We start from the raw sequence: 286034 nt of genomic DNA, 5'->3' as shown, positions 1-286034 counted from the left end.
GGTCACCATCCTGCCTATCGTAGCTTTTCAGGAGCCAGCCGGTCACTCGCAGCCATAGGCCCCCAAACACAAACCTCGGCCCTTTTCCCTGGCAAACAAAAGTAAGCTGCCCCGCTTCTGCATGGCAGATTGCAGGAGCTATTTAGTACTATCAAACCAGCCCGACTTGGCACTGGTGACACCTCTGGTCTGGGAACCATCCTGCCTATCGTGGATTTTCAGGGGCCAGCCGGCCACTCTCAGCCATATGCCCCCAAAAACAAACCACGGCCCTTTTCTCTGGCAAACAAAACTCAACTGCCCCTCTTCTGGATGGCAAATTTTAGGACGCACTTTGTACTACGAAAACCGCCCGACGTGGCACTGGTGCCACCTTGTGTCAGGGAAGCATCCTGCATATCGAGCTTTTTAAGGAGCCAGCCGGCCACGCCCAGCCATATACCCCCAAAAACAAACCACGGATCATTTCTCATGGAAACAAAAATCCGCTGCCCCGCGTCTGGATGGCAGATTGCAGGAGCCACTTTGCACCATCAAACCAGCCCGACTTGGCACTGGTGCCACCTTGGGTCTGGGAACAATCCTGCCTATTGTAGCATTTCAGGAGCCAGCCGGTCACTCTCAGCCATAGGCCCCCAGACAAAAACCTCGGACCGTTTCCCTGGCAAACAAAATTAAGCTGCCCCGATTCTGGATGGCAGATTGCAGGAGCCACTTGGTAGTGTCAATCCAGCCCGACATGGCACTGGTGCCACCTTGGGTCTGGGAACCATCCTGCGTATCGTGGATTCTAAGCAGCCACCCGGCCACTGTGAGCCACAGGCGCCCAAACACAAACAACGGCGCTGTTCCCTGGAAAACAAAACTCGCCTGCCAACATTTTGATGGCAGATTGCAGGAGCCACTTGCTACTATCAAACCAGCCCAACTTGGCACTGGTGCCACCATGGGTCTGGTCACCATCCTGCCTATCGTAGCTTTTCAGGAGCCAGCCGGTCACTCCCAGCCATAGACCCCCAGACACAAATCTCGGCCTGTTTCCCTGGAAAACAAAAGTAAGCTGCCCCGATTCTGGATGGCAGATTGCAGGAGCCACTTGGTACTATCAAATCAGCCCAACTTGGCACTGGTGCCACCATGGGTCTGGTAAACATCCTGCCTATCGTAGCTTTTCAGGAGCCAGACGGTCACTCCCTGCCATAGGCCCCCAGACACAAACCTCGGCCCGTTTCCCTGGCAAACAAAAGTAAACTGCCCCGCTTTTGGATGGCAGATTGCAGGATGCATTTGGTACTATCAAACCTGCCCGACTTGGCCCTCGTGCCACCTTGGCTCTGGGAACCCTGCTGCGTAACGTAGATTCTACGAGGACAGGCAGCCACTCCCAGCCACAGGCCTCTAAACAAAAACAACGGCGCTTTTCCCTGGAAAACAAAACTCGCCTGCCAACTTTTTGATGGCAGATTGCAGGAGCCACTTGGTACTATCAAACCAGCCCAACTTGGTACTGGTTCCACTTTGGGTCTGGTCACCATCCTGCCTATCGTAGCTTTTCAGGAGCCAGCCGGTCACTCCCAGCCATAGGCCCCCAGACACAAACCTCGGCCCGTTTCCCTGGCAAACAAAAGTAAGCTGCCCCGCTTCTGGATGGCAGATTGCAGGAGCCACATGGTACTATCAAACCAGGCCAACATGGCACTGGTGCCACCTTGGCTCTGGGAACCATCCTGCCTATCGTGGATTTTCAGGGGCCAGCCGGCCACTCTCAGCCATATGCCCCCAAACACATACCACGGCCCTTTGCTCTGGCAAACAAAACTCAACTGCCCCTCTTCTGGATGGCAAATTGCAGGACGCACTTGGTACTACGAAAACAGCCCGACTTGGCACTGATGCCACCTTGGGTCAGGGAACAATCCTGCGTATCGTTCTTTTTAAGGAGCCAGCCAGCCACGTCCAGCCATATACCCCCAAAAAAAAACCACGGAACTTTTCTCCAGCAAACAAAAATCCGCTGCCGCGCGTCTGAATGGCCGATTTCAGGAGCTATTTAGTATTATCAAACCAGCCCGACTTGGCACTGGTGCCACCATGAGTCTGGTAACCATCCTGCCTATCGTAGCTTTTCAGTAGCCAGCCGGTCACTCCCAGCCATAGGCCCCCAGACAAATACCTCGGCCCGTTTCCCTGGGAAACAAAAGTAAGCTGTCCCGCTTCTGGATGGCAGATTGCAGGAGCCACTTGGTATTATCAAACCAGCCCAACTTGGCACTGGTGCCACTTTGGCTCTGGGAACCATCCTGCGTATCCTGGGTTCAAAGGAGGCAGCCGGCCACTCCCAGCCACAGGCCTCTAAACAAGAACAAGGGCGCTTTTCCCTGGAAAACAAAACTCGCCTGCCAACTTTTTGATGGCAGATTGCAGGAGCCACTTGGTACTATCAAACCAGCCCAACTTGGCACTGGTGCCACCATGGGTCTGGTCACCATCCTGCCTATCGTAGCTTTTCAGGAGCCAGCCGCTCACTCCCAGCCATAGGCCCCCAGACAAATATCTCGGCCCGTTTCCCTGGCAAACAAAAGTAAGCAGCCCCGCTTCAGGATGGCAGATTGCAGGAGCCACATGGTACTATCAAACCAGGCCAACATGGCACTGGTGCCACCTTGGTTCTGGGAACCATCCTGCCTATCGTGGATTTTCAGGGGCCAGCCGGCCACTCTCAACCATATGCCCCCAAAAATACACCACGGCCCTTTTCTCTGGCAAACAAAACTCAACTGCCCCTCTTCTGGATGGCAAATTGCAGGACGCACTTGGTACTACGAAAACAGCCCGACTTGGCACTGATGCCACCTTGGGTCAGGGAACAATCCTGCGTATCGAGCTTTTTAAGGAGCCAGCCGGCCACGTCCAGCCATATACCCCCAAAAAAAAACCACGGAACTTTTCTCCAGCAAACAAAAATCCGCTGCCCCGCGTCTGGATGGCAGATTGCAGGAGCTATTTAGTATTATCAAACCAGCCCGACTTGGCACTGGTGCCACCATGAGTCTGGTAGCCATCCTGCCTATCGTAGCTTTTCAGTAGCCAGCCAGTCACTCCCAGCCATAGGCCCCCAGACAAATACCTCGGCCCGTTTCCCTGGGAAACAAAATTAAGCTGTCCCGCTTCTGGATGGCAGATTGCAGGAGCCACTTGGTACTATCAAACCAGCCCAACTTGGCACTGACGCCACCTTGGCTCTGGGAACCATCCTGCGTATCCTGGGTTCAAAGGAGGCAGCCGGCCACTCCCAGCCACAGGCCTCCAAACACAAACAACGGCGCTTTTCCCTGGAAAACAAAACTGGCCTGCCAACTTTTTGATGGCAGATTGCAGGAGCCACTTGGTACTATCAAACCAGCCCAACTTGGCACTGGTGCCACCATGGGTCTGGTCACCATCCTGCCTATCGTAGCTTTTCAGGCGCCAGCCGGTGCTCCCAGCCATTGGCCCCCAGTCACAAACCTCGGCCCGTTTCCCTGGCAAACAAAAGTAAGCTACCCCGCTTCTGGATGGCAGATTGCAGGAGCCACTTTGCACCATCAAACCAGCCCAACTTGGCACTGGTGCCACCTCTGGTCTGGGAACCATCCTGCGTATCGTGGATTCTAAGGAGCCAGCTGGCCACTCCCAGCCACAGGCCCCCAAACAAAAACAACGGCGCTTTTCCCTGGAAAACAAAACTCACCTGCAACTTTTTGATGGCAGATTGCAGGAGCCACTTGGTACTATCAAACCAGCCCAACTTGGCACTGGTGCCACCATGGGTCTGGTCACCATCCTGCCTATCGTAGCTTTTCAGGAGCCAGCTGGTCACTCCCAGCCATAGGCCCCCAGACACAAAGCTCTGCCCGTTTCCCTGGCAAACAAAAGTAAGCTACCCCGCTTCTGGATGGCAGATTGCAGGAGTCACTTTGCACCATCAAACCAGCCCGACTTGGCACTGGTGCCACCTCTGGTCTGGGACCCATCCTGCGTATCGTGGATTCTAAGGAGACAGCTGGCCACTCCCAGCCACAGGCCCCCAAACACAAACAACGGCGATTTTCCCTGGAGTACAAAACTCGCTTGCCAACTTTTTGATGGCAGATTGCAGGAGCCACTTGGTACTATCAAACCACCCCAACTTGGCAACAAGTGGTTCCTGCAATCTGCCATCCAGAAGCGGGGCAGCTTACTTTTCTTTGCCAGGGAAACGGACCGTTGTTTGTGTTTGGAGGCGTATGGCTGGGAGTGGCCGACTGGCTCCTTAAAATCCACGATACGCAGGATGGTTCCCAGACCAGAGGTGGCACCAGTGCCTAGTCGGGCTGGTTTGATAGTACCAAGTGGCTCCTGCAATCTGCCATCCAGAAGCGGGGGTGCTTACTTTTGTTTGCCAGGGAAACGGGCCGAGCTTTGTGTCTCGGGGCCTATGGCAGGGAGCGACCGGCTTGCTCCTGAAAAGCTACGATAGGCAGGATGGTGACCACACCCATGGTGGCACCAGTGCCAAGTTGGGCTGGTTTGATAGTACCAAGTGGCTCCTGCAATCTGCCATCAAAAAGTTGGCAGGCGAGTTTTGTTTTCCAGGGAAAAGCGCCATTGTTTGTGTTTGGGGGCCTGTGGTTGGGAGTGCCCGGCTGGCTCCTTAGAAACCACGATACGCAGCATGGTTACCAGACAAGAGGTGCCACCAGTGCCAAGTTGTGCTGGTTTGATACTACCAAGTGGTTCCTGCAATCTGCCATCCAGAAGCGGGGCAGCTTACTTTTGTTTGCCACGGAAACGGGCCGTTGTTTGTGTTTGGGGGCCTGTGGCTGGGAGTGGCCGACTGGCTCCTTAGAATCCACGATACGCAGGATGGGTCCCAGACCAGAGGTGGCACCAGTGCCAAGTCGGGCTGGTTTGATAGTACCAAGTGGCTCCTGCAATCTGCCATCCAGAAGCGGGGCAGCTTACTTTTGTTTGCCAGGGAAACGGGCCGAGTATTGTGTCTGGGGGCCTATGGCTGCGAGTGACCGGCTGGCTCCTGAAAACTACGATAGGCAGGATGGTGACCAGACCCATGGTGGCACCAGTGCCAAGTTGGGCTGGTTTGATAGTACCAAGTGGCTCCTGTAATCTGCCATCAAATAGTTGGTAGGCGAGTTTTGTTTTCCAGGGAAATGCGCCGTTGTTTTTGTTTGGGGGCCTGTGGTAGGGAGTGGCCGGCTGGCTAATTAGAATCCACGATACGCAGGATGGTTCCCAGACCAGAGGTGGCACCAGTGCCAAGACGGGCTAGTTTGATGGTGCAAAATGGCTCCTGCAATCTGCCATCCAGAAGCGGGGTAGCTTACTTTTGTTTGCCAGGGAAACGGGCCGAGCTTTTTGTCTGGGGGCCTATGGCTGGGAGTGACCGGCTGGCTCCTGAAAAGCTACGATAGGCAGGATGGTGACCAGACCCATGGTGGCACCAGTGCCAAGTTGGGCTGATTTGATAAAACCAAGTGGCTCCTGCAATCTGCCATCAAAAAGTTGGCAGGAGAGTTTTGTTTTCCAGGGAAAAGCGCCGTTGTTTGTGTTTGGTGGCCTGTGGCTGGGAGTGGCCGGCTGGCTCCTTAGAATCCACGATACGCAGCATGGTATCCAGACCCAAGGTGGCACCAGTGCCAAGTATTGCTGGTTTGATAGTACCAAGTGGTTCCTGCAATCTGCCATCCAGAAGCAGGGCAGCTTACTTTTGTTTGCCAGGGAAACGGGCCGAGATTTGTGTCTGGGGGCCTATGGCTGGGAGTGACCGGCTGGCTCCTAGAAAGCTACAATAGGCAGGATGGTGACCAGAACCATGGTGGCACCAGTCCCAAGTTGGGCTGATTTGATAGTACCAAGTGGCTCCTACAATCTGCCGTCAAAATTTGGCAGGCGAGTTTTGTTTTCCAGGGAAAAGCGCCGTTGTTTCTGTTTGGGGGCCTGTGGCTGGCAGTGGCCGGCTGGCTCCTTAGAATCCACGATACGCAGGATGGTTCCCAGACCCAAGGTGGCACCAGTGCCAAGTCGGGCTAGTATGATGGTGCAAAGTGGCTCCTGCAATCTGCCATCCAGAAGCGGGGCAGCTTACTTTTGTTTGCCAGGGAAACGGGCCGAGCTTTTTGTCGGGGGGCCTCTGGCTGGGAGTGAGCGGTTGGCTCCTGAAAAGCTACGATAGGCAGGATGGTGAGCAGACCCATGGTGGCACAAGTGCCAAGTTGGGCTGGTTTGATAGCACCAAGTGGCTCCTGCAATCTGCCATCAAAATGTTGGCAGGCGAGTTTTGTTTTCCAGGGAAAAGCGCCGTTGTTTGTGTTTGGGTGCCTATGGCTGGGAGTGGCCGGCTGTCTCCTTAGAATCCACGATACGCAGGATGGTTCCCAGACCAGAGGTGGCACCAGTGCCAAGTTGGGCTGGTTTGATAGTACCAAGTGCTTCCTACAATCTGCCATCCAGAAGCGGGGCAGCTTACTTTTGTTTGCCAGGGAAACGGGTCGAGCTTTGTGTCTGGGGGCCTATGGCTGGGAGTGACCGGCTAGGTCCTGAAAATCTAAGATAGGCAGGATGGTGACCAGACCCATGGTGGCACAAGTGCCAAGTTGGGCTGGTTTGATAGTACCAAGTGGCTCCTGCAATCTGCCATCAAAAAGTTGGCAGGCGAGTTTTGTTTTCCAGGGAAAAGCGCCGTTGTTTGTGTTTGGGGGCCAGTGGCTGGGAGTGGCCGGCTGGCTCCTTAGAATCCACGATACGCAGCATGGTTCCCAGACCAGAGATGGCACCAGTTCCAAGTCGGGCTATTTGATGGTGAAAAGTGGTTCCTGCAATCTGCCATCCAGAAGCGGGGAAGCTTACTTTGTTTTGCCAGGGAAAAGGGCAGGGCTTTGTGTCTGGGCGCCTATGGCTGGGAGTGACCGGCTGGCTCCTGAAAAGCTACGATAGGCAGGATGGTGACCAGACCCATGGTGGCACCAGTGCCAAGTTTGGCTGATTTGATTGTACCAAGTGGCTCCTGCAATCTGCCATCAAAAATTTGGCCGGCGAATTTTGTTTTCCAGGGAAAAGCGCTGTGGTTTCTGTTTGGGGGCCTGTGGCAGGGAGTGGCCGGCTGGCTCCTTATAATCCACGATACGCAGCATGGTTCCCAGACCCAAGGTGGCGCCAGTGCCAAGTTGGGCTGGTTTGATAGTACCAAGTGGCTCCTGCAATCTGCCATCAAAAAGTTGGCAGACGAGTTTTGTTTTCCAGGGAAAAGCGCCGTTGTTTTTGTTTGGGGGCCTGTGGCTGGGAGTGGACGGATGGCTAATTAGAATCCACGATACGCAGGATGGTTCCCAGACCAGAGGTGGCACCAGTGCCAAGTAGGGCTGGTTTGATAGTACCAAGTGGTTCCTGCAATCTGCCATCCAGAAGCGGGATAACTTACTTTTGTTTGTCAGGGAAACGGGCCGAGCTTTGTGTCTGGGGGCCTATGGCTGGGAGTGACCGGCTGGCGCCTGAAAAGCTACGATAGGCAGGATGGTGACCAGACCCATGGTGGCACCAGTGCCAAGTTGGTCTGATTTGATAAAACCAAGTGGCTCCTGCAATCTCCCATCAAAAAGTTGGCAGGAGAGTTTTGTTTTCCAGGGAAAAGCGCCGTTGTTTGTGTTTGGGGACCTGTGGCTGGGAGTGGCCGGCTGGCTCCTTAGAATCCACGATACGCAGCATGGTATCCAGACCCAAGGTGGCACCAGTGCCAAGTTTTGCTGGTTTGATAGTACCAAGTGGTTCCTGCAATCTGCCATCCAGAAGCAGGGCAGCTTACTTTTGTTTGCCAGGGAAACGGGCCGAGGTTTTTGTCTGGGGGCCTATGGCTGGGAGTGACTGGCTGCCTCCTGAAAAGCTACGATAGGCAGGATGGTGACCAGACCCATGGTGGCACCAGTCCCAAGTTGGGCTGATTTGATAATACCAAGTGGCTCCTGCAATCTGCCATCAAAATTTGGCAGGCGAGTTTTGTTTTCCAGGGAAAAGCGCCGTTGTTTGTGTTTGGGGGCCTGTGGCTGGGAGTGGCCGACTGGCTCCTTAGAATCCACGATACGCAGGATGGTTCCCAGACCTGAGGTGGCACCAGTGCCAAGTCGAGCTAGTTTGATGGTGAAAAGTGGCTCCTGCAATATGCCATCCAGAAACGGGGCAGCTTACTTTTGTTTGCCAGGGAAACGGGCCGAGGTTTGTGTCTGGGGACCTATGGCTGGGAGTGACCTGCTCGGTCCTGAAAAGCTAAGATAGGCAGGATGGTGACCAGACCCATGGTGGCACCAGTGCCAAGTTGAGCTGGTTTGATAGTACCAAGTGGCTCCTGCAATCTGCCATCAAAATGTTGGCAGGCGAGTTTTGTTTTCCAGGGAAAAGCGCCGTTGTTTGTGTTTGGGGGCCTTTGGGTGGGAGTGGCCGGCTGGCTCCTTAGAATCCCCGATACGCAGCATGGTTCCCAGACCAGAGGTGGCACCAGTGCCAAGTCGGGCTGTTTTTTATAATACCAAGTGGTTCCTGCAATCTGCCATGCAGAAGCGGGGCAGCTTACTTTTGTTTGCCAGGGAAACGGGCCGAGGTTTTTGTCTGGGGGCCAATGGCTGGGAGTGACCGGCTGGCTCCTGAAAAGCTACGATAGGCAGGATGGTGACCAGACCCATGGTGGCACCAGTGCCAAGTCGGGCTGATTTGATAGTAGCAAGTGGCTCCTGCAATCTGCCATCAAAAAGTTGGCAGGCGAGTTTTGTTTTCCAGGGAAAAGCGCCGTTGTTTGTGTTTGGGGGCCAGTGGCTGGGAGTGGCCGGCTGGCTCCTTAGAATCCACGATACGCAGCATGGTTCCCAGACCAGAGGTGGCACCAGTTCCAAGTCGGGCTACTTTGATGGTGAAAAGTGGTTCCTGCAATCTGCCATCAAGAAGCGGGGCAGCTTACTTTGGTTTGCCAGGGAAACGGGCCGAGCTTTGTGTCTGGGCGCCTATGGCTGGGAGTGACCGGCTGGCTCCTGAAAAGCTACGATAGGCAGGATGGTTCCCAGACCTGAGGTGCAACCAGTGCCAAGTTGGGCTGATTTGATAGTACCAAGTGGCTCCTGCAATCTGCCATCAAATAGTTGGCCGGGGAATTATGTTTTCCAGGGAAAAGCGCCGTTGTTTCTGTTTGGGGGCCTGTGGCAGGGAGTGGCCGGCTGGCTCCTTATAATCCACGATACGCAGCATGGTTCCCAGACCCAAGGTGGCAACAGTGCCAAGTTGGGCTGGTTTGATAGTACCAAGTGGCTCCGGCAATCTGCCATCAAAAAGTTGGCAGACGAGTTTTGTTTTCCAGGGTAAAGCGCCGTTGTTTGCGTTTGGGGGCCTGTGGCTGGGAGTGGACGGATGGCTAATTAGAATCCACGATACGCAGGATGGTTCCCAGACCAGAGGTGGCACCAGTGCCAAGTTGGGCTGATTTGATAGTACCAAGTGGCTCCTGGAATCTGCCATCCAGAAGCGGGACAGCTTACTTTTGTTTGTCAGGGAAACGGGCCGAGCTTTGTGTCTGGGGGCCTATGGCTGGGAGTGACCCGCTGGCTCCTGAAAAGCTACGATAGGCAGGATGGTGACCAGACCCATGGTGGCACCAGTGTCAAGTTGGGCTGGTTTGATAGTACCAAGTGGCTCCTGCAATCTGCCATCAAAAAGTTGGCAGGCGAGTTTTGTTTTCCAGGGAAAAGCGCCGTTGTTTTTGTTTGGGGGCCTGTGGCTGGGAGTGGCCGGCTGGCTCCTTAGAATCCACGATACGCAGCATGGTTCCCAGACCAGAGGTGGCACCAGTGCCAAGTTGGGCTGGTTTGATGGTGAAAAGTGGCTCCTGCAATCTGCCATCCAGTAGCGGGATAACTTAATTTTTTTTGCCAGGGAAACGGGCCAAGGTTTTTGTCTGGGGGCCTATGGCAGGGAGTGACCGGCTGGCTCCTGAAATGCTACGATAGGCAGGATGGTGACCAGACCCATGGTGGCACCAGTGTCAAGTTGGGCTGGTTTGATAGTACCAAGTGGCTCCGGCAATCTGCCATCAAAAAGTTGGCAGGCGAGTTTTGTTTTCCAGGGAAAAGCGCCGTTGTTTTTGTTTGGGGGCCTGTGGCTGGGAGTGGCCGGCTGGCTCCTTAGAATCCACGATACGCAGGATGGTTCCCAGACCAGAGGTGGCACAAGTGCCAAGTCTGGCTCGTTTGATGGTGCAAAGTGGCTCCTGCAATCTGCCATCCAGAAGCGGGGCAGCTTACTTTTCTTTGCCAGGGAAACGGGCCGAGGTTTTTGTCTGGGGGCCTATGGCTTGGAGTGACCGGCTGGCTCCTGAAAAGCTACGATAGGCAGGATGGTGAGCAGACCCATGGTGGCACCAGTGCCAAGTTGGGCTGGTTTGATAGTACCAAGTGGCTCCTGCAATCTGCCATCAAAATGTTGGCAGGCGAGTTTTGTTTTCCAGGGAAAAGCGCCGTTGTTTGTGTTTGGGGGCCTGTGGCTGGGAGTGGCCGCCTGGCTGCTTAGAATCCACGATACGCAGGATGGTTCCCAGACCAGAGGTGGCACCAGTGCCAAGTCGGGCTGGTTTGATAATACCTAGTGGATCCTGCAATCTGCCATCCAGAAGCGGGACAGCTTACATTTGTTTGCCAGGGAAACGGGCCGAGCTTTGTGTCTGGGCGCCTATGGCTTGGAGTGACCGGCTAGGTCCTGAAAAGCTACGATAGGCAGGATGGTGACCAGACCCATGGTGGCACCAGTGCCAAGTTGGGCTGATTTGATAGTACCAAGTGGCTCCTGCAATCTGCCATCAAAAAGTTGGCAGGCGAGTTTTGTTTTCCAGGGAAAAGCGCCGTTGTTTCTGTTTGGGGGCCTATGGCTGGGAGTGGCCGGCTGACTCCTTAGAATCCACGATACGCGGCATGGTTCCCAGACCAGAGGTGGCACCAGTGCCAAGTTGGGCTGGTTTGATGGTGCAAAGTGGCTCCTGCAATCTGCCATCCAGAAGCGGGGCAGCTTACTTTTGTTTCCCAGGGAAACGGGCCGAGCTTTGTGTCTGGGCGCCTATGGCTGGGAGTGACCTGCTAGGTCCTGAAAAGCTACGATAGGCAGGATGGTGAGCAGACCCATGGTGGCACCAGTGCCAAGTTGGGCTGGTTTGATAGTACCAAGTGGCTCCTGCAATCCGCCATCAAAAAGCTGGCAGGCGAGTTTTGTTTTCCAGGGAAAAGCGCCGTTGTTTGTGTTTGGGTGCCTGTGGCAGGGAGTGGCCGGCTGGCTGCTTAGAATCCACGATACGCAGGATGGTTCCCAGACCCAAGGTGGCACCAGTGCCAAGTCGGGCTGGTTTGATACTACCAAGTGTTTCCTGCAATCTGCCATCCAGAAGCGGGGCAGCTTACTTTTGTTTGCCAGGGAAACGGGCCGAGTATTGTGTCTGGGGGCCTATGGCTGCGAGTGACCGGCTGGCTCCTGAAAACTACGATAGGCAGGATGGTGACCAGACCCATGGTGGCACCAGTGCCAAGTTGGGCTGATTTGATAGTACCAAGTGGCTCCTGCAATCTGCCATCAAAAATTTGGCAGGCGAGTTTTGTTTTCCAGGGAAAAGCGCCGTTGTTTTTGTCTGGGGGCCTGTGGCTGGAGTGGCCGGCTGGCTCCTTACAATGAACGATACGCAGGATGGTTCCCAGACCTGAGGTGGCACCAGTGCCAAGTCGGGCTAGTTTGATGGTGCAAAGTGGCTCCTGCAATCTGCTATCCAGAAGCGGGGTAGCTTACTTTTGTTTGCCAGGGAAACGGGCCGAGGATTGTGTCTGGGCGCCTATGGCTTGGAGTGACCGGCTAGGTCCTGAAAAGCTACGATAGGCAGGATGGTGACCAGACCCATGGTGGCACCAGTGCCAAGTTGGGCTGATTTGATAGTACCAAGTGGCTCCTGCAATCTGCCATCAAAAAGTTGGCAGGCGAGTTTTGTTTTCCAGGGAAAAGCGCCGTTGTTTGTGTTTGGGGGCCTGTGGCTGGGAGTGGCCGGCTGGCTCCTTAGAATCCACGATACGCGGCATGGTTCCCAGACCAGAGGTGGCACCAGTGCCAAGTTGGGCTGGTTTGATAGTACCAAGTGCGTCCTGCAATCTGCCATCCAGAAGCGGGGCAGCTTACTTTTGTTTGCCAGGGAAACGGGCCGAGGTTTGTGTCTCAGGGCCTATGGCTGGGAGTGACCGGCTGGCTCCTGAAAAGCTACGATAGGCAGGATGGTGACCAGACCCATGGTGGCACCAGTGCCAAGTTGGGCTGGTTTGATAGTACCAAGTGGCTCCTGCAATCTGCCATCAAAATGTTGGCAGGCGAGTTTGTTATCCAGGGAAAGCGCCGTTGTTTGTGTTTGGGGGCCTGTGGCTGGGAGTGGCCGGCTGGCTCCTTAGAATCCACGATACGCAGGATGGTTCCCAGACCAGAGGTGGCACCAGTGCCAAGTCGGGCTGGTTTGATGGTGCAAAGTGGTTCCTGCAATCTGCCATCCAGAAGCGGGGTAGCTTACTTTTGTTTGCCAGGGAAACGGGCCGAGGTTTGTGACTGGGGTCCTACGGCTGGGAGTGACCGGCTGGCTCCTGAAAAGCTACGATAGGCAGGATGGTTACCAGACTCATGGTGGCACCAGTGTCAAGTCGGGCTGGTTTGATGATACTAAATAGCTCCTGCAATCTGCCATCCAGACGCGGGGCAGCGGATTTTTTTTTGCTGGAGAAAAGTTCCGTGGTTTTTTTTTGGGGGTATATGCCTGGACGTGGCCGGCTGGCTCCTTAAAAAGCTCGATACGCAGGATTGTTCCCTGACCCAAGGTGGCATCAGTGCCAAGTCGGGCTGTTTTCGTAGTACCAAGTGCGTCCTGCAATTTGCCATCCAGAAGAGGGGCAGTTGAGTTCTGTTTGCCAGAGAAAAGGGCCGTGGTATATGTTTGGGGGCATATGGTTCAGAGTGGCCGGCTGGCCCCTGAAAATCCACGATAGGCAGGATGGTTCACAGAACCAAGGTGGCACAAGTGCCATGTTGGGCTGGTTTGATAGTACCAAGTGGCTCCTGCAATCTGCCATCAAAAAGTTGTCAGGCGAGTTTTGTTTTCCAGGGAAAAGCGCCGTTGTTTTTGTTTAGAGGCCTGTGGCTGGGAGTGGCCGGCTGCCTCCTTTGAACCCAGGATACGTAGGATGGTTCCCAGAGCCAAGGTGGCACCAGTGCAAAATTGGGCTGGTTTGATAGTACCAAGAGGCTCCTGCAATCTGCCATCAAAAAGTTGGCAGGCGAGTTTTGTTTTCCAGGGAAAAGCGCCGTTGCTTTTGTTTAGAGGCCTGTGGCAGGGAGTGGCCGCCTGTCCTCGTAGAATCTACGTTACGCAGCATGGTTCCCAGAGCCAAGGTGGCACCAGGGCCAAGTCGGGCTGGTTTGATAGTACCAAGTGCATCCTGCAATCAGCCATCCAAAAGCGGGGCAGCTTACTTTTGTTTGCCAGGGAAACGGGCCGAGGTTTGTGTCTGGGGGCCTATGGCTGGGAGTGACCGGCTGGCTCCTGAAAAGCTACGATAGGCAGGATGTTTACCAGACCCATGGTGGCACCAGTGCCAAGTTTGGCTGATTTCATAGTACCAAGTGGCTCCTGCAATCTGCCATCCAGAATCGGGGCAGCTTACTTTTGTTTTCCAGGGAAACGGGCCGAGGTTTGTGTCTGGGGGCCTATGGCTGGGAGTGACCGGCTGGCTCCTGAAAAGCTACGATAGGCAGGATGGTGACCAGACCCATGGTGGCACCAGTGCCAAGTTGGGCTGGTTTGATAGTACCAAGTGGCTCCTGCAATCTGCCATCAAAATGTTGGCAGGCGAGTTTTGTTTTCCAGGGAAAAGCGCCGTTGTTTGTGTTTGGGGCCTGTGGCTCAGAGTGGCCGGGTGGCTGCTTAGAATCCACGATACGCAGGATGGTTCCCAGACCCAAGGTGGCACCAGTGCCAAGTCGCGCTGGTTTGACACTACCAAGTGCGTCCTGCACTCTGCCATCCAGAATCGGGGCAGCTTAATTTTGTTTGCCAGGGAAACGGTCCGAGGTTTGTGTCTGGGGGCCTATGGCTGGGAGTGACCGGCTGGCTCCTGAAAAGCTACGATAGGCAGGATGGTTCCCAGATCCAAGATGGCACCAGTGCCAAGTCGGGGTGGTTTGATGGTGCAAAGTGGCTCCTGCAATCTGCCATCCTGACGCGGGGCAGCTTACTTTTGTTTGCCAGGGAAACGGGCCGAGGTTTGTGTCTGGGGGCCTATGGCTGGGAGTGACAGCCTGGTTCCTGAAAAGCTACGATAGGCAGAATGGTGACCAGACCCATGGTGGCACCAGTGCCAACTTGGGCTGGTTTGATAGTACCAAGTGGCTCCTGCAATCTGCCATCAAAAAGTTGTCAGGCGAGTTTTGTTTTCCAGGGAAAAGCGCCGTTGTTTGTGTTTGGGGGTCTGTGGGTGGGAGTGGCCGGCTGGCTCCTTAGAACACACGATACGCAGGATGGTTCCCAGACCCAAGGTGGCACCAGTGCCACGTCGGGCTGGTTTGATGGTGAAAAGTGGCTCCTGCAATCTGCCATCCTGAAGCGGGGTAGCTTACATTTGTGTACCAGGGAAACGGGCCGAGGTTTATGACTAGGGGCCTAGGGCTAGGAGTGACCGGCTGGCTCCTGAAAAGCAACAATAGGCAGGATGGTTCCCAGACCCAAGGTGGCACCAGTGCCAAGTTGGGCTGGTTTGATGGTACCAACTGGCTCCTGCAATCTGCCATCTAAAAGATGTCAGGCGAGTTTTGTTTTCCAGGGAAAAGCGCCGTTGATTTTGTTTGGAGGCCGGTGGCTGGCAGTGGCTGCCTGTCGTCTTAGAATCCGGGTTACGCAGCATGGTTCCCAGAGCCAAGGTGGCACCAGTGTCAAGTTGGGCTGGTTTGATAGTACCAAGTGGCTCCTGCAATCTGCCATCCAGAAGCGGGGCAGCTTACTTTTGTTTGCCAGGGAAACGGGCCGAGGTATTTGTCTGGGGACCTATGGCTGGGAGTGACCGGCTGGCTCCTGAAAAGCTACGATAGGCAGGATGGTGACCAGACCCATGGTGGCACCAGTGCCAAGTTGGGCTGGTTTGATAGTACCAAGTGGCTCCTGCAATCTGCCATCAAAAAGTTGGCAGGCCAGTTTTGTTTTCCAGGGAAAAGCGCCATTGTTTGTGTTTGGGGGACTGTGGCTGGGAGTGGCCGGCTGGCTCCTTAGAACACACGATACGCAGGATTGTTCCCAGACCCAAGGTGGCACCAGTGCCAAGTCGGGCTGGTTTGATAACACCAAGTGGCTCCTGCAATCTGCCATCCAGAAGCAGGGCAGCTTACTTTTGTTTTCCAGGGAAACGGACCGAGGTTTTTTTCTGGGGGCCTATGGCTGGGAGTGAAGGGCTGGCTCCTGAAAAGCTACGATAGGCAGGATGGTGACCAGACCCATGGTGGCACCAGTGCCAAGTTGGGCTGGTTTGAAAGTACCAAGTGGCTCCTGCACTCTGCCATCAAAATGTTGGCAGGCGAGTTTTGTTTTCCAGGGAAAAGCGCCGTTGTTTCTGTTTGGGGGCCTGTGGCTGGGAGTGGCCGGCTGGCTCCTTAGAATCCACGATACGCAGGATGGTTCCCAGACCAGAGGTGGCACCAGTGCCAAGTCGGGCTGGTTTGATGGTGCAAAGTGGCTCCTGCAATCTGCCATCCAGAAGTGCGGTAGCTTACTTTTGTGTGCCAGGTAAACAGGCCGAGGTTTGTGTCTGGGGGCCTATGGCTGGGAGTGACCGGCTGGCTCCTTAGAATCCACGATACGCAGGATGGTTCCCAGACCCAAGGTGGCACCAGTGCCAAGTTGGGCTGGTTTGATAGTACCAAGTGGCTCCTGCAATCTGCCATCAAAAAGTTGGCAGGCGAGTTTCGTTTTCCAGGGAAAAGCGCCGTTGTTTGTGTTTGGGCGCCTGTGGGTGGGAGTGGCCGGCTGGCTCCTTAGAATCCACGATACGCAGGATGGTTCCCAGACCAGAGGTGGCACCAGTGCCAAGTCGGGCTGGTTTGATAGTACCAAGTGCGTCCTGCAATCTGCCATGCAGAAGCGGGGCAGCTTACTTTTGATTGCCAGGGAAACGGGCCGTTGTTTGTGTTGGGGGGCCTGTGGCTGGGAGTTGCCGACTGGCTCCTTAGAATCCACGATACGCGGGATGGTTCCCAGACCAGAGGTGGCACCAGTGCCTAGTCGGGCTGGTTTGATAGTACCAAGTGGCTCCTGCAATCTGCCATCCAGAAGCGGGGCAGCTTACTTTTGTTTTCCAGGGAAAAGCGCCGTTGTTTGTGTTTGGGGGCCTGTGGGTGGGAGTGGCCGGCTGGCTCCTGAAAAGTTACGATAGGCAGGATGGTGACCAGACCCATGGTGGCACCAGTGCCAAGTCGGGCTGGTTTGATAGTACCAAGTGGCTCCTGCAATCTGCCATCAAAAAGTTGGCAGGCGTGTTTTGTTTTCCAGGGAATAGCGCCGTTGTTTGTGTTTGGGGGCCTGTGGCTGGGAGTGGCCGGCTGGCTCCTTAGAATCCACGATACGCAGCATGGTATCCAGACCCAAGGTGGCACCAGTGCCAAGTTGGGCTGGTTTGATAATACCAAGTGGTTCCTGCAAACTCCATCAAAAAGTTGGCAGGCGTGTTTTGTTTTCCAGGGAACAGCGCCGTTGATTTTGTTTGGGGGCCTGTGGCTGGGAGTGGCCGGCTGGCTCCTTAGAATCCACGATACGCAGGATGGTTCCCAGACCCAAGGTGGCACCAGTGCCAAGTCGGGCTGGTTTGATTACACCAAGTGGCTCCTGCAATCTGCCATCCAGAAGTGAGGCAGCTAAGTTTTGTTTGCGAGAAAAAAGGGCCGTGGTTTTTGTTGGGGGCCTGTGGCTGGGAGTAGCCGGCTGGCTCCTTAAAATCCACGATAGGCAGGATGGTTCCCAGACCCAAGGTGGCACCAGTGCCAAGTCGGGCTGGTTTGATAGTACCAAGTGGCTCCTGCAAGCTGCCATCCAGAAGCGGGGAAGCTGAGTTTTGTTTGCCAGAGAAAAAGGCTGTGGTTTTTGTTTGGGGGCCTGTGGCTGGCAGTGGCCGTCTGGCTCCTGAAAATCCACTATACGCAGCATGGTTCCCAGACCCAAGGTGGCACCAGTACAAAGTGGGGCTCGTTTGACAGTGTCAAGTGCCTCCTGCAATCTCCCATCCAGAAGCGGGGCAGCTGAGTTTTTTTTGCCAGGGAAACGGACCTTTGTTTTTGATTGGGGTCTGTGGCCGAGAGTGGTCGGCTGTCTCCTGACAATCCACAATACGCAGGATGGTTCCCAGACCAAAGGTGGCACCAGTGCCAAGTCGGGCTGGTTTGATAGTACCAAGTGCCTCCTGCAATCTGCCATCCAGAAGCGGGGCAGCTGAGTTTTGTTTGCCAGAGAAAAGGGCCGTGGGTTGTGTTTGGGGGCATATGGCTGGGAGTGGCCACCTGGCTCCTTAAAATGCACGATACGCCGCATGGTAACCAGACGCAAGGTGGCACCAGTGCCCAGTCGGGCTGTTTTTGTAGTACCCAGTGGCTCCTGCAATTTGCCATCCAGAAGCGGGGCAGCTAAATTTTGTTTGCTAGAGAAAAGGGCTGTGGTTTGTGTTTGGGGGCCTATGGCGGAGAGTGGTAGGCTGGCCCCTGAAAATCAACGATAGGCAGGATGGTTCCCAGATCCAAGGTGGCACCAGTGCCAAGTAAGGCTGGTTGTATGGTTCAAAGTGACTCCTGCAATCTGCCATCCAGAAGCGGGACAGCTGAGTTTTTTTTGCCAGAGAAAAGATCCGTGGTTTCTTTTTGGGGCATACGGCTGGGAATTGCCGGCTGGCTCCTTAAAATGCACGATACGCAGGATGGTTCCCAGAGCCAAGGTGGCACCACTGCCAAGTCGGGCTCTTTTTGTAGTACCAAGTGCGTCCTGCAATTTGCCATCCAGAAGAGGGGCAGTTGAGTTTTGTTTGCCAGAGAAAAGGGCCGAGGTTTGTGTTTGGGAGCATATGGCTGGGAATGACCGGCTGGCCCCTGAAAATCCACGATACGCCGGATGGTTCCCAGATCCAAGGTGGTACCATTACCAAGTCGGGCTGGTTTGATAGTCCCAAGTGGCTCCTGCAATCTGCCATCCAGAAGCGGGGCAGCTGAGTTTTGTTTGCCAGGGAAATGGGCCGTTGTTTGTGTTTGGGGGCCTGTGGCTGGGAGTGTTCGGCTGGTTCCTGAATATGTACGATACGCAGGATTGTTCCCAGATCCAAGGTGGCAGCAGTGCCATGTTGTGCTGGTGTGATAGTCCCAAGTGGCTCCTGCAATCTGCCATCCAGAAGTGGGGCAGCTGAGTTTTGTTTGCCAGAGAAAAGTTCCGTGGTTTGTGTTTGGGGGCATATGGCTGAGAGTGGCCGGCTGGCCCCTGAAAATCCACGATACACAGGATGGTTCCCAGATCCAAGGTGGCACCTGTGCCAAGTCGGGCTGATTTGATAGTACTAAGTAGCTCCTGCAATCTGCCATCCAGAAGCGGGGCAGCTTACTTTTGTTTGCCAGGGAAACGGGCCGAGGTTTCTGTTTGGGGGCCTATGGCTGGGAGTGACCGGCTGGCTCCTGAAAAGCTACAATAGGCAGCATGGTTCCCAGAGCCAAGGTGGCACCAGTGCCAAGTTGGGCTGGTTTGATAGTACCAAGTGGCTCCTGCAATCTGCCATCCAGAAGCAGGGCAGCTGAGTTTTGTTTGCCAGAGAAAAGGGCTTGGTTTGTGTTTGGGGGCATATGGCTGGGTGTGGCCAGCTGGCTCCTTAAAATGCACGATATGCAACATGGCTCCCAGACCCATAGTGGCACCAGTGCCAAGTCGGGCTGGTTTGATAGTACCAAGTGGCTCCTGCAATCTTCCATGATCACGTGGAGAAATACTTTCTGGTTTCAGCCATATGCTCTTTCTTCTCTCCCTCAACTTCTCTATCACCTCTCATCTGGTTCACATGCGCTGTCTTCAAGGTCCGCAGGCTACTTTTCACAGAATCTTCTGGCCTGATGAAGTAAGAATGATGAATAGAACAGAGCTGGGATCTATTTTCCAGTTTGGATAAAATGCATTCTGCACACAAATCCAAGGAGAACGTGCTGCCCCAATGCCCAGAAAATCTTTCACTCCTGCTAGTGTTCTACGTCAACCGCAACTTAGTCTGAAAGAAAAGCTTTTTCTCTGAGAGCATCTGAGAGGTTTGCATGAAGCCCTGATATCTGACATATGCAATTTTGAATAGGAGAGGAAAAAGAAAATGGCAAGGAGTTTTTAATTTTAGTGGTTTCAATTTTAATTTCCGTGCACTTTTTCAAAACTTGTCAGCTCAAATGCCCATCAACATCTTTTAGTCATCTGTAAGTCAGTATTCATATAAAATGTGCTTCAAATCCAAAGAATTTCAAATTTGCACTCCAAGCTTCTATGCCTAGATTTATGATTTCCTACACATATTAGATGAAAGGAAGGCCTTTTTTACTGTGGGAGTGCTGGAACACTGGAACAGGTTGCCCAGAGAAGTTGTGGGTGTCCCATCCCTGAAAGTATTCAAGGTCACCTTGGACGGGGCTTGGAGCAGCAACAAAGGAGAAGCTTGATGGTAGAGAAACAAAGTTGGACTATAGAAGAAACTCGGATTGAAGTATAGGATCAAGTTTTCTCTCAGCTCTTGGGGTAAATTCAAAGTTGTACAAAATGACATTTATCTGTGCTATTCACTACTGTAACAGAAAGTTTCATGAAAACTGTACAGAAGATAGTAAATTTTAAAAGAGATAAGAATTACAGCATAAAATCCATGGGATAGGTTACAACATGAGACACTCTCTAAGAGAAAATCTCTGTGTTTCAGCACTTCATCGGGGTAAGATTTCATGAAGTGCCAAAGAAGGCGGCAAAATATCATTCGGGACATTATTTACTGGAATTCAGCCTGGCCATTAGTAGGAACTGCCTTTGAACATATCATGTAGATATACCACACACACTTTCCCTTCACTGAAAAATTACTGTTTACAACAAATAAGCAATTGACGATCAAAATTGATTGAAAGCATCTTAAACATGTCAAGTATTTCATTGTAGATGATCTGTGATCCAAATGCTTCTTCCACCTTCGAGAGGGACAGAAGAATTCTTCCATATCATGATGGTTTAAAATTGTATCAACCAATGTTTTCTGCTGAAAAGATATCATCTATTTTTTTCTATTTTTGGAAGAAAATATTCCTAGACATACAACAGGTGAGAACTAAGTAATTTTAAAGAAACAAATGAAATGAAAATATTCTGTAAATAGAATGAAATGAAAAGCTGTGTTTTAAATAGGAGCTAAATATTAAACAGAATTTTTGTACCAGGCATTTGAATTACTGCACCAGCTCTTTTGCCCATCAAGAGAGGCATTTAGCATTTCAGTCTTTTCCAAGGTGTTCATGATCTGCTATGCTGATCTCTGTGTGTGCCTAGGTGTGTGTGGAGGGGGGGGCATATGAAGGGGAGTGTGTATGTTTGCTTTACAATTGTTGTGGCAGATTCATGCCTCAGCTCCACATTTTGTTTTAAAAAGGTCACACCGAGTGGATATGAAGTTTACTATCAACAAGAGATCGATTCCCAAATCATCCATTTGACTCTCCCTTATAAATCATGTGCTTTGTTGCATATTTTATCAAATATACTTTCAAGCCAGATGGAGGAAGGAGGATGTGGGAATCCCTCCACCATCGTGCAACTTTTATGTAAGTAGGTTTTCAAGAAAATCATCATTTCTCTTTTAAATATGTCTGGAACAGGCATGATGGTAGTGTCAACCTGTTGGAGTTTTTGTTGCTGGAAGAAGTTGTACAAAAGGATTGGTTTTTACATTGACCAGTTACTGAATCAAGCGCAGGAATACATTGGAAATTTAGCTGGGGGTTCCTTTTCCCAGCAGACTACTTCTAGAACGAGCTTGTACACTGAAGCTGACTCTTTTGCTCTCTTTTTGTTTCTTTCCTATTTTCTTGGCTTCTTTGCCACTATCTAGACAATTTTGGAACTTTGTTCCCAACTAAAATGGTTTCAATAGTCTGATTGTGATCATACATTTTTACAAGGAATTTTTAAAATCTTTCCTCGAGTCCAGAAAGTCAAGGACTTAGATCTTTTTCTTCCCTTATCAATATTGCCATGAAATTGATAAATAAAGACCAACTCTTTATTTTTGTTTTTAACCCACGTAGATAATTCCCATCCATTAATCCATTTTGTGGACCAATAGCTGCCATTCTGATGGAAGCTGTCACTTCTTAACAATAGGCATTCTGTGACTATGTTGACTGCACTTTGGGTGAAGATCCTAACTGGTCTTAGATATACATAGGGAGAAATTTGCTCAGCCAGTGTCAGTCTTAAGCATGCATATCAGAAGATCTTTCTAGAGCTGGGAATTTTCCCATGAAAGGGATTCAGTTAGGGAAGAGACACTTGTGCCAGAGTTTTACATTCTTCTTGAACACTGCTTAAGGAACTTAGATGCCATGTCCATTTGGATCTCTGTCTGCACAGAACTTTGTCATGCCAGCGCTTTGAAATGCATCTTGAAGAGAATTCACTAGCACAGAATGAAAGAGAGTGGAAGGGGTTGGTGGGGCTAACCAGGCCCAACCCCCCTGCCTAAACCAGGATACCTAGAGCCTCTTGCCCAGGATTCTATCTGGGTGTACTTTTAATGTCTTCAAAGATCCAGGCTCCACAATCTTTCTGGGCAGTCTGTGCCGTGGTTCAGTCACCCTGACAGTAAAGAAACATTTACTGATGTTCAAAGGCAATCTCCTGTATTTCAGTGTGTGCCCACTGCCTCTTGTCTTTTCCCTCAGCATCACTGAAAAGACACTGATTCCCTCCCCTTTGCACTATTGCTTCCATATGTATGTGTGATGCCATGTAGAGGTATGTCAAAAACCTCCCTGAAGCCCAGGCAGATAATATTCCCTTCATCTACCAGTCAAGTTGATTCATCAGAGGAGTTTAAAGTGATGTTCAGCATGAAATTCCCCTGAAAAATCATGCTAACTACATTATTTGGTCATCTGTCATGTGCCTGGCAAGGATTTCCAGGAAGAGCTGCTTCATCAACTTCCTGGGGATAAAAAAGAGGCTGGCTGGTTTGTACTATGGCGAGTCCTCTTAATTGCCTTTTTTGAAGATGGGTGTCATTTGCTAACATCCACTCTTTAGCCTCTCTTGTCGTCTACATCTTAGCAAAACGCTTTTCCACTATGTCTGGCTAGGAAAAACTGTGCCAGCACAGAAAACATCTCCCATCGTGTTCTAGAAGTTGCACGGATGTCTGCCAAGTGTTTGGCAGGAAGAAAAGAAAAGTTGTCCAAAACAGTTTCCAATCGAATGTTCATGTGATTGGAAAAGTCAGGAGAGTGCAAAGGTACTGTTTTCTATCAGTTGGCAAGGTGCGCACACAATCCCAGTGTTGTACGGCTTGCTTCTTCACCTTCCCGAAGCTGCCGCTCTCGCCGGCTGCCGGAGCCCAAGAAGCGGCTTCTTCGCGCAAAGACGATTGTGCCGCTCACAGTGCTCTCCTTAGCGCGGCTTCTGCCGAAAGACGCCCGGCAGCGGCTCTTACCTCCGGAGAGCATCCTACCTTCGTCTTTAGCTCCTCTTCTCATCTACACCTCGGCAAAACGCTTTTCCACTATGTCTGGCTAGGAAAAACTGTGCCAGCACAGAAAACATCTCCCATCGTGTTCTAGAAGTTGCACGGATGTCTGCCAAGTGTTTGGCAGGAAGAAAAGAAAAGTTGTCCAAAACAGCTTCCAATCGAATGTTCCTGTGATTGGAAAAGTCAGGAGAGTGCAAAGGTACTGTTTTCTATCAGTTGGCAAGGTGCGCACACAATCCCAGTGTTGTACAGCTTGCTTCTTCACCTTCCCGAAGCTGCCGCTCTCGCCGGCTGCCGGAGCCCAAGAAGCGGCTTCTTCGCGCAAAGACGATTGTGCCGCTCACAGGGCTCTCCTTAGCGCGGCTTCTGCCGAAAGACGCCCGGCAGCGGCTCTTACCTCCGGAGAGCATCCTACCTTCGTCTTTAGCTCCTCTTCTCATCTACACCTCGGCAAAAAGCTTTTCCACTATGTCTGGCTAGGAAAAACTGTGCCAGCACAGAAAACATCTCCCATCGTGTTCTAGAAGTTGCACGGATGTCTGCCAAGTGTTTGGCAGGAAGAAAAGAAAAGTTGTCCAAAACAGCTTCCAATCGAATGTTCCTGTGATTGGAAAAGTCAGGAGAGTGCAAAGGTACTGTTTTCTATCAGTTGGCAAGGTGCGCACACAATCCCAGTGTTGTACAGCTTGCTTCTTCACCTTCCCGAAGCTGCCGCTCTCGCCGGCTGCCGGAGCCCAAGAAGCGGCTTCTTCGCGCAAAGACGATTGTGCCGCTCACAGTGCTCTCCTTAGCGCGGCTTCTGCCGAAAGACGCCCGGCAGCGGCTCTTACCTCCGGAGAGCATCCTACCTTCGTCTTTCGCGTCTTTTGTAGTCTACATCTTAGCAAAACGCTTTTCCACTATGTCTGGCTAGGAAAAACTGTGCCAGCACAGAAAACATCTCCCATCGTGTTCTAGAAGTTGCACGGATGTCTGCCAAGTGTTTGGCAGGAAGAAAAGAAAAGTTGTCCAAAACAGCTTCCAATCGAATGTTCCTGTGATTGGAAAAGTCAGGAGAGTGCAAAGGTACTGTTTTCTATCAGTTGGCAAGGTGCGCACACAATCCCAGTGTTGTACAGCTTGCTTCTTCACCTTCCCGAAGCTGCCGCTCTCGCCGGCTGCCGGAGCCCAAGAAGCGGCTTCTTCGCGCAAAGACGATTGTGCCGCTCACAGTGCTCTCCTTAGCGCGGCTTCTGCCGAAAGACGCCCGGCAGCGGCTCTTACCTCCTGAGAGTGGCAGCTTCGGGAAGGTGAAGAAGCAAGCTGTACAACACTGGGATTGTGTGCGCACCTTGCCAACTGATAGAAAACAGTACCTTTGCACTCTCCTGACTTTTCCAATCACAGGAACATTCGATTGGAAGCTGTTTTGGACAACTTTTCTTTTCTTCCTGCCAAACACTTGGCAGACATCCGTGCAACTTCTAGAACACGATGGGAGATGTTTTCTGTGCTGGCACAGTTTTTCCTAGCCAGACATAGTGGAAAAGCTTTTTGCCGAGGTGTAGACTACAAAAGACGCGAAAGACGAAGGTAGGATGCTCTCCGGAGGTAAGAGCCGCTGCCGGGCGTCTTTCGGCAGAAGCCGCGCTAAGGAGAGCACTGTGAGCGGCACAATCGTCTTTGCGCGAAGAAGCCGCTTCTTGGGCTCCGGCAGCCGGCGAGAGCGGCAGCTTCGGGAAGGTGAAGAAGCAAGCTGTACAACACTGGGATTGTGTGCGCACCTTGCCAACTGATAGAAAACAGTACCTTTGCACTCTCCTGACTTTTCCAATCACAGGAACATTCGATTGGAAGCTGTTTTGGACAACTTTTCTTTTCTTCCTGCCAAACACTTGGCAGACATCCGTGCAACTTCTAGAACACGATGGGAGATGTTTTCTGTGCTGGCACAGTTTTTCCTAGCCAGACATAGTGGAAAAGCTTTTTGCCGAGGTGTAGACTACATAAGACGCGAAAGACGAAGGTAGGATGCTCTCCGGAGGTAAGAGCCGCTGCCGGGCGTCTTTCGGCAGAAGCCGCGCTAAGGAGAGCCCTGTGAGCGGCACAATCGTCTTTGCGCGAAGAAGCCGCTTCTTGGGCTCCGGCAGCCGGCGAGAGCGGCAGCTTCGGGAAGGTGAAGAAGCAAGCTGTACAACACTGGGATTGTGTGCGCACCTTGCCAACTGATAGAAAACAGTACCTTTGCACTCTCCTGACTTTTTCAATCACAGGAACATTCGATTGGAAGCTGTTTTGGACAACTTTTCTTTTCTTCCTGCCAAACACTTGGCAGACATCCGTGCAACTTCTAGAACACGATGGGAGATGTTTTCTGTGCTGGCACAGTTTTTCCTAGCCAGACATAGTGGAAAAGCTTTTTCCGAGGTGTAGACTACAAAAGACGCGAAAGACGAAGGTAGGATGCTCTCCGGAGGTAAGAGCCGCTGCCGGGCGTCTTTCGGCAGAAGCCGCGCTAAGGAGAGCACTGTGAGCGGCACAATCGTCTTTGCGCGAAGAAGCCGCTTCTTGGGCTCCGGCAGCCGGCGAGAGCGGCAGCTTCGGGAAGGTGAAGAAGCAAGCTGTACAACACTGGGATTGTGTGCGCACCTTGCCAACTGATAGAAAACAGTACCTTTGCGCTCTCCTGACTTTTCCAATCACAGGAACATTCGATTGGAAGCTGTTTTGGACAACTTTTCTTTTCTTCCTGCCAAACACTTGGCAGACATCCGTGCAACTTCTAGAACACGATGGGAGATGTTTTCTGTGCTGGCACAGTTTTTCCTAGCCAGACATAGTGGAAAAGCTTTTTGCCGAGGTGTAGACTACATAAGACGCGAAAGACGAAGGTAGGATGCTCTCCGGAGGTAAGAGCCGCTGCCGGGCGTCTTTCGGCAGAAGCCGCGCTAAGGAGAGCCCTGTGAGCGGCACAATCGTCTTTGCGCGAAGAAGCCGCTTCTTGGGCTCCGGCAGCCGGCGAGAGCGGCAGCTTCGGGAAGGTGAAGAAGCAAGCTGTACAACACTGGGATTGTGTGCGCACCTTGCCAACTGATAGAAAACAGTACCTTTGCACTCTCCTGACTTTTCCAATCACATGAACATTCGATTGGAAGCTGTTTTGGACAACTTTTCTTTTCTTCCTGCCAAACACTTGGCAGACATCCGTGCAACTTCTAGAACACGATGGGAGATGTTTTCTGTGCTGGCACAGTTTTTCCTAGCCAGACATAGTGGAAAAGCGTTTTGCCGAGGTGTAGATGAGAAGAGGAGCTAAAGACGAAGGTAGGATGCTCTCCGGAGGTAAGAGCCGCTGCCGGGCGTCTTTCGGCAGAAGCCGCGCTAAGGAGAGCACTGTGAGCGGCACAATCGTCTTTGCGCGAAGAAGCCGCTTCTTGGGCTCCGGCAGCCGGCGAGAGCGGCAGCTTCGGGAAGGTGAAGAAGCAAGCTGTACAACACTGGGATTGTGTGCGCACCTTGCCAACTGATAGAAAACAGTACCTTTGCACTCTCCTGACTTTTTCAATCACAGGAACATTCGATTGGAAGCTGTTTTGGACAACTTTTCTTTTCTTCCTGCCAAACACTTGGCAGACATCCGTGCAACTTCTAGAACACGATGGGAGATGTTTTCTGTGCTGGCACAGTTTTTCCTAGCCAGACATAGTGGAAAAGCTTTTTGCCGAGGTGTAGATGAGAAGAGGAGCTAAAGAGTGGATGTTAGCAAATGACACCCATCTTCAAAAAAGGCAATTAAGAGGACTCGCCATAGTACAAACCAGCCAGCCTCTTTTTTATCCCCAGGAAGTTGATGAAGCAGCTCTTCCTGGAAATCCTTGCCAGGCACATGACAGATGACCAAATAATGTAGTTAGCATGATTTTTCAGGGGAATTTCATGCTGAACATCACTTTAAACTCCTCTGATGAATCAACTTGACTGGTAGATGAAGGGAATATTATCTGCCTGGGCTTCAGGGAGGTTTTTGACATACCTCTACATGGCATCACACATACATATGGAAGCAATAGTGCAAAGGGGAGGGAATCAGTGTCTTTTCAGTGATGCTGAGGGAAAAGACAAGAGGCAGTGGGCACACACTGAAATACAGGAGATTGCCTTTGAACATCAGTAAATGTTTCTTTACTGTCAGGGTGACTGAACCACGGCACAGACTGCCCAGAAAGATTGTGGAGCCTGGATCTTTGAAGACATTAAAAGTACACCCAGATAGAATCCTGGGCAAGAGGCTCTAGGTATCCTGGTTTAGGCAGGGGGGTTGGGCCTGGTTAGCCCCACCAACCCCTTCCACTCTCTTTCATTCTGTGCTAGTGAATTCTCTTCAAGATGCATTTCAAAGCGCTGGCATGACAAAGTTCTGTGCAGACAGAGATCCAAATGGACATGGCATCTAAGTTCCTTAAGCAGTGTTCAAGAAGAATGTAAAACTCTGGCACAAGTGTCTCTTCCCTAACTGAATCCCTTTCATGGGAAAATTCCCAGCTCTAGAAAGATCTTCTGATACGCATGCTTAAGACTGACACTGGCTGAGCAAATTTCTCCCTATGTATATCTAAGACCAGTTAGGATCTTCACCCAAAGTGCAGTCAACATAGTCACAGAATGCCTATTGTTAAGAAGTGACAGCTTCCATCAGAATGGCAGCTATTGGTCCACAAAATGGATTAATGGATGGGAATTATCTACGTGGGTTAAAAACAAAAATAAAGAGTTGGTCTTTATTTATCAATTTCATGGCAATATTGATAAGGGAAGAAAAAGATCTAAGTCCTTGACTTTCTGGACTCGAGGAAAGATTTTAAAAATTCCTTGTAAAAATGTATGATCACAATCAGACTATTGAAACCATTTTAGTTGGGAACAAAGTTCCAAAATTGTCTAGATAGTGGCAAAGAAGCCAAGAAAATAGGAAAGAAACAAAAAGAGAGCAAAAGAGTCAGCTTCAGTGTACAAGCTCGTTCTAGAAGTAGTCTGCTGGGAAAAGGAACCCCCAGCTAAATTTCCAATGTATTCCTGCGCTTGATTCAGTAACTGGTCAATGTAAAAACCAATCCTTTTGTACAACTTCTTCCAGCAACAAAAACTCCAACAGGTTGACACTACCATCATGCCTGTTCCAGACATATTTAAAAGAGAAATGATGATTTTCTTGAAAACCTACTTACATAAAAGTTGCAAGATGGTGGAGGGATTCCCACATCCTCCTTCCTCCATCTGGCTTGAAAGTATATTTGATAAATATGCAACAAAGCACATGATTTATAAGGGAGAGTCAAATGGATGATTTGGGAATCGATCTCTTGTTGATAGTAAACTTCATATCCACTCGGTGTGACCTTTTTAAAACAAAATGTGGAGCTGAGGCATGAATCTGCCACAACAATTGTAAAGCAAACATACACACTCCCCTTCATATGCCCCCCCCTCCACACACACCTAGGCACACACAGAGATCAGCATAGCAGATCATGAACACCTTGGAAAAGACTGAAATGCTAAATGCCTCTCTTGATGGGCAAAAGAGCTGGTGCAGTAATTCAAATGCCTGGTACAAAAATTCTGTTTAATATTTAGCTCCTATTTAAAACACAGCTTTTCATTTCATTCTATTTACAGAATATTTTCATTTCATTTGTTTCTTTAAAATTACTTAGTTCTCACCTGTTGTATGTCTAGGAATATTTTCTTCCAAAAATAGAAAAAAATAGATGATATCTTTTCAGCAGAAAACATTGGTTGATACAATTTTAAACCATCATGATATGGAAGAATTCTTCTGTCCCTCTCGAAGGTGGAAGAAGCATTTGGATCACAGATCATCTACAATGAAATACTTGACATGTTTAAGATGCTTTCAATCAATTTTGATCGTCAATTGCTTATTTGTTGTAAACAGTAATTTTTCAGTGAAGGGAAAGTGTGTGTGGTATATCTACATGATATGTTCAAAGGCAGTTCCTACTAATGGCCAGGCTGAATTCCAGTAAATAATGTCCCGAATGATATTTTGCCGCCTTCTTTGGCACTTCATGAAATCTTACCCCGATGAAGTGCTGAAACAAAGAGATTTTCTCTTAGAGAGTGTCTCATGTTGTAACCTATCCCATGGATTTTATGCTGTAATTCTTATCTCTTTTAAAATTTACTATCTTCTGTACAGTTTTCATGAAACTTTCTGTTACAGTAGTGAATAGCACAGATAAATGTCATTTTGTACAACTTTGAATTTACCCCAAGAGCTGAGAGAAAACTTGATCCTATACTTCAATCCGAGTTTCTTCTATAGTCCAACTTTGTTTCTCTACCATCAAGCTTCTCCTTTGTTGCTGCTCCAAGCCCCGTCCAAGGCGACCTTGAATACTTTCAGGGATGGGACACCCACAACTTCTCTGGGCAACCTGTTCCAGTGTTCCAGCACTCCCACAGTAAAAAAGGCCTTCCTTTCATCTAATATGTGTAGGAAATCATAAATCTAGGCATAGAAGCTTGGAGTGCAAATTTGAAATTCTTTGGATTTGAAGCACATTTTATATGAATACTGACTTACAGATGACTAAAAGATGTTGATGGGCATTTGAGCTGACAAGTTTTGAAAAAGTGCACGGAAATTAAAATTGAAACCACTAAAATTAAAAACTCCTTGCCATTTTCTTTTTCCTCTCCTATTCAAAATTGCATATGTCAGATATCAGTGCTTCATGCAAACCTCTCAGATGCTCTCAGAGAAAAAGCTTTTCTTTCAGACTAAGTTGCGGTTGACGTAGAACACTAGCAGGAGTGAAAGATTTTCTGGGCATCGGGGCAGCCCGTTCTCCTTGGATTTGTGTGCAGAATGCATTTTATCCAAACTGGAAAATAGATCCCAGCTCTGTTCTATTCATCATTCTTACTTCATCAGGCCAGAAGATTCTGTGAAAAGTAGCCTGCGGACCTTGAAGACAGCGCATGTGAACCAGATGAGAGGTGATAGAGAAGTTGAGGGAGAGAAGAAAGAGCATGAGGCTGAAACCAGAAAGTATTTCTCCACGTGATCATGGAAGATTGCAGGAGCCACTTGGTACTATCAAACCAGCCCAACTTGGCACTGGTGCCACCTTGGGTCTGGGAGCCATGTTGCATATCGTGCATTTTAAGGAGCCAGCTGGCCACACCCAGCCATATGCCCCCAAACACAAACCAAGGCCCTTTTCTCTGGCAAACAAAACTCAGCTGCCCTGCTTCTGGATGGCAGATTGCAGGAACCACTTGGTACTATCAAACCAGCCCAACTTGGCACTGGTGCCACCATGGGTCTGGTCACCATCCTGCCTATCGTAGCTTTTCAGGAGCCAGCCGGTCACTCTCAGCCATAGGCCCCCAAACAGAAACCTCGGCCCGTTTCCCTGGCAAACAAAAGTAAGCTGCCCCGCTTCTGGATGGCAGATTGCAGGAGCTACTTAGTACTATCAAATCAGCCCGACTTGGCACAGGTGCCACCTTGGATCTGGGAACCATCCTGTGTATCGTGGATTTTCAGGGGCCAGCCAGCCACTCTCAGCCATATGCCCCCAAAAACAAACCACGGACCTTTTCTCTGGCAAACAAAACTCAACTGCCCCTCTTCTGGATGGCAAATTTTAGGACGCACTTTGTACTACGAAAACCGCCCGACGTGGCACTGGTGCCACCTTGTGTCAGGGAACCATCCTGCATATCGAGCTTTTTAAGGAGCCAGCCGGCCAGGCCCAGCCATATACCCCCAAAAACAAACCACGGACCATTTCTCATGGAAACAAAAATCCGCTGCCCCGCGTCTGGATGGCAGATTGCAGGAGCCACTTGGGACTATCAAACCAGCCCGACTTGGCACTGGTGCCACCTTGGGTCTGGGAACCATCCTGCGTATGGTGGATTCTAAGGAGCCAGCCGGCCACTCCCAGCCACAGGCCCCCAACAAAAACCACGGCCCTTTTTTCTGGCAAACAAAACTTAGCTGCCTCACTTCTGGATGGCAGATTGCAGGAGCCACTTGGTGTAATCAAACCAGCCCGACTTGGCACTGGTGCCACCTTGGGTCTGGGAACCATCCTGCGTATCGTGGATTCTAAGGAGCCAGCCGGCCACTCCCAGCCACAGGCCCCCAAACAAAATCAACGGCGCTGTTCCCTGGAAAACAAAACACGCCTGCCAACTTTTTGATGGAGTTTGCAGGAGCCACTTGGTACTATCAAACCAGCCCGACTTGGCACTGGTGCCACCTTGGGTCTGGGAAACATCCTGCGTATCGTGGATTCTAAGGAGCCAGCCGGCCACTCCTAGCCACAGGCCCCCAAACAAAAACCTAGGCTTATTTCTCTGGCAAACAAAAGTAAGCTGCCCCGCTTCTGGATGGCAGATTGCAGGAGCCACTTGGTACTATCAAACCAGCCCAACTTGGCACTGGTGCCACCTTGGGTCTGGGAACCATCCAGCCTATCGTGGATTTTAAGGAGCCAGCCGGCTACTCCCAGCCACAGGCCCCCAACAAAAACCACGGCCCTTTTTTCTGGCAAACAAAACTTAGCTGCCTCACTTCTGGATGGCAGATTGTAGGAGCCACTTGGTGTAATCAAACCAGCCCGACTTGGCACTGGTGCCACCTTGGGTCTGGGAACCATCCTGCGTATCGTGGATTCTAAGGAGCCAGCCGGCCACTCCCAGCCACAGGTCCCCAAACAAAATCAACGGCGCTGTTCCCTGGAAAACAAAACACGTCTGCCAACATTTTGATGGAGTTTGCAGGAGCCACTTGGTACTATCAAACCAGCCCGACTTGGCACTGGTGCCACCTTGGGTCTGGGAAACATCCTGCGTATCGTGGATTCTTAGGAGCCAGCCGGCCACTCCTAGCCATAGGCCCCCAGACAAAAACCTAGGCCTATTTCTCTGGCAAACAAAAGTAAGCTGCCCCGCTTCTGGATGGCAGATTGCAGGAGACACTTGGGACTATCAAACCAGCCCGACTTGGCACTGGTGCCACCTCTGATCTGGGAACCATGCTGTGTATCGTGGATATTCAGGGGCCACCCGGCCACTCTCAGCCATATGTCCCCAAATAGAAACCTCGGCCCGTTTCTCTGGCAAAGAAAACTCAACTGCCCCTCTTCTGGATGGCAAATTGCAGGATGAACTTGATACTAAAACCGCAGGCCGACTTGGTAGTGGTGACACCTTGGGCCTGGGAACCATCATGCGTATCGAGCATTTTAAGGAGCCAGCCGGCCACTCCAAGCAATATGCCCCAAAAACAATCCACGGAATTTTTCTCTGGCAAACAAAAATCAGCTGCCCCGCTTCTGGATGGCAGATTGCAGGAGCCACTTTGCACCATCAAACCAGCCCGACTTGGCACTGGTGCCACCTTGCATCTGGGAACCATGCTGCCTAGCGTGGATTTTCAGGAGCCAGCCGGCCACTCTCAGCCATAGGCCCCCATACAAAACCCACGGCCCGTTTCCCTGGCAAACAAAATTAAGCTGCCCCGCTTCTGGATGGCAGATTGCAGGACGCACTTGGTAGTATCAAACCAGCCCAACTTGGCACTGGTGCCACCTTGGGTCTGGGAACCATCCTGCGTATCGTGGGTTCAAAGGAGCGAGCCGGCCACTCCCAGCCACAAGCCCCCAAATACAAACAACGGCGCTTTTCCCTGGAAAACAAAACTCGCCTGCCAACTTTTTGATGGCATATTGCAGGAGCTACTTGGTACTATCAAACCAGCCCAACTTGGCACTGGTGCCACCATGGGTCTGGTCACCATCCTGCCTATTGTAGCTTTCCAGGAGCCAGCCGGTCACTCCCAGCCTTAGGTCCCAAGTCACAAACCTCGGCCCGTTTCCCTGGCAAACAAAAGTAAGCTGCCCCGCTTCTGGATGGCAGATTGCAGGAGCCACTTGGTACTATCAAACCAGCCCAACTTGGCACTGGTGCCACCTCTGGTCTGGGAACCATGCTGCGTAACACAGATTCTAAGGCGCCAGTCGGCCACTCCCAGCCACAAGCCCCCAAACACAAACATCTGCGCTATTCTCTGGCAAACAAAACTCCACTGCCCCTCTCCTGGATGGCAAATTGCAGGACGCACTTGGTACTATAAAAACAGCCCGACTTGGCACTGGTGCCACCTTGGGTCTGGGAACCATCCTGCGTATCGATCTTTTTAATGAGACAGCCGGCCACTCCCAGCCATATGCCCCCAAACACAACCCACGGCCCTTTTCTCTGGCAAACAAAACTCAACTGCACCGCTTCTGGATGGCAGATTGCAGGAGCCACTTGGTACTATCAAACCAGCCCGACTTGGCACTGGTGCCACCTTGGGTCTGGGAACCATCCTGCGTATTGTGGGTTGTCAGGAGCCAGCCGAACACTCTCGGCCACAGACCCCAATCAAAAACAACGGCCCGTTTCACAGGCAAACAAAACTCAGCTGCCCCGCTTCTGGATGGGAGATTGCAGGAGGCACTTGACACTGTGAAACCAGCCCCACTTGGCACTGGTGCCACCTTGGGTCTGGGAACCATGCTGCGTATCATGGATGTTCAAGAGCCAGCCGGCCACTCCCAGCCACAGGCCCCCAAACACAAACCACAGCCTTTTTCTCTGGCAAACAAAATTCAGCTGCCCCGCTTCTGGATGGCAGATTGCAGGAGCCACTTGGGACTATCACACCAGCACAACATGGCACTGCTGCCACCTTGGATCTGGGAACCATCCTTCCTATCGTGGATTTTCAGGGGCCAGCTGGTCACTCTCAGCCATAGGCCCAAAACACAAACTACGGCCCTTTTCTCTGGAAAACAAAACTCAACTGCCCCTCTTCTGGATGGCAGATTGCAGGAGACACTGGGTACTATGAAACCAGCCCTACTTGGCACTGGTGCCACCTTGGGTCTGGGAACCATGCTGCGTATCATGGATTTTCAGGAGCCAGCCGGCCACTCCCAGCCACAGGCCCCGAAACACAAACAACAGCCTTTTTCTCTGGCAAACAAAATTCAGCTGCCCCGCTTCTGGATGGCAGATTGCAGGAACCACTTGGTACTAACAAACCAGCCCGACTTGGCACTGGTGCCACCTTGGGTCTGGGAACCATCCTGCGTATCGTGGATTCTAAGGAGCCAGCTGGCCACTCCCAGCCACAGGCCCCAAAACACACACAACGACGCTTTTCCCTGGAAAACAAAACTCGCCTGCCAAACATTTGATGGCAGATTGCAGGAGCCACTTGGTACTATCAAACCAGCGCAACTTGGCACTGGTGCCACCATGGGTCTGGTCACCATCCTGCCTATCGTAGCTTTTCAGGTGCCAGCCAGCCACCCCCAGCCAGAGGCCCCTAGACAAATATTTCGGCCCGTTTCCCTGGCAAACAAAAGTAAGCTTCCCCGCTTCTGGATGGCAGATTGCAGGAGCCACTTTGCACCATCAAACCAGCCCAACTTGGCACTGGTGCCACCTCTGGTCTGGGAACCATCCTGCGTATCGTGGGTTCTAAGGAGCCAGCTGGCCACTCCCAGCCACAGGCCCCCAAACACAAACAACGGCGCTTTTCCCTGGAAAACAAAACTCGCCTGCCAACTTTTTGATGGCAGATTGCCGGAGCCACTTGGTACTATCAAAGCAGCCCAACTTGGCACTGGTGCCACCATGGGTCTGGTCACCATCCTGCCTATCGTAGCTTTTCAGGAGCCAGCCGGTCACTCGCAGCCATAGGCCCCCAAACACAAACCTCGGCCCTTTTCCCTGGCAAACAAAAGTAAGCTGCCCTGCTTCTGCATGGCAGATTGCAGGAGCTATTTAGTACTATCAAACCAGCCCGACTTGGCACTGGTGACACCTCTGGTCTGGGAACCATCCTGCCTATCGTGGATTTTCAGGGGCCAGCCGGCCACTCTCAGCCATATGCCCCCAAAAACAAACCACGGCCCTTTTCTCTGGCAAACAAAACTCAACTGCCCCTCTTCTGGATGGCAAATTTTAGGACGCACTTTGTACTACGAAAACCGCCCGACGTGGCACTGGTGCCACCTTGTGTCAGGGAACCATCCTGCATATCGAGCTTTTTAAGGAGCGAGCCGGCCACGCCCAGCCATATACCCCCAAAAACAAACCACGGATCATTTCTCATGGAAACAAAAATCCGCTGCCCCGCGTCTGGATGGCAGATTGAAGGAGCCACTTTGCACCATCAAACCAGCCCGACTTGGCACTGGTGCCACCTTGGGTCTGGGAACAATCCTGCATATCGTGGATTCTAAGGAGCCAGCCGGCCACTCCCAGCCACAGGCCCCCAAACAAAAACAACGGCGCTTTTCCCTGGAAAACAAAACTCGCCTGCCAGCTTTTTGATGGCAGATTGCAGGAGCCACTTGGTACTATCAAATCATCCCAACTTGGCACTGGTGCCACTATGGGTCTGGGAACCATCCTGCCTATTGTAGCATTTCAGGAGCCAGCCGGTCACTCTCAGCCATAGGCCCCCAGACAAAAACCTCGGACCGTTTCCCTGGCAAACAAAATTAAGCTGCCCCGATTCTGGATGGCAGATTGCAGGAGCCACTTGGTAGTGTCAAACCAGCCCGACTTGGCACTGGTGCCACCTTGGGTCTGGGAACCATCCTGCGTATCGTGGATTCCAAGCAGCCACCCGGCCACTGTGAGCCACAGGCGCCCAAACACAAACAACGGCGCTGTTCCCTGGAAAACAAAACTCGCCTGCCAACATTTTGATGGCAGATTGCAGGAGCCACTTGGTGCTATCAAACCAGCCCAACTTGGCACTGGTGCCACCATGGGTCTGGTCACCATCCTGCCTATCGTAGTTTTCAGGAGCCAGCCGGTCACTCCCAGCCATAGACCCCCAGACACAAATCTCGGCCCGTTTCCCTGGAAAACAAAAGTAAGCTGCCCCGATTCTGGATGGCAGATTGCAGGAGCCACTTGGTACTATCAAATCAGCCCAACTTGGCACTGGTGCCACCATGGGTCTGGTAAACATCCTGCCTATCGTAGCTTTTCAGGAGCCAGACGGTCACTCCCTGCCATAGGCCCCCAGACACAAACCTCGGCCCGTTTCCCTGGCAAACAAAAGTAAACTGCCCCGCTTTTGGATGGCAGATTGCAGGATGCATTTGGTACTATCAAACCTGCCCGACTTGGCCCTCGTGCCACCTTGGCTCTGGGAACCATGCTGCGTAACGTAGATTCTACGAGGACAGGCGGCCACTCCCAGCCACAGGCCTCTAAACAAAAACAACGGCGCTTTTCCCTGGAAAACAAAACTCGCCTGCCAACTTTTTGATGGCAGATTGCAGGAGCCACTTGGTACTATCAAACCAGCCCAACTTGGTACTGGTTCCACTTTGGGTCTGGTCACCATCCTGCCTATCGTAGCTTTTCAGGAGCCAGCCGGTCACTCCCAGCCATAGGCCCCCATACAAAACCCACGGCCCGTTTCCCTGGCAAACAAAATTAAGCTGCCCCGCTTCTGGATGGCAGATTGCAGGACGCACTTGGTAGTATCAAACCAGCCCAACTTGGCACTGGTGCCACCTTGGGTCTGGGAACCATCCTGCGTATCGTGGGTTCAAAGGAGCGAGCCGGCCACTCCCAGCCACAAGCCCCCAAATACAAACAACGGCGCTTTTCCCTGGAAAACAAAACTCGCCTGCCAACTTTTTGATGGCATATTGCAGGAGCTACTTGGTACTATCAAACCAGCCCAACTTGGCACTGGTGCCACCATGGGTCTGGTCACCATCCTGCCTATTGTAGCTTTCCAGGAGCCAGCCGGTCACTCCCAGCCTTAGGTCCCAAGTCACAAACCTCGGCCCGTTTCCCTGGCAAACAAAAGTAAGCTGCCCCGCTTCTGGATGGCAGATTGCAGGAGCCACTTGGTACTATCAAACCAGCCCAACTTGGCACTCGTGCCACCTCTGGTCTGGGAACCATGCTGCGTAACACAGATTCTAAGGCGCCAGTCGGCCACTCCCAGCCACAAGCCCCCAAACACAAACATCTGCGCTATTCTCTGGCAAACAAAACTCCACTGCCCCTCTCCTGGATGGCAAATTGCAGGACGCACTTGGTACTATAAAAACAGCCCGACTTGGCACTGGTGCCACCTTGGGTCTGGGAACCATCCTGCGTATCGATCTTTTTAATGAGACAGCCGGCCACTCCCAGCCATATGCCCCCAAACACAACCCACGGCCCTTTTCTCTGGCAAACAAAACTCAACTGCACCGCTTCTGGATGGCAGATTGCAGGAGCCACTTGGTACTATCAAACCAGCCCGACTTGGCACTGGTGCCACCTTGGGTCTGGGAACCATCCTGCGTATTGTGGGTTGTCAGGAGCCAGCCGAACACTCTCGGCCACAGACCCCAATCAAAAACAACGGCCCGTTTCACAGGCAAACAAAACTCAGCTGCCCCGCTTCTGGATGGGAGATTGCAGGAGGCACTTGACACTGTGAAACCAGCCCCACTTGGCACTGGTGCCACCTTGGGTCTGGGAACCATGCTGCGTATCATGGATGTTCAAGAGCCAGCCGGCCACTCCCAGCCACAGGCCCCCAAACACAAACCACAGCCTTTTTCTCTGGCAAACAAAATTCAGCTGCCCCGCTTCTGGATGGCAGATTGCAGGAGCCACTTGGGACTATCACACCAGCACAACATGGCACTGCTGCCACCTTGGATCTGGGAACCATCCTTCCTATCGTGGATTTTCAGGGGCCAGCTGGTCACTCTCAGCCATAGGCCCCAAACACAAACCACGGCCCTTTTCTCTGGAAAACAAAACTCAACTGCCCCTCTTCTGGATGGCAGATTGCAGGAGACACTGGGTACTATGAAACCAGCCCTACTTGGCACTGGTGCCACCTTGGGTCTGGGAACCATGCTGCGTATCATGGATTTTCAGGAGCCAGCCGGCCACTCCCAGCCACAGGCCCCGAAACACAAACAACAGCCTTTTTCTCTGGCAAACAAAATTCAGCTGCCCCGCTTCTGGATGGCAGATTGCAGGAACCACTTGGTACTAACAAACCAGCCCGACTTGGCACTGGTGCCACCTTGGGTCTGGGAACCATCCTGCGTATCGTGGATTCTAAGGAGCCAGCTGGCCACTCCCAGCCACAGGCCCCAAAACACACACAACGGCGCTTTTCCCTGGAAAACAAAACTCGCCTGCCAAACATTTGATGGCAGATTGCAGGAGCCACTTGGTACTATCAAACCAGCGCAACTTGGCACTGGTGCCACCATGGGTCTGGTCACCATCCTGCCTATCGTAGCTTTTCAGGTGCCAGCCAGCCACCCCCAGCCAGAGGCCCCTAGACAAATATTTCGGCCCGTTTCCCTGGCAAACAAAAGTAAGCTTCCCCGCTTCTGGATGGCAGATTGCAGGAGCCACTTTGCACCATCAAACCAGCCCAACTTGGCACTGGTGCCACCTCTGGTCTGGGAACCATCCTGCGTATCGTGGGTTCTAAGGAGCCAGCTGGCCACTCCCAGCCACAGGCCCCCAAACACAAACAACGGCGCTTTTCCCTGGAAAACAAAACTCGCCTGCCAACTTTTTGATGGCAGATTGCCGGAGCCACTTGGTACTATCAAAGCAGCCCAACTTGGCACTGGTGCCACCATGGGTCTGGTCACCATCCTGCCTATCGTAGCTTTTCAGGAGCCAGCCGGTCACTCCCAGCCATAGGCCCCCAAACACAAACCTCGGCCCTTTTCCCTGGCAAACAAAAGTAAGCTGCCCCGCTTCTGCATGGCAGATTGCAGGAGCTATTTAGTACTATCAAACCAGCCCGACTTGGCACTGGTGACACCTCTGGTCTGGGAACCATCCTGCCTATCGTGGATTTTCAGGGGCCAGCCGGCCACTCTCAGCCATATGCCCCCAAAAACAAACCACGGCCCTTTTCTCTGGCAAACAAAACTCAACTGCCCCTCTTCTGGATGGCAAATTTTAGGACGCACTTTGTACTACGAAAACCGCCCGACGTGGCACTGGTGCCACCTTGTGTCAGGGAAGCATCCTGCATATCGAGCTTTTTAAGGAGCCAGCCGGCCACGCCCAGCCATATACCCCCACAAACAAACCACGGATCATTTCTCATGGAAACAAAAATCCGCTGCCCCGCGTCTGGATGGCAGATTGAAGGAGCCACTTTGCACCATCAAACCAGCCCGACTTGGCACTGGTGCCACCTTGGGTCTGGGAACAATCCTGCATATCGTGGATTCTAAGGAGCCAGCCGGCCACTCCCAGCCACAGGCCCCCAAACACAAACAACGGCGCTTTTCCCTGGAAAACAAAACTCGCCTGCCAGCTTTTTGATGGCAGATTGCAGGAGCCACTTGGTACTATCAAATCATCCCAACTTGGCACTGGTGCCACTATGGGTCTGGGAACCATCCTGCCTATTGTAGCATTTCAGGAGCCAGCCGGTCACTCTCAGCCATAGGCCCCCAGACAAAAACCTCGGACCGTTTCCCTGGCAAACAAAATTAAGCTGCCCCGATTCTGGATGGCAGATTGCAGGAGCCACTTGGTAGTGTCAAACCAGCCCGACTTGGCACTGGTGCCACCTTGGGTCTGGGAACCATCCTGCGTATCGTGGATTCTAAGCAGCCACCCGGCCACTGTGAGCCACAGGCGCCCAAACACAAACAACGGCGCTGTTCCCTGGAAAACAAAACTCGCCTGCCAACATTTTGATGGCAGATTGCAGGAGCCACTTGGTGCTATCAAACCAGCCCAACTTGGCACTGGTGCCACCATGGGTCTGGTCACCATCCTGCCTATCGTAGCTTTTCAGGAGCCAGCCGGTCACTCCCAGCCATAGACCCCCAGACACAAATCTCGGCCCGTTTCCCTGGAAAACAAAAGTAAGCTGCCCCGATTCTGGATGGCAGATTGCAGGAGCCACTTGGTACTATCAAATCAGCCCAACTTGGCACTGGTGCCACCATGGGTCTGGTCACCATCCTGCCTATCGTAGCTTTTCAGGAGCCAGACGGTCACTCCCTGCCATAGGCCCCCAGACACAAACCTCGGCCCGTTTCCCTGGCAAACAAAAGTAAACTGCCCCGCTTTTGGATGGCAGATTGCAGGATGCATTTGGTACTATCAAACCTGCCCGACTTGGCCCTCGTGCCACCTTGGCTCTGGGAACCATGCTGCGTAACGTAGATTCTGCGAGGACAGGCGGCCACTCCCAGCCACAGGCCTCTAAACAAAAACAACGGCGCTTTTCCCTGGAAAACAAAACTCGCCTGCCAACTTTTTGATGGCAGATTGCAGGAGCCACTTGGTACTATCAAACCAGCCCAACTTGGTACTGGTTCCACTTTGGGTCTGGTCACCATCCTGCCTATCGTAGCTTTTCAGGAGCCAGCCGGTCACTCCCAGCCATAGGCCCCCAGACACAAACCTCGGCCCGTTTCCCTGGCAAACAAAAGTAAGCTGCCCCGCTTCTGGATGGCAGATTGCAGGAGCCACATGGTACTATCAAACCAGGCCAACATGGCACTGGTGCCACCTTGGCTCTGGGAACCATCCTGCCTATCGTGGATTTTCAGGGGCCAGCCGGCCACTCTCAGCCATATGCCCCCAAACACATACCACGGCCCTTTGCTCTGGCAAACAAAACTCAACTGCCCCTCTTCTGGATGGCAAATTGCAGGACGCACTTGGTACTACGAAAACAGCCCGACTTGGCACTGATGCCACCTTGGGTCAGGGAACAATCCTGCGTATCGTTCTTTTTAAGGAGCCAGCCGGCCACGTCCAGCCATATACCCCCAAAAAAAAACCACGGAACTTTTCTCCAGCAAACAAAAATCCGCTGCCGCGCGTCTGAATGGCAGATTTCAGGAGCTATTTAGTATTATCAAACCAGCCCGACTTGGCACTGGTGCCACCATGAGTCTGGTAACCATCCTGCCTATCGTAGCTTTTCAGTAGCCAGCCGGTCACTCCCAGCCATAGGCCCCCAGACAAATACCTCGGCCCGTTTCCCTGGGAAACAAAAGTAAGCTGTCCCGCTTCTGGATGGCAGATTGCAGGAGCCACTTGGTATTATCAAACCAGCCCAACTTGGCACTGGTGCCACTTTGGCTCTGGGAACCATCCTGCGTATCCTGGGTTCAAAGGAGGCAGCCGGCCACTCCCAGCCACAGGCCTCTAAACAAGAACAACGGCGCTTTTCCCTGGAAAACAAAACTCGCCTGCCAACTTTTTGATGGCAGATTGCAGGAGCCACTTGGTACTATCAAACCAGCCCAACTTGGCACTGGTGCCACCATGGGTCTGGTCACCATCCTGCCTATCGTAGCTTTTCAGGAGCCAGCCGCTCACTCCCAGCCATAGGCCCCCAGACAAATATCTCGGCCCGTTTCCCTGGCAAACAAAAGTAAGCAGCCCCGCTTCAGGATGGCAGATTGCAGGAGCCACATGGTACTATCAAACCAGGCCAACATGGCACTGGTGCCACCTTGGTTCTGGGAACCATCCTGCCTATCGTGGATTTTCAGGGGCCAGCCGGCCACTCTCAACCATATGCCCCCAAAAATACACCACGGCCCTTTTCTCTGGCAAACAAAACTCAACTGCCCCTCTTCTGGATGGCAAATTGCAGGACGCACTTGGTACTACGAAAACAGCCCGACTTGGCACTGATGCCACCTTGGGTCAGGGAACAATCCTGCGTATCGAGCTTTTTAAGGAGCCAGCCGGCCACGTCCAGCCATATACCCCCAAAAAAAAACCACAGAACTATTCTCCAGCAAACAAAAATCCGCTGCCCCGCGTCTGGATGGCAGATTGCAGGAGCTATTTAGTATTATCAAACCAGCCCGACTTGGCACTGGTGCCACCATGAGTCTGGTAGCCATCCTGCCTATCGTAGCTTTTCAGTAGCCAGCCAGTCACTCCCAGCCATAGGCCCCCAGACAAATACCTCGGCCCGTTTCCCTGGGAAACAAAATTAAGCTGTCCCGCTTCTGGATGGCAGATTGCAGGAGCCACTTGGTACTATCAAACCAGCCCAACTTGGCACTGACGCCACCTTGGCTCTGGGAACCATCCTGCGTATCCTGGGTTCAAAGGAGGCAGCCGGCCACTCCCAGCCACAGGCCTCCAAACACAAACAACGGCGCTTTTCCCTGGAAAACAAAACTGGCCTGCCAACTTTTTGATGGCAGATTGCAGGAGCCACTTGGTACTATCAAACCAGCCCAACTTGGCACTGGTGCCACCATGGGTCTGGTCACCATCCTGCCTATCGTAGCTTTTCAGGCGCCAGCCGGTGCTCCCAGCCATTGGCCCCCAGTCACAAACCTCGGCCCGTTTCCCTGGCAAACAAAAGTAAGCTACCCCGCTTCTGGATGGCAGATTGCAGGAGCCACTTTGCACCATCAAACCAGCCCAACTTGGCACTGGTGCCACCTCTGGTCTGGGAACCATCCTGCGTATCGTGGATTCTAAGGAGCCAGCTGGCCACTCCCAGCCACAGGCCCCCAAACAAAAACAACGGCGCTTTTCCCTGGAAAACAAAACTCACCTGCCAACTTTTTGATGGCAGATTGCAGGAGCCACTTGGTACTATCAAACCAGCCCAACTTGGCACTGGTGCCACCATGGGTCTGGTCACCATCCTGCCTATCGTAGCTTTTCAGGAGCCAGCTGGTCACTCCCAGCCATAGGCCCCCAGACACAAAGCTCTGCCCGTTTCCCTGGCAAACAAAAGTAAGCTACCCCGCTTCTGGATGGCAGATTGCAGGAGTCACTTTGCACCATCAAACCAGCCCGACTTGGCACTGGTGCCACCTCTGGTCTGGGACCCATCCTGCGTATCGTGGATTCTAAGGAGACAGCTGGCCACTCCCAGCCACAGGCCCCCAAACACAAACAACGGCGATTTTCCCTGGAGTACAAAACTCGCTTGCCAAATTTTTGATGGCAGATTGCAGGAGCCACTTGGTACTATCAAACCAGCCCAACTTGGTACTGGTTCCACTTTGGGTCTGGTCACCATCCTGCCTATCGTAGCTTTTCAGGAGCCAGCCGGTCACTCCCAGCCATAGGCCCCCAGACACAAACCTCGGCCCGTTTCCCTGGCAAACAAAAGTAAGCTGCCCCGCTTCTGGATGGCAGATTGCAGGAGCCACATGGTACTATCAAACCAGGCCAACATGGCACTGGTGCCACCTTGGCTCTGGGAACCATCCTGCCTATCGTGGATTTTCAGGGGCCAGCCGGCCACTCTCAGCCATATGCCCCCAAACACATACCACGGCCCTTTGCTCTGGCAAACAAAACTCAACTGCCCCTCTTCTGGATGGCAAATTGCAGGACGCACTTGGTACTACGAAAACAGCCCGACTTGGCAGTGATGCCACCTTGGGTCAGGGAACAATCCTGCGTATCGTTCTTTTTAAGGAGCCAGCCGGCCACGTCCAGCCATATACCCCCAAAAAAAAACCACGGAACTTTTCTCCAGCAAACAAAAATCCGCTGCCGCGCGTCTGAATGGCAGATTTCAGGAGCTATTTAGTATTATCAAACCAGCCCGACTTGGCACTGGTGCCACCATGAGTCTGGTAACCATCCTGCCTATCGTAGCTTTTCAGTAGCCAGCCGGTCACTCCCAGCCATAGGCCCCCAGACAAATACCTCGGCCCGTTTCCCTGGGAAACAAAAGTAAGCTGTCCCGCTTCTGGATGGCAGATTGCAGGAGCCACTTGGTATTATCAAACCAGCCCAACTTGGCACTGGTGCCACTTTGGCTCTGGGAACCATCCTGCGTATCCTGGGTTCAAAGGAGGCAGCCGGCCACTCCCAGCCACAGGCCTCTAAACAAGAACAACGGCGCTTTTCCCTGGAAAACAAAACTCGCCTGCCAACTTTTTGATGGCAGATTGCAGGAGCCACTTGGTACTATCAAACCAGCCCAACTTGGCACTGGTGCCACCATGGGTCTGGTCACCATCCTGCCTATCGTAGCTTTTCAGGAGCCAGCCGCTCACTCCCAGCCATAGGCCCCCAGACAAATATCTCGGCCCGTTTCCCTGGCAAACAAAAGTAAGCAGCCCCGCTTCAGGATGGCAGATTGCAGGAGCCACATGGTACTATCAAACCAGGCCAACATGGCACTGGTGCCACCTTGGTTCTGGGAACCATCCTGCCTATCGTGGATTTTCAGGGGCCAGCCGGCCACTCTCAACCATATGCCCCCAAAAATACACCACGGCCCTTTTCTCTGGCAAACAAAACTCAACTGCCCCTCTTCTGGATGGCAAATTGCAGGACGCACTTGGTACTACGAAAACAGCCCGACTTGGCACTGATGCCACCTTGGGTCAGGGAACAATCCTGCGTATCGAGCTTTTTAAGGAGCCAGCCGGCCACGTCCAGCCATATACCCCCAAAAAAAAACCACGGAACTTTTCTCCAGCAAACAAAAATCCGCTGCCCCGCGTCTGGATGGCAGATTGCAGGAGCTATTTAGTATTATCAAACCAGCCCGACTTGGCACTGGTGCCACCATGAGTCTGGTAGCCATCCTGCCTATCGTAGCTTTTCAGTAGCCAGCCAGTCACTCCCAGCCATAGGCCCCCAGACAAATACCTCGGCCCGTTTCCCTGGGAAACAAAATTAAGCTGTCCCGCTTCTGGATGGCAGATTGCAGGAGCCACTTGGTACTATCAAACCAGCCCAACTTGGCACTGACGCCACCTTGGCTCTGGGAACCATCCTGTGTATCCTGGGTTCAAAGGAGGCAGCCGGCCACTCCCCGCCACAGGCCTCCAAACACAAACAACGGCGCTTTTCCCTGGAAAACAAAACTGGCCTGCCAACTTTTTGATGGCAGATTGCAGGAGCCACTTGGTACTATCAAACCAGCCCAACTTGGCACTGGTGCCACCATGGGTCTGGTCACCATCCTGCCTATCGTAGCTTTTCAGGCGCCAGCCGGTGCTCCCAGCCATTGGCCCCCAGTCACAAACCTCGGCCCGTTTCCCTGGCAAACAAAAGTAAGCTACCCCGCTTCTGGATGGCAGATTGCAGGAGCCACTTTGCACCATCAAACCAGCCCAACTTGGCACTGGTGCCACCTCTGGTCTGGGAACCATCCTGCGTATCGTGGATTCTAAGGAGCCAGCTGGCCACTCCCAGCCACAGGCCCCCAAACAAAAACAACGGCGCTTTTCCCTGGAAAACAAAACTCACCTGCCAACTTTTTGATGGCAGATTGCAGGAGCCACTTGGTACTATCAAACCAGCCCAACTTGGCACTGGTGCCACCATGGGTCTGGTCACCATCCTGCCTATCGTAGCTTTTCAGTAGCCAGCCAGTCACTCCCAGCCATAGGTCCCCAGACACAAAGCTCTGCCCGTTTCCCTGGCAAACAAAAGTAAGCTACCCCGCTTCTGGATGGCAGATTGCAGGAGTCACTTTGCACCATCAAACCAGCCCGACTTGGCACTGGTGCCACCTCTGGTCTGGGACCCATCCTGCGTATCGTGGATTCTAAGGAGACAGCTGGCCACTCCCAGCCACAGGCCCCCAAACACAAACAACGGCGATTTTCCCTGGAGTACAAAACTCGCTTGCCAACTTTTTGATGGCAGATTGCAGGAGCCACTTGGTACTATCAAACCACCCCAACTTGGCAACAAGTGGTTCCTGCAATCTGCCATCCAGAAGCGGGGGTGCTTACTTTTGTTTGCCAGGGAAACGGGCCGAGCTTTGTGTCTCGGGGCCTATGGCAGGGAGCGACCGGCTTGCTCCTGAAAAGCTACGATAGGCAGGATGGTGACCACACCCATGGTGGCACCAGTGCCAAGTTGGGCTGGTTTGATAGTACCAAGTGGCTCCTGCAATCTGCCATCAAAAAGTTGGCAGGCGAGTTTTGTTTTCCAGGGAAAAGCGCCATTGTTTGTGTTTGGGGGCCTGTGGTTGGGAGTGCCCGGCTGGCTCCTTAGAAACCACGATACGCAGCATGGTTACCAGACAAGAGGTGCCACCAGTGCCAAGTTGTGCTGGTTTGATACTACCAAGTGGTTCCTGCAATCTGCCATCCAGAAGCGGGGCAGCTTACTTTTGTTTGCCACGGAAACGGGCCGTTGTTTGTGTTTGGGGGCCTGTGGCTGGGAGTGGCCGACTGGCTCCTTAGAATCCACGATACGCAGGATGGGTCCCAGACCAGAGGTGGCACGAGTGCCAAGTCGGGCTGGTTTGATAGTACCAAGTGGCTCCTGCAATCTGCCATCCAGAAGCGGGGCAGCTTACTTTTGTTTGCCAGGGAAACGGGCCGAGTATTGTGTCTGGGGGCCTATGGCTGCGAGTGACCGGCTGGCTCCTGAAAACTACGATAGGCAGGATGGTGACCAGACCCATGGTGGCACCAGTGCCAAGTTGGGCTGGTTTGATAACACCAAGTGGCTCCTGCAATCTGCCATCAAATAGTTGGTAGGCGAGTTTTGTTTTCCAGGGAAATGCGCCGTTGTTTTTGTTTGGGGGCCTGTGGTAGGGAGTGGCCGGCTGGCTAATTAGAATCCACGATACGCAGGATGGTTCCCAGACCAGAGGTGGCACCAGTGCCAAGACGGGCTAGTTTGATGGTGCAAAATGGCTCCTGCAATCTGCCATCCAGAAGCGGGGTAGCTTACTTTTGTTTGCCAGGGAAACGGGCCGAGATTTTTTTCTGGGGGCCTATGGCTGGGAGTGACCGGCTGGCTCCTGAAAAGCTACGATAGGCAGGATGGTGACCAGACCCATGGTGGCACCAGTGCCAAGTTGGGCTGATTTGATAGTAGCAAGTGGCTCCTGCAATCTGCCATCAAAAAGTTGGCAGGCGAGTTTTGTTTTCCAGGGAAAAGCGCCGTTGTTTGTGTTTGGTGGCCTGTGGCTGGGAGTGGCCGGCTGGCTCCTTAGAATCCACGATACGCAGCATGGTATCCAGACCCAAGGTGGCACCAGTGCCAAGTATTGCTGGTTTGATAGTACCAAGTGGTTCCTGCAATCTGCCATCCAGAAGCAGGGCAGCTTACTTTTGTTTGCCAGGGAAACGGGCCGAGATTTGTGTCTGGGGGCCTATGGCTGGGAGTGACCGGCTGGCTCCTGAAAAGCTACGATAGGCAGGATGGTGACCAGACCCATGGTGGCACCAGTCCCAAGTTGGGCTGATTTGATAGTACCAAGTGGCTCCTACAATCTGCCGTCAAAATTTGGCAGGCGAGTTTTGTTTTCCAGGGAAAAGCGCCGTTGTTTCTGTTTGGGGGCCTGTGGCTGGCAGTGGCCGGCTGGCTCCTTAGAATCCACGATACGCAGGATGGTTCCCAGACCCAAGGTGGCACCAGTGCCAAGTTGGGCTAGTATGATGGTGCAAAGTGGCTCCTGCAATCTGCCATCCAGAAGCGGGGCAGCTTACTTTTGTTTGCCAGGGAAACGGGCCGAGCTTTTTGTCGGGGGGCCTCTGGCTGGGAGTGAACGGTTGGCTCCTGAAAAGCTACGATAGGCAGGATGGTGAGCAGACCCATGGTGGCACAAGTGCCAAGTTGGGCTGGTTTGATAGCACCAAGTGGCTCCTGCAATCTGCCATCAAAATGTTGCAGGCGAGTTTTGTTTTCCAGGGAAAAGCGCCGTTGTTTGTGTTTGGGTGCCTATGGCTGGGAGTGGCCGGCTGGCTCCTTAGAATCCACGATACGCAGGATGGTTCCCAGACCAGAGGTGGCACCAGTGCCAAGTTGGGCTGGTTTGATAGTACCAAGTGCTTCCTACAATCTGCCATCCAGAAGCGGGGCAGCTTACTTTTGTTTGCCAGGGAAACGGGTCGAGCTTTGTGTCTGGGGGCCTATGGCTGGGAGTGACCGGCTAGGTCCTGAAAATCTAAGATAGGCAGGATGGTGACCAGACCCATGGTGGCACAAGTGCCAAGTTGGGCTGGTTTGATAGTACCAAGTGGCTCCTGCAATCTGCCATCAAAAAGTTGGCAGGCGAGTTTTGTTTTCCAGGGAAAAGCGCCGTTGTTTGTGTTTGGGGGCCAGTGGCTGGGAGTGGCCGGCTGGCTCCTTAGAATCCACGATACGCAGCATGGTTCCCAGACCAGAGATGGCACCAGTTCCAAGTCGGGCTATTTGATGGTGAAAAGTGGTTCCTGCAATCTGCCATCCAGAAGCGGGGCAGCTTACTTTGGTTTGCCAGGGAAAAGGGCAGGGCTTTGTGTCTGGGCGCCTATGGCTGGGAGTGACCGGCTGGCTCCTGAAAAGCTACGATAGGCAGGATGGTGACCAGACCCATGGTGGCACCAGTGCCAAGTTTGGCTGATTTGATTGTACCAAGTGGCTCCTGCAATCTGCCATCAAAAATTTGGCCGGCGAATTTTGTTTTCCAGGGAAAAGCGCTGTGGTTTGTGTTTGGGGGCCTGTGGCAGGGAGTGGCCGGCTGGCTCCTTATAATCCACGATACGCAGCATGGTTCCCAGACCCAAGGTGGCACCAGTGCCAAGTTGGGCTGGTTTGATAGTACCAAGTGGTTCCTGCAATCTGCCATCCAGAAGCGGGATAACTTACTTTTGTTTGTCAGGGAAACGGGCCGAGCTTTGTGTCTGGGGTCCTATGGCTGGGAGTGACCGGCTGGCTCCTGAAAAGCTACGATAGGCAGGATGGTGACCAGACCCATGGTGGCACCAGTGCCAAGTTGGTCTGATTTGATAAAACCAAGTGGCTCCTGCAATCTCCCATCAAAAAGTTGGCAGGAGAGTTTTGTTTTCCAGGGAAAAGCGCCGTTGTTTGTGTTTGGGGACCTGTGGCTGGGAGTGGCCGGCTGGCTCCTTAGAATCCACGATACGCAGCATGGTATCCAGACCCAAGGTGGCACCAGTGCCAAGTTTTGCTGGTTTGATAGTACCAAGTGGTTCCTGCAATCTGCCATCCAGAAGCAAGGCAGCATACTTTTGTTTGCCAGGGAAACGGGCCGAGGATTTTGTCTGGGGGCCTATGGCTGGGAGTGACTGGCTGCCTCATGAAAAGCTACGATAGGCAGGATGGTGACCAGACCCATGGTGGCACCAGTCCCAAGTTAGGCTGATTTGATAATACCAAGTGGCTCCTGCAATCTGCCGTCAAAATTTGGCAGGCGAGTTTTGTTTTCCAGGGAAAAGCGCCGTTGTTTGTGTTTGGGGGCCTGTGGCTGGGAGTGGCCGGCTGGCTCCTTAGAATCCACGATACGCAGGATGGTTCCCAGACCTGAGGTGGCACCAGTGCCAAGTCGGGCAAGTTTGATGGTGCAAAGTGGCTCCTGCAATATGCCATCCAGAAACGGGGCAGCTTACTTTTGTTTGCCAGGGAAACGGGCCGAGGTTTGTTTCTGGGGACCTATGGCTGGGAGTGACCTGCTAGGTCCTGAAAAGCTAAGATAGGCAGGATGGTGACCAGACCCATGGTGGCACCAGTGCCAAGTTGAGCTGGTTTGATAGTACCAAGTGGCTCCTGCAATCTGCCATCAAAAAGTTGGCAGGCGAGTTTTGTTTTCCAGGGAAAAGCGCCGTTGTTTGTGTTTGGGGGCCTTTGGGTGGGAGTGGCCGGCTGGCTCCCTAGAATCCCCGATACGCAGCATGGTTCCCAGACCAGAGGTGGCACCAGTGCCAAGTCGGGCTGTTTTTATAATACCAAGTGGTTCCTGCAATCTGCCATGCAGAAGCGGGGCAGCTTACTTTTGTTTGCCAGGGAAACGGGCCGAGGTTTTTGTCTGGGGGCCAATGGCTGGGAGTGAAGGGCTGGCTCCTGAAAAGCTACGATAGGCAGGATGGTGACCAGACCCATGGTGGCACCAGTGCCAAGTTGGGCTGATTTGATAGTAGCAAGTGGCTCCTGCAATCTGCCATCAAAAAGTTGGCAGGCGAGTTTTGTTTTCCAGGGAAAAGCGCCGTTGTTTGTGTTTGGGGGCCTGTGGCTGGGAGTGGCCGGCTGGCTCCTTAGAATCCACGATACGCAGCATGGTTCCCAGACCAGAGGTGGCACCAGTTCCAAGTCGGGCTACTTTGATGGTGAAAAGTGGTTCCTGCAATCTGCCATCAAGAAGCGGGGCAGCTTACTTTGGTTTGCCAGGGAAACGGGCCGAGCTTTGTGTCTGGGCGCCTATGGCTGGGAGTGGCCGGCTGGCTCCTGAAAAGCTACGATAGGCAGGATGGTTCCCAGACCTGAGGTGGCACCAGTGCCAAGTTGGGCTGATTTGATAGTACCAAGTGGCTCCTGCAATCTGCCATCAAATAGTTGGCCGGGGAATTATGTTTTCCAGGGAAAAGCGCCGTTGTTTCTGTTTGGGGGCCTGTGGCAGGGAGTGGCCGGCTGGCTCCTTATAATCCACGATACGCAGCATGGTTCCCAGACCCAAGGTGGCAACAGTGCCAAGTTGGGCTGGTTTGATAGTACCAAGTGGCTCCGGCAATCTGCCATCAAAATGTTGGCAGACGAGTTTTGTTTTCCAGGGTAAAGCGCCGCTGTTTGCGTTTGGGGGCCTGTGGCTGGGAGTGGACGGATGGCTAATTAGAATCCACGATACGCAGGATGGTTCCCAGACCAGAGGTGGCACCAGTGCCAAGTTGGGCTGATTTGATAGTACCAAGTGGCTCCTGGAATCTGCCATCCAGAAGCGGGACACCTTACTTTTTTTTGTCAGGGAAACGGGCCGAGCTTTGTGTCTGGGGGCCTATGGCTGGGAGTGACCCGCTGGCTCCTGAAAAGCTACGATAGGCAGGATGGTGACCAGACCCATGGTGGCACCAGTGTCAAGTTGGGCTGGTTTGATAGTACCAAGTGCGTCCTGCAATCTGCCATCCAGAAGCGGGGTAGCTTACTTTTGTTTGCCAGGGAAACGGGCCGAGGTTTGTGTCTGGGGGCCTATGGCTGGGAGTGACCGGCTGGCTCCTGAAAAGCTACGATAGGCAGGATGGTGACCAGACCCATGGTGGCACCAGTGTCAAGTTGGGCTGGTTTGATAGTACCAAGTGGCTCCTGCAATCTGCCATCAAAAAGTTGGCAGGCGAGTTTTGTTTTCCAGGGAAAAGCGCCGTTGATTTTGTTTGGGGGCCCGTGGGTGGGAGTGGCCGGATGGCTAATTAGAATCCAAGATACGCAGCATGGTTCCCAGACCTGAGGTGGCACCAGGGCCGAGTCGGGCTAGTTTGATGGTGCAAAGTGGCTCCTGCAATATGCCATCCAGAAGCGGGGCAGCTTGCTTTTGTTTCCCAGGGAAACGGGCCGAGCTTTGTGTCTGGGGGCCTATGGCTGGGAGTGACCGGCTAGGTCCTGAAAAGCTACGATAGGCAGGATGGTGACCAGACCCATGGTGGCACCAGTGCCAAGTTGGGCTGATTTGATAGTACCAAGTGGCTCCTGCAATCTGCCATCAAAATTTTGCAGGCGAGTTTTGTTTTCCAGGGAAAAGCGCCGTTGTTTGTGTTTGGGGGCCTGTGGCTTGGAGTGGCCGGCTGGCTCCTTAGAATCCACGATACGCAGGATGGTTCCCAGACCAGAGGTGGCACAAGTGCCAAGTCTGGCTCGTTTGATGGTGCAAAGTGGCTCCTGCAATCTGCCATCCAGAAGCGGGGCAGCTTACTTTTCTTTGCCAGGGAAACGGGCCGAGGTTTTTGTCTGGGGGCCTATGGCTTGGAGTGACCGGCTGGCTCCTGAAAAGCTACGATAGGCAGGATGGTGAGCAGACCCATGGTGGCACCAGTGCCAAGTTGGGCTGGTTTGATAGTACCAAGTGGCTCCTGCAATCTGCCATCAAAATGTTGGCAGGCGAGTTTTGTTTTCCAGGGAAAAGCGCCGTTGTTTGTGTTTGGGGGCCTGTGGTTGGGAGTGGCCGACTGGCGCCTTAGAATCCACGATACGCAGGATGGTTCCCAGACCAGAGGTGGCACCAGTGCCAAGTCGGGCTGGTTTGATAATACCTAGTGGATCCTGCAATCTGCCATCCAGAAGCGGGACAGCTTACATTTGTTTGCCAGGGAAACGGGCCGAGCTTTGTGTCTGGGCGCCTATGGCTTGGAGTGACCGGCTAGGTCCTGAAAAGCTACGATAGGCAGGATGGTGACCAGACCCATGGTGGCACCAGTGCCAAGTTGGGCTGATTTGATAGTACCAAGTGGCTCCTGCAATCTGCCATCAAAAAGTTGGCAGGCGAGTTTTGTTTTCCAGGGAAAAGCGCCGTTGTTTCTGTTTGGGGGCCTATGGCTGGGAGTGGCCGGCTGGCTCCTTAGAATCCACGATACGCGGCATGGTTCCCAGACCAGAGGTGGCACCAGTGCCAAGTTGGGCTGGTTTGATGGTGCAAAGTGGCTCCTGCAATCTGCCATCCAGAAGCGGGGCAGCTTACTTTTGTTTCCCAGGGAAACGGGCCGAGCTTTGTGTCTGGGCGCCTATGGCTGGGAGTGACCTGCTAGGTCCTGAAAAGCTACGATAGGCAGGATGGTGACCAGACCCATGGTGGCACCAGTGCCAAGTTGGGCTGGTTTGATAGTACCAAGTGGCTCCTGCAATCCGCCATCAAAAAGCTGGCAGGCGAGTTTTGTTTTCCAGGGAAAAGCGCCGTTGTTTGTGTTTGGGTGCCTGTGGCAGGGAGTGGCCGGCTGGCTGCTTAGAATCCACGATACGCAGGATGGTTCCCAGACCCAAGGTGGCACCAGTGGCAAGTTGGGCTGGTTTGATAGTACCAAGTGGTTCCTGCAATCTGCCATCCAGAAGCGGGGTAGCTTACTTTTGTTTGCCAGGGAAACGGGCCGAGTATTGTGTCTGGGGGCCTATGGCTGGGAGTGACCGGCTGGCTCCTGAAAACTACGATAGGCAGGATGGTGACCAGACCCATGGTGGCACCAGTGCCAAGTTGGGCTGATTTGATATTACCAAGTGGCTCCTGCAATCTGCCATCAAAAATTTGGCAGGCGAGTTTTGTTTTCCAGGGAAAAGCGCCGTTGTTTGTGTCTGGGGGCCTGTGGCTGGAGTGGCCGGCTGGCTCCTTACAATGAACGATACGCAGGATGGTTCCCAGACCTGAGGTGGCACCAGTGCCAAGTCGGGCTAGTTTGATGGTGCAAAGTGGCTCCTGCAATCTGCCATCCAGAAGCGGGGTAGCTTACTTTTGTTTGCCAGGGAAACGGGCCGAGCTTTGTGTCTGGGCGCCTATGGCTTGGAGTGACCGGCTAGGTCCTGAAAAGCTACGATAGGCAGGATGGTGACCAGACCCATGGTGGCACCAGTGCCAAGTTGGGCTGATTTGATAGTACCAAGTGGCTCCTGCAATCTGCCATCAAAAAGTTGGCAGGCGAGTTTTGTTTTCCAGGGAAAAGCGCCGTTGTTTGTGTTTGGGGGCCTGTGGCTGGGAGTGGCCGGCTGGCTCCTTAGAATCCACGATACGCGGCGTGGTTCCCAGACCAGAGGTGGCACCAGTGCCAAGTTGGGCTGGTTTCATAGTACCAAGTGCGTCCTGCAATCTGCCATCCAGAAGCGGGGCAGCTTACTTTTGTTTGCCAGGGAAACGGGCCGAGGTTTGTGTCTCAGGGCCTATGGCTGGGAGTGACCGGCTGGCTCCTGAAAAGCTACGATAGGCAGGATGGTGACCAGACCCATGGTGGCACCAGTGCCAAGTTGGGCTGGTTTGATAGTACCAAGTGGCTCCTGCAATCTGCCATCAAAATGTTGGCAGGCGAGTTTGTTATCCAGGGAAAGCGCCGTTGTTTGTGTTTGGGGGCCTGTGGCTGGGAGTGGCCGGCTGGCTCCTTAGAATCCACGATACGCAGGATGGTTCCCAGACCAGAGGTGGCACCAGTGCCAAGTCGGGCTGGTTTGATGGTGCAAAGTGGCTCCTGCAATCTGCCATCCAGAAGCGGGATAACTTACTTTTGTTTGCCAGGGAAACGGGCCGAGGTTTTTGTCTGGGGGCCTATGGCTCGGAGTGTTTGGCTGGCTCCTGAAAAGCTACGATAGGCAGGATGGTGACCAGACCCATGGTGGCACCAGTGCCAAGTTGGGCTGGTTTGATAGTACCAAGTGGCTCCTGCAATCTGCCATCAAAAAGTTGGCAGGCGAGTTTTGTTTTCCAGGGAAAAGCGCCGTTGTTTGTGTTTGGGGGCCTGTGGGTGGGAGTGGCCGGCTGTCTCCTTAGAATCCACGATACGCAGGATGGTTCCCAGACCAGAGGTGGCACCAGTGCCAAGTCGGGCTGGTTTGATGGTGCAAAGTGGTTCCTGCAATCTGCCATCCAGAAGCGGGGTAGCTTACTTTTGTTTGCCAGGGAAACGGGCCGAGGTTTGTGACTGGGGGCCTACGGCTGGGAGTGACCGGCTGGCTCCTGAAAAGCTACGATAGGCAGGATGGTTACCAGACTCATGGTGGCACCAGTGCCAAGTCGGGCTGGTTTGATGATACTAAATAGCTCCTGCAATCTGCCATCCAGACGCGGGGCAGCGGATTTTTGTTTGCTGGAGAAAAGTTCCGTGGTTTTTTTCTGGGGGTATATGGCTGGACGTGGCCGGCTGGCTCCTTAAAGAGCTCGATACGCAGGATTGTTCCCTGACCCAAGGTGGCATCAGTGCCAAGTCGGGCTGTTTTCGTAGTACCAAGTGCGTCCTGCAATTTGCCATCCAGAAGAGGGGCAGTTGAGTTCTGTTTGCCAGAGAAAAGGGCCGTGGTATATGTTTGGGGGCATATGGTTGAGAGTGGCCGGCTGGCCCCTGAAAATCCACGATAGGCAGGATGGTTCACAGAACCAAGGTGGCACAAATGCCATGTTGGGCTGGTTTGATAGTACCAAGTGGCTCCTGCAATCTGCCATCAAAAAGTTGTCAGGCGAGTTTTGTTTTCCAGGGAAAAGCGCCGTTGATTTTGTTTAGAGGCCTGTGGCTGGGAGTGGCCGGCTGCCTCCTTTGAACCCAGGATACGTAGGATGGTTCCCAGAGCCAAGGTGGCACCAGTGCAAAATTGGGCTGGTTTGATAGTACCAAGTGGCTCCTGCAATCTGCCATCGAAAAGTTGTCAGGCGAGTTTTGTTTTCCAGGGAAAAGCGCCGTTGCTTTTGTTTAGAGGCCTGTGGCAGGGAGTGGCCGCCTGTCCTCGTAGAATCTACGTTACGCTGCATGGTTCCCAGAGCCAAGGTGGCACCAGGGCCAAGTCGGGCTGGTTTGATAGTACCAAGTGCATCCTGCAATCAGCCATCCAAAAGCGGGGCAGCTTACTTTTGTTTGCCAGGGAAATGGGCCGAGGTTTGTGTCTGGGGGCCTATGGCTGGGAGTGACCGGCTGGCTCCTGAAAAGCTACGATAGGAAGGATGTTTACCAGACCCATGGTGGCACCAGTGCCAAGTTTGGCTGATTTCATAGTACCAAGTGGCTCCTGCAATCTGCCATCCAGAATCGGGGCAGCTTACTTTTGTTTTCCAGGGAAACGGGCCGAGGTTTGTGTCTGGGGGCCTATGGCTGGGAGTGACCGGCTGGCTCCTGAAAAGCTACGATAGGCAGGATGGTGACCAGACCCATGGTGGCACCAGTGCCAAGTTGGGCTGGTTTGATAGTACCAAGTGGCTCCTGCAATCTGCCATCAAAATGTTGGCAGGCGAGTTTTGTTTTCCAGGGAAAAGCGCCGTTGTTTGTGTTTGGGGGCCTGTGGCTCAGAGTGGCCGGGTGGCTGCTTAGAATCCACGATACGCAGGATGGTTCCCAGACCCAAGGTGGCACCAGTGCCAAGTCGCGCTGGTTTGACACTACCGAGTGCGTCCTGCACTCTGCCATCCAGAATCGGGGCAGCTTAATTTTGTTTGCCAGGGAAACGGTCCGAGGTTTGTGTCTGGGGGCCTATGGCTGGGAGTGACCGGCTGGCTCCTGAAAAGCTACGATAGGCAGGATGGTTCCCAGATCCAAGATGGCACCAGTGCCAAGTCGGGGTGGTTTGATGGTGCAAAGTGGCTCCTGCAATCTGCCATCCTGACGCGGGGCAGCTTAGTTTTGTTTGCCAGGGAAACGGGCCGAGGTTTGTGTTTGGGGGCCTATGGCTGGGAGTGACAGCCTGGTTCCTGAAAAGCTACGATAGGCAGAATGGTGACCAGACCCATGGTGGCACCAGTGCCAAGTTGGGCTGGTTTGATAGTACCAAGTGGCTCCTGCAATCTGCCATCAAAAAGTTGTCAGGCGAGTTTTGTTTTCCAGGGAAAAGCGCCGTTGTTTGTGTTTGGGGGTCTGTGGGTGTGAGTGGCCGGCTGGCTCCTTAGAACACACGATACGCAGGATGGTTCAGAGACCCAAGGTGGCACCAGTGCCACGTCGGGCTGGTTTGATGGTGAAAAGTGGCTCCTGCAATCTGCCATCCTGAAGCGGGGTAGCTTACATTTGTGTACCAGGGAAACGGGCCGAGGTTTATGACTAGGGGCCTAGGGCTAGGAGTGACCGGCTGGCTCCTGAAAAGCAACAATAGGCAGGATGGTTCCCAGACCCAAGGTGGCACCAGTGCCAAGTTGGGCTGGTTTGATGGTACCAACTGGCTCCTGCAATCTGCCATCTACAAGATGTCAGGCGAGTTTTGTTTTCCAGGGAAAAGCGCCGTTGATTTTGTTTGGAGGCCGGTGGCTGGCAGTGGCTGCCTGTCGTCTTAGAATCCGGGTTACGCAGCATGGTTCCCAGAGCCAAGGTGGCACCAGTGTCAAGTTGGGCTGGTTTGATAGTACCAAGTGGCTCCTGCAATCTGCCATCCAGAAGCGGGGCAGCTTACTTTTGTTTGCCAGGGAAACGGGCCGAGGTATTTGTCTGGGGACCTATGGCTGGGAGTGACCGGCTGGCTCCTGAAAAGCTACGATAGGCAGGATGGTGACCAGACCCATGGTGGCACCAGTGCCAAGTTGGGCTGGTTTGATAGTACCAAGTGGCTCCTGCAATCTGCCATCAAAAAGTTGGCAGGCCAGTTTTGTTTTCCAGGGAAAAGCGCCATTGTTTGTGTTTGGGGGACTGTGGCTGGGAGTGGCCGGCTGGCTCCTTAGAACACACGATACGCAGGATGGTTCCCAGACCCAAGGTGGCACCAGTGCCAAGTCGGGCTGGTTTGATAACACCAAGTGGCTCCTGCAATCTGCCATCCAGAAGCAGGGCAGCTTACTTTTGTTTTCCAGGGAAACGGACCGAGGTTTTTTTCTGGGGGCCTATGGCTGGGAGTGAAGGGCTGGCTCCTGAAAAGCTACGATAGGCAGGATGGTGACCAGACCCATGGTGGCACCAGTGCCAAGTTGGGCTGGTTTGAAAGTACCAAGTGGCTCCTGCACTCTGCCATCAAAATGTTGGCAGGCGAGTTTTGTTTTCCAGGGAAAAGCGCCGTTGTTTGTGTTTGGGGGCCTGTGGCTGGGAGTGGCCGGCTGGCTCCTTAGAATCCACGATACGCAGCATGGTTCCCAGACCAGAGGTGGCACCAGTGCCAAGTCGGGCTGGTTTGATGGTGCAAAGTGGCTCCTGCAATCTGCCATCCAGAAGTGCGGTAGCTTACTTTTGTGTGCCAGGTAAACAGGCCGAGGTTTGTGTCTGGGGGCCTATGGCTGGGAGTGACCGGCTGGCTCCTGAAAAGCTACGATAGGCAGGATGGTGACCAGACCCATGGTGGCACCAGTGCCAAGTTGGGCTGGTTTGATAGTACCAAGTGGCTCCTGCAATCTGCCATCAAAAAGTTGTCAGGCGAGTTTTGTTTTCCAGGGAAAAGCGCCGTTGTGTGTGTTTTGGGGCCTGTGGCTGGGAGTGGCCAGCTGGCTCCTTAGAATCCACGATACGCAGGATGGTTCCCAGACCCAAGGTGGCACCAGTGCCAAGTCGGGCTGGTTTGTTATTCCCAAGTGGTTCCTGCAATCTGCCATCCAGAAGCGGGGCAGCTGAATTTTGTTTGCCAGAGAAAAAGGCTGTTGTTTGTGTTTCGGGGCCTGTGGCTGGCAGTGGACGGCTGGCTCCTGAAAATCCATGATACGCAGCATGGTTCCCAGACCCAAGGTGGCACCAGTGCCAAGTAGGGCTGGTTTCATAGTACCCAGTGTCTCCTGCAATCTGCCATCCAGAAGAGGGGCAGTTGAGTTTTGTTTTCCAGAGAAAAGGGCCGTGGTTTGTGTTTGGGGCCTATGGCTGAGAGTGACCGGCTGACCCCTGAAAATCCACTATACGCCGGATGGTTCCCAGATCCAAGGTGGCACCAGTGCCATGTTGTGCTGGTGTGATAGTCCCAAGTGGCTCCTGCAATCTGCCATCCAGAAGTGGGGCAGCTGAATTTTGTTTGCCAGAGAAAAAGGCTGTGGTTTTTGTTTGGGGGCCTATGGCTGGGAGTGGCCGGCTGGCTCCTGAAAATCCATGATACGCAGCATGGTTCCCAGACCCAAGGTGGCACCAGTGCCAAGTGGGGCTGGTTTCACAGTGTCAAGTGCCTCCTGCAATCTCCCATCCAGAAGCGGGGCAGCTGAGTTTTGTTTGCCTGTGAAACGGGCCGTTGTTTTTGATTGGGGTCTGTGGCCGAGAGTGTTCAGCTGGCTCCTGACAATCCACAATACGCAGGATGGTTCCCAGACCCAAGGTGGCACCAGTGCCAAGTCGTGCTGGTTTGATAGTACCAAGTGGCTCCTGCAATCTGCCATCCAGAAGCGGTGCAGCTGAGTTTTGATTGCCAGAGGACAGGGCCGTGGGTTGTGTTCGGGGGCATATGGCTGGGAGTGGCCGGCTGTCTCATTAAAAAGATCGATACGCACGATGGTTCCCAGACCCAAGGTGGCACCAGTGCCAAGTCGGGCTGTTTTTATAGTACCAAGTGCGTCCTGCAATTTGCCATCCAGAAGAGGGGCAGTTGAGTTTTGTTTGCCAGAGAAAAGCGCCGTTGTTTGTGTTTGGGGGCTTGTGGCTGGGAGTGGCCGACTGGCGCCTTAGAATCTGCGATACGCAGCATGGTTCCCAGACCCAAGGTGGCACCAGTTCCAAGTTGGGCTGGTTTGATAGTACCAAGTGGCTCCTGCAATCTGCCATCCAGAAGCGGGGTAGCTTACTTTTGTTTGCCAGGGAAACGGGCCGAGGTTTGTGACTGGGGGCCTATGGCTGGGAGTGACCGGCTGGCTCCTGAAAAGCTACGATAGGCAGGATGGTGACCAGACCCATGGTGGCACCAGTGCCAAGTTGGGCTGGTTTGATAGTACCAAGTGGCTCCTGCAATCTGCCATCAAAAAGTTGGCAGGCGAGTTTTGTTTTCCAGGGAAAAGCGCCGTTGTTTGTGTCTGGGGGCCTGTGGCTGGGAGTGGCCGACTGGCGCCTTAGAATCTGCGATACGCAGGATGGTTCCCAGACCAGAGGTGGCACCAGTGCCAAGTCGGGCTGGTTTGATACTACCAAGTGCGTCCTGCAATCTGCCATCCAGAAGCGGGGCAGCTTACTTTTGTTTGCCAGGGAAACGGGCCGAGGTTTGTGTCTGGGGGCCTATGGCTGGGAGTGACCGCCTGGCTCCTGAAAAGCTACGATAGGCAGGATGGTGAGCAGACCCATGGTGGCACCAGTGCCAAGTTGGGCTGGTTTGATAGTACCAAGTGGCTCCTGCAATCTGCCATCAAAAAGTTGTCAGGCGAGTTTTGTTTTCCAGGGAAAGCGCCGTTGTTTGTGTTTGGGGGTCTGTGGGTGGGAGTGGCCGGCTGGCTCCTTAGAACACACGATACGCAGGATGGTTCCCAGACCCAAGGTGGCACCAGTGCCACGTCGGGCTGGTTTGATGTTGAAAAGTGGCTCCTGCAATCTGCCATCCTGAAGCGGGGTAGCTTACATTTGTGTACCAGGGAAACGGGCCGAGGTTTATGACTGGGGGCCTAGGGCTAGGAGTGACCGGCTGGCTCCTGAAAAGCTACGATAGGCAGGATGGTGACCACATCCATTGTGGCACCAGTGACAAGTTGGGCTGCTTTGATAGTACCAAGTGGCTCCTGCAATCCGCCATCAAAAAGTTGGCAGGCGAGTTTTGTTTTCCAGGGAAAAGCGCCGTTGTTTGTGTTTGGGCGCCTGTGGCTGGGAGTGGCCGGCTGGCTCCTTAGAATCCACGATACGCGGCATGGTTCCCAGACCAGAGGTGGCACCAGTGACAAGTCGGGCTGGTTTGATAGTACCAAGGGCGTCCTGCAATCTGCCATCCAGAAGCGGGGCAGCTTACTTTTGTTTGCCCGGGAAACGGGCCGAGCTTTGTGTCTGGGGGCCTATGGCTGGGAGTGACCGGCTGGCTCCTGAAAAGCTACGATAGGCAGCATGGTGAGCAGACCCATGGTGGCACCAGTGCCAAGTTGGGCTGGTTTGATAGTACCAAGTGGCTCCTGCAATCTGCCCTCAAAAATTTGGCAGGCGAGTTTTGTTTTCCAGGGAAAAGCGCCGTTGTTTGTGTTTGGGGGCCTGTGGGTGGGAGTGGCCGGCTGGCTCCTTAGAATCCACGATACGCAGGATGGTTCCCAGACCTGACGTGGCACCAGTGCCAAGTCGGGCTGGTTTTATAGTACCAAGTGGTTCCTGCAATCTGCCATCCAGAAGCGGGGCAGCTTATTTTGTTTGCCAGGGTAACGGGCCGAGGTTTTTGTCTGGGCGCCTATGGCTGGGAGTGACCTGCTAGGTCCTGAAAAGCTACGATAGGCAGGATGGTGACCATATCCATGGTGGCACCAGTGCCAAGTTGGGCTGGTTTGATAGTACCAAGTGGCTCCTGCAATCCGCCATCCAAAAGTTGGCAGGCGAGTTTTGTTTTCCAGGGAAAAGCGCCGTTGTTTGTGTTTGGGTGCCTGTGGCAGGGAGTGGCCGGCGGGCTCCTCAGAATCCACGATACGCAGGATGGTTCCCAGACCCAAGGTGGCACCAGTGCCAAGTTGGGCTGGTTTGATACTACCAAGTGCGTCCTGCAATCTGCCATCCAGAAGCGGGGTAGCTTACTTTTTTTTGCCAGGGAAACGGGCCGAGGTTTTTTTCTCGGGGCCTATGGCTGGGGGTGACCTGCTGGCTCCTGAAAAGCTACGATAGGCAGGATGGTGACCAGACCCATGGTGGCACCAGTGCCAAGTTGGGCTGGTTTGATAGTACCAAGTGGCTCCTGCAATCTGCTATCAAAATGTTGGCAGGCGAGTTTTGTTTTCCAGGGAAAAGCGCCGTTGTTTGTGTTTGGGGGCCTGTGGCTGGGAGTGGCCGGCTGGCTAATTAGAATCCACGATACGCAGGATGGTTCCCAGACCAGAGGTGGCACGAGGGCCAAGTCGGGCTGGTTTGATACTACCAAGTGCGTCCTGCAATCTGCCATCCAGAAGCGGGACAGCTTACTTTTGTTTGCCAGGGAAACGGGCCGAGGTTTGTGTCTGGGGGCCTATGGCTGGGAGTGACCGGCTGGCTCCTGAAAAGCTACGATAGGCAGGATGGTGACCAGACCCATGGTGGCACCAGTGCCAAGTTGCGCTGGTTTGATAGTACCAAGTGGCTCCTGCAATCTGCCATCAAAAAGTTGGCAGGCGAGTTTGTTATCTAGGGAAAAGCGCCGTTGTTTGTGTTTGGGGGCCTGTGGCTGGGAGTGGCCGGCTGGCTCCTTAGAATCCACGATACGCAGGATGGTTCCCAGACCCATGGTGGCACCAGTGCCAAGTTGGGCTGGTTCGATAGTACCAAGTGGCTCCTGCAATCTGCCATGAAAAAGTTGGCAGGCGAGTTTTGTTTTCCAGGGAAAAGCGCCATTGTTTGTGTTTGGGGGCCTGTGGGTGGGAGTGGCCGGCTGGCTCCTTAGAATCCACGATACGCAGGATGGTTCCCAGACCTGAGGTGGCACCAGTGCCAAGTCGGGCTAGTTTGATGCTGCAAAGGGGCTCCTGCAATCTGCCATCCAGAGGCGGGGTAGCTTACTTTTGTTTGCCAGGGAAACGGGCCGAGCTTTGTGTCTGGGGGCCTATGGCTGGGAGTGACCGGCTGGCTCCTGAAAAGCTACGATAGGCAGGATGGTGACCAGACCCATGGTGGCACCAGTGCCAAGTTGGGCTGGTTTGATGGTGAAAAGTGGCTCCTGCAATCTGCCATCCTGAAGCGGGGTAGCTTACATTTGTGTACCAGGGAAACGGGCCGAGGTTTATGACTGGGGGCCTAGGGCTAGGAGTGACCGGCTGGCTCCTGAAAAGCAACAATAGGCAGGATGGTTCCCAGACCCAAGGTGGCACCAGTGCCAAGTTGGGCTGGTTTGATGGTACCAACTGGCTCCTGCAATCTGCCATCTAAAAGATGTCAGGCGAGTTTTGTTTTCCAGGGAAAAGCGCCGTTGATTTTGTTTGGAGGCCGGTGGCTGGCAGTGGCTGCCTGTCGTCTTAGAATCCGGGTTACGCAGCATGGTTCCCAGAGCCAAGGTGGCACCAGTGTCAAGTTGGGCTGGTTTGATAGTACCAAGTGGCTCCTGCAATCTGCCATCCAGAAGCGGGGCAGCTTACTTTTGTTTGCCAGGGAAACGGGCCGAGGTATTTGTCTGGGGACCTATGGCTGGGAGTGACCGGCTGGCTCCTGAAAAGCTACGATAGGCAGGATGGTGACCAGACCCATGGTGGCACCAGTGCCAAGTTGGGCTGGTTTGATAGTACCAAGTGGCTCCTGCCATCTGCCATCAAAAAGTTGGCAGGCCAGTTTTGTTTTCCAGGGAAAAGCGCCATTGTTTGTGTTTGGGGGACTGTGGCTGGGAGTGGCCGGCTGGCTCCTTAGAACACACGATACGCAGGATGGTTCCCAGACCCAAGGTGGCACCAGTGCCAAGTCGGGCTGGTTTGATGGTGCAAAGTGGCTCCTGCAATCTGCCATCCAGAAGTGCGGTAGCTTACTTTTGTGTGCCAGGGAAACAGGCCGAGGTTTGTGTCTGGGGGCCTATGGCTGGGAGTGACCGGCTGGCTCCTGAAAAGCTACGATAGGCAGGATGGTGACCAGACCCATGGTGGCACCAGTGCCAAGTTGGGCTGGTTTGATAGTACCAAGTGGCTCCTGCAATCTGCCATCAAAAAGTTGGCAGGCGAGTTTTGTTTTCCAGGGAAAAGCGCCGTTGTGTGTGTTTTGGGGCCTGTGGCTGGGAGTGGCCAGCTGGCTCCTTAGAATCCACGATACGCAGGATGGTTCCCAGACCCAAGGTGGCACCAGTGCCAAGTCGGGCTGGTTTGTTAGTACCAAGTGGTTCCTGCAATCTGCCATCCAGAAGCGGGGCAGCTGAATTTTGTTTGCCAGAGAAAAAGGCTGTTGTTTGTGTTTCGGGGCCTGTGGCTGGCAGTGGACGGCTGGCTCCTGAAAATCCATGATACGCAGCATGGTTCCCAGACCCAAGGTGGCACCAGTGCCAAGTAGGGCTGGTTTCATAGTACCCAGTGTCTCCTGCAATCTGCCATCCAGAAGAGGGGCAGTTGAGTTTTGTTTTCCAGAGAAAAGGGCCGTGGTTTGTGTTTGGGGCCTATGGCTGAGAGTGACCGGCTGACCCCTGAAAATCCACTATACGCCGGATGGTTCCCAGATCCAAGGTGGCACCAGTGCCATGTTGTGCTGGTGTGATAGTCCCAAGTGGCTCCTGCAATCTGCCATCCAGAAGTGGGGCAGCTGAATTTTGTTTGCCAGAGAAAAAGGCTGTGGTTTTTGTTTGGGGGCCTATGGCTGGGAGTGGCCGGCTGGCTCCTGAAAATCCATGATACGCAGCATGGTTCCCAGACCCAAGGTGGCACCAGTGCCAAGTGGGGCTGGTTTCACAGTGTCAAGTGCCTCCTGCAATCTCCCATCCAGAAGCGGGGCAGCTGAGTTTTGTTTGCCTGTGAAACGGGCCGTTGTTTTTGATTGGGGTCTGTGGCCGAGAGTGTTCAGCTGGCTCCTGACAATCCACAATACGCAGGATGGTTCCCAGACCCAAGGTGGCACCAGTGCCAAGTCGTGCTGGTTTGATAGTACCAAGTGGCTCCTGCAATCTGCCATCCAGAAGCGGTGCAGCTGAGTTTTGATTGCCAGAGGACAGGGCCGTGGGTTGTGTTCGGGGGCATATGGCTGGGAGTGGCCGGCTGTCTCATTAAAAAGATCGATACGCACGATGGTTCCCAGACCCAAGGTGGCACCAGTGCCAAGTCGGGCTGTTTTTATAGTACCAAGTGCGTCCTGCAATTTGCCATCCAGAAGAGGGGCAGTTGAGTTTTGTTTGCCAGAGAAAAGCGCCGTTGTTTGTGTTTGGGGGCTTGTGGCTGGGAGTGGCCGACTGGCGCCTTAGAATCTGCGATACGCAGCATGGTTCCCAGACCCAAGGTGGCACCAGTTCCAAGTTGGGCTGGTTTGATAGTACCAAGTGGCTCCTGCAATCTGCCATCCAGAAGCGGGGTAGCTTACTTTTGTTTGCCAGGGAAACGGGCCGAGGTTTGTGACTGGGGGCCTATGGCTGGGAGTGACCGGCTGGCTCCTGAAAAGCTACGATAGGCAGGATGGTGACCAGACCCATGGTGGCACCAGTGCCAAGTTGGGCTGGTTTGATAGTACCAAGTGGCTCCTGCAATCTGCCATCAAAAAGTTGGCAGGCGAGTTTTGTTTTCCAGGGAAAAGCGCCGTTGTTTGTGTCTGGGGGCCTGCGGCTGGAGTGACCGGCTGGCTCCTTAGAATCCACGATACGCAGGATGGTTCCCAGACCAGAGGTGGCACCAGTGCCAAGTTGGGCTGGTTTTATAGTACCAAGTGCGTCCTGCAATCTGCCATCCAGAAGCGGGGCAGCTTACTTTTGTGTGCCAGGGAAACGGGCCGAGCTTTGTGTCTGGGCGCCTATGGCTGGGAGTGACCGGCGAGGTCCTGAAAAGCTACGATAGGCAGGATGGTGACCACATCCATTGTGGCACCAGTGACAAGTTGGGCTGCTTTGATAGTACCAAGTGGCTCCTGCAATCCGCCATCAAAAAGTTGGCAGGCGAGTTTTGTTTTCCAGGGAAAAGCGCCGTTGTTTGTGTTTGGGCGCCTGTGGCTGGGAGTGGCCGGCTGGCTCCTTAGAATCCACGATACGCGGCATGGTTCCCAGACCAGAGGTGGCACCAGTGACAAGTCGGGCTGGTTTGATAGTACCAAGGGCGTCCTGCAATCTGCCATCCAGAAGCGGGGCAGCTTACTTTTGTTTGCCAGGGAAACGGGCCGAGGTTTGTGTCTGGGGGCCTATGGCTGGGAGTGACCGGCTGGCTCCTGAAAAGCTACGATAGGCAGGATGGTGACCAGACCCATGGTGGCACCAGTGCCAAGTTGGGCTGGTTTGATAGTACCAAGTGGCTCCTGCAATCTGCCCTCAAAAATTTGGCAGGCGAGTTTTGTTTTCCAGGGAAAAGCGCCGTTGTTTGTGTTTGGGGGCCTGTGGGTGGGAGTGGCCGGCTGGCTCCTTAGAATCCACGATACGCAGGATGGTTCCCAGACCTGACGTGGCACCAGTGCCAAGTCGGGCTGGTTTTATAGTACCAAGTGGTTCCTGCAATCTGCCATCCAGAAGCGGGGCAGCTTACTTTTGTTTGCCAGGGTAACGGGCCGAGGTTTTTGTCTGGGCGCCTATGGCTGGGAGTGACCTGCTAGGTCCTGAAAAGCTACGATAGGCAGGATGGTGACCATATCCATGGTGGCACCAGTGCCAAGTTGGGCTGGTTTGATAGTACCAAGTGGCTCCTGCAATCCGCCATCAAAAAGTTGGCAGGCGAGTTTTGTTTTCCAGGGAAAAGCGCCGTTGTTTGTGTTTGGGTGCCTGTGGCAGGGAGTGGCCGGCGGGCTCCTCAGAATCCACGATACGCAGGATGGTTCCCAGACCCAAGGTGGCACCAGTGCCAAGTTGGGCTGGTTTGATACTACCAAGTGCGTCCTGCAATCTGCCATCCAGAAGCGGGGTAGCTTACTTTTTTTTGCCAGGGAAACGGGCCGAGGTTTTTTTCTCGGGGCCTATGGCTGGGGGTGACCTGCTGGCTCCTGAAAAGCTACGATAGGCAGGATGGTGACCAGACCCATGGTGGCACCAGTGCCAAGTTGGGCTGGTTTGATAGTACCAAGTGGCTCCTGCAATCTGCCATCAAAATGTTGGCAGGCGAGTTTTGTTTTCCAGGGAAAAGCGCCGTTGTTTGTGTTTGGGGGCCTGTGGCTGGGAGTGGCCGGCTGGCTAATTAGAATCCACGATACGCAGGATGGTTCCCAGACCAGAGGTGGCACCAGTGCCAAGTCGGGCTGGTTTTATAGTACCAAGTGGTTCCTGCAATCTGCCATCCAGAAGCGGGACAGCTTACTTTTGTTTGCCAGGGAAACGGGCCGAGGTTTGTGTCTGGGGGCCTATGGCTGGGAGTGACCGGCTGGCTCCTGAAAAGCTACGATAGGCAGGATGGTGACCAGACCCATGGTGGCACCAGTGCCAAGTTGCGCTGGTTTGATAGTACCAAGTGGCTCCTGCAATCTGCCATCAAAAAGTTGGCAGGCGAGTTTGTTATCTAGGGAAAAGCGCCGTTGTTTGTGTTTGGGGGCCTGTGGCTGGGAGTGGCCGGCTGGCTCCTTAGAATCCACGATACGCAGGATGGTTCCCAGACCCATGGTGGCACCAGTGCCAAGTTGGGCTGGTTCGATAGTACCAAGTGGCTCCTGCAATCTGCCATGAAAAAGTTGGCAGGCGAGTTTCGTTTTCCAGGGAAAAGCGCCATTGTTTGTGTTTGGGGGCCTGTGGGTGGGGGTGGCCGGCTGGCTCCTTAGAATCCACGATACGCAGGATGGTTCCCAGACCTGAGGTGGCACCAGTGCCAAGTCGGGCTAGTTTGATGCTGCAAAGTGGCTCCTGCAATCTGCCATCCAGAAGCGGGGTAGCTTAGTTTTGTTTGCCAGGGAAACGGGCCGAGCTTTGTGTCTGGGGGCCTATGGCTGGGAGTGACCGGCTGGCTCCTGAAAAGCTACGATAGGCAGGATGGTGACCAGACCCATGGTGGCACCAGTGCCAAGTTGCGCTGGTTTGATGGTGAAAAGTGGCTCCTGCAATCTGCCATCCTGAAGCGGGGTAGCTTACATTTGTGTACCAGGGAAACGGGCTGAGGTTTATGACTGGGGGCCTAGGGCTAGGAGTGACCGGCTGGCTCCTGAAAAGCAACAATAGGCAGGATGGTTCCCAGACCCAAGGTGGCACCAGTGCCAAGTTGGGCTGGTTTGATGGTACCAACTGGCTCCTGCAATCTGCCATCTAAAAGATGTCAGGCGAGTTTTGTTTTCCAGGGAAAAGCGCCGTTGATTTTGTTTGGAGGCCGGTGGCTGGCAGTGGCTGCCTGTCGTCTTAGAATCCGGGTTACGCAGCATGGTTCCCAGAGCCAAGGTGGCACCAGTGTCAAGTTGGGCTGGTTTGATAGTACCAAGTGGCTCCTGCAATCTGCCATCCAGAAGCGGGGCAGCTTACTTTTGTTTGCCAGGGAAACGGGCCGAGGTATTTGTCTGGGGACCTATGGCTGGGAGTGACCGGCTGGCTCCTGAAAAGCTACGATAGGCAGGATGGTGACCAGACCCATGGTGGCACCAGTGCCAAGTTGGGCTGGTTTGATAGTACCAAGTGGCTCCTGCAATCTGCCATCAAAAAGTTGGCAGGCCAGTTTTGTTTTCCAGGGAAAAGCGCCATTGTTTGTGTTTGGGGGACTGTGGCTGGGAGTGGCCGGCTGGCTCCTTAGAACACACGATACGCAGGATGGTTCCCAGACCCAAGGTGGCACCAGTGCCAAGTCGGGCTGGTTTGATAACACCAAGTGGCTCCTGCAATCTGCCATCCAGAAGCAGGGCAGCTTACTTTTGTTTTCCAGGGAAACGGACCGAGGTTTTTTTCTGGGGGCCTATGGCTGGGAGTGAAGGGCTGGCTCCTGAAAAGCTACGATAGGCAGGATGGTGACCAGACCCATGGTGGCACCAGTGCCAAGTTGGGCTGGTTTGATAGTACCAAGTGGCTCCTGCACTCTGCCATCAAAATGTTGGCAGGCGAGTTTTGTTTTCCAGGGAAAAGCGCCGTTGTTTGTGTTTGGAGGCCTGTGGCTGGGAGTGGCCGGCTGGCTCCTTAGAATCCACGATACGCGGCATGGTTCCCAGACCAGAGGTGGCACCAGTGCCAAGTCGGGCTGGTTTGATGGTGCAAAGTGGCTCCTGCAATCTGCCATCCAGAAGTGCGGTAGCTTACTTTTGTGTGCCAGGGAAACAGGCCGAGGTTTGTGTCTGGGGGCCTATGGCTGGGAGTGACCGGCTGGCTCCTGAAAAGCTACGATAGGCAGGATGGTGACCAGACCCATGGTGGCACCAGTGCCAAGTTGGGCTGGTTTGATAGTACCAAGTGGCTCCTGCAATCTGCCATCAAAAAGTTGGCAGGCGAGTTTTGTTTTCCAGGGAAAAGCGCCGTTGTGTGTGTTTTGGGGCCTGTGGCTGGGAGTGGCCAGCTGGCTCCTTAGAATCCACGATACGCAGGATGGTTCCCAGACCCAAGGTGGCACCAGTGCCAAGTCGGGCTGGTTTGTTAGTACCAAGTGGTTCCTGCAATCTGCCATCCAGAAGCGGGGCAGCTGAATTTTGTTTGCCAGAGAAAAAGGCTGTTGTTTGTGTTTCGGGGCCTGTGGCTGGCAGTGGACGGCTGGCTCCTGAAAATCCATGATACGCAGCATGGTTCCCAGACCCAAGGTGGCACCAGTGCCAAGTAGGGCTGGTTTCATAGTACCCAGTGTCTCCTGCAATCTGCCATCCAGAAGAGGGGCAGTTGAGTTTTGTTTTCCAGAGAAAAGGGCCGTGGTTTGTGTTTGGGGCCTATGGCTGAGAGTGACCGGCTGACCCCTGAAAATCCACTATACGCCGGATGGTTCCCAGATCCAAGGTGGCAGCAGTGCCATGTTGTGCTGGTGTGATAGTCCCAAGTGGCTCCTGCAATCTGCCATCCAGAAGTGGGGCAGCTGAATTTTGTTTGCCAGAGAAAAAGGCTGTGGTTTTTGTTTGGGGGCCTATGGCTGGGAGTGGCCGGCTGGCTCCTGAAAATCCATGATACGCAGCATGGTTCCCAGACCCAAGGTGGCACCAGTGCCAAGTGGGGCTGGTTTCACAGTGTCAAGTGCCTCCTGCAATCTCCCATCCAGAAGCGGGGCAGCTGAGTTTTGTTTGCCTGTGAAACGGGCCGTTGTTTTTGATTGGGGTCTGTGGCCGAGAGTGTTCAGCTGGCTCCTGACAATCCACAATACGCAGGATGGTTCCCAGACCCAAGGTGGCACCAGTGCCAAGTCGTGCTGGTTTGATAGTACCAAGTGGCTCCTGCAATCTGCCATCCAGAAGCGGTGCAGCTGAGTTTTGATTGCCAGAGGACAGGGCCGTGGGTTGTGTTCGGGGGCATATGGCTGGGAGTGGCCGGCTGTCTCATTAAAAAGATCGATACGCACGATGGTTCCCAGACCCAAGGTGGCACCAGTGCCAAGTCGGGCTGTTTTTATAGTACCAAGTGCGTCCTGCAATTTGCCATCCAGAAGAGGGGCAGTTGAGTTTTGTTTGCCAGAGAAAAGCGCCGTTGTTTGTGTTTGGGGGCTTGTGGATGGGAGTGGCCGACTGGCGCCTTAGAATCTGCGATACGCAGCATGGTTCCCAGACCCAAGGTGGCACCAGTTCCAAGTTGGGCTGGTTTGATAGTACCAAGTGGCTCCTGCAATCTGCCATCCAGAAGCGGGGTAGCTTACTTTTGTTTGCCAGGGAAACGGGCCGAGGTTTGTGACTGGGGGCCTATGGCTGGGAGTGACCGGCTGGCTCCTGAAAAGCTACGATAGGCAGGATGGTGACCAGACCCATGGTGGCACCAGTGCCAAGTTGGGCTGGTTTGATAGTACCAAGTGGCTCCTGCAATCTGCCATCAAAAAGTTGGCAGGCGAGTTTTGTTTTCCAGGGAAAAGCGCCGTTGTTTGTGTCTGGGGGCCTGCGGCTGGAGTGACCGGCTGGCTCCTTAGAATCCACGATACGCAGGATGGTTCCCAGACCAGAGGTGGCACCAGTGCCAAGTTGGGCTGGTTTTATAGTACCAAGTGGTTCCTGCAATCTGCCATCCAGAAGCGGGGCAGCTTACTTTTGTGTGCCAGGGAAACGGGCCGAGCTTTGTGTCTGGGGGCCTATGGCTGGGAGTGACCGGCGAGGTCCTGAAAAGCTACGATAGGCAGGATGGTGACCACATCCATTGTGGCACCAGTGACAAGTTGGGCTGCTTTGATAGTACCAAGTGGCTCCTGCAATCCGCCATCAAAAAGTTGGCAGGCGAGTTTTGTTTTCCAGGGAAAAGCGCCGTTGTTTGTGTTTGGGCGCCTGTGGCTGGGAGTGGCCGGCTGGCTCCTTAGAATCCACGATACGCGGCATGGTTCCCAGACCAGAGGTGGCACCAGTGACAAGTCGGGCTGGTTTGATAGTACCAAGGGCGTCCTGCAATCTGCCATCCAGAAGCGGGGCAGCTTACTTTTGTTTGCCAGGGAAACGGGCCGAGGTTTGTGTCTGGGGGCCTATGGCTGGGAGTGACCGGCTGGCTCCTGAAAAGCTACGATAGGCAGGATGGTGAGCAGACCCATGGTGGCACCAGTGCCAAGTTGGGCTGGTTTGATAGTACCAAGTGGCTCCTGCAATCTGCCCTCAAAAAGTTGGCAGGCGAGTTTTGTTTTCCAGGGAAAAGCGCCGTTGTTTGTGTTTGGGGGCCTGTGGGTGGGAGTGGCCGGCTGGCTCCTTAGAATCCACGATACGCAGGATGGTTCCCAGACCTGACGTGGCACCAGTGCCAAGTCGGGCTGGTTTTATAGTACCAAGTGGTTCCTGCAATCTGCCATCCAGAAGCGGGGCAGCTTACTTTTGTTTGCCAGGGTAACGGGCCGAGGTTTTTGTCTGGGCGCCTATGGCTGGGAGTGACCTGCTAGGTCCTGAAAAGCTACGATAGGCAGGATGGTGACCATATCCATGGTGGCACCAGTGCCAAGTTGGGCTGGTTTGATAGTACCAAGTGGCTCCTGCAATCCGCCATCAAAAAGTTGGCAGGCGAGTTTTGTTTTCCAGGGAAAAGCGCCGTTGTTTGTGTTTGGGTGCCTGTGGCAGGGAGTGGCCGGCGGGCTCCTCAGAATCCACGATACGCAGGATGGTTCCCAGACCCAAGGTGGCACCAGTGCCAAGTTGGGCTGGTTTGATACTACCAAGTGCGTCCTGCAATCTGCCATCCAGAAGCGGGGTAGCTTAATTTTTTTTGCCAGGGAAACGGGCCGAGGTTTTTTTCTCGGGGCCTATGGCTGGGGGTGACCTGCTGGCTCCTGAAAAGCTACGATAGGCAGGATGGTGACCAGACCCATGGTGGCACCAGTGCCAAGTTGGGCTGGTTTGATAGTACCAAGTGGCTCCTGCAATCTGCCATCAAAATGTTGGCAGGCGAGTTTTGTTTTCCAGGGAAAAGCGCCGTTGTTTGTGTTTGGGGGCCTGTGGCTGGGAGTGGCCGGCTGGCTAATTAGAATCCACGATACGCAGGATGGTTCCCAGACCAGAGGTGGCACCAGTGCCAAGTCGGGCTGGTTTGATACTAACAAGTGCGTCCTGCAATCTGCCATCCAGAAGCGGGACAGCTTACTTTTGTTTGCCAGGGAAACGGGCCGAGGTTTGTGTCTGGGGGCCTATGGCTGGGAGTGACCGGCTGGCTCCTGAAAAGCTACGATAGGCAGGATGGTGACCAGACCCATGGTGGCACCAGTGCCAAGTTGCGCTGGTTTGATAGTACCAAGTGGCTCCTGCAATCTGCCATCAAAATGTTGGCAGGCGAGTTTGTTATCTAGGGAAAAGCGCCGTTGTTTGTGTTTGGGGGCCTGTGGCTGGGAGTGGCCGGCTGGCTCCTTAGAATCCACGATACGCAGGATGGTTCCCAGACCCATGGTGGCACCAGTGCCAAGTTGGGCTGGTTCGATAGTACCAAGTGGCTCCTGCAATCTGCCATGAAAAAGTTGGCAGGCGAGTTTTGTTTTCCAGGGAAAAGCGCCATTGTTTGTGTTTGGGGGCCTGTGGGTGGGAGTGGCCGGCTGGCTCCTTAGAATCCACTATACGCAGGATGGTTCCCAGACCCGAGGTGGCACCAGTGCCAAGTCGGGCTAGTTTGATGCTGCAAAGCGGCTCCTGCAATCTGCCATCCAGAAGCGGGGTAGCTTACTTTTGTTTGCCAGGGAAACGGGCCGAGGTATTTGTCTGGGGGCCTATGGCTGGGAGTGACCGGCTGGCTCCTGAAAAGCTACGATAGGCAGGATGGTGACCAGACCCATGGTGGCACCAGTGCCAAGTTGGGCTGGTTTGATGGTGAAAAGTGGCTCCTGCAATCTGCCATCCTGAAGCGGGGTAGCTTACATTTGTGTACCAGGGAAACGGGCCGAGGTTTATGACTGGGGGCCTAGGGCTAGGAGTGACCGGCTGGCTCCTGAAAAGCAACAATAGGCAGGATGGTTCCCAGACCCAAGGTGGCACCAGTGCCAAGTTGGGCTGGTTTGATAGTACCAAGTGGCTCCTGCACTCTGCCATCAAAATGTTGGCAGGCGAGTTTTGTTTTCCAGGGAAAAGCGCCGTTGTTTGTGTTTGGAGGCCTGTGGCTGGGAGTGGCCGGCTGGCTCCTTAGAATCCACGATACGCGGCATGGTTCCCAGACCAGAGGTGGCACCAGTGCCAAGTCGGGCTGGTTTGATGGTGCAAAGTGGCTCCTGCAATCTGCCATCCAGAAGTGCGGTAGCTTACTTTTGTGTGCCAGGGAAACAGGCCGAGGTTTGTGCCTGGGGGCCTATGGCTGGGAGTGACCGGCTGGCTCCTGAAAAGCTACGATAGGCAGGATGGTGACCAGACCCATGGTGGCACCAGTGCCAAGTTGGGCTGGTTTGATAGTACCAAGTGGCTCCTGCAATCTGCCATCAAAAAGTTGGCAGGCGAGTTTTGTTTTCCAGGGAAAAGCGCCGTTGTGTGTGTTTTGGGGCCTGTGGCTGGGAGTGGCCAGCTGGCTCCTTAGAATCCACGATACGCAGGATGGTTCCCAGACCCAAGGTGGCACCAGTGCCAAGTCGGGCTGGTTTGTTAGTACCAAGTGGTTCCTGCAATCTGCCATCCAGAAGCGGGGCAGCTTACTTTTGTTTGCCAGGGAAACGGGCCGAGGTTTTTCTCTGGGGGCCTATGGCAGGGAGGGACCGGCTGGCTCCTGAAAAGCTACGATAGGAAGGATGGTGACCAGACCCATGGTGGCACCAGTGCCAAGTTGGACTGATTTGATAGTAGCAAGTGGCTCCTGCAATCTGCCATCAAAATGTTGGCAGACGAGTTTTGTTTTCCAGGGAAAAGCGCCGTTGATTGTGTTTGGGGGCCTGTGGCTGGGAGTGACCGGCTGGCTCCTTTGAATCCACGATACGCAGGATGGTTCCCAGACCCAAGGTGGAACCACTGCCAAGTTGGGCTGGTTTGATAGTACCAAGTGATTCCTGCAATCTGCCGTCCAGATGCGGGGCAGCTTAATTTTGTTTGCCAGGGAAACGGGCCGAGCTTTGTGTCTGGGGGCCTATGGCTGGGAGTGACCGGCTGGCTCCTGAAAAGCTACGATAGGCAGGATGGTGACCAGACCCATGGTGGCACCAGTGCCAAGTTGGGCTGGTTTGATAGTACCAAGTGGCTCCTGCAATCTGCCATCAAAAATTTGGCAGGCGAGTTTTGTTTTCCAGGGAAAAGCGCCGTTGTTTGTGTTTGGGGGCCTGTGGCTGGGAGTGACCGGCTTGCTAATTGGAATCCACGATACGCAGCATGGTTCCCAGACCTGAGGTGGCACCAGTGACAAGTCGGGCCAGTTTGATGGTGCAAAGTGGCTCCTGCAATCTGCCATCCAGAAGCGGGGCAGCTTACTTTTGTTTGCCAGGGAAAAGGGCCGAGGTTTTTCTCTGGGGGCCTATGGCTGGGAGTGACCGGCTGGCGCCTGAACAGCTACGATAGGCAGGATGGTTCCCAGACCCATGGTGGCACCAGTGCCATGTTGGGCTGATTTGATAGTACCAAGTGCCTCCTGCAATCTGCCATCAAAATGTTGGCAGGCGAGTTTTGTTTTCCAGGGAAAAGCGCTGTTGTTGTATTTGGGGGCCTGTGGCTGGGAGTGGCCGGCTGGCTCCTTAGAATCCACGATACGCAGGATGGTTCCCAGACCCAAGGTGGCACCAGTGCCAAGTTGGGCTGGTTTGATAGTACCAAGTGGTTCCTGCAATCTGCCATCCAGAAGCGGGGCAGCTTACTTTTGTTTGCCAGGGAAACGGGCCGAGGTTTTTGTCTGGGGGCCTATGGCTGGGAGTGTTTGGCTGGCTCCTGAAAAGCTACGATAGGCAGGATGGTGACCAGACCCATGGTGGCACCAGTGCCAAGTTGGGCTGGTTTGATAGTACCAAGTGGCTCCTGCAATCTGCCATCAAAAATTTGGCAGGCGAGTTTTGATTTCCAGGGAAAAGCGCCGTTGTTTGTGTTTGGGGGCCTGTGGCTGGGAGTGGCCGGCTTGCTAATTGGAATCCACGATACGCAGGATGTTTCCCAGACCCAAGGTGGCACCAGTGCCAAGTCGGGCTAGTTTGATGCTGCAAAGTGGCTCCTGCAATCTGCCATGCAGAAGCGGGGTAGCTTACTTTTGTTTGCCAGGGAAAATGGCCGAGGTTTTTGTCTGGGGGCCTATGGCTGGGAGTGACCGGCTGGCTCCTGAAAAGCTACGATAGGCAGGATGGTGACCAGACCCATGGTGGCACCAGTGCCAAGTTGGGCTGATTTGATAGTAGCAAGTGGCTCCTGCAATCTGCCATCAAAAAGTTGGCAGGCGAGTTTTGTTTTCCAGGGAAAAGCGCCGTTGTTTGTGTTTGGGGGCCTGTGGCTGGGAGTGACCGGCTGGCTCCTTAGAATCCACGATACGCAGGATGGTTCCCAGACCCAAGGTGGCACCAGTGCCAAGTTGGGCTGGTTTCATAGTACCAAGTGCGTCCTGCAATCTGCCATCCAGAAGCGGGGTAGCTTACTTTTTTTTGCCAGGGAAACGGGCCGAGGTTTTTGTCTCGGGGCCTATGGCTGAGGGTGACCGGCTGGCTCCTGAAAAGCTACCATAGGCAGGATGGTGACCAGACCCATGGTGACACCAGTGCCAAGTTGGGCTGGTTTGATAGTACCAAGTGGCTCCTGCAATCTGCCCTCAAAAATTTGGCAGGCGAGTTTTGTTTTCCAGGGAAAAGCGCCGTTGTTTGTGTTTGGGGGCCTGTGGCTGGGAGTGGCCGGCTGGCTGCTTAGAATCCACGATACGCAGGATGGTTCCCAGACCAGAGGTGGCACCAGTGCCAAGTCGGGCTGGTCTGATAGTACCAAGTGCGTCCTGCAATCTGCCATCCAGAAGCGGGGCAGCTTAATTTTGTTTGCCAGGGAAACGGGCCGAGGTTTTTTTTGGGGGCCTGTGGCTGGGAGTTGCCGACTGGCTCCTTAGAACCCATGATACGCAGGATGGTTCCCAGACCAGAGGTGGCACCAGTGCCAAGTTGGGCTAGTTTGATAGTACCAAGTGGCTTCTGCAATCTGCCATCCAGAAGCGGGGCAGCTTACTTTTGTTTGCCAGGGAAACGGGCTGTTGTTTGTGTTTGGGGGCCTGTGGCTGGGAGTTGCCGACTGGCTCCTTAGAATCCACGATACGCGGGATTGTTCCCAGACCAGAGGTGGCACCAGTGCCTAGTCGGGCTGATTTGATAGTACCAAGTGGCTCCTGCAATCTGCCATCCAGAAGCGGGGCAGCTTACTTTTGTTTTCCAGGGAAAAGCGCCGTTGTTTGTGTTTGGGGGCCTGTGGGTGGGAGTGGCCGGATGGCTCCTTAGAATCCACGATACGCAGGATGGTTCCCAGACCAGAGGTGGCACCAGTGCCAAGTCGGGCTGGTTTGATAGTACCAAGTGGCTCCTGCAATCTGCCATCCAGAAGCGGGGCAGCTTACTTTTGTTTGCCAGGGAAACGGGCCGAGGTTTGTGTCTCAGGGCCTATGGCTGGGAGTGACCGGCTGGCTCCTGAAAAGTTACGATAGGCAGGATGGTGACCAGACCCATGGTGGCACCAGTGCCAAGTCGGGCTGGTTTGATAGTACCAAGTGGCTCCTGCAATCTGCCATGAAAAAGTTGGCAGGCGAGTTTTGTTTTCCAGGGAAAAGCGCCGTTGTTTGTGTTTGGGGGCCTGTGGCTGGGAGTGGCCGGCTGGCTCCTTAGAATCCACGATACGCAGCATGGTATCCAGACCCAAGGTGGCACCAGTGCCAAGTTGGGCTGGTTTGATAATACCAAGTGGTTCCTGCAAACTCCATCAAAAAGTTGGCAGGCGTGTTTTGTTTTCCAGGGAACACCGCCGTTGATTTTGTTTGGGGGCCTGTGGCTGGGAGTGGCCGGCTTGCTAATTGGAATCCACGATACGCAGCATGGTTCCCAGACCTGAGGTGGCACCAGTGACAAGTCGGGCCAGTTTGATGGTGCAAAGTGGCTCCTGCAATCTGCCATCCAGAAGCGGGGCAGCTTACTTGTGTTTTCCAGGGAAAAGGGCCGAGGTTTTTCTCTGGGGGCCTATGGCTGGGAGTGACCGGCTGGCGCCTGAACAGCTACGATAGGCAGGATGGTTCCCAGACCCATGGTGGCACCAGTGCCATGTTGGGCTGATTTGATAGTACCAAGTGCCTCCTGCAATCTGCCATCAAAATGTTGGCAGGCGAGTTTTGTTTTCCAGGGAAAAGCGCTGTTGTTGTATTTGGGGGCCTGTGGCTGGGAGTGGCCGGCTGGCTCCTTAGAATCCACGATACGCAGGATGGTTCCCAGACCCAAGGTGGCACCAGTGCCAAGTTGGGCTGGTTTGATAGTACCAAGTGGTTCCTGCAATCTGCCATCCAGAAGCGGGGCAGCTTACTTTTGTTTGCCAGGGAAACGGGCCGAGGTTTTTGTCTGGGGGCCTATGGCTGGGAGTGTTTGGCTGGCTCCTGAAAAGCTACGATAGGCAGGATGGTGACCAGACCCATGGTGGCACCAGTGCCAAGTTGGGCTGGTTTGATAGTACCAAGTGGCTCCTGCAATCTGCCATCAAAAATTTGGCAGGCGAGTTTTGATTTCCAGGGAAAAGCGCCGTTGTTTGTGTTTGGGGGCCTGTGGCTGGGAGTGGCCGGCTTGCTAATTGGAATCCACGATACGCAGGATTTTTCCCAGACCCAAGGTGGCACCAGTGCCAAGTCGGGCTAGTTTGATGCTGCAAAGTGGCTCCTGCAATCTGCCATGCAGAAGCGGGGTAGCTTACTTTTGTTTGCCAGGGAAAATGGCCGAGGTTTTTGTCTGGGGGCCTATGGCTGGGAGTGAGCGGCTGGCTCCTGAAAAGCTACGATAGGCAGGATGGTGACCAGACCCATGGTGGCACCAGTGCCAAGTTGGGCTGATTTGATAGTAGCAAGTGGCTCCTGCAATCTGCCATCAAAAAGTTGGCAGGCGAGTTTTGTTTTCCAGGGAAAAGCGCCGTTGTTTGTGTTTGGGGGCCTGTGGCTGGGAGTGACCGGCTGGCTCCTTAGAATCCACGATACGCAGCATGGTTCCCAGACCAGAGGTGGCACCAGTGCCAAGTCGGGCTGGTTTGATAGTACCAAGTGGCTCCTGCAATCTGCCATCCAGAAGCGGGGTAGCTTACTTTTGTATGCCAGGGAAACGGGCCGAGGTTTTTGTCTGGGGGCCTATAGCTGGGAGTGACCGGCTGGCTCCTGAAAAGCTACGATAGGCAGGATGGTGACCAGACCCATGGTGGCACCAGTGCCAAGTTGGGCTGATTTGATAGTACCAAGTGGCTCCTGCAATCTGCCATCAAAATGTTGGCAGGCGAGTTTTGTTTTCCAGGGAAAAGCGCCGTTGATTTTGTTTGGGGGCCTGTGGCTGGGAGTGACCGGCTGGCTCCTTAGAATCCACGATACGCAGGATGGTTCCCAGACCCAAGGTGGCACCAGTGCCAAGTTGGGCTGGTTTCATAGTACCAAGTGCGTCCTGCAATCTGCCATCCAGAAGCGGGGTAGCTTACTTTTTTTTGCCAGGGAAACGGGCCGAGGTTTTTGTCTCGGGGCCTATGGCTGAGGGTGACCGGCTGGCTCCTGAAAAGCTACCATAGGCAGGATGGTGACCAGACCCATGGTGACACCAGTGCCAAGTTGGGCTGGTTTGATAGTACCAAGTGGCTCCTGCAATCTGCCCTCAAAAATTTGGCAGGCGAGTTTTGTTTTCCAGGGAAAAGCGCCGTTGTTTGTGTTTGGGGGCCTGTGGCTGGGAGTGGCCGGCTGGCTGCTTAGAATCCACGATACGCAGGATGGTTCCCAGACCAGAGGTGGCACCAGTGCCAAGTCGGGCTGGTCTGATAGTACCAAGTGCGTCCTGCAATCTGCCATCCAGAAGCGGGGCAGCTTAATTTTGTTTGCCAGGGAAACGGGCCGAGGTTTTTTTTGGGGGCCTGTGGCTGGGAGTTGCCGACTGGCTCCTTAGAACCCATGATACGCAGGATGGTTCCCAGACCAGAGGTGGCACCAGTGCCAAGTTGGGCTAGTTTGATAGTACCAAGTGGCTTCTGCAATCTGCCATCCAGAAGCGGGGCAGCTTACTTTTGTTTGCCAGGGAAACGGGCTGTTGTTTGTGTTTGGGGGCCTATGGCTGGGAGTTGCCGACTGGCTCCTTAGAATCCACGATACGCGGGATTGTTCCCAGACCAGAGGTGGCACCAGTGCCTAGTCGGGCTGATTTGATAGTACCAAGTGGCTCCTGCAATCTGCCATCCAGAAGCGGGGCAGCTTACTTTTGTTTTCCAGGGAAAAGCGCCGTTGTTTGTGTTTGGGGGCCTGTGGGTGGGAGTGGCCGGATGGCTCCTTAGAATCCACGATACGCAGGATGGTTCCCAGACCAGAGGTGGCACCAGTGCCAAGTCGGGCTGGTTTGATAGTACCAAGTGGCTCCTGCAATCTGCCATCCAGAAGCGGGGCAGCTTACTTTTGTTTGCCAGGGAAACGGGCCGAGGTTTGTGTCTCAGGGCCTATGGCTGGGAGTGACCGGCTGGCTCCTGAAAAGTTACGATAGGCAGGATGGTGACCAGACCCATGGTGGCACCAGTGGCAAGTCGGGCTGGTTTGATAGTACCAAGTGGCTCCTGCAATCTGCCATGAAAAAGTTGGCAGGCGAGTTTTGTTTTCCAGGGAAAAGCGCCGTTGTTTGTGTTTGGGGGCCTGTGGCTGGGAGTGGCCAGCTGGCTCCTTAGAATCCACGATACGCAGCATGGTATCCAGACCCAAGGTGGCACCAGTGCCAAGTTGGGCTGGTTTGATAATACCAAGTGGTTCCTGCAAACTCCATCAAAAAGTTGGCAGGCGTGTTTTGTTTTCCAGGGAACACCGCCGTTGATTTTGTTTGGGGGCCTGTGGCTGGGAGTGGCCGGCTTGCTAATTGGAATCCACGATACGCAGCATGGTTCCCAGACCTGAGGTGGCACCAGTGACAAGTCGGGCCAGTTTGATGGTGCAAAGTGGCTCCTGCAATCTGCCATCCAGAAGCGGGGCAGCTTACTTGTGTTTTCCAGGGAAAAGGGCCGAGGTTTTTCTCTGGGGGCCTATGGCTGGGAGTGACCGGCTGGCGCCTGAACAGCTACGATAGGCAGGATGGTTCCCAGACCCATGGTGGCACCAGTGCCATGTTGGGCTGATTTGATAGTACCAAGTGCCTCCTGCAATCTGCCATCAAAATGTTGGCAGGCGAGTTTTGTTTTCCAGGGAAAAGCGCTGTTGATGTATTTGGGGGCCTGTGGCTGGGAGTGGCCGGCTGGCTCCTTAGAATCCACGATACGCAGGATGGTTCCCAGACCCAAGGTGGCACCAGTGCCAAGTTGGGCTGGTTTGATAGTACCAAGTGGTTCCTGCAATCTGCCATCCAGAAGCGGGGCAGCTTACTTTTGTTTGCCAGGGAAACGGGCCGAGGTTTTTGTCTGGGGGCCTATGGCTGGGAGTGTTTGGCTGGCTCCTGAAAAGCTACGATAGGCAGGATGGTGACCAGACTCATGGTGGCACCAGTGCCAAGTTGGGCTGGTTTGATAGTACCAAGTGGCTCCTGCAATCTGCCATCAAAAATTTGGCAGGCGAGTTTTGATTTCCAGGGAAAAGCGCCGTTGTTTGTGTTTGGGGGCCTGTGGCTGGGAGTGGCCGGCTTGCTAATTGGAATCCACGATACGCAGGATTTTTCCCAGACCCAAGGTGGCACCAGTGCCAAGTCGGGCTAGTTTGATGCTGCAAAGTGGCTCCTGCAATCTGCCATGCAGAAGCGGGGTAGCTTACTTTTGTTTGCCAGGGAAAATGGCCGAGGTTTTTGTCTGCGGGCCTATGGCTGGGAGTGACCGGCTGGCTCCTGAAAAGCTACGATAGGCAGGATGGTGAGCAGACCCATGGTGGCACCAGTGCCAAGTTGGGCTGATTTGATAGTAGCAAGTGGCTCCTGCAATCTGCCCTCAAAAAGTTGGCAGGCGAGTTTTGTTTTCCAGGGAAAAGCGCCGTTGTTTGTGTTTGGGGGCCTGTGGCTGGGAGTGACCGGCTGGCTCCTTAGAATCCACGATACGCAGGATGGTTCCCAGACCAGAGGTGGCACCAGTGCCAAGTCGGGCTGGTTTGATAGTACCAAGTGGCTCCTGCAATCTGCCATCCAGAAGCGGGGTAGCTTACTTTTGTATGCCAGGGAAACGGGCCGAGGTTTTTGTCTGGGGGCCTATAGCTGGGAGTGACCGGCTGGCTCCTGAAAAGCTACGATAGGCAGGATGGTGACCAGACCCATGGTGGCACCAGTGCCAAGTTGGGCTGATTTGATAGTACCAAGTGGCTCCTGCAATCTGCCATCAAAATGTTGGCAGGCGAGTTTTGTTTTCCAGGGAAAAGCGCCGTTGATTTTGTTTGGGGGCCTGTGGCTGGGAGTGACCGGCTGGCTCCTTAGAATCCACGATACGCAGGATGGTTCCCAGACCCAAGGTGGCACCAGTGCCAAGTTGGGCTGGTTTCATAGTACCAAGTGCGTCCTGCAATCTGCCATCCAGAAGCGGGGTAGCTTACTTTTTTTGCCAGGGAAACGGGCCGAGGTTTTTGTCTCGGGGCCTATGGCTGAGGGTGACCGGCTGGCTCCTGGAAAGCTACCATAGGCAGGATGGTGACCAGACCCATGGTGACACCAGTGCCAAGTTGGGCTGGTTTGATAGTACCAAGTGGCTCCTGCAATCTGCCATCAAAAAGTTGGCAGGCGAGTTTTGTTTTCCAGGGAAAAGCGCCGTTGTTTGTGTTTGGGGGCCTGTGGCTGGGAGTGGCCGGCTGGCTGCTTAGAATCCACGATACGCAGGATGGTTCCCAGACCAGAGGTGGCACCAGTGCCAAGTCGGGCTGGTCTGATAGTACCAAGTGCGTCCTGCAATCTGCCATCCAGAAGCGGGGCAGCTTAATTTTGTTTGCCAGGGAAACGGGCCGAGGTTTTTTTTGGGGGCCTGTGGCTGGGAGTTGCCGACTGGCTCCTTAGAACCCATGATACGCAGGATGGTTCCCAGACCAGAGGTGGCACCAGTGCCAAGTTGGGCTAGTTTGATAGTACCAAGTGGCTTCTGCAATCTGCCATCCAGAAGCGGGGCAGCTTACTTTTGTTTGCCAGGGAAACGGGCTGTTGTTTGTGTTTGGGGGCCTGTGGCTGGGAGTTGCCGACTGGCTCCTTAGAATCCACGATACGCGGGATTGTTCCCAGACCAGAGGTGGCACCAGTGCCTAGTCGGGCTGATTTGATAGTACCAAGTGGCTCCTGCAATCTGCCATCCAGAAGCGGGGCAGCTTACTTTTGTTTTCCAGGGAAAAGCGCCGTTGTTTGTGTTTGGGGGCCTGTGGGTGGGAGTGGCCGGATGGCTCCTTAGAATCCACGATACGCAGGATGGTTCCCAGACCAGAGGTGGCACCAGTGCCAAGTCGGGCTGGTTTGATAGTACCAAGTGGCTCCTGCAATCTGCCATCCAGAAGCGGGGCAGCTTACTTTTGTTTGCCAGGGAAACGGGCCGAGGTTTGTGTCTCAGGGCCTATGGCTGGGAGTGACCGGCTGGCTCCTGAAAAGTTACGATAGGCAGGATGGTGACCAGACCCATGGTGGCACCAGTGCCAAGTCGGGCTGGTTTGATAGTACCAAGTGGCTCCTGCAATCTGCCATGAAAAAGTTGGCAGGCGAGTTTTGTTTTCCAGGGAAAAGCGCCGTTGTTTGTGTTTGGGGGCCTGTGGCTGGGAGTGGCCGGCTGGCTCCTTAGAATCCACGATACGCAGCATGGTATCCAGACCCAAGGTGGCACCAGTGCCAAGTTGGGCTGGTTTGATAATACCAAGTGGTTCCTGCAAACTCCATCAAAAAGATGGCAGGCGTGTTTTGTTTTCCAGGGAACAGCGCCGTTGATTTTGTTTGGGGGCCTTTGGCTGGGAGTGGCCGGCTGGCTCCTTAGAATCCACGATACGCAGGATGGTTCCCAGACCCAAGGTGGCACCAGTGCCATGTCGGGCTGGTTTGATTACACCAAGTGGCTCCTGCAATCTGCCATCCAGAAGTGAGGCAGCTAAGTTTTGTTTGCGAGAAAAAAGGGCCGTGGTTTTTGTTGGGGGCCTGTGGCTGGGAGTAGCCGGCTGGCTCCTTAAAATCCACGATAGGCAGGATGGTTCCCAGACCCCAGGTGGCACCAGTGCCAGTCTGGCTGGTTTGATAGTACCAAGTGGCTCCTGCAATCTGCCATCCAGAAGCGGGGCAGCTGAGTTTTGTTTGCCAGAGAAAAAGGCTGTGGTTTTTGTTTGGGGGCCTGTGGCTGGCAGTGGCCGGCTGGCTCCTGAAAATCCACGATACGCAGCATGGTTCCCAGACCCAAGGTGGCACCAGTACAAAGTGGGGCTCGTTTGACAGTGTCAAGTGCCTCCTGCAATCTCCCATCCAGAAGCGGGGCAGCTGAGTTTTTTTTGCCAGGGAAACGGACCTTTGTTTTTGATTGGGGTCTGTGGCCGAGAGTGGTCGGCTGTCTCCTGACAATCCACAATACGCAGGATGGTTCCCAGACCCAAGGTGGCACCAGTGCCAAGTCGGGCTGGTTTGATAGTACCAAGTGCCTCCTGCAATCTGCCATCCAGAAGCGGGGCAGCTGAGTTTTGTTTGCCAGAGAAAAGGGCCGTGGGTTGTGTTTGGGGGCATATGGCTGGGAGTGGCCACCTGGCTCCTTAAAATGCACGATACGCCGCATGGTAACCAGACGCAAGGTGGCACCAGTGCCAAGTCGGGCTGTTTTTGTAGTACCCAGTGGCTCCTGCAATTTGCCATCCAGAAGCGGGGCAGCTAAATTTTGTTTGCTAGAGAAAAGGGCTGTGGTTTGTGTTTGGGGGCCTATGGCCGAGAGTGGTAGGCTGGCCCCTGAAAATCAACGATAGGCAGGATGGTTCCCAGATCCAAGGTGGCACCAGTGCCAAGTAAGGCTGGTTGTATGGTTCAAAGTGACTCCTGCAATCTGCCATCCAGAAGCGGGACAGCTGAGTTTTTTTTGCCAGAGAAAAGGTCCGTGGTTTCTTTTTGGGGCATACGGCTGGGAATTGCCGGCTGGCTCCTTAAAATGCTCGATACGCAGGATGGTTCCCAGAGCCAAGGTGGCACCACTGCCAAGTCGGGCTCTTTTTGTAGTACCAAGTGCCTCCTGCAATTTGCCATCCAGAAGAGGGGCAGTTGAGTTTTGTTTGCCAGAGAAAAGGGCCGAGGTTTGTGTTTGGGAGCATATGGCTGGGAATGACCGGCTGGCCCCTGAAAATCCACGATACGCCGGATGGTTCCCAGATCCAAGGTGGTACCATTACCAAGTTGGGCTGGTTTGATAGTCCCAAGTGGCTCCTGCAAACTGCCATCCAGAAGCGGGGCAGCTGAGTTTTGTTTGCCAGGGAAATGGGCCGTTGTTTGTGTTTGGGGGCCTGTGGCTGGGAGTGTTCGGCTGGTTCCTGAATATGTACGATACGCAGGATTGTTCCCAGATCCAAGGTGGCAGCAGTGCCATGTTGTGCTGGTGTGATAGTCCCAAGTGGCTCCTGCAATCTGCCATCCAGAAGTGGGGCAGCTGATTTTTGTTTGCCAGAGAAAAGGTCCGTGGTTTGTGTTTGGGGGCATATGGCTGAGAGTGGCCGGCTGGCCCCTGAAAATCCACGATACACAGGATGGTTCCCAGATCCAAGGTGGCACCTGTGCCAAGTCGGGCTGATTTGATAGTACTAAGTAGCTCCTGCAATCTGCCATCCAGAAGCGGGGCAGCTTACTTTTGTTTGCCAGGGAAACGGGCCGAGGTTTCTGTTTGGGGGCCTATGGCTGGGAGTGACCGGCTGGCTCCTGAAAAGCTACAATAGGCAGGATGGTTCCCAGAGCCAAGGTGGCACCAGTGCCAAGTTGGGCTGGTTTGATAGTACCAAGTGGCTCCTGCAATCTGCCATCCAGAAGCAGGGCAGCTGAGTTTTGTTTGCCAGAGAAAAGGGCTTGGTTTGTGTTTGGGGGCATATGGCTGGGTGTGGCCAGCTGGCTCCTTAAAATGCACGATATGCAACATGGCTCCCAGACCCATAGTGGCACCAGTGCCAAGTCGGGCTGGTTTGATAGTACCAAGTGGCTCCTGCAATCTTCCATGATCACGTGGAGAAATACTTTCTGGTTTCAGCCATATGCTCTTTCTTCTCTCCCTCAACTTCTCTATCACCTCTCATCTGGTTCACATGCGCTGTCTTCAAGGTCCACAGGCTACTTTTCACAGAATCTTCTGGCCTGATGAAGTAAGAATGATGAATAGAACAGAGCTGGGATCTATTTTCCAGTTTGGATAAAATGCATTCTGCACACAAATCCAAGGAGAACGTGCTGCCTCAATGCCCAGAAAATCTTTCACTCCTGCTAGTGTTCTACGTCAACCGCAACTTAGTCTGAAAGAAAAGCTTTTTCTCTGAGAGCATCTGAGAGGTTTGCATGAAGCACTGATATCTGACATATGCAATTTTGAATAGGAGAGGAAAAAGAAAATGGCAAGGAGTTTTTAATTTTAGTGGTTTCAATTTTAATTTCCGTGCACTTTTTCAAAACTTGTCAGCTCAAATGCCCATCAACATCTTTTAGTCATCTGTAAGTCAGTATTCATATAAAATGTGCTTCAAATCCAAAGAATTTCAAATTTGCACTCCAAGCTTCTATGCCTAGATTTATGATTTCCTACACATATTAGATGAAAGGAAGGCCTTTTTTACTGTGGGAGTGCTGGAACACTGGAACAGGTTGCCCAGAGAAGTTGTGGGTGTCCCATCCCTGAAAGTATTCAAGGTCACCTTGGACGGGGCTTGGAGCAGCAACAAAGGAGAAGCTTGATGGTAGAGAAACAAAGTTGGACTATAGAAGAAACTCGGATTGAAGTATAGGATCAAGTTTTCTCTCAGCTCTTGGGGTAAATTCAAAGTTGTACAAAATGACATTTATCTGTGCTATTCACTACTGTAACAGAAAGTTTCATGAAAACTGTACAGAAGATAGTAAATTTTAAAAGAGATAAGAATTACAGCATAAAATCCATGGGATAGGTTACAACATGAGACACTCTCTAAGAGAAAATCTCTGTGTTTCAGCACTTCATCGGGGTAAGATTTCATGAAGTGCCAAAGAAGGCGGCAAAATATCATTCGGGACATTATTTACTGGAATTCAGCCTGGCCATTAGTAGGAACTGCCTTTGAACATATCATGTAGATATACCACACACGCTTTCCCTTCACTGAAAAATTACTGTTTACAACAAATAAGCAATTGACGATCAAAATTGATTGAAAGCATCTTAAACATGTCAAGTATTTCATTGTAGATGATCTGTGATCCAAATGCTTCTTCCACCTTCGAGAGGGACAGAAGAATTCTTCCATATCATGATGGTTTAAAATTGTATCAACCAATGTTTTCTGCTGAAAAGATATCATCTATTTTTTTCTATTTTTGGAAGAAAATATTCCTAGACATACAACAGGTGAGAACTAAGTAATTTTAAAGAAACAAATGAAATGAAAATATTCTGTAAATAGAATGAAATGAAAAGCTGTGTTTTAAATAGGAGCTAAATATTAAACAGAATTTTTGTACCAGGCATTTGAATTACTGCACCAGCTCTTTTGCCCATCAAGAGAGGCATTTAGCATTTCAGTCTTTTCCAAGGTGTTCATGATCTGCTATGCTGATCTCTGTGTGTGCCTAGGTGTGTGTGGAGGGGGGGGCATATGAAGGGGAGTGTGTATGTTTGCTTTACAATTGTTGTGGCAGATTCATGCCTCAGCTCCACATTTTGTTTTAAAAAGGTCACACCGAGTGGATATGAAGTTTACTATCAACAAGAGATCGATTCCCAAATCATCCATTTGACTCTCCCTTATAAATCATGTGCTTTGTTGCATATTTTATCAAATATACTTTCAAGCCAGATGGAGGAAGGAGGATGTGGGAATCCCTCCACCATCTTGCAACTTTTATGTAAGTAGGTTTTCAAGAAAATCATCATTTCTCTTTTAAATATGTCTGGAACAGGCATGATGGTAGTGTCAACCTGTTGGAGTTTTTGTTGCTGGAAGAAGTTGTACAAAAGGATTGGTTTTTACATTGACCAGTTACTGAATCAAGCGCAGGAATACATTGGAAATTTAGCTGGGGGTTCCTTTTCCCAGCAGACTACTTCTAGAACGAGCTTGTACACTGAAGCTGACTCTTTTGCTCTCTTTTTGTTTCTTTCCTATTTTCTTGGCTTCTTTGCCACTATCTAGACAATTTTGGAACTTTGTTCCCAACTAAAATGGTTTCAATAGTCTGATTGTGATCATACATTTTTACAAGGAATTTTTAAAATCTTTCCTCGAGTCCAGAAAGTCAAGGACTTAGATCTTTTTCTTCCCTTATCAATATTGCCATGAAATTGATAAATAAAGACCAACTCTTTATTTTTGTTTTTAACCCACGTAGATAATTCCCATCCATTAATCCATTTTGTGGACCAATAGCTGCCATTCTGATGGAAGCTGTCACTTCTTAACAATAGGCATTCTGTGACTATGTTGACTGCACTTTGGGTGAAGATCCTAACTGGTCTTAGATATACATAGGGAGAAATTTGCTCAGCCAGTGTCAGTCTTAAGCATGCGTATCAGAAGATCTTTCTAGAGCTGGGAATTTTCCCATGAAAGGGATTCAGTTAGGGAAGAGACACTTGTGCCAGAGTTTTACATTCTTCTTGAACACTGCTTAAGGAACTTAGATGCCATGTCCATTTGGATCTCTGTCTGCACAGAACTTTGTCATGCCAGTGCTTTGAAATGCATCTTGAAGAGAATTCACTAGCACAGAATGAAAGAGAGTGGAAGGGGTTGGTGGGGCTAACCAGGCCCAACCCCCCTGCCTAAACCAGGATACCTAGAGCCTCTTGCCCAGGATTCTATCTGGGTGTACTTTTAATGTCTTCAAAGATCCAGGCTCCACAATCTTTCTGGGCAGTCTGTGCCGTGGTTCAGTCACCCTGACAGTAAAGAAACATTTACTGATGTTCAAAGGCAATCTCCTGTATTTCAGTGTGTGCCCACTGCCTCTTGTCTTTTCCCTCAGCATCACTGAAAAGACACTGATTCCCTCCCCTTTGCACTATTGCTTCCATATGTATGTGTGATGCCATGTAGAGGTATGTCAAAAACCTCCCTGAAGCCCAGGCAGATAATATTCCCTTCATCTACCAGTCAAGTTGATTCATCAGAGGAGTTTAAAGTGATGTTCAGCATGAAATTCCCCTGAAAAATCATGCTAACTACATTATTTGGTCATCTGTCATGTGCCTGGCAAGGATTTCCAGGAAGAGCTGCTTCATCAACTTCCTGGGGATAAAAAAGAGGCTGGCTGGTTTGTACTATGGCGAGTCCTCTTAATTGCCTTTTTTGAAGATGGGTGTCATTTGCTAACATCCACTCTTTAGCCTCTCTTGTCGTCTACATCTTAGCAAAACGCTTTTCCACTATGTCTGGCTAGGAAAAACTGTGCCAGCACAGAAAACATCTCCCATCGTGTTCTAGAAGTTGCACGGATGTCTGCCAAGTGTTTGGCAGGAAGAAAAGAAAAGTTGTCCAAAACAGCTTCCAATCGAATGTTCATGTGATTGGAAAAGTCAGGAGAGTGCAAAGGTACTGTTTTCTATCAGTTGGCAAGGTGCGCACACAATCCCAGTGTTGTACAGCTTGCTTCTTCACCTTCCCGAAGCTGCCGCTCTCGCCGGCTGCCGGAGCCCAAGAAGCGGCTTCTTCGCGCAAAGACGATTGTGCCGCTCACAGTGCTCTCCTTAGCGCGGCTTCTGTCGAAAGACGCCCGGCAGCGGCTCTTACCTCCGGAGAGCATCCTACCTTCGTCTTTAGCTCCTCTTCTCATCTACACCTCGGCAAAAAGCTTTTCCACTATGTCTGGCTAGGAAAAACTGTGCCAGCACAGAAAACATCTCCCATCGTGTTCTAGAAGTTGCACGGATGTCTGCCAAGTGTTTGGCAGGAAGAAAAGAAAAGTTGTCCAAAACAGCTTCCAATCGAATGTTCCTGTGATTGGAAAAGTCAGGAGAGTGCAAAGGTACTGTTTTCTATCAGTTGGCAAGGTGCGCACACAATCCCAGTGTTGTACAGCTTGCTTCTTCACCTTCCCGAAGCTGCCGCTCTCGCCGGCTGCCGGAGCCCAAGAAGCGGCTTCTTCGCGCAAAGACGATTGTGCCGCTCACAGGGCTCTCCTTAGCGCGGCTTCTGCCGAAAAACGCCCGGCAGCGGCTCTTACCTCCGGAGAGCATCCTACCTTCGTCTTTAGCTCCTCTTCTCATCTACACCTCGGCAAAAAGATTTTCCACTATGTCTGGCTAGGAAAAACTGTGCCAGCACAGAAAACATCTCCCATCGTGTTCTAGAAGTTGCACGGATGTCTGCCAAGTGTTTGGCAGGAAGAAAAGAAAAGTTGTCCAAAACAGCTTCCAATCGAATGTTCCTGTGATTGGAAAAGTCAGGAGAGTGCAAAGGTACTGTTTTCTATCAGTTGGCAAGGTGCGCACACAATCCCAGTGTTGTACAGCTTGCTTCTTCACCTTCCCGAAGCTGCCGCTCTCGCCGGCTGCCGGAGCCCAAGAAGCGGCTTCTTCGCGCAAAGACGATTGTGCCGCTCACAGTGCTCTCCTTAGCGCGGCTTCTGCCGAAAGACGCCCGGCAGCGGCTCTTACCTCCGGAGAGCATCCTACCTTCGTCTTTCGCGTCTTTTGTAGTCTACATCTTAGCAAAACGCTTTTCCACTATGTCTGGCTAGGAAAAACTGTGCCAGCACAGAAAACATCTCCCATCGTGTTCTAGAAGTTGCACGGATGTCTGCCAAGTGTTTGGCAGGAAGAAAAGAAAAGTTGTCCAAAACAGCTTCCAATCGAATGTTCCTGTGATTGGAAAAGTCAGGAGAGTGCAAAGGTACTGTTTTCTATCAGTTGGCAAGGTGCGCACACAATCCCAGTGTTGTACAGCTTGCTTCTTCACCTTCCCGAAGCTGCCGCTCTCGCCGGCTGCCGGAGCCCAAGAAGCGGCTTCTTCGCGCAAAGACGATTGTGCCGCTCACAGGGCTCTCCTTAGCGCGGCTTCTGCCGAAAGACGCCCGGCAGCGGCTCTTACCTCCGGAGAGCATCCTACCTTCGTCTTTAGCTCCTCTTCTCATCTACACCTCGGCAAAACGCTTTGCCACTATGTCTGGCTAGGAAAAACTGTGCCAGCACAGAAAACATCTCCCATCGTGTTCTAGAAGTTGCACGGATGTCTGCCAAGTGTTTGGCAGGAAGAAAAGAAAAGTTGTCCAAAACAGCTTCCAATCGAATGTTCTTGTGATTGGAAAAGTCAGGAGAGTGCAAAGGTACTGTTTTCTATCAGTTGGCAAGGTGCGCACACAATCCCAGTGTTGTACAGCTTGCTTCTTCACCTTCCCGAAGCTGCCGCTCTCGCCGGCTGCCGGAGCCCAAGAAGCGGCTTCTTCGCGCAAAGACGATTGTGCCGCTCACAGGGCTCTCCTTAGCGCGGCTTCTGCCGAAAGACGCCCGGCAGCGGCTCTTACCTCCGGAGAGCATCCTACCTTCGTCTTTCGCGTCTTTTGTAGTATTCATCTTAGCAAAACGCTTTTCCTCTATGTCTGGCTAGGAAAAACTGTGCCAGCACAGAAAACATCTCCCATCGTGTTCTAGAAGTTGCACGGATGTCTGCCAAGTGTTTGGCAGGAAGAAAAGAAAAGTTGTCCAAAACAGCTTCCAATCGAATGTTCCTGTGATTGGAAAAGTCAGGAGAGTGCAAAGGTACTGTTTTCTATCAGTTGGCAAGGTGCGCACACAATCCCAGTGTTGTACAGCTTGCTTCTTCACCTTCCCGAAGCTGCCGCTCTCGCCGGCTGCCGGAGCCCAAGAAGCGGCTTCTTCGCGCAAAGACGATTGTGCCGCTCACAGGGCTCTCCTTAGCGCGGCTTCTGCCGAAAGACGCCCGGCAGCGGCTCTTACCTCCGGAGAGCATCCTACCTTCGTCTTTCGCGTCTTTTGTAGTCTACATCTTAGCAAAACGCTTTTCCACTATGTCTGGCTAGGAAAAACTGTGCCAGCACAGAAAACATCTCCCATCGTGTTCTAGAAGTTGCACGGATGTCTGCCAAGTGTTTGGCAGGAAGAAAAGTTGTCCAAAACAGCTTCCAATCGAATGTTCCTGTGATTGGAAAAGTCAGGAGAGTGCAAAGGTACTGTTTTCTATCAGTTGGCAAGGTGCGCACACAATCCCAGTGTTGTACAGCTTGCTTCTTCACCTTCCCGAAGCTGCCGCTCTCGCCGGCTCCCGGAACCGAAGAAGCGGCTTCTTCGCGCAAAGACGATTGTGCCGCTCACAGGGCTCTCCTTAGCGCGGCTTCTGCCGAAAGACGCCCGGCAGCGGCTCTTACCTCCGGAGAGCATCCTACCTTCGTCTTTCGCGTCTTTTGTAGTCTACACCTTAGCAAAACGCTTTTCCACTATGTCTGGCTAGGAAAAACTGTGCCAGCACAGAAAACATCTCCCATCGTGTTCTAGAAGTTGCACGGATGTCTGCCAAGTGTTTGGCAGGAAGAAAAGAAAAGTTGTCCAAAACAGCTTCCAATCGAATGTTCCTGTGATTGGAAAATTCAGGAGAGTGCAAAGGTACTGTTTTCTATCAGTTGGCAAGGTGCGCACACAATCCCAGTGTTGTACAGCTTGCTTCTTCACCTTCCCGAAGCTGCCGCTCTCGCCGGCTGCCGGAGCCCAAGAAGCGGCTTCTTCGCGCAAAGACGATTGTGCCGCTCACAGTGCTCTCCTTAGCGCGGCTTCTGCCGAAAGACGCCCGGCAGCGGCTCTTACCTCCTGAGAGTGGCAGCTTCGGGAAGGTGAAGAAGCAAGCTGTACAACACTGGGATTGTGTGCGCACCTTGCCAACTGATAGAAAACAGTACCTTTGCACTCCTGACTTTTCCAATCACATGAACATTCGATTGGAAGCTGTTTTGGACAACTTTTCTTTTCTTCCTGCCAAACACTTGGCAGACATCCGTGCAACTTCTAGAACACGATGGGAGATGTTTTCTGTGCTGGCACGGTTTTTCCTAGCCAGACATAGTGGAAAAGCGTTTTGCTAAGGTGTAGACTACATAAGACGCGAAAGACGAAGGTAGGATGCTCTCCGGAGGTAAGAGCCGCTGCCGGGCGTCTTTCGGCAGAAGCCGCGCTAAGGAGAGCACTGTGAGCGGCACAATCGTCTTTGCGCGAAGAAGCCGCTTCTTGGGCTCCGGCAGCCGGCGAGAGCGGCAGCTTCGGGAAGGTGAAGAAGCAAGCTGTACAACACTGGGATTGTGTGCGCACCTTGCCAACTGATAGAAAACAGTACCTTTGCACTCTCCTGACTTTTCCAATCACAGGAACATTCGATTGGAAGCTGTTTTGGACAACTTTTCTTTTCTTCCTGCCAAACACTTGGCAGACATCCGTGCAACTTCTAGAACACGATGGGAGATGTTTTCTGTGCTGGCACAGTTTTTCCTAGCCAGACATAGTGGAAAAGCGTTTTGCCGAGGTGTAGATGAGAAGAGGAGCTAAAGACGAAGGTAGGATGCTCTCCGGAGGTAAGAGCCGCTGCCGGGCGTCTTTCGGCAGAAGCCGCGCTAAGGAGAGCACTGTGAGCGGCACAATCGTCTTTGCGCGAAGAAGCCGCTTCTTGGGCTCCGGCAGCCGGCGAGAGCGGCAGCTTCGGGAAGGTGAAGAAGCAAGCTGTACAACACTGGGATTGTGTGTGCACCTTGCCAACTGATAGAAAACAGTACCTTTGCACTCTCCTGACTTTTCCAATCACAGGAACATTCGATTGGAAGCTGTTTTGGACAACTTTTCTTTTCTTCCTGCCAAACACTTGGCAGACATCCGTGCAACTTCTAGAACACGATGGGAGATGTTTTCTGTGCTGGCACAGTTTTTCCTAGCCAGACATAGTGGAAAAGCTTTTTGCCGAGGTGTAGATGAGAAGAGGAGCTAAAGACGAAGGTAGGATGCTCTCCGGAGGTAAGAGCTGCTGCCGGGCGTTTTTCGGCAGAAGCCGCGCTAAGGAGAGCACTGTGAGCGGCACAATCGTCTTTGCGCGAAGAAGCCGCTTCTTGGGCTCCGGCAGCCGGCGAGAGCGGCAGCTTCGGGAAGGTGAAGAAGCAAGCTGTACAACACTGGGATTGTGTGCGCACCTTGCCAACTGATAGAAAACAGTACCTTTGCACTCTCCTGACTTTTCCAATCACATGAACATTCGATTGGAAGCTGTTTTGGACAACTTTTCTTTTCTTCCTGCCAAACACTTGGCAGACATCCGTGCAACTTCTAGAACACGATGGGAGATGTTTTCTGTGCTGGCACAGTTTTTCCTAGCCAGACATAGTGGAAAAGCGTTTTGCTAAGATGTAGACGACAAGAGAGGCTAAAGAGTGGATGTTAGCAAATGACACCCATCTTCAAAAAAGGCAATTAAGAGGACTCGCCATAGTACAAACCAGCCAGCCTCTTTTTTATCCCCAGGAAGTTGATGAAGCAGCTCTTCCTGGAAATCCTTGCCAGGCACATGACAGATGACCAAATAATGTAGTTAGCATGATTTTTCAGGGGAATTTCATGCTGAACATCACTTTAAACTCCTCTGATGAATCAACTTGACTGGTAGATGAAGGGAATATTATCTGCCTGGGCTTCAGGGAGGTTTTTGACATACCTCTACATGGCATCACACATACATATGGAAGCAATAGTGCAAAGGGGAGGGAATCAGTGTCTTTTCAGTGATGCTGAGGGAAAAGACAAGAGGCAGTGGGCACACACTGAAATACAGGAGATTGCCTTTGAACATCAGTAAATGTTTCTTTACTGTCAGGGTGACTGAACCACGGCACAGACTGCCCAGAAAGATTGTGGAGCCTGGATCTTTGAAGACATTAAAAGTACACCCAGATAGAATCCTGGGCAAGAGGCTCTAGGTATCCTGGTTTAGGCAGGGGGGTTGGGCCTGGTTAGCCCCACCAACCCCTTCCACTCTCTTTCATTCTGTGCTAGTGAATTCTCTTCAAGATGCATTTCAAAGCACTGGCATGACAAAGTTCTGTGCAGACAGAGATCCAAATGGACATGGCATCTAAGTTCCTTAAGCAGTGTTCAAGAAGAATGTAAAACTCTGGCACAAGTGTCTCTTCCCTAACTGAATCCCTTTCATGGGAAAATTCCCAGCTCTAGAAAGATCTTCTGATACGCATGCTTAAGACTGACACTGGCTGAGCAAATTTCTCCCTATGTATATCTAAGACCAGTTAGGTTCTTCACCCAAAGTGCAGTCAACATAGTCACAGAATGCCTATTGTTAAGAAGTGACAGCTTCCATCAGAATGGCAGCTATTGGTCCACAAAATGGATTAATGGATGGGAATTATCTACGTGGGTTAAAAACAAAAATAAAGAGTTGGTCTTTATTTATCAATTTCATGGCAATATTGATAAGGGAAGAAAAAGATCTAAGTCCTTGACTTTCTGGACTCGAGGAAAGATTTTAAAAATTCCTTGTAAAAATGTATGATCACAATCAGACTATTGAAACCATTTTAGTTGGGAACAAAGTTCCAAAATTGTCTAGATAGTGGCAAAGAAGCCAAGAAAATAGGAAAGAAACAAAAAGAGAGCAAAAGAGTCAGCTTCAGTGTACAAGCTCGTTCTAGAAGTAGTCTGCTGGGAAAAGGAACCCCCAGCTAAATTTCCAATGTATTCCTGCGCTTGATTCAGTAACTGGTCAATGTAAAAACCAATCCTTTTGTACAACTTCTTCCAGCAACAAAAACTCCAACAGGTTGACACTACCATCATGCCTGTTCCAGACATATTTAAAAGAGAAATGATGATTTTCTTGAAAACCTACTTACATAAAAGTTGCAAGATGGTGGAGGGATTCCCACATCCTCCTTCCTCCATCTGGCTTGAAAGTATATTTGATAAAATATGCAACAAAGCACATGATTTATAAGGGAGAGTCAAATGGATGATTTGGGAATCGATCTCTTGTTGATAGTAAACTTCATATCCACTCGGTGTGACCTTTTTAAAACAAAATGTGGAGCTGAGGCATGAATCTGCCACAACAATTGTAAAGCAAACATACACACTCCCCTTCATATGCCCCCCCCTCCACACACACCTAGGCACACACAGAGATCAGCATAGCAGATCATGAACACCTTGGAAAAGACTGAAATGCTAAATGCCTCTCTTGATGGGCAAAAGAGCTGGTGCAGTAATTCAAATGCCTGGTACAAAAATTCTGTTTAATATTTAGCTCCTATTTAAAACACAGCTTTTCATTTCATTCTATTTACAGAATATTTTCATTTCATTTGTTTCTTTAAAATTACTTAGTTCTCACCTGTTGTATGTCTAGGAATATTTTCTTCCAAAAATAGAAAAAAATAGATGATATCTTTTCAGCAGAAAACATTGGTTGATACAATTTTAAACCATCATGATATGGAAGAATTCTTCTGTCCCTCTCGAAGGTGGAAGAAGCATTTGGATCACAGATCATCTACAATGAAATACTTGACATGTTTAAGATGCTTTCAATCAATTTTGATCGTCAATTGCTTATTTGTTGTAAACAGTAATTTTTCAGTGAAGGGAAAGCGTGTGTGGTATATCTACATGATATGTTCAAAGGCAGTTCCTACTAATGGCCAGGCTGAATTCCAGTAAATAATGTCCCGAATGATATTTTGCCGCCTTCTTTGGCACTTCATGAAATCTTACCCCGATGAAGTGCTGAAACACAGAGATTTTCTCTTAGAGAGTGTCTCATGTTGTAACCTATCCCATGGATTTTATGCTGTAATTCTTATCTCTTTTAAAATTTACTATCTTCTGTACAGTTTTCATGAAACTTTCTGTTACAGTAGTGAATAGCACAGATAAATGTCATTTTGTACAACTTTGAATTTACCCCAAGAGCTGAGAGAAAACTTGATCCTATACTTCAATCCGAGTTTCTTCTATAGTCCAACTTTGTTTCTCTACCATCAAGCTTCTCCTTTGTTGCTGCTCCAAGCCCCGTCCAAGGTGACCTTGAATACTTTCAGGGATGGGACACCCACAACTTCTCTGGGCAACCTGTTCCAGTGTTCCAGCACTCCCACAGTAAAAAAGGCCTTCCTTTCATCCAATATGTGTAGGAAATCATAAATCTAGGCATAGAAGCTTGGAGTGCAAATTTGAAATTCTTTGGATTTAAAGCACATTTTATATGAATACTGACTTACAGATGACTAAAAGATGTTGATGGGCATTTGAGCTGACAAGTTTTGAAAAAGTGCACGGAAATTAAAATTGAAACCACTAAAATTAAAAACTCCTTGCCATTTTCTTTTTCCTCTCCTATACAAAATTGCATATGTCAGATATCAGGGCTTCATGCAAACCTCTCAGATGCTCTCAGAGAAAAAGCTTTTCTTTCAGACTAAGTTGCGGTTGACGTAGAACACTAGCAGGAGTGAAAGATTTTCTGGGCATTGGGGCAGCACGTTCTCCTTGGATTTGTGTGCAGAATGCATTTTATCCAAACTGGAAAATAGATCCCAGCTCTGTTCTATTCATCATTCTTACTTCATCAGGCCAGAAGATTCTGTGAAAAGTAGCCTGTGGACCTTGAAGACAGCGCATGTGAACCAGATGAGAGGTGATAGAGAAGTTGAGGGAGAGAAGAAAGAGCATATGGCTGAAACCAGAAAGTATTTCTCCACGTGATCATGGAAGATTGCAGGAGCCACTTGGTACGATCAAACCAGCCCGACTTGGCACTGGTGCCACTATGGGTCTGGGAGCCATGTTGCATATCGTGCATTTTAAGGAGCCAGCTGGACACACCCAGCCATATGCCCCCAAACACAAACCAAGGCCCTTTTCTCTGGCAAACAAAACTCAGCTGCCCTGCTTCTGGATGGCAGATTGCAGGAGCCACTTGGTACTATCAAACCAGCCCAACTTGGCACTGGTGCCACCTTGGCTCTGGGAACCATCCTGCCTATTGTAGCTTTTGAGGACCAGCCGGTCACTCCCAGCCATAGGCCCCCAAACAGAAACCTCGGCCCGTTTCCCTGGCAAACAAAAGTAAGCTGCCCCGCTTCTGGATGGCAGATTGCAGGAGCTACTTAGTACTATCAAATCAGCCCGACTTGGCACAGGTGCCACCTTGGATCTGGGAACCATCCTGTGTATCGTGGATTTTCAGGGGCCAGCCGGCCACTCTCAGCCATATGCCCCCAAACACAAACCACGGACCTTTTCTCTGGCAAACAAAATTCAGCTGCCCCACTTCTGGATGGCAGATTGCAGGAGCCACTTGGGACTATCAAACCAGCCCGACTTGGTAATGGTACCACCTTGGATCTGGGAACCATCCGGCGTATCGTGGATTTTCAGGGGCCAGCCGGTCATTCCCAGCCATATGCTCCCAAACAAAAACCTCGGCCCTTTTCTCTGGCAAACAAAACTCAACTGCCCCTCTTCTGGATGGCAAATTGCAGGACGCACTTGGTACTACAAAAAGAGCCCGACTTGGCAGTGGTGCCACCTTGGCTCTGGGAACCATCCTGCGTATCGAGCATTTTAAGGAGCCAGCCGGCAATTCCCAGCCGTATGCCCCAAAAAGAAACCACGGACCTTTTCTCTGGCAAAAAAAACTCAGCTGTCCCGCTTCTGGATGGCAGATTGCAGGAGTCACTTTGAACCATACAACCAGCCTTACTTGGCACTGGTGCCACCTTGGATCTGGGAACCATCCTGCCTATCGTTGATTTTCAGGGGCCAGCCTACCACTCTCGGCCATAGGCCCCCAAACACAAACCACAGCCCTTTTCTCTAGCAAACAAAATTTAGCTGCCCCGCTTCTGGATGGCAAATTGCAGGAGCCACTGGGTACTACAAAAACAGCCCGACTTGGCACTGGTGCCACCTTGCGTCTGGTTACCATGCGGCGTATCGTGCATTTTAAGGAGCCAGGTGGCCACTCCCAGCCATATGCCCCCAAACACAACCCACGGCCCTTTTCTCTGGCAAACAAAACTCAGCTGCCCCGCTTCTGGATGGCAGATTGCAGGAGGCACTTTGCACCATCAAACTGGCCCGACTTGTCACTGGTGCCACCTCAGGTCTGGGAACCATCCTGCGTATTGTGGATTGTCAGGAGACAGCCGACCACTCTCGGCCACAGACCCCAATCAAAAACAAAGGTCCGTTTCCCTGGCAAAAAAAACTCAGCTGCCCCGCTTCTGGATGGGAGATTGCAGGAGGCACTTGACACTGTCAAACGAGCCCCACTTTGTACTGGTGCCACCTTGGGTCTGGGAACCATGCTGCGTATCGTGGATTTTCAGGAGCCAGCCGGCCACTGCCAGCCACAGGCCCCCAAACAAAAACCACAGCCTTTTTCTCTGGCAAACAAAACTCAGCTGCCCCGCTTCTGGATGGCAGATTGCAGGAGCCACTTGGTACTATCAAACCAGCCCGACTTGGCACTGGTGCCACCTTGGGTCTGGGAACCATCCTGCCTATCGTGGATTTTAAGGAGCCAGCCGGCTACTCCCAGCCACAGGCCCCCAACAAAAACCACGGCCCTTTTTTCTCGCAAACAAAACTTAGCTGCCTCACTTCTGGATGGCAGATTGCAGGAGCCACTTGGTGTAATCAAACCAGCCCGACTTGGCACTGGTGCCACCTTGGGTCTGGGAACCATCCTGCGTATCGTGGATGCTAAGGAGCCAGCCGGCCACTCCCAGCCACAGGCCCCCAAACAAAATCAACGGCGCTGTTCCCTGGAAAACAAAACACGCCTGCCAACTTTTTGATGGAGTTTGCAGGAACCACTTGGTATTATCAAACCAGCCCAACTTGGCACTGGTGCCACCTTGGGTCTGGATACCATGCTGCGTATCGTGGATTCTAAGGAGACAGCCGGCAACTCCCAGCCACAGGCCCCCAAACACAAACAACGGCCCGTTTCCCTGGCAAACAAAAGTAAGCTGCCCCGCTTCTGGATGGCAGATTGCAGGACGCACTTGGTACTATCAAACCAGCCCGGGATGGCACTGGTGCCACCTTGGGTCTGGGAACCATCCTGCGTATCGTGGATTCTAAGCAGCCAGCCGGCCACTCCCAGCCACAGGCCCCCAAACACAAACAACGGCGCTTTTCCCTGGAAAACAAAACTCGCCTGCCAACTTTTTGATGGCAGATTGCAGGAGCCACTTGGTACTATCAAACCAGCCCAACTTGGCACTGGTGTCACCATGGGTCTGGTCACCATCCTGCCTATGGTAGCTTTTCAGGAGCCAGCCGGTCACCCTCAGCCATAGGCCCCGAGACAAAAACCTCGGCCCGTTTCCCTGGCAAAAAAAAGTAAGCTACCCCGCTTCTGGATGGCAGATTGCAGGACGCACTTGGTACTATCAAACCAGACAACTTGGCACTGGTGCCACCTTGGGTCTGGGAACCATCCTGCGTATCGTGGATTCTAAGCAGCCAGCCGGCCACTCCCAGCCACAGGCCCCCAAATACAACAACGGCGCTTTTCCCTGGAAAACAAAACTCGCCTGCCAACTTTTTGATGGCAGATTGCAGGAGCCTCTTGGTACTATCAAATCAGCCCAACATGGCACTGGTGCCACCATGGGTCTGGGAACCATCCTGCCTATCGTAGCTGTTCACGCGCCAGCCGGTCACTCCCAGCCATAGGCCCCCAGAGAAAAACCTCGGCCCTTTTCCCTGGAAAACCAAAGTAAGCTGCCCCGCTTCTGGATGGCAGATTGCAGGAGCCACTTTGCACCATCAAACTGGCCCGACTTGTCACTGGTGCCACCTCTGGTCTGGGAACCATGCTGCGTATCGTGGATTCTAAGGAGCCAGCCGGCCACTCCCAGCCACAGGCCCCCAAACACAAACAACGGCGCTTTTCCCTGGAAAGCAAATCTCGCCTGCCAACTTTTTGATGGCAGATTGCAGGAGCCACTTGGTACTATCAAACCAGCCCAACTTGGCACTGGTGCCACCATGGGTCTGGTCACCATCCTGCCTATCGTAGCTTTTCAGGAGCCAGCCGGTCACTCCCAGCCATAGGCCCCCAGACACAAAGCTCGGCCCGTTTCCCTGGCAAACAAAAGTAAGCTGCCCCGCATCTGGACGGCAGATTGCAGGAAGCACTTGTTGCCAAGTTGGGGTGGTTTGATAGTACCAAGTGGCTCCTGCAATCTGCCATCAAAAAGTTGGCAAGCGAGTTTTGTTTTCCAGGGAAAAGCGCCGTTGTTTGTGTTTGGGGGCCTGTGGCTGGGAGTGGCCAGCTGTCTCCTTAGAATCCACGATACGCAGGATGGGTCCCAGACCAGAGGTGGCACCAGTGCCAAGTCGGGCTGGTTTGATGGTGCAAAGGGACTCCTGCAATCTGCCATCCAGAAGCGGGGCAGCTTACTTTTGTTTGCCAGGGAAACGGGCAGAGGTTTGTGTCTGGGGGCCTATGGCTGGGAGTGACCGGCTGGCTCCTGAAAAGCTACGATAGGCAGGATGGTGACCAGACCCATGGTGGCACCAGTGCCAAGTTGGGCTGGTTTGATAGTACCAAGTGGCTCCTGCAATCTGCCATCAAAAAGTTGGCAGGTGAGTTTTGTTTTCCAGGGAAAAGCGCCGTTGTTTGTGTTTGGGGGCCTGTGGCTGGGAGTGGCCAGCTGGCTCCTTAGAATCCACGATACGCAGGATGTTTCCCAGACCAGAGGTGGCACCAGTGCCAAGTCGGGTTGGTTTGATGGTACAAAGTGGCTCCTGCAATCTGCCATCCAGAAGCGGGGTAGCTTACTTTTGTTTGCCAGGGAAACGGGCCGAGGTTTGTGACTGGGCGCCTATGGCTGGGAGTGACCGGCTGGCGCCTGAAAAGCTACGATAGGCAGGATGGTGACCAGACCCATGGTGGCACCAGCGCCAAGTTGGGCTGGTTTGATAGTACCAAGTGGCTCCTGCAATCTGCCATCAAAAAGTTGGCAGGCCAGTTTTGTTTTCCAGGGAAAAGCGCCGTTATTTTTGTTTGGAGGCCTGTGGCTGGGAGTGGCAGGCTGCCTCCTTTGAACCCAGGATACGCAGGATGGTTCCCAGAGCCAAGGTGGTGTCAGTGCCAAGTTGGGCTGGTTTGATAGTACCAAGTGGCTCCTGCAATCTGCCATCCAGAAGCGGGACAGCTTAATTTTGTTTCCCAGGGAAACGGGCCGAGGTATTTGTCTGGGGGCCTATGGCTGGGAGTGACTGGCTGGCTACTGAAAAGCTACGATAGGCAGGATGGTTACCAGACTCATGGTGGCACCAGTGCCAAGTCGGGCTGGTTTGATAATACTAAATAGCTCCTGCAATCTGCCATCCAGACGGGGGGCAGCGGATTTTTGTTTGCTGGAGAAAAGTTCCGTGGTTTTTTTTTGGGGGTATATGGCTGGACGTGGCCGGCTGGCTCCTTAAAAAGCTCGATACGCAGGATTGTTCCCTGACCCAAGGTGGCATCAGTGCCAAGTCGGGCTGTTTTCGTAGTAACAAGTGCGTCCTGCAATTTGCCATCCAGAAGAGGGGCAGTTGAGTTTTGTTTGCCAGAGAAAAGGGCCGTGGTATATGTTTGGGGGCATATGGTTGAGAGTGGCCGGCTGGCCCCTGAAAATCCACGATAGGCAGGATGGTTCCCAGAACCAAGGTGGCACCAGTGCCATGTTGGCCTGGTTTGATAGTACCATGTGGCTCCTGCAATCTGCCATCCAGAAGCGGGGCTGCTTACTTTTGTTTGCCAGGGAAACGGGCCGAGATATTTGTCTGGGGGCCTATGGCTGGGAGTGAGCGGCTGGCTCCTGAAAAGCTACGATAGGCAGGATGGTGAGCAGACCCATGGTGGCACCAGTGCCAAGTTGGGCTGGTTTGATAGTACCAAGTGGCTCCTGCAATCTGCCATCAAAAAGTTGTCAGGCGAGTTTTGTTTTCCAGGGAAAAGCGCCGTTGTTCTTGTTTAGAGGCCTGTGGCTGGGAGTGGCCGGCTGCCTCCTTTGAACCCAGGATACGCAGGATGGTTCCCAGAGCCAAGGTGGCACCAGTGCCAAGTTGGGCTGGTTTGATAGTACCAAGTGGCTCCTGCAATCTGCCATCCAGAAGCGGGACAGCTTACTTTTGTTTCCCAGGGAAACGGGCCGAGATATTTTTCTGGGGGCCTATGGCTGGGAGTGACCGGCTGGCTACTGAAAAGCTACGATAGGCAGGATGGTTACCAGACTCATGGTGGCACCAGTGCCAAGTCGGGCTGGTTTGATAATACTAAATAGCTCCTGAAATCTGCCATTCAGACGCGGGGCAGCGGATTTTTGTTTGCTGGAGAAAAGTTCCGTGGTTTTTTTTTGGGGGTATATGGCTGGACGTGGCCGGCTGGCTCCTTAAAAAGATCGATACGCAGGATTGTTCCCTGACCCAAGGTGGCATCAGTGCCAAGTCGGGCTGTTTTCGTAGTACCAAGTGCGTCCTGCAATTTGCCATCCAGAATAGGGGCAGTTGAGTTTTGTTTGCCAGAAAAAAGGGCCGTGGTATGTGTTTGGGGGCATATGGCTGAGAGTGGCCGGCTGGCCCCTGAAAATCCACGATAGGCAGGATGGTTCCCAGAGCCAAGGTGGCACCAGTGCCATGTTGGCCTGGTTTGATAGTACCATGTGGCTCCTGCAATCTGCCATCCAGAAGCGGGGCAGCTTACTTTTGTTTGCCAGGGAAACGGGCCGAGATATTTGTCTGGGGGCCTATGGCTGGGAGTGACCGGCTGGCTCCTGAAAAGCTACGATAGGCAGGATGGTGACCAGACCCAAAGTGGAACCAGTACCAAGTTGGGCTGGTTTGATAGTACCAAGTGGCTCCTGCAATCTGCCATCAAAAAGTTGGCAGGCGAGTTTTGTTTTCCAGGGAAAAGCGCCGTTGTTTTTGTTTAGAGGCCTGTGGCTGGGAGTGGCCGCCTGTCCTCGTAGAATCTACGTTACGCAGCATGGTTCCCAGACCCAAGGTGGCACCAGGGCCAAGTCGGGCAGGTTTGATAGTACCAAATGCATCCTGCAATCTGCCATCCAAAAGCGGGGCAATTTACTTTTGTTTGCCAGGGAAACGGGCCGAGGTTTGTGTCTGGGGGCCTATGGCAGGGAGTGACCGTCTGGCTCCTGAAAAGCTACGATAGGCAGGATGTTTACCAGACCCATGGTGGCACCAGTGCCAAGTTGGGCTGATTTGATAGTACCAAGTGGCTCCTGCAATCTGCCATCCAGAATCGGGGCAGCTTACTTTTGTTTTCCAGGGAAACGGGCCGAGGTTTGTGTCTGGGGGTCTATGGCTGGGAGTGACCGGCTGGCTCCTGAAAAGCTACGATAGGCAGGATGGTGACCAGACCCATGGTGGCACCAGTGCCAAGTTGGGCTGGTTTGATAACACCAAGTGGCTCCTGCAATCTGCCATCAAAATGTTGGCAGGCGATTTTTGTTTTCCAGGGAAAAGCGCCGTTGTTTGTGTTTGGGCGCCTGTGGCTCAGAGTGGCCGGGTGGCTGCTTAGAATCCACGATACGCCGGATGGTTCCCAGACCCAAGGTGGCACCAGAGCCAAGTCGGGCTGGTTTGACACTAACAAGTGGCTCCTGCAATCTGCCATCCAGAATCGGGGCAGCTTAATTTTGTTTGCCAGGGAAACGGTCCGAGGTTTGTGTCTGGGGGCCTATGGCTGGGAGTGACCGGCTGGCTCCTGAAATGCTACAATAGGCAGGATGGTGACCAGACCCATAGTGGCACCAGTGCCAAGTTGGGATGATTTGATAGTACCAAGTGGCTCCTGCAATCTGCCATCAAAAAGCTGGCAGGCGAGTTTTGTTTTCCAGGGAAAAGCGCCGTTGTTTGTGTTTGGGGGCCTGTGGCTGGGAGTGGCCGGCTGGCTCCTTAGAATCCACGATATGCAGGATTGTTCCCAGACCCAAGGTGGCACCAGTGCCAAGTCGGGCTGGTTTGATGGTGCAAAGTGGCTCCTGCAATCTGCCATCCAGACGCGGGGCAGCGGATTTTTGTTTCTATGAGAAATGGTCCGTGGTTTGTTTTTGGGGGTATATGGCTGGGCGTGGCCGGCTGGCTCCTTAAAAAGCTCGATATGCAGGATGGTTCCCTGACACAAGGTGGCACCAGTGCCACGTCGGGCGGTTTTCGTAGTACAAAGTGCGTCCTAAAATTTGCCATCCAGAAGAGGGGCAGTTGAGTTTTGTTTGCCAGAGAAAGGTCCGTGGTTTGTTTTTGGGGGCATATGGCTGATAGTGGCCGGCTGGCCCCTGAAAATCCACGATAGGCAGGATGGTTCCCAGACCAGAGGTGTCACCAGTGCCAAGTCGGGCTGGTTTGATAGTACTAAATAGCTCCTGCAATCTGCCATGCAGAAGCGGGGCAGCTTACTTTTGTTTGCCAGGTAAACGGGCCGAGGTTTGTGTCTGGGGGTCTATGGCTGCGAGTGACCGGCTGGCTCCTGAAAAGCTACGATAGGCAGGATGGTGACCAGACCCATGGTGGCACCAGTGCATAGTTGGGCTGGTTTGATAGTACCAAGTGGCTCCTGCAATCTGCCATCAAAAAGTTGGCAGGCGAGTTTTGTTTTCCAGGGAAAAGCGCCGTTGTTTCTGTTTGGGGGCCTGTGGCTGGGAGTGGCCAGCTGGCTCCTTAGAACCCACGATACGCATGATGGTTCCCAGACCAGAGGTGGCACCAGTGCCAAGTTGGGCTGGTTTGATGGTGCAAAGTGGCTCCTGCAATCTGCCATCCAGAAGCGGGGTAGCTTACTTTTGATTGCCAGGGAAACGGGCCGAAATATTTGTCTAGGGGCCTCTGGCTGGGGGTGGCTGGCTGGCACCTGAAAAGCTACGATAGGCAGGATGGTGACCAGACCCATGGTGGCACCAGTGCCAAGTTGGGCTGATTTGATAAAACCAAGTGGCTCCTGCAATCTGCCATCAAATGTTTGGGAGGCGAGTTTTGTTTTCCAGGGAAAAGCACCGTTGTGTGTGTTTTGGGGCCTGTGGCTGGGAGTGGCCAGCTGGCTCCTTAGAATCCACGATACGCAGGATGGTTCCCAGACCCAAGGTGGCACCAGTGCCAAGTCAGGGTGGTTTGTTAGTACCAAGTGGTTCCTGCAATCTGCCATCCAGAAGCGGGGCAGCTGAATTTTGTTTGCCAGAGAAAAAGGCTGTTGTTTGTGTTTCGGGGCCTGTGGCTGGCAGTGGCCGGCTGGCTCCTGAAAATCCATGATACGCAGCATGGTTCCCAGACCCAAGGTGGCACCAGTGCCAAGTAGGGCTGGTTTCATAGTACCCAGTGGCTCCTGCAATCTCCCATCAGGAAGAGGGGCAGTTGAGTTTTGTTTTCCAGAGAAAAGGGCCGTGGTTTGTGTTTGGGGCCTATGGCTGAGAGTGGCCGGCTGGCCCCTGAAAATCCACGATAGGAAGGATGGTTCCCAGATCCAAGGTGGCAGCAGTGCCATGTTGTGCTGGTGTGATAGTCCCAAGTGGCTCCTGCAATCTGCCATCCAGAAGCGGGGCAGCTGAATTTTGTTTGCCAGAGAAAAAGGCTGTGGTTTGTGTTTGGGGGCCTGTGGCTGGCAGTGGCCGGCTGGCTCCTGAAAATCCATGATACGCAGCATGGTTCCCAGACCCAAGGTGGCACCAGTGCCAAGTGGGGCTGGTTTCACAGTGTCAAGTACCTCCTGCAATCTCCCATCCAGAAGCGGGGCAGCTGAGTTTTGTTTGCCTGTGAAACGGGCCGTTGTTTTTGATTGGGGTCTGTGGCCTAGAGTGTTCGGCTGGCTCCTGACAACCCACAATACGCAGGATGGTTCCCAGACCCAAGGTGGCACCAGTGCCAAGTCGGGCTGGTTTGATAGTACCAAGTGTCTCTTGCAATCTGCCATCCAGAAGCGGTGCAGTTGAGTTTTGTTTGCCAGAGAAAAGGGCCGTGGGTTGTGTTTGGGGGCATTTGGCTGGGAGTGGCCGGCTATCTCATTAAAAAGATCGATACGCAGGATGGTTCCCAGACCCAAGGTGGCACCAGTGCCAAGTAGGGCTGATTTTATAGTACCAAGTGCGTCCTGCAATTTGCCATCCAGAAGAGGGGCAGTTGAGTTTTGTTTGCCAGAGTATAGCGCCGTTGTTTGTGTTTGGGGGCTTGTGGCTGGGAGTGGCCGACTGGCGCCTTAGAATCTGTGTTACGCAGCATGGTTCCCAGACCAGAGGTGCCACCAGTGCCAAGTTGGGCTGGTTTGATAGTACCAAGTGCGTCCTGCAATCTGCCATCCAGAAGCGGGGCAGCTTACTTTTGTTTGCCAGTGAAACGGGCCGAGGTTTGTGACTTGGGACCTATGGCTGGGAGTGACCGGCTGGCTCCTGGAAAGCTACAATAGGCAGGATGGTGACCAGACCCATGGTGGCACCAGTGCCAAGTTGGGCTGGTTTGATAGTACCAAGTGGCTCCTGCAATCTGCCATCAAAAAGTTGGCAGGCGAGTTTTGTTTTCCAGGGAAAAGCGCCGTTGTTTGTATTTGGGGGCCTGTGGCTGGGAGTGGCCGGCTGGCTCCTTTGAACCCACGATACGCAGGATGGTTCCCAGACCCAAGGTGGCACCAGTGCCAAGTCGGGCTGGTTTGATACTACCAAGTGCGTCCTGCAATCTGCCATCCAGAAGCGGGGCAGCTTAATTTTGTTTGCCAGGGAAACGGGCCATGGGTTTTGTATGGGGGCCTATAGCTGAGAGTGGCCGGCTGGCTCCTGAAAATCCACGCTAGGCAGCATGGTTCCCAGATGCAAGGTGGCACCAGTGCCAAGTCGGGCTGGTTTGATGGTGCAAAGTGGCTCCTGCAATCTGCCATCCAGAAGCGGGGCAGCTGATTTTTGTTTGCCAGAGAAAAATTCCGTGGATTGTTTTTGGGGGCATATTGCTGGGAGTGGCCGGCTGGCTCCTTAAAATGCTCGATACGCATGATGGTTCCCAGGCCCAAGGTGTCACCACTACCAAGTCGGCCTGCGGTTTTAGTATCAAGTTCATCCTGCAATTTGCCATCCAGAAGAGGGGCAGTTGAGTTTTGTTTGCCAGAGAAACGGGCCGAGGTTTCTGTTTGGGGACATATGGCTGAGAGTGGCCGGGTGGCCCCTGAATATCCACGATACACAGCATGGTTCCCAGATCCAAGGTGGCACCAGTGCCAAGTTGGGCTGGTTTGATAGTACCAAGTGTCTCCTGCAATCTGCCATGCAGAAGCGGGGCAGCTTACTTTTGTTTGCCAGAGAAATAGGCCTAGGTTTTTGTCTGGGGGCCTGTGGCTAGGAGTGGCCGGCTGGCTCCTAAGAATCCACGATACGCAGGATGTTTCCCAGACCCAAGGTGGCACCAGTGCCAAGTCGGGCTGGTTTGATAGTACCAAGTGGCTCCTGCAAACTCCATCAAAATGTTGGCAGACGTGTTTTGTTTTCCAGGGAACAGCGCCGTTGATTTTGTTTGGGGACCTGTGGCTGGGAGTGGCCGGCTGGCTCCTTAGAATCCACGATACGCAGGATGGTTCCCAGACCCAAGGTGGCACCAGTGCCAAGTCGGGCTGGTTTGATTACACCAAGTGGCTCCTGCAATCTGCCATCCAGAAGTGAGGCAGCTAAGTTTTGTTTGCCAGAAAAAAGGGCCGTGGTTTTTGTTGGGGGCCTGTGGCTGGGAGTAGCCGGCTGGCTCCTTAAAATCCACGATAGGCTGGATGGTTCCCAGACCCAAGGTGGCACCAGTGCCAAGTCGGGCTGGTTTGATAGTACCAAGTGGCTCCTGCAATCTGCCATCCAGAAGCGGTGCAGTTGAGTTTTGTTTGCCAGAGAAAAGGGCCGTGGGTTGTGTTTGGGGGCATATGGCTGGGAGTGGCCGGCTGTCTCATTAAAAAGATCGATACGCAGGATGGTTCCCAGACCCAAGGTGGCACCAGTGCCAAGTCGGGCTGTTTTTATAGTACCAAGTGCGTCCTGCAATTTGCCATCCAGAAGAGGGGCAGTGGAGTTTTGTTTGCCAGAGAATAGCGCCGTTGTTTGTGTTTGGGGGCTTGTGGCTGGGAGTGGCCGACTGGCGCCTTAGAATCTGTGTTACGCAGCATGGTTCCCAGACCAGAGGTGGCACCAGTGCCAAGTTGGGCTGGTTTGATAGTACCAAGTGGCTCCTGCAATCTGCCATCCAGAAGCGGGGCAGCTTACTTTTGTTTGCCAGGTAAACGGGCCGAGGTTTGTGACTGGGGACCTATGGCTGGGAGTGACCGGCTGGCTCCTGGAAAGCTACAATAGGCAGGATGGTGACCAGACCCATGGTGGCACCAGTGCCAAGTTGGGCTGGTTTGATAGTACCAAGTGGCTCCTGCAATCTGCCATCAAAAAGTTGGCAGGCGAGTTTTGTTTTCCAGGGAAAAGCGTCGTTGTTTGTATTTGGGGGCCTGTGGCTGGGAGTGGCCGGCTGGCTCCTTTGAACCCACGATACGCAGGATGGTTCCCAGACCCAAGGTGGCACCAGTGCCAAGTCGGGCTGGTTTGATACTACCAAGTGCGTCCTGCAATCTGCCATCCAGAAGCGGGGCAGCTTAATTTTGTTTGCCAGGCAAACGGGCCGTGGGTTTTGTTTGGGGGCCTATGGCTGAGAGTGGCCGGCTGGCTCCTGAAAATCCACGCTAGGCAGCATGGTTCCCAGATGCAAGGTGGCACCAGTGCCAAGTCGGGCTGGTTTGATGGTGCAAAGTGGCTCCTGCAATCTGCCATCCAGAAGCGGGGCAGCTGATTTTTGTTTGCCAGAGAAAAATTCCGTGGATTGTTTTTGGGGGCATATTGCTGGGAGTGGCCGGCTGGCTCCTTAAAATGCTCGATACGCATGATGGTTCCCAGGTCCAAGGTGTCACCACTACCAAGTCGGCCTGCGGTTTTAGTATCAAGTTCATCCTGCAATTTGCCATCCAGAAGAGGGGCAGTTGAGTTTTGTTTGCCAGAGAAACGGGCCGAGGTTTCTGTTTGGGGACATATGGCTGAGAGTGGCCGGGTGGCCCCTGAATATCCACGATACACAGCATGGTTCCCAGATCCAAGGTGGCACCAGTGCCAAGTTGGGCTGGTTTGATAGTACCAAGTGTCTCCTGCAATCTGCCATGCAGAAGCGGGGCAGCTTACTTTTGTTTGCCAGAGAAATAGGCCTAGGTTTTTGTTTGGGGGCCTGTGGCTAGGAGTGGCCGGCTGGCTCCTAAGAATCCACGATACGCAGGATGTTTCCCAGACCCAAGGTGGCACCAGTGCCAAGTCGGGCTGGTTTGATAGTACCAAGTGGCTCCTGCAAACTCCATCAAAATGTTGGCAGGCGTGTTTTGTTTTCCAGGGAACAGCGCCGTTGATTTTGTTTGGGGGCCTGTGGCTGGGAGTGGCCGGCTGGCTCCTTAGAATCCACGATACGCAGGATGGTTCCCAGACCCAAGGTGGCACCAGTGCCAAGTCGGGCTGGTTTGATTACACCAAGTGGCTCCTGCAATCTGCCATCCAGAAGTGAGGCAGCTAAGTTTTGTTTGCCAGAAAAAAGGGCCGTGGTTTTTGTTGGGGGCCTGTGGCTGGGAGTGGCCGGCTGGCTCCTTAGAATCCACCATACGCAGGATGGTTCCCAGACCCAAGGTGGCACCAGTGCCAAGTCGGGCTGGTTTGATAGTCCCAAGTGACTCCTGCAAACTGCCATCCAGAAGCGGGGCAGCTGACTTTTGTTTGCCAGGGAAATGGGCCGTTGTTTGTGTTTGGGGGCCTGTGGCTGGGAGTGTTCGGCTGGTTCCTGAATATGTACGATACGCAGGATTGTTCCCAGACCCAAGGTGGCACCAGTGCCAAGTCGGGCTGGTTTGATGGTGCAAAGTGGCTCCTGCAATCTGCCATCCAGACGCGGGGCAGCGGATTTTTGTTTCCATGAGAAATGGTCCGTGGTTTGTTTTTGGGGGTATATGGCTGGGCGTGGCCGGCTGGCTCCTTAAAAAGCTCGATATGCAGGATGGTTCCCTGACACAAGGTGGCACCAGTGCCACGTCGGGCGGTTTTCGTAGTACAAAGTGCGTCCTAAAATTTGCCATCCAGAAGAGGGGCAGTTGAGTTTTGTTTGCCAGAGAAAAGGTCCGTGGTTTGTTTTTGGGGGCATATGGCTGAGAGTGGCTGGCTGGCCCCTGAAAATCCACGATACACAGGATGGTTCCCAGATCCAAGGTGGCACCTGTGCCAAGTCGGGCTGATTTGATAGTACTAAGTAGCTCCTGCAATCTGCCATCCAGAAGCGGGGCAGCTTACTTTTGTTTGCCAGGGAAACGGGCCGAGGTTTGTGTTTGGGGGCCTATGGCTGAGAGTGACCGGCTGGCTGCTGAAAAGCTACGATAGGCAGGATGGTGACCAGACCCATGGTGGCACCAGTGCCAAGTTGGGCTGGTTTGATAGTACCAAGTGGTTCCTGCAATCTGCCATCCAGAAGCAGGGCAGCTGAGTTTTGTTTGCCAGAGAAAAGGGCCTTGGTTTGTGTTTGGGGGCATATGGCTGGGTGTGGCCAGCTGGCTCCTTAAAATGCACGATATGCAACATGGCTCCCAGACCCAAGGTGGCACCAGTGCCAAGTTGGGCTGGTTTGATAGTACCAAGTGGCTCCTGCAATCTTCCATGATCACGTGGAGAAATACTTTCTGGTTTCACCCTCATGCTCTTTCTTCTCTCCCTCAACTTCTCTATCACCTCTCATCTGGTTCACATGCGCTGTCTTCAAGGTCCACAGGCTACTTTTCACAGAATCTTCTGGCCTGATGAAGTAAGAATGATGAATAGAACAGAGCTGGGATCTATTTTCCAGTTTGGATAAAATGCATTCTGCACACAAATCCAAGGAGAACGGGCTGCCCCGATGCCCAGAAAATCTTTCACTCCTGCTAGTGTTCTACGTCAACCGCAACTTAGTCTGAAAGAAAAGCTTTTTCTCTGAGAGCATCTGAGAGGTTTGCATGAAGCACTGATATCTGACATATGCAATTTTGAATAGGAGAGGAAAAAGAAAATGGCAAGGAGTTTTTAATTTTAGTGGTTTCAATTTTAATTTCCGTGCACTTTTTCAAAACTTGTCAGCTCAAATGCCCATCAACATCTTTTAGTCATCTGTAAGTCAGTATTCATATAAAATGTGCTTCAAATCCAAAGAATTTCAAATTTGCACTCCAAGCTTCTATGCCTAGATTTATGATTTCCTACACATATTAGATGAAAGGAAGGCCTTTTTTACTGTGGGAGTGCTGGAACACTGGAACAGGTTGCCCAGAGAAGTTGTGGGTGTCCCATCCCTGAAAGTATTCAAGGTCACCTTGGACGGGGCTTGGAGCAGCAACAAAGGAGAAGCTTGATGGTAGAGAAACAAAGTTGGACTATAGAAGAAACTCGGATTGAAGTATAGGATCAAGTTTTCTCTCAGCTCTTGGGGTAAATTCAAAGTTGTACAAAATGACATTTATCTGTGCTATTCACTACTGTAACAGAAAGTTTCATGAAAACTGTACAGAAGATAGTAAATTTTAAAAGAGATAAGAATTACAGCATAAAATCCATGGGATAGGTTACAACATGAGACACTCTCTAAGAGAAAATCTCTTTGTTTCAGCACTTCATCGGGGTAAGATTTCATGAAGTGCCAAAGAAGGCGGCAAAATATCATTCGGGACATTATTTACTGGAATTCAGCCTGGCCATTAGTAGGAACTGCCTTTGAACATATCATGTAGATATACCACACACACTTTCCCTTCACTGAAAAATTACTGTTTACAACAAATAAGCAATTGACGATCAAAATTGATTGAAAGCATCTTAAACATGTCAAGTATTTCATTGTAGATGATCTGTGATCCAAATGCTTCTTCCACCTTCGAGAGGGACAGAAGAATTCTTCCATATCATGATGGTTTAAAATTGTATCAACCAATGTTTTCTGCTGAAAAGATATCATCTATTTTTTTCTATTTTTGGAAGAAAATATTCCTAGACATACAACAGGTGAGAACTAAGTAATTTTAAAGAAACAAATGAAATGAAAATATTCTGTAAATAGAATGAAATGAAAAGCTGTGTTTTAAATAGGAGCTAAATATTAAACAGAATTTTTGTACCAGGCATTTGAATTACTGCACCAGCTCTTTTGCCCATCAAGAGAGGCATTTAGCATTTCAGTCTTTTCCAAGGTGTTCATGATCTGCTATGCTGATCTCTGTGTGTGCCTAGGTGTGTGTGGAGGGGGGGGCATATGAAGGGGAGTGTGTATGTTTGCTTTACAATTGTTGTGGCAGATTCATGCCTCAGCTCCACATTTTGTTTTAAAAAGGTCACACCGAGTGGATATGAAGTTTACTATCAACAAGAGATCGATTCCCAAATCATCCATTTGACTCTCCCTTATAAATCATGTGCTTTGTTGCATATTTTATCAAATATACTTTCAAGCCAGATGGAGGAAGGAGGATGTGGGAATCCCTCCACCATCTTGCAACTTTTATGTAAGTAGGTTTTCAAGAAAATCATCATTTCTCTTTTAAATATGTCTGGAACAGGCATGATGGTAGTGTCAACCTGTTGGAGTTTTTGTTGCTGGAAGAAGTTGTACAAAAGGATTGGTTTTTACATTGACCAGTTACTGAATCAAGCGCAGGAATACATTGGAAATTTAGCTGGGGGTTCCTTTTCCCAGCAGACTACTTCTAGAACGAGCTTGTACACTGAAGCTGACTCTTTTGCTCTCTTTTTGTTTCTTTCCTATTTTCTTGGCTTCTTTGCCACTATCTAGACAATTTTGGAACTTTGTTCCCAACTAAAATGGTTTCAATAGTCTGATTGTGATCATACATTTTTACAAGGAATTTTTAAAATCTTTCCTCGAGTCCAGAAAGTCAAGGACTTAGATCTTTTTCTTCCCTTATCAATATTGCCATGAAATTGATAAATAAAGACCAACTCTTTATTTTTGTTTTTAACCCACGTAGATAATTCCCATCCATTAATCCATTTTGTGGACCAATAGCTGCCATTCTGATGGAAGCTGTCACTTCTTAACAATAGGCATTCTGTGACTATGTTGACTGCACTTTGGGTGAAGATCCTAACTGGTCTTAGATATACATAGGGAGAAATTTGCTCAGCCAGTGTCAGTCTTAAGCATGCGTATCAGAAGATCTTTCTAGAGCTGGGAATTTTCCCATGAAAGGGATTCAGTTAGGGAAGAGACACTTGTGCCAGAGTTTTACATTCTTCTTGAACACTGCTTAAGGAACTTAGATGCCATGTCCATTTGGATCTCTGTCTGCACAGAACTTTGTCATGCCAGCGCTTTGAAATGCATCTTGAAGAGAATTCACTAGCACAGAATGAAAGAGAGTGGAAGGGGTTGGTGGGGCTAACCAGGCCCAACCCCCCTGCCTAAACCAGGATACCTAGAGCCTCTTGCCCAGGATTCTATCTGGGTGTACTTTTAATGTCTTCAAAGATCCAGGCTCCACAATCTTTCTGGGCAGTCTGTGCCGTGGTTCAGTCACCCTGACAGTAAAGAAACATTTACTTATGTTCAAAGGCAATCTCCTGTATTTCAGTGTGTGCCCACTGCCTCTTGTCTTTTCCCTCAGCATCACTGAAAAGACACTGATTCCCTCCCCTTTGCACTATTGCTTCCATATGTATGTGTGATGCCATGTAGAGGTATGTCAAACACCTCCCTGAAGCCCAGGCAGATAATATTCCCTTCATCTACCAGTCAAGTTGATTCATCAGAGGAGTTTAAAGTGATGTTCAGCATGAAATTCCCCTGAAAAATCATGCTAACTACATTATTTGGTCATCTGTCATGTGCCTGGCAAGGATTTCCAGGAAGAGCTGCTTCATCAACTTCCTGGGGATAAAAAAGAGGCTGGCTGGTTTGTACTATGGCGAGTCCTCTTAATTGCCTTTTTTGAAGATGGGTGTCATTTGCTAACATCCACTCTTTAGCTCCTCTTCTCATCTACACCTCGGCAAAAAGCTTTTCCACTATGTCTGGCTAGGAAAAACTGTGCCAGCACAGAAAACATCTCCCATCGTGTTCTAGAAGTTGCACGGATGTCTGCCAAGTGTTTGGCAGGAAGAAAAGAAAAGTTGTCCAAAACAGCTTCCAATCGAATGTTCCTGTGATTGGAAAAGTCAGGAGAGTGCAAAGGTACTGTTTTCTATCAGTTGGCAAGGTGCGCACACAATCCCAGTGTTGTACAGCTTGCTTCTTCACCTTCCCGAAGCTGCCGCTCTCGCCGGCTGCCGGAGCCCAAGAAGCGGCTTCTTCGCGCAAAGACGATTGTGCCGCTCACAGTGCTCTCCTTAGCGCGGCTTCTGCCGAAAGACGCCCGGCAGCGGCTCTTACCTCCGGAGAGCATCCTACCTTCGTCTTTAGCTCCTCTTCTCATCTACACCTCGGCAAAACGCTTTTCCACTATGTCTGGCTAGGAAAAACTGTGCCAGCACAGAAAACATCTCCCATCGTGTTCTAGAAGTTGCACGGATGTCTGCCAAGTGTTTGGCAGGAAGAAAAGAAAAGTTGTCCAAAACAGCTTCCAATCGAATGTTCCTGTGATTGGAAAAGTCAGGAGAGTGCAAAGGTACTGTTTTCTATCAGTTGGCAAGGTGCGCACACAATCCCAGTGTTGTACAGCTTGCTTCTTCACCTTCCCGAAGCTGCCGCTCTCGCCGGCTGCCGGAGCCCAAGAAGCGGCTTCTTCGCGCAAAGACGATTGTGCCGCTCACAGGGCTCTCCTTAGCGCGGCTTCTGCCGAAAGACGCCCGGCAGCGGCTCTTACCTCCGGAGAGCATCCTACCTTCGTCTTTAGCTCCTCTTCTCATCTACACCTCGGCAAAACGCTTTTCCACTATGTCTGGCTAGGAAAAACTGTGCCAGCACAGAAAACATCTCCCATCGTGTTCTAGAAGTTGCACGGATGTCTGCCAAGTGTTTGGCAGGAAGAAAAGAAAAGTTGTCCAAAACAGCTTCCAATCGAATGTTCCTGTGATTGGAAAAGTCAGGAGAGTGCAAAGGTACTGTTTTCTATCAGTTGGCAAGGTGCGCACACAATCCCAGTGTTGTACAGCTTGCTTCTTCACCTTCCCGAAGCTGCCGCTCTCGCCGGCTGCCGGAGCCCAAGAAGCGGCTTCTTCGCGCAAAGACGATTGTGCCGCTCACAGGGCTCTCCTTAGCGCGGCTTCTGCCGAAAGACGCCCGGCAGCGGCTCTTACCTCCGGAGAGCATCCTACCTTCGTCTTTAGCTCCTCTTCTCATCTACACCTCGGCAAAACGCTTTGCCACTATGTCTGGCTAGGAAAAACTGTGCCAGCACAGAAAACATCTCCCATCGTGTTCTAGAAGTTGCACGGATGTCTGCCAAGTGTTTGGCAGGAAGAAAAGAAAAGTTGTCCAAAACAGCTTCCAATCGAATGTTCCTGTGTTTGGAAAAGTCAGGAGAGTGCAAAGGTACTGTTTTCTATCAGTTGGCAAGGTGCGCACACAATCCCAGTGTTGTACAGCTTGCTTCTTCACCTTCCCGAAGCTGCCGCTCTCGCCGGCTCCCGGAACCGAAGAAGCGGCTTCTTCGCGCAAAGACGATTGTGCCGCTCACAGGGCTCTCCTTAGCGCGGCTTCTGCCGAAAGACGCCCGGCAGCGGCTCTTACCTCCGGAGAGCATCCTACCTTCGTCTTTCGCGTCTTATGTAGTCTACATCTTAGCAAAACGCTTTTCCACTATGTCTGGCTAGGAAAAACTGTGCCAGCACAGAAAACATCTCCCATCGTGTTCTAGAAGTTGCACGGATGTCTGCCAAGTGTTTGGCAGGAAGAAAAGAAAAGTTGTCCAAAACAGCTTCCAATCGAATGTTCATGTGATTGGAAAAGTCAGGAGAGTGCAAAGGTACTGTTTTCTATCAGTTGGCAAGGTGCGCACACAATCCCAGTGTTGTACAGCTTGCTTCTTCACCTTCCCGAAGCTGCCGCTCTCGCCGGCTGCCGGAGCCCAAGAAGCGGCTTCTTCGCGCAAAGACGATTGTGCCGCTCACAGTGCTCTCCTTAGCGCGGCTTCTGCCGAAAGACGCCCGGCAGCGGCTCTTACCTCCGGAGAGCATCCTACCTTCGTCTTTCGCGTCTTTTGTAGTCTACATCTTAGCAAAACGCTTTTCCACTATGTCTGGCTAGGAAAAACTGTGCCAGCACAGAAAACATCTCCCATCGTGTTCTAGAAGTTGCACGGATGTCTGCCAAGTGTTTGGCAGGAAGAAAAGAAAAGTTGTCCAAAACAGCTTCCAATCGAATGTTCATGTGATTGGAAAAGTCAGGAGAGTGCAAAGGTACTGTTTTCTATCAGTTGGCAAGGTGCGCACACAATCCCAGTGTTGTACAGCTTGCTTCTTCACCTTCCCGAAGCTGCCGCTCTCGCCGGCTGCCGGAGCCCAAGAAGCGGCTTCTTCGCGCAAAGACGATTGTGCCGCTCACAGTGCTCTCCTTAGCGCGGCTTCTGCCGAAAGACGCCCGGCAGCGGCTCTTACCTCCGGAGAGCATCCTACCTTCGTCTTTCGCGTCTTTTGTAGTCTACATCTTAGCAAAACGCTTTTCCACTATGTCTGGCTAGGAAAAACTGTGCCAGCACAGAAAACATCTCCCATCGTGTTCTAGAAGTTGCACGGATGTCTGCCAAGTGTTTGGCAGGAAGAAAAGAAAAGTTGTCCAAAACAGCTTCCAATCGAATGTTCCTGTGATTGGAAAAGTCAGGAGAGTGCAAAGGTACTGTTTTCTATCAGTTGGCAAGGTGCGCACACAATCCCAGTGTTGTACAGCTTGCTTCTTCACCTTCCCGAAGCTGCCGCTCTCGCCGGCTGCCGGAGCCCAAGAAGCGGCTTCTTCGCGCAAAGACGATTGTGCCGCTCACAGGGCTCTCCTTAGCGCGGCTTCTGCCGAAAGACGCCCGGCAGCGGCTCTTACCTCCGGAGAGCATCCTACCTTCGTCTTTCGCGTCTTTTGTAGTCTACATCTTAGCAAAACGCTTTTCCACTATGTCTGGCTAGGAAAAACTGTGCCAGCACAGAAAACATCTCCCATCATGTTCTAGAAGTTGCACGGATGTCTGCCAAGTGTTTGGCAGGAAGAAAAGAAAAGTTGTCCAAAACAGCTTCCAATCGAATGTTCCTGTGATTGGAAAAGTCAGGAGAGTGCAAAGGTACTGTTTTCTATCAGTTGGCAAGGTGCGCACACAATCCCAGTGTTGTACAGCTTGCTTCTTCACCTTCCCGAAGCTGCCGCTCTCGCCGGCTGCCGGAGCCCAAGAAGCGGCTTCTTCGCGCAAAGACGATTGTGCCGTTCACAGTGCTCTTCTTAGCGCGGCTTCTGCCGAAAGACGCCCGGCAGCGGCTCTTACCTCCTGAGAGTGGCAGCTTCGGGAAGGTGAAGAAGCAAGCTGTACAACACTGGGATTGTGTGCGCACCTTGCCAACTCATAGAAAACAGTACCTTTGCACTCTCCTGACTTTTCCAATCACAGGAACATTCGATTGGAAGCTGTTTTGGACAACTTTTCTTTTCTTCCTGCCAAACACTTGGCAGACATCCGTGCAACTTCTAGAACACGATGGGAGATGTTTTCTGTGCTGGCACAGTTTTTCCTAGCCAGACATAGTGGAAAAGCGTTTTGCTAAGATGTAGACTACAAAAGACGCGAAAGACGAAGGTAGGATGCTCTCCGGAGGTAAGAGCCGCTGCCGGGCGTCTTTCGGCAGAAGCCGCGCTAAGGAGAGCCCTGTGAGCGGCACAATCGTCTTTGCGCGAAGAAGCCGCTTCTTGGGCTCCGGCAGCCGGCGAGAGCGGCAGCTTCGGGAAGGTGAAGAAGCAAGCTGTACAACACTGGGATTGTGTGCGCACCTTGCCAACTGATAGAAAACAGTACCTTTGCACTCTCCTGACTTTTCCAATCACAGGAACATTCGATTGGAAGCTGTTTTGGACAACTTTTCTTTTCTTCCTGCCAAACACTTGGCAGACATCCGTGCAACTTCTAGAACACGATGGGAGATGTTTTCTGTGCTGGCACAGTTTTTCCTAGCCAGACATAGTGGAAAAGCGTTTTGCTAAGATGTAGACTACAAAAGACGCGAAAGACGAAGGTAGGATGCTCTCCGGAGGTAAGAGCCGCTGCCGGGCGTCTTTCGGCAGAAGCCGCGCTAAGGAGAGCCCTGTGAGCGGCACAATCGTCTTTGCGCGAAGAAGCCGCTTCTTGGGCTCCGGCAGCCGGCGAGAGCGGCAGCTTCGGGAAGGTGAAGAAGCAAGCTGTACAACACTGGGATTGTGTGCGCACCTTGCCAACTGATAGAAAACAGTACCTTTGCACTCTCCTGACTTTTCCAATCACAGGAACATTCGATTGGAAGCTGTTTTGGACAACTTTTCTTTTCTTCCTGCCAAACACTTGGCAGACATCCGTGCAACTTCTAGAACACGATGGGAGATGTTTTCTGTGCTGGCACAGTTTTTCCTAGCCAGACATAGTGGAAAAGCGTTTTGCCGAGGTGTAGATGAGAAGAGGAGCTAACGACGAAGGTAGGATGCTCTCCGGAGGTAAGAGCCGCTGCCGGGCGTCTTTCGGCAGAAGCCGCGCTAAGGAGAGCACTGTGAGCGGCACAATCGTCTTTGCGCGAAGAAGCCGCTTCTTGGGCTCCGGCAGCCGGCGAGAGCGGCAGCTTCGGGAAGGTGAAGAAGCAAGCTGTACAACACTGGGATTGTGTGCGCACCTTGCCAACTGATAGAAAACAGTACCTTTGCACTCTCCTGACTTTTCCAATCACAGGAACATTCGATTGGAAGCTGTTTTGGACAACTTTTCTTTTCTTCCTGCCAAACACTTGGCAGACATCCGTGCAACTTCTAGAACACGATGGGAGATGTTTTCTGTGCTGGCACAGTTTTTCCTAGCCAGACATAGTGGAAAAGCTTTTTGCCGAGGTGTAGATGAGAAGAGGAGCTAAAGAGTGGATGTTAGCAAATGACACCCATCTTCAAAAAAGGCAATTAAGAGGACTCGCCATAGTACAAACCAGCCAGCCTCTTTTTTATCCCCAGGAAGTTGATGAAGCAGCTCTTCCTGGAAATCCTTGCCAGGCACATGACAGATGACCAAATAATGTAGTTAGCATGATTTTTCAGGGGAATTTCATGCTGAACATCACTTTAAACTCCTCTGATGAATCAACTTGACTGGTAGATGAAGGGAATATTATCTGCCTGGGCTTCAGGGAGGTTTTTGACATACCTCTACATGGCATCACACATACATATGGAAGCAATAGTGCAAAGGGGAGGGAATCAGTGTCTTTTCAGTGATGCTGAGGGAAAAGACAAGAGGCAGTGGGCACACACTGAAATACAGGAGATTGCCTTTGAACATCAGTAAATGTTTCTTTACTGTCAGGGTGACTGAACCACGGCACAGACTGCCCAGAAAGATTGTGGAGCCTGGATCTTTGAAGACATTAAAAGTACACCCAGATAGAATCCTGGGCAAGAGGCTCTAGGTATCCTGGTTTAGGCAGGGGGGTTGGGCCTGGTTAGCCCCACCAACCCCTTCCACTCTCTTTCATTCTGTGCTAGTGAATTCTCTTCAAGATGCATTTCAAAGCACTGGCATGACAAAGTTCTGTGCAGACAGAGATCCAAATGGACATGGCATCTAAGTTCCTTAAGCAGTGTTCAAGAAGAATGTAAAACTCTGGCACAAGTGTCTCTTCCCTAACTGAATCCCTTTCATGGGAAAATTCCCAGCTCTAGAAAGATCTTCTGATACGCATGCTTAAGACTGACACTGGCTGAGCAAATTTCTCCCTATGTATATCTAAGACCAGTTAGGATCTTCACCCAAAGTGCAGTCAACATAGTCACAGAATGCCTATTGTTAAGAAGTGACAGCTTCCATCAGAATGGCAGCTATTGGTCCACAAAATGGATTAATGGATGGGAATTATCTACGTGGGTTAAAAACAAAAATAAAGAGTTGGTCTTTATTTATCAATTTCATGGCAATATTGATAAGGGAAGAAAAAGATCTAAGTCCTTGACTTTCTGGACTCGAGGAAAGATTTTAAAAATTCCTTGTAAAAATGTATGATCACAATCAGACTATTGAAACCATTTTAGTTGGGAACAAAGTTCCAAAATTGTCTAGATAGTGGCAAAGAAGCCAAGAAAATAGGAAAGAAACAAAAAGAGAGCAAAAGAGTCAGCTTCAGTGTACAAGCTCGTTCTAGAAGTAGTCTGCTGGGAAAAGGAACCCCCAGCTAAATTTCCAATGTATTCCTGCGCTTGATTCAGTAACTGGTCAATGTAAAAACCAATCCTTTTGTACAACTTCTTCCAGCAACAAAAACTCCAACAGGTTGACACTACCATCATGCCTGTTCCAGACATATTTAAAAGAGAAATGATGATTTTCTTGAAAACCTACTTACATAAAAGTTGCAAGATGGTGGAGGGATTCCCACATCCTCCTTCCTCCATCTGGCTTGAAAGTATATTTGATAAAATATGCAACAAAGCACATGATTTATAAGGGAGAGTCAAATGGATGATTTGGGAATCGATCTCTTGTTGATAGTAAACTTCATATCCACTCGGTGTGACCTTTTTAAAACAAAATGTGGAGCTGAGGCATGAATCTGCCACAACAATTGTAAAGCAAACATACACACTCCCCTTCATATGCCCCCCCCTCCACACACACCTAGGCACACACAGAGATCAGCATAGCAGATCATGAACACCTTGGAAAAGACTGAAATGCTAAATGCCTCTCTTGATGGGCAAAAGAGCTGGTGCAGTAATTCAAATGCCTGGTACAAAAATTCTGTTTAATATTTAGCTCCTATTTAAAACACAGCTTTTCATTTCATTCTATTTACAGAATATTTTCATTTCATTTGTTTCTTTAAAATTACTTAGTTCTCACCTGTTGTATGTCTAGGAATATTTTCTTCCAAAAATAGAAAAAAATAGATGATATCTTTTCAGCAGAAAACATTGGTTGATACAATTTTAAACCATCATGATATGGAAGAATTCTTCTGTCCCTCTCGAAGGTGGAAGAAGCATTTGGATCACAGATCATCTACAATGAAATACTTGACATGTTTAAGATGCTTTCAATCAATTTTGATCGTCAATTGCTTATTTGTTGTAAACAGTAATTTTTCAGTGAAGGGAAAGTGTGTGTGGTATATCTACATGATATGTTCAAAGGCAGTTCCTACTAATGGCCAGGCTGAATTCCAGTAAATAATGTCCCGAATGATATTTTGCCGCCTTCTTTGGCACTTCATGAAATCTTACCCCGATGAAGTGCTGAAACAAAGAGATTTTCTCTTAGAGAGTGTCTCATGTTGTAACCTATCCCATGGATTTTATGCTGTAATTCTTATCTCTTTTAAAATTTACTATCTTCTGTACAGTTTTCATGAAACTTTCTGTTACAGTAGTGAATAGCACAGATAAATGTCATTTTGTACAACTTTGAATTTACCCCAAGAGCTGAGAGAAAACTTGATCCTATACTTCAATCCGAGTTTCTTCTATAGTCCAACTTTGTTTCTCTACCATCAAGCTTCTCCTTTGTTGCTGCTCCAAGCCCCGTCCAAGGTGACCTTGAATACTTTCAGGGATGGGACACCCACAACTTCTCTGGGCAACCTGTTCCAGTGTTCCAGCACTCCCACAGTAAAAAAGGCCTTCCTTTCATCTAATATGTGTAGGAAATCATAAATCTAGGCATAGAAGCTTGGAGTGCAAATTTGAAATTCTTTGGATTTGAAGCACATTTTATATGAATACTGACTTACAGATGACTAAAAGATGTTGATGGGCATTTGAGCTGACAAGTTTTGAAAAAGTGCACGGAAATTAAAATTGAAACCACTAAAATTAAAAACTCCTTGCCATTTTCTTTTTCCTCTCCTATTCAAAATTGCATATGTCAGATATCAGTGCTTCATGCAAACCTCTCAGATGCTCTCAGAGAAAAAGCTTTTCTTTCAGACTAAGTTGCGGTTGACGTAGAACACTAGCAGGAGTGAAAGATTTTCTGGGCATCGGGGCAGCCCGTTCTCCTTGGATTTGTGTGCAGAATGCATTTTATCCAAACTGGAAAATAGATCCCAGCTCTGTTCTATTCATCATTCTTACTTCATCAGGCCAGAAGATTCTGTGAAAAGTAGCCTGTGGACCTTGAAGACAGCGCATGTGAACCAGATGAGAGGTGATAGAGAAGTTGAGGGAGAGAAGAAAGAGCATGAGGCTGAAACCAGAAAGTATTTCTCCACGTGATCATGGAAGATTGCAGGAGCCACTTGGTACTATCAAACCAGCCCAACTTGGCACTGGTGCCACCTTGGGTCTGGGAGCCATGTTGCATATCGTGCATTTTAAGGAGCCAGCTGGCCACACCCAGCCATATGCCCCCAAACACAAACCAAGGCCCTTTTCTCTGGCAAACAAAACTCAGCTGCCCTGCTTCTGGATGGCAGATTGCAGGAACCACTTGGTACTATCAAACCAGCCCAACTTGGCACTGGTGCCACCATGGGTCTGGTCACCATCCTGCCTATTGTAGCTTTTCAGGAGCCAGCCGGTCACTCTCAGCCATAGGCCCCCAAACACAAACCTCGGCCCGTTTCCCTGGCAAACAAAAGTAAGCTGCCCCGCTTCTGGATGGCAGATTGCAGGAGCTACTTAGTACTATCAAATCAGCCCGACTTGGCACAGGTGCCACCTTGGATCTGGGAACCATCCTGTGTATCGTGGATTTTCAGGGGCCAGCCAGCCACTCTCAGCCATATGCCCCCAAAAACAAACCACGGACCTTTTCTCTGGCAAACAAAACTCAACTGCCCCTCTTCTGGATGGCAAATTTTAGGACGCACTTTGTACTACGAAAACCGCCCGACGTGGCACTGGTGCCACCTTGTGTCAGGGAACCATCCTGCATATCGAGCTTTTTAAGGAGCCAGCCGGCCACGCCCAGCCATATACCCCCAAAAACAAACCACGGACCATTTCTCATGGAAACAAAAATCCGCTGCCCCGCGTCTGGATGGCAGATTGCAGGAGCCACTTTGCACCATCAAACCAGCCCGATTTGGCACTGGTGCCACCTTGGGTCTGGGAACAATCCTGCATATCGTGGATTCTAAGGAGCCAGCCGGCCACTCCCAGCCACAGGCCCCCAAACACAGACAACGGCGCTTTTCCCTGGAAAACAAAACTCGCCTGCCAGCATTTTGATGGCAGATTGCAGGAGCCACTTGGTACTATCAAATCATCCCAACTTGGCACTGGTGCCACTATGGGTCTGGGAACCATCCTGCCTATTGTAGCATTTCAGGAGCCAGCCGGTCACTCCCAGCCATAGGCCCCCAGACACAAACCTCGGACCGTTTCCCTGGCAAACCAAATTAAGCTGCCCCGATTCTGGATGGCAGATTGCAGGAGCCACTTGGTAGTGTCAAACCAGCCCGACTTGGCACTGGTGCCACCTTGGGTCTGGGAACCATCCGGCGTATCGTGGATTCTAAGCAGCCACCCGGCCACTCCCAGCCACAGGCGCCCAAACACAAACAACGGCGCTTTTCCCTGGAAAACAAAAATCGCCTGCCAACATTTTGATGGCAGATTGCAGGAGCCACTTGGTGCTATCAAACCAGCCCAACTTGGCACTGGTGCCACCATGGGTCTGGTCACCATCCTGCCTATCGTAGCTTTTCAGGAGCCAGCCGGTCACTCCCAGCCATAGACCCCCAGACACAAACCTCGGCCCGTTTCCCTGGAAAACAAAAGTAAGCTGCCCCGATTCTGGATGGCAGATTGCAGGAGCCACTTGGTACTATCAAACCAGCCCAACTTGGCACTGGTGCCACCATGGGTCTGGTAAACATCCTGCCTATCGTAGCTTTTCAGGAGCCAGACGGTCACTCCCTGCCATAGGCCCCCAGACACAAACCTCGGCCCGTTTCCCTGGCAAACAAAAGTAAATTGCCCCGCTTTTGGATGGCAGATTGCAGGATGCATTTGGTACTATCAAACCTGCCCGACTTGGCCCTGGTGCCACCTTGGCTCTGGAAACCATGCTGCGTAACGTAGATTCTACGAGGACAGGCGGCCACTCCCAGCCACAGGCCTCTAAACAAAAACAACGGCGCTTTTCCCTGGAAAACAAAACTCGCCTGCCAAATTTTTGATGGCAGATTGCAGGAGCCACTTGGTACTATCAAACCAGCCCAACTTGGTACTGGTTCCACTTTGGGTCTGGTCACCATCCTGCCTATCGTAGCTTTTCAGGAGCCAGCCGGTCACTCCCAGCCATAGGCCCCCAGACAAATATCTCGGCCCGTTTCCCTGGCAAACAAAAGTAAGCTGCCCCGCTTCTGGATGGCAGATTGCAGGAGCCACATGGTACTATCAAACCAGGCCAACATGGCACTGGTGCCACCTTGGGTCTGGGAACCATCCTGCCTATCGTGGATTTTCAGGGGCCAGCCGGCCACTCTCAGCCATATGCCCCCAAACACATACCACGGCCCTTTGCTCTGGCAAACAAAACTCAACTGCCCCTATTCTGGATGGCAAATTGCAGGACGCACTTGTTACTACGAAAACAGCCCGACTTGGCACTGATGCCACCTTGGGTCAGGGAACAATCCTGCATATCGAGCTTTTTAAGGAGCCAGCCGGCCACGTCCAGCCATATAACCCCAAAAAAAAACCACGGAACTTTTGTCCAGCAAACAAAAATCCGCTGCCCCGCGTCTGAATGGCAGATTTCAGGAGCTATTTAGTATTATCAAACCAGCCCGACTTGGCACTGGTGCCACCATGAGTCTGGTAACCATCCTGCCTATCGTAGCTTTTCAGTAGCCAGCCGGTCACTCCCAGCCATAGGCCCCCAGAAAAATACCTCGGCCCGTTTCCCTGGGAAACAAAAGTAAGCTGTCCCGCTTCTGGATGGCAGATTGCAGGAGCCACTTGGTACTATCAAACCAGCAAAACTTGGCACTGGTGCCACCTTGGCTCTGGGAACCATCCTGCGTATCCTGGGTTCAAAGGAGGCAGCCGGCCACTCCCAGCCACAGGCCTCTAAACAAGAACAACGGCGCTTTTCCCTGGAAAACAAAACTCGCCTGACAACTTTTTGATGGCAGATTGCAGGAGCCACTTGGTACTATCAAACCAGCCCAACTTGGCACTGGTGCCACCATGGGTCTGGTCACCATCCTGCCTATCGTAGCTTTTCAGGAGCCAGCCGCTCACTCCCAGCCATAGGCCCCCAGACAAATATCTCGGCCCGTTTCCCTGGCAAACAAAAGTAAGCAGCCCCGCTTCTGGATGGCAGATTGCAGGAGCCACATGGTACTATCAAACCAGGCCAACATGGCACTGGTGCCACCTTGGTTCTGGGAACCATCCTGCCTATCGTGGATTTTCAGGGGCCAGCCGGCCACTCTCAACCATATGCCCCCAAACATATACCACGGCCCTTTTCTCTGGCAAACAAAACTTCAACTGCCCCTCTTCTGGATGGCAAATTGCAGGACGCACTTGGTACTACGAAAACAGCCCGACTTGGCACTGATGCCACCTTGGGTCAGGGAACAATCCTGCGTATCAAGCTTGTTAAGGAGCCAGCCCGCCACGTCCAGCCATATACCCCCAAAAAAAAACCACGGAACTTTTCTCCAGCAACCAAAAATCCGCTGCCCCCCGTCTGGATGGCAGATTGCAGGAGCTATTTAGTATTATCAAACCAGCCCGACTTGGCACTGGTGCCACCATGAGTCTGGTAAACATCCTGCCTATCGTAGCTTTTCAGTAGCCAGCCAGTCACTCCCAGCCATAGGCCACCAGACAAATACCTCGGCCCGTTTCCCTGGGAAACAAAATTAAGCTGTCCCGCTTCTGGATGGCAGATTGCAGGAGCCACTTGGTACTATCAAACCAGCCCAACTTGGCACTGACGCCACCTTGGCTCTGGGAACCATCCTGCGTATCCTGGGTTCAAAGGAGACAGCCGGCCACTCCCAGCCACAGGCCTCCAAACACAAACAACGGCGCTTTTCCCTGGAAAACAAAACTGGCCTGCCAACTTTTTGATGGCAGATTGCAGGAGACACTTGGTACTATCAAACCAGCCCAACTTGGCACTGGTGCCACCATGGGTCTGGTCACCATCCTGCCTATCGTAGCTTTTCAGGCGCCAGCCGGTCACTCCCAGCCATAGGCCCCCAGAGAAAAACCTCGGCCCTTTTCCCTGGCAAACAAAAGTAAGCTACCCCGCTTCTGGATGGCAGATTGCAGGAGCCACTTTGTACCATCAAACCAGCCCGACTTGGCACTGGTGCCACCTCTGGTCTGGGAACCATCCTGCGTATCGTGGATTCTAAGGAGCCAGCTGGCCACTCCCAGCCACAGGCCCCCAAACACAAACAACGGTGCTTTTCCCTGGAAAACAAAACTCACCTGCCAACTTTTTGATGGCAGATTGCAGGAGCCACTTGGTACTATCAAACCAGCCCAACTTGGCACTGGTGCCACCATGGGTCTGGTCACCATCCTGCCTATCGTAGCTTTTCAGGAGCCAGCCGGTCACTCCCAGCCATAGGCCCCCAGACACAAACCTCTGCCCGTTTCCCTGGCAAACAAAAGTAAGCTGCCCCGCTTCTGGATGGCAGATTGCAGGAGTCACTTTGCACCATCAAACCAGCCCGACTTGGCACTGGTGCCACCTCTGGTCTGGGACCAATCCTGCGTATCGTGGATTCTAAGGAGACAGCTGGCCACTCCCAGCCACAGGCCCCCAAACACAAACAACGGCGCTTTTCCCTGGAAAACAAAACTCGCTTGCAAACTTTTTGATGGCAGATTGCAGGAGCCACTTGGTACTATCAAACCACCCCAACTTGGCAACAAGTGGTTCCTGCAATCTGACATCCAGAAGCGGGGCAGCTTGCTTTTGTTTGCCAGGGAAACGGACCGTTGTTTGTGTTTGGAGGCGTATGGCTGGGAGTGACCGGCTGGCTCCTGAAAAGTTACGATAGGCAGGATGGTGACCAGACCCATGGTGGCACCAGTGCCAAGTTGGGCTGGTTTGATAGTACCAAGTGGCTCCTGTAATCTGCCATCAAAATGTTGGTAGGCGAGTTTTGTTTTCCAGGGAAAAGCGCCGTTGTTTGTGTTTGGGGGCCTGTGGTAGGGAGTGGCCGGCTGGCTAATTAGAATCCACGATACGCAGGATGGTTCCCAGACCCAAGGTGGGACCAGTGCCAAGACGGGCTAGTTTGATGGTGCAAAGTGGCTCCTGCAATCTGCCATCCAGAAGCGGGGTAGCTTACTTTTGTTTGCCAGGGAAACGGGCCGAGCTTTTTGTCTGGGGGCGTATGGCTGGGAGTGACCGGCTGGCTCCTGAAAATCTACTATAGGCAGGATGGTGACCAGACCCATGGTGGCACCAGTGCCAAGTTGGGCTGATTTGATAAAACCAAGTGGCTCCTGCAATCTGCCATCAAAAAGTTGGCAGGAGAGTTTTGTTTTCCAGGGAAAAGCGCCGTTGTTTGTGTTTGGGGGCCTGTGGCTGGGAGTGGCCGGCTGGCTCCTTAGAATCCACGATACGCAGCATGGTATCCAGACCCAAGGTGGCACCAGTGCCAAGTTTTGCTGGTTTGATCGTACCAAGTCGTTCCTGCAATCTGCCATCCAGAAGCAGGGCAGCTTACTTTTGTTTGTCAGGGAAACGGGCCGAGGTTTTTCTCTGGGGGCCTATGGCAGGGAGGGACCGGCTGGCTCCTGAAAAGCTACGATAGGCAGGATGGTGACCAGACCCATGGTGGCACCAGTGCCAAGTTGGGCTGGTTTGATAGTACCAAGTGGCTCCTGCAATCTGCCATCAAAATGTTGGCAGGCGAGTTTTGTTTTCCAGGGAAAAGCGCCGTTGTTTGTGTTTGGGGGCCTGTGGCTGGGAGTGACCGGCTGGCTCCTTAGAATCCACGATACGCAGGATGGTTCCCAGACCCAAGGTGGAACCACTGCCAAGTTGGGCTGGTTTGATAGTACCAAGTGATTCCTGCAATCTGCCGTCCAGATGCGGGGCAGCTTACTTTTGTTTGCCAGGGAAACGGGCCGAGCTTTGTGTCTGGGGGCCTATGGCTGGGAGTGACCGGCTGGCTCCTGAAAAGCTACGATAGGCAGGATGGTGACCAGACCCATGGTGGCACCAGTGCCAAGTTGGGCTGGTTTGATAGTACCAAGTGGCTCCTGCAATCTGCCATCAAAAAGTTGGCAGGCGAGTTTTGTTTTCCAGGGAAAAGCGCCGTTGTTTGTGTTTGGGGGCCTGTGGCTGGGAGTGGCCGGCTGGCTCCTTAGAATCCACGATACGCAGCATGGTTCCCAGACCAGAGGTGGCACCAGTGACAAGTCGGGCCAGTTTCATGGTGCAAAGTGGCTCCTGCAATCTGCCATCCAGAAGCGGGGCAGCTTACTTTTGTTTTCCAGGGAAAAGGGCCGAGGTTTTTCTCTGGGGGCCTATGGCTGGGAGTGACCGGCTGGCGCGTGAACAGCTACGATAGGCAGGATGGTTCCCAGACCCATGGTGGCCCCAGTGCCATGTTGGGCTGATTTGATAGTACCAAGTGGCTCCTGCAATCTGCCATCAAAATGTTGGCAGGCGAGTTTTGTTTTCCAGGGAAAAGCGCCGTTGTTGTATATGGGGCCTGTGGCTGGGAGTGGCCGGCTGGCTGCTTAGAATCCACGATACGCAGGATGGTTCCCAGACCCAAGGTGGCACCAGTGCCAAGTTGTCTGGTTTGATGGTGCAAAGTGGCTCCTGCAATCTGCCATCCAGAAGCGGGGCAGCTTACTTTTGTTTGCCAGGGAAACGGGCCGAGATTTGTGTCTGGGGGCCTATGGCTGCGAGTGACCGGCTGGCTCCTGAAAAGCTAGGATAGGCAGGATGGTGACCAGACCCATGGTGGCACCAGTGCCAAGTTGGGCTGGTTTGATAGTACCAAGTGGCTCCTGCAATCTGCCATCAAAAATTTGGCAGGCGAGTTTTGATTTCCAGGGAAAAGCGCCGTTGTTTGTGTTTGGGGGCCTGTGGCTGGGAGTGGCCGGCTTGCTAATTGGAATCCACGATACGCAGGATGGTTCCCAGACCTGACGTGGCACCAGTGCCAAGTCGGGCTAGTTTGACACTACCAAGTGGCTCCTGCAATCTGCCATGCAGAAGCGGGGTAGCATACTTTTGTTTGCCAGGGAAAATGGCCGAGGTTTTTGTCTGGGGCCTATGGCTGGGAGTGACCGGCTGGCTCCTGAAAAGCTACGATAGGCAGGATGGTGACCAGACCCATGGTGGCACCAGTGCCAAGTTGGGCTGATTTGATAGTAGCAAGTGGCTCCTGCAATCTGCCATCAAAAAGTTGGCAGGCGAGTTTTGTTTTCCAGGGAAAAGCGCCGTTGTTTGTGTTTGGGGGCCTGTGGCTGGGAGTGACCGACTGGTTCCTTAGAATCCACGATACGCAGGATGGTTCCCAGACCAGAGGTGGCACCAGTGCCAAGTCGGGCTGGTTTGATAGTACCAAGTGGCTCCTGCAATCTGCCATCCAGAAGCGGGGTAGCTTACTTTTGTATGCCAGGGAAAGGGGCCGAAGTTTTTGTCTGGGGGCCTATAGCTGGGAGTGACCGGCTGGCTCCTGAAAAGCTACGATAGGCAGGATGGTGACCAGACCCATGGTGGCACCAGTGCCATGTTGGGCTGATTTGATAGTACCAAGTTGCTCCTGCAATCTGCCATCAAAATGTTGGCAGGCGAGTTTTGTTTTCCAGGGAAAAGCGCCGTTGATTTTGTTTGGGGGCCTGTGGCTGGGAGTGACCGGCTGGCTCCTTAGAATCCACGATAAGCAGGATGGTTCCCAGACCCAAGGTGGCACCAGTGCCAAGTTGGGCTGGTTTGATAGTACCAAGTGCGTCCTGCAATCTGCCATCCAGAAGCGGGGTAGCTTACTTTTTTTTGCCAGGGAAACGGGCCGAGGTTTTTGTCTCGGGGCCTATGGCTGAGGGTGACCGGCTGGCCCCTGAAAAGCTACCATAGGCAGGATGGTGACCAGACCCATGGTGACACCAGTGCCAAGTTTGGCTGGTTTGATAGTACCAAGTTGCTCCTGCAATCTGCCATCAAAAAGTTGGCAGGCGAGTTTTGTTTTCCAGGGAAAAGCGCCGTTGTTTGTGTTTGGGGGCCTGTGGGTGGGAGTGGCCGGCTGGCTCCTTAGAATCCACGATACGCAGCATGGTATCCAGACCCAAGGTGGCACCAGTGCCAAGTCGGGCTGGTTTGATAATACCAAGTGGCTCCTGCAATCTGCCATCCAGAAGCGGGGCAGCTTACTTTTGTTTGCCAGGGAAACCGGCCGAGGTTTGTGTCTCAGGGCCTATGGCTGGGAGTGACCGGCTGGCTCCTGAAAAGTTACGATAGGCAGGATGGTGACCAGACCCATGGTGGCACCAGTGCCAAGTCGGGCTGGTTTGATAGTACCAAGTGGCTCCTGCAATCTGCCATGAAAATGTTGGCAGGCGAGTTTTGTTTTCCAGGGAAAAGCGCCGTTGTTTGTGTTTGGGGGCCTGTGGCTGGGAGTGGCCGGCTGGCTCGTTAGAATCCACGATACGCAGCATGGTATCCAGACCCAAGGTGGCACCAGTGCCAAGTTGGGCTGGTTTGATAATACCAAGTGGTTCCTGCAAACTCCATCAAAATTTGGCAGGCGTGTTTTGTTTTCCAGGGAACAGCGCCGTTGATTTTGTTTGGGGGCCTGTGTCTGGGAGTGGCCGGCTGGCTCCTTAGAATCCACGATACGCAGGATGGTTCCCAGACCCAAGGTGGCACCAGTGCCAAGTCGGGCTGGTTTGATTACACCAAGTGGCTCCTGCAATCTGCCATCCAGAAGTGAGGCAGCTAAGTTTTGTTTGCCAGAAAAAAGGGCCGTGGTTTTTGTTGGGGGCCTGTGGCTGGGAGTAGCCGGCTGGCTCCTTAAAATCCACGATAGGCAGGATGGTTCCCAGACCCAAGGTGGCACCAGTGCCAAGTCGGGCTGGTTTGATAGTACCAAGTGGCTCCTGCAATCTGCCATCCAGAAGCGGGGAAGCTGAGTTTTGTTTGCCAGAGAAAAAGGCTGTGGTTTTTGTTTGGGGGCCTGTGGCTGGCAGTGGCCGGCTGGCTCCTGAAAATCCACGATACGCAGCATGGTTCCCAGACCCAAGGTGGCACCAGTACAAAGTGGGGCTCGTTTGACAGTGTCAAGTGCCTCCTGCAATCTCCCATCCAGAAGCGGGGCAGCTGAGTTTTTTTTGCCAGGGAAACGGACCTTTGTTTTTGATTGGGGTCTGTGGCCGAGAGTGGTCGGCTGTCTCCTGACAATCCACAATACGCAGGATGGTTCCCAGACCAAAGGTGGCACCAGTGCCAAGTCGGGCTGGTTTGATAGTACCAAGTGCCTCCTGCAATCTGCCATCCAGAAGCGGGGCAGCTGAGTTTTGTTTGCCAGAGAAAAGGGCCGTGGGTTGTGTTTGGGGGCATATGGCTGGGAGTGGCCACCTGGCTCCTTAAAATGCACGATACGCCGCATGGTAACCAGACGCAAGGTGGCACCAGTGCCAAGTCGGGCTGGTTTTTGTAGTACCCAGTGGCTCCTGCAATTTGCCATCCAGAAGCGGGGCAGCTAAATTTTGTTTGCTAGAGAAAAGGGCTGTGGTTTGTGTTTGGGGGCCTATGGCCGAGAGTGGTAGGCTGGCCCCTGAAAATCAACGATAGGCAGGATGGTTCCCAGATCCAAGGTGGCACCAGTGCCAAGTAAGGCTGGTTGTATGGTTCAAAGTGACTCCTGCAATCTGCCATCCAGAAGCGGGACAGCTGAGTTTTTTTTGCCAGAGAAAAGGTCCGTGGTTTCTTTTTGGGGCATACGGCTGGGAATTGCCGGCTGGCTCCTTAAAATGCTCGATACGCAGGATGGTTCCCAGAGCCAAGGTGGCACCACTGCCAAGTCGGGCTCTTTTTGTAGTACCAAGTGCGTCCTGCAATTTGCCATCCAGAAGAGGGGCAGTTGAGTTTTGTTTGCCAGAGAAAAGGGCCGAGGTTTGTGTTTGGGAGCATATGGCTGGGAATGACCGGCTGGCCCCTGAAAATCCACGATACGCCGGATGGTTCCCAGATCCAAGGTGGTACCATTACCAAGTCGGGCTGGTTTGATAGTCCCAAGTGGCTCCTGCAAACTGCCATCCAGAAGCGGGGCAGCTGAGTTTTGTTTGCCAGGGAAATGGGCCGTTGTTTGTGTTTGGGGGCCTGTGGCTGGGAGTGTTCGGCTGGTTCCTGAATATGTACGATACGCAGGATTGTTCCCAGATCCAAGGTGGCAGCAGTGCCATGTTGTGCTGGTGTGATAGTCCCAAGTGGCTCCTGCAATCTGCCATCCAGAAGTGGGGCAGCTGAGTTTTGTTTGCCAGAGAAAAGTTCCGTGGTTTGTGTTTGGGGGCATATGGCTGAGAGTGGCCGGCTGGCCCCTGAAAATCCACGATACACAGGATGGTTCCCAGATCCAAGGTGGCACCTGTGCCAAGTCGGGCTGATTTGATAGTACTAAGTAGCTCCTGCAATCTGCCATCCAGAAGCGGGGCAGCTTACTTTTGTTTGCCAGGGAAACGGGCCGAGGTTTCTGTTTGGGGGCCTATGGCTGGGAGTGACCGGCTGGCTCCTGAAAAGCTACAATAGGCAGCATGGTTCCCAGAGCCAAGGTGGCACCAGTGCCAAGTTGGGCTGGTTTGATAGTACCAAGTGGCTCCTGCAATCTGCCATCCAGAAGCAGGGCAGCTGAGTTTTGTTTGCCAGAGAAAAGGGCTTGGTTTGTGTTTGGGGGCATATGGCTGGGTGTGGCCAGCTGGCTCCTTAAAATGCACGATATGCAACATGGCTCCCAGACCCATAGTGGCACCAGTGCCAAGTCGGGCTGGTTTGATAGTACCAAGTGGCTCCTGCAATCTTCCATGATCACGTGGAGAAATACTTTCTGGTTTCAGCCATATGCTCTTTCTTCTCTCCCTCAACTTCTCTATCACCTCTCATCTGGTTCACATGCGCTGTCTTCAAGGTCCACAGGCTACTTTTCACAGAATCTTCTGGCCTGATGAAGTAAGAATGATGAATAGAACAGAGCTGGGATCTATTTTCCAGTTTGGATAAAATGCATTCTGCACACAAATCCAAGGAGAACGTGCTGCCCCAATGCCCAGAAAATCTTTCACTCCTGCTAGTGTTCTACGTCAACCGCAACTTAGTCTGAAAGAAAAGCTTTTTCTCTGAGAGCATCTGAGAGGTTTGCATGAAGCACTGATATCTGACATATGCAATTTTGAATAGGAGAGGAAAAAGAAAATGGCAAGGAGTTTTTAATTTTAGTGGTTTCAATTTTAATTTCCGTGCACTTTTTCAAAACTTGTCAGCTCAAATGCCCATCAACATCTTTTAGTCATCTGTAAGTCAGTATTCATATAAAATGTGCTTCAAATCCAAAGAATTTCAAATTTGCACTCCAAGCTTCTATGCCTAGATTTATGATTTCCTACACATATTAGATGAAAGGAAGGCCTTTTTTACTGTGGGAGTGCTGGAACACTGGAACAGGTTGCCCAGAGAAGTTGTGGGTGTCCCATCCCTGAAAGTATTCAAGGTCACCTTGGACGGGGCTTGGAGCAGCAACAAAGGAGAAGCTTGATGGTAGAGAAACAAAGTTGGACTATAGAAGAAACTCGGATTGAAGTATAGGATCAAGTTTTCTCTCAGCTCTTGGGGTAAATTCAAAGTTGTACAAAATGACATTTATCTGTGCTATTCACTACTGTAACAGAAAGTTTCATGAAAACTGTACAGAAGATAGTAAATTTTAAAAGAGATAAGAATTACAGCATAAAATCCATGGGATAGGTTACAACATGAGACACTCTCTAAGAGAAAATCTCTGTGTTTCAGCACTTCATCGGGGTAAGATTTCATGAAGTGCCAAAGAAGGCGGCAAAATATCATTCGGGACATTATTTACTGGAATTCAGCCTGGCCATTAGTAGGAACTGCCTTTGAACATATCATGTAGATATACCACACACGCTTTCCCTTCACTGAAAAATTACTGTTTACAACAAATAAGCAATTGACGATCAAAATTGATTGAAAGCATCTTAAACATGTCAAGTATTTCATTGTAGATGATCTGTGATCCAAATGCTTCTTCCACCTTCGAGAGGGACAGAAGAATTCTTCCATATCATGATGGTTTAAAATTGTATCAACCAATGTTTTCTGCTGAAAAGATATCATCTATTTTTTTCTATTTTTGGAAGAAAATATTCCTAGACATACAACAGGTGAGAACTAAGTAATTTTAAAGAAAGAAATGAAATGAAAATATTCTGTAAATAGAATGAAATGAAAAGCTGTGTTTTAAATAGGAGCTAAATATTAAACAGAATTTTTGTACCAGGCATTTGAATTACTGCACCAGCTCTTTTGCCCATCAAGAGAGGCATTTAGCATTTCAGTCTTTTCCAAGGTGTTCATGATCTGCTATGCTGATCTCTGTGTGTGCCTAGGTGTGTGTGGAGGGGGGGGCATATGAAGGGGAGTGTGTATGTTTGCTTTACAATTGTTGTGGCAGATTCATGCCTCAGCTCCACATTTTGTTTTAAAAAGGTCACACCGAGTGGATATGAAGTTTACTATCAACAAGAGATCGATTCCCAAATCATCCATTTGACTCTCCCTTATAAATCATGTGCTTTGTTGCATATTTTATCAAATATACTTTCAAGCCAGATGGAGGAAGGAGGATGTGGGAATCCCTCCACCATCTTGCAACTTTTATGTAAGTAGGTTTTCAAGAAAATCATCATTTCTCTTTTAAATATGTCTGGAACAGGCATGATGGTAGTGTCAACCTGTTGGAGTTTTTGTTGCTGGAAGAAGTTGTACAAAAGGATTGGTTTTTACATTGACCAGTTACTGAATCAAGCGCAGGAATACATTGGAAATTTAGCTGGGGGTTCCTTTTCCCAGCAGACTACTTCTAGAACGAGCTTGTACACTGAAGCTGACTCTTTTGCTCTCTTTTTGTTTCTTTCCTATTTTCTTGGCTTCTTTGCCACTATCTAGACAATTTTGGAACTTTGTTCCCAACTAAAATGGTTTCAATAGTCTGATTGTGATCATACATTTTTACAAGGAATTTTTAAAATCTTTCCTCGAGTCCAGAAAGTCAAGGACTTAGATCTTTTTCTTCCCTTATCAATATTGCCATGAAATTGATAAATAAAGACCAACTCTTTATTTTTGTTTTTAACCCACGTAGATAATTCCCATCCATTAATCCATTTTGTGGACCAATAGCTGCCATTCTGATGGAAGCTGTCACTTCTTAACAATAGGCATTCTGTGACTATGTTGACTGCACTTTGGGTGAAGATCCTAACTGGTCTTAGATATACATAGGGAGAAATTTGCTCAGCCAGTGTCAGTCTTAAGCATGCGTATCAGAAGATCTTTCTAGAGCTGGGAATTTTCCCATGAAAGGGATTCAGTTAGGGAAGAGACACTTGTGCCAGAGTTTTACATTCTTCTTGAACACTGCTTAAGGAACTTAGATGCCATGTCCATTTGGATCTCTGTCTGCACAGAACTTTGTCATGCCAGCGCTTTGAAATGCATCTTGAAGAGAATTCACTAGCACAGAATGAAAGAGAGTGGAAGGGGTTGGTGGGGCTAACCAGGCCCAACCCCCCTGCCTAAACGAGGATACCTAGAGCCTCTTGCCCAGGATTCTATCTGGGTGTACTTTTAATGTCTTCAAAGATCCAGGCTCCACAATCTTTCTGGGCAGTCTGTGCCGTGGTTCAGTCACCCTGACAGTAAAGAAACATTTACTGATGTTCAAAGGCAATCTCCTGTATTTCAGTGTGTGCCCACTGCCTCTTGTCTTTTCCCTCAGCATCACTGAAAAGACACTGATTCCCTCCCCTTTGCACTATTGCTTCCATATGTATGTGTGATGCCATGTAGAGGTATGTCAAAAACCTCCCTGAAGCCCAGGCAGATAATATTCCCTTCATCTACCAGTCAAGTTGATTCATCAGAGGAGTTTAAAGTGATGTTCAGCATGAAATTCCCCTGAAAAATCATGCTAACTACATTATTTGGTCATCTGTCATGTGCCTGGCAAGGATTTCCAGGAAGAGCTGCTTCATCAACTTCCTGGGGATAAAAAAGAGGCTGGCTGGTTTGTACTATGGCGAGTCCTCTTAATTGCCTTTTTTGAAGATGGGTGTCATTTGCTAACATCCACTCTTTAGCCTCTCTTGTCGTCTACATCTTAGCAAAACGCTTTTCCACTATGTCTGGCTAGGAAAAACTGTGCCAGCACAGAAAACATCTCCCATCGTGTTCTAGAAGTTGCACGGATGTCTGCCAAGTGTTTGGCAGGAAGAAAAGAAAAGTTGTCCAAAACAGCTTCCAATCGAATGTTCCTGTGATTGGAAAAGTCAGGAGAGTGCAAAGGTACTGTTTTCTATCAGTTGGCAAGGTGCGCACACAATCCCAGTGTTGTACAGCTTGCTTCTTCACCTTCCCGAAGCTGCCGCTCTCGCCGGCTGCCGGAGCCCAAGAAGCGGCTTCTTCGCGCAAAGACGATTGTGCCGCTCACAGTGCTCTCCTTAGCGCGGCTTCTGCCGAAAGACGCCCGGCAGCGGCTCTTACCTCCGGAGAGCATCCTACCTTCGTCTTTAGCTCCTCTTCTCATCTACACCTCGGCAAAACGCTTTTCCACTATGTCTGGCTAGGAAAAACTGTGCCAGCACAGAAAACATCTCCCATCGTGTTCTAGAAGTTGCACGGATGTCTGCCAAGTGTTTGGCAGGAAGAAAAGAAAAGTTGTCCAAAACAGCTTCCAATCGAATGTTCCTGTGATTGGAAAAGTCAGGAGAGTGCAAAGGTACTGTTTTCTATCAGTTGGCAAGGTGCGCACACAATCCCAGTGTTGTACAGCTTGCTTCTTCACCTTCCCGAAGCTGCCGCTCTCGCCGGCTGCCGGAGCCCAAGAAGCGGCTTCTTCGCGCAAAGACGATTGTGCCGCTCACAGGGCTCTCCTTAGCGCGGCTTCTGCCGAAAGACGCCCGGCAGCGGCTCTTACCTCCGGAGAGCATCCTACCTTCGTCTTTAGCTCCTCTTCTCATCTACACCTCGGCAAAACGCTTTTCCACTATGTCTGGCTAGGAAAAACTGTGCCAGCACAGAAAACATCTCCCATCGTGTTCTAGAAGTTGCACGGATGTCTGCCAAGTGTTTGGCAGGAAGAAAAGAAAAGTTGTCCAAAACAGCTTCCAATCGAATGTTCCTGTGATTGGAAAAGTCAGGAGAGTGCAAAGGTACTGTTTTCTATCAGTTGGCAAGGTGCGCACACAATCCCAGTGTTGTACAGCTTGCTTCTTCACCTTCCCGAAGCTGCCGCTCTCGCCGGCTGCCGGAGCCCAAGAAGCGGCTTCTTCGCGCAAAGACGATTGTGCCGCTCACAGGGCTCTCCTTAGCGCGGCTTCTGCCGAAAGACGCCCGGCAGCGGCTCTTACCTCCGGAGAGCATCCTACCTTCGTCTTTCGCGTCTTATGTAGTCTACATCTTAGCAAAACGCTTTTCCACTATGTCTGGCTAGGAAAAACCGTGCCAGCACAGAAAACATCTCCCATCGTGTTCTAGAAGTTGCACGGATGTCTGCCAAGTGTTTGGCAGGAAGAAAAGAAAAGTTGTCCAAAACAGCTTCCAATCGAATGTTCATGTGATTGGAAAAGTCAGGAGTGCAAAGGTACTGTTTTCTATCAGTTGGCAAGGTGCGCACACAATCCCAGTGTTGTACAGCTTGCTTCTTCACCTTCCCGAAGCTGCCACTCTCAGGAGGTAAGAGCCGCTGCCGGGCGTCTTTCGGCAGAAGCCGCGCTAAGGAGAGCACTGTGAGCGGCACAATCGTCTTTGCGCGAAGAAGCCGCTTCTTGGGCTCCGGCAGCCCGCGAGAGCTGCAGCTTCGGGAAGGTGAAGAAGCAAGCTGTACAACACTGGGATTGTGTGCGCACCTTGCCAACTGATAGAAAACAGTACCTTTGCACTCTCCTGACTTTTCCAATCACAGGAACATTCGATTGGAAGCTGTTTTGGACAACTTTTCTTCCTGCCAAACACTTGGCAGACATCCGTGCAACTTCTAGAACACGATGGGAGATGTTTTCTGTGCTGGCACAGTTTTTCCTAGCCAGACATAGTGGAAAAGCGTTTTGCTAAGATGTAGACTACAAAAGACGCGAAAGACGAAGGTAGGATGCTCTCCGGAGGTAAGAGCCGCTGCCGGGCGTCTTTCGGCAGAAGCCGCGCTAAGGAGAGCCCTGTGAGTGGCACAATCGTCTTTGCGCGAAGAAGCCTCTTCTTGGGCTCCGGCAGCCGGCGAGAGCGGCAGCTTCGGGAAGGTGAAGAAGCAAGCTGTACAACACTGGGATTGTGTGCGCACCTTGCCAACTGATAGAAAACAGTACCTTTGCACTCTCCTGACTTTTCCAATCACAGGAACATTCGATTGGAAGCTGTTTTGGACAACTTTTCTTTTCTTCCTGCCAAACACTTGGCAGACATCCGTGCAACTTCTAGAACACGATGGGAGATGTTTTCTGTGCTGGCACAGTTTTTCCTAGCCAGACATAGTGGAAAAGCGTTTTGCTAAGATGTAGACTACATAAGACGCGAAAGACGAAGGTAGGATGCTCTCCGGAGGTAAGAGCCGCTGCCGGGCGTCTTTCGGCAGAAGCCGCGCTAAGGAGAGCCCTGTGAGTGGCACAATCGTCTTTGCGCGAAGAAGCCGCTTCTTGGGCTCCGGCAGCCGGCGAGAGCGGCAGCTTCGGGAAGGTGAAGAAGCAAGCTGTACAACACTGGGATTGTGTGCGCACCTTGCCAACTGATAGAAAACAGTACCTTTGCACTCTCCTGACTTTTCCAATCACAGGAACATTCGATTGGAAGCTGTTTTGGACAACTTTTCTTTTCTTCCTGCCAAACACTTGGCAGACATCCGTGCAACTTCTAGAACACGATGGGAGATGTTTTCTGTGCTGGCACAGTTTTTCCTAGCCAGACATAGTGGAAAAGCGTTTTGCCGAGGTGTAGATGAGAAGAGGAGCTAAAGACGAAGGTAGGATGCTCTCCGGAGGTAAGAGCCGCTGCCGGGCATCTTTCGGCAGAAGCCGCGCTAAGGAGAGCCCTGTGAGCGGCACAATCGTCTTTGCGCGAAGAAGCCGCTTCTTGGGCTCCGGCAGCCGGCGAGAGCGGCAGCTTCGGGAAGGTGAAGAAGCAAGCTGTACAACACTGGGATTGTGTGCGCACCTTGCCAACTGATAGAAAACAGTACCTTTGCACTCTCCTGACTTTTCCAATCACAGGAACATTCGATTGGAAGCTGTTTTGGACAACTTTTCTTTTCTTCCTGCCAAACACTTGGCAGACATCCGTGCAACTTCTAGAACACGATGGGAGATGTTTTCTGTGCTGGCACAGTTTTTCCTAGCCAGACATAGTGGAAAAGCGTTTTGCCGAGGTGTAGATGAGAAGAGGAGCTAAAGACGAAGGTAGGATGCTCTCCGGAGGTAAGAGCCGCTGCCGGGCGTCTTTCGGCAGAAGCCGCGCTAAGGAGAGCACTGTGAGCGGCACAATCGTCTTTGCGCGAAGAAGCCGCTTCTTGGGCTCCGGCAGCCGGCGAGAGCGGCAGCTTCGGGAAGGTGAAGAAGCAAGCTGTACAACACTGGGATTGTGTGCGCACCTTGCCAACTGATAGAAAACAGTACCTTTGCACTCTCCTGACTTTTCCAATCACATGAACATTCGATTGGAAGCTGTTTTGGACAACTTTTCTTTTCTTCCTGCCAAACACTTGGCAGACATCCGTGCAACTTCTAGAACACGATGGGAGATGTTTTCTGTGCTGGCACAGTTTTTCCTAGCCAGACATAGTGGAAAAGCGTTTTGCTAAGATGTAGACGACAAGAGAGGCTAAAGAGTGGATGTTAGCAAATGACACCCATCTTCAAAAAAGGCAATTTAGAGGACTCGCCATAGTACAAACCAGCCAGCCTCTTTTTTATCCCCAGGAAGTTGATGAAGCAGCTCTTCCTGGAAATCCTTGCCAGGCACATGACAGATGACCAAATAATGTAGTTAGCATGATTTTTCAGGGGAATTTCATGCTGAACATCACTTTAAACTCCTCTGATGAATCAACTTGACTGGTAGATGAAGGGAATATTATCTGCCTGGGCTTCAGGGAGGTTTTTGACATACCTCTACATGGCATCACACATACATATGGAAGCAATAGTGCAAAGGGGAGGGAATCAGTGTCTTTTCAGTGATGCTGAGGGAAAAGACAAGAGGCAGTGGGCACACACTGAAATACAGGAGATTGCCTTTGAACATCAGTAAATGTTTCTTTACTGTCAGGGTGACTGAACCACGGCACAGACTGCCCAGAAAGATTGTGGAGCCTGGATCTTTGAAGACATTAAAAGTACACCCAGATAGAATCCTGGGCAAGAGGCTCTAGGTATCCTCGTTTAGGCAGGGGGGTTGGGCCTGGTTAGCCCCACCAACCCCTTCCACTCTCTTTCATTCTGTGCTAGTGAATTCTCTTCAAGATGCATTTCAAAGCACTGGCATGACAAAGTTCTGTGCAGACAGAGATCCAAATGGACATGGCATCTAAGTTCCTTAAGCAGTGTTCAAGAAGAATGTAAAACTCTGGCACAAGTGTCTCTTCCCTAACTGAATCCCTTTCATGGGAAAATTCCCAGCTCTAGAAAGATCTTCTGATACGCATGCTTAAGACTGACACTGGCTGAGCAAATTTCTCCCTATGTATATCTAAGACCAGTTAGGATCTTCACCCAAAGTGCAGTCAACATAGTCACAGAATGCCTATTGTTAAGAAGTGACAGCTTCCATCAGAATGGCAGCTATTGGTCCACAAAATGGATTAATGGATGGGAATTATCTACGTGGGTTAAAAACAAAAATAAAGAGTTGGTCTTTATTTATCAATTTCATGGCAATATTGATAAGGGAAGAAAAAGATCTAAGTCCTTGACTTTCTGGACTCGAGGAAAGATTTTAAAAATTCCTTGTAAAAATGTATGATCACAATCAGACTATTGAAACCATTTTAGTTGGGAACAAAGTTCCAAAATTGTCTAGATAGTGGCAAAGAAGCCAAGAAAATAGGAAAGAAACAAAAAGAGAGCAAAAGAGTCAGCTTCAGTGTACAAGCTCGTTCTAGAAGTAGTCTGCTGGGAAAAGGAACCCCCAGCTAAATTTCCAATGTATTCCTGCGCTTGATTCAGTAACTGGTCAATGTAAAAACCAATCCTTTTGTACAACTTCTTCCAGCAACAAAAACTCCAACAGGTTGACACTACCATCATGCCTGTTCCAGACATATTTAAAAGAGAAATGATGATTTTCTTGAAAACCTACTTACATAAAAGTTGCAAGATGGTGGAGGGATTCCCACATCCTCCTTCCTCCATCTGGCTTGAAAGTATATTTGATAAAATATGCAACAAAGCACATGATTTATAAGGGAGAGTCAAATGGATGATTTGGGAATCGATCTCTTGTTGATAGTAAACTTCATATCCACTCGGTGTGACCTTTTTAAAACAAAATGTGGAGCTGAGGCATGAATCTGCCACAACAATTGTAAAGCAAACATACACACTCCCCTTCATATGCCCCCCCCTCCACACACACCTAGGCACACACAGAGATCAGCATAGCAGATCATGAACACCTTGGAAAAGACTGAAATGCTAAATGCCTCTCTTGATGGGCAAAAGAGCTGGTGCAGTAATTCAAATGCCTGGTACAAAAATTCTGTTTAATATTTAGCTCCTATTTAAAACACAGCTTTTCATTTCATTCTATTTACAGAATATTTTCATTTCATTTCTTTCTTTAAAATTACTTAGTTCTCACCTGTTGTATGTCTAGGAATATTTTCTTCCAAAAATAGAAAAAAATAGATGATATCTTTTCAGCAGAAAACATTGGTTGATACAATTTTAAACCATCATGATATGGAAGAATTCTTCTGTCCCTCTCGAAGGTGGAAGAAGCATTTGGATCACAGATCATCTACAATGAAATACTTGACATGTTTAAGATGCTTTCAATCAATTTTGATCGTCAATTGCTTATTTGTTGTAAACAGTAATTTTTCAGTGAAGGGAAAGCGTGTGTGGTATATCTACATGATATGTTCAAAGGCAGTTCCTACTAATGGCCAGGCTGAATTCCAGTAAATAATGTCCCGAATGATATTTTGCCGCCTTCTTTGGCACTTCATGAAATCTTACCCCGATGAAGTGCTGAAACACAGAGATTTTCTCTTAGAGAGTGTCTCATGTTGTAACCTATCCCATGGATTTTATGCTGTAATTCTTATCTCTTTTAAAATTTACTATCTTCTGTACAGTTTTCATGAAACTTTCTGTTACAGTAGTGAATAGCACAGATAAATGTCATTTTGTACAACTTTGAATTTACCCCAAGAGCTGAGAGAAAACTTGATCCTATACTTCAATCCGAGTTTCTTCTATAGTCCAACTTTGTTTCTCTACCATCAAGCTTCTCCTTTGTTGCTGCTCCAAGCCCCGTCCAAGGTGACCTTGAATACTTTCAGGGATGGGACACCCACAACTTCTCTGGGCAACCTGTTCCAGTGTTCCAGCACTCCCACAGTAAAAAAGGCCTTCCTTTCATCTAATATGTGTAGGAAATCATAAATCTAGGCATAGAAGCTTGGAGTGCAAATTTGAAATTCTTTGGATTTGAAGCACATTTTATATGAATACTGACTTACAGATGACTAAAAGATGTTGATGGGCATTTGAGCTGACAAGTTTTGAAAAAGTGCACGGAAATTAAAATTGAAACCACTAAAATTAAAAACTCCTTGCCATTTTCTTTTTCCTCTCCTATTCAAAATTGCATATGTCAGATATCAGTGCTTCATGCAAACCTCTCAGATGCTCTCAGAGAAAAAGCTTTTCTTTCAGACTAAGTTGCGGTTGACGTAGAACACTAGCAGGAGTGAAAGATTTTCTGGGCATTGGGGCAGCCCGTTCTCCTTGGATTTGTGTGCAGAATGCATTTTATCCAAACTGGAAAATAGATCCCAGCTCTGTTCTATTCATCATTCTTACTTCATCAGGCCAGAAGATTCTGTGAAAAGTAGCCTGTGGACCTTGAAGACAGCGCATGTGAACCAGATGAGAGGTGATAGAGAAGTTGAGGGAGAGAAGAAAGAGCATATGGCTGAAACCAGAAAGTATTTCTCCACGTGATCATGGAAGATTGCAGGAGCCACTTGGTACTATCAAACCAGCCCGACTTGGCACTGGTGCCACTATGGGTCTGGGAGCCATGTTGCATATCGTGCATTTTAAGGAGCCAGCTGGCCACACCCAGCCATATGCCCCCAAACACAAACCAAGCCCTTTTCTCTGGCAAACAAAACTCAGCTGCCCTGCTTCTGGATGGCAGATTGCAGGAGCCACTTGGTACTATCAAACCAGCCCAACTTGGCACTGGTGCCACCTTGGCTCTGGGAACCATCCTGCCTATTGTAGCTTTTCAGGAGCCAGCCGGTCACTCCCAGCCATAGGCCCCCAAACAGAAACCTCGGCCCGTTTCCCTGGCAAACAAAAGTAAGCTGCCCCGCTTCTGGATGACAGATTGCAGGAGCTACTTAGTACTATCAAATCAGCCCGACTTGGCACAGATGCCACCTTGGATCTGGGAACCATCCTGTGTATCGTGGATTTTCAGGGGCCAGCCGGCCACTCTCAGCCATATGCCCCCAAACACAAACCACGGACTTTTTCTCTGGCAAACAAAAATCAGCTGCCCCACTTCTGGATGGCAGATTGCAGGAGCCACTTGGGACTATTACAGCAGCACAACATGGCACTGCTGCCACCTTGGATCTGGGAACAATCCTGCGTATCGTACATATTCAGGAACCAGCCGAACACTCCCAGCCACAGGCCCCCAAACACAAACAACGGCCCATTTCCCTGGCAAACAAAACTCAGCTGCCCCGATTCTGGATGGCAGATTGCAGGAGCCACTTGGGACTATCAAACCAGCCCGACTTGGTAATGTTACCACCTTGGATCTGGGAACCATCCGGCGTATCGTGGATTTTCAGGGGCCAGCCGGTCATTCCCAGCCATATGCTCCCAAACACAAACCTCGGCCCTTTTCTCTGGCAAACAAAACTCAACTGCCCCTCTTCTGGATGGCAAATTGTAGGACGCACTTGGTACTACAAAAAGAGCCCGACTTGGCAGTGGTGCCACCTTGGCTCTGGGAACCATCCTGCGTATCGAGCATTTTAAGGAGCCAGCCGGCAATTCCCAGCCGTATGCCCCAAAAAGAAACCACGGACCTTTTCTCTGGCAAAAAAAACTCAGCTGTCCCGCTTCTGGATGGCAGATTGCAGGAGTCACTTTGAACCATACAACCAGCCTTACTTGGCACTGGTGCCACCTTGGATCTGGGAACCATCCTGCCTATCGTTGATTTTCAGGGGCCAGCCTACCACTCTCGGCCATAGGCCCCCAAACACAAACCACAGCCCTTTTCTCTAGCAAACAAAATTTAGCTGCCCCGCTTCTGGATGGCAAATTGCAGGAGCCACTGGGTACTACAAAAACAGCCCGACTTGGCACTGGTGCCACCTTGCGTCTGGTTACCATGCGGCGTATCGTGCATTTTAAGGAGCCAGGTGGCCACTCCCAGCCATATGCCCCCAAACACAACCCATGGCCCTTTTCTCTGGCAAACAAAACTCAGCTGCCCCGCTTCTGGATGGCAGATTGCAGGAGGCACTTGGTACTATCAAACCAGCCCGACTTGGCACTGGTGCCACCTTTGGTCTGGGAACCATCCTGCGTATTGTGGATTGTCAGGAGACAGCCGACCACTCTCGGCCACAGACCCCAATCAAAAACAAAGGTCCGTTTCCCTGGCAAAAAAAACTCAGCTGCCCCGCTTCTGGATGGGAGATTGCAGGAGGCACTTGACACTGTCAAACGAGCCCCACTTTGTACTGGTGCTACCTTGGGTCTGGGAACCATGCTGCGTATCGTGGATTTTCAGGAGCCAGCCGGCCACTGCCAGCCACAGGCCCCCAAACAAAAACCACAGCCTTTTTCTCTGGCAAACAAAACTCAGCTGCCCCGCTTCTGGATGGCAGATTGCAGGAGCCACTTGGTACTATCAAACCAGCCCGACTTGGCACTGGTGCCACCTTGGGTCTGGGAACCATCCTGCCTATCGTGGATTTTAAGGAGCCAGCCGGCTACTCCCAGCCACAGGCCCCCAACAAAAACCACGGCCCTTTTTTCTCGCAAACAAAACTTAGCTGCCTCACTTCTGGATGGCAGATTGCAGGAGCCACTTGGTGTAATCAAACCAGCCCGACTTGGCACTGGTGCCACCTTGGGTCTGGGAACCATCCTGCGTATCGTGGATTCTAAGGAGCCAGCCGGCCACTCCCAGCCACAGGCCCCCAAACAAAATCAACGGCGCTGTTCCCTGGAAAACAAAACACGCCTGCCAACTTTTTGATGGAGTTTGCAGGAACCACTTGGTATTATCAAACCAGCCCAACTTGGCACTGGTGCCACCTTGGCTCTGGATACCATGCTGCGTATCGTGGATTCTAAGGAGCCAGCCGGCCACTCCCAGCCACAGGCCCCCAAACACAAACAACGGCGCTTTTCCCTGGAAAACAAAACTCGTCTGCCAACTTTTTCATGGCAGATTGCAGGAGCCACTTGGTACTATCAAACCAGCCCGACTTGGCACTGGTGCCACCATGGGTCTGGTCAACATCCTGCCTATTGTAACTTTTCAGGAGCCAGCCGGTCACTCCCAGCCATAGGCCCTGAGACACAAACCTCGGCCCGTTTCCCTGGCAAACAAAAGTAAGCTGCCCCGCTTCTGGATGGCAGATTGCAGGAGCCACTTGGTACTATCAAACCAGCCCGACTTGGCACTGGTGCCACCTCTGGTCTGGGAACCATCCTGCGTATCGTGGATTCTAAGGAGCCATCCGGCCACTCCCACCCACAGGCCCCCAAACACAAACAACGGCGCTTTTCCCTGGAAAACAAAAGTAAGCTGCCCCGCTTCTGGATGGCAGATTGCAGGAGCCACTTGGTACTATCAAACCAGCCCGACTAGGCACTGGTGCCACCTCTGGTCTGGGAACCATCCCGCGTATCGTGGATTCTAAGGAGCCAGTCGGCAACTCCCAGCCACAGGCCCCCAAACACAAACAACGGCCCGTTTCCCTGGCAAACAAAAGTAAGCTGCCCCGCTTCTGGATGGCAGATTGCAGAAGCCACTTGGTACTATCAAACTAGCCCAACTTGGCACTGGTGCCACCTCTGGTCTGGGAACCATCCTGCGTATCATGGGTTCTAAGGAGCCAGTCGGCAACTCCCAGCCACAGGCCCCCAAACACAAACCTCGGCCCGTTTCCCTGGCAAACAAAATTAAGCTGCCCCGCTTCTGGATGGCAGATTGCAGGACGCACTTGGTACTATCAGACCAGCCTGACTTGGCACTGGTGCCACCTCTGGTCTGGGAACCATCCTGCGTATCGTGGATTCTAAGGAGCCAACCGGCCACTCCCAGCCACAGGCCCCCAAACACAAACAACTGCGCTTTTCCCTAAATAACAAACTCGCCTGCCAACTTTTTGATGGCAGATTGCAGGAGCCACTTGGTACTATCAAATAAGCCCAACTTGGCACTGGTGCCACCATGGGTCTGGTCACCATCCTGCCTATCGTAGCTTTTCAGAAGCCAGCAGGTCACCCCCAGCCATAGGCCCCGAGAAAAAAACCTCGGCCCGTTTCCCTGGCAAAAAAAAGTAAGCTACCCTGCTTCTGGATGGCAGTTTGCAGGACGCACTTGGTAGTATCAAACCAGCCCAACTTGGCACTGGTGCCACCTTGGGTCTGGGAACCATCCTGCGTATCGTGGATTCTGAGGAGCCCGCCGGCCACTCCCTGCCACAGGCACCCAAACACAAACAACGGCGCTTTTCCCTGGAAAACAAAACTCGCCTGCCAACTTTTTGATGGCAGATTGCAGGAGCCACTTGGTACTATCAAACCAGCCCAACTTGGCACTGGTGCCACCATGGATATGGTAACCATCCTGCCTATCGTAGCTTTTCAGGACCTAGCAGGTCACTCCCAGCCATAGGCACCCAGACAAAAACCTCGGCCCGTTTCCCTGGCAAACAAAAGTAAGCTGCCCCGCTTCTGGATGGCAGATTGCAGGAACCACTTGGTACTATAAAACCAGCCCGACTTGGCACTGGTGCCACGTCAGGTCTGGGAACCATCCTGCGTATCGTGGATTCTAAGGAGCCAGCCGGCCACTCCCACCCACAGGCACCCAAACACAAACAACGGCGCTTTTCCCTGGAAAACAAAACTCGCCTGCCAACTTTTTGAGGGCAGATTGCAGGAGCCACTTGGTACTATCAAACCAGCCCAACTTGGCACTGGTGCCACCATGGGTCTGCTCCCCATCCTGCCTATCGTAGCTTTTCAGGAGCCAGCCGGTCACTCCCAGCCATAGGCCCCCACACACAAACCTCGGCCCGTTTCCCTGGCAAACAAAAGTAAGCTGCCCCGCTTCTGGATGGCAGATTGCAGGACGCACTTGGTACTATCAAACCAGCCCGACTTCTCACTGGTGCCACCTCTGGTCTGGGAACCATGCCGCGTATCGTGGATTCTAAGGAGCCAGCCGGCCACTCCCAGCCACAGGCCCCCAAACACAAACAACGGCGCTTTTCCCTGGAAAACAAAACTCGCCTGCCAACTTTTTGATGGCGGATTGCAGGAGCCACTTGGTACTATCAAAGCAGCCCAACTTGTCACTGGTGCCACAATGGATGTGGTCACCATCCTGCCTATCGTAGCTTTTCAGGACCTCGCCGGTCACTCCCAGCCATAGGCGCCCAGACACAAAGCTCGGCCCGTTTCCCTGGCACACAAAAGTAAGCTGCCCCGCTTCTGGATGGCAGATTGCAGGAACCACTTGGTACTATAAAACCAGCCCGACTTGGCGCTGGTGCCACCTCTGGTCTGGGAACCATCCTGCGTATCGTGGATTCTAAGGAGCCAGCCGGTCACTCCAGCCACAGGCCCCCAGACACAAACAACGGCGCTTTTCCCTGGAAAACAAAACTCGCCTGCCAACTTTTTGATGGCAGATTGCAGGAGCCTCTTGGTACTATCAAACCAGCCCAACTTGGCACTGGTGCCACCATGGGTCTGGTCACCATCCTGCCTATCGTAGCTTTCCAGGAGCCAGCCGGTCACTCCCAGCCATAGGCCCCCAGTCACAAACCTCGGCCCGTTTCCCTGGCAAACAAAAGTAAGCTACCCCGCTTCTGGATGGCAGATTGCAGGAGCCACTTGCTACTATCAAACCAGCCCAACTTGGAACTGGTGCCACCTTGGGTCTGGGAACCATGCTGCGTATCGCAGATTCTAAGGCGCCAGTCGGCCACTCCCAGCCACAAGCCCCCAAACACAAACAACGGCGCTTTTCTCTGGCAAACAAAACTCAACTGCCCCTCTTCTGGATGGCAAATTGCAGGACGCACTTGGTACTATAAAAACAGCCCGACTTGGCACTGGTGCCACCTTGGGTCTGGGAACCATCGTGCGTATCGATCTTTTTAATGAGACAGCCGGCCACTCCCAGCCATATGCCCCCGAACACAACCCACGGCCCTTTCCTCTGGCAAACAAAACTCAGCTGCACCGCTTCTGGATGGCAGATTGCAGGAGCCACTTGGTACTATCAAACCAGCACGACTTGGCACTGGTGCCACCTTGGGTCTGGGAACCATCCTGCGTATTGTGGATTGTCAGGAGCCAGCTGAACACTCTCGGCCACAGACCCCAATCAAAAACAACGGCCCGTTTCACAGGCAAACAAAACTCAGCTGCCCCGCTTCTGGATGGGAGATTGCAGGAGGCACTTGACACTGTGAAACCAGCCCCACTTGGCACTGGTGCCACCTTGGGTCTGGGAACCATGCGGCGTATCATGGATTTTCAGGAGCCAGCCGGCCACTCCCAGCCATAGGCCCCCAAACAAAAACCACAGCCTTTTTCTCTGGCAAACAAAATTCAGCTGCCCCACTTCTGGATGGCAGATTGCAGGAGCCACTTGGGACTATCACACCAGCACAACATGGCACTGGTGCCACCTTGGATCTGGGAACCATCCGGCGTATAGTGGATTTTCAGGGGTCAGCCGGTCACTCTCAGCCATAGGCCCCAAACACAAACCACGGCCCTTTTCTCTGGAAAACAAAACTCAACTGCCCCTCTTCTGGATGGCAGATTGCAGGAGCCACTGGGTACTATGAAACCAGCCCTACTTGGCACTGGTGCCACCTTGGGTCTGGGAACCATGCTGCGTATCATGGATTTTCAGGAGCCAGCCGGTCACTGCCAGCCACAGGCCCCGAAACACAAACAACAGCCTTTTTCTCTGGCAAACAAAATTCAGCTGCCCCGCTTCTGGATGGCAGATTGCAGGAACCACTTGGTACTAACAAACCAGCCCGACTTGGCACTGGTGCCACCTTGGGTCTGGGAACCATCCTGCGTATCGTGGATTCTAAGGAGCCAGCTGGCCACTCCCAGCCACAGGCCCAAAAACACACACAACGGCGCTTTTCCCTGGAAAACAAAACTCGCCTGCCAACTTTTTGATGGCAGATTGCAGGAGCCACTTGGTACTATCAAACCAGCCCAACTTGGCACTGGTGCCACCATGGGTCTGGTCACCATCCTGCCTATCGTAGCTTTTCAGGAGCCAGCCGGTCACTCCCAGCCATAGGCCCCCAGACACAAACCTCGGCCTGTTTCCCTGGCACACAAAAGTAAGCTACCGCACTTCTGGATGGCAGATTGCAGGAGCCACTTTGCACCATCAAACCAGCCCGACTTGGCACTGGTGCCACCTCTGGTCTGGGAACCATGCTGCGTATCGTGTGTTCTAGGCAGCCAGCCGGCCACTCCCAGCCACAGTCCCCCAAACAAAAACAACGGCGCTTTTCCCTGGAAAACAAAACTGGCCTGCCAACTTTTTGATGGCAGATTGCAGGAGCCACTTGGTACTATCAAACCAGCCCAACTTGGCACTGGTGCCACCATGGGTCTGGACACCATCCTGCCTATCGTAGCTTTTCAGGAGCCAGCCGGTCACTCCCAGCCATAGGTCCCCAGACAAATACCTCGGCCCGTTTCCCTGGCAAACAAAAGTAAGCTGCCCCGCTTCTGGATGGCAGATTGCAGGAGCCACTTGGTACTATCAAACCAGCCCAACTTGACACTGGTGCCACCTTGGCTCTGGGAACCATGCTGCGTAACCCGGATTCTAAGACGACAGGCAGCCACTGCCAGCCACCGGCCTCCAAACAAAATCAATGGCGCTTTTCCCTGGAAAACAAAACTCGCCTGACAACTTTTAGATGGCAGATTGCAGGAGCCAGTTGGTACCATCAAACCAGCCCAACTTGGCACTGGTGCCACCTTGGGTCTGGGAACCATCCTGCCTATTGTTGCTTTTCAGGAGCCAGCCGGTCACTCCTAGCCCTAGGCCCCCAGTCATAAACCTCGGCCCGTTTCCCTGGTACACAAATGTAAGCTACCCCGCTCCAGGATGGCAGATTGCAGGAGCCACTTTTCACCATCAAACCAGCCCGACGTGGCACTGGTGCCACCTTGGGTCTGGGAACCATCCTGCGTATCGTGTGTTCTAAGGAGCCAGCCGGCCACTCCCACCCACAGACCCCCAAACACAAACAACGGCGCTTTTCCCTGGAAAACAAAACTCTCCTGCCAACTTTTTGATGGCAGATTGCAGGAGCCACTTGGTACTATCAAACCAGCCCAACTTGGCACTGGTGCCACCATGGGTCTGGTCACCATCCTGCCTATCGTAGCTTTTCAGGAGCCAGGCGGTCACTCCCAGCCATAGGCCCCCAGACACAAACCTCGGCCCGTTTCCCTGGCAAACAAAAGTAAGCTGCCCCGCTTTTGGATGGCTGATTGCAGGATGCACTTGGTACTATCAAACCAGCCCGACTTGGCCCTGGTGCCACCTTGGCTCTGGGAACCATGCTGCGTAACGTAGATTCTACGAGGACAGGCGGCCACTCCCTGCCACAGGCCTCTAAACAAAACAACGGCGCTTTTCCCTGGAAAACAAAACTCGCCTGCCAACTTTTTGATGGCGGATTGCAGGAGCCACTTGGTACTATCAAACCAGCCCAACTTGGCACTGGTGCCACCATGGGTCTGGTCACCATCCTGCCTATCGTAGCTTTTCAGGAGCCAGCCGGTCACTCCCAGCCATAGGCCCCCAGACAAATACCTCGGCCCGTTTCCCTGGCAAACAAAAGTAAGCTGCCCCGCTTCTGGATGGCAGATTGCAGGAGCCACATGGTACTATCAAACCAGGCCAACATGGCACTGGTGCCACCTTGGCTCTGGGAACCATCCTGCCTATCTTGGATTTTCAGGGGCCAGCCGGCCACTCTCAGCCATATGCCCCCAAACACATACCACGGCCCTTTTCTCTGGCAAACAAAACTCAACTGCCCCTCTTCTGGATGGCAAATTGCAGGACGCACTTGGTACTACGAAAACAGCCCAACTTGGCACTGATGCCACCTTGGGTCAGGGAACAATCCTGCGTATCGATCTTTTTAAGGAGCCAGCCGGCCCCGCCCAGCCATATACCCCCAAAAAACAACCACGGAACTTTTCTCCAGCAGACAAAAATCCGCTGCCCCGCGTCTGAATGGCAGATTTCAGGAGCTATTTAGTATTATAAACCAGCCCGACTTGGCACTGGTGCTACCATGAGTCTGGTAACCATCCTGCCTATCGTAGCTTTTCAGTAGCCAGCCGGTCACTCCCAGCCATAGGCCCCCAGACAAATACCTCGGCCCGTTTCCCTGGGAAACAAAAGTAAGCTGCCCCGCTTCTGGATGGCAGATTGCAGGAGCCACTTGGTACTATCAAACCAGCCCAATTTTGCACTGGTGCCACCTTGGCTCTGGGAACCATCCTACGTATCCTGGGTTCAAAGGAGGCAGCCGGCCACTCCCAGCCACAGGCCTCTAAACAAAAACAACGGCGCTTTTCCCTGGAAAACAAAACTCGCCTGCCAACATTTTGATGGCAGATTGCAGGAGCCACTTGGTACTATCAAACCAGCCCAACTTGGCACTGGTGCCACCATGGGTCTGGTCACCATCCTGCCTATCGTAGCTTTTCAGGAGCCAGCCGGTCACTCCCAGCCATAGGCCCCCTGACAAATACCTCGGCCCGTTTCCCTGGCAAACAAAAGTAAGCAGCCCCGCTTCTGGATGGCAGATTGCAGGAGCCACATGGTACTATCAAACCAGGCCAACATGGCACTGGTGCCACCTTGGTTCTGGGAACCATCCTGCCTATCGTGGATTTTCAGGCGCCAGCCGGCCACTCTCAACCATATGCCCCCAAACACATACCACGGCCCTTTTCTCTGGCAAACAGAACTCAACCGCCCCTCTTCTGGATGGCAAATTGCAGGACGCACTTGGTACTACGAAAACAGCCCGATTTGGCACTGATGCCACCTTGGGTCAGGGAACAATCCTGCGTATCGAGCTTTTTAAGGAGCCAGCCGGCCACGTCCAGCCATATACCCCCAAAAAAAAACCACGGAACTTTTCTCCAGTAAACAAAAATCCGCTACCCCGCGTCTGGATGGCAGATTGCAGGAGCTATTTAGTATCATCAAACCAGCCCGACTTGGCACTGGTGCCACCATGAGTCTGGTAACCATCCTGCCTATCGTAGCTTTTCAGTAGCCAGCCAGTCACTCCCAGCCATAGGCCCCCAGACAAATACCTCGGCCCGTTTCCCTGGGAAACAAAAGTAAGCTACCCCGCTTCTGGATGGCAGATTGCAGGAGCCACTTTGCACCATCAAACCAGCCCGACTTGGCACTGGTGCCACCTCTGGTCTGGGAACCATCCTGCGTATCGTGGATTCTAAGGAGCCAGCCGGCCACTCCCAGCCACAGGCCCCCAAACACAAACAACGGCGCTTTTCCCTGGAAATCAAAACTCGCCTGCCAACTTTTTGATGGCAGATTGCAGGAGCCACTTGGTACTATCAAACCAGCCCAACTTGGCACTGGTGCCACCATGGGTCTGGTCACCATCCTGCCTATCGTAGCTTTTCAGGAGCCAGCCGGTCACTCCCAGCCATAGGCCCTGAGACACAAACCTCGGCCCGTTTCCCTGGCAAACAAAAGTAAGCTGCCCCGCTTCTGGATGGCAGATTGCAGGACGCACTTGGTACTATCAAACCAGCCCAACTTGGCACTGGTGCCACCTCTGGTCTGGGAACCATGCCGCGTATCGTGGATTCTAAGGAGCCAGCCGGCCACTCCCAGCCACAGGCCCCCAAACACAAACAACGGCGCTTTTCCCTGGAAAACAAAACTCGCCTGCCAACTTTTTGATGGCAGATTGCAGGAGCCACTTGGTACTATCAAATCAGCCCAACTTGGCACTGGTGCCACCATGGGTCTGGTCACCATCCTGCCTATCGTAGCTTTTCAGGACCTAGCCGGTCACTCCAAGCCATAGGCGCCCAGACACAAAGCTCGGCCCGTTTCCCTGGCAAACAAAAGTAAGCTACCCCGCTTCTGGATGGCAGATTGCAGGAGCCACTTTGCACCATCAAACTAGCCCGACTTGGCACTGGTGCCACCTCAGGTCTGGGAACCATGCTGCGTATCGTTCATTGTAAGGAGCCAGCCGGCCACTCCAGCCACAGGCCCCCAGACACAATCAACGGCGCTTTTCCCTGGAAAACAAAACTCGCCTGCCAACTTTTTGATGGCAGATTGCAGGAGCCACTTGGTACTATCAAATCAGCCCAACTTGGCACTGGTGCCACCATGGGTCTGGTCACCATCCTGCCTATCGTAGTTTTCAGGAGCCAGCCGGTCACTCGCAGCCATAGGCCCCCAGACACAATACTCGGCCCGTTTCCCTGGCAAACAAAAGTAAGCTACCGCGCTTCTGGATGGCAGATTGCAGGAACCACTTGGTACTATCAAACCAGCCCAACTTGGCACTGGTGCCACCTTGGGTCTGGGAACCATCCTGCGTATCGTGGATTCTAAGCAGGTAGCCGGCCACTCCCTGCCACAGGCACCCAAACACAAACAACGGCGCTTTTCCCTGGAAAACAAAACTCGCCTTCCCACTTTTTGATGGCGGATTGCAGGAGCCACTTGGTACTATCAAACCAGCCCACCTTGGCACTGGTGCCACCATGGGTCTGGTCACCATCCTGCCTATCGTAGCTTTTCAGGACCTAGCAGGTCACTCCCAGCCATAGGCCCCCAGACACAAAGCTCGGCCCGTTTCCCTGGCAAACAAAAGTAAGCTGCCCCGCTTCTGGATGGCAGATTGCAGGAGCCACTTGGTACTATCAAACCAGCCCGACTTGGCACTGGTGCCACCTCTGGTCTGGGAACCATGCTGCGTATCGTGGATTCTAAGGAGCCAGCCGGCCACTCCCAGCCACAGGCCCCCAAACACAAACAACGGCGCTTTTCCCTGGAAAACAAAACTCGCCTGCCAACATTTTGATGGCAGATTGCAGGAGCCACTTACTACTATCAAATCAGCCCAACTTGGCACTGGTGCCACCATGGGTCTGGTCACCATCCTGCCTATCGTAGCTGTTTAGGCGCCAGCCGGTCACTCCCAGCCATAGTCCCCCAGAGAAAAACCTCGGCCCGTTTCCCTGGGAAACAAAAGTAAGCTGCCCCGCTTCTGGATGGCAGATTGCAGGAGCCACTTTGCACCATCAAACCAGCCCAACTTGGCACTGGTGCCACCTCTGGTCTGGGAACCATGCCGCGTATCGTGGATTCTAAGGAGCCAGCCGGCCACTCCCAGCCACAGGCCCCCAAACACAAACAACGGCGCTTTTCCCTGGAAAACAAAACTCGCCTGCCAACTTTTTGATGGCAGATTGCAGGAGCCACTTGGTACTATCAAACCAGCCCAACTTGGCACTGCTGCCACCATGGGTCTGCTCACCATCCTGCCTATCTTAGCTTTTCAGGTCCTAGCCGGTCACTCCCAGCCATAGGCCCCCAGACACAAAGCTCGACCCGTTTCCCTGGCAAACAAATTAAGCTGCCCCGCTTCTGGATGGCAGATTTCAGGAGCCACTTGGTACTATCAAACCAGCCCAACTTGGCACTGGTGCCACCTTGGGTCTGGGAACCATCCTGCGTATCGTGGATTCTAAGGAGCCAGCCGGTCACTCCCAGCCACAGGCCCCCAAACACAAACAACGGCGCTTTTCCCTGGAATACAAAACCCGCCTGCCAACATTTTGATGGCAGATTGCAGGAGCCACTTGGTACTATCAAATCAGCCCAACTCGGCACTGGTGCCACCATGGGTCTGGTCACCATCCTGCCTATCATAGCTTTTCAGGAGCCAGCCGGTCCCTCTCTGCCATAGGGCCCCAGAGAAATCCTCGGCCAGTTTCCCTGGCAAAAAAAATAACCTACCCCGCTTCTGGATGGCAGATTGCAGGAGCCACTTTACACCATCAAACTAGCCCGACTTGGCACTGGTGCCACCTCAGGTCTGGGAACCATCCTGCGTATCGTGGATTCTAAGGAGCCAGCCGGCCACTCCAGCCACAGGCCCCCAGACACAATCAACGGCGCTTTTCCCTGGAAAACAAAACTCGCCTGCCGACTTTTTGATGGCAGATTGCAGGAGCCACTTGGTACTATCAAATCAGCCCAACTTGGCACTGGTGCCACCATGGGTCTGGTCACCATCCTGCCTATCGTAGCTTTTCAGGAGCCAGGCGGTCACTCCCAGCCATAGGCCCCCAGACACAAAGCTCGGCCCGTTTCCCTGGCAAACAAAAGCAAGCTGCCCCGCTTCTGGATGGCATATTGCAGGAGCCACTTTGCACCATCAAACTAGCCCGACTCGGCACTGGTGCCACCTCAGGTCTGGGAACCATGCTGCGTATCGTGGATTCTAATTAGCCATCCGGCCACTCCCAGCCACAGGCCCCCAAACAAAACCAACGGCGCTTTTCCCTGGAAAACAAAACTCGCCTGCCAAATTTTGATGGCAGATTGCAGGAGCCACTTGGTACTATCAAACCAGCCCAACTTGACACTGGTGCCACCATGGGTCTGGTCACCATCCTGCCTATCGTAGCATTTCAGGAGCCAGCCGGTCACTCCCAGCCATAGGCCCCCAGACAAAAACCTCGGCCCGTTTCCCTGGCAAACAAAAGTAAGCTGCCCCGCTTCTGGATGGCAGATTGCAGGACGCACTTGGTACTATAAAACCAGCCCAACTTGGCACTGGTGCCACCTCTGGTCTGGGAACCATCCTGCGTATCGTGGATTCTAAGGAGCCAGCCGGCCACTCCCAGCCACAGGCCCCCAAACACAAACAACGGCGCTTTTCCCTGGAAAACAAAACTCGCCTGCCAACATTTTGATGGCAGATTGCAGGAGCCACTTGGTACTATCAAACCAGCCCAACTTGACACTGGTGCCACCATGGGTCTGGTCACCATCCTGCCTATCGTAGCTTTTCAGGAGCCAGCCGGTCACTCCCAGCCATAGGCCCCCAGACACAAAGCTCGGCCCGTTTCCCTGACAAACAAAAGTAAGCTGTCCCGCTTCTGGATGGCAGATTCCAGGAGCCACTTGGTACTATCAAATCAGCCCAATTTGGCACTGGTGCCACCTCTGGTCTGGGAACCATTCTGCATATCGTGGATTCTAATTAGCCATCCGTCCACTCCCAGCCACAGGCCCCCAAACGCAAACAACGGCGCTTTACCCTGGAAAACAAAACTCGTCTGCCAACTTTTTGATGGCAGATTGCCGGAGCCACTTGGTACTATCAAACCAGCCCACCTTGGCACTGTTGCCACCTTGGGTCTGGGAACCATGCTGCGTATAGTGGATTATAAGGAGCCAGCCGGCCACTCCCTGCCACAGGCCCCCAAACAGAAACAGCGGCCCTTTTCCCTGGAAAACATAATTCGCCGGCCAACTATTTGATGGCAGATTGCAGGAGCCACTTGGTACTATCAAATCAGCCCAACTTGGCACTGGTTGCACCTCAGGTCTGGGAACCATCCTGCCTATCGTAGCTTTTCAGGAGCCAGCCGGTCACTCCCAGCCATAGGCCCCCACACACAAACCTCGGCCCGTTTCCCTGGCAAACCAAAGTAAGCTGCCCCGCTTCTTGATGGCAGATTGCAGGAGCCACTTTTCACCATCAAAGTAGCCCGACTTGGAACTGGTGCCACCTCTGGTCTGGGAACCATGCTGCGTATCGTGGATTCTAAGGAGCCAGCCGGCCACTCCCAGCCACAGGCCCCCAAACACAAACAACGGCGCTTTTCCCTGGAAAACAAAACTCGCCTGCCAACTATTTGATGGCAGATTGCAGGAGCCACTTGCTACTATCAAATCAGCCCAACTTGGCACTGGTGCCACCATGGGTCTGGTCACCATCCTGCCTATCGTAGCTTTTCAGGAGCCAGCCGGTCACTCCCAGCCATAGGCCCCCAGACAAAAACCTCGGCCCGTTTCCCTGGCAAACAAAAGAAAGCTGCCCCGCTTCTGCATGGCAGATTGCAGGAACCAGTTGGTATTATAAAACCAGCCCGACTTTGCACTGGTGCCACCTCTGGTCTGGGAACCATGCTGCGTATCTGGGATTCTAAGGAGCCAGCCGGCCACTCCCACCCAAAGGCCCCCAAACACATACCACGGCCCTTTGCTCTGGCAAACAAAACTCAACTGCCCCTCTTCTGGATGGCAAATTGCAGGACGCACTTGGTACTACGAAAACAGCCCGACTTGGCACTGATGCCACCTTGGGTCAGGGAACAATCCTGCGTATCGATCTTTTTAAGGAGCCAGCCGGCCACGTCCAGCCATATACCCCCAAAAAAAAACCACGGAACTTTTCTCCAGCAAACAAAAATGCGCTGCCCCGCGTCTGAATGGCAGATTTCAGGAGCTATTTAGTATTATCAAACCAGCCCGACTTGGCACTGGTGCCACCATGAGTCTGGTAACCATCCTGCCTATCGTAGCTTTTCAGTAGCCAGCCGGTCACTCCCAGCCATAGGCCCCCAGACAAATACCTCAGCCCGTTTCCCTGGGAAACAAAAGTAAGCTGTCCCGCTCCTGGATGGCAGATATCAGGAGCCACTTGGTATTATCAAACCAGCCCAACTTGGCACTGGTGCCACTTTGGCTCTGGGAACCATCCTGCGTATCCTGGGTTCAAAGGAGGCAGCCGGCCACTCCTAGCCACAGGCCTCTAAACAAGAACAACGGCGCTTTTCCCTGGAAAACAAAACTCGCCTGACAACTTTTTGATGGCAGATTGCAGGAGCCACTTGGTACTATCAAACCAGCCCAACTTGGCACTGGTGCCACCATGGGTCTGGTCACCATCCTGCATATTGTAGCTTTTCAGGAGCCAGCCGCTCACTCCCAGCCATAGGCCCCCAGACAAATATCTCGGCCCGTTTCCCTGGCAAACAAAAGTAAGCAGCCCCGCTTCTGGATGGCAGATTGCAGGAGCCACATGTTACTATCAAACCAGGCCAACATGGCACTGGTGCCACCTTGGTTCTGGGAACCATCCTGCCTATCGTGGATTTTCAGGGGCCAGCCGGCCACTCTCAGCCATATGCCCCCAAACACATACCACGGCCCTTTTCTCTGGCAAACAAAACTCAACTGCCCCTCTTCTGGATGGCAAATTGCAGGACGCACTTGGTACTACGAAAACAGCCCGACTTGGCACTGATGCCACCTTGGGTCAGGGAACAATCCTGCGTATCGAGCTTTTTAAGGAGCCAGCCGGCCACGTCCAGCCATATACCCCCAAAATAAAACCACGGAACTTTACTCCAGCAAACAAAAATGCGCTGCCCCGCGTCTGGATGGCAGATTGCAGGAGCTATTTAGTATTATCAAACCAGCCCGACTTGGCACTGGTGCCACCATGAGTCTGGTAACCATCCTGCCTATCGTAGATTTTCAGTAGCCAGCCAGTCATTCCCAGCCATAGGCCCCCAGACAAATACCTCGGCCCGTTTCCCTGGGAAACAAAAGTAAGCTGTCCCGCTTCTGGATGGCAGATTGCAGGAGCCACTTGGTACTATCAAACCAGCCCAACTTGGCACTGGCGCCACCTTGGCTCTGGGAACCATCCTGCGTATCCTGGGTTCAAAGGAGGCAGCCGGCCACTCCCAGCCACAGGCCTCCAAACACAAACAACGGCGCTTTTCCCTGGAAAACAAAACTGGCCTGCCAACTTTTTGATGGCAGATTGCAGGAGCCACTTGGTACTATCAAACCAGCCCAACTTGGCACTGGTGCCACCATGGGTCTGGTCACCATCCTGCCTATCGTAGCGTTTCAGGCGCCAGCCGGTGCTTCCAGCCATTGGCCCCCAGTCACAAACCTCGGCCCGTTTCCCTGGCAAACAAAAGTAAGCTACCCCGCTTCTGGATGGCAGATTGCAGGAGCCACTTTGCACCATCAAACCAGCCCGACTTGGCACTGGTGCCACCTCTGGTCTGGGAACCATCCTGCGTATCGTGGATTCTAAGGAGCCAGCCGGCCACTCCCAGCCACAGGCCCCCAAACACAAACAACGGCGCTTTTCCCTGGAAAACAAAACTCGCCTGCCAACTTTTTGATGGCAGATTGCAGGAGCCACTTGGTACTATCAAATCAGCCCAACTTGGCACTGGTGCCACCATGGGTCTGGTCACCATCCTGCCTATCGTAGCTTTTCAGGACCTAGCCGGTCACTCCAAGCCATAGGCGCCCAGACACAAAGCTCGGCCCGTTTCCCTGGCAAACAAAAGTAAGCTACCCCGCTTCTGGATGGCAGATTGCAGGAGCCACTTTGCACCATCAAACTAGCCCGACTTGGCACTGGTGCCACCTCAGGTCTGGGAACCATGCTGCGTATCGTTCATTGTAAGGAGCCAGCCGGCCACTCCAGCCACAGGCCCCCAGACACAATCAACGGCGCTTTTCCCTGGAAAACAAAACTCGCCTGCCAACTTTTTGATGGCAGATTGCAGGAGCCACTTGGTACTATCAAATCAGCCCAACTTGGCACTGGTGCCACCATGGGTCTGGTCACCATCCTGCCTATCGTAGTTTTCAGGAGCCAGCCGGTCACTCGCAGCCATAGGCCCCCAGACACAATACTCGGCCCGTTTCCCTGGCAAACAAAAGTAAGCTACCGCGCTTCTGGATGGCAGATTGCAGGAACCACTTGGTACTATCAAACCAGCCCAACTTGGCACTGGTGCCACCTTGGGTCTGGGAACCATCCTGCGTATCGTGGATTCTAAGCAGGTAGCCGGCCACTCCCTGCCACAGGCACCCAAACACAAACAACGGCGCTTTTCCCTGGAAAACAAAACTCGCCTTCCCACTTTTTGATGGCGGATTGCAGGAGCCACTTGGTACTATCAAACCAGCCCACCTTGGCACTGGTGCCACCATGGGTCTGGTCACCATCCTGCCTATCGTAGCTTTTCAGGACCTAGCAGGTCACTCCCAGCCATAGGCCCCCAGACACAAAGCTCGGCCCGTTTCCCTGGCAAACAAAAGTAAGCTGCCCCGCTTCTGGATGGCAGATTGCAGGAGCCACTTGGTACTATCAAACCAGCCCGACTTGGCACTGGTGCCACCTCTGGTCTGGGAACCATGCTGCGTATCGTGGATTCTAAGGAGCCAGCCGGCCACTCCCAGCCACAGGCCCCCAAACACAAACAACGGCGCTTTTCCCTGGAAAACAAAACTCGCCTGCCAACATTTTGATGGCAGATTGCAGGAGCCACTTACTACTATCAAATCAGCCCAACTTGGCACTGGTGCCACCATGGGTCTGGTCACCATCCTGCCTATCGTAGCTGTTTAGGCGCCAGCCGGTCACTCCCAGCCATAGTCCCCCAGAGAAAAACCTCGGCCCGTTTCCCTGGGAAACAAAAGTAAGCTGCCCCGCTTCTGGATGGCAGATTGCAGGAGCCACTTTGCACCATCAAACCAGCCCAACTTGGCACTGGTGCCACCTCTGGTCTGGGAACCATGCCGCGTATCGTGGATTCTAAGGAGCCAGCCGGCCACTCCCAGCCACAGGCCCCCAAACACAAACAACGGCGCTTTTCCCTGGAAAACAAAACTCGCCTGCCAACTTTTTGATGGCAGATTGCAGGAGCCACTTGGTACTATCAAACCAGCCCAACTTGGCACTGCTGCCACCATGGGTCTGCTCACCATCCTGCCTATCTTAGCTTTTCAGGTCCTAGCCGGTCACTCCCAGCCATAGGCCCCCAGACACAAAGCTCGACCCGTTTCCCTGGCAAACAAATTAAGCTGCCCCGCTTCTGGATGGCAGATTTCAGGAGCCACTTGGTACTATCAAACCAGCCCAACTTGGCACTGGTGCCACCTTGGGTCTGGGAACCATCCTGCGTATCGTGGATTCTAAGGAGCCAGCCGGTCACTCCCAGCCACAGGCCCCCAAACACAAACAACGGCGCTTTTCCCTGGAATACAAAACCCGCCTGCCAACATTTTGATGGCAGATTGCAGGAGCCACTTGGTACTATCAAATCAGCCCAACTCGGCACTGGTGCCACCATGGGTCTGGTCACCATCCTGCCTATCATAGCTTTTCAGGAGCCAGCCGGTCCCTCTCTGCCATAGGGCCCCAGAGAAATCCTCGGCCAGTTTCCCTGGCAAAAAAAATAACCTACCCCGCTTCTGGATGGCAGATTGCAGGAGCCACTTTACACCATCAAACTAGCCCGACTTGGCACTGGTGCCACCTCAGGTCTGGGAACCATCCTGCGTATCGTGGATTCTAAGGAGCCAGCCGGCCACTCCAGCCACAGGCCCCCAGACACAATCAACGGCGCTTTTCCCTGGAAAACAAAACTCGCCTGCCGACTTTTTGATGGCAGATTGCAGGAGCCACTTGGTACTATCAAATCAGCCCAACTTGGCACTGGTGCCACCATGGGTCTGGTCACCATCCTGCCTATCGTAGCTTTTCAGGAGCCAGGCGGTCACTCCCAGCCATAGGCCCCCAGACACAAAGCTCGGCCCGTTTCCCTGGCAAACAAAAGCAAGCTGCCCCGCTTCTGGATGGCATATTGCAGGAGCCACTTTGCACCATCAAACTAGCCCGACTCGGCACTGGTGCCACCTCAGGTCTGGGAACCATGCTGCGTATCGTGGATTCTAATTAGCCATCCGGCCACTCCCAGCCACAGGCCCCCAAACAAAACCAACGGCGCTTTTCCCTGGAAAACAAAACTCGCCTGCCAAATTTTGATGGCAGATTGCAGGAGCCACTTGGTACTATCAAACCAGCCCAACTTGACACTGGTGCCACCATGGGTCTGGTCACCATCCTGCCTATCGTAGCATTTCAGGAGCCAGCCGGTCACTCCCAGCCATAGGCCCCCAGACAAAAACCTCGGCCCGTTTCCCTGGCAAACAAAAGTAAGCTGCCCCGCTTCTGGATGGCAGATTGCAGGACGCACTTGGTACTATAAAACCAGCCCAACTTGGCACTGGTGCCACCTCTGGTCTGGGAACCATGCTGCGTATCGTGGATTCTAAGGAGCCAGCCGGCCACTCCCAGCCACAGGCCCCCAAACACAAACAACGGCGCTTTTCCCTGGAAAACAAAACTCGCCTGCCAACATTTTGATGGCAGATTGCAGGAGCCACTTGGTACTATCAAACCAGCCCAACTTGACACTGGTGCCACCATGGGTCTGGTCACCATCCTGCCTATCGTAGCTTTTCAGGAGCCAGCCGGTCACTCCCAGCCATAGGCCCCCAGACACAAAGCTCGGCCCGTTTCCCTGACAAACAAAAGTAAGCTGTCCCGCTTCTGGATGGCAGATTCCAGGAGCCACTTGGTACTATCAAATCAGCCCAATTTGGCACTGGTGCCACCTCTGGTCTGGGAACCATTCTGCATATCGTGGATTCTAATTAGCCATCCGTCCACTCCCAGCCACAGGCCCCCAAACGCAAACAACGGCGCTTTACCCTGGAAAACAAAACTCGTCTGCCAACTTTTTGATGGCAGATTGCCGGAGCCACTTGGTACTATCAAACCAGCCCACCTTGGCACTGTTGCCACCTTGGGTCTGGGAACCATGCTGCGTATAGTGGATTATAAGGAGCCAGCCGGCCACTCCCTGCCACAGGCCCCCAAACAGAAACAGCGGCCCTTTTCCCTGGAAAACATAATTCGCCGGCCAACTATTTGATGGCAGATTGCAGGAGCCACTTGGTACTATCAAATCAGCCCAACTTGGCACTGGTTGCACCTCAGGTCTGGGAACCATCCTGCCTATCGTAGCTTTTCAGGAGCCAGCCGGTCACTCCCAGCCATAGGCCCCCACACACAAACCTCGGCCCGTTTCCCTGGCAAACCAAAGTAAGCTGCCCCGCTTCTTGATGGCAGATTGCAGGAGCCACTTTTCACCATCAAAGTAGCCCGACTTGGAACTGGTGCCACCTCTGGTCTGGGAACCATGCTGCGTATCGTGGATTCTAAGGAGCCAGCCGGCCACTCCCAGCCACAGGCCCCCAAACACAAACAACGGCGCTTTTCCCTGGAAAACAAAACTCGCCTGCCAACTATTTGATGGCAGATTGCAGGAGCCACTTGCTACTATCAAATCAGCCCAACTTGGCACTGGTGCCACCATGGGTCTGGTCACCATCCTGCCTATCGTAGCTTTTCAGGAGCCAGCCGGTCACTCCCAGCCATAGGCCCCCAGACAAAAACCTCGGCCCGTTTCCCTGGCAAACAAAAGAAAGCTGCCCCGCTTCTGCATGGCAGATTGCAGGAACCAGTTGGTATTATAAAACCAGCCCGACTTTGCACTGGTGCCACCTCTGGTCTGGGAACCATGCTGCGTATCTGGGATTCTAAGGAGCCAGCCGGCCACTCCCACCCAAAGGCCCCCAAACACATACCACGGCCCTTTGCTCTGGCAAACAAAACTCAACTGCCCCTCTTCTGGATGGCAAATTGCAGGACGCACTTGGTACTACGAAAACAGCCCGACTTGGCACTGATGCCACCTTGGGTCAGGGAACAATCCTGCGTATCGATCTTTTTAAGGAGCCAGCCGGCCACGTCCAGCCATATACCCCCAAAAAAAAACCACGGAACTTTTCTCCAGCAAACAAAAATGCGCTGCCCCGCGTCTGAATGGCAGATTTCAGGAGCTATTTAGTATTATCAAACCAGCCCGACTTGGCACTGGTGCCACCATGAGTCTGGTAACCATCCTGCCTATCGTAGCTTTTCAGTAGCCAGCCGGTCACTCCCAGCCATAGGCCCCCAGACAAATACCTCAGCCCGTTTCCCTGGGAAACAAAAGTAAGCTGTCCCGCTCCTGGATGGCAGATATCAGGAGCCACTTGGTATTATCAAACCAGCCCAACTTGGCACTGGTGCCACTTTGGCTCTGGGAACCATCCTGCGTATCCTGGGTTCAAAGGAGGCAGCCGGCCACTCCTAGCCACAGGCCTCTAAACAAGAACAACGGCGCTTTTCCCTGGAAAACAAAACTCGCCTGACAACTTTTTGATGGCAGATTGCAGGAGCCACTTGGTACTATCAAACCAGCCCAACTTGGCACTGGTGCCACCATGGGTCTGGTCACCATCCTGCATATTGTAGCTTTTCAGGAGCCAGCCGCTCACTCCCAGCCATAGGCCCCCAGACAAATATCTCGGCCCGTTTCCCTGGCAAACAAAAGTAAGCAGCCCCGCTTCTGGATGGCAGATTGCAGGAGCCACATGTTACTATCAAACCAGGCCAACATGGCACTGGTGCCACCTTGGTTCTGGGAACCATCCTGCCTATCGTGGATTTTCAGGGGCCAGCCGGCCACTCTCAACCATATGCCCCCAAACAAATACCACGGCCCTTTTCTCTGGCAAACAAAACTCAACTGCCCCTCTTCTGGATGGCAAATTGCAGGACGCACTTGGTACTACGAAAACAGCCCGACTTGGCACTGATGCCACCTTGGGTCAGGGAACAATCCTGCGTATCGAGCTTTTTAAGGAGCCAGCCGGCCACGTCCAGCCATATACCCCCAAAAAAAAACCACGGAACTTTACTCCAGCAAACAAAAATGCGCTGCCCCGCGTCTGGATGGCAGATTGCAGGAGCTATTTAGTATTATCAAACCAGCCCGACTTGGCACTGGTGCCACCATGAGTCTGGTAACCATCCTGCCTATCGTAGATTTTCAGTAGCCAGCCAGTCATTCCCAGCCATAGGCCCCCAGACAAATACCTCGGCCCGTTTCCCTGGGAAACAAAAGTAAGCTGTCCCGCTTCTGGATGGCAGATTGCAGGAGCCACTTGGTACTATCAAACCAGCCCAACTTGGCACTGGCGCCACCTTGGCTCTGGGAACCATCCTGCGTATCCTGGGTTCAAAGGAGGCAGCCGGCCACTCCCAGCCACAGGCCTCCAAACACAAACAACGGCGCTTTTCCCTGGAAAACAAAACTGGCCTGCCAACTTTTTGATGGCAGATTGCAGGAGCCACTTGGTACTATCAAACCAGCCCAACTTGGCACTGGTGCCACCATGGGTCTGGTCACCATCCTGCCTATCGTAGCGTTTCAGGCGCCAGCCGGTGCTTCCAGCCATTGGCCCCCAGTCACAAACCTCGGCCCGTTTCCCTGGCAAACAAAAGTAAGCTACCCCGCTTCTGGATGGCAGATTGCAGGAGCCACTTTGCACCATCAAACCAGCCCGACTTGGCACTGGTGCCACCTCTGGTCTGGGAACCATCCTGCGTATCGTGGATTCTAAGGAGCCAGCCGGCCACTCCCAGCCACAGGCCCCCAAACACAAACAACGGCGCTTTTCCCTGGATAACAAACTCACCTGCCAACTTTTTGATGGCAGATTGCAGGAGCCACTTGGTACTATCAAACCAGCCCAACTTGGCACTGGTGCCACCATGGGTCTGGTCACCATCCTGCCTATCGTAGCTTTTCAGGAGCCAGCCGGTCACTCCCAGCCATAGGCCCCCAGACAAAAACCTCGGCCCGTTTCCCTGGCAAACAAAAGTAAGCTGCCCCGCTTCTGGATGGCAGATTGCAGGACGCACTTGGTACTATCAAACCAGCCCAACTTGGCACTGGTGCCACCTCTGGTCTGGGAACCATGCCGCGTATCGTGGATTCTAAGGAGCCAGCCGGCCACTCCCAGCCACAGGCCCCCAAACACAAACAACGGCGCTTTTCCCTGGAAAACAAAACTCGCCTGCCAACTTTTTGATGGCAGATTGCAGGAGCCACTTGGTACTATCAAATCAGCCCAACTTGGCACTGGTGCCACCATGGGTCTGGTCACCATCCTGCCTATCGTAGCTTTTCAGGACCTAGCCGGTCACTCCAAGCCATAGGCGCCCAGACACAAAGCTCGGCCCGTTTCCCTGGCAAACAAAAGTAAGCTACCCCGCTTCTGGATGGCAGATTGCAGGAGCCACTTTGCACCATCAAACTAGCCCGACTTGGCACTGGTGCCACCTCAGGTCTGGGAACCATGCTGCGTATCGTTCATTGTAAGGAGCCAGCCGGCCACTCCAGCCACAGGCCCCCAGACACAATCAACGGCGCTTTTCCCTGGAAAACAAAACTCGCCTGCCAAGTTTTCGATGGCAGACTGCAGGAGCCACTTGGTACTATCAAATCAGCCCAACTTGGCACTGGTGCCACCATGGGTCTGGTCACCATCCTGCCTATCGTAGTTTTCAGGAGCCAGCCGGTCACTCGCAGCCATAGGCCCCCAGACACAATACTCGGCCCGTTTCCCTGGCAAAAAAAAGTAAGCTACCCCGCTTCTGGATGGCAGATTGCAGGAACCACTTGGTACTATCAAACCAGCCCAACTTGGCACTGGTGCCACCATGGGTCTGGTAAACCTCCTGCCTATCGTAGCTTTTCAGGAGCCAGACGGTCACTCCCTGCCATAGGCCCCCAGACACAAACCTCGGCCCGTTTCCCTGGCAAACAAAAGTAAACTGCCCCGCTTTTGGATGGCAGATTGCAGGATGCATTTGGTACTATCAAACCTGCCCGACTTGGCCCTCGTGCCACCTTGGCTCTGGGAACCATGCTGCGTAACGTAGATTCTACGAGGACAGGCGGCCACTCCCAGCCACAGGCCTCTAAACAAAAACAACGGCGCTTTTCCCTGGAAAACAAAACTCGCCTGCCAACTTTTTGATGGCAGATTGCAGGAGCCACTTGGTACTATCAAACCAGCCCAACATGGCACTGGTGCCACCTTGGCTCTGGGAACCATCCTGCCTATCGTGGATTTTCAGGGGCCAGCCGGCCACTCTCAGCCATATGCCCCCAAACACATACCACGGCCCTTTGCTCTGGCAAACAAAACTCAACTGCCCCTCTTCTGGATGGCAAATTGCAGGACGCACTTGGTACTACGAAAACAGCCCGACTTGGCACTGATGCCACCTTGGGTCAGGGAACAATCCTGCGTATCGATCTTTTTAAGGAGCCAGCCGGCCACGTCCAGCCATATACCCCCAAAAAAAAACCACGGAACTTTTCTCCAGCAAACAAAAATCCGCTGCCCCGCGTCTGAATGGCAGATTTCAGGAGCTATTTAGTATTATCAAACCAGCCCGACTTGGCACTGGTGCCACCATGAGTCTGGTAACCATCCTGCCTATCGTAGCTTTTCAGTAGCCAGCCGGTCACTCCCAGCCATAGGCCCCCAGACAAATACCTCAGCCCGTTTCCCTGGGAAACAAAAGTAAGCTGTCCCGCTTCTGGATGGCAGATTGCAGGAGCCACTTGGTATTATCAAACCAGCCCAACTTGGCACTGGTGCCACTTTGGCTCTGGGAACCATCCTGCGTATCCTGGGTTCAAAGGAGGCAGCCGGCCACTCCTAGCCACAGGCCTCTAAACAAGAACAACGGCGCTTTTCCCTGGAAAACAAAACTCGCCTGACAACTTTTTGATGGCAGATTGCAGGAGCCACTTGGTACTATCAAACCAGCCCAACTTGGCACTGGTGCCACCATGGGTCTGGTCACCATCCTGCCTATCGTAGCTTTTCAGGAGCCAGCCGCTCACTCCCAGCCATAGGCCCCCAGACAAATATCTCGGCCCGTTTCCCTGGCAAACAAAAGTAAGCAGCCCCGCTTCAGGATGGCAGATTGCAGGAGCCACATGGTACTATCAAACCAGGCCAACATGGCACTGGTGCCACCTTGGTTCTGGGAACCATCCTGCCTATCGTGGATTTTCAGGGGCCAGCCGGCCACTCTCAACCATATGCCCCCAAACATATACCACGGCCCTTTTCTCTGGCAAACAAAACTCAACTGCCCCTCTTCTGGATGGCAAATTGCAGGACGCACTTGGTACTACGAAAACAGCCCGACTTGGCACTGATGCCACCTTGGGTCAGGGAACAATCCTGCGTATCGAGCTTTTTAAGGAGCCAGCCGGCCACGTCCAGCCATATACCCCCAAAAAAAAACCACGGAACTTTTCTCCAGCAAACAAAAATCCGCTGCCCCGCGTCTGGATGGCAGATTGCAGGAGCTATTTAGTATTATCAAACCAGCCCGACTTGGCACTGGTGCCACCATGAGTCTGGTAACCATCCTGCCTATCGTAGCTTTTCAGTAGCCAGCCAGTCACTCCCAGCCATAGGCCCCCAGACAAATACCTCGGCCCGTTTCCCTGGGAAACAAAAGTAAGCTGTCCCGCTTCTGGATGGCAGATTGCAGGAGCCACTTGGTACTATCAAACCAGCCCAACTTGGCACTGGCGCCACCTTGGCTCTGGGAACCATCCTGCGTATCCTGGGTTCAAAGGAGGCAGCCGGCCACTCCCAGCCACAGGCCTCCAAACAAAAACAACGGCGCTTTTCCCTGGAAAACAAAACTGGCCTGCCAACTTTTTGATGGCAGATTGCAGGAGCCACTTGGTACTATCAAACCAGCCCAACTTGGCACTGGTGCCACCATGGGTCTGGTCACCATCCTGCCTATCGTAGCTTTTCAAGCGCCAGCCGGTGCTCCCAGCCATTGGCCCCCAGACAAAAACCTCGGCCCGTTTCCCTGGCAAACAAAAGTAAGCTACCCCGCTTCTGGATGGCAGATTGCAGGAGCCACTTTGCACCATCAAACCAGCCCGACTTGGCACTGGTGCCACCTCTGGTCTGGGAACCATCCTGTGTATCGTGGATTCTAAGGAGCCAGCCGGCCACTCCAAGCCACAGGCCCCCAAACAGAAACAACGGCGCTTTTCCCTGGATAACAAACTCGCCTGCCAACTTTTTGATGGCAGATTGCAGGAGCCACTTGGTACTATCAAACCAGCCCAACTTGGCACTGGTGCCACCATGGGTCTGGTCACCATCCTGCCTATCGTAGCTTTTCAGGAGCCAGCCGGTCACTCCCAGCCATAGGCCCCCAGACAAAAACCTCGGCCCGTTTCCCTGGCAAACAAAAGTAAGCTGCCCCGCTTCTGGATGGCAGATTGCAGGACGCACTTGGTACTATCAAACCAGCCCAACTTGGCACTGGTGCCACCTCTGGTCTGGGAACCATGCCGCGTATCGTGGATTCTAAGGAGCCAGCCGGCCACTCCCAGCCACAGGCCCCCAAACACAAACAACGGCGCTTTTCCCTGGAAAACAAAACTCGCCTGCCAACTTTTTGATGGCAGATTGCAGGAGCCACTTGGTACTATCAAATCAGCCCAACTTGGCACTGGTGCCACCATGGGTCTGGTCACCATCCTGCCTATCGTAGCTTTTCAGGACCTAGCCGGTCACTCCAAGCCATAGGCGCCCAGACACAAAGCTCGGCCCGTTTCCCTGGCAAACAAATGTAAGCTGTCCCGCTTCTGGATGGCACATTGCAGGACCCACTAGGTATTATCAAACCAGCCCGACTTGGCACTGGTGCCACCTCTGGTCTGGGAACCATCCTGCGTATCGTGGATTCTAAGGAGCCAGCCGGCCACTCCCAGCCACAGGCCCCCAAACACAAACAACGGCGCTTTTCCCTGGAAAACAAAACTCGCCTGCCAACATTTTGATGGCAGATTGCAGGAGCCACTTGGTACTATCAAACCAGCCCAACTTGGCACTGGTGCCACCATGGGTCTGGTCACCATCCTGCCTATCGTAGCTTTTCAGGAGCCAGCCGGTCACTCCAAGCCATAGGCCCCCAGACAAAAACCTCGGCACGTTTCCCTGGCAAAGAAAAGTAAGCTGCCCCGCTTCTGGATGGCAGATTGCAGGAGCCACTTTGCACCATTAAACTAGCCAGACTTGGCACTTGTGCCACCTCTGGTCTGGGAACCATGCTGCGTATCGTGGATTCTAAGGAGCCAGCCGGCCACTCCAAGCCACAGGCCCCCAAACACAAACAACGGCGCTTTTCCCTGGAAAACAAAACTCGCCTGCCAAATTTTGATGGCAGATTGCAGGAGCCACTTGGTACTATCAAACCAGCCCAACTTGGCACTGCTGCCACCATGGGTCTGGTCCCCATCCTGCCTATCTTAGCTTTTCAGGTCCTAGCCGGTCACTCCCAGCCATAGGCCCCCAGACACAAAGCTCGACCCGTTTCCCTGGCAAACAAAATTAAGCTGCCCCGCTTCTGGATGGCAGATTGCAGGAGCCACTTGGTACTATCAAACCAGCCCAACTTGGCACTGGTGCCACCTTGGGTCTGGGAACCATCCTGCGTATCGTGGATTCTAAGGAGCCAGCCGGTCACTCCCAGCCACAGGCCCCCAAACACAAACAACGGCGCTTTTCCCTGGAATACAAAACCCGCCTGCCAACATTTTGATGGCAGATTGCAGGAGCCACTTGGTACTATCAAATCAGCCAAACTCGGCACTGGTGCCACCATGGGTCTGCTCACCATCCTGCCTATCATAGCTTTTCAGGAGCCAGCCGGTCCCTCTCTGCCATAGGGCCCCAGAGAAATCCTCGGCCAGTTTCCCTGGCAAAAAAAAGTAACCTACCCCGCTTCTGGATGGCAGATTGCAGGAGCCACTTTACACCATCAAACTAGCCCGACTTGGCACTGGTGCCACCTCAGGTCTGGGAACCATCCTGCGTATCGTGGATTCTAAGGAGCCAGCCGGCCACTCCAGCCACAGGCCCCCAGACACAATCAACGGCGCTTTTCCCTGGAAAACAAAACTCGCCTGCCGACTTTTTGATGGCAGATTGCAGGAGCCACTTGGTACTATCAAATCAGCCCAATTTGGCACTGGTGCCACCATGGGTCTGGTCACCATCCTGCCTATCGTAGCTTTTCAGGAGCCAGCCGGTCACTCCCAGCCATAGGCCCCCAGACACAAAGCTCGGCCAGTTTCCCTGGCAAACAAAAGCAAGCTGCCCCGCTTCTGGATGGCATATTGCAGGAGCCACTTTGCACCATCAAACTAGCGCGACTCGGCACTGGTGCCACCTCAGGTCTGGGAACCATGCTGCGTATCGTGGATTCTAATTAGCCATCCGGCCACTCCCACCCACAGGCCCCCAAACAAAAACAACGGCGCTTTTCCCTGGAAAACAAAACTCGCCTGCCAAATTTTGATGGCAGATTGCAGGAGCCACTTGGTACTATCAAACCAGCCCAACTTGACACTGGTGCCACCATGGGTCTGGTCACCATCCTGCCTATCGTAGCTTTTCAGGAGCCAGCCGGTCAATCCCAGCCATAGGCCCCCAGACACAAACCTCGGCCCGTTTCCCTGGCAAACAAAAGTAAGCTACCCCGCTTCTGGATGGCAGATTGCAGGACGCACTTGGTACTATCAAACCAGCCCAACTTGGCCCTGGTGCCACCTTGGGTCTGGGAACCATCCTGCGTATCGTGGATTCTAATTAGCCATCCGTCCACTCCCAGCCACAGGCCCCCAAACAGAAACAACGGCGCTTTTCCCTGGAAATCAAAACTCGCCTGCCAACATTTTGATGGCAGATTGCCGGAGCCACTTGGTACTATCAAACCAGCCCAAACTTACACTGGTGCCACCATGGGTCTGGTCACCATCCTGCCTATCGTAGCATTTCAGGAGCCAGCCGGTCACTCCCAGCCATAGGCCCCCAGACAAAAACCTTGGCCCGTTTCCCTGGCAAACAAAAGTAAGTTATCCCGCTACTGGATGGCAGATTGCAGGAGCCACTTTTCACCATCAAACCAGCCCGACTTGGCACTGGTGCCACCTCAGGTCTGGGAACCATGCTGCGTATCGTGGATTCTAAGGAGCCAGCCGGCCACTCCCAGCCACAGGCCCCCAAACACAAACAACGGCGCATTTCCCTGGATAACAAACTCGCCTGCCAACTTTTTGATGGCAGATTGCAGGAGCCACTTGGTACTATCAAACCAGCCCAACTTGGCACTGGTGCCACCATGGGTCTGGTCACCATCCTGCCTATCGTAACTTTTCAGGAGCCAGCCGGTCACTCCCAGCCATAGGCCCCCAGACAAAAACCTCGGCCCGTTTCCCTGGCAAACAAAAGTAAGCTGCCCCGCTTCTGGATGGCAGATTGCAGGACGCACTTGGTACTATAAAACCAGCCCAACTTGGCACTGGTGCCACCTCTGGTCTGGGAACCATGCTGCGTATCGTGGATTCTAAGGAGCCAGCCGGCCACTCCCAGCCACAGGCCCCCAAACAAAAACAACGGCGCTTTTCCTTGGAAAACAAAACTCGCCTGCCAACTTTTTGATGGCAGATTGCAGGAGCCACTTGGTACTATCAAACCAGCCCAACTTGACACTGGTGCCACCATGGGTCTGGTCACCATCCTGCCTATCGTAGCTTTTCAGGCGCCAGCCGGTCACTCCAAGCCATAGGCGCCCAGACACAAAGCTCGGCCCGTTTCCCTGACAAACAAAAGTAAGCTGTCCCGCTTCTGGATGGCAGATTCCCGGAGCCACTTGGTACTATCAAATCAGCCCAATTTGGCACTGGTGCCACCTCTGGTCTGGGAACCATCCTGCATATCGTGGATTCTAATTAGCCATCCGTCCACTCCCAGCCACAGGCCCCCAAACGCAAACAACGGCGCTTTACCCTGGAAAACAAAACTCGTCTGCCAACTTTTTGATGGCAGATTGCCGGAGCCACTTGGTACTATCAAACCAGCCCAACTTGGCACTGTTGCCACCTTGGGTCTGGGAACCATGCTGCGTATCGTGGATTATAAGGAGCCAGCCGGCCACTCCCTGCCACAGGCCCCCAAACAGAAACAACGGCGCTTTTCCCTGGAAAACATAATTCGCCGGCCAACTATTTGATGGCAGATTGCAGGAGCCACTTGGTACTATCAAATCAGCCCAACTTGGCACTGGTTGCACCTCAGGTCTGGGAACCATCCTGCCTATCGTAGCTTTTCAGGACCTCGCCGGTCACTCCCAGCCATAGGCGCCCAGACACAAAGCTCGGCCCGTTTCCCTGGCAAACCAAAGTAAGCTGCCCCGCTTCTTGATGGCAGATTGCAGGAACCACTTTTCACCATCAAAGTAGCCCGACTTGGAACTGGTGCCACCTCTGGTCTGGGAACCATGCTGCGTATCGTGGATTCTAAGGAGCCAGCCGGCCACTCCCAGCCACAGGCCCCCAAACACAAACAACGGCGCTTTTCCCTGGAAAACAAAACTCGCCTGCCAACTTTTTGATGGCAGATTGCAGGAGCCACTTGCTACTATCAAATCAGCCCAACTTGGCACTGGTGCCACCATGGGTCTGGTCACCATCCTGCCTATCGTAGCTTTTCAGGAGCCAGCCGGTCACTCCCAGCCATAGGCCCCCAGACAAAAACCTCGGCCCGTTTCCCTGGCAAACAAAAGTAAGCTGCCCCGCTTCTGCATGGCAGATTGCAGGAACCACTTGGTATTATAAAAACAGCCCGACTTGGCACTGGTGCCACCTCTGGTCTGGGAACCATGCTGCGTATCGGGGATTCTAAGGAGCCAGCCGGCCACTCCCACCCTAAGGCCCCCAAACACAAACAACGGCGCTTTTCCCTGGAAAACAAAACTCGCCTGCCAACTTTTTGATGGCAGATTGCAGGAGCCACTTGGTACTATCAAACCAGCTCAACTTGGCACTGGTGCCACCATGGGTCTGGTCACCATCCTGCCTATCTTAGCTTTTCAGGACCTAGCCGGTCACTCCCAGCCATAGGCCCGCAGACACAAAGCTCGGCCCGTTTCCCTGGCAAACAAAAGTAAGCTGCCCTGCTTCTGGATGGCAGATTGCAGGAACCACTTGGTACTATCAAACCAGCCCAATTTTGCACTGGTGCCACCTTGGCTCTGGGAACCATCCTACGTATCCTGGGTTCAAAGGAGGCAACCGGCCACTCCCAGCCACAGGCCTCTAAACAAAATCAACGGCGCTTTTCCCTGGAAAACAAAACTCGCCTGACAACTTTTTGATGGCAGATTGCAGGAGCCACTTGGTACCATCAAACCAGCCCAACTTGGCACTGGTGCCACCATGGGTCTGGTCACCATCCTGCCTATCGTAGCTTTTCAGGAGCCAGCCGGTCACTCCCAGCCATAGACCCCCAGACACAAACCTCAGCCCGTTTCCCTGGAAAACAAAAGTAAGCTGCTCCAATTCTGGATGGCAGATTGCAGGAGCCACTTGGTACTATCAAATCAGCCCGACTTGGCACTGGTGCCACCATGGGTCTGGTAAACCTCCTGCCTATCGTAGCTTTTCAGGAGCCAGACGGTCACTCCCTGCCATAGGCCCCCAGACACAAACCTCGGCCCGTTTCCCTGGCAAACAAAAGTAAACTGCCCCGCTTTTGGATGGCAGATTGCAGGATGCATTTGGTACTATCAAACCTGCCCGACTTGGCCCTGGTGCCACCTTGGCTCTGGAAACCATGCTGCGTAACGTAGATTCTACGAGGACAGGCGGCCACTCCCAGCCACAGGCCTCTAAACAACAACAACGGCGCTTTTCCCTGGAAAACAAAACTCGCCTGCCAACTTTTTGATGGCAGATTGCAGGAGCCACTTGGTACTATCAAACCAGCCCAACTTGGTACTGGTTCCACTTTGGGTCTGGTCACCATCCTGCCTATCGTAGCTTTTCAGGAGCCAGCCGGTCACTCCCAGCCATAGGCCCCCAGACAAAAACCTCGGCCCGTTTCCCTGGCAAACAAAAGTAAGCAGCCCCGCTTCTGGATGGCAGATTGCAGGAGCCACATGGTACTATCAAACCAGGCCAACATGGCACTGGTGCCACCTTGGCTCTGGGAACCATCCTGCCTATCGTGGATTTTCAGGGGCCAGCCGGCCACTCTCAGCCATATGCCCCCAAACACATACCACGGCCCTTTGCTCTGGCAAACAAAACTCAACTGCCCCTCTTCTGGATGGCAAATTGCAGGACGCACTTGGTACTACGAAAACAGCCCGACTTGGCACTGATGCCACCTTGGGTCAGGGAACAATCCTGCGTATCGATCTTTTTAAGGAGCCAGCCGGCCACGTCCAGCCATATACCCCCAAAAAAAAACCACGGAACTTTTCTCCAGTAAACAAAAATCCGCTGCCCCGCGTCTGAATGGCAGATTTCAGGAGCTATTTAGTATCATCAAACCAGCCCGACTTGGCACTGGTGCCACCATGAGTCTGGTATCCATCCTGCCTATCGTAGCTTTTCAGTAGCCAGCCGGTCACTCCCAGCCATAGGCCCCCAGACAAATACCTCAGCCCGTTTCCCTGGGAAACAAAAGTAAGCTGTCCCGCTTCTGGATGGCAGATTGCAGGAGCCACTAGGTATTATCAAACCAGCCCAACTTGGCACTGGTGCCACTTTGGCTCTGGGAACCATCCTGCGTATCCTGGGTTCAAAGGAGGCAGCCGGCCACTCCCAGCCACAGGCCTCTAAACAAGAACAACGGCGCTTTTCCCTGGAAAACAAAACTCGCCTGACAACTTTTTGATGGCAGATTGCAGGAGCCACTTGGTACTATCAAACCAGCCCAACTTGGCACTGGTGCCACCATGGGTCTGCTCACCATCCTGCCTATCGTAGCTTTTCAGGAGCCAGCCGCTCACTCCCAGCCATAGGCCCCCAGACAAATATCTCGGCCCGTTTCCCTGGCAAACAAAAGTAAGCAGCCCCGCTTCTGGATGGCAGATTGCAGGAGCCACATGGTACTATCAAACCAGGCCAACATGGCACTGGTGCCACCTTGGTTCTGGGAACCATCCTGCCTATCGTGGATTTTCAGGGGCCAGCCGGCCACTCTCAACCATATGCCCCCAAACATATACCACGGCCCTTTTCTCTGGCAAACAAAACTCAACTGCCCCTCTTCTGGATGGCAAATTGCAGGACGCACTTGGTACTACGAAAACAGCCCGACTTGGCACTGATGCCACCTTGGGTCAGGGAACAATCCTGCGTATCGAGCTTTTTAAGGAGCCAGCCGGCCACGTCCAGCCATATACCCCCAAAAAAAAACCACGGAACTTTTCTCCAGCAACCAAAAATCCGCTGCCCGCGTCTGGATGGCAGATTGCAGGAGCTATTTAGTATTATCAAACCAGCCCGACTTGGCACTGGTGCCACCATGAGTCTGGTAACCATCCTGCCTATCGTAGCTTTTCAGTAGCCAGCCGGTCACTCCCAGCCATAGGCCCCCAGACAAATACCTCGGCCCGTTTCCCTGGGAAACAAAAGTAAGCTGTCCCGCTTCTGGATGGCAGATTGCAGGAGCCACTTGGTACTATCAAACCAGCCCAACTTGGCACTGGCGCCACCTTGGCTCTGGGAACCATCCTGCGTATCCTGGGTTCAAAGGAGGCAGCCGGCCACTCCCAGCCACAGGCCTCCAAACACAAACAACGGCGCTTTTCCCTGGAAAACAAAACTGGCCTGCCAACTTTTTGATGGCAGATTGCAGGAGCCACTTGGTACTATCAAACCAGCCCAACTTGGCACTGGTGCCACCATGGGTCTGGTCACCATCCGGCCTATCGTAGCTTTTCAGGCGCCAGCCGGTGCTCCCAGCCATTGGCCCCCAGTCACAAACCTCGGCCGGTTTCCCTGGCAAACAAAAGTAAGCTACCCTGCTTCTGGATGGCAGATTGCAGGAGCCACTTTGCACCATCAAACCAGCCCGACTTGGCACTGGTGCCACCTCTGGTCTGGGAACCATCCTGCGTATCGTGGATTCTAAGGAGCCAGCTGGCCACTCCCAGCCACAGGCCCCCAAACAAAAACAACGGCGCTTTTCCCTGGAAAACAAAACTCACCTGCCAACTTTTTGATGGCAGATTGCAGGAGCCACTTGGTACTATCAAACCAGCCCAACTTGGCACTGGTGCCACCATGGGTCTGGTCACCATCCTGCCTATCGTAGCTTTTCAGGAGCCAGCCGGTCACTCCCATCCATAGGCCCCCAGACACAAAGCTCTGCCCGTTTCCCTGGCAAACAAAAGTAAGCTACCCCGCTTCTGGATGGCAGATTGCAGGAGTCACTTTGCACCATCAAACCAGCCCGACTTGGCACTGGTGCCACCTCTGGTCTGGGACCCATCCTGCGTATCGTGGATTCTAAGGAGACAGCTGGCCACTCCCAGCCACACACCCCCAAACACAAACAACGGCGATTTTCCCTGGAGAACAAAACTCGCTTGCCAACTTTTTGATGGCAGATTGCAGGAGCCACTTGGTACTATCAAACCACCCCAACTTGGCAACAAGTGGTTCCTGCAATCTGCCATCCAGAAGCGGGGCAGCTTACTTTTCTTTGCCAGGTAAACGGACCGTTGTTTGTGTTTGGAGGCATATGGCTGGGAGTGGCCGACTGGCTCCTTAAAATCCACGATACGCAGGATGGTTCCCAGACCAGAGGTGGCACCAGTTCCAAGTCGGGCTGGTTTGATAGTACCAAGTGGCTCCTGCAATCTGCCATCCAGAAGCGGGGGTGCTTACTTTTGTTTGCCAGGGAAACGGGCCGAGCTTTGTGTCTCGGGGCCTATGGCAGGGAGTGACCGGCTGGCTCCTGAAAAGCTACGATAGGCAGGATGGTGACCAGACCCATGGTGGCACCAGTGCCAAGTTGGGCTGGTTTGATAGTACCAAGTGGCTCCTGCAATCTGCCATCAAAAAGTTGGCAGGCGAGTTTTGTTTTCCAGGGAAAAGCGCCATTGTTTGTGTTTGGGGGCCTGTGGTTGGGAGTGCCCGGCTGGCTCCTTAGAAACCACGATACGCAGCATGGTTACCAGACAAGAGGTGCCACCAGTGCCAAGTTGTGCTGGTTTGATACTACCAAGTGGTTCCTGCAATCTGCCATCCAGAAGCGGGGCAGCTTACTTTTGTTTGCCACGGAAACGGGCCGTTGTTTGTGTTTGGGGGCCTGTGGCTGGGAGTGGCCGGCTGGCTCCTTAGAATCCACGATACGCAGGATGGGTCCCAGACCAGAGGTGGCACCAGTGCCAAGTTGGGCTGGTTTGATAGTACCAAGTGGCTCCTGCAATCTGCCATCCAGAAGCGGGGCAGCTTACTTTTGTTTGCCAGGGAAACGGGCCGAGGTTTGTGACTGGGGACCTATGGCTGGGAGTGACCGGCTGGCTCCTGAAAAGCTACGATAGGCAGGATGGTGACCAGACCCAAAGTGGAACCAGTACCAAGTTGGGCTGGTTTGATAGTACCAAGTGGCTCCTGCAATCTGCCATCAAAAAGTTGGCAGGCGAGTTTTGTTTTCCAGGGAAAAGCGCCGTTGTTTGTATTTGGGGGCCTGTGGCTGGGAGTGGCCGCCTGTCCTCGTAGAATCTACGTTACGCAGCATGGTTCCCAGAGCCAAGGTGGCACCAGGGCCAAGTCGGGCAGGTTTGATAGTACCAAATGCATCCTGCAATCTGCCATCCAAAAGCGGGGCAGTTTACTTTTGTTTGCCAGGGAAACGGGCCGAGGTTTGTGTCTGGGGGCCTATGGCAGGGAGTGACCGTCTGGCTCCTGAAAAGCTACGATAGGCAGGATGTTTACCAGACCCATGGTGGCACCAGTGCCAAGTTGGGCTGATTTGATAGTACCAAGTGGCTCCTGCAATCTGCCATCCAGAATCGGGGCAGCTTACTTTTGTTTTCCAGGGAAACGGGCCGAGGTTTGTGTCTGGGGGTCTATGGCTGGGAGTGACCGGCTGGCTCCTGAAAAGCTACGATAGGCAGGATGGTGACCAGACCCATGGTGGCACCAGTGCCAAGTTGGGCAGGTTTGATAGTACCAAGTGGCTCCTGCAATCTGCCATCAAAAAGTTGTCAGGCGAGTTTTGTTTTCCAGGGAAAAGCGCCGTTGTTTTGTTTAGAGGCCTGTGGCTGGGAGTGGCCGGCTGCCTCCTTTGAACCCAGGATACGTAGGATGGTTCCCAGAGCCAAGGTGGCACCAGTGCAAAATTGGGCTGGTTTGATAGTACCAAGTGGTTCCTGCAATCTGCCATCCAGAAGCAGGTCAGCTTACTTTTGTTTGCCAGGGAAACGGGCCGAGCTTTGTGTCTGCGGGCCTATGGCTGGGAGTGACCGGCTAGGTCCTGAAAAGCTAAGATAGGCAGGATGGTGACCAGACCCATGGTGGCACCAGTGCCAAGTTGAGCTGGTTTGATAGTACCAAGTGGCTCCTGCAATCTGCCATCAAAAAGTTGGCAGGCGAGTTTTGTTTTCGAGGGAAAAGCGCCGTTGTTTGTGTTTGGGGGCCTTTGGGTGGGAGTGGCCGGCTGGCTCCGTAGAATCCCCGATACGCAGCATGGTTCCCAGACCAGAGGTGGCACCAGTGCCAAGTCGGGCTGGTTTTATAATACCAAGTGGTTCCTGCAATCTGCCATGCAGAAGCGGGGCAGCTTACTTTTGTTTGCCAGGGAAACGGGCCGAGGTTTTTGTCTGGGCGCCTATGGCTGGGAGTGACCGGCTAGGTCCTGAAAAGCTACGATAGGCAGGATGGTGACCAGACCCATGGTGGCACCAGTGCCAAGTTGGGCTGATTTGATAGTACCAAGTGGCTCCTGCAATCTGCCATCAAAAAGTTGGCAGGCGAGTTTTGTTTTCCAGGGAAAAGCGCCGTTGTTTGTGTTTGGGGGCCTGTGGCTGGGAGTGGCCGGGTGGCTCCTTAGAATCCACGATACGCAGCATGGTTCCCAGACCAGAGGTGGCACCAGTTCCAAGTCGAGCTACTTTGATGGTGAAAAGTTGTTCCTGCAATCTGCCATCAAGAAGCGGGGCAGCTTACTTTGGTTTGCCAGGGAAACGGGCCGAGCTTTGTGTCTGGGCGCCTATGGCTGGGAGTGAGCGGCTGGCTCCTGAAAAGCTACGATAGGCAGGATGGTTCCCAGACCTGAGGTGGCACCAGTGCCAAGTTGGGCTGATTTGATAGTACCAAGTGGCTCCTGCAATCTGCCATCAAATAGTTGGCCGGCGAATTATGTTTTCCAGGGAAAAGCGCCGTTGTTTCTGTTTGGGGGCCTGTGGCAGGGAGTGGCCGGCTGGCTCCTTATAATCCACGATACGCAGCATGGTTCCCAGACCCAAGGTGGCAACAGTGCCAAGTTGGGCTGGTTTGATAGTACCAAGTGGCTCCGGCAATCTGCCATCAAAAAGTTGGCAGACGAGTTTTGTTTTCCAGGGTAAAGCGCCGTTGTTTGCGTTTGGGGGCCTGTGGCTGGGAGTGGACGGATGGCTAATTAGAATCCACGATATGCAGGATGGTTCCCAGACCAGAGGTGGCACCAGTGCCAAGTTGGGCTGATTTGATAGTACCAAGTGGCTCCTGGAATCTGCCATCCAGAAGCGGGACAGCTTACTTTTGTTTGTCAGGGAAACGGGCCGAGCTTTGTGTCTGCGGGCCTATGGCTGGGAGTGACCAGCTGGCTCCTGAAAAGCTACGATAGGCAGGATGGTGACCAGACCCATGGTGGCACCAGTGTCAAGTTGGGCTGGTTTGATAGTACCAGGTGGCTCCTGCAATCTGCCATCAAAAAGTTGGCAGGCGAGTTTTGTTTTCCAGGGAAAAGCGCCGTTGTTTTTGTTTGGGGGCCTGTGGCTGGGAGTGGCCGGCTGGCTCCTTAGAATCCACGATACGCAGCATGGTTCCCAGAACAGAGGTGGCACCAGTGCCAAGTTGGGCTGGTTTGATAGTACCAAGTGCGTCCTGCAATCTGCCATCCAGAAGCAGGGCAGCTTACTTTTGTTTGCCAGGGAAACGGGCCGAGGTTTTTGTCTGGGGGCCTATGGCTGGGAGTGACCGGCTGGCTCCTGAAAAGCTACGATAGGCAGGATGGTGACCAGACCCATGGTGGCACCAGTGCCAAGTTGGGCTGGTTTGATAGTACCAAGTGGCTCCTGCAATCTGCCATCAAATATTTGGCAGGCGAGTTTGTTATCCAGGGAAATGCGCCGTTGTTTGTGTTTGGGGGCCTGTGGCTGGGAGTGGCCGGCTGGCTGCTTAGAATCCATGATACGCAGCATGGTTCCCAGACCTGAGGTGGCACCAGTGCCAAGTTGGGCTGGTTTGATGGTGAAAAGTGGCTCCTGAAATCTGCCATCCAGTAGCGGGATAACTTACTTTTGTTTGCCAGGGAAACGGGCCAAGGTTTTTGTCTGGGGGCCTATGGCTGGGAGTGACCGGCTGGCTCCTGAAATGCTACGATAGGCAGGATGGTGACCAGACCCATGGTGGCACCAGTGTCAAGTTGGGCTGGTTTGATAGTACCAAGTGGCTCCTGCAAACTGCCATCAAAATGTTGGCAGGCAAGTTTTGTTTTCCAGGGAAAAGCGCCGTTGTTTTTGTTTGGGGGCCTGTGGGTGGGAGTGGCCGGATGGCTAATTAGAATCCACGATACGCAGCATGGTTCCCAGACCTGAGGTGGCACCAGTGCCGAGTCGGGCTAGTTTGATGGTGCAAAGTGGCTCCTGCAATATGCCATCCAGAAGCGGGGCAGCTTGCTTTTGTTTGCCAGGGAAACGGGCCGAGCTTTGTGTCTGGGGGCCTATGGCTTGGAGTGACCGGCTGGCTCCTGAAAAGCTACGATAGGCAGGATGGTGACCAGACCCATGGTGGCACCAGTGCCAAGTTGGGCTGGTTTGATAGTACCAAGTGGCTCCTGCAATCTGCCATCAAAAAGTCGGCAGGCGAGTTTTGTTTTCCAGGGAAAAGCGACGTTGTTTGTGTTTGGGGGCCTTTGGGTGGGAGTGGCCGGCTGGCTCCTTAGAATCCCCGATACGCAGCATGGTTCCCAGACCAGAGGTGGCACCAGTGCCAAGTCGGGCTGGTTTTATAATACCAAGTGGTTCCTGCAATCAGCCATGCAGAAGCGGGGCAGCTTACTTTTGTTTGCCAGGGAAACGGGCCGAGGTTTTTGTCTGGGCGCCTACGGCTGGGAGTGACCGGCTGGCTCCTGAAAAGCTACGATAGGCAGGATGGTGACCAGACCCATGGTGGCACCAGTGCCAAGTTGGGCTGATTTGATAGTAGCAAGTGGCTCCTGCAATCTGCCATCAAAAAGTTGGCAGGCGAGTTTTGTTTTCCAGGGAAAAGCGCCGTTGTTTGTGTTTGGGGGCCTGTGGCTGGGAGTGGCCGGGTGGCTCCTTAGAATCCACGATACGCAGCATGGTTCCCAGACCAGAGGTGGCACCAGTTCCAAGTCGAGCTACTTTGATGGTGAAAAGTTGTTCCTGCAATCTGCCATCAAGAAGCGGGGCAGCTTACTTTGGTTTGCCAGGGAAACGGGCCGAGCTTTGTGTCTGGGCGCCTATGGCTGGGAGTGAGCGGCTGGCTCCTGAAAAGCTACGATAGGCAGGATGGTTCCCAGACCTGAGGTGGCACCAGTGCCAAGTTGGGCTGATTTGATAGTACCAAGTGGCTCCTGCAATCTGCCATCAAATAGTTGGCCGGCGAATTATGTTTTCCAGGGAAAAGCGCCGTTGTTTCTGTTTGGGGGCCTGTGGCAGGGAGTGGCCGGCTGGCTCCTTATAATCCACGATACGCAGCATGGTTCCCAGACCCAAGGTGGCAACAGTGCCAAGTTGGGCTGGTTTGATAGTACCAAGTGGCTCCGGCAATCTGCCATCAAAAAGTTGGCAGACGAGTTTTGTTTTCCAGGGTAAAGCGCCGTTGTTTGCGTTTGGGGGCCTGTGGCTGGGAGTGGACGGATGGCTAATTAGAATCCACGATATGCAGGATGGTTCCCAGACCAGAGGTGGCACCAGTGCCAAGTTGGGCTGGTTTGATGGTGAAAAGTGGCTCCTGCAATCTGCCATCCAGTAGCGGGATAACTTACTTTTGTTTGCCAGGGAAACGGGCCAAGGTTTTTGTCTGGGGGCCTATGGCTGGGAGTGACCGGCTGGCTCCTGAAATGCTACGATAGGCAGGATGGTGACCAGACCCATGGTGGCACCAGTGTCAAGTTGAGCTGGTTTGATAGTACCAAGTGGCTCCTGCAATCTGCCATCAAAATGTTGGCAGGCGAGTTTTGTTTTCCAGGGAAAAGCGCCGTTGTTTTTGTTTGGGGGCCTGTGGCTGGGAGTGGACGGATGGCTAATTAGAATCCACGATACGCAGGATGGTTCCCAGACCCAAGGTGGCACCAGTGCCAAGTTGTGCTGGTTTGATAGTACCAAGTGCGTCCTGCAATCTGCCATCCAGAAGCGGGGTAGCTTACTTTTGTTTGCCAGGGAAACGGGCCGAGGTTTGTGTCTGGGGTCCTATGGCTGGGATTGACCGGCTGGCTCCTGAAAAGCTACGATAGGCAGGATGGTGACCAGACCCATGGTGGCACCAGTGTCAAGTTGGGCTGGTTTGATAGTACCAAGTGGCTCCTGCAATCTGCCATCAAAATGTTGGCAGGCGAGTTTTGTTTTCCAGGGAAAAGCGCCGTTGTTTTTGTTTGGGGGCCTGTGGGTGGGAGTGGCCGGATGGCTAATAAGAATCCACGATACGCAGCATGGTTCCCAGACCTGAGGTGGCACCAGTGCCGAGTCGGGCTAGTTTGATGGTGCAAAGTGGCTCCTGCAATATGCCATCCAGAAGCGGGGCAGCTTGCTTTTGTTTGCCAGGGAAACGGGCCGAGCTTTGTGTCTGGGGGCCTATGGCTTGGAGTGACCGGCTGGCTCCTGAAAAGCTACGATAGGCAGGATGGTGACCAGACCCATGGTGGCACCAGTGCCAAGTTGGGCTGGTTTGATAGTACCAAGTGGCTCCTGCAATCTGCCATCAAAACGTCGGCAGGCGAGTTTTGTTTTCCAGGGAAAAGCGCCGTTGATTGTGTCTGGGGGCCTGTGGCTGGAGTGGCCGGCTGGCTCCTTAGAATCCACGATACGCAGGATGGTTCCCAGACCTGAGGTGGCACCAGTGCCAAGTCGGGCTAGTTTGATGGTGTAAAGTGGCTCCTGCAATCTGCCATCCAGAAGCGGGGTAGGTTACTTTTTTTTGCCAGGGAAACTGGCCGAGGATTTCTCTGGGGCCCTATGGCAGAGAGGGACCGGCTGGCTCCTGAAAAGCTATGATAGGCAGGATGGTGACCAGACCCATGGTGGCACCAGTGCCGAGTTGGGCTGATTTGATAGTACCAAGTGGCTCCTGCAATCTGCCATCAAAATGTTGGCAGGCGGGTTTTGTATTCCAGGGAAAAGCGCCGTTGTTTGTGTTTGGGGGCCTGTGGCTGGGAGTGACCGGCTGGCCCCTTAGAATCCACGATACGCAGGATGGTTCCCAGACCCAAGGTGGCACCAGTGCCAAGTTGGGCTGGTTTGATAGTACCAAGTGGCTCCTGCAATCTGCCATCCAGAAGCGGGACAGCTTACTTTTGTTTGCCAGGGAAACAGTTCGAGCTTTGTGTCTGGGGGCCTATGGCTGGGAGTGACCGGCTAGGACCTGAAAAGCTAAGATAGGCAGGATGGTGACCAGACCCATGGTGGCAGCAGTGCCAAGTTGGGCTGGTTTGATAGTACCAAGTGGCTCCTGCAATCTGCCATCAAAATTTGGCAGGCGAGTTTTGTTTTCCAGGGAAAAGCGCCGTTGTTTGTGTTTGGGGGCCTGTGGCTTGGAGTGGCCGGCTGGCTCCTTAGAATCCACGATACGCAGCATGGTTCCCAGACCAGAGGTGGCACAAGTGCCAAGTCTGGCTAGTTTGATGGTGCAAAGTGGCTCCTGCAATCTGCCATCCAGAAGCGGGGCAGCTTACTTTTCTTTGCCAGGGAAACGTGCCGAGGTTTTTGTCTGGGGGCCTATGGCTTGGAGTGACCGGCTGGCTCCTGAAAAGCTACGATAGGCAGGATGGTGAGCAGACCCATGGTGGCACCAGTGCCAAGTTGGGCTGGTTTGATAGTACCAATTGGCTCCTGCAATCTGCCATCAAAATGTTGGCAGGCGAGTTTTGTTTTCCAGGGAAAAGCGCCGTTGTTTGTGTTTGGGGGCCTGTGGCTGGGAGTGGCCGGCTGGCTGCTTAGAATCCACGATACGCAGGATGGTTCCCAGACCAGAGGTGGCACCAGTGCCAAGTCGGGCTGCTTTGATAATACCTAGTGGATCCTGCAATCTGCCATCCAGAAGCGGGACAGCTTACATTTGTTTGCCAGGGAAACAAGCCGAGCTTTGTGTCTGGGCGCCTATGGCTTGGAGTGACCGGCTAGGTCCTGAAAAGCTACGATAGGCAGGATGGTGACCAGACCCATGGTGGCACCAGTGCCAAGTTGGGCTGATTTGATAGTACCAAGTGGCTCCTGCAATCTGCCATCAAAAAGTTGGCAGGCGAGTTTTGTTTTCCAGGGAAAAGCGCCGTTGTTTCTGTTTGGGGGCCTGTGGCTGGGAGTGGCCGGCTGGCTCCTTAGAATCCACGATACGCGGCATGGTTCCCAGACCAGAGGTGGCACCAGTGCCAAGTTGGGCTGGTTTGATGGTGCAAAGTGGCTCCTGCAATCTGCCATCCAGAAGCGGGGCAGCTTACTTTTGTTTCCCAGGGAAACGGGCCGAGGTTTTTCTCTGGGGGCCTATGGCTGGGAGTGACCGGCTGGCGCCTGAACAGCTACGATAGGCAGGATGGTGACCAGACCCATGATGGCACCAGTGCCAAGTTGGGCTGATTTGATAGTAGCAAGTGGCTCCTGCAATCTCCCATCAAAATGTTGGCAGGCGAGTTTTGTTTTCCAGGGAAAAGCGCCGTTGTTTGTGTTTGGGGGCCTGTGGCTGGGAGTGGCCGGCTGGCTCCTTAGAATCCACGATACGCAGCATGGTTCCCAGACCAGAGGTGGCACCAGTGCCAAGTCGGGCTGGTTTGATAGCACCAAGTGGCTCCGGCAATCTGCCATCCAGAAGCGGGGCAGCTTACTTTTGTTTGCCAGGGAAACGGGCCGAGCTTTGTGTCTGGGCGCCTATTGCTGGGAGTGACCTGCTAGGTCCTGAAAAGCTACGATAGGCAGGATGGTGACCAGACCCATGGTGGCACCAGTGCCATGTTGGCCTGGTTTGATAGTACCAAGTGGCTCCTGCAATCCGCCATCAAAAAGTGGGAGGGCGAGTTTTGTTTTCCAGGGAAAAGCGCCGTTGATTGTGTTTGGGTGCCTGTGGCAGGGAGTGGCCGGCTGGCTGCTTAGAATCCACGATACGCAGGATGGTTCCCAGACCCAAGGTGGCACCAGTGCCAAGTTGGGCTGGTTTGATAGTACCACGTGGTTCCTGCAATCTGCCATCCAGAAGCGGGGCAGCTTACTTTTGTTTGCCAGGGAAACGGGCCGAGTATTGTGTCTGGGGGCCTATGGCTGCGAGTGACCGGCTGGCTCCTGAAAACTACGATAGGCAGAATGGTGACCAGACCCATGGTGGCACCAGTGCCAAGTTGGGCTGATTTGATAGTACCAAGTGGCTCCTGCAATCTGCCATCAAAAAGTTGGCAGGCGAGTTTTGTTTTCCAGGGAAAAGCGCCGTTGTTTGTGTCTGGGGGCCTGTGGCTGGAGTGGCCGGCTGGCTCCTTACAATGAACGATACGCAGGATGGTTCCCAGACCTGAGGTGGCACCAGTGCCAAGTCGGGCTAGTTTGATGGTGCAAAGTGGCTCCTGCAATCTGCCATCCAGAAGCGGGGTAGCTTACTTTTGTTTGCCAGGGAAACGGGCCGAGCTTTGTGTCTGGGCGCCTATGGCTTGGAGTGACCGGCTAGGTCCTGAAAAGCTACGATAGGCAGGATGGTGACCAGACCCATGGTGGCACCAGTGCCAAGTTGGGCTGGTTTGATAGTACCAAGTGGCTCCTGCAATCTGCCATCAAAAAGTTGGCAGGCGAGTTTTGTTTTCCAGGGAAAAGCGCCGTTGTTTGTGTTTGGGGGCCTGTGGCTGGGAGTGGCCGGCTGGCTCCTTAGAATCCACGATACGCGGCATGGTTCCCAGACCAGAGGTGGCACCAGTGCCAAGTCGGGCTGGTTTGATGGTGAAAAGTGGCTCCTGCAATCTGCCATCCAGAAGCGGGATAACTTACTTTTGTTTGCCAGGGAAACGGGCCGAGGTTTTTGTCTGGGGGCCTATGGCTGGGAGTGTTTGGCTGGCTCCTGAAAAGCTACGATAGGCAGGATGGTGACCAGACCCATGGTGGCACCAGTGCCAAGTTGGGCTGGTTTGATAGTACCAAGTGGCTCCTGCAATCTGCCATCAAAAAGTTGGCAGGCGAGTTTTGTTTTCCAGGGAAAAACGCTGTTGTTTGTGTTTGGGGGCCTGTGGGTGAGAGTGGCCGGCTGTCTCCTTAGAATCCACGATACGCAGGATGGTTCCCAGACCAGAGGTGGCACCAGTGCCAAGTCGGGCTGGTTTGATGGTGCAAAGTGGCTCCTGCAATCTGCCATCCAGAAGCGGGGTAGCTTACTTTTGTTTCCCAGGGAAACGGGCCCAGGTATTTGTCTGGGGGCCTATGGCTGGGAGTGACTGGCTGGCTACTGAAAAGCTACGATAGGCAGGATGGTTACCAGACTCATGGTGGCACCAGTGCCAAGTCGGGCTGGTTTGATTATACTAAATAGCTCCTGCAATCTGCCATCCAGACGCGGGGCAGCGGATTTTTGTTTGCTGGAGAAAAGTTCCGTGGTTTTTTTTTGGGGGTATATGGCTGGACGTGGCCGGCTGGCTCCTTAAAAAGCTCGATACGCAGGATTGTTCCCTGACCCAAGGTGGCATCAGTGCCAAGTCGGGCTGTTTTCGTAGTACCAAGTGCGTCCTGCAATTTGCCATCCAGAAGAGGGGCAGTTGAGTTCTGTTTGCCAGAGAAAAGGGCCGTGGTATGTGTTTGGGGGCATATGGTTGAGAGTGGCCGGCTGGCCCCTGAAAATCCACGATAGGCAGGATGGTTCCCAGAGCCAAGGTGGCACCAGTGCCATGTTGGCCTGGTTTGATAGTACCATGTGGCTCCTGCAATCTGCCATCCAGAAGCGGGGCTGCTTACTTTTGTTTGCCAGGGAAACGGGCCGAGATATTTGTCTGGGGGCCTATGGCTGGGAGTGACCGGCTGGCTCCTGAAAAGCTACGATAGGCAGGATGGTGACCAGACCCATGGTGGCACCTCTGCCAAGTTGGGCTGGTTTGATAGTACCAAGTGGCTCCTGCAATCTGCCATCAAAAAGTTGGCAGGAGAGTTTTGTTTTCCAGGGAAAAGCGCCGTTGTTTTTGTTTAGAGGCCTGTGGCTGGGAGTGGCCGGCTGCCTCCTTTGAACCCAGGATACGTAGGATGGTTCCCAGAGCCAAGGTGGCACCAGTGCCAAGTTGGGCTGGTTTGATAGTACCAAGTGGCTCCTGCAATCTGCCATCCAGAAGCGGGGCAGCTTACTTTTGTTTCCCAGGGAAACGGGCCGAGGTATTTGTCTGGGGGCCTATGGCTGGGAGTGACCGGCTGGCTACTGAAAAGCTATGATAGGCAGGATGGTTACCAGACTCATGGTAGCACCAGTGCCAAGTCGGGCTGGTTTATAATACTAAATAGCTCCTGAAATCTGCCATTCAGACGCGGGGCAGCGGATTTTTGTTTGCTGGAGAAAAGTTCCGTGGTTGTTTTTTGGGGGTATATGGCTGGGCGGGGCCGGCTGGCTCCTTAAAAAGATCGATACGCAGGATTGTTCCCTGACCCAAGGTGGCATCAGTGCCAAGTCGGGCTGTTTTCGTAGTACCAAGTGGGTCCTGCAATTTGCCATCCAGAAGAGGGGCAGTTGAGTTTTGTTTGCCAGAGAAAAGGGCCGTGGTATGTGTTTGGGGGCATATGGCTGAGAGTGGCCGGCTGGCCCCTGAAAATCCAAGATAGGCAGGATGGTTCCCAGAGCCAAGGTGGCACCAGTGCCATGTTGGCCTGGTTTGATAGTACCAAGTGGCTCCTGCAATCTGCCATCCAGAAGCGGGGCAGCTTACTTTTGTTTGCCAGGGAAACGGGCCGAGGTATTTGTCTGGGGGCCTATGGCTGGGAGTGACCGGCTGGTTCCTGAAAAGCTACGATAGGCAGGATGGTGACCAGACCCATGGTGGCACCAGTGCCAAGTTGGGCTGGTTTGATAGTACCAAGTGGCTCCTGCAATCTGCCCTCAAAAAGTTGGCAGGCGAGTTTTGTTTTCCAGGGAAAAGCGCCGTTGCTTTTGTTTAGAGGCCTGTGGCAGGGAGTGGCCGCCTGTCCTCGTAGAATCTACGTTACGCAGCATGGTTCCCAGAGCCAAGGTGGCACCAGGGCCAAGTCGGGCTGGTTTGATAGTACCAAGTGCATCCTGCAATCAGCCATCCAAAAGCGGGGCAGCTTACTTTTGTTTGCCAGGGAAACGGGCCGAGGTTTGTGTCTGGGGGCCTATGGCAGGGAGTGACCGGCTGGCTCCTGAAAAGCTACGATAGGCAGGATGTTTACCAGACCCATGGTGGCACCAGTGCCAAGTTGGGCTGATTTGATAACAGCAAGTGGCTCCTGCAATCTGCCATCCAGAATCGGGGCAGCTTACTTTTGTTTTCCAGGGAAACGGGCCGAGGTTTGTGTCTGGGGGCCTATGGCTGGTAGTGACCGGCTGGCTCCTGAAAAGCTACGATAGGCAGGATGGTGACCAGACCCATGGTGGCACCAGTGCCAAGTTGGGCTGGTTTGATAGTACCAAGTGGCTCCTGCAATCTGCCATCAAAATATTGGCAGGCGAGTTTTGTTTTCCAGGGAAAAGCGCCGTTGTTTGTGTTTGGGGGCCTGTGGCTCAGAGTGGCCGGGTGGCTGCTTAGAATCCACGATACGCAGGATGGTTCCCAGACCCAAGGTGGCACCAGTGCCAAGTCGGGCTGGTTTGACACTACCAAGTGGCTCCTGAACTCTGCCATCCAGAATCGGGGCAGCTTAATTTTGTTTGCCAGGGAAACGGTCCAAGGTTTGTGTCTGGGGGCCTATGGGTGGGAGTGACCGGCTGGCTCCTGAAAAGCTACAATAGGCAGGATGGTTCCCAGATCCAAGATGGCACCAGTGCCAAGTCGGGGTGGTTTGATGGTGCAAAGTGGCTCCTGCAATCTGCCATCCTGACGCGGGGCAGCGGATTTTTGTTTCCAAGAGAAATGGTCCGTGGTTTGTTTTTGGGGCTATATGGCTGGGCGTGGCCTGCTGGCTCCTTAAAAAGCTACGATAGGCAGGATGGTTCCCTGACCCAAGGTGGCACCAGTGCCAAGTCGGGCGGTTTTCGTAGTACAAAGTGCGTCCTAAAATTTGCCATCCAGAAGAGGGTCAGTTGAGTTTTGTTTACCAGAGAAAAGGGCCGTGGTTTGTTTTTGGGGGCATATGGCTGATAGTGGCCGTCTGGCCCCTGAAAATCCACGATAGGCAGGATGGTTCCCAGACCAGAGGTGGCACCAGTGCCAAGTCGGGCTGGTTTGATAGTACTAAATAGCACCTGCAATCTGCCATGCAGAAGCGGGGCAGCTTACTTTTGTTTGCCAGGGAAACGGGCCGAGGTTTGTGTCTGGGGGCCTATGGCTGGGAGTGACCGCCTGGCTCCTGAAAAGCTACGATAGGCAGGATGGTGACCAGACCCATGGTGGCACCAGTGCCAAGTTGGGCTGGTTTGATAGTACCAAGTGGCTCCTGCAATCTGCCATCAAAAAGTTGGCAGGAGAGTTTTGTTTTCCAGGGAAAAGCGCCGTTGTTTGTGTTTGGGGGTCTGTGGGTGGGAGTGGCCGGCTGGCTCCTTAGAACACACGATACGCAGGATGGTTCCCAGACCCAAGGTGGCACCAGTGCCACGTCGGGCTGGTTTGATGGTGAAAAGTGGCTCCTGCAATCTGCCATCCTGAAGCGGGGTAGCTTACATTTGTGTACCAGGGAAACGGGCCGAGGTTTATGACTGGGGGCCTAGGGCTAGGAGTGACCGGCTGGCTCCTGAAAAGCAACAATAGGCAGGATGGTTCCCAGATCCAAGGTGGCACCAGTGCCAAGTTGGGCTGGTTTGATGGTACCAACTGGCTCCTGCAATCTGCCATCTAAAAGTTGTCAGGCGAGTTTTGTTTTCCAGGGAAAAGCGCCGTTGATTTTGTTTGGAGGGCGGTGGCTGGCAGTGGCTGCCTGTCGTCTTAGAATCCGGGTTACGCAGCATGGTTCCCAGAGCCAAGGTGGCACCACTGTCAAGTTGGGCTGGTTTGATAGTACCAAGTGGCTCCTGCAATCTGCCATCCAGAAGCGGGGCAGCTGACTTTTGTTTGCCAGGGAAACGGGCCGAGGTATTTGTCTGGGGACCTATGGCTGGGAGTGACCGGCTGGCTCCTGAAAAGCTACGATAGGCAGGATGGTGACCAGACCCATGGTGGCACCAGTGCCAAGTTGGGCTGGTTTGATAGTACCAAGTGGCTCCTGCAATCTGCCATCAAAAAGTTGGCAGGCCAGTTTTGTTTTCCAGGGAAAAGCGCCGTTGTTTGTGTTTGGGGGACTGTGGCTGGGAGTGGCCGGCTGGCTCCTTAGAACACACGATACGCAGGATGGTTCCCAGACCCAAGGTGGCACAAGTGCCAAGTCGGGCTGGTTTGATAACACCAAGTGGCTCCTGCAATCTGCCATCCAGAAGCAGGGCAGCTTACTTTTGTTTTCCAGGGAAACGGACCGAGGTTTTTTTCTGGGGGCCTATGGCTGGGAGTGACCGGCTGGCTCCTGAAAAGCTACGATAGGCAGGATGGTGACCAGACCCATGGTGGCACCAGTGCCAAGTTGGGCTGGTTTGATAGTACCAAGTGGCTCCTGCACTCTGCCATCAAAATGTTGGCAGGCGAGTTTTGTTTTCCAGGGAAAAGCGCCGTTGTTTGTGTTTGGGGGCCTGTGGCTGGGAGTGGCCGGCTGGCTCCTTAGAATCCACGATACGCGGCATGGTTCCCAGACCCAAGGTGGCACCAGTGCCAAGTCGGGCTGGTTTGATGGTGCAAAGTGGCTCCTGCAATCTGCCATCCAGAAGTGCGGTAGCTTACTTTTGTGTGCCAGGGAAACAGGCCGAGGTTTGTGTCTGGCGGCCTATGGCTGGGAGTGACCGGCTGGCTCCTGAAAAGCTACGATAGGCAGGATGGTGACCAGACCCATGGTGGCACCAGTGCCAAGTTGGGCTGGTTTGATAGTACCAAGTGGCTCCTGCAATCTGCCATCAAAAAGTTGGCAGGCGAGTTTTGTTTTCCAGGGAAAAGCGCCGTTGTGTGTGTTTTGGGGCCTGTGGCTGGGAGTGGCCAGCTGGCTCCTTAGAATCCACGATACGCAGGATGGTTCCCAGACCCAAGGTGGCACCAGTGCCAAGTCGGGCTGGTTTGTTAGTACCAAGTGGTTCCTGCAATCTGCCATCCAGAAGCGGGGCAGCTGAATTTTGTTTGCCAGAGAAAAAGGCTGTTGTTTGTGTTTCGGGGCCTGTGGCTGGCAGTGGACGGCTGGCTCCTGAAAATCCATGATACGCAGCATGGTTCCCAGACCCAAGGTGGCACCAGTGCCAAGTAGGGCTGGTTTCATAGTACCCAGTGTCTCCTGCAATCTGCCATCCAGAAGAGGGGCAGTTGAGTTTTGTTTTCCAGAGAAAAGGGCCGTGGTTTGTGTTTGGGGCCTATGGCTGAGAGTGACCGGCTGACCCCTGAAAATCCACTATACGCCGGATGGTTCCCAGATCCAAGGTGGCAGCAGTGCCATGTTGTGCTGGTGTGATAGTCCCAAGTGGCACCTGCAATCTGCCATCCAGAAGTGGGGCAGCTGAATTTTGTTTGCCAGAGAAAAAGGCTGTGGTTTTTGTTTGGGGGCCTATGGCTGGGAGTGCCCGGCTGGCTCCTGAAAATCCATGATACGCAGCATGGTTCCCAGACCCAAGGTGGCACCAGTGCCAAGTGGGGCTGGTTTCACAGTGTCAAGTGCCTCCTGCAATCTCCCATCCAGAAGCGGGGCAGCTGAGTTTTGTTTGCCTGTGAAACGGGCCGTTGTTTTTGATTGGGGTCTGTGGCCGAGAGTGTTCAGCTGGCTCCTGACAATCCACAATACGCAGGATGGTTCCCAGACCCAAGGTGGCACCAGTGCCAAGTCGTGCTGGTTTGATAGTACCAAGTGGCTCCTGCAATCTGCCATCCAGAAGCGGTGCAGCTGAGTTTTGTTTGCCAGAGGAAAGGGCCGTGGGTTGTGTTCGGGGGCATATGGCTGGGAGTGGCCGGCTGCCTCATTAAAAAGATCGATACGCACGATGGTTCCCAGACCCAAGGTGGCACCAGTGCCAAGTCGGGCTGTTTTTATAGTACCAAGTGCGTCCTGCAATTTGCCATCCAGAAGAGGGGCAGTTGAGTTTTGTTTGCCAGAGAAAAGCGCCGTTGTTTGTGTTTGGGGGCTTGTGGCTGGGAGTGGCCGACTGGCGCCTTAGAATCTGCGATACGCAGCATGGTTCCCAGACCCAAGGTGGCACCAGTTCCAAGTTGGGCTGGTTTGATAGTACCAAGTGGCTCCTGCAATCTGCCATCCAGAAGCGGGGCAGCTTACTTTTGTTTGCCAGGGAAACGGGCCGAGGTTTGTGACTGGGGGCCTATGGCTGGGAGTGACCGGCTGGCTCCTGGAAAGCTACGATAGGCAGGATGGTGACCAGACCCATGGTGGCACCAGTGTCAAGTTGGGCTGGTTTGATAGTACCAAGTGGCTCCTGCAATCTGCCATCAAAAAGTTGGCAGGCGAGTTTTGTTTTCCAGGGAAAAGCGCCGTTGTTTGTGTCTGGGGCCCTGTGGCTGGAGTGACCGGCTGGCTCCTTAGAATCTACGATACGCAGGATGGTTCCCAGACCAGAGGTGGCACCAGCGCCAAGTCGGGCTGGTTTTATAGTACCAAGTGGTTCCTGCAATCTGCCATCCAGAAGCGGGGCAGCTTACTTTTGTGTGCCAGGGAAACGGGCCGAGCTTTGTGTCTGTGGGCCTATGGCTGGGAGTGACCGGCGAGGTCCTGAAAAGCTACGATAGGCAGGATGGTGACCACATCCATTGTGGCACCAGTGACAAGTTGGGCTGCTTTGATAGTACCAAGTGGCTCCTGCAATCCGCCATCAAAGAGTTGGCAGGCGAGTTTTGTTTTCCAGGGAAAAGTGCCGTTGTTTGTGTTTGGGGGCCTGTGGCTGGGAGTGGCCGGCTGGCTCCTTAGAATCCACGATACGCGGCATGGTTCCCAGACCAGAGGTGGCACCAGTGACAAGTCGGGCTGGTTTGATAGTACCAAGTGCGTCCTGCAATCTGCCATCCAGAAGCGGGGCAGCTTACTTTTGTTTGCCAGGGAAACGGGCCGAGGTTTGTGTCTGGGGGCCTATGGCTGGGAGTGACCGGCTGGCTCCTGAAAAGCTACGATAGGCAGGACGGGGAGCAGACCCATGGTGGCACCAGTGCCAAGTTGGGCTGGTTTGATAGTACCAAGTGGCTCCTGCAATCTGCCCTCAAAAAGTTGGCAGGCGAGTTTTGTTTTCCAGGGAAAAGCGCCGTTGTTTGTGTTTGGGGGCCTGTGGGTGGGAGTGGCCGGCTGGCTCCTTAGAATCCACGATACGCAGGATGGTTCCCAGACCTGACGTGGCACCAGTGCCAAGTCGGGCTGGTTTTATAGTACCAAGTGGTTCCTGCAATCTGCCATCCAGAAGCGGGGCAGCTTACTTTTGTTTGCCAGGGAAACGGGCCGAGGTTTTTGTCTGGGCGCCTATGGCTGGGAGTGACCTGCTAGGTCCTGAAAAGCTACGATAGGCAGGATGGTGACCATATCCATGGTGGCACCAGTGCCAAGTTGGGCTGGTTTGATAGTACCAAGTGGCTCCTGCAATCCGCCATCAAAAAGTTGGCAGGCGAGTTTTGTTTTCCAGGGAAAAGCGCCGTTGTTTGTGTTTGGGTGCCTGTGGCAGGGAGTGGCCGGCAGGCTCCTCAGAATCCACGATACGCAGGATGGTTCCCAGACCCAAGGTGGCACCAGTGCCAAGTTGGGCTGGTTTGATACTACCAAGTGCGTCCTGCAAACTGCCATCCAGAAGCGGGGTAGCTTACTTTTTTTTGCCAGGGAAACGGGCCGAGGTTTTTTTCTCGGGGCCTATGGCTGGGGGTGACCTGCTGGCTCCTGAAAAGCTACGATAGGCAGGATGGTGACCAGACCCATGGTGGCACCAGTGCCAAGTTTGGCTGATTTGATAGTACCAAGTGGCTCCTGCAATCTGCCATCAAAAAGATGTCAGGCGAGTTTTGTTTTCCAGGGAAAAGCGCCGTTGTTTGTGTTTGGGGGCCTGTGGCTGGGAGTGGCCGGCTGGCTAATTAGAATCCACGATACGCAGGATGGTTCCCAGACCAGAGGTGGCACCAGTGCCAAGTCGGGCTGGTTTGATAATACCAAGTGCGTCCTGCAATCTGCCATCCAGAAGCGGGACAGCTTACTTTTGTTTGCCAGGGAAACGGGCCGAGGTTTGTGTCTGGGGGCCTATGGCTGGGAGTGACCGGCTGGCTCCTGAAAAGCTACGATAGGCAGGATGGTGACCAGACCCATGGTGGCACCAGTGCCAAGTTGGGCTGGTTTGATAGTACCAAGTGGCTCCTGCAATCTGCCATCAGAAATTTTGCAGGCGAGTTTGTTATCTAGGGAAAAGCGCCGTTGTTTGTGTTTGTGGGCCTGTGGCTGGGAGTGGCCGGTTGGCTCCTTAGAATCCACGATACGCAGGATGGTTCCCAGACCAGAGGTGGCACCAGTGCCAAGTCGGGCTGGTCTGATAGTACCAAGTGCGTCCTGCAATCTGCCATCCAGAAGCGGGGCAGCTTAATTTTGTTTGCCAGGGAAACGGGCCGAGGTTTGTGTTTGGGGGCCTGTGGCTGGGAGTTGCCGAGGGGCTCCTTAGAACCCATGATACGCAGGATGGTTCCCAGACCAGAGGTGGCACCAGTGCCAAGTTGGGCTAGTTTGATAGTACCAAGTGGCTTCTGCAATCTGCCATCCAGAAGCGGGGCAGCTTACTTTTGTTTGCCAGGGAAACGGGCCGTTGTTTGTGTTTGGGGGCCTGTGGCTGGGAGTTGCCATCTGGCTCCTTAGAATCCACGATACGCGGGATGGTTCCCAGACCAGAGGTGGCACCAGTGCCAAGTTGGGCTGGTTTGATAGTACCAAGTGGCTCCTGCAATCTGCCATCCAGAAGCGGGGCAGCTTACTTTTGTTTGCCAGGGAAACGGGCCGAGGTTTGTGTCTCAGGGCCTATGGCTGGGAGTGACCGGCTGGCTCCTGAAAAGTTACGATAGGCAGGATGGTGACCAGACCCATGGTGGCACCAGTGCCAAGTCGGGCTGGTTTGATAGTACCAAGTGGCTCCTGCAATCTGCCATGAAAAAGTTGGCAGGCGAGTTTTGTTTTCCAGGGAAAAGCGCCGTTGTTTGTGTTTGGGGGCCTGTGGCTGGGAGTGGCCGGCTGGCTCCTTAGAATCCACGATACGCAGCATGGTATCCAGACCCAAGGTGGCACCAGTGCCAAGTTGGGCTGGTTTGATAATACCAAGTGGTTCCTGCAAACTCCATCAAAATTTGGCAGGCGTGTTTTGTTTTCCAGGGAACAGCGCCGTTGATTTTGTTTGGGGGCCTGTGGCTGGGAGTGGCCGGCTGGCTCCTTAGAATCCACGATACGCAGGATGGTTCCCAGACCCAAGGTGGCACCAGTGCCAAGTCGGGCTGGTTTGATTACACCAAGTGGCACCTGCAATCTGCCATCCAGAAGTGAGGCAGCTAAGTTTTGTTTGCGAGAAAAAAGGGCCGTGGTTTTTGTTGGGGGCCTGTGGCTGGGAGTAGCCGGCTGGCTCCTTAGAATCCACGATACGCAGGATGGTTCCCAGACCCAAGGTGGCACCAGTGCCAAGTCGGGCTGGTTTGATTACACCAAGTGGCTCCTGCAATCTGCCATCCAGAAGTGAGGCAGCTAAGTTTTGTTTGCCAGAAAAAAGGGCCGTGGTTTTTGTTGGGGGCCTGTGGCTGGGAGTAGCCGGCTGGCTCCTTAAAATCCACGATAGGCAGGATGGTTCCCAGACCCAAGGTGGCACCAGTGCCAAGTCGGGCTGGTTTGATAGTACCAAGTGGCTCCTGCAATCTGCCATCCAGAAGCGGGGCAGCTGAGTTTTGTTTGCCAGAGAAAAAGGGCCGTGGTTTTTGTTGGGGGCCTGTGGCTGGGAGTAGCCGGCTGGCTCCTTAAAATCCACGATAGGCAGGATGGTTCCCAGACCCAAGGTGGCACCAGTGCCAAGTTGGGCTGGTTTGATGGTACCAACTGGCTCCTGCAATCTGCCATCTAAAAGTTGTCAGGCGAGTTTTGTTTTCCAGGGAAAAGCGCCGTTGATTTTGTTTGGAGGGCGGTGGCTGGCAGTGGCTGCCTGTCGTCTTAGAATCCGGGTTACGCAGCATGGTTCCCAGAGCCAAGGTGGCACCAGTGTAAGTTGGGCTGGTTTGATAGTACCAAGTGGCTCCTGCAATCTGCCATCCAGAAGCGGGGCAGCTGACTTTTGTTTGCCAGGGAAACGGGCCGAGGTATTTGTCTGGGGACCTATGGCTGGGAGTGACCGGCTGGCTCCTGAAACGCTACGATAGGCAGGATGGTGACCAGACCCATGGTGGCACCAGTGCCAAGTTGGGCTGGTTTGATAGTACCAAGTGGCTCCTGCAATCTGCCATCAAAAAGTTGGCAGGCCAGTTTTGTTTTCCAGGGAAAAGCGCCGTTGTTTGTGTTTGGGGGACTGTGGCTGGGAGTGGCCGGCTGGCTCCTTAGAACACACGATACGCAGGATGGTTCCCAGACCCAAGGTGGCACCAGTGCCAAGTCGGGCTGGTTTGATAACACCAAGTGGCTCCTGCAATCTGCCATCCAGAAGCAGGGCAGCTTACTTTTGTTTTCCAGGGAAACGGACCGAGGTTTTTTTCTGGGGGCCTATGGCTGGGAGTGACCGGCTGGCTCCTGAAAAGCTACGATAGGCAGGATGGTGACCAGACCCATGGTGGCACCAGTGCATAGTTGGGCTGGTTTGATAGTACCAAGTGGCTCCTGCACTCTGCCATCAAAAAGTTGGCAGGCGAGTTTTGTTTTCCAGGGAAAAGCGCCGTTGTTTGTGTTTGGGGGCCTGTGGCTGGGAGTGGCCGGCTGGCTCCTTAGAATCCACGATACGCAGCATGGTTCCCAGACCAGAGGTGGCACCAGTGCCAAGTCGGGCTGGTTTGATGGTGCAAAGTGGCTCCTGCAATCTGCCATCCAGAAGTGCGGTAGCTTACTTTTGTGTGCCAGGGAAACAGGCCGAGGTTTGTGTCTGGCGGCCTATGGCTGGGAGTGACCGGCTGGCTCCTGAAAAGCTACGATAGGCAGGATGGTGACCAGACCCATGGTGGCACCAGTGCCAAGTTGGGCTGGTTTGATAGTACCAAGTGGCTCCTGCAATCTGCCATCAAAAAGTTGGCAGGCGAGTTTTGTTTTCCAGGGAAAAGCGCCGTTGTGTGTGTTTTGGGGCCTGTGGCTGGGAGTGGCCAGCTGGCTCCTTAGAATCCACGATACGCAGGATGGTTCCCAGACCCAAGGTGGCACCAGTGCCAAGTCGGGCTGGTTTGTTAGTACCAAGTGGTTCCTGCAATCTGCCATCCAGAAGCGGGGCAGCTGAATTTTGTTTGCCAGAGAAAAAGGCTGTTGTTTGTGTTTCGGGGCCTGTGGCTGGCAGTGGACGGCTGGCTCCTGAAAATCCATGATACGCAGCATGGTTCCCAGACCCAAGGTGGCACCAGTGCCAAGTAGGGCTGGTTTCATAGTACCCAGTGTCTCCTGCAATCTGCCATCCAGAAGAGGGGCAGTTGAGTTTTGTTTTCCAGAGAAAAGGGCCGTGGTTTGTGTTTGGGGCCTATGGCTGAGAGTGACCGGCTGACCCCTGACAATCCACTATACGCCGGATGGTTCCCAGATCCAAGGTGGCACCAGTGCCATGTTGTGCTGGTGTGATAGTCCCAAGTGGCTCCTGCAATCTGCCATCCAGAAGTGGGGCAGCTGAATTTTGTTTGCCAGAGAAAAAGGCTGTGGTTTTTGTTTGGGGGCCTATGGCTGGGAGTGGCCGGCTGGCTCCTGAAAATCCATGATACGCAGCATGGTTCCCAGACCCAAGGTGGCACCAGTGCCAAGTGGGGCTGGTTTCACAGTGTCAAGTGCCTCCTGCAATCTCCCATCCAGAAGCGGGGCAGCTGAGTTTTGTTTGCCTGTGAAACGGGCCGATGTTTTTGATTGGGGTCTGTGGCCGAGAGTGTTCAGCTGGCTCCTGACAATCCACAATACGCAGGATGGTTCCCAGACCCAAGGTGGCACCAGTGCCAAGTCGTGCTGGTTTGATAGTACCAAGTGGCTCCTGCAATCTGCCATCCAGAAGCGGTGCAGCTGAGTTTTGTTTGCCAGAGGAAAGGGCCGTGGGTTGTGTTCGGGGGCATATGGCTGGGAGTGGCCGGCTGTCTCATTAAAAAGATCGATACGCACGATGGTTCCCAGACCCAAGGTGGCACCAGTGCCAAGTCGGGCTGTTTTTATAGTACCAAGTGCGTCCTGCAATTTGCCATCCAGAAGAGGGGCAGTTGAGTTTTGTTTGCCAGAGAAAAGCGCCGTTGTTTGTGTTTGGGGGCTTGTGGCTGGGAGTGGCCGACTGGCGCCTTAGAATCTGCGATACGCAGCATGGTTCCCAGACCCAAGGTGGCACCAGTTCCAAGTTGGGCTGGTTTGATAGTACCAAGTGGCTCCTGCAATCTGCCATCCAGAAGCGGGGTAGCTTACTTTTGTTTGCCAGGGAAACGGGCCGAGGTTTGTGACTGGGGGCCTATGGCTGGGAGTGACCGGCTGGCTCCTGGAAAGCTACGATAGGCAGGATGGTGACCAGACCCATGGTGGCACCAGTGTCAAGTTGGGCTGGTTTGATAGTACCAAGTGGCTCCTGCAATCTGCCATCAAAAAGTTGGCAGGCGAGTTTTGTTTTCCAGGGAACAGCGCCGTTGATTTTGTTTGGGGGCCTGTGGCTGTGAGTGGCCGGCTGGCTCCTTAGAATCCACGATACGCAGGATGGTTCCCAGACCCAAGGTGGCACCAGTGCCAAGTCGGGCTGGTTTGATTACACCAAGTGGCACCTGCAATCTGCCATCCAGAAGTGAGGCAGCTAAGTTTTGTTTGCGAGAAAAAAGGGCCGTGGTTTTTGTTGGGGGCCTGTGGCTGGGAGTAGCCGGCTGGCTCCTTAGAATCCACGATACGCAGGATGGTTCCCAGACCCAAGGTGGCACCAGTGCCAAGTCGGGCTGGTTTGATTACACCAAGTGGCTCCTGCAATCTGCCATCCAGAAGTGAGGCAGCTAAGTTTTGTTTGCCAGAAAAAAGGGCCGTGGTTTTTGTTGGGGGCCTGTGGCTGGGAGTAGCCGGCTGGCTCCTTAAAATCCACGATAGGCAGGATGGTTCCCAGACCCAAGGTGGCACCAGTGCCAAGTCGGGCTGGTTTGATAGTACCAAGTGGCTCCTGCAATCTGCCATCCAGAAGCGGGGCAGCTGAGTTTTGTTTGCCAGAGAAAAAGGGCCGTGGTTTTTGTTGGGGGCCTGTGGCTGGGAGTAGCCGGCTGGCTCCTTAAAATCCACGATAGGCAGGATGGTTCCCAGACCCAAGGTGGCACCAGTGCCAAGTTGGGCTGGTTTGATGGTACCAACTGGCTCCTGCAATCTGCCATCTAAAAGTTGTCAGGCGAGTTTTGTTTTCCAGGGAAAAGCGCCGTTGATTTTGTTTGGAGGGCGGTGGCTGGCAGTGGCTGCCTGTCGTCTTAGAATCCGGGTTACGCAGCATGGTTCCCAGAGCCAAGGTGGCACCAGTGTAAGTTGGGCTGGTTTGATAGTACCAAGTGGCTCCTGCAATCTGCCATCCAGAAGCGGGGCAGCTGACTTTTGTTTGCCAGGGAAACGGGCCGAGGTATTTGTCTGGGGACCTATGGCTGGGAGTGACCGGCTGGCTCCTGAAAAGCTACGATAGGCAGGATGGTGACCAGACCCATGGTGGCACCAGTGCCAAGTTGGGCTGGTTTGATAGTACCAAGTGGCTCCTGCAATCTGCCATCAAAAAGTTGGCAGGCCAGTTTTGTTTTCCAGGGAAAAGCGCCGTTGTTTGTGTTTGGGGGACTGTGGCTGGGAGTGGCCGGCTGGCTCCTTAGAACACACGATACGCAGGATGGTTCCCAGACCCAAGGTGGCACCAGTGCCAAGTCGGGCTGGTTTGATAACACCAAGTGGCTCCTGCAATCTGCCATCCAGAAGCAGGGCAGCTTACTTTTGTTTTCCAGGGAAACGGACCGAGGTTTTTTTCTGGGGGCCTATGGCTGGGAGTGACCGGCTGGCTCCTGAAAAGCTACGATAGGCAGGATGGTGACCAGACCCATGGTGGCACCAGTGCATAGTTGGGCTGGTTTGATAGTACCAAGTGGCTCCTGCACTCTGCCATCAAAATGTTGGCAGGCGAGTTTTGTTTTCCAGGGAAAAGCGCCGTTGTTTGTGTTTGGGGGCCTGTGGCTGGGAGTGGCCGGCTGGCTCCTTAGAATCCACGATACGCAGCATGGTTCCCAGACCAGAGGTGGCACCAGTGCCAAGTCGGGCTGGTTTGATGGTGCAAAGTGGCTCCTGCAATCTGCCATCCAGAAGTGCGGTAGCTTACTTTTGTGTGCCAGGGAAACAGGCCGAGGTTTGTGTCTGGCGGCCTATGGCTGGGAGTGACCGGCTGGCTCCTGAAAAGCTACGATAGGCAGGATGGTGACCAGACCCATGGTGGCACCAGTGCCAAGTTGGGCTGGTTTGATAGTACCAAGTGGCTCCTGCAATCTGCCATCAAAAAGTTGGCAGGCGAGTTTTGTTTTCCAGGGAAAAGCGCCGTTGTGTGTGTTTTGGGGCCTGTGGCTGGGAGTGGCCAGCTGGCTCCTTAGAATCCACGATACGCAGGATGGTTCCCAGACCCAAGGTGGCACCAGTGCCAAGTCGGGCTGGTTTGTTAGTACCAAGTGGTTCCTGCAATCTGCCATCCAGAAGCGGGGCAGCTGAATTTTGTTTGCCAGAGAAAAAGGCTGTTGTTTGTGTTTCGGGGCCTGTGGCTGGCAGTGGACGGCTGGCTCCTGAAAATCCATGATACGCAGCATGGTTCCCAGACCCAAGGTGGCACCAGTGCCAAGTAGGGCTGGTTTCATAGTACCCAGTGTCTCCTGCAATCTGCCATCCAGAAGAGGGGCAGTTGAGTTTTGTTTTCCAGAGAAAAGGGCCGTGGTTTGTGTTTGGGGCCTATGGCTGAGAGTGACCGGCTGACCCCTGAAAATCCACTATACGCCGGATGGTTCCCAGATCCAAGGTGGCACCAGTGCCATGTTGTGCTGGTGTGATAGTCCCAAGTGGCTCCTGCAATCTGCCATCCAGAAGTGGGGCAGCTGAATTTTGTTTGCCAGAGAAAAAGGCTGTGGTTTTTGTTTGGGGGCCTATGGCTGGGAGTGGCCGGCTGGCTCCTGAAAATCCATGATACGCAGCATGGTTCCCAGACCCAAGGTGGCACCAGTGCCAAGTGGGGCTGGTTTCACAGTGTCAAGTGCCTCCTGCAATCTCCCATCCAGAAGCGGGGCAGCTGAGTTTTGTTTGCCTGTGAAACGGGCCGTTGTTTTTGATTGGGGTCTGTGGCCGAGAGTGTTCAGCTGGCTCCTGACAATCCACAATACGCAGGATGGTTCCCAGACCCAAGGTGGCACCAGTGCCAAGTCGTGCTGGTTTGATAGTACCAAGTGGCTCCTGCAATCTGCCATCCAGAAGCGGTGCAGCTGAGTTTTGTTTGCCAGAGGAAAGGGCCGTGGGTTGTGTTCGGGGGCATATGGCTGGGAGTGGCCGGCTGTCTCATTAAAAAGATCGATACGCACGATGGTTCCCAGACCCAAGGTGGCACCAGTGCCAAGTCGGGCTGTTTTTATAGTACCAAGTGCGTCCTGCAATTTGCCATCCAGAAGAGGGGCAGTTGAGTTTTGTTTGCCAGAGAAAAGCGCCGTTGTTTGTGTTTGGGGGCTTGTGGCTGGGAGTGGCCGACTGGCGCCTTAGAATCTGCGATACGCAGCATGGTTCCCAGACCCAAGGTGGCACCAGTTCCAAGTTGGGCTGGTTTGATAGTACCAAGTGGCTCCTGCAATCTGCCATCCAGAAGCGGGGTAGCTTACTTTTGTTTGCCAGGGAAACGGGCCGAGGTTTGTGACTGGGGGCCTATGGCTGGGAGTGACCGGCTGGCTCCTGGAAAGCTACGATAGGCAGGATGGTGACCAGACCCATGGTGGCACCAGTGTCAAGTTGGGCTGGTTTGATAGTACCAAGTGGCTCCTGCAATCTGCCATCAAAAAGTTGGCAGGCGAGTTTTGTTTTCCAGGGAAAAGCGCCGTTGTTTGTGTCTGGGGGCCTGTGGCTGGAGTGACCGGCTGGCTCCTTAGAATCCACGATACGCAGGATGGTTCCCAGACCAGAGGTGGCACCAGCGCCAAGTCGGGCTGGTTTTATAGTACCAAGTGGTTCCTGCAATCTGCCATCCAGAAGCGGGGCAGCTTACTTTTGTGTGCCAGGGAAACGGGCCGAGCTTTGTGTCTGGGCGCCTATGGCTGGGAGTGACCGGCGAGGTCCTGAAAAGCTACGATAGGCAGGATGGTGACCACATCCATTATGGCACCAGTGACAAGTTGGGCTGCTTTGATAGTACCAAGTGGCTCCTGCAATCCGCCATCAAAATGTTGGCAGGCGAGTTTTGTTTTCCAGGGAAAAGCGCCGTTGTTTGTGTTTGGGGGCCTGTGGCTGGGAGTGGCCGGCTGGCTCCTTAGAATCCACGATACGCGGCATGGTTCCCAGACCAGAGGTGGCACCAGTGACAAGTCGGGCTGGTTTGATAGTACCAAGTGCGTCCTGCAATCTGCCATCCAGAAGCGGGGCAGCTTACTTTTGTTTGCCAGGGAAACGGGCCGAGGTTTGTGTCTGGGGGCCTATGGCTGGGAGTGACCGGCTGGCTCCTGAAAAGCTACGATAGGCAGGATGGGGAGCAGACCCATGGTGGCACCAGTGCCAAGTTGGGCTGGTTTGATAGTACAAAGTGGCTCCTGCAATCTGCCCTCAAAAAGTTGGCAGGCGAGTTTTGTTTTCCAGGGAAAAGCGCCGTTGTTTGTGTTTGGGGGCCTGTGGGTGGGAGTGGCCGGCTGGCTCCTTAGAATCCACGATACGCAGGATGGTTCCCAGACCTGACGTGGCACCAGTGCCAAGTCGGGCTGGTTTTATAGTACCAAGTGGTTCCTGCAATCTGCCATCCAGAAGCGGGGCAGCTTACTTTTGTTTGCCAGGGAAACGGGCCGAGGTTTTTGTCTGGGCGCCTATGGCTGGGAGTGACCTCCTAGGTCCTGAAAAGCTACGATAGGCAGGATGGTGACCATATCCATGGTGGCACCAGTGCCAAGTTGGGCTGGTTTGATAGTACCAAGTGGCTCCTGCAATCCGCCATCAAAAAGTGGGAAGGCGAGTTTTGTTTTCCAGGGAAAAGCGCCGTTGTTTGTGTTTGGGTGCCTGTGGCAGGGAGTGGCCGGCGGGCTCCTCAGAATCCACGATACGCAGGATGGTTCCCAGACCCAAGGTGGCACCAGTGCCAAGTTGGGCTGGTTTGATACTACCCAGTGCGTCCTGCAAACTGCCATCCAGAAGCGGGGTAGCTTACTTTTTTTTGCCAGGGAAACGGGCCGAGGTTTTTTTCTCGGGGCCTATGGCTGGGGGTGACCTGCTGGCTCCTGAAAAGCTACGATAGGCAGGATGGTGACCAGACCCATGGTGGCACCAGTGCCAAGTTGGGCTGATTTGATAGTACCAAGTGGCTCCTGCAATCTGCCATCAAAATGTTGGCAGGCCAGTTTTGTTTTCCAGGGAAAAGCGCCGTTGTTTGTGTTTGGGGGCCTGTGGCTGGGAGTGGCCGGCTGGCTAATTAGAATCCACGATACGCAGGATGGTTCCCAGACCAGAGGTGGCACCAGTGCCAAGTCGGGCTGGTTTGATAGTACCAAGTGCGTCCTGCAATCTGCCATCCAGAAGCAGGGTAGCTTACTTTTGTTTGCCAGGGAAACGGGCCGAGCTTTTTGTCTGGGGGCCTATGGCTGGGAGTGACCGGCTGGCTCCTGAAAAGCTACGATAGGCAGGATGGTGACCAGACCCATGGTGGCACCAGTGCCAAGTTGGGCTGGTTTGATAGTACCAAGTGGCTCCTGCAATCTGCCATCAGAAATTTGGCAGGCGAGTTTGTTATCTAGGGAAAAGCGCCGTTGTTTGTGTTTGGGGGCCTGTGGCTGGGAGTGGCCGGATGGCTCCTTAGAATCCACGATACGCAGGATGGTTCCCAGACCAGAGGTGGCACCAGTGCCAAGTCGGGCTGGTCTGATAGTACCAAGTGCGTCCTGCAATCTGCCATCCAGAAGCGGGGCAGCTTAATTTTGTTAGCCAGGGAAACGGGCCGAGGTTTGTGTTTGGGGGCCTGTGGCTGGGAGTTGCCGACTGGCTCCTTAGAACCCATGATACGCAGGATGGTTCCCAGACCAGAGGTGGCACCAGTGCCAAGTTGGGCTAGTTTGATAGTACCAAGTGGCTTCTGCAATCTGCCATCCAGAAGCGGGGCAGCTTACTTTTGTTTGCCAGGGAAACGGGCCGTTGTTTGTGTTTGGGGGCCTGTGGCTGGGAGTTGCCGACTGGCTCCTTAGAATCCACGATACGCGGGATGGTTCCCAGACCAGAGGTGGCACCAGTGCCAAGTTGGGCTGGTTTGATAGTACCAAGTGGCTCCTGCAATCTGCCATCCAGAAGCGGGGCAGCTTACTTTTTTTCCCAGGGAAAAGCGCCGTTGTTTGTGTTTGGGGGCCTGTGGGTGGGAGTGGCCGGATGGCTCCTTAGAATCCACGATACGCAGGATGGTTCCCAGACCAGAGGTGGCACCAGTGCCAAGTTGGGCTGGTTTGATAGTAACAAGTGGCTCCTGCAATCTGCCATCCAGAAGCGGGGCAGCTTACTTTTGTTTGCCAGGGAAACGGGCCGAGGTTTGTGTCTCAGGGCCTATGGCTGGGAGTGACCTGCTGGCTCCTGAAAAGTTACGATAGGCAGGATGGTGACCAGACCCATGGTGGCACCAGTGCCAAGTCGGGCTGGTTTGATAGTACCAAGTGGCTCCTGCAATGTGCCATGAAAAAGTTGGCAGGCGAGTTTTGTTTTCCAGGGAAAAGCGCCGTTGTTTGTGTTTGGGGGCCTGTGGCTGGGAGTGGCCGGCTGGCTCCTTAGAATCCACGATACGCAGCATGGTATCCAGACCCAAGGTGGCACCAGTGCCAAGTTGGGCTAGTTTGATAATACCAAGTGGTTCCTGCAAACTCCATCAAAAAGTTGGCAGGCGTGTTTTGTTTTCCAGGGAACAGCGCCGTTGATTTTGTTTGGGGGCCTGTGGCTGTGAGTGGCCGGCTGGCTCCTTAGAATCCACGATACGCAGGATGGTTCCCAGACCCAAGGTGGCACCAGTGCCAAGTCGGGCTGGTTTGATTACACCAAGTGGCTCCTGCAATCTGCCATCCAGAAGTGAGGCAGCTAAGTTTTGTTTGCAAGAAAAAAGGGCCGTGGTTTTTGTTGGGGGCCTGTGGCTGGGAGTAGCCGGCTGGCTCCTTAGAATCCACGATACGCAGGATGGTTCCCAGACCCAAGGTGGCACCAGTGCCAAGTCGGGCTGGTTTGATTACACCAAGTGGCTCCTGCAATCTGCCATCCAGAAGTGAGGCAGCTAAGTTTTGTTTGCGAGAAAAAAGGGCCGTGGTTTTTGTTGGGGGCCTGTGGCTCGGAGTAGCCGGCTGGCTCCTTAAAATCCACGATAGGCAGGATGGGTCCCAGACCCAAGGTGGCACCAGTGCCAAGTCGGGCTGGTTTGATAGTACCAAGTGGCTCCTGCAATCTGCCATCCAGAAGCGGGGCAGCTGAGTTTTGTTTGCCAGGGAAATGGGCCGTTGTTTTTGTTTGGGGGCCTGTGGCTGGGAGTGTTCGGCTGGTTCCTGAATATGTACGATACGCAGGATTGTTCCCAGATCCAAGGTGGCAGCAGTGCCATGTTGTGCTGGTGTGATAGTCCCAAGTGGCTCCTGCAATCTGCCATCCAGAAGTGGGGCAGCTGATTTTTGTTTGCCAGAGAAAAGGTCCGTGGTTTGTGTTTGGGGGCATATGGCTGAGAGTGGCCGGCTGGACCCTGAAAATCCACGATACACAGGATGGTTCCCAGATCCAAGGTGGCACCTGTGCCAAGTCGGGCTGATTTGATAGTACTAAGTAGCTCCTGCAATCTGCCATCCAGAAGCGGGGCAGCTTACTTTTGTTTGCCAGGGAAACGGGCCGAGGTTTCTGTTTGGGGGCCTATGGCAGGGAGTGACCGGCTGGCTCCTGAAAAGCTACAATAGGCAGGATGGTTCCCAGAGCCAAGGTGGCACCAGTGCCAAGTCGGGCTGGTTTGATAGTACCAAGTGGCTCCTGCAATCTTCCATGATCACGTGGAGAAATACTTTCTGGTTTCAGCCTCATGCTCTTTCTTCTCTCCCTCAACTTCTCTATCACCTCTCATCTGGTTCACATGCGCTGTCTTCAAGGTCCACAGGCTACTTTTCACAGAATCTTCTGGCCTGATGAAGTAAGAATGATGAATAGAACAGAGCTGGGATCTATTTTCCAGTTTGGATAAAATGCATTCTGCACACAAATCCAAGGAGAACGGGCTGCCCCAATGCCCAGAAAATCTTTCACTCCTGCTAGTGTTCTACGTCAACCGCAACTTAGTCTGAAAGAAAAGCTTTTTCTCTGAGAGCATCTGAGAGGTTTGCATGAAGCACTGATATCTGACATATGCAATTTTGAATAGGAGAGGAAAAAGAAAATGGCAAGGAGTTTTTAATTTTAGTGGTTTCAATTTTAATTTCCGTGCACTTTTTCAAAACTTGTCAGCTCAAATGCCCATCAACATCTTTTAGTCATCTGTAAGTCAGTATTCATATAAAATGTGCTTCAAATCCAAAGAATTTCAAATTTGCACTCCAAGCTTCTATGCCTAGATTTATGATTTCCTACACATATTAGATGAAAGGAAGGCCTTTTTTACTGTGGGAGTGCTGGAACACTGGAACAGGTTGCCCAGAGAAGTTGTGGGTGTCCCATCCCTGAAAGTATTCAAGGTCACCTTGGACGGGGCTTGGAGCAGCAACAAAGGAGAAGCTTGATGGTAGAGAAACAAAGTTGGACTATAGAAGAAACTCGGATTGAAGTATAGGATCAAGTTTTCTCTCAGCTCTTGGGGTAAATTCAAAGTTGTACAAAATGACATTTATCTGTGCTATTCACTACTGTAACAGAAAGTTTCATGAAAACTGTACAGAAGATAGTAAATTTTAAAAGAGATAAGAATTACAGCATAAAATCCATGGGATAGGTTACAACATGAGACACTCTCTAAGAGAAAATCTCTTTGTTTCAGCACTTCATCGGGGTAAGATTTCATGAAGTGCCAAAGAAGGCGGCAAAATATCATTCGGGACATTATTTACTGGAATTCAGCCTGGCCATTAGTAGGAACTGCCTTTGAACATATCATGTAGATATACCACACACGCTTTCCCTTCACTGAAAAATTACTGTTTACAACAAATAAGCAATTGACGATCAAAATTGATTGAAAGCATCTTAAACATGTCAAGTATTTCATTGTAGATGATCTGTGATCCAAATGCTTCTTCCACCTTCGAGAGGGACAGAAGAATTCTTCCATATCATGATGGTTTAAAATTGTATCAACCAATGTTTTCTGCTGAAAAGATATCATCTATTTTTTTCTATTTTTGGAAGAAAATATTCCTAGACATACAACAGGTGAGAACTAAGTAATTTTAAAGAAACAAATGAAATGAAAATATTCTGTAAATAGAATGAAATGAAAAGCTGTGTTTTAAATAGGAGCTAAATATTAAACAGAATTTTTGTACCAGGCATTTGAATTACTGCACCAGCTCTTTTGCCCATCAAGAGAGGCATTTAGCATTTCAGTCTTTTCCAAGGTGTTCATGATCTGCTATGCTGATCTCTGTGTGTGCCTAGGTGTGTGTGGAGGGGGGGGCATATGAAGGGGAGTGTGTATGTTTGCTTTACAATTGTTGTGGCAGATTCATGCCTCAGCTCCACATTTTGTTTTAAAAAGGTCACACCGAGTGGATATGAAGTTTACTATCAACAAGAGATCGATTCCCAAATCATCCATTTGACTCTCCCTTATAAATCATGTGCTTTGTTGCATATTTTATCAAATATACTTTCAAGCCAGATGGAGGAAGGAGGATGTGGGAATCCCTCCACCATCTTGCAACTTTTATGTAAGTAGGTTTTCAAGAAAATCATCATTTCTCTTTTAAATATGTCTGGAACAGGCATGATGGTAGTGTCAACCTGTTGGAGTTTTTGTTGCTGGAAGAAGTTGTACAAAAGGATTGGTTTTTACATTGACCAGTTACTGAATCAAGCGCAGGAATACATTGGAAATTTAGCTGGGGGTTCCTTTTCCCAGCAGACTACTTCTAGAACGAGCTTGTACACTGAAGCTGACTCTTTTGCTCTCTTTTTGTTTCTTTCCTATTTTCTTGGCTTCTTTGCCACTATCTAGACAATTTTGGAACTTTGTTCCCAACTAAAATGGTTTCAATAGTCTGATTGTGATCATACATTTTTACAAGGAATTTTTAAAATCTTTCCTCGAGTCCAGAAAGTCAAGGACTTAGATCTTTTTCTTCCCTTATCAATATTGCCATGAAATTGATAAATAAAGACCAACTCTTTATTTTTGTTTTTAACCCACGTAGATAATTCCCATCCATTAATCCATTTTGTGGACCAATAGCTGCCATTCTGATGGAAGCTGTCACTTCTTAACAATAGGCATTCTGTGACTATGTTGACTGCACTTTGGGTGAAGATCCTAACTGGTCTTAGATATACATAGGGAGAAATTTGCTCAGCCAGTGTCAGTCTTAAGCATGCGTATCAGAAGATCTTTCTAGAGCTGGGAATTTTCCCATGAAAGGGATTCAGTTAGGGAAGAGACACTTGTGCCAGAGTTTTACATTCTTCTTGAACACTGCTTAAGGAACTTAGATGCCATGTCCATTTGGATCTCTGTCTGCACAGAACTTTGTCATGCCAGCGCTTTGAAATGCATCTTGAAGAGAATTCACTAGCACAGAATGAAAGAGAGTGGAAGGGGTTGGTGGGGCTAACCAGGCCCAACCCCCCTGCCTAAACCAGGATACCTAGAGCCTCTTGCCCAGGATTCTATCTGGGTGTACTTTTAATGTCTTCAAAGATCCAGGCTCCACAATCTTTCTGGGCAGTCTGTGCCGTGGTTCAGTCACCCTGACAGTAAAGAAACATTTACTGATGTTCAAAGGCAATCTCCTGTATTTCAGTGTGTGCCCACTGCCTCTTGTCTTTTCCCTCAGCATCACTGAAAAGACACTGATTCCCTCCCCTTTGCACTATTGCTTCCATATGTATGTGTGATGCCATGTAGAGGTATGTCAAAAACCTCCCTGAAGCCCAGGCAGATAATATTCCCTTCATCTACCAGTCAAGTTGATTCATCAGAGGAGTTTAAAGTGATGTTCAGCATGAAATTCCCCTGAAAAATCATGCTAACTACATTATTTGGTCATCTGTCATGTGCCTGGCAAGGATTTCCAGGAAGAGCTGCTTCATCAACTTCCTGGGGATAAAAAAGAGGCTGGCTGGTTTGTACTATGGCGAGTCCTCTTAATTGCCTTTTTTGAAGATGGGTGTCATTTGCTAACATCCACTCTTTAGCCTCTCTTGTCGTCTACATCTTAGCAAAACGCTTTTCCACTATGTCTGGCTAGGAAAAACTGTGCCAGCACAGAAAACATCTCCCATCGTGTTCTAGAAGTTGCACGGATGTCTGCCAAGTGTTTGGCAGGAAGAAAAGAAAAGTTGTCCAAAACAGCTTCCAATCGAATGTTCATGTGATTGGAAAAGTCAGGAGAGTGCAAAGGTACTGTTTTCTATCAGTTGGCAAGGTGCGCACACAATCCCAGTGTTGTACAGCTTGCTTCTTCACCTTCCCGAAGCTGCCGCTCTCGCCGGCTGCCGGAGCCCAAGAAGCGGCTTCTTCGCGCAAAGACGATTGTGCCGCTCACAGGGCTCTCCTTAGCGCGGCTTCTGCCGAAAGACGCCCGGCAGCGGCTCTTACCTCCGGAGAGCATCCTACCTTCGTCTTTAGCTCCTCTTCTCATCTACACCTCGGCAAAAAGCTTTTCCACTATGTCTGGCTAGGAAAAACTGTGCCAGCACAGAAAACATCTCCCATCGTGTTCTAGAAGTTGCACGGATGTCTGCCAAGTGTTTGGCAGGAAGAAAAGAAAAGTTGTCCAAAACAGCTTCCAATCGAATGTTCCTGTGATTGGAAAAGTCAGGAGAGTGCAAAGGTACTGTTTTCTATCAGTTGGCAAGGTGCGCACACAATCCCAGTGTTGTACAGCTTGCTTCTTCACCTTCCCGAAGCTGCCGCTCTCGCCGGCTGCCGGAGCCCAAGAAGCGGCTTCTTCGCGCAAAGACGATTGTGCCGCTCACAGGGCTCTCCTTAGCGCGGCTTCTGCCGAAAGACGCCCGGCAGCGGCTCTTACCTCCGGAGAGCATCCTACCTTCGTCTTTAGCTCCTCTTCTCATCTACACCTCGACAAAAAGCTTTTCCACTATGTCTGGCTAGGAAAAACTGTGCCAGCACAGAAAACATCTCCCATCGTGTTCTAGAAGTTGCACGGATGTCTGCCAAGTGTTTGGCAGGAAGAAAAGAAAAGTTGTCCAAAACAGCTTCCAATCGAATGTTCCTGTGATTGGAAAAGTCAGGAGAGTGCAAAGGTACTGTTTTCTATCAGTTGGCAAGGTGCGCACACAATCCCAGTGTTGTACAGCTTGCTTCTTCACCTTCCCGAAGCTGCCGCTCTCGCCGGCTGCCGGAGCCCAAGAAGCGGCTTCTTCGCGCAAAGACGATTGTGCTGCTCACAGTGCTCTCCTTAGCGCGGCTTCTGCCGAAACACGCCCGGCAGCGGCTCTTACCTCCGGAGAGCATCCTACCTTCGTCTTTCGCGTCTTTTGTAGTCTACATCTTAGCAAAACGCTTTTCCACTATGTCTGGCTAGGAAAAACTGTGCCAGCACAGAAAACATCTCCCATCGTGTTCTAGAAGTTGCACGGATGTCTGCCAAGTGTTTGGCAGGAAGAAAAGAAAAGTTGTCCAAAACAGCTTCCAATCGAATGTTCCTGTGATTGGAAAAGTCAGGAGAGTGCAAAGGTACTGTTTTCTATCAGTTGGCAAGGTGCGCACACAATCCCAGTGTTGTACAGCTTGCTTCTTCACCTTCCCGAAGCTGCCGCTCTCGCCGGCTGCCGGAGCCCAAGAAGCGGCTTCTTCGCGCAAAGACGATTGTGCCGCTCACAGGGCTCTCCTTAGCGCGGCTTCTGCCGAAAGACGCCCGGCAGCGGCTCTTACCTCCGGAGAGCATCCTACCTTCGTCTTTAGCTCCTCTTCTCATCTACACCTCGGCAAAAAGCTTTTCCACTATGTCTGGCTAGGAAAAACTGTGCCAGCACAGAAAACATCTCCCATCGTGTTCTAGAAGTTGCACGGATGTCTGCCAAGTGTTTGGCAGGAAGAAAAGAAAAGTTGTCCAAAACAGCTTCCAATCGAATGTTCCTGTGATTGGAAAAGTCAGGAGAGTGCAAAGGTACTGTTTTCTATCAGTTGGCAAGGTGCGCACACAATCCCAGTGTTGTACAGCTTGCTTCTTCACCTTCCCGAAGCTGCCGCTCTCGCCGGCTGCCGGAGCCCAAGAAGCGGCTTCTTCGCGCAAAGACGATTGTGCCGCTCACAGGGCTCTCCTTAGCGCGGCTTCTGCCGAAAGACGCCCGGCAGCGGCTCTTACCTCCGGAGAGCATCCTACCTTCGTCTTTCGCGTCTTTTGTAGTCTACATCTTAGCAAAACGCTTTTCCACTATGTCTGGCTAGGAAAAACTGTGCCAGCACAGAAAACATCTCCCATCGTGTTCTAGAAGTTGCACGGATGTCTGCCAAGTGTTTGGCAGGAAGAAAAGAAAAGTTGTCCAAAACAGCTTCCAATCGAATGTTCCTGTGATTGGAAAAGTCAGGAGAGTGCAAAGGTACTGTTTTCTATCAGTTGGCAAGGTGCGCACACAATCCCAGTGTTGTACAGCTTGCTTCTTCACCTTCCCGAAGCTGCCGCTCTCGCCGGCTGCCGGAGCCCAAGAAGCGGCTTCTTCGCGCAAAGACGATTGTGCCGCTCACAGGGCTCTCCTTAGCGCGGCTTCTGCCGAAAGACGCCCGGCAGCGGCTCTTACCTCCGGAGAGCATCCTACCTTCGTCTTTCGCGTCTTTTGTAGTCTACATCTTAGCAAAACGCTTTTCCACTATGTCTGGCTAGGAAAAACTGTGCCAGCACAGAAAACATCTCCCATCGTGTTCTAGAAGTTGCACGGATGTCTGCCAAGTGTTTGGCAGGAAGAAAAGTTGTCCAAAACAGCTTCCAATCGAATGTTCCTGTGATTGGAAAAGTCAGGAGAGTGCAAAGGTACTGTTTTCTATCAGTTGGCAAGGTGCGCACACAATCCCAGTGTTGTACAGCTTGCTTCTTCACCTTCCCGAAGCTGCCGCTCTCGCCGGCTGCCGGAGCCCAAGAAGCGGCTTCTTCGCGCAAAGACGATTGTGCCGCTCACAGGGCTCTCCTTAGCGCGGCTTCTGCCGAAAGACGCCCGGCAGCGGCTCTTACCTCCGGAGAGCATCCTACCTTCGTCTTTAGCTCCTCTTCTCATCTACACCTCGGCAAAAAGCTTTTCCACTATGTCTGGCTAGGAAAAACTGTGCCAGCACAGAAAACATCTCCCATCGTGTTCTAGAAGTTGCACGGATGTCTGCCAAGTGTTTGGCAGGAAGAAAAGAAAAGTTGTCCAAAACAGCTTCCAATCGAATGTTCCTGTGATTGGAAAAGTCAGGAGAGTGCAAAGGTACTGTTTTCTATCAGTTGGCAAGGTGCGCACACAATCCCAGTGTTGTACAGCTTGCTTCTTCACCTTCCCGAAGCTGCCGCTCTCGCCGGCTGCCGGAGCCCAAGAAGCGGCTTCTTCGCGCAAAGACGATTGTGCCACTCACAGGGCTCTCCTTAGCGCGGCTTCTGCCGAAAGACGCCCGGCAGCGGCTCTTACCTCCGGAGAGCATCCTACCTTCGTCTTTCGCGTCTTTTGTAGTCTACATCTTAGCAAAACGCTTTTCCACTATGTCTGGCTAGGAAAAACTGTGCCAGCACAGAAAACATCTCCCATCGTGTTCTAGAAGTTGCACGGATGTCTGCCAAGTGTTTGGCAGGAAGAAAAGAAAAGTTGTCCAAAACAGCTTCCAATCGAATGTTCCTGTGATTGGAAAAGTCAGGAGAGTGCAAAGGTACTGTTTTCTATCAGTTGGCAAGGTGCGCACACAATCCCAGTGTTGTACAGCTTGCTTCTTCACCTTCCCGAAGCTGCCGCTCTCGCCGGCTGCCGGAGCCCAAGAAGCGGCTTCTTCGCGCAAAGACGATTGTGCCGCTCACAGGGCTCTCCTTAGCGCGGCTTCTGCCGAAAGACGCCCGGCAGCGGCTCTTACCTCCGGAGAGCATCCTACCTTCGTCTTTCGCGTCTTTTGTAGTCTACATCTTAGCAAAACGCTTTTCCACTATGTCTGGCTAGGAAAAACTGTGCCAGCACAGAAAACATCTCCCATCGTGTTCTAGAAGTTGCACGGATGTCTGCCAAGTGTTTGGCAGGAAGAAAAGTTGTCCAAAACAGCTTCCAATCGAATGTTCCTGTGATTGGAAAAGTCAGGAGAGTGCAAAGGTACTGTTTTCTATCAGTTGGCAAGGTGCGCACACAATCCCAGTGTTGTACAGCTTGCTTCTTCACCTTCCCGAAGCTGCCGCTCTCGCCGGCTGCCGGAGCCCAAGAAGCGGCTTCTTCGCGCAAAGACGATTGTGCCGCTCACAGGGCTCTCCTTAGCGCGGCTTCTGCCGAAAGACGCCCGGCAGCGGCTCTTACCTCCGGAGAGCATCCTACCTTCGTCTTTAGCTCCTCTTCTCATCTACACCTCGGCAAAAAGCTTTTCCACTATGTCTGGCTAGGAAAAACTGTGCCAGCACAGAAAACATCTCCCATCGTGTTCTAGAAGTTGCACGGATGTCTGCCAAGTGTTTGGCAGGAAGAAAAGAAAAGTTGTCCAAAACAGCTTCCAATCGAATGTTCCTGTGATTGGAAAAGTCAGGAGAGTGCAAAGGTACTGTTTTCTATCAGTTGGCAAGGTGCGCACACAATCCCAGTGTTGTACAGCTTGCTTCTTCACCTTCCCGAAGCTGCCGCTCTCGCCGGCTGCCGGAGCCCAAGAAGCGGCTTCTTCGCGCAAAGACGATTGTGCCACTCACAGGGCTCTCCTTAGCGCGGCTTCTGCCGAAAGACGCCCGGCAGCGGCTCTTACCTCCGGAGAGCATCCTACCTTCGTCTTTCGCGTCTTTTGTAGTCTACATCTTAGCAAAACGCTTTTCCACTATGTCTGGCTAGGAAAAACTGTGCCAGCACAGAAAACATCTCCCATCGTGTTCTAGAAGTTGCACGGATGTCTGCCAAGTGTTTGGCAGGAAGAAAAGAAAAGTTGTCCAAAACAGCTTCCAATCGAATGTTCCTGTGATTGGAAAAGTCAGGAGAGTGCAAAGGTACTGTTTTCTATCAGTTGGCAAGGTGCGCACACAATCCCAGTGTTGTACAGCTTGCTTCTTCACCTTCCCGAAGCTGCCGCTCTCGCCGGCTGCCGGAGCCCAAGAAGCGGCTTCTTCGCGCAAAGACGATTGTGCCGCTCACAGTGCTCTCCTTAGCGCGGCTTCTGCCGAAACACGCCCGGCAGCGGCTCTTACCTCCTGAGAGTGGCAGCTTCGGGAAGGTGAAGAAGCAAGCTGTACAACACTGGGATTGTGTGCGCACCTTGCCAACTGATAGAAAACAGTACCTTTGCACTCTCCTGACTTTTCCAATCACAGGAACATTCGATTGGAAGCTGTTTTGGACAACTTTTCTTTTCTTCCTGCCAAACACTTGGCAGACATCCGTGCAACTTCTAGAACACGATGGGAGATGTTTTCTGTGCTGGCACAGTTTTTCCTAGCCAGACATAGTGGAAAAGCTTTTTGCCGAGGTGTAGATGAGAAGAGGAGCTAAAGACGAAGGTAGGATGCTCTCCGGAGGTAAGAGCCGCTGCCGGGCGTCTTTCGGCAGAAGCCGCGCTAAGGAGAGCCCTGTGAGCGGCACAATCGTCTTTGCGCGAAGAAGCCGCTTCTTGGGCTCCGGCAGACGGCGAGAGCGGCAGCTTCGGGAAGGTGAAGAAGCAAGCTGTACAACACTGGGATTGTGTGCGCACCTTGCCAACTGATAGAAAACAGTACCTTTGCACTCTCCTGACTTTTCCAATCACAGGAACATTCGATTGGAAGCTGTTTTGGACAACTTTTCTTTTCTTCCTGCCAAACACTTGGCAGACATCCGTGCAACTTCTAGAACACGATGGGAGATGTTTTCTGTGCTGGCACAGTTTTTCCTAGCCAGACATAGTGGAAAAGCGTTTTGCTAAGATGTAGACGACAAGAGAGGCTAAAGAGTGGATGTTAGCAAATGACACCCATCTTCAAAAAAGGCAATTAAGAGGACTCGCCATAGTACAAACCAGCCAGCCTCTTTTTTATCCCCAGGAAGTTGATGAAGCAGCTCTTCCTGGAAATCCTTGCCAGGCACATGACAGATGACCAAATAATGTAGTTAGCATGATTTTTCAGGGGAATTTCATGCTGAACATCACTTTAAACTCCTCTGATGAATCAACTTGACTGGTAGATGAAGGGAATATTATCTGCCTGGGCTTCAGGGAGGTTTTTGACATACCTCTACATGGCATCACACATACATATGGAAGCAATAGTGCAAAGGGGAGGGAATCAGTGTCTTTTCAGTGATGCTGAGGGAAAAGACAAGAGGCAGTGGGCACACACTGAAATACAGGAGATTGCCTTTGAACATCAGTAAATGTTTCTTTACTGTCAGGGTGACTGAACCACGGCACAGACTGCCCAGAAAGATTGTGGAGCCTGGATCTTTGAAGACATTAAAAGTACACCCAGATAGAATCCTGGGCAAGAGGCTCTAGGTATCCTGGTTTAGGCAGGGGGGTTGGGCCTGGTTAGCCCCACCAACCCCTTCCACTCTCTTTCATTCTGTGCTAGTGAATTCTCTTCAAGATGCATTTCAAAGCGCTGGCATGACAAAGTTCTGTGCAGACAGAGATCCAAATGGACATGGCATCTAAGTTCCTTAAGCAGTGTTCAAGAAGAATGTAAAACTCTGGCACAAGTGTCTCTTCCCTAACTGAATCCCTTTCATGGGAAAATTCCCAGCTCTAGAAAGATCTTCTGATACGCATGCTTAAGACTGACACTGGCTGAGCAAATTTCTCCCTATGTATATCTAAGACCAGTTAGGATCTTCACCCAAAGTGCAGTCAACATAGTCACAGAATGCCTATTGTTAAGAAGTGACAGCTTCCATCAGAATGGCAGCTATTGGTCCACAAAATGGATTAATGGATGGGAATTATCTACGTGGGTTAAAAACAAAAATAAAGAGTTGGTCTTTATTTATCAATTTCATGGCAATATTGATAAGGGAAGAAAAAGATCTAAGTCCTTGACTTTCTGGACTCGAGGAAAGATTTTAAAAATTCCTTGTAAAAATGTATGATCACAATCAGACTATTGAAACCATTTTAGTTGGGAACAAAGTTCCAAAATTGTCTAGATAGTGGCAAAGAAGCCAAGAAAATAGGAAAGAAACAAAAAGAGAGCAAAAGAGTCAGCTTCAGTGTACAAGCTCGTTCTAGAAGTAGTCTGCTGGGAAAAGGAACCCCCAGCTAAATTTCCAATGTATTCCTGCGCTTGATTCAGTAACTGGTCAATGTAAAAACCAATCCTTTTGTACAACTTCTTCCAGCAACAAAAACTCCAACAGGTTGACACTACCATCATGCCTGTTCCAGACATATTTAAAAGAGAAATGATGATTTTCTTGAAAACCTACTTACATAAAAGTTGCAAGATGGTGGAGGGATTCCCACATCCTCCTTCCTCCATCTGGCTTGAAAGTATATTTGATAAAATATGCAACAAAGCACATGATTTATAAGGGAGAGTCAAATGGATGATTTGGGAATCGATCTCTTGTTGATAGTAAACTTCATATCCACTCGGTGTGACCTTTTTAAAACAAAATGTGGAGCTGAGGCATGAATCTGCCACAACAATTGTAAAGCAAACATACACACTCCCCTTCATATGCCCCCCCCTCCACACACACCTAGGCACACACAGAGATCAGCATAGCAGATCATGAACACCTTGGAAAAGACTGAAATGCTAAATGCCTCTCTTGATGGGCAAAAGAGCTGGTGCAGTAATTCAAATGCCTGGTACAAAAATTCTGTTTAATATTTAGCTCCTATTTAAAACACAGCTTTTCATTTCATTCTATTTACAGAATATTTTCATTTCATTTGTTTCTTTAAAATTACTTAGTTCTCACCTGTTGTATGTCTAGGAATATTTTCTTCCAAAAATAGAAAAAAATAGATGATATCTTTTCAGCAGAAAACATTGGTTGATACAATTTTAAACCATCATGATATGGAAGAATTCTTCTGTCCCTCTCGAAGGTGGAAGAAGCATTTGGATCACAGATCATCTACAATGAAATACTTGACATGTTTAAGATGCTTTCAATCAATTTTGATCGTCAATTGCTTATTTGTTGTAAACAGTAATTTTTCAGTGAAGGGAAAGCGTGTGTGGTATATCTACATGATATGTTCAAAGGCAGTTCCTACTAATGGCCAGGCTGAATTCCAGTAAATAATGTCCCGAATGATATTTTGCCGCCTTCTTTGGCACTTCATGAAATCTTACCCCGATGAAGTGCTGAAACACAGAGATTTTCTCTTAGAGAGTGTCTCATGTTGTAACCTATCCCATGGATTTTATGCTGTAATTCTTATCTCTTTTAAAATTTACTATCTTCTGTACAGTTTTCATGAAACTTTCTGTTACAGTAGTGAATAGCACAGATAAATGTCATTTTGTACAACTTTGAATTTACCCCAAGAGCTGAGAGAAAACTTGATCCTATACTTCAATCCGAGTTTCTTCTATAGTCCAACTTTGTTTCTCTACCATCAAGCTTCTCCTTTGTTGCTGCTCCAAGCCCCGTCCAAGGTGACCTTGAATACTTTCAGGGATGGGACACCCACAACTTCTCTGGGCAACCTGTTCCAGTGTTCCAGCACTCCCACAGTAAAAAAGGCCTTCCTTTCATCTAATATGTGTAGGAAATCATAAATCTAGGCATAGAAGCTTGGAGTGCAAATTTGAAATTCTTTGGATTTGAAGCACATTTTATATGAATACTGACTTACAGATGACTAAAAGATGTTGATGGGCATTTGAGCTGACAAGTTTTGAAAAAGTGCACGGAAATTAAAATTGAAACCACTAAAATTAAAAACTCCTTGCCATTTTCTTTTTCCTCTCCTATTCAAAATTGCATATGTCAGATATCAGGGCTTCATGCAAACCTCTCAGATGCTCTCAGAGAAAAAGCTTTTCTTTCAGACTAAGTTGCGGTTGACGTAGAACACTAGCAGGAGTGAAAGATTTTCTGGGCATTGGGGCAGCACGTTCTCCTTGGATTTGTGTGCAGAATGCATTTTATCCAAACTGGAAAATAGATCCCAGCTCTGTTCTATTCATCATTCTTACTTCATCAGGCCAGAAGATTCTGTGAAAAGTAGCCTGCGGACCTTGAAGACAGCGCATGTGAACCAGATGAGAGGTGATAGAGAAGTTGAGGGAGAGAAGAAAGAGCATATGGCTGAAACCAGAAAGTATTTCTCCACGTGATCATGGAAGATTGCAGGAGCCACTTGGTACTATCAAACCAGCCCGACTTGGCACTGGTGCCACTATGGGTCTGGGAGCCATGTTGCATATCGTGCATTTTAAGGAGCCAGCTGGCCACACCCAGCCATATGCCCCCAAACACAAACCAAGCCCTTTTCTCTGGCAAACAAAACTCAGCTGCCCTGCTTCTGGATGGCAGATTGCAGGAGCCACTTGGTACTATCAAACCAGCCCAACTTGGCACTGGTGCCACCTTGGCTCTGGGAACCATCCTGCCTATTGTAGCTTTTCAGGAGCCAGCCGGTCACTCCCAGCCATAGGCCCCCAAACAGAAACCTCGGCCCGTTTCCCTGGCAAACAAAAGTAAGCTGCCCCGCTTCTGGATGGCAGATTGCAGGAGCTACTTAGTACTATCAAATCAGCCCGACTTGGCACAGGTGCCACCTTGGATCTGGGAACCATCCTGTGTATCGTGGATTTTCAGGGGCCAGCCGGCCACTCTCAGCCATATGCCCCCAAACACAAACCATGGACCTTTTCTCTGGCAAACAAAACTCAGCTGCCCCACTTCTGGATGGCAGATTGCAGGAGCCACTTGGGACTATCACACCAGCACAACATGGCACTGCTGCCACCTTGGATCTGGGAACAATCCTGCGTATCGTACATATTCAGGAACCAGCCGAACACTCCCAGCCACAGGCCCCCAAACACAAACAACGGCCCATTTCCCTGGCAAACAAAACTCAGCTGCCCCGCTTCTGGATGGCAGATTGCAGGAGCCACTTGGGACTATCAAACCAGCCCGACTTGGTAATGGTACCACCTTGGATCTGGGAACCATCCGGCGTATCGTGGATTTTCAGGGGCCAGCCGGTCATTCCCAGCCATATGCTCCCAAACACAAACCTCGGCCCTTTTCTCTGGCAAACAAAACTCAACTGCCCCTCTTCTGGATGGCAAATTGCAGGACGCACTTGGTACTACAAAAAGAGCCCGACTTGGCAGTGGTGCCACCTTGGCTCTGGGAACCATCCTGCGTATCGAGCATTTTAAGGAGCCAGCCGGCAATTCCCAGCCGTATGCCCCAAAAAGAAACCACGGACCTTTTCTCTGGCAAAAAAAACTCAGCTGTCCCGCTTCTGGATGGCAGATTGCAGGAGTCACTTTGAACCATACAACCAGCCTTACTTGGCACTGGTGCCACCTTGGATCTGGGAACCATCCTGCCTATCGTTGATTTTCAGGGGCCAGCCTACCACTCTCGGCCATAGGCCCCCAAACACAAACCACAGCCCTTTTCTCTAGCAAACAAAATTTAGCTGCCCCGCTTCTGGATGGCAAATTGCAGGAGCCACTGGGTACTACAAAAACAGCCCGACTGGGCACTGGTGCCACCTTGCGTCTGGTTACCATGCGGCGTATCGTGCATTTTAAGGAGCCAGGTGGCCACTCCCAGCCATATGCCCCCAAACACAACCCACGGCCCTTTTCTCTGGCAAACAAAACTCAGCTGCCCCGCTTCTGGATGGCAGATTGCAGGAGGCACTTGGTACTATCAAACCAGCCCGACTTGGCACTGGTGCCACCTTTGGTCTGGGAACCATCCTGCGTATTGTGGATTGTCAGGAGACAGCCGACCACTCTCGGCCACAGACCCCAATCAAAAACAAAGGTCCGTTTCCCTGGCAAAAAAAACTCAGCTGCCCCGCTTCTGGATGGGAGATTGCAGGAGGCACTTGACACTGTCAAACGAGCCCCACTTTGTACTGGTGCCACCTTGGGTCTGGGAACCATGCTGCGTATCGTGGATTTTCAGGAGCCAGCCGGCCACTGCCAGCCACAGGCCCCCAAACAAAAACCACAGCCTTTTTCTCTGGCAAACAAAACTCAGCTTCCCCGCTTCTGGATGGCAGCTTGCAGGAGCCACTTGGTACTATCAAACCAGCCCGACTTGGCACTGGTGCCACCTTGGGTCTGGGAACCATCCTGCCTATCGTGGATTTTAAGGAGCCAGCCGGCTACTCCCAGCCACAGGCCCCCAACAAAAACCACGGCCCTTTTTTCTCGCAAACAAAACTTAGCTGCCCCTCTTCTGGATGGCAAATTGCAGGACGCACTTGGTGTAATCAAACCAGCCCGACTTGGCACTGGTGCCACCTTGGGTCTGGGAACCATCCTGCGTATCGTGGATTCTAAGGAGCCAGCCGGCCACTCCCAGCCACAGGCCCCCAAACAAAATCAACGGCGCTGTTCCCTGGAAAACAAAACACGCCTGCCAAATTTTGATGGAGTTTGCAGGAACCACTTGGTATTATCAAACCAGCCCAACTTGGCACTGGTGCCACCTTGGGTCTGGATACCATGCTGCGTATCGTGGATTCTAAGGAGCCAGCCGGCCACTCCCAGCCACAGGCCCCCAAACACAAACAACGGCGCTATTCCCTGGAAAACAAAACTCGCCTGCCAACTTTTTGATGGCAGATTGCAGGAGCCACTTGGTACTATCAAACCAGCCCGACTTGGCACTGGTGCCACCATGGGTCTGGTCACCATCCTGCCTATCGTAACTTTTCAGGAGCCAGCCGGCCACTCCCACCCACAGGCCCCCAAACACAAACAACGGCGCTTTTCCCTGGAAAACAAAAGTAAGCTGCCCCGCTTCTGGATGGCAGATTGCAGGAGCCACTTGTTACTATCAAACCAGCCCGACTAGGCACTGGTGCCACCTCTGGTCTGGGAACCATCCCGCGTATCGTGGATTCTAAGGAGCCAGTCGGCAACTCCCAGCCACAGGCCCCCCAACACAAACAACGGCCCGTTTCCCTGGCAAACATAAGTAAGCTGCCCCGCTTCTGGATGGCAGATTGCAGGACGCACTTGGTACTATCAAACCAGCCCGACTTGGCACTGGTGCCACCTCTGGTCTGGGAACCATCCTGCGTATCGTGGATTCTAAGGAGCCAGCCGGCCACTCCCACCCACAGGCCCCCAAACACAAACAACGGCGCTTTTCCCTGGAAAACGAAACTCGCCTGCCAACTTTTTGATGGCAGATTGCAGGAGCCACTTGGTACTATCAAACCAGCCCAACTTGGCACTGGTGCCACCTTGGGTCTGGGAACCATCCTGCGTATCGTGGATTCTAAGGAGCCAGCCGGTCACTCCCAGCCACAGGCCCCCAAACAAAATCAACGGCGCTTTTCCCTGGAAAACAATACTCGCCTGCCAACATTTTGATGGCAGATTGCAGGAGCCACTTGGTACTATCAAATCAGCCCAACTTGGCAGTGGTGCCACCATGGGTCTGGTCACCATCCTGCCTATCGTAGCTTTTCAGGAGCCAGCCGGTCACTCCCAGCTATAGGCCCCCAGACAAAAACCTCGGCCCCTTTCCCTGGCATACAAAAGTAAGCTACACCGCTTCTGGATTGCAGATTGCAGGAGCCACTTGGTACTATCAAACCAGCCCGACTTGGCACTGGTGCCACGTCAGGTCTGGGAACCATCCTGCGTATCGTGGATTCTAAGGAACCAGCCGGTCACTCCCAGCTACAGGCCCCCAAACACAAACAACGGCGCTTTTCCCTGGAAAACAAAACTCGCCTGCCAACTTTTTGATGGCAGATTGCAGGAGCCACTTGCTACTATCAAATCAGCCCAACTTGGCACTGGTGCCACCATGGGTCTGGTCACCATCCTGCCTATCGTAGCTTTTCAGGAGCCAGCCGGTCACTCCCAGCCATAGGCCCCAGACAAAAACCTCGGCCATTTTCCCTGGCAAACAAAAGTAAGCTACCCCGCTTCTGCATGGCAGATTGCAGGAGCCACTTTGCAGCATCAAACTAGCCCGACTTGGCACTGGTGCCACGTCAGGTCTGGGAACCATCCTGCGTATCGTGGATTCCAATTAGCAAGCCGGCCACTCCCAGCCACAGGCCCCCAAACACAAACAACGGCGCTTTTCCCTGGAAATCAAAACTCGCCTGCCAAATTTTTGATGGCAGATTGCAGGAGCCACTTGGTACTATCAATCCAGCCCAACTTGGCACTGGTGCCACCATGGGTCTGGTCACCATCCTGCCTATCGTAGTTTTTCAGGAGCCAGCCGGTCACTCGCAGCCATAGGCCCCCAGACACAAAGCTCGGCCCGTTTCCCTGGCAAAAAAAAGTAAGCTACCCCGCTTCTGGATGGCAGATTGCAGGAACGACTTGGTACTATCAAACCAGACAACTTGGCACTGGTGCCACCTTGGGTCTGGGAACCATCCTGCGTATCGTGGATTCTAAGGAGCCAGCCGGCCACTCCCAGCCACAGGCCCCCAAACAAAAACAACGGCGCTTTTCCCTGGAAAACAAAAATCTCCTGCCAACTTTTTGATGGCAGATTGCAGGAGCCACTTGGTTTTATCAAATCAGCCCAACTTGGCACTGGTGCCACCATGGGTCTGGTCACCATCCTGCCTATCGTAGCTTTTCAGGAGCCAGCCGGTCACTCCCAGCCATACGCCCCCAGACAAAAAGCTCGGCCCGTTTCCCTGGCAAACAAAAGTAAGCTACCCCGCTTCTGGATGGCAGATTGCAGGAGCCACTTTGCACCATCACACTAGCCCGTCTTGGCACTGGTCCCACCTCTGGTCTGGGAACCATCCTGCGTATCATGGATTCTAATTAGCCAGCCGGCCACTCCCTACCACAGGCCCCTTAACACAAACAACCGCGCTTTTCCCTGGAAAACAAAACTCGCCTACCAACTATTTGATGGCAGATTACAGGAGCCACTTGGTACTATCAAACCAGCCCAACTTGGCACTGGTGCCACCATGGGTCTGGTCACCATCCTGCCTATCGTAACTTTTCAGGAGCCAGCCGGTCACTCCCAGCCATAGGTCCCCAGTCACAAACCTCGGCCCGTTTCCCTGGCAAACAAAAGTAAGCTGCCCCGCTTCTGGATGGCAGATTGCAGGAGCCACTTGGTACTATCAAACCAGCCCGATTTGGCACTGGTGCCACCTCTGGTCTGGGAACCATGCTGCGTATCGTGGATTTTAAGGAGCCAGTCGGCCACTCCCAGCCATACGCCTCCAAACACAAACAACGGTCCGTTTCCCTGGCAAACAAAAGTAATCTGCCCCGCTTCTGGATGTCAGATTGCAGGAACCACTTGTTGCCAGGTTGGGGTGGTTTGATAGTACCAAGTGGCTCCTGCAATCTGCCATCAAAAAGTTTGCAAGCGAGTTTTGTTTTCCAGGGAAAAGCGCCGTTGTTTTTGTTTGGGGGCCTGTGGCTGGGAGTGGCCAGCTGTCTCCTTAGAATCCACGATACGCAGGATGGGTCCCAGACCAGAGGTGGCACCAGTGCCAAGTCGGGCTGGTTTGATGGTGCAAAGTGACTCCTGCAATCTGCCATCCAGAAGCGGGGCAGCTTACTTTTGTTTGCCAGGGAAACGGGCAGAGCTTTGTGTCTGGGGGCCTATGGCTGGGAGTGACCGGCTGGCTCCTGAAAAGCTACGATAGGCAGGATGGTGACCAGACCCATGGTGGCACCAGTGCCAAGTTGGGCTGGTTTGATAGTACCAAGTGGCTCCTGCAATCTGCCATCAAAAAGTTGGCAGGTGAGTTTTGTTTTCCAGGGAAAAGCGCCGTTGTTTGTGTTTGGGGGCCTGTGGCTGGGAGTGGCCAGCTGGCTCCTTAGAATCCACGATACGCAGGATGGTTCCCAGACCAGAGGTGGCACCAGTGCCAAGTTGGGCTGGTTTGATAGTACCAAGTGTCTCCTGCAATCTGCCATCAAAAAGTTGGCAGGCCAGTTTTGTTTTCCAGGGAAAAGCGCCGTTGTTTGTGTTTGGAGGCCTGTGGCTGGGAGTGGCCGGCTGCCTCCTTTGAACCCAGGATACGCAGGATGGTTCCCAGAGCCAAGGTGGCGTCAGTGCCAAGTTGGGCTGGTTTGATAGTACCAAGTGGCTCCTGCAATCTGCCATCCAGAAGCGGGACAGCTTACTTTTGTTTCCCAGGGAAACGGGCCGAGGTATTTGTCTGGGGGCCTATGGCTGGGAGTGACTGGCTGGCTACTGAAAAGCTACGATAGGCAGGATGGTTACCAGACTCATGGTGGCACCAGTGCCAAGTCGGGCTGGTTTGATAATACTAAATAGCTCCTGCAATCTGCCATCCAGACGGGGGGCAGCGGAATTTTGTTTGCTGGAGAAAAGTTCCGTGGTTTTTTTTTGGGGGTATATGGCTGGACGTGGCCGGCTGGCTCCTTAAAAAGCTCGATACGCAGGATTGTTCACTGACTCAAGGTGGCATCAGTGCCAAGTCGGGCTGTTTTCGTAGTACCAAGTGCGTCCTGCAATTTGCCATCCAGAAGAGGGGCAGTTGAGTTTTGTTTGCCAGAGAAAAGGGCCGTGGTATATGTTTGGGGGCATATGGTTGAGAGTGGCCGGCTGGCCCCTGAAAATCCACGATAGGCAGGATGGTTCCCAGAACCAAGGTGGCACCAGTGCCATGTTGGCCTGGTTTGATAGTACCATGTGGCTCCTGCAATCTGCCATCCAGAAGCGGGGCTGCTTACTTTTGTTTGCCAGGGAAACGGGCCGAGATATTTGTCTGGGGGCCTATGGCTGGGAGTGAGCGGCTGGCTCCTGAAAAGCTACGATAGGCAGGATGGTGACCAGACCCATGGTGGCACCAGTGCCAAGTTGGGCTGGTTTGATAGTACCAAGTGGCTCCTGCAATCTGCCATCAAAAAGTTGTCAGGCGAGTTTTGTTTTCCAGGGAAAAGCGCCGTTGTTCTTGTTTAGAGGCCTGTGGCTGGGAGTGGCCGGCTGCCTCCTTTGAACCCAGGATACGCAGGATGGTTCCCAGAGCCAAGGTGGCACCAGTGCCAAGTTTTGCTGGTTTGATAGTACCAAGTGGCTCCTGCAATCTGCCATCCAGAAGCGGGACAGCTTACTTTTGTTTCCCAGGGAAACGGGCCGAGGTATTTTTCTGGGGGCCTATGGCTGGGAGTGACCGGCTGGCTACTGAAAAGCTACGATAGGCAGGATGGTTACCAGACTCATGGTGGCACCAGTGCCAAGTCGGGCTGGTTTGATAATACTAAATAGCTCCTGAAATCTGCCATTCAGACGCGGGGCAGCGGATTTTTGTTTGCTGGACAAAAGTTCCGTGGTTTTTTTTTGGGGTTATATGGCTGGACGTGGCCGGCTGGCTCCTTAAAAAGATCGATACGCAGGATTGTTCCCTGACCCAAGGTGGCATCAGTGCCAAGTCGGGCTGTTTTCGTAGTACCAAGTGCGTCCTGCAATTTGCCATCCAGAATAGGTGCAGTTGAGTTTTGTTTGCCAGAGCAAAGGGCCGTGGTATGTGTTTGGGGGCATATGGCTGAGAGTGGCCGGCTGGCCCCTGAAAATCCACAATAGGCAGGATGGTTCCCAGAGCCAAGGTGGCACCAGTGCCATGTTGGCCTGGTTTGATAGTACCATGTGGCTCCTGCAATCTGCCATCCAGAAGCGGGGCAGCTTACTTTTGTTTGCCAGGGAAACGGGCCGAGATATTTGTCTGGGGGCCTATGGCTGGGAGTGAGCGGCTGGCTCCTGAAAAGCTACGATAGGCAGGATGGTGACCAGACCCAAAGTGGAACCAGTACCAAGTTGGGCTGGTTTGATAGTACCAAGTGGCTCCTGCAATCTGCCATCAAAAATTTGGCAGGCGAGTTTTGTTTTCCAGGGAAAAGCGCCGTTGATTTGTTTAGAGGCCTGTGGCTGGGAGTGGCCGCCTGTCCTCGTAGAATCTACGTTACGCAGCATGGTTCCCAGAGCCAAGGTGGCACCAGGGCCAAGTCGGGCAGGTTTGATAGTACCAAATGCATCCTGCAATCTGCCATCCAAAAGCGGGGCAATTTACTTTTGTTTGCCAGGGAAACGGGCCGAGGTTTGTGGCTGGGGGCCTATGGCAGGGAGTGACCGTCTGGCTCCTGAAATGCTACGATAGGCAGGATGTTTACCAGACCCATGGTGGCACCAGTGCCAAGTTGGGCTGATTTGATAGTACCAAGTGGCTCCTGCAATCTGCCATCCAGAATCGGGGCAGCTTACTTTTGTTTTCCAGGGAAACGGGCCGAGGTTTGTGTCTGGGGGTCTATGGCTTGGAGTGACCGGCTGGCGCCTGAAAAGCTACGATAGGCAGGATGGTGACCAGACCCATGGTGGCACCAGTGCCAAGTTGGGCTGGTTTGATAGCACCAAGTGGCTCCTGCAATCTGCCATCAAAATGTTGGCAGGCGATTTTTGTTTTCCAGGGAAAAGCGCCATTGTTTGTGTTTGGGCGCCTGTGGCTCAGAGTGGCCGGGTGGCTGCTTAGAATCCACGATACGCCGGATGGTTCCCAGACCCAAGGTGGCACCAGTGCCAAGTCGGGCTGGTTTGATAGTACCAAGTGGCTCCTGCAATCTGCCATCCAGAAGCGGGGCAGCTTAATTTTGTTTGCCAGGGAAACGGTCCGAGGTTTGTGTCTGGGGGCCTATGGCTGGGAGTGACCGGCTGGCTCCTGAAATGCTACAATAGGCAGGATGGTTCCCAGACCCATAGTGGCACCAGTGCCAAGTTGGGATGATTTGATAGTACCAAGTGGCTCCTGCAATCTGCCATCAAAAAGCTGGCAGGCGAGTTTTGTTTTCCAGGGTAAAGCGCCGTTGTTTGTGTTTGGGGGCCTGTGGCTGGGAGTGGCCGGCTGGCTCCTTAGAATCCACGATATGCAGGATTGTTCCCAGACCCAAGGTGGCACCAGTGCCAAGTCAGGCTGGTTTGATGGTGCAAAGTGGCTCCTGCAATCTGCCATCCAGACGCGGGGCAGCGGATTTTTGTTTCCATGAGAAATGGTCCGTGGTTTGTTTTTGGTGGTATATGGCTGGGCGTGGCCGGCTGGCTCCTTAAAAAGCTCGATATACAGGATGGTTCCCTGACACAAGGTGGCACCAGTGCCACGTCGGGCGGTTTTCGTAGTACAAAGTGCGTCCTAAAATTTGCCATCCAGAAGAGGGGCAGTTGAGTTTTGTTTGCCAGAGAAAAGGTCCGTGGTTTGTTTTTGGGGCCATATGGCTGATAGTGGCCGGCTGGCCCCTAAAAATCCACGATAGGCAGGATGGTTCCCAGACCAGAGGTGGGACCAGTGCCAAGTCGGGCTGGTTTGATAGTACTAAATAGCTCCTGCAATCTGCCATGCAGAAGCGGGGCAGCTTACTTTTGTTTGCCAGGGAAACGGGCCGAGGTTTGTGTCTGGGGGCCTATGGCTGGGAGTGACCGGCTGGCTCCTGAAAAGCTACGATAGGCAGGATGGTGACCAGACCCATGGTGGCACCAGTGCCAAGTTGGGCTGGTTTGATAGTACCAAGTGGCTCCTGCAATCTGCCATCAAAAAGTTGGCAGGCGAGTTTTGTTTTCCAGGGAAAAGCGCCGTTGTTTGTGTTTGGGGGCCTGTGGCTGGGAGTGGCCAGCTGGCTCCTTAGAACCCACGATACGCAGGATGGTTCCCAGACCAGAGGTGGCACCAGTGCCAAGTTGGGCTGGTTTGATGGTGCAAAGTGGCTCCTGCAATCTGCCATCCAGAAGCGGGGTAGCTTACTTTTGTTTGCCAGGGAAACGGGCCGAAATATTTGTCTAGGGGCCTCTGGCTGGGGGTGGCTGGCTGGCACCTGAAAAGCTACGATAGGCAGGATGGTGACCAGACCCATGGTGGCACCAGTGCCAAGTTGGGCTGATTTGATAAAACCAAGTGGCTCCTGCAATCTGCCATCAAATGTTTGGAAGGCGAGTTTTGTTTTCCAGGGAAAAGCACCGTTGTGTGTGTTTTGGGGCCTGTGGCTGGGAGTGGCCAGCTGGCTCCTTAGAATCCACGATACGCAGGATGGTTCCCAGACCCAAGGTGGCACCAGTGCCAAGTCAGGCTGGTTTGTTAGTACCAAGTGGTTCCTGCAATCTGCCATCCAGAAGCGGGGCAGCTGAATTTTGTTTGCCCGAGAAAAAGGCTGTTGTTTGTGTTTCGGGGCCTGTGGCTGGCAGTGGCCGGCTGGCTCCTGAAAATCCATGATACGCAGCATGGTTCCCAGACCCAAGGTGGCACCAGTGCCAAGTAGGGCTGGTTTCATAGTACCCAGTGGCTCCTGCAATCTCCCATCAGGAAGAGGGGCAGTTGAGTTTTGTTTTCCAGAGAAAAGGGCCGTGGTTTGTGTTTGGGGCCTACGGCTGAGAGTGACCGGCTGGCCCCTGAAAATCCACGATAGGAAGGATGGTTCCCAGATCCAAGGTGGCAACAGTGCCATGTTGTGCTGGTGTGATAGTCCCAAGTGGCTCCTGCAATCTGCCATCCAGAAGCGGGGCAGGTGAATTTTGTTTGCCAGAGAAAAAGGCTGTGGTTTGTGTTTGGGGGCCTGTGGCTGGGAGTGGCCGGCTGGCTCCTTTGAACCCACGATACGCAGGATGGTTCCCAGACCCAAGGTGGCACCAGTGCCAAGTTGGGCTGGTTTGATACTACCAAGTGCGTCCTGCAATCTGCCATCCAGAAGCGGGGCAGCTTAATTTTGTTTGCCAGGGAAACGGGCCGTGGGTTTTGTATGGGGGCCTATAGCTGAGAGTGGCCGGCTGGCTCCTGAAAATCCACGCTAGGCAGCATGGTTCCCAGATGCAAGGTGGCACCAGTGCCAAGTCGGGCTGGTTTGATGGTGCAAAGTGGCTCCTGCAATCTGCCATCCAGAAGCGGGGCAGCTGATTTTTGTTTGCCAGAGAAAAATTCCGTGGATTGTTTTTGGGGGCATATTGCTGGGAGTGGCCGGCTGGCTCCTTAAAATGCTCGATACGCATGATGGTTCCCAGGTCCAAGGTGTCACCACTACCAAGTCGGCCTGCGGTTTTAGTATCAAGTTCATCCTGCAATTTGCCATCCAGAAGAGGGGCAGTTGAGTTTTGTTTGCCAGAGAAACGGGCCGAGGTTTCTGTTTGGGGACATATGGCTGAGAGTGGCCGGGTGGCCCCTGAATATCCACGATACACAGCATGGTTCCCAGATCCAAGGTGGCACCAGTGCCAAGTTGGGCTGGTTTGATAGTACCAAGTGTCTCCTGCAATCTGCCATCCAGAAGCGGGGCAGCTTACTTTTGTTTGCCAGAGAAATAGGCCTAGGTTTTTGTCTGGGGGCCTGTGGCTAGGAGTGGCCGGCTGGCTCCTAAGAATCCACGATACGCAGGATGTTTCCCAGACCCAAGGTGGCACCAGTGCCAAGTCGGGCTGGTTTGATAGTACCAAGTGGCTCCTGCAAACTCCATCAAAATGTTGGCAGACGTGTTTTGTTTTCCAGGGAACAGCGCCGTTGATTTTGTTTGGGGACCTGTGGCTGGGAGTGGCCGGCTGGCTCCTTAGAATCCACGATACGCAGGATGGTTCCCAGACCCAAGGTGGCACCAGTGCCAAGTCGGGCTGGTTTGATTACACCAAGTGGCTCCTGCAATCTGCCATCCAGAAGTGAGGCAGCTAAGTTTTGTTTGCCAGAAAAAAGGGCCGTGGTTTTTGTTGGGGGCCTGTGGCTCGGAGTAGCCGGCTGGCTCCTTAAAATCCACGATAGGCTGGATGGTTCCCAGACCCAAGGTGGCACCAGTGCCAAGTCGGGCTGGTTTGATAGTACCAAGTGGCTCCTGCAATCTGCCATCCAGAAGCGGTGCAGTTGAGTTTTGTTTGCCAGAGAAAAGGGCCGTGGGTTGTGTTTGGGGGCATATGGCTGGGAGTGGCCGGCTGTCTCATTAAAAAGATCGATACGCAGGATGGTTCCCAGACCCAAGGTGGCACCAGTGCCAAGTCGGGCTGTTTTTATAGTACCAAGTGCGTCCTGCAATTTGCCATCCAGAAGAGGGGCAGTGGAGCTTTGTTTGCCAGAGAATAGCGCCGTTGTTTGTGTTTGGGGGCTTGTGGCTGGGAGTGGCCGACTGGCGCCTTAGAATCTGTGTTACGCAGCATGGTTCCCAGACCAGAGGTGGCACCAGTGCCAAGTTGGGCTGGTTTGATAGTACCAAGTGGCTCCTGCAATCTGCCATCCAGAAGCGGGGCAGCTTACTTTTGTTTGCCAGGTAAACGGGCCGAGGTTTGTGACTGGGGACCTATGGCTGGGAGTGACCGGCTGGCTCCTGGAAAGCTACAATAGGCAGGATGGTGACCAGACCCATGGTGGCACCAGTGCCAAGTTGGGCTGGTTTGATAGTACCAAGTGGCTCCTGCAATCTGCCATCAAAAATTTGGCAGGCGAGTTTTGTTTTCCAGGGAAAAGCGCCGTTGTTTGTATTTGGGGGCCTGTGGCTGGGAGTGGCCAGCTGGCTCCTTTGAACCCACGATACGCAGGATGGTTCCCAGACCCAAGGTGGCACCAGTGCCAAGTCGGGCTGGTTTGATACTACCAAGTGCGTCCTGCAATCTGCCATCCAGAAGCGGGGCAGCTTAATTTTGTTTGCCAGGGAAACGGGCCGTGGGTTTTGTTTGGGGGCCTATGGCTGAGAGTGGCCGGCTGGCTCCTGAAAATCCACGCTAGGCAGCATGGTTCCCAGATGCAAGGTGGCACCAGTGCCAAGTCGGGCTGGTTTGATGGTGCAAAGTGGCTCCTGCAATCTGCCATCCAGAAGCGGGGCAGCTGATTTTTGTTTGCCAGAGAAAAATTCCGTGGATTGTTTTTGGGGGCATATTGCTGGGAGTGGCCGGCTGGCTCCTTAAAATGCTCGATACGCATGATGGTTCCCAGGTCCAAGGTGTCACCACTACCAAGTCGGCCTGCGGTTTTAGTATCAAGTTCATCCTGCAATTTGCCATCCAGAAGAGGGGCAGTTGAGTTTTGTTTGCCAGAGAAACGGGCCGAGGTTTCTGTTTGGGGACATATGGCTGAGAGTGGCCGGCTGGCCCCTGAATATCCACGATACACAGCATGGTTCCCAGATCCAAGGTGGCACCAGTGCCAAGTTGGGCTGGTTTGATAGTACCAAGTGTCTCCTGCAATCTGCCATCCAGAAGCGGGGCAGCTTACTTTTGTTTGCCAGAGAAATAGGCCTAGGTTTTTGTTTGGGGGCCTGTGGCTAGGAGTGGCCGGCTGGCTCCTAAGAATCCACGATACGCAGGATGTTTCCCAGACCCAAGGTGGCACCAGTGCCAAGTCGGGCTGGTTTGATAGTACCAAGTGGCTCCTGCAAACTCCATCAAAAAGTTGGCAGGCGTGTTTTGTTTTCCAGGGAACAGCGCCGTTGATTTTGTTTGGGGGCCTGTGGCTGGGAGTGGCCGGCTGGCTCCTTAGAATCCACGATACGCAGGATGGTTCCCAGACCCAAGGTGGCACCAGTGCCAAGTCGGGCTGGTTTGATTACACCAAGTGGCTCCTGCAATCTGCCATCCAGAAGCGGGGCAGCTGACTTTTGTTTGCCAGGGAAATGGGCCGTTGTTTGTGTTTGGGGGCCTGTGGCTGGGAGTGTTCGGCTGGTTCCTGAATATGTACGATACGCAGGATTGTTCCCAGACCCAAGGTGGCACCAGTGCCAAGTCGGGCTGGTTTGATGGTGCAAAGTGGCTCCTGCAATCTGCCATCCAGACGCGGGGCAGCGGATTTTTGTTTCCATGAGAAATGGTCCGTGGTTTGTTTTTGGGGGTATATGGCTGGGCCTGGCCGGCTGGCTCCTTAAAAAGCTCGATATGCAGGATGGTTCCCTGACACAAGGTGGCACCAGTGCCACGTCGGGCGGTTTTCGTAGTACAAAGTGCGTCCTAAAATTTGCCATCCAGAAGAGGGGCAGTTGAGTTTTGTTTGCCAGAGAAAAGGTCCGTGGTTTGTTTTAGGGGGAAAAGGCTGAGAGTGGCTGGCTGGCCCCTGAAAATCCACGATACACAGGATGGTTCCCAGATCCAAGGTGGCACCTGTGCCAAGTCGGGCTGATTTGATAGTACTAAGTAGCTCCTGCAATCTGCCATCCAGAAGCGGGGCAGCTTACTTTTGTTTGCCAGGGAAACGGGCCGAGGTTTGTGTTTGGGGGCCTATGGCTGAGAGTGACCGGCTGGCTCCTGAAAAGCTACGATAGGCAGGATGGTGACCAGACCCATGGTGGCACCAGTGCCAAGTTGGGCTGGTTTGATAGTACCAAGTGGTTCCTGCAATCTGCCATCCAGAAGCAGGGCAGCTGAGTTTTTTTTGCCAGAGAAAAGGGCCTTGGTTTGTGTTTGGGGGCATATGGCTGGGTGTGGCCAGCTGGCTCCTTAAAATGCACGATATGCAACATGGCTCCCAGACCCAAGGTGGCACCAGTGCCAAGTTGGGCTGGTTTGATAGTACCAAGTGGCTCCTGCAATCTTCCATGATCACGTGGAGAAATACTTTCTGGTTTCAGCCTCATGCTCTTTCTTCTCTCCCTCAACTTCTCTATCACCTCTCATCTGGTTCACATGCGCTGTCTTCAAGGTCCACAGGCTACTTTTCACAGAATCTTCTGGCCTGATGAAGTAAGAATGATGAATAGAACAGAGCTGGGATCTATTTTCCAGTTTGGATAAAATGCATTCTGCACACAAATCCAAGGAGAACGGGCTGCCCCGATGCCCAGAAAATCTTTCACTCCTGCTAGTGTTCTACGTCAACCGCAACTTAGTCTGAAAGAAAAGCTTTTTCTCTGAGAGCATCTGAGAGGTTTGCATGAAGCCCTGATATCTGACATATGCAATTTTGAATAGGAGACGAAAAAGAAAATGGCAAGGAGTTTTTAATTTTAGTGGTTTCAATTTTAATTTCCGTGCACTTTTTCAAAACTTGTCAGCTCAAATGCCCATCAACATCTTTTAGTCATCTGTAAGTCAGTATTCATATAAAATGTGCTTCAAATCCAAAGAATTTCAAATTTGCACTCCAAGCTTCTATGCCTAGATTTATGATTTCCTACACATATTAGATGAAAGGAAGGCCTTTTTTACTGTGGGAGTGCTGGAACACTGGAACAGGTTGCCCAGAGAAGTTGTGGGTGTCCCATCCCTGAAAGTATTCAAGGTCACCTTGGACGGGGCTTGGAGCAGCAACAAAGGAGAAGCTTGATGGTAGAGAAACAAAGTTGGACTATAGAAGAAACTCGGATTGAAGTATAGGATCAAGTTTTCTCTCAGCTCTTGGGGTAAATTCAAAGTTGTACAAAATGACATTTATCTGTGCTATTCACTACTGTAACAGAAAGTTTCATGAAAACTGTACAGAAGATAGTAAATTTTAAAAGAGATAAGAATTACAGCATAAAATCCATGGGATAGGTTACAACATGAGACACTCTCTAAGAGAAAATCTCTTTGTTTCAGCACTTCATCGGGGTAAGATTTCATGAAGTGCCAAAGAAGGCGGCAAAATATCATTCGGGACATTATTTACTGGAATTCAGCCTGGCCATTAGTAGGAACTGCCTTTGAACATATCATGTAGATATACCACACACACTTTCCCTTCACTGAAAAATTACTGTTTACAACAAATAAGCAATTGACGATCAAAATTGATTGAAAGCATCTTAAACATGTCAAGTATTTCATTGTAGATGATCTGTGATCCAAATGCTTCTTCCACCTTCAAGAGGGACAGAAGAATTCTTCCATATCATGATGGTTTAAAATTGTATCAACCAATGTTTTCTGCTGAAAAGATATCATCTATTTTTTTCTATTTTTGGAAGAAAATATTCCTAGACATACAACAGGTGAGAACTAAGTAATTTTAAAGAAACAAATGAAATGAAAATATTCTGTAAATAGAATGAAATGAAAAGCTGTGTTTTAAATAGGAGCTAAATATTAAACAGAATTTTTGTACCAGGCATTTGAATTACTGCACCAGCTCTTTTGCCCATCAAGAGAGGCATTTAGCATTTCAGTCTTTTCCAAGGTGTTCATGATCTGCTATGCTGATCTCTGTGTGTGCCTAGGTGTGTGTGGAGGGGGGGGCATATGAAGGGGAGTGTGTATGTTTGCTTTACAATTGTTGTGGCAGATTCATGCCTCAGCTCCACATTTTGTTTTAAAAAGGTCACACCGAGTGGATATGAAGTTTACTATCAACAAGAGATCGATTCCCAAATCATCCATTTGACTCTCCCTTATAAATCATGTGCTTTGTTGCATATTTTATCAAATATACTTTCAAGCCAGATGGAGGAAGGAGGATGTGGGAATCCCTCCACCATCTTGCAACTTTTATGTAAGTAGGTTTTCAAGAAAATCATCATTTCTCTTTTAAATATGTCTGGAACAGGCATGATGGTAGTGTCAACCTGTTGGAGTTTTTGTTGCTGGAAGAAGTTGTACAAAAGGATTGGTTTTTACATTGACCAGTTACTGAATCAAGCGCAGGAATACATTGGAAATTTAGCTGGGGGTTCCTTTTCCCAGCAGACTACTTCTAGAACGAGCTTGTACACTGAAGCTGACTCTTTTGCTCTCTTTTTGTTTCTTTCCTATTTTCTTGGCTTCTTTGCCACTATCTAGACAATTTTGGAACTTTGTTCCCAACTAAAATGGTTTCAATAGTCTGATTGTGATCATACATTTTTACAAGGAATTTTTAAAATCTTTCCTCGAGTCCAGAAAGTCAAGGACTTAGATCTTTTTCTTCCCTTATCAATATTGCCATGAAATTGATAAATAAAGACCAACTCTTTATTTTTGTTTTTAACCCACGTAGATAATTCCCATCCATTAATCCATTTTGTGGACCAATAGCTGCCATTCTGATGGAAGCTGTCACTTCTTAACAATAGGCATTCTGTGACTATGTTGACTGCACTTTGGGTGAAGATCCTAACTGGTCTTAGATATACATAGGGAGAAATTTGCTCAGCCAGTGTCAGTCTTAAGCATGCGTATCAGAAGATCTTTCTAGAGCTGGGAATTTTCCCATGAAAGGGATTCAGTTAGGGAAGAGACACTTGTGCCAGAGTTTTACATTCTTCTTGAACACTGCTTAAGGAACTTAGATGCCATGTCCATTTGGATCTCTGTCTGCACAGAACTTTGTCATGCCAGCGCTTTGAAATGCATCTTGAAGAGAATTCACTAGCACAGAATGAAAGAGAGTGGAAGGGGTTGGTGGGGCTAACCAGGCCCAACCCCCCTGCCTAAACCAGGATACCTAGAGCCTCTTGCCCAGGATTCTATCTGGGTGTACTTTTAATGTCTTCAAAGATCCAGGCTCCACAATCTTTCTGGGCAGTCTGTGCCGTGGTTCAGTCACCCTGACAGTAAAGAAACATTTACTGATGTTCAAAGGCAATCTCCTGTATTTCAGTGTGTGCCCACTGCCTCTTGTCTTTTCCCTCAGCATCACTGAAAAGACACTGATTCCCTCCCCTTTGCACTATTGCTTCCATATGTATGTGTGATGCCATGTAGAGGTATGTCAAAAACCTCCCTGAAGCCCAGGCAGATAATATTCCCTTCATCTACCAGTCAAGTTGATTCATCAGAGGAGTTTAAAGTGATGTTCAGCATGAAATTCCCCTGAAAAATCATGCTAACTACATTATTTGGTCATCTGTCATGTGCCTGGCAAGGATTTCCAGGAAGAGCTGCTTCATCAACTTCCTGGGGATAAAAAAGAGGCTGGCTGGTTTGTACTATGGCGAGTCCTCTTAATTGCCTTTTTTGAAGATGGGTGTCATTTGCTAACATCCACTCTTTAGCTCCTCTTCTCATCTACACCTCGGCAAAAAGCTTTTCCACTATGTCTGGCTAGGAAAAACTGTGCCAGCACAGAAAACATCTCCCATCGTGTTCTAGAAGTTGCACGGATGTCTGCCAAGTGTTTGGCAGGAAGAAAAGAAAAGTTGTCCAAAACAGCTTCCAATCGAATGTTCCTGTGATTGGAAAAGTCAGGAGAGTGCAAAGGTACTGTTTTCTATCAGTTGGCAAGGTGCGCACACAATCCCAGTGTTGTACAGCTTGCTTCTTCACCTTCCCGAAGCTGCCGCTCTCGCCGGCTGCCGGAGCCCAAGAAGCGGCTTCTTCGCGCAAAGACGATTGTGCCGCTCACAGTGCTCTCCTTAGCGCGGCTTCTGCCGAAAGACGCCCGGCAGCGGCTCTTACCTCCGGAGAGCATCCTACCTTCGTCTTTAGCTCCTCTTCTCATCTACACCTCGGCAAAACGCTTTTCCACTATGTCTGGCTAGGAAAAACTGTGCCAGCACAGAAAACATCTCCCATCGTGTTCTAGAAGTTGCACGGATGTCTGCCAAGTGTTTGGCAGGAAGAAAAGAAAAGTTGTCCAAAACAGCTTCCAATCGAATGTTCATGTGATTGGAAAAGTCAGGAGAGTGCAAAGGTACTGTTTTCTATCAGTTGGCAAGGTGCGCACACAATCCCAGTGTTGTACAGCTTGCTTCTTCACCTTCCCGAAGCTGCCGCTCTCGCCGGCTGCCGGAGCCCAAGAAGCGGCTTCTTCGCGCAAAGACGATTGTGCCGCTCACAGGGCTCTCCTTAGCGCGGCTTCTGCCGAAAGACGCCCGGCAGCGGCTCTTACCTCCGGAGAGCATCCTACCTTCGTCTTTAGCTCCTCTTCTCATCTACACCTCGGCAAAACGCTTTTCCACTATGTCTGGCTAGGAAAAACTGTGCCAGCACAGAAAACATCTCCCATCGTGTTCTAGAAGTTGCACGGATGTCTGCCAAGTGTTTGGCAGGAAGAAAAGAAAAGTTGTCCAAAACAGCTTCCAATCGAATGTTCATGTGATTGGAAAAGTCAGGAGAGTGCAAAGGTACTGTTTTCTATCAGTTGGCAAGGTGCGCACACAATCCCAGTGTTGTACAGCTTGCTTCTTCACCTTCCCGAAGCTGCCGCTCTCGCCGGCTGCCGGAGCCCAAGAAGCGGCTTCTTCGCGCAAAGACGATTGTGCCGCTCACAGTGCTCTCCTTAGCGCGGCTTCTGCCGAAAGACGCCCGGCAGCGGCTCTTACCTCCGGAGAGCATCCTACCTTCGTCTTTAGCTCCTCTTCTCATCTACACCTCGGCAAAACGCTTTTCCACTATGTCTGGCTAGGAAAAACTGTGCCAGCACAGAAAACATCTCCCATCGTGTTCTAGAAGTTGCACGGATGTCTGCCAAGTGTTTGGCAGGAAGAAAAGAAAAGTTGTCCAAAACAGCTTCCAATCGAATGTTCCTGTGATTGGAAAAGTCAGGAGAGTGCAAAGGTACTGTTTTCTATCAGTTGGCAAGGTGCGCACACAATCCCAGTGTTGTACAGCTTGCTTCTTCACCTTCCCGAAGCTGCCGCTCTCGCCGGCTCCCTGAACCGAAGAAGCGGCTTCTTCGCGCAAAGACGATTGTGCCGCTCACAGGGCTCTCCTTAGCGCGGCTTCTGCCGAAAGACGCCCGGCAGCGGCTCTTACCTCCGGAGAGCATCCTACCTTCGTCTTTCGCGTCTTTTGTAGTCTACATCTTAGCAAAACGCTTTTCCACTATGTCTGGCTAGGAAAAACTGTGCCAGCACAGAAAACATCTCCCATCGTGTTCTAGAAGTTGCACGGATGTCTGCCAAGTGTTTGGCAGGAAGAAAAGAAAAGTTGTCCAAAACAGCTTCCAATCGAATGTTCCTGTGATTGGAAAAGTCAGGAGAGTGCAAAGGTACTGTTTTCTATCAGTTGGCAAGGTGCGCACACAATCCCAGTGTTGTACAGCTTGCTTCTTCACCTTCCCGAAGCTGCCGCTCTCGCCGGCTGCCGGAGCCCAAGAAGCGGCTTCTTCGCGCAAAGACGATTGTGCCGCTCACAGTGCTCTCCTTAGCGCGGCTTCTGCCGAAAGACGCCCGGCAGCGGCTCTTACCTCCGGAGAGCATCCTACCTTCGTCTTTCGCGTCTTTTGTAGTCTACATCTTAGCAAAACGCTTTTCCACTATGTCTGGCTAGGAAAAACTGTGCCAGCACAGAAAACATCTCCCATCGTGTTCTAGAAGTTGCACGGATGTCTGCCAAGTGTTTGGCAGGAAGAAAAGAAAAGTTGTCCAAAACAGCTTCCAATCGAATGTTCCTGTGATTGGAAAAGTCAGGAGAGTGCAAAGGTACTGTTTTCTATCAGTTGGCAAGGTGCGCACACAATCCCAGTGTTGTACAGCTTGCTTCTTCACCTTCCCGAAGCTGCCGCTCTCGCCGGCTGCCGGAGCCCAAGAAGCGGCTTCTTCGCGCAAAGACGATTGTGCCGCTCACAGGGCTCTCCTTAGCGCGGCTTCTGCCGAAAGACGCCCGGCAGCGGCTCTTACCTCCGGAGAGCATCCTACCTTCGTCTTTCGCGTCTTTTGTAGTCTACATCTTAGCAAAACGCTTTTCCACTATGTCTGGCTAGGAAAAACTGTGCCAGCACAGAAAACATCTCCCATCGTGTTCTAGAAGTTGCACGGATGTCTGCCAAGTGTTTGGCAGGAAGAAAAGAAAAGTTGTCCAAAACAGCTTCCAATCGAATGTTCCTGTGATTGGAAAAGTCAGGAGAGTGCAAAGGTACTGTTTTCTATCAGTTGGCAAGGTGCGCACACAATCCCAGTGTTGTACAGCTTGCTTCTTCACCTTCCCGAAGCTGCCGCTCTCGCCGGCTGCCGGAGCCCAAGAAGCGGCTTCTTCGCGCAAAGACGATTGTGCCGCTCACAGTGCTCTCCTTAGCGCGGCTTCTGCCGAAAGACGCCCGGCAGCGGCTCTTACCTCCGGAGAGCATCCTACCTTCGTCTTTCGCGTCTTTTGTAGTCTACATCTTAGCAAAACGCTTTTCCACTATGTCTGGCTAGGAAAAACTGTGCCAGCACAGAAAACATCTCCCATCGTGTTCTAGAAGTTGCACGGATGTCTGCCAAGTGTTTGGCAGGAAGAAAAGAAAAGTTGTCCAAAACAGCTTCCAATCGAATGTTCCTGTGATTGGAAAAGTCAGGAGAGTGCAAAGGTACTGTTTTCTATCAGTTGGCAAGGTGCGCACACAATCCCAGTGTTGTACAGCTTGCTTCTTCACCTTCCCGAAGCTGCCGCTCTCGCCGGCTGCCGGAGCCCAAGAAGCGGCTTCTTCGCGCAAAGACGATTGTGCCGCTCACAGGGCTCTCCTTAGCGCGGCTTCTGCCGAAAGACGCCCGGCAGCGGCTCTTACCTCCGGAGAGCATCCTACCTTCGTCTTTAGCTCCTCTTCTCATCTACACCTCGGCAAAACGCTTTTCCACTATGTCTGGCTAGGAAAAACTGTGCCAGCACAGAAAACATCTCCCATCGTGTTCTAGAAGTTGCACGGATGTCTGCCAAGTGTTTGGCAGGAAGAAAAGAAAAGTTGTCCAAAACAGCTTCCAATCGAATGTTCCTGTGATTGGAAAAGTCAGGAGAGTGCAAAGGTACTGTTTTCTATCAGTTGGCAAGGTGCGCACACAATCCCAGTGTTGTACAGCTTGCTTCTTCACCTTCCCGAAGCTGCCGCTCTCGCCGGCTGCCGGAGCCCAAGAAGCGGCTTCTTCGCGCAAAGACGATTGTGCCGCTCACAGTGCTCTCCTTAGCGCGGCTTCTGCCGAAAGACGCCCGGCAGCGGCTCTTACCTCCGGAGAGCATCCTACCTTCGTCTTTCGCGTCTTTTGTAGTCTACATCTTAGCAAAACGCTTTTCCACTATGTCTGGCTAGGAAAAACTGTGCCAGCACAGAAAACATCTCCCATCGTGTTCTAGAAGTTGCACGGATGTCTGCCAAGTGTTTGGCAGGAAGAAAAGAAAAGTTGTCCAAAACAGCTTCCAATCGAATGTTCCTGTGATTGGAAAAGTCAGGAGAGTGCAAAGGTACTGTTTTCTATCAGTTGGCAAGGTGCGCACACAATCCCAGTGTTGTACAGCTTGCTTCTTCACCTTCCCGAAGCTGCCGCTCTCGCCGGCTGCCGGAGCCCAAGAAGCGGCTTCTTCGCGCAAAGACGATTGTGCCGCTCACAGGGCTCTCCTTAGCGCGGCTTCTGCCGAAAGACGCCCGGCAGCGGCTCTTACCTCCGGAGAGCATCCTACCTTCGTCTTTCGCGTCTTTTGTAGTCTACATCTTAGCAAAACGCTTTTCCACTATGTCTGGCTAGGAAAAACTGTGCCAGCACAGAAAACATCTCCCATCGTGTTCTAGAAGTTGCACGGATGTCTGCCAAGTGTTTGGCAGGAAGAAAAGAAAAGTTGTCCAAAACAGCTTCCAATCGAATGTTCCTGTGATTGGAAAAGTCAGGAGAGTGCAAAGGTACTGTTTTCTATCAGTTGGCAAGGTGCGCACACAATCCCAGTGTTGTACAGCTTGCTTCTTCACCTTCCCGAAGCTGCCGCTCTCGCCGGCTGCCGGAGCCCAAGAAGCGGCTTCTTCGCGCAAAGACGATTGTGCCGCTCACAGTGCTCTCCTTAGCGCGGCTTCTGCCGAAAGACGCCCGGCAGCGGCTCTTACCTCCGGAGAGCATCCTACCTTCGTCTTTCGCGTCTTTTGTAGTCTACATCTTAGCAAAACGCTTTTCCACTATGTCTGGCTAGGAAAAACTGTGCCAGCACAGAAAACATCTCCCATCGTGTTCTAGAAGTTGCACGGATGTCTGCCAAGTGTTTGGCAGGAAGAAAAGAAAAGTTGTCCAAAACAGCTTCCAATCGAATGTTCCTGTGATTGGAAAAGTCAGGAGAGTGCAAAGGTACTGTTTTCTATCAGTTGGCAAGGTGCGCACACAATCCCAGTGTTGTACAGCTTGCTTCTTCACCTTCCCGAAGCTGCCGCTCTCGCCGGCTGCCGGAGCCCAAGAAGCGGCTTCTTCGCGCAAAGACGATTGTGCCGCTCACAGGGCTCTCCTTAGCGCGGCTTCTGCCGAAAGACGCCCGGCAGCGGCTCTTACCTCCGGAGAGCATCCTACCTTCGTCTTTCGCGTCTTTTGTAGTCTACATCTTAGCAAAACGCTTTTCCACTATGTCTGGCTAGGAAAAACTGTGCCAGCACAGAAAACATCTCCCATCGTGTTCTAGAAGTTGCACGGATGTCTGCCAAGTGTTTGGCAGGAAGAAAAGTTGTCCAAAACAGCTTCCAATCGAATGTTCCTGTGATTGGAAAAGTCAGGAGAGTGCAAAGGTACTGTTTTCTATCAGTTGGCAAGGTGCGCACACAATCCCAGTGTTGTACAGCTTGCTTCTTCACCTTCCCGAAGCTGCCGCTCTCGCCGGCTGCCGGAGCCCAAGAAGCGGCTTCTTCGCGCAAAGACGATTGTGCCGCTCACAGTGCTCTCCTTAGCGCGGCTTCTGCCGAAAGACGCCCGGCAGCGGCTCTTACCTCCGGAGAGCATCCTACCTTCGTCTTTCGCGTCTTTTGTAGTCTACATCTTAGCAAAACGCTTTTCCACTATGTCTGGCTAGGAAAAACTGTGCCAGCACAGAAAACATCTCCCATCGTGTTCTAGAAGTTGCACGGATGTCTGCCAAGTGTTTGGCAGGAAGAAAAGAAAAGTTGTCCAAAACAGCTTCCAATCGAATGTTCCTGTGATTGGAAAAGTCAGGAGAGTGCAAAGGTACTGTTCTCTATCAGTTGGCAAGGTGCGCACACAATCCCAGTGTTGTACAGCTTGCTTCTTCACCTTCCCGAAGCTGCCGCTCTCGCCGGCTGCCGGAGCCCAAGAAGCGGCTTCTTCGCGCAAAGACGATTGTGCCGCTCACAGTGCTCTCCTTAGCGCGGCTTCTGCCGAAAGACGCCCGGCAGCGGCTCTTACCTCCTGAGAGTGGCAGCTTCGGGAAGGTGAAGAAGCAAGCTGTACAACACTGGGATTGTGTGCGCACCTTGCCAACTGATAGAGAACAGTACCTTTGCACTCTCCTGACTTTTCCAATCACAGGAACATTCGATTGGAAGCTGTTTTGGACAACTTTTCTTTTCTTCCTGCCAAACACTTGGCAGACATCCGTGCAACTTCTAGAACACGATGGGAGATGTTTTCTGTGCTGGCACAGTTCTTCCTAGCCAGATACAGTGGAAAAGCGTTTTGCTAAGATGTAGACTACAAAAGACGCGAAAGACGAAGGTAGGATGCTCTCCGGAGGTAAGAGCCGCTGCCGGGCGTCTTTCGGCAGAAGCCGCGCTAAGGAGAGCCCTGTGAGCGGCACAATCGTCTTTGCGCGAAGAAGCCGCTTCTTGGGCTCCGGCAGCCGGCGAGAGCGGCAGCTTCGGGAAGGTGAAGAAGCAAGCTGTACAACACTGGGATTGTGTGCGCACCTTGCCAACTGATAGAAAACAGTACCTTTGCACTCTCCTGACTTTTCCAATCACAGGAACATTCGATTGGAAGCTGTTTTGGACAACTTTTGTTTTCTTCCTGCCAAACACTTGGCAGACATCCGTGCAACTTCTAGAACACGATGGGAGATGTTTTCTGTGCTGGCACAGTTTTTCCTAGCCAGACATAGTGGAAAAGCGTTTTGCTAAGATGTAGACTACAAAAGACGCGAAAGACGAAGGTAGGATGCTCTCCGGAGGTAAGAGCCGCTGCCGGGCGTCTTTCGGCAGAAGCCGCGCTAAGGAGAGCACTGTGAACGGCACAATCGTCTTTGCGCGAAGAAGCCGCTTCTTGGGCTCCGGCAGCCGGCGAGAGCGGCAGCTTCGGGAAGGTGAAGAAGCAAGCTGTACAACACTGGGATTGTGTGCGCACCTTGCCAACTGATAGAAAACAGTACCTTTGCACTCTCCTGACTTTTCCAATCACAGGAACATTCGATTGGAAGCTGTTTTGGACAACTTTTCTTTTCTTCCTGCCAAACACTTGGCAGAAATCCGTGCAACTTCTAGAACACGATGGGAGATGTTTTCTGTGCTGGCACAGTTTTTCCTAGCCAGACATAGTGGAAAAGCGTTTTGCTAAGATGTAGACTACAAAAGACGCGAAAGACGAAGGTAGGATGCTCTCCGGAGGTAAGAGCCGCTGCCGGGCGTCTTTCGGCAGAAGCCGCGCTAAGGAGAGCCCTGTGAGCGGCACAATCGTCTTTGCGCGAAGAAGCCGCTTCTTGGGCTCCGGCAGCCGGCGAGAGCGGCAGCTTCGGGAAGGTGAAGAAGCAAGCTGTACAACACTGGGATTGTGTGCGCACCTTGCCAACTGATAGAAAACAGTACCTTTGCACTCTCCTGACTTTTCCAATCACAGGAACATTCGATTGGAAGCTGTTTTGGACAACTTTTCTTTTCTTCCTGCCAAACACTTGGCAGACATCCGTGCAACTTCTAGAACACGATGGGAGATGTTTTCTGTGCTGGCACAGTTTTTCCTAGCCAGACATAGTGGAAAAGCTTTTTGCCGAGGTGTAGATGAGAAGAGGAGCTAAAGAGTGGATGTTAGCAAATGACACCCATCTTCAAAAAAGGCAATTAAGAGGACTCGCCATAGTACAAACCAGCCAGCCTCTTTTTTATCCCCAGGAAGTTGATGAAGCAGCTCTTCCTGGAAATCCTTGCCAGGCACATGACAGATGACCAAATAATGTAGTTAGCATGATTTTTCAGGGGAATTTCATGCTGAACATCACTTTAAACTCCTCTGATGAATCAACTTGACTGGTAGATGAAGGGAATATTATCTGCCTGGGCTTCAGGGAGGTTTTTGACATACCTCTACATGGCATCACACATACATATGGAAGCAATAGTGCAAAGGGGAGGGAATCAGTGTCTTTTCAGTGATGCTGAGGGAAAAGACAAGAGGCAGTGGGCACACACTGAAATACAGGAGATTGCCTTTGAACATCAGTAAATGTTTCTTTACTGTCAGGGTGACTGAACCACGGCACAGACTGCCCAGAAAGATTGTGGAGCCTGGATCTTTGAAGACATTAAAAGTACACCCAGATAGAATCCTGGGCAAGAGGCTCTAGGTATCCTGGTTTAGGCAGGGGGGTTGGGCCTGGTTAGCCCCACCAACCCCTTCCACTCTCTTTCATTCTGTGCTAGTGAATTCTCTTCAAGATGCATTTCAAAGCGCTGGCATGACAAAGTTCTGTGCAGACAGAGATCCAAATGGACATGGCATCTAAGTTCCTTAAGCAGTGTTCAAGAAGAATGTAAAACTCTGGCACAAGTGTCTCTTCCCTAACTGAATCCCTTTCATGGGAAAATTCCCAGCTCTAGAAAGATCTTCTGATACGCATGCTTAAGACTGACACTGGCTGAGCAAATTTCTCCCTATGTATATCTAAGACCAGTTAGGATCTTCACCCAAAGTGCAGTCAACATAGTCACAGAATGCCTATTGTTAAGAAGTGACAGCTTCCATCAGAATGGCAGCTATTGGTCCACAAAATGGATTAATGGATGGGAATTATCTACGTGGGTTAAAAACAAAAATAAAGAGTTGGTCTTTATTTATCAATTTCATGGCAATATTGATAAGGGAAGAAAAAGATCTAAGTCCTTGACTTTCTGGACTCGAGGAAAGATTTTAAAAATTCCTTGTAAAAATGTATGATCACAATCAGACTATTGAAACCATTTTAGTTGGGAACAAAGTTCCAAAATTGTCTAGATAGTGGCAAAGAAGCCAAGAAAATAGGAAAGAAACAAAAAGAGAGCAAAAGAGTCAGCTTCAGTGTACAAGCTCGTTCTAGAAGTAGTCTGCTGGGAAAAGGAACCCCCAGCTAAATTTCCAATGTATTCCTGCGCTTGATTCAGTAACTGGTCAATGTAAAAACCAATCCTTTTGTACAACTTCTTCCAGCAACAAAAACTCCAACAGGTTGACACTACCATCATGCCTGTTCCAGACATATTTAAAAGAGAAATGATGATTTTCTTGAAAACCTACTTACATAAAAGTTGCAAGATGGTGGAGGGATTCCCACATCCTCCTTCCTCCATCTGGCTTGAAAGTATATTTGATAAAATATGCAACAAAGCACATGATTTATAAGGGAGAGTCAAATGGATGATTTGGGAATCGATCTCTTGTTGATAGTAAACTTCATATCCACTCGGTGTGACCTTTTTAAAACAAAATGTGGAGCTGAGGCATGAATCTGCCACAACAATTGTAAAGCAAACATACACACTCCCCTTCATATGCCCCCCCCTCCACACACACCTAGGCACACACAGAGATCAGCATAGCAGATCATGAACACCTTGGAAAAGACTGAAATGCTAAATGCCTCTCTTGATGGGCAAAAGAGCTGGTGCAGTAATTCAAATGCCTGGTACAAAAATTCTGTTTAATATTTAGCTCCTATTTAAAACACAGCTTTTCATTTCATTCTATTTACAGAATATTTTCATTTCATTTGTTTCTTTAAAATTACTTAGTTCTCACCTGTTGTATGTCTAGGAATATTTTCTTCCAAAAATAGAAAAAAATAGATGATATCTTTTCAGCAGAAAACATTGGTTGATACAATTTTAAACCATCATGATATGGAAGAATTCTTCTGTCCCTCTCGAAGGTGGAAGAAGCATTTGGATCACAGATCATCTACAATGAAATACTTGACATGTTTAAGATGCTTTCAATCAATTTTGATCGTCAATTGCTTATTTGTTGTAAACAGTAATTTTTCAGTGAAGGGAAAGTGTGTGTGGTATATCTACATGATATGTTCAAAGGCAGTTCCTACTAATGGCCAGGCTGAATTCCAGTAAATAATGTCCCGAATGATATTTTGCCGCCTTCTTTGGCACTTCATGAAATCTTACCCCGATGAAGTGCTGAAACAAAGAGATTTTCTCTTAGAGAGTGTCTCATGTTGTAACCTATCCCATGGATTTTATGCTGTAATTCTTATCTCTTTTAAAATTTACTATCTTCTGTACAGTTTTCATGAAACTTTCTGTTACAGTAGTGAATAGCACAGATAAATGTCATTTTGTACAACTTTGAATTTACCCCAAGAGCTGAGAGAAAACTTGATCCTATACTTCAATCCGAGTTTCTTCTATAGTCCAACTTTGTTTCTCTACCATCAAGCTTCTCCTTTGTTGCTGCTCCAAGCCCCGTCCAAGGTGACCTTGAATACTTTCAGGGATGGGACACCCACAACTTCTCTGGGCAACCTGTTCCAGTGTTCCAGCACTCCCACAGTAAAAAAGGCCTTCCTTTCATCTAATATGTGTAGGAAATCATAAATCTAGGCATAGAAGCTTGGAGTGCAAATTTGAAATTCTTTGGATTTGAAGCACATTTTATATGAATACTGACTTACAGATGACTAAAAGATGTTGATGGGCATTTGAGCTGACAAGTTTTGAAAAAGTGCACGGAAATTAAAATTGAAACCACTAAAATTAAAAACTCCTTGCCATTTTCTTTTTCCTCTCCTATTCAAAATTGCATATGTCAGATATCAGTGCTTCATGCAATCCTCTCAGATGCTCTCAGAGAAAAAGCTTTTCTTTCAGACTAAGTTGCGGTTGACGTAGAACACTAGCAGTAGTGAAAGATTTTCTGGGCATCGGGGCAGCCCGTTCTCCTTGGATTTGTGTGCAGAATGCATTTTATCCAAACTGGAAAATAGATCCCAGCTCTGTTCTATTCATCATTCTTACTTCATCAGGCCAGAAGATTCTGTGAAAAGTAGCCTGTGGACCTTGAAGACAGCGCATGTGAACCAGATGAGAGGTGATAGAGAAGTTGAGGGAGAGAAGAAAGAGCATGAGGCTGAAACCAGAAAGTATTTCTCCACGTGATCATGGAAGATTGCAGGAGCCACTTGGTACTATCAAACCAGCCCAACTTGGCACTGGTGCCACCTTGGGTCTGGGAGCCATGTTGCATATCGTGCATTTTAAGGAGCCAGCTGGCCACACCCAGCCATATGCCCCCAAACACAAACCAAGGCCCTTTTCTCTGGCAAACAAAACTCAACTGCCCCTCTTCTGGATGGCAAATTTTAGGACGCACTTTGTACTACGAAAACCGCCCGACGTGGCACTGGTGCCACCTTGTGTCAGGGAACCATCCTGCATATCGAGCTTTTTAAGGAGCCAGCCGGCCACGCCCAGCCATATACCCCCAAAAACAAACCACGGACCATTTCTCATGGAAACAAAAATCCGCTGCCCCGCGTCTGGATGGCAGATTGCAGGAGCCACTTTGCACCATCAAACCAGCCCGACTTGGCACTGGTGCCACCTTGGGTCTGGGAACAATCCTGCGTATCGTACATATTCAGGAACCAGCCGAACACTCCCAGCCACAGGCCCCCAAACACAAACAACGGCCCATTTCCCTGGCAAACAAAAGTCAGCTGCCCCGCTTCTGGATGGCAGATTGCAGGAGCCACTTGGTGTAATCAAACCAGCCCGACTTGGCACTGGTGCCACCTTGGGTCTGGGAACCATCCTGCGTATCGTGGATTCTAAGGAGCCAGCCGGCCACTCCCAGCCACAGGCCCCCAAACAAAATCAACGGCGCTGTTCCCTGGAAAACAAAACACGCCTGCCAACTTTTTGATGGAGTTTGCAGGAGCCACTTGGTACTATCAAACCAGCCCGACTTGGCACTGGTGCCACCTTGGGTCTGGGAAACATCCTGCGTATCGTGGATTCTTAGGAGCCAGCCGGCCACTCCTAGCCACAGGCCCCCAAAAAAAAACTTAGGCCTATTTCTCTGGCAAACAAAAGTAAGCTGCCCCGCTTCTGGATGGCAGATTGCAGGAGACACTTGGTACTATCAAACCAGCCCAACTTGGCACTGGTGCCACCTTGGATCTGGGAACCATGCTGTGTATCGTGGATATTCAGGGGCCAGCCGGCCACTCTCAGCCATATGTCCCCAAACAGAAACCTCGGCCCGTTTCTCTGGCAAACAAAACTCAACTGCCCCTCTTCTGGATGGCAAATTGCAGGATGAACTTGATACTAAAACCGCAGGCCGACTTGGTAGTGGTGACACCTTGGACCTGGGAACCATCATGCGTATCGAGCATTTTAAGGAGCCAGCCGGCCACTCCCAGCAATATGCCCCCAAAAACAATCCACGGAATTTTTCTCTGGCAAACAAAAATCAGCTGTCCCGCTTCTGGATGGCAGATTGCAGGAGCCACTTTGCACCATCAAACCAGCCCGACTTGGCACTGGTGCCACCTTGCATCTGGGAACCATGCTGCCTAGCGTGGATTTTCAGGAGCCAGCCGGCCACTCTCAGCCATAGGCCCCCAAACAAAACCCACGGCCCGTTTCCCTGGCAAACAAAATTAGGCTGCCCCGCTTCTGGATGGCAGATTGCAGGACGCACTTGGTAGTATCAAACCAGCCCGACTTGGCACTGGTGCCACCTTGGGTCTGGGAACCATCCTGCGTATCGTGGGTTCAAAGGAGCCAGCTGGCCACTCCCAGCCACAGGCCCCCAAATACAAACAACGGCGCTTTTCCCTGGAAAACAAAACTCGCCTGCCAACTTTTTGATGGCAGATTGCAGGAGCCACTTGGTACTATCAAACCAGCCCAACTTGGCGCTGGTGCCACCATGGGTCTGGTCACCATCCTGCCTATTGTAGCTTTCCAGGAGCCAGCCGGTCACTCCCAGCCATAGGTCCCCAGTCACAAACCTCGGCCTGTTTACCTGGCAAACAAAAGTAAGCTGCCCCGCTTCTGGATGGCAGATTGCAGGAGCCACTTGGTACTATCAAACCAGCCCAACTTGGCACTGGTGCCACCTCTGGTCTGGGAACCATGCTGCGTAACACAGATTCTAAGGCGCCAGTCGGCCACTCCCAGCCACAAGCCCCCAAACACAAACAACGGCGCTATTCTCTGGCAAACAAAACTCCACTGCCCCTCTTCTGGATGGCAAATTGCAGGACGCACTTGGTACTATAAAAACAGCCCGACTTGGCACTGGTGCCACCTTGGTTCTGGGAACCATCCTGCGTATCGATCTTTTTAATGAGACAGCCGGCCACTCCCAGCCATATGCCCCCAAACACAACCCACGGCCCTTTTCTCTGGCAAACAAAACTCAACTGCACCGCTTCTGGATGGCAGATTGCAGGAGCCACTTGGTACTATCAAACCAGCCCGACTTGGCACTGGTGCCACCTTGGGTCTGGGAACCATCCAGCCTATCGTGGATTTTAAGGAGCCAGCCGGCTACTCCCAGCCACAGGCCCCCAACAAAAACCACGGCCCTTTTTTCTGGCAAACAAAACTTAGCTGCCTCACTTCTGGATGGCAGATTGCAGGAGCCACTTGGTGTAATCAAACCAGCCTGACTTGGCACTGGTGCCACCTTGGGTCTGGGAACCATCCTGCGTATCGTGGATTCTAAGGAGCCAGCCGGCCACTCCCAGCCACAGGTCCCCAAACAAAATCAACGGCGCTGTTCCCTGGAAAACAAAACACGTCTGCCAATATTTTGATGGAGTTTGCAGGAGCCACTTGGTACTATCAAACCAGCCCGACTTGGCACTGGTGCCACCTTGGGTCTGGGAAACATCCTGCGTATCGTGGATTCTTAGGAGCCAGCCGGCCACTCCTAGCCACAGGCCCCCAGACAAAAACCTAGGCCTATTTCTCTGGCAAACAAAAGTAAGCTGCCCCGCTTCTGGATGGCAGATTGCAGGAGACACTTGGTACTATCAAACCAGCCCAACTTGGCACTGGTGCCACCTTGGATCTGGGAACCATGCTGTGTATCGTGGATATTCAGGGGCCACCCGGCCACTCTCAGCCATATGTCCCCAAACAGAAACCTCGGCCCGTTTCTCTGGCAAACAAAACTCAACTGCCCCTCTTCTGGATGGCAAATTGCAGGATGAACTTGATACTAAAACCGCAGGCCGACTTGGTAGTGGTGACACCTTGGACCTGGGAACCATCATGCGTATCGAGCATTTTAAGGAGCCAGCCGGCCACTCCCAGCAATATGCCCCCAAAAACAATCCACGGAATTTTTCTCTGGCAAACAAAAATCAGCTGCCCCGCTTCTGGATGGCAGATTGCAGGAGCCACTTTGCACCATCAAACCAGCCCGACTTGGCACTGGTGCCACCTTGCATCTGGGAACCATGCTGCCTAGCGTGGATTTTCAGGAGCCAGCCGGCCACTCTCAGCTATAGGCCCCCATACAAAACCCACGGCCCGTTTCCCTGGCAAACAAAATTAAGCTGCCCCGCTTCTGGATGGCAGATTGCAGGACGCACTTGGTAGTATCAAACCAGCCCAACTTGGCACTGGTGCCACCTTGGATCTGGGAACCATCCTTCCTATCGTGGATTTTCAGGGGCCAGCCGGTCACTCTCAGCCATAGGCCCCAAACACAAACCACGGCCCTTTTCTCTGGAAAACAAAACTCAACTGCCCCTCTTCCTGATGGGAGATTGCAGGAGCCACTGGGTACTATGAAACCAGCCCTACTTGGCACTGGTGCCACCTTGGGTCTGGGAACCATGCTGCGTATCATGGATTTTCAGGAGCCAGCCGGCCACTGCCAGCCACAGGCCCCGAAACACAAACAACAGCCTTTTTCTCTGGCAAACAAAATTCAGCTGCCCCGCTTCTGGATGGCAGATTGCAGGAACCACTTGGTACTAACAAACCAGCCTGACTTGGCACTGGTGCCACCTTGGGTCTGGGAACCATCCTGCGTATCGTGGATTCTAAGGAGCCAGCTGGCCACTCCCAACCACAGGCCCCAAAACACACACAACTGTGCTTTTCCCTGGAAAACAAAACTCGCCTTCCAAACATTTGATGGCAGATTGCAGGAGCCACTTGGTTTTATCAAATCAGCCCAACTTGGCACTGGTGCCACCATGGGTCTGGTCACCATCCTGCCTATCGTAGCTTTTCAGGTGCCAGCCAGCCACCCCCAGCCAGAGGCCCCTAGACAAATATTTCGGCCCGTTTCCCTGGCAAACAAAAGTAAGCTACCCCGCTTCTGGATGGCAGATTGCAGGAGCCACTTTGCACCATCAAACCAGCCCAACTTGGCACTGGTGCCACCTCTGGTCTGGGAACCATCCTGCGTATCGTGGGTTCTAAGGAGCCAGCTGGCCACTCCCAGCCACAGGCCCCCAAACACAAACAACGGCGCTTTTCCCTGGAAAACAAAACTCGCCTGCCAACTTTTTGATGGCAGATTGCCGGAGCCACTTGGTACTATCAAACCAGCCCAACTTGGCACTGGTGCCACCATGGGTCTGGTCACCATCCTGCCTATCGTAGCTTTTCAGGAGCCAGCCGGTCACTCCCAGCCATAGGCCCCCAGACACAAACCTCGGCCCGTTTCCCTGGCAAACAAAAGTAAGCTGCCCCGCTTCTGCATGGCAGATTGCAGGAGCTATTTAGTACTATCAAACCAGCCCGACTTGGCACTGGTGACACCTCTGGTCTGGGAACCATCCCGCCTATCGTGGATTTTTAGGGGCCAGCCGGCCACTATCAGCCATATGCCCCCAAAAACAAACCACGGCCCTTTTCTCTGGCAAACAAAACTCAACTGCCCCTCTTCTGGATGGCAAATTTTAGGACGCACTTTGTACTACGAAAACCGCCCGACGTGGCACTGGTGCCACCTTGTGTCAGGGAACCATCCTGTATATCGAGCTTTTTAAGGAGCCAGCCGGCCACGCCCAGCCATATACCACCAAAAACAAACCACGGACCATTTCTCATGGAAACAAAAATCCGCTGCCCCGCGTCTGGATGGCAGATTGCAGGAGCCACTTTGCACCATCAAACCAGCCTGACTTGGCACTGGTGCCACCTTGGGTCTGGGAACAATCCTGCATATCGTGGATTCTAAGGAGCCAGCCGGCCACTCCCAGCCACAGGCCCCCAAACACAAACAACGGCGCTTTACCCTGGAAAACAAAACTCGCCTGCCAGCTTTTTGATGGCAGATTGCAGGAGCCACTTGGTACTATCAAATCATCCCAACTTGGCACTGGTGCCACTATGGGTCTGGGAACCATCCTGCCTATTGTAGCATTTCAGGAGCCAGCCGGTCACTCCCAGCCATAGGCCCCCAGACACAAACCTCGGACCGTTTCCCTGGCAAACAAAATTAAGCTGCCCCGCTTCTGGATGGCAGATTGCAGGAGCCACTTGGTAGTGTCAAACCAGCCCGACTTGGCACTGGTGCCACCTTGGGTCTGGGAACCATCCGGCGTATCGTGGATTCTAAGCAGCCACCCAGCCACTCTGAGCCACAGGCGCCCAAACACAAACAATGGCGCTTTTCCCTGGAAAACAAAAATCGCCTGCCAACATTTTGATGGCAGATTGCAGGAGCCACTTGGTGCTATCAAACCAGCCCAACTTGGCACTGGTGCCACCATGGGTCTGGTCACCATCCTGCCTATCGTAGCTTTTCAGGCGCCAGCCGGTCACTCCCAGCCATAGACCCCCAGACACAAACCTCGGCCCGTTTCCCTGGAAAACAAAAGTAAGCTGCCCCGATTCTGGATGGCAGATTGCAGGAGCCACTTGGTACTATGAAATCAGCCCAACTTGGCACTGGTGCCACCATGGGTCTGGTAAACATCCTGCCTATCGTAGCATTTCAGGAGCCAGACGGTCACTCCCTGCCATAGGCCCCCAGCCACAAACCTCGGCCCGTTTCCCTGGCAAACAAAAGTAAATTGCCCCGCTTTTGGATGGCAGATTGCAGGATGCATTTGATACTATCAAACCTGCCCGACTTGGCCCTGGTGCCACCTTGGCTCTGGGAACCATGCTGCGTAACGTAGATTCTACGAGGACAGGCGGCCACTCCCAGCCACAGGCCTCTAAACAAAAACAACAGCGCTTTTCCCTGGAAAACAAAACTCGCCTGCCAAATTTTTGATGGCAGATTGCAGGAGCCACTTGGTACTATCAAACCAGCCCAACTTGGTACTGGTTCCACTTTGGGTCTGGTCACCATCCTGCCTATCGTAGCTTTTCAGGAGCCAGCCGCTCACTCCCAGCCATAGGCCCCCAGACAAATATCTCGGCCCGTTTCCCTGGCAAACAAAAGTAAGCTGCCCCGCTTCTGGATGGCAGATTGCAGGAGCCACATGGTACTATCAAACCAGGCCAACATGGCACTGGTGCCACCTTGGCTCTGGGAACCATCCTGCCTATCGTGGATTTTCAGGGGCCAGCCGGCCACTCTCAGCCATATGCCCCCAAACACATACCACGGCCCTTTGCTCTGGCAAACAAAACTCAACTGCCCCTATTCTGGATGGCAAATTGCAGGACGCACTTGGTACTACGAAAACAGCCCGACTTGGAACTGATGCCACCTTGGGTCAGGGAACAATCCTGCGTATCGATCTTTTTAAGGAGCCAGCCGGCCACGTCCAGCCATATAACTCCAAAAAAAAACCACGGAACTTTTCTCCAGCAAACAAAAATCCGCTGCCCCGCGTCTGAATGGCAGATTTCAGGAGCTATTTAGTATTATCAAACCAGCCCGACTTGGCACTGGTGCCACCATGAGTCTGGTAACCATCCTGCCTATCGTAGCTTTTCAGTAGCCAGCCGGTCACTCCCAGCCATAGGCCCCCAGAAAAATACCTCGGCCCGTTTCCCTGGGAAACAAAAGTAAGCTGTCCCGCTTCTGGATGGCAGATTGCAGGAGCCACTTGGTACTATAAAACCAGCAAAACTTGGCACTGGTGCCACCTTGGCTCTGGGAACCATCCTGCGTATCCTGGGTTCAAAGGAGGCAGCCGGCCACTCCCAGCCACAGGCCTCTAAACAAGAACAACGGCGCTTTTCCCTGGAAAACAAAACTCGCCTGACAACTTTTTGATGGCAGATTGCAGGAGCCACTTGGTACTATCAAACCAGCCCAACTTGGCACTGCTGCCACCATGGGTCTGGTCACCATCCTGCCTATCGTAGCTTTTCAGGATCCAGCCGCTCACTCCCAGCTATAGGCCCCCAGACAAATATCTCGGCCCGTTTCCCTGGCAAACAAAAGTAAGCAGCCCCGCTTCTGGATGGCAGATTGCAGGAGCCACATGGTACTATCAAATCAGCCCAACTTGGCACTGGTGCCACCTTGGTTCTGGGAACCATCCTGCCTATCGTGGATTTTCAGGGGCCAGCCGGCCACTCTCAACCATATGCCCCCAAACATATACCACGGCCCTTTTCTCTGGCAAACAAAACTCAACTGCCCCTCTTCTGGATGGCAAATTGCAGGACGCACTTGGTACTACGAAAACAGCCCGACTTGGCACTGATGCCACCTTGGGTCAGGGAACAATCCTGCGTATCGAGCTTTTTAAGGAGCCAGCCGGCCACGTCCAGCCATATACCCCCAAAAAAAAACCACGGAACTTTTCTCCAGCAAACAAAAATCCGCTGCCCCCCGTCTGGATGGCAGATTGCAGGAGCTATTTAGTATTATCAAACCAGCCCAACTTGGCACTTGTGCCACCATGAGTCTGGTAACCATCCTGCCTATCGTAGCTTTTCAGTAGCCAGCCAGTCACTCCCAGCCATAGGCCCCCAGACAAATACCTCGGCCCGTTTCCCTGGGAAACAAAAGTAAGCTGTCCCGCTTCTGGATGGCAGATTGCAGGAGCCACTTGGTGCTATCAAACCAGCCCAACTTGGCACTGACGCCACCTTGGCTCTGGGAACCATCCTGCGTATCCTGGGTTCAAAGGAGGCAGCCGGCCACTCCCAGCCACAGGCCTCCAAACACAAACAACGGCGCTTTTCCCTGGAAAACAAAACTGGCCTGCCAACTTTTTGATGGCAGATTGCAGGAGCCACTTGGTACTATCAAACCAGCCCAACTTGGCGCTGGTGCCACCATGGGTCTGGTCACCATCCTGCCTATCGTAGCTTTTCAGGCGCCAGCCGGTCACTCCCAGCCATAGGCCCCCAGTCACAAACCTCGGCCCGTTTCCCTGGCAAACAAAAGTAAGCTACCCCGCTTCTGGATGGCAGATTGCAGGAGCCACTTTGTACCATCAAACCAGCCCGACTTGGCACTGGTGCCACCTCTGGTCTGGGAACCATCCTGCGTATCGTGGATTCTAAGGAGCCAGCTGGCCACTCCCAGCCACAGGCCCCCAAACACAAACAACGGCGCTTTTCCCTGGAAAACAAAACTCACCTGCCAACTTTTTGATGGCAGATTGCAGGAGCCACTTGGTACTATCAAACCAGCCCAACTTGGCACTGGTGCCACCATGGGTCTGGTCACCATCCTGCCTATCGTAGCTTTTCAGGAGCCAGCCGGTCACTCCCAGCCATAGGCCCCCAGACACAAAGCTCTGCCCGTTTCCCTGGCAAACAAAAGTAAGCTGCCCCGCTTCTGGATGGCAGATTGCAGGAGTCACTTTGCACCATCAAACCAGCCCGACTTGGCACTGGTGCCACCTCTGGTCTGGGACCCATCCTGCGTATCGTGGATTCTAAGGAGACAGCTGGCCACTCCCAGCCACAGGCCCCCAAACAAAAACAACGGCGCTTTTCCCTGGAAAACAAAACTCGCTTGCAAACTTTTTGATGGCAGATTGCAGGAGCCACTTGGTACTATCAAACCACCCCAACCTGGCAACAAGTGGTTCCTGCAATCTGACATCCAGAAGCGGGACAGCTTACTTTTGTTTGCCAGGGAAACGGACCGTTGTTTGTGTTTGGAGGCGTATGGCTGGGAGTGGCCGACTGGCTCCTTAAAATCCACGATACGCAGCATGGTTCCCAGACCAGAGGTGGCACCAGTGCCAAGTCGGGCTGGTTTGATAGTACCAAGTGGCTCCTGCAATCTGCCATCCAGAAGCGGGGCAGCTTACTTTTGTTTGCCAGGGAAACGGGCCGAGGTTTGTGACTGGGGACCTATGGCTGGGAGTGACCGGCTGGCTCCTGAAAAGTTACGATAGGCAGGATGGTGACCAGACCCATGGTGTCACCAGTGCCAAGTTGGGCTGGTTTGATAGTACCAAGTGGCTCCTGTAATCTGCCATCAAATAGTGGGTAGGCGAGTTTTGTTTTCCAGGGAAAAGCGCCGTTGTTTGTGTTAAGGGGCCTGTGGTAGGGAGTGGCCGGCTGGCTAATTAGAATCCACGATACGCAGGATGGTTCCCAGACCAGAGGTGGGACCAGTGCCAAGACGGGCTAGTTTGATGGTGCAAAGTGGCTCCTGCAATCTGCCATCCAGAAGCGGGGTAGCTTACTTTTGTTTGCCAGGGAAACGGGCCGAGCTTTTTGTCTGGGGGCGTATGGCTGGGAGTGACCGGCTGGCTCCTGAAAAGCTACGATAGGCAGGATGGTGACCAGACCCATGGTGGCACCAGTGCCAAGTTGGGCTGATTTGATAAAACCAAGTGGCTCCTGCAATCTGCCATCAAAAAGTTGGCAGGAGAGTTTTGTTTTCCAGGGAAAAGCGCCGTTGTTTGTGTTTGGGGGCCTGTGGGTGGGAGTGGCCGGCTGGCTCCTTAGAATCCACGATACGCAGCATGGTTCCCAGACCCAAGGTGGCACCAGTGCCAAGTTGTCTGGTTTGATACTACCAAGTCGTTCCTGCAATCTGCCATCCAGAAGCGGGGCAGCTTACTTTTGTTTGCCAGGGAAACGGGCCGAGCTTTGTGTCTGGGGGCCTATGGCTGCGAGTGACCGGCTGGCTCCTGAAAAACTACGATAGGCAGGATGGTGACCAGACCCATGGTGGCACCAGTGCCAAGTTGGGCTGGTTTGATAGTACCAAGTGGCTCCTGCAATCTGCCATCAAAAATTTTTCAGGCGAGTTTTGATTTCCAGGGAAAAGCGCCGTTGTTTGTGTTTGGGGGCCTGTGGCTGGGAGTGGCCGGCTTGCTAATTGGAATCCACGATACGCAGGATGGTTCCCAGACCTGACGTGGCACCAGTGCCAAGTCGGGCTAGTTTGATGCTGCAAAGTGGCTCCTGCAATCTGCCATGCAGAAGCGGGGTAGCTTACTTTTGTTTGCCAGGGAAAATGGCCGAGGTTTTTGTCTGGGGCCTATGGCTGGGAGTGACCGGCTGGCTCCTGAAAAGCTACGATAGGCAGGATGGTGACCAGACCCATGGTGGCACCAGTGCCAAGTTGGGCTGATTTGATAGTAGCAAGTGGCTCCTGCAATCTGCCATCAAAATGTTGGCAGGCGAGTTTTGTTTTCCAGGGAAAAGCGCCGTTGTTTGTGTTTGGGGGCCTGTAGCTGGGAGTGACCGGCTGGTTCCTTAGAATCCACGATACGCAGGATGGTTCCCAGACCAGAGGTGGCACCAGTGCCAAGTCGGGCTGGTTTGATAGTACCAAGTGGCTCCTGCAATCTGCCATCCAGAAGCGGGGTAGCTTATTTTGTATGCCAGGGAAAGGGGCCGAGGTTTTTGTCTGGGGGCCTATAGCTGGGAGTGACCGGCTGGCTCCTGAAAAGCTACGATAGGCAGGATGGTGACCAGACCCATGGTGGCACCACTGCCAAGTTGGGCTGATTTGATAGTACCAAGTGGCTCCTGCAATCTGCCATCAAAATGTTGGCAGGCGAGTTTTGTTTTCCAGGGAAAAGCGCCGTTGATTTTGTTTGGGGGCCTGTGGCTGGGAGTGACCGGCTGGCTCCTTAGAATCCACGATACGCAGGATGGTTCCCAGACCCAAGGTGGCACCAGTGCCAAGTTGGGCTGGTTTGATAGTACCAAGTGGCTCCTGCAATCTGCCATCAAAAAATTGGCAGGCGAGTTTTGTTTTCCAGGGAAAAGCGCCGTTGTTTGTGTTTGGGGGCCTGTGGGTGGGAGTGGCCGGCTGGCTCCTTAGAATCCACGATACGCAGGATGGTTCCCAGACCAGAGGTGGCACCAGTGCCAAGTCGGGCTGGTTTGATAGTACCAAGTGCCTCCTGCAATCTGCCATCCAGAAGCGGGGCAGCTTACTTTTGTTTGCCAGGGAAACGGGCCGTTGTTTGTGTTGGGGGGCCTGTGGCTGGGAGTTGCCGACTGGCTCCTTAGAATCCACGATACGCGGGATGGTTCCCAGACCAGAGGTGGCACCAGTGCCAAGTTGGGCTGGTTTGATAGTACCAAGTGGCTCCTGCAATCTGCCATCCAGAAGCGGGGCAGCTTACTTTTGTTTTCCAGGGAAAAGCGCCGTTGTTTGTGTTTGGGGGCCTGTGGGTGGGAGTGGCCGGCTGGCTCCTGAAAAGTTACGATAGGCAGGATGGTGACCAGACCCATGGTGGCACCAGTGCCAAGTCGGGCTGGTTTGATAGTACCAAGTGGCTCCTGCAATCTGCCATCAAAAAGTTGGCAGGCGAGTTTTGTTTTCCAGGGAAAAGCGCCGTTGTTTGTGTTTGGGGGCCTGTGGCTGGGAGTGGCCGGCTGGCTCCTTAGAATCCACGATACGCAGCATGGTATCCAGACCCAAGGTGGCACCAGTGCCAAGTTGGGCTGGTTTGATAATACCAAGTGGTTCCTGCAAACTCCATCAAAAAGTTGGCAGGCGTGTTTTGTTTTCCAGGGAACAGCGCCGTTGATTTTGTTTGGGGGCCTGTGGCTGGGAGTGGCCGGCTGGCTCCTTAGAATCCACGATACGCAGGATGGTTCCCAGACCCAAGGTGGCACCAGTGCCAAGTCGGGCTGGTTTGATTACACCAAGTGGCTCCTGCAATCTGCCATCCAGAAGTGAGGCAGCTAAGTTTTGTTTGCGAGAAAAAAGGGCCGTGGTTTTTGTTGGGGGCCTGTGGCTGGGAGTAGCCGGCTGGCTCCTTAAAATCCACGATAGGCAGGATGGTTCCCAGACCCAAGGTGGCACCAGTGCCAAGTCGGGCTGGTTTGATAGTACCAAGTGGCTCCTGCAAGCTGCCATCCAGAAGCAGGGAAGCTGAGTTTTGTTTGCCAGAGAAAAAGGCTGTGGTTTTTGTTTGGGGGCCTGTGGCTGGCAGTGGCCGGCTGGCTCCTGAAAATCCACGATACGCAACATGGTTCCCAGACCCAAGGTGGCACCAGTACAAAGTGGGGCTCGTTTGACAGTGTCAAGTGCCTCCTGCAATCTCCCATCCAGAAGCGGGGCAGCTGAGTTTTTTTTGCCAGGGAAACGGACCTTTGTTTTTGATTGGGGTCTGTGGCCGAGAGTGGTCGGCTGTCTCCTGACAATCCACAATACGCAGGATGGTTCCCAGACCAAAGGTGGCACCAGTGCCAAGTCGGGCTGGTTTGATAGTACCAAGTGCCTCCTGCAATCTGCCATCCAGAAGCGGGGCAGCTAAATTTTGTTTGCTAGAGAAAAGGGCTGTGGTTTGTGTTTGGGGGCCTATGGCCGAGAGTGGTAGGCTGGCTCCTGAAAATCAACGATAAGCAGGATGGTTCCCAGATCCAAGGTGGCACCAGTGCCAAGTAAGGCTGGTTGTATGGTTCAAAGTGACTCCTGCAATCTGCCATCCAGAAGCGGGACAGCTGAGTTTTTTTTGCCAGAGAAAAGGTCCGTGGTTTCTTTTTGGGGCATACGGCTGGGAATTGCCGGCTGGCTCCTTAAAATGCTCGATACGCAGGATGGTTCCCAGAGCCAAGGTGGCACCACTGCCAAGTCGGGCTCTTTTTGTAGTACCAAGTGCGTCCTGCAATTTGCCATCCAGAAGAGGGGCAGTTGAGTTTTGTTTGCCAGAGAAAAGGGCCGAGGTTTGTGTTTGGGAGCATATGGCTGGGAATGACCGGCTGGCCCCTGAAAATCCACGATACGCCGGATGGTTCCCAGATCCAAGGTGGTACCATTACCAAGTCGGGCTGGTTTGATAGTCCCAAGTGGCTCCTGCAATCTGCCATCCAGAAGCGGGGCAGCTGAGTTTTGTTTGCCAGGGAAATGGGCCGTTGTTTGTGTTTGGGGGCCTGTGGCTGGGAGTGTTCGGCTGGTTCCTGAATATGTACGATACGCAGGATTGTTCCCAGATCCAAGGTGGCAGCAGTGCCATGTTGTGCTGGTGTGATAGTCCCAAGTGGCTCCTGCAATCTGCCATCCAGAAGTGGGGCAGCTGAGTTTTGTTTGCCAGAGAAAAGGTCCGTGGTTTGTGTTTGGGGGCATATGGCTGAGAGTGGCCGGCTGGCCCCTGAAAATCCACGATACACAGGATGGTTCCCAGATCCAAGGTGGCACCTGTGCCAAGTCGGGCTGATTTGATAGTACTAAGTAGCTCCTGCAATCTGCCATCCAGAAGCGGGGCAGCTTACTTTTGTTTGCCAGGGAAACGGGCCGAGGTTTCTGTTTGGGGGCCTATGGCTGGGAGTGACCGGCTGGCTCCTGAAAAGCTACAATAGGCAGGATGGTTCCCAGAGCCAAGGTGGCACCAGTGCCAAGTTGGGCTGGTTTGATAGTACCAAGTGGCTCCTGCAATCTGCCATCCAGAAGCAGGGCAGCTGAGTTTTGTTTGCCAGAGAAAAGGGCTTGGTTTGTGTTTGGGGGCATATGGCTGGGTGTGGCCAGCTGGCTCCTTAAAATGCACGATATGCAACATGGCTCCCAGACCCATAGTGGCACCAGTGCCAAGTCGGGCTGGTTTGATAGTACCAAGTGGCTTCTGCAATCTTCCATGATCACGTGGAGAAATACTTTCTGGTTTCAGCCATATGCTCTTTCTTCTCTCCCTCAACTTCTCTATCACCTCTCATCTGGTTCACATGCGCTGTCTTCAAGGTCCGCAGGCTACTTTTCACAGAATCTTCTGGCCTGATGAAGTAAGAATGATGAATAGAACAGAGCTGGGATCTATTTTCCAGTTTGGATAAAATGCATTCTGCACACAAATCCAAGGAGAACGTGCTGCCCCAATGCCCAGAAAATCTTTCACTCCTGCTAGTGTTCTACGTCAACCGCAACTTAGTCTGAAAGAAAAGCTTTTTCTCTGAGAGCATCTGAGAGGTTTGCATGAAGCACTGATATCTGACATATGCAATTTTGAATAGGAGAGGAAAAAGAAAATGGCAAGGAGTTTTTAATTTTAGTGGTTTCAATTTTAATTTCCGTGCACTTTTTCAAAACTTGTCAGCTCAAATGCCCATCAACATCTTTTAGTCATCTGTAAGTCAGTATTCATATAAAATGTGCTTCAAATCCAAAGAATTTCAAATTTGCACTCCAAGCTTCTATGCCTAGATTTATGATTTCCTACACATATTAGATGAAAGGAAGGCCTTTTTTACTGTGGGAGTGCTGGAACACTGGAACAGGTTGCCCAGAGAAGTTGTGGGTGTCCCATCCCTGAAAGTATTCAAGGTCACCTTGGACGGGGCTTGGAGCAGCAACAAAGGAGAAGCTTGATGGTAGAGAAACAAAGTTGGACTATAGAAGAAACTCGGATTGAAGTATAGGATCAAGTTTTCTCTCAGCTCTTGGGGTAAATTCAAAGTTGTACAAAATGACATTTATCTGTGCTATTCACTACTGTAACAGAAAGTTTCATGAAAACTGTACAGAAGATAGTAAATTTTAAAAGAGATAAGAATTACAGCATAAAATCCATGGGATAGGTTACAACATGAGACACTCTCTAAGAGAAAATCTCTGTGTTTCAGCACTTCATCGGGGTAAGATTTCATGAAGTGCCAAAGAAGGCGGCAAAATATCATTCGGGACATTATTTACTGGAATTCAGCCTGGCCATTAGTAGGAACTGCCTTTGAACATATCATGTAGATATACCACACACGCTTTCCCTTCACTGAAAAATTACTGTTTACAACAAATAAGCAATTGACGATCAAAATTGATTGAAAGCATCTTAAACATGTCAAGTATTTCATTGTAGATGATCTGTGATCCAAATGCTTCTTCCACCTTCGAGAGGGACAGAAGAATTCTTCCATATCATGATGGTTTAAAATTGTATCAACCAATGTTTTCTGCTGAAAAGATATCATCTATTTTTTTCTATTTTTGGAAGAAAATATTCCTAGACATACAACAGGTGAGAACTAAGTAATTTTAAAGAAACAAATGAAATGAAAATATTCTGTAAATAGAATGAAATGAAAAGCTGTGTTTTAAATAGGAGCTAAATATTAAACAGAATTTTTGTACCAGGCATTTGAATTACTGCACCAGCTCTTTTGCCCATCAAGAGAGGCATTTAGCATTTCAGTCTTTTCCAAGGTGTTCATGATCTGCTATGCTGATCTCTGTGTGTGCCTAGGTGTGTGTGGAGGGGGGGGCATATGAAGGGGAGTGTGTATGTTTGCTTTACAATTGTTGTGGCAGATTCATGCCTCAGCTCCACATTTTGTTTTAAAAAGGTCACACCGAGTGGATATGAAGTTTACTATCAACAAGAGATCAATTCCCAAATCATCCATTTGACTCTCCCTTATAAATCATGTGCTTTGTTGCATATTTTATCAAATATACTTTCAAGCCAGATGGAGGAAGGAGGATGTGGGAATCCCTCCACCATCTTGCAACTTTTATGTAAGTAGGTTTTCAAGAAAATCATCATTTCTCTTTTAAATATGTCTGGAACAGGCATGATGGTAGTGTCAACCTGTTGGAGTTTTTGTTGCTGGAAGAAGTTGTACAAAAGGATTGGTTTTTACATTGACCAGTTACTGAATCAAGCGCAGGAATACATTGGAAATTTAGCTGGGGGTTCCTTTTCCCAGCAGACTACTTCTAGAACGAGCTTGTACACTGAAGCTGACTCTTTTGCTCTCTTTTTGTTTCTTTCCTATTTTCTTGGCTTCTTTGCCACTATCTAGACAATTTTGGAACTTTGTTCCCAACTAAAATGGTTTCAATAGTCTGATTGTGATCATACATTTTTACAAGGAATTTTTAAAATCTTTCCTCGAGTCCAGAAAGTCAAGGACTTAGATCTTTTTCTTCCCTTATCAATATTGCCATGAAATTGATAAATAAAGACCAACTCTTTATTTTTGTTTTTAACCCACGTAGATAATTCCCATCCATTAATCCATTTTGTGGACCAATAGCTGCCATTCTGATGGAAGCTGTCACTTCTTAACAATAGGCATTCTGTGACTATGTTGACTGCACTTTGGGTGAAGATCCTAACTGGTCTTAGATATACATAGGGAGAAATTTGCTCAGCCAGTGTCAGTCTTAAGCATGCGTATCAGAAGATCTTTCTAGAGCTGGGAATTTTCCCATGAAAGGGATTCAGTTAGGGAAGAGACACTTGTGCCAGAGTTTTACATTCTTCTTGAACACTGCTTAAGGAACTTAGATGCCATGTCCATTTGGATCTCTGTCTGCACAGAACTTTGTCATGCCAGCGCTTTGAAATGCATCTTGAAGAGAATTCACTAGCACAGAATGAAAGAGAGTGGAAGGGGTTGGTGGGGCTAACCAGGCCCAACCCCCCTGCCTAAACCAGGATACCTAGAGCCTCTTGCCCAGGATTCTATCTGGGTGTACTTTTAATGTCTTCAAAGATCCAGGCTCCACAATCTTTCTGGGCAGTCTGTGCCGTGGTTCAGTCACCCTGACAGTAAAGAAACATTTACTGATGTTCAAAGGCAATCTCCTGTATTTCAGTGTGTGCCCACTGCCTCTTGTCTTTTCCCTCAGCATCACTGAAAAGACACTGATTCCCTCCCCTTTGCACTATTGCTTCCATATGTATGTGTGATGCCATGTAGAGGTATGTCAAAAACCTCCCTGAAGCCCAGGCAGATAATATTCCCTTCATCTACCAGTCAAGTTGATTCATCAGAGGAGTTTAAAGTGATGTTCAGCATGAAATTCCCCTGAAAAATCATGCTAACTACATTATTTGGTCATCTGTCATGTGCCTGGCAAGGATTTCCAGGAAGAGCTGCTTCATCAACTTCCTGGGGATAAAAAAGAGGCTGGCTGGTTTGTACTATGGCGAGTCCTCTTAATTGCCTTTTTTGAAGATGGGTGTCATTTGCTAACATCCACTCTTTAGCCTCTCTTGTCGTCTACATCTTAGCAAAACGCTTTTCCACTATGTCTGGCTAGGAAAAACTGTGCCAGCACAGAAAACATCTCCCATCGTGTTCTAGAAGTTGCACGGATGTCTGCCAAGTGTTTGGCAGGAAGAAAAGAAAAGTTGTCCAAAACAGCTTCCAATCGAATGTTCCTGTGATTGGAAAAGTCAGGAGAGTGCAAAGGTACTGTTTTCTATCAGTTGGCAAGGTGCGCACACAATCCCAGTGTTGTACAGCTTGCTTCTTCACCTTCCCGAAGCTGCCGCTCTCGCCGGCTGTCGGAGCCCAAGAAGCGGCTTCTTCGCGCAAAGACGATTGTGCCGCTCACAGGGCTCTCCTTAGCGCGGCTTCTGCCGAAAGACGCCCGGCAGCGGCTCTTACCTCCGGAGAGCATCCTACCTTCGTCTTTAGCTCCTCTTCTCATCTACACCTCGGCAAAAAGCTTTTCCACTATGTCTGGCTAGGAAAAACTGTGCCAGCACAGAAAACATCTCCCATCGTGTTCTAGAAGTTGCACGGATGTCTGCCAAGTGTTTGGCAGGAAGAAAAGAAAAGTTGTCCAAAACAGCTTCCAATCGAATGTTCCTGTGATTGGAAAAGTCAGGAGAGTGCAAAGGTACTGTTTTCTATCAGTTGGCAAGGTGCGCACACAATCCCAGTGTTGTACAGCTTGCTTCTTCACCTTCCCGAAGCTGCCGCTCTCGCCGGCTGCCGGAGCCCAAGAAGCGGCTTCTTCGCGCAAAGACGATTGTGCCGCTCACAGGGCTCTCCTTAGCGCGGCTTCTGCCGAAAGACGCCCGGCAGCGGCTCTTACCTCCGGAGAGCATCCTACCTTCGTCTTTCGCGTCTTTTGTAGTCTACATCTTAGCAAAACGCTTTTCCACTATGTCTGGCTAGGAAAAACTGTGCCAGCACAGAAAACATCTCCCATCGTGTTCTAGAAGTTGCACGGATGTCTGCCAAGTGTTTGGCAGGAAGAAAAGAAAAGTTGTCCAAAACAGCTTCCAATCGAATGTTCCTGTGATTGGAAAAGTCAGGAGAGTGCAAAGGTACTGTTTTCTATCAGTTGGCAAGGTGCGCACACAATCCCAGTGTTGTACAGCTTGCTTCTTCACCTTCCCGAAGCTGCCGCTCTCGCCGGCTGCCGGAGCCCAAGAAGCGGCTTCTTCGCGCAAAGACGATTGTGCCGCTCACAGGGCTCTCCTTAGCGCGGCTTCTGCCGAAAGACGCCCGGCAGCGGCTCTTACCTCCGGAGAGCATCCTACCTTCGTCTTTAGCTCCTCTTCTCATCTACACCTCGGCAAAACGCTTTTCCACTATGTCTGGCTAGGAAAAACTGTGCCAGCACAGAAAACATCTCCCATCGTGTTCTAGAAGTTGCACGGATGTCTGCCAAGTGTTTGGCAGGAAGAAAAGAAAAGTTGTCCAAAACAGCTTCCAATCGAATGTTCCTGTGATTGGAAAAGTCAGGAGAGTGCAAAGGTACTGTTTTCTATCAGTTGGCAAGGTGCGCACACAATCCCAGTGTTGTACAGCTTGCTTCTTCACCTTCCCGAAGCTGCCGCTCTCGCCGGCTGCCGGAGCCCAAGAAGCGGCTTCTTCGCGCAAAGACGATTGTGCCGCTCACAGGGCTCTCCTTAGCGCGGCTTCTGCCGAAAGACGCCCGGCAGCGGCTCTTACCTCCGGAGAGCATCCTACCTTCGTCTTTCGCGTCTTATGTAGTCTACATCTTAGCAAAACGCTTTTCCACTATGTCTGGCTAGGAAAAACCGTGCCAGCACAGAAAACATCTCCCATCGTGTTCTAGAAGTTGCACGGATGTCTGCCAAGTGTTTGGCAGGAAGAAAAGAAAAGTTGTCCAAAACAGCTTCCAATCGAATGTTCATGTGATTGGAAAAGTCAGGAGTGCAAAGGTACTGTTTTCTATCAGTTGGCAAGGTGCGCACACAATCCCAGTGTTGTACAGCTTGCTTCTTCACCTTCCCGAAGCTGCCACTCTCAGGAGGTAAGAGCCGCTGCCGGGCGTCTTTCGACAGAAGCCGCGCTAAGGAGAGCACTGTGAGCGGCACAATCGTCTTTGCGCGAAGAAGCCGCTTCTTGGGCTCCGGCAGCCGGCGAGAGCGGCAGCTTCGGGAAGGTGAAGAAGCAAGCTGTACAACACTGGGATTGTGTGCGCACCTTGCCAACTGATAGAAAACAGTACCTTTGCACTCTCCTGACTTTTCCAATCACAGGAACATTCGATTGGAAGCTGTTTTGGACAACTTTTCTTTTCTTCCTGCCAAACACTTGGCAGACATCCGTGCAACTTCTAGAACACGATGGGAGATGTTTTCTGTGCTGGCACAGTTTTTCCTAGCCAGACATAGTGGAAAAGCTTTTTGCTAAGATGTAGACTACAAAAGATGCGAAAGACGAAGGTAGGATGCTCTCCGGAGGTAAGAGCCGCTGCCGGGCGTCTTTCGGCAGAAGCCGCGCTAAGGAGAGCCCTGTGAGTGGCACAATCGTCTTTGCGCGAAGAAGCCGCTTCTTGGGCTCCGGCAGCCGGCGAGAGCGGCAGCTTCGGGAAGGTGAAGAAGCAAGCTGTACAACACTGGGATTGTGTGCGCACCTTGCCAACTGATAGAAAACAGTACCTTTGCACTCTCCTGACTTTTCCAATCACAGGAACATTCGATTGGAAGCTGTTTTGGACAACTTTTCTTTTCTTCCTGCCAAACACTTGGCAGACATCCGTGCAACTTCTAGAACACGATGGGAGATGTTTTCTGTGCTGGCACAGTTTTTCCTAGCCAGACATAGTGGAAAAGCTTTTTGCCGAGGTGTAGATGAGAAGAGGAGCTAAAGACGAAGGTAGGATGCTCTCCGGAGGTAAGAGCCGCTGCCGGGCGTCTTTCGGCAGAAGCCGCGCTAAGGAGAGCCCTGTGAGCGGCACAATCGTCTTTGCGCGAAGAAGCCGCTTCTTGGGCTCCGGCAGCCGGCGAGAGCGGCAGCTTCGGGAAGGTGAAGAAGCAAGCTGTACAACACTGGGATTGTGTGCGCACCTTGCCAACTGATAGAAAACAGTACCTTTGCACTCTCCTGACTTTTCCAATCACAGGAACATTCGATTGGAAGCTGTTTTGGACAACTTTTCTTCCTGCCAAACACTTGGCAGACATCCGTGCAACTTCTAGAACACGATGGGAGATGTTTTCTGTGCTGGCACAGTTTTTCCTAGCCAGACATAGTGGAAAAGCGTTTTGCTAAGATGTAGACTACAAAAGACGCGAAAGACGAAGGTAGGATGCTCTCCGGAGGTAAGAGCCGCTGCCGGGCGTCTTTCGGCAGAAGCCGCGCTAAGGAGAGCCCTGTGAGCGGCACAATCGTCTTTGCGCGAAGAAGCCGCTTCTTGGGCTCCGGCAGCCGGCGAGAGCGGCAGCTTCGGGAAGGTGAAGAAGCAAGCTGTACAACACTGGGATTGTGTGCGCACCTTGCCAACTGATAGAAAACAGTACCTTTGCACTCTCCTGACTTTTCCAATCACAGGAACATTCGATTGGAAGCTGTTTTGGACAACTTTTCTTTTCTTCCTGCCAAACACTTGGCAGACATCCGTGCAACTTCTAGAACACGATGGGAGATGTTTTCTGTGCTGGCACAGTTTTTCCTAGCCAGACATAGTGGAAAAGCGTTTTGCTAAGATGTAGACTACAAAAGACGCGAAAGACGAAGGTAGGATGCTCTCCGGAGGTAAGAGCCGCTGCCGGGCGTCTTTCGGCAGAAGCCGCGCTAAGGAGAGCCCTGTGAGCGGCACAATCGTCTTTGCGCGAAGAAGCCGCTTCTTGGGCTCCGGCAGCCGGCGAGAGCGGCAGCTTCGGGAAGGTGAAGAAGCAAGCTGTACAACACTGGGATTGTGTGCGCACCTTGCCAACTGATAGAAAACAGTACCTTTGCACTCTCCTGACTTTTCCAATCACAGGAACATTCGATTGGAAGCTGTTTTGGACAACTTTTCTTTTCTTCCTGCCAAACACTTGGCAGACATCCGTGCAACTTCTAGAACACGATGGGAGATGTTTTCTGTGCTGGCACAGTTTTTCCTAGCCAGACATAGTGGAAAAGCGTTTTGCTAAGATGTAGACTACAAAAGACGCGAAAGACGAAGGTAGGATGCTCTCCGGAGGTAAGAGCCGCTGCCGGGCGTCTTTCGGCAGAAGCCGCGCTAAGGAGAGCCCTGTGAGCGGCACAATCGTCTTTGCGCGAAGAAGCCGCTTCTTGGGCTCCGGCAGCCGGCGAGAGCGGCAGCTTCGGGAAGGTGAAGAAGCAAGCTGTACAACACTGGGATTGTGTGCGCACCTTGCCAACTGATAGAAAACAGTACCTTTGCACTCTCCTGACTTTTCCAATCACAGGAACATTCGATTGGAAGCTGTTTTGGACAACTTTTCTTTTCTTCCTGCCAAACACTTGGCAGACATCCGTGCAACTTCTAGAACACGATGGGAGATGTTTTCTGTGCTGGCACAGTTTTTCCTAGCCAGACATAGTGGAAAAGCGTTTTGCTAAGATGTAGACTACAAAAGACGCGAAAGACGAAGGTAGGATGCTCTCCGGAGGTAAGAGCCGCTGCCGGGCGTCTTTCGGCAGAAGCCGCGCTAAGGAGAGCCCTGTGAGCGGCACAATCGTCTTTGCGCGAAGAAGCCGCTTCTTGGGCTCCGGCAGCCGGCGAGAGCGGCAGCTTCGGGAAGGTGAAGAAGCAAGCTGTACAACACTGGGATTGTGTGCGCACCTTGCCAACTGATAGAAAACAGTACCTTTGCACTCTCCTGACTTTTCCAATCACAGGAACATTCGATTGGAAGCTGTTTTGGACAACTTTTCTTTTCTTCCTGCCAAACACTTGGCAGACATCCGTGCAACTTCTAGAACACGATGGGAGATGTTTTCTGTGCTGGCACAGTTTTTCCTAGCCAGACATAGTGGAAAAGCTTTTTGCCGAGGTGTAGATGAGAAGAGGAGCTAAAGACGAAGGTAGGATGCTCTCCGGAGGTAAGAGCCGCTGCCGGGCGTCTTTCGGCAGAAGCCGCGCTAAGGAGAGCCCTGTGAGCGGCACAATCGTCTTTGCGCGAAGAAGCCGCTTCTTGGGCTCCGGCAGCCGGCGAGAGCGGCAGCTTCGGGAAGGTGAAGAAGCAAGCTGTACAACACTGGGATTGTGTGCGCACCTTGCCAACTGATAAAAAACAGTACCTTTGCACTCTCCTGACTTTTCCAATCACAGGAACATTCGATTGGAAGCTGTTTTGGACAACTTTTCTTTTCTTCCTGCCAAACACTTGGCAGACATCCGTGCAACTTCTAGAACACGATGGGAGATGTTTTCTGTGCTGGCACAGTTTTTCCTAGCCAGACATAGTGGAAAAGCGTTTTGCTAAGATGTAGACTACAAAAGACGCGAAAGACGAAGGTAGGATGCTCTCCGGAGGTAAGAGCCGCTGCCGGGCGTCTTTCGGCAGAAGCCGCGCTAAGGAGAGCACTGTGAGCGGCACAATCGTCTTTGCGCGAAGAAGCCGCTTCTTGGGCTCCGGCAGCCGGCGAGAGCGGCAGCTTCGGGAAGGTGAAGAAGCAAGCTGTACAACACTGGGATTGTGTGCGCACCTTGCCAACTGATAGAAAACAGTACCTTTGCACTCTCCTGACTTTTCCAATCACAGGAACATTCGATTGGAAGCTGTTTTGGACAACTTTTCTTTTCTTCCTGCCAAACACTTGGCAGACATCCGTGCAACTTCTAGAACACGATGGGAGATGTTTTCTGTGCTGGCACAGTTTTTCCTAGCCAGACATAGTGGAAAAGCTTTTTGTCGAGGTGTAGATGAGAAGAGGAGCTAAAGACGAAGGTAGGATGCTCTCCGGAGGTAAGAGCCGCTGCCGGGCGTCTTTCGGCAGAAGCCGCGCTAAGGAGAGCCCTGTGAGCGGCACAATCGTCTTTGCGCGAAGAAGCCGCTTCTTGGGCTCCGGCAGCCGGCGAGAGCGGCAGCTTCGGGAAGGTGAAGAAGCAAGCTGTACAACACTGGGATTGTGTGCGCACCTTGCCAACTGATAGAAAACAGTACCTTTGCACTCTCCTGACTTTTCCAATCACAGGAACATTCGATTGGAAGCTGTTTTGGACAACTTTTCTTTTCTTCCTGCCAAACACTTGGCAGACATCCGTGCAACTTCTAGAACACGATGGGAGATGTTTTCTGTGCTGGCACAGTTTTTCCTAGCCAGACATAGTGGAAAAGCTTTTTGCCGAGGTATAGATGAGAAGAGGAGCTAAAGACGAAGGTAGGATGCTCTCCGGAGGTAAGAGCCGCTGCCGGGCGTCTTTCGACAGAAGCCGCGCTAAGGAGAGCACTGTGAGCGGCACAATCGTCTTTGCGCGAAGAAGCCGCTTCTTGGGCTCCGGCAGCCGGCGAGAGCGGCAGCTTCGGGAAGGTGAAGAAGCAAGCTGTACAACACTGGGATTGTGTGCGCACCTTGCCAACTGATAGAAAACAGTACCTTTGCACTCTCCTGACTTTTCCAATCACATGAACATTCGATTGGAAGCTGTTTTGGACAACTTTTCTTTTCTTCCTGCCAAACACTTGGCAGACATCCGTGCAACTTCTAGAACACGATGGGAGATGTTTTCTGTGCTGGCACAGTTTTTCCTAGCCAGACATAGTGGAAAAGCGTTTTGCTAAGATGTAGACGACAAGAGAGGCTAAAGAGTGGATGTTAGCAAATGACACCCATCTTCAAAAAAGGCAATTAAGAGGACTCGCCATAGTACAAACCAGCCAGCCTCTTTTTTATCCCCAGGAAGTTGATGAAGCAGCTCTTCCTGGAAATCCTTGCCAGGCACATGACAGATGACCAAATAATGTAGTTAGCATGATTTTTCAGGGGAATTTCATGCTGAACATCACTTTAAACTCCTCTGATGAATCAACTTGACTGGTAGATGAAGGGAATATTATCTGCCTGGGCTTCAGGGAGGTTTTTGACATACCTCTACATGGCATCACACATACATATGGAAGCAATAGTGCAAAGGGGAGGGAATCAGTGTCTTTTCAGTGATGCTGAGGGAAAAGACAAGAGGCAGTGGGCACACACTGAAATACAGGAGATTGCCTTTGAACATCAGTAAATGTTTCTTTACTGTCAGGGTGACTGAACCACGGCACAGACTGCCCAGAAAGATTGTGGAGCCTGGATCTTTGAAGACATTAAAAGTACACCCAGATAGAATCCTGGGCAAGAGGCTCTAGGTATCCTGGTTTAGGCAGGGGGGTTGGGCCTGGTTAGCCCCACCAACCCCTTCCACTCTCTTTCATTCTGTGCTAGTGAATTCTCTTCAAGATGCATTTCAAAGCACTGGCATGACAAAGTTCTGTGCAGACAGAGATCCAAATGGACATGGCATCTAAGTTCCTTAAGCAGTGTTCAAGAAGAATGTAAAACTCTGGCACAAGTGTCTCTTCCCTAACTGAATCCCTTTCATGGGAAAATTCCCAGCTCTAGAAAGATCTTCTGATACGCATGCTTAAGACTGACACTGGCTGAGCAAATTTCTCCCTATGTATATCTAAGACCAGTTAGGATCTTCACCCAAAGTGCAGTCAACATAGTCACAGAATGCCTATTGTTAAGAAGTGACAGCTTCCATCAGAATGGCAGCTATTGGTCCACAAAATGGATTAATGGATGGGAATTATCTACGTGGGTTAAAAACAAAAATAAAGAGTTGGTCTTTATTTATCAATTTCATGGCAATATTGATAAGGGAAGAAAAAGATCTAAGTCCTTGACTTTCTGGACTCGAGGAAAGATTTTAAAAATTCCTTGTAAAAATGTATGATCACAATCAGACTATTGAAACCATTTTAGTTGGGAACAAAGTTCCAAAATTGTCTAGATAGTGGCAAAGAAGCCAAGAAAATAGGAAAGAAACAAAAAGAGAGCAAAAGAGTCAGCTTCAGTGTACAAGCTCGTTCTAGAAGTAGTCTGCTGGGAAAAGGAACCCCCAGCTAAATTTCCAATGTATTCCTGCGCTTGATTCAGTAACTGGTCAATGTAAAAACCAATCCTTTTGTACAACTTCTTCCAGCAACAAAAACTCCAACAGGTTGACACTACCATCATGCCTGTTCCAGACATATTTAAAAGAGAAATGATGATTTTCTTGAAAACCTACTTACATAAAAGTTGCAAGATGGTGGAGGGATTCCCACATCCTCCTTCCTCCATCTGGCTTGAAAGTATATTTGATAAAATATGCAACAAAGCACATGATTTATAAGGGAGAGTCAAATGGATGATTTGGGAATCGATCTCTTGTTGATAGTAAACTTCATATCCACTCGGTGTGACCTTTTTAAAACAAAATGTGGAGCTGAGGCATGAATCTGCCACAACAATTGTAAAGCAAACATACACACTCCCCTTCATATGCCCCCCCCTCCACACACACCTAGGCACACACAGAGATCAGCATAGCAGATCATGAACACCTTGGAAAAGACTGAAATGCTAAATGCCTCTCTTGATGGGCAAAAGAGCTGGTGCAGTAATTCAAATGCCTGGTACAAAAATTCTGTTTAATATTTAGCTCCTATTTAAAACACAGCTTTTCATTTCATTCTATTTACAGAATATTTTCATTTCATTTGTTTCTTTAAAATTACTTAGTTCTCACCTGTTGTATGTCTAGGAATATTTTCTTCCAAAAATAGAAAAAAATAGATGATATCTTTTCAGCAGAAAACATTGGTTGATACAATTTTAAACCATCATGATATGGAAGAATTCTTCTGTCCCTCTCGAAGGTGGAAGAAGCATTTGGATCACAGATCATCTACAATGAAATACTTGACATGTTTAAGATGCTTTCAATCAATTTTGATCGTCAATTGCTTATTTGTTGTAAACAGTAATTTTTCAGTGAAGGGAAAGCGTGTGTGGTATATCTACATGATATGTTCAAAGGCAGTTCCTACTAATGGCCAGGCTGAATTCCAGTAAATAATGTCCCGAATGATATTTTGCCGCCTTCTTTGGCACTTCATGAAATCTTACCCCGATGAAGTGCTGAAACACAGAGATTTTCTCTTAGAGAGTGTCTCATGTTGTAACCTATCCCATGGATTTTATGCTGTAATTCTTATCTCTTTTAAAATTTACTATCTTCTGTACAGTTTTCATGAAACTTTCTGTTACAGTAGTGAATAGCACAGATAAATGTCATTTTGTACAACTTTGAATTTACCCCAAGAGCTGAGAGAAAACTTGATCCTATACTTCAATCCGAGTTTCTTCTATAGTCCAACTTTGTTTCTCTACCATCAAGCTTCTCCTTTGTTGCTGCTCCAAGCCCCGTCCAAGGTGACCTTGAATACTTTCAGGGATGGGACACCCACAACTTCTCTGGGCAACCTGTTCCAGTGTTCCAGCACTCCCACAGTAAAAAAGGCCTTCCTTTCATCTAATATGTGTAGGAAATCATAAATCTAGGCATAGAAGCTTGGAGTGCAAATTTGAAATTCTTTGGATTTGAAGCACATTTTATATGAATACTGACTTACAGATGACTAAAAGATGTTGATGGGCATTTGAGCTGACAAGTTTTGAAAAAGTGCACGGAAATTAAAATTGAAACCACTAAAATTAAAAACTCCTTGCCATTTTCTTTTTCCTCTCCTATTCAAAATTGCATATGTCAGATATCAGTGCTTCATGCAAACCTCTCAGATGCTCTCAGAGAAAAAGCTTTTCTTTCAGACTAAGTTGCGGTTGACGTAGAACACTAGCAGGAGTGAAAGATTTTCTGGGCATCGAGGCAGCCCGTTCACCTTGGATTTGTGTGCAGAATGCATTTTATCCAAACTGGAAAATAGATCCCAGCTCTGTTCTATTCATCATTCTTACTTCATCAGGCCAGAAGATTCTGTGAAAAGTAGCCTGTGGACCTTGAAGACAGCGCATGTGAACCAGATGAGAGGTGATAGAGAAGTTGAGGGAGAGAAGAAAGAGCATATGGCTGAAACCAGAAAGTATTTCTCCACGTGATCATGGAAGATTGCAGGAGCCACTTGGTACTATCAAACCAGCCCGACTTGGCACTGGTGCCACTATGGGTCTGGGAGCCATGTTGCATATCGTACATTTTAAGGAGCCAGCTGGCCACACCCAGCCATATGCCCCCAAACACAAACCAAGCCCTTTTCTCTGGCAAACAAAACTCAGCTGCCCTGCTTCTGGATGGCAGATTGCAGGAGCCACTTGGTACTATCAAACCAGCCCAACTTGGCACTGGTGCCACCTTGGCTCTGGGAACCATCCTGCCTATTGTAGCTTTTCAGGAGCCAGCCGGTCACTCCCAGCCATAGGCCCCCAAACAGAAACCTCGGCCCGTTTCCCTGGCAAACAAAAGTAAGCTGCCCCGCTTCTGGATGGCAGATTGCAGGAGCTACTTAGTACTATCAAATCAGCCCGACTTGGCACAGGTGCCACCTTGGATCTGGGAACCATCCTGTGTATCGTGGATTTTCAGGGGCCAGCCGGCCACTCTCAGCCATATGCCCCCAAACACAAACCACGGACCTTTTCTCTGGCAAACAAAAATCAGCTGCCCCACTTCTGGATGGCAGATTGCAGGAGCCACTTGGGACTATCACACCAGCACAACATGGCACTGCTGCCACCTTGGATCTGGGAACAATCCTGCGTATCGTACATATTCAGGAACCAGCCGAACACTCCCAGCCACAGGCCCCCAAACACAAACAACGGCCCATTTCCCTGGCAAACAAAACTCAGCTGCCCCGCTTCTGGATGGCAGTTTGCAGGAGCCACTTGGGACTATCAAACCAGCCCGACTTGGTAATGGTACCACCTTGGATCTGGGAACCATCCGGCGTATCGTGGATTTTCAGGGGCCAGCCGGTCATTCCCAGCCATATGCTCCCAAACACAAACCTCGGCCCTTTTCTCTGGCAAACAAAACTCAACTGCCCCTCTTCTGGATGGCAAATTGCAGGACGCACTTGGTACTACAAAAAGAGCCCGACTTGGCAGTGGTGCCACCTTGGCTCTGGGAACCATCCTGCGTATCGAGCATTTTAAGGAGCCAGCCGGCAATTCCCAGCCGTATGCCCCAAAAAGAAACCACGGACCTTTTCTCTGGCAAAAAAAACTCAGCTGTCCCGCTTCTGGATGGCAGATTGCAGGAGTCACTTTGAACCATACAACCAGCCTTACTTGGCACTGGTGCCACCTTGGATCTGGGAACCATCCTGCCTATCGTTGATTTTCAGGGGCCAGCCTACCACTCTCGGCCATAGGCCCCCAAACACAAACCACAGCCCTTTTCTCTAGCAAACAAAATTTAGCTGCCCCGCTTCTGGATGGCAAATTGCAGGAGACACTGGGTACTACAAAAACAGCCCGACTTGGCACTGGTGCCACCTTGCGTCTGGTTACCATGCGGCGTACCGTGCATTTTAAGGAGCCAGGTGGCCACTCCCAGCCATATGCCCCCAAACACAACCCATGGCCCTTTTCTCTGGCAAACAAAACTCAGCTGCCCCGCTTCTGGATGGCAGATTGCAGGAGGCACTTGGTACTATCAAACCAGCCCGACTTGGCACTGGTGCCACCTTTGGTCTGGGAACCATCCTGCGTATTGTGGATTGTCAGGAGACAGCCGACCACTCTCGGCCACAGACCCCAATCAAAAACAAAGGTCCGTTTCCCTGGCAAAAAAAACTCAGCTGCCCCGCTTCTGGATGGGAGATTGCAGGAGGCACTTGACACTGTCAAACGAGCCCCACTTTGTACTGGTGCCACCTTGGGTCTGGGAACCATGCTGCGTATCGTGGATTTTCAGGAGCCAGCCGGCCACTGCCAGCCACAGGCCCCCAAACAAAAACCACAGCCTTTTTCTCTGGCAAACAAAACTCAGCTGCCCCGCTTCTGGATGGCAGATTGCAGGAGCCACTTGGTACTATCAAACCAGCCCGACTTGGCACTGGTGCCACCTTGGGTCTGGGAACCATCCTGCCTATCGTGGATTTTAAGGAGCCAGCCGGCTACTCCCAGCCACAGGCCCCCAACAAAAACCACGGCCCTTTTTTCTCGCAAACAAAACTTAGCTGCCTCACTTCTGGATGGCAGATTGCAGGAGCCACTTGGTGTAATCAAACCAGCCCGACTTGGCACTGGTGCCACCTTGGGTCTGGGAACCATCCTGCGTATCGTGGATTCTAAGGAGCCAGCCGGCTACTCCCAGCCACAGGCCCCCAACAAAAACCACGGCCCTTTTTTCTCGCAAACAAAACTTAGCTGCCTCACTTCTGGATGGCAGATTGCAGGAGCCACTTGGTGTAATCAAACCAGCCCGACTTGGCACTGGTGCCACCTTGGGTCTGGGAACCATCCTGCGTATCGTGGATTCTAAGGAGCCAGCCGGCCACTCCCAGCCAGAGGCCCCCAAACAAAATCAACGGCGCTGTTCCCTGGAAAACAAAACACGCCTGCCAACTTTTTGATGGAGTTTGCAGGAACCACTTGGTATTATCAAACTAGCCCAACTTGGCACTGGTGCCACCTTGGGTCTGAATACCATGCTGCGTATCGTGGTTTCTAAGGAGCCAGCCGGCCACTCCCAGTCACAGGCCCCCAAACACAAACAACGGCGCTTTTCCCTGGAAAACAAAACTCGCCTGCCAACTTTTTCATGGCAGATTGCAGGAGCCACTTGGTACTATCAAACCAGCCCGACTTGGCACTGGTGCCACCATGGGTCTGGTCACCATCCTGCCTATCGTAACTTTTCAGGAGCCAGCCGGTCACTCCCAGCCATAGGCCCTGAGACACAAACCTCGGCCCGTTTCCCTGGCAAACAAAAGTAAGCTGCCCCGCTTCTGGATGGCAGATTGCAGGAGCCACTTGGTACTATCAAACCAGCCCAACTTGGCACTGGTGCCACCTCTGGTCTGGGAACCATCCTGCGTATCGTGGATTCTAAGGAGCCATCCGGCCACTCCCACCCACAGGCCCCCAAACACAAACAACGGCGCTTTTCCCTGGAAAAAAAAGTAAGCTGCCCCGCTTCTGGATGGCGGATTGCAGGAGCCACTTGGTACTATCAAACCAGCCAGACTAGGCACTGGTGCCACCTCTGGTCTGGGAACCATCCTGCGTATCATGGGTTCTAAGGAGCCAGTCGGCAACTCCCAGCCACAGGCCCCCAAACACAAACCTCGGCCCGTTTCCCTGGCAAACAAAATTAAGCTGCCCCGCTTCTGGATGGCAGATTGCAGGACGCACTTGGTACTATCAGACCAGCCCGACTTGGCACTGGTGCCACCTCTGGTCTGGGAACCATCCTGCGTATCGTGGATTCTAAGGAGCCAACCGGCCACTCCCAGCCACAGGCCCCCAAACACAAACAACGGCGCTTTTCCCTAGATAACAAACTCGCCTGCCAAATTTCTGATGGCAGATTGCAGGAGCCACTTGGTACTATCAAACCAGCCCAACTTGGCACTGGTGCCACCATGGGTCTGGTCACCATCCTGCCTATCGTAGCTTTTCAGGAGCCAGCCGGTCACTCCCAGCCATAGGCCCCCAGACACAAACCTCGGCCCGTTTCCCTGGCAAACAAAAGTAATCTGTCCCGCTTCTGGATGGCAGATTGCAGGACGCACTTGGTAGTATCAAACCAGCCCGACTTGGCACTGGTGCCACCTCTGGTCTGGGAACCATGCTGCGTATCGTGGATTCTAATTAGCCAGCCGGCCACTCCCAGCCACAGGCCCCCAAACACAAACAACGGCGCTTTTCCCTGGAAAACAAAACTCGCCTGCCAACTTTTTGATGGCAGATTGCAGGAGCCACTTGGTACTATCAAACCAGCCCAACTTGGCACTGGTGCCACCATAGGTCTGGTCACCATCCTGCCTATCGTAGCTTTTCAGGAGCCAGCAGGTCACCCCCAGCCATAGGCCCCGAGAAAAAAACCTCGGCCCGTTTCCCTGGCAAAAAAAAGTAAGCTACCCCGCTTCTGGATGGCAGTTTGCAGGACGCACTTGGTAGTATCAAACCAGCCCAACTTGGCACTGGTGCCACCTTGGGTCTGGGAACCATCCTGCGTATCGTGGATTCTGAGGAGCCCGCCGGCCACTCCCTGCCACAGGCACCCAAACACAAACAACGGCGCTTTTCCCTGGAAAACAAAACTCGCCTGCCAACTTTTTGATGGCGGATTGCAGGAGCCACTTGGTACTATCAAACCAGCCCAACTTGGCACTGGTGCCACCATGGATATGGTCACCATCCTGACTATCGTAGCTTTTCAGGACCTAGCAGGTCACTCCCAGCCATAGGCGCCCAGACAAAAACCTCGGCCCGTTTCCCTGGCAAACAAAAGTAAGCTGCCCCGCTTCTGGATGGCAGATTGCAGGAGCCACTTGGTACTATAAAACCAGCCCGACTTGGCACTGGTGCCACGTCAGGTCTGGGAACCATCCTGCGTATCGTGGATTCTAAGGAGCCAGCCGGCCACTCCCACCCACAGGCCCCCAAACACACCAACGGCGCTTTTCCCTGGAAAACAAAACTCGCCTGCCAACTTTTTGAGGGCAGATTGCAGGAGCCACTTGGTACTATCAAACCAGCCCAACTTGGCACTGGTGCCACCATGGGTCTGCTCCCCATCCTGCCTATCGTAGCTTTCCAGGAGCCAGCCGGTCACTCCCAGCCATAGGCCCCCAGACACAAACCTCGGCCCGTTTCCCTGGCAAACAAAAGTAAGCTGCCCCGCTTCTGGATGGCAGATTGCAGGACGCACTTGGTACTATCAAACCAGCCCGACTTGTCACTGGTGCCACCTCTGGTCTGGGAACCATGCCGCGTATCGTGGATTCTAAGGAGCCAGCCGGCCACTCCCAGCCACAGGCCCCCAAACACAAACAATGGCGCTTTTCCCTGGAAAACAAAACTCGCCTGCCAACTTTTTGATGGCGGATTGCAGGAGCCACTTGGTACTATCAAAGCAGCCCAACTTGTCACTGGTGCCACAATGGATGTGGTCACCATCCTGCCTATCGTAGCTTTTCAGGACCTCGCCGGTCACTCCCAGCCATAGGCGCCCAGACACAAAGCTCGGCCCGTTTCCCTGGCACACAAAAGTAAGCTGCCCCGCTTCTGGATGGCAGATTGCAGGAACCACTTGGTACTATAAAACCAGCCCGACTTGGCGCTGGTGCCACCTCTGGTCTGGGAACCATCCTGCGTATCGTGGATTCTAAGGAGCCAGCCGGTCACTCCAGCCACAGGCCCCCAGACACAAACAACGGCGCTTTTCCCTGGAAAACAAAACTCGCCTGCCAACTTTTTGATGGCAGATTGCAGGAGCCACTTGGTACTATCAAACCAGCCCAACTTGACACTGGTGCCACCATGGGTCTGGTCACCATCCTGCCTATCGTAGCTTTCCAGGAGCCAGCCGGTCACTCCCAGCCATAGGCCCCCAGTCACAAACCTCGGCCCGTTTCCCTGGCAAACAAAACTAAGCTACCCCGCTTCTGGATGGCAGATTGCAGGAGCCACTTGGTACTATCAAACCAGCCCAACTTGGAACTGGTGCCACCTTGGGTCTGGGAACCATGCTGCGTATCGCAGATTCTAAGGCGCCAGTCGGCCACTCCCAGCCACAAGCCCCCAAACACAAACAACGGCGCTTTTCTCTGGCAAACAAAACTCAACTGCCCCTCTTCTGGATGGCAAATTGCAGGACGCACTTGGTACTATAAAAACAGCCCGACTTGGCACTGGTGCCACCTTGGGTCTGGGAACCATCGTGCGTATCGATCTTTTTAATGAGACAGCCGGCCACTCCCAGCCATATGCCCCCGAACACAACCCACGGCCCTTTCCTCTGGCAAACAAAACTCAGCTGCACCGCTTCTGGATGGCAGATTGCAGGAGCCACTTGGTACTATCAAACCAGCACGACTTGGCACTGGTGCCACCTTGGGTCTGGGAACCATCCTGCGTATTGTGGATTGTCAGGAGCCAGCTGAACACTCTCGGCCACAGACCCCAATCAAAAACAACGGCCCGTTTCACAGGCAAACAAAACTCAGCTGCCCCGCTTCTGGATGGGAGATTGCAGGAGGCACTTGACACTGTGAAACCAGCCCCACTTGGCACTGGTGCCACCTTGGGTCTGGGAACCATGCTGCGTATCATGGATTTTCAGGAGCCAGCCGGCCACTCCCAGCCATAGGCCCCCAAACAAAAACCACAGCCTTTTTCTCTGGCAAACAAAATTCAGCTGCCCCACTTCTGGATGGCAGATTGCAGGAGCCACTTGGGACTATCACACCAGCACAACATGGCACTGGTGCCACCTTGGATCTGGGAACCATCCGGCGTATAGTGGATTTTCAGGGGTCAGCCGGTCACTCTCAGCCATAGGCCCCAAACACAAACCACGGCCCTTTTCTCTGGAAAACAAAACTCAACTGCCCCTCTTCTGGATGGCAGATTGCAGGAGCCACTGGGTACTATGAAACCAGCCCTACTTGGCACTGGTGCCACCTTGGGTCTGGGAACCATGCTGCGTATCATGGATTTTCAGGAGCCAGCCGTCCACTGCCAGCCACAGGCCCCGAAACACAAACAACAGCCTTTTTCTCTGGCAAACAAAATTCAGCTGCCCCGCTTCTGGATGGCAGATTGCAGGAACCACTTGGTACTATCAAATCAGCCCGACTTGGCACAGGTGCCACCTTGGATCTGGGAACCATCCTGTGTATCGTGGATTTTCAGGGGCCAGCCGGCCACTCTCAGCCATATGCCCCCAAACACAAACCACGGACCTTTTCTCTGGCAAACAAAAATCAGCTGCCCCACTTCTGGATGGCAGATTGCAGGAGCCACTTGGGACTATCACACCAGCACAACATGGCACTGCTGCCACCTTGGATCTGGGAACAATCCTGCGTATCGTACATATTCAGGAACCAGCCGGCCACTGCCAGCCACAGGCCCCCAAACAAAAACCACAGCCTTTTTCTCTGGCAAACAAAACTCAGCTGCCCCGCTTCTGGATGGCAGATTGCAGGAGCCACTTGGTACTATCAAACCAGCCCGACTTGGCACTGGTGCCACCTTGGGTCTGGGAACCATCCTGCCTATCGTGGATTTTAAGGAGCCAGCCGGCTACTCCCAGCCACAGGCCCCCAACAAAAACCACGGCCCTTTTTTCTCGCAAACAAAACTTAGCTGCCTCACTTCTGGATGGCAGATTGCAGGAGCCACTTGGTGTAATCAAACCAGCCCGACTTGGCACTGGTGCCACCTTGGGTCTGGGAACCATCCTGCGTATCGTGGATTCTAAGGAGCCAGCCGGCTACTCCCAGCCACAGGCCCCCAACAAAAACCACGGCCCTTTTTTCTCGCAAACAAAACTTAGCTGCCTCACTTCTGGATGGCAGATTGCAGGAGCCACTTGGTGTAATCAAACCAGCCCGGCTTGGCACTGGTGCCACCTTGGGTCTGGGAACCATCCTGCGTATCGTGGATTCTAAGGAGCCAGCCGGCCACTCCCAGCCACAGGCCCCCAAACAAAATCAACGGCGCTGTTCCCTGGAAAACAAAACACGCCTGCCAACTTTTTGATGGAGTTTGCAGGAACCACTTGGTATTATCAAACTAGCCCAACTTGGCACTGGTGCCACCTTGGGTCTGAATACCATGCTGCGTATCGTGGTTTCTAAGGAGCCAGCCGGCCACTCCCAGTCACAGGCCCCCAAACACAAACAACGGCGCTTTTCCCTGGAAAACAAAACTCGCCTGCCAACTTTTTCATGGCAGATTGCAGGAGCCACTTGGTACTATCAAACCAGCCCGACTTGGCACTGGTGCCACCATGGGTCTGGTCACCATCCTGCCTATCGTAACTTTTCAGGAGCCAGCCGGTCACTCCCAGCCATAGGCCCTGAGACACAAACCTCGGCCCGTTTCCCTGGCAAACAAAAGTAAGCTGCCCCGCTTCTGGATGGCAGATTGCAGGAGCCACTTGGAACTATCAAACCAGCCCAACTTGGCACTGGTGCCACCTCTGGTCTGGGAACCATCCTGCGTATCGTGGATTCTAAGGAGCCATCCGGCCACTCCCACCCACAGGCCCCCAAACACAAACAACGGCGCTTTTCCCTGGAAAAAAAAGTAAGCTGCCCCGCTTCTGGATGGCGGATTGCAGGAGCCACTTGGTACTATCAAACCAGCCCGACTAGGCACTGGTGCCACCTCTGGTCTGGGAACCATCCCGCGTATCGTGGATTCTAAGGAGCCAGTCGGCAACTCCCAGCCACAGGCCCCCAAACACAAACAACGGCCCGTTTCCCTGGCAAACAAAAGTAAGCTGCCCCGCTTCTGGATGGCAGATTGCAGAAGCCACTTGGTACTATCAAACTAGCCCAACTTGGCACTGGTGCCACCTCTGGTCTGGGAACCATCCTGCGTATCATGGGTTCTAAGGAGCCAGTCGGCAACTCCCAGCCACAGGCCCCCAAACACAAACCTCGGCCCGTTTCCCTGGCAAACAAAATTAAGCTGCCCCGCTTCTGGATGGCAGATTGCAGGACGCACTTGGTACTATCAGACCAGCCCGACTTGGCACTGGTGCCACCTCTGGTCTGGGAACCATCCTGCGTATCGTGGATTCTAAGGAGCCAACCGGCCACTCCCAGCCACAGGCCCCCAAACACAAACAACGGCGCTTTTCCCTAGATAACAAACTCGCCTGCCAAATTTCTGATGGCAGATTGCAGGAGCCACTTGGTACTATCAAACCAGCCCAACTTGGCACTGGTGCCACCATGGGTCTGGTCACCATCCTGCCTATCGTAGCTTTTCAGGAGCCAGCCGGTCACTCCCAGCCATAGGCCCCCAGACACAAACCTCGGCCCGTTTCCCTGGCAAACAAAAGTAATCTGTCCCGCTTCTGGATGGCAGATTGCAGGACGCACTTGGTAGTATCAAACCAGCCCGACTTGGCACTGGTGCCACCTCTGGTCTGGGAACCATCCTGCGTATCGTGGATTCTAATTAGCCAGCCGGCCACTCCCAGCCACAGGTCCCCAAACACAAACAACGGCGCTTTTCCCTGGAAAACAAAACTCGCCTGCCAACTTTTTGATGGCAGATTGCAGGAGCCACTTGGTACTATCAAACCAGCCCAACTTGGCACTGGTGCCACCATAGGTCTGGTCACCATCCTGCCTATCGTAGCTTTTCAGGAGCC

The sequence above is a fragment of the Melospiza melodia genome, chromosome 5, assembly GCF_035770615.1.
Source record: "Melospiza melodia melodia isolate bMelMel2 chromosome 5, bMelMel2.pri, whole genome shotgun sequence".
NCBI lineage: Eukaryota > Metazoa > Chordata > Aves > Passeriformes > Passerellidae > Melospiza > Melospiza melodia.
This window is presented reverse-complemented; position numbering follows the sequence as displayed.